The following is a 237,754-nucleotide window of genomic DNA, read 5'->3' on the forward strand; positions in this document are numbered from 1 at the left end:
GAGGGTCAGATCCAACAAGTCATACAGCAGTCACTCACAAGACAGTATCCGTCCAGTTGCTCTCTGCCTTGCTATGCCATGATGCTTGGGACTGGAGCAGAATAAAGGGGATGACAAAGGCTGCCCGTCGTTTACTGCAGGAGATGGATCAGGAGGAATTGCAGTAGCATGTGTGGAACTTCACGCAGGGAAGTGACAGTATGTGGGAAATTCCCAGGCAGATTTCTGTTTAGGTAATCAATCTTTCATCTTTTTAGCTTCAGACAGTTCTTTGTTTCTCCTGCATGAATTTGGCATATGGGGCCAGAATACCTATTTTTAACTGTGATAACAAAACATATCCCATCTCCTAACACAGGTGAAATATACCAGAAAGCATAAAATTCAAAGGGATGTAATTAAGCATACAAATTGGTTAAACATTAATGTCTTGTATAGTAGCTGTAAAATGGGATTAATTTGTTATTACATATTAAATTACTTTGCCAATTGAACTAGAAAGTTCAGATTAATTTAAATCCTCTGGTAAGGCATTTTCCTGTACTGTGCTTGTATACTGCCCTCTTGTGGAAGTAGCGTATCAACACTTCTAGCATTTTGTGAAACTTGGCTCTTCTGAGAGTATATTTGCATTTCTCTGTAGGTTGAAAAAGCACTTAAAATGCAGACAACATATGCTGAAAATAAACTATACCTGCCTCTGAAGTACAAATATTGAATTGTAATTTTTATTGTCGTTTTAAAGTATCTGTATTTATTACTTATCCACAAGACTGCCAGGAAAACAGACCAGAGTATGTTACCTGAGTATTACTTATACTATCACTTTCTGTCTTATAAAATGTGTAAACTAAAAGTATGTTAAATAATCATTGCAAGTGTACATTGATTCAAAAACTGATAAAAAGCTGAGGAGTTTTCAGTACATTCTATACTAAGCTAAACACAAGGGAAAGTTATCGTGTTCAGTTGTTCACTTTGCAGAAAGAAATAATTTTTTGTCAACACTGAATAACATAAAGTCATGATGATATGACACAATTTCACAATTGAATAACCAGATGGAAAAATTCCTTCTACATTTAAAGAAGGAACCTAAAAAGTCAAGATTGCCAGACGAAGGACACTTGCTATAAAAGGTCAAATTCTCTGCTCAAACTCAGCTCCATGGATAGATTTCTGAGGCAGATAGCCCATTAATGTCCTTGTGGATTTCACTGACAGCTCAAATACCCAGTTATATTGTTCCACTTCGAAGACCAGTCTGCTCAGGTTTTTCAGATCCTGTTGTCTGGAATGATTTAAATGAATGGTATTACAGAGGGTTCACTGTGAGGGTTTAACTAGGGCATTTGTTTGGCTTTGGTAATTCTAACTTTGTGTGATTCAGTTCAGAGTTTTCACATTTCACATCTCAAGTGTTTATTAGCACAATAAAAATTCTTCTTTAAAGCTACAGAGCTTGGCTTTTCTACCTTTATTTGCAGTGTAAGGAAAGTCTGACTGTAAACTATTGTGTTAGTGAGATACATACTATAGAGTATGATACAGAAATGCAGCATGATAGTCACAAAAGCCTCCTTTTGTATAAGCCTATGAAAAAATACAGCTATGAAAAATACATAAAAAAAAAGAACAACAACAAAAAAAGAGTGGAATAATTGACTGTTTACCAGGTTATTCCCTGTTGCTGCTCTTTGCCATTTGTATTCTGTTACATGCCAAAAGTGCAGGCAACAAAACTATCTAAAATGACTATTAGCCTTTATATTTTTAATACAAATTCTATCCATAGTTTGCATAGTTTGCTATAGCTTCTAAATTCCACTTAAACATCAGCTAATTGGTAAAACTGCCTTGTGAGGTAAGCAGGCAAGCAAAGAAGATCAAGGAAAAGACTTTATCCTACACCAGAGAGCAAATCTGTATATGAATGAAAAGCTGCCTGATTGCTTTGGGAATTCACACAGTGAGAGAGAGGGAAAATGGGAAAGAAAAGCATTTAGATAGACAATACAAGTAACTGCCTCTGTGACCTTTTCTTTGTTTTTCCTCTTGCTCTACTGATTTGACTTTCCTCTTGCTCTGCTGACTTGTGCTCCAGGGCCTCGATGTTCTTCTTGTACTGAAGGGCCCAAAGCTGAACACAGTACTCGAGGTGCAGCCTCACCAGAGCTGAGTATGGGGGAATGACCACCTCTCTGATCCTGCTGGCTACACTATTCCTGATACAAGCCAGGATGCCGTTGGCCTTCTGGACCACCTGGACACACTGCCAGCTTGTGTTCAGGCAAGCATCAACCCACACTCCCAGATCAATTTTCCTTGGAACAACTTTCAGGTCACTCTGCCCCAAGCCTGTAGCACTGCATGGGGTTGTTGTGGCCAAAGTGCAGGACCTGGCACTTAGCCATGTTGAACCTCATCCCACTGGCTTCTGCCCATCAACCCATCCTGTCCAGGCCCCTCTGCAGGGCTTTCCTAACCTCCGGCAGATCGACACTTCCCCCTAGCTTGGTGTCATCTGCAAACTTACTGAGCCTGCACTCAACTGCTTCATCCAAATCATCAGTGAAGATATTAAAGAGGATGGGCCCCAACACCAACCCCTGGGGAACACCACTGGTGACAAGTCGCCAGCTGGATTTCTCTCCATTCACCACCACACTCTGGGCCTGGCTATCCAGCCTGTTTTTAACCCAGCAAAACATGTACGTGTCCAAGCCCTGGACTGACAGCTTCTCTAGGAGAATTCTGAATTCTGTGGGAGACCATGTCAAAGGCCTTGCTGAAGTCTAGGTAGACTACATCAACTGCTTTTCCCTCATCCCCCAGATGGGTCACCCGGTCACAGAAGGAGATGAGGTTGTTCAGGCAGGACTTGCCTTTCATGAACCCATGCTGCCTGGGCCTGATCTCCCAGTTGTCCCACATACATTGCATGACTGCATTCAAGGTGACCTGTTCCATCACCTTTCCTGGCATCGAGGTCAGGCTGACAGGCCTGAAAGTTCAACCCATACAGCTAGGACATTACTGTGAGCCTGTATGACTTTAGTAATGGGAAGGAGAGGTGAGTAGAAAGAAATCTCTTCTTTAGATCGCTATACAGAGTCCATTTGGTTGTGATGAGTATGTTGTAGGTCAAAATCCTTTTCAATTAACTGGTTATACACAGGGTTATAGATAGCTATAAAATCCTGACCTAAAGTTGGATTTTACCTCACAAATTCACATCATTGCTGCAAGTAGTCTCACATTACCAATGGCAGAAGTATAGCAAATAGTATAGTATATAATAGTATATAATATAATATTATATAATATTGCGTATAATATCTTTTTTCTAAATCAGAATGACAGCATTTTCCAGTGATGAAATTTCTTACAAAAAAAAATAAAAAGATAAAAAATTAGGACCGATTAGAACATTCTGTTCTGTTGAAATAATCATGAAATAATAATAATAATAAAAGGATTTATTTCTGGTGCTTAAAAAATAATCACTTTGCAATACGTAACAATATATTTATATTATTTTCATTGAGAGTTTGCTAACAGAAATTCTACTGAAATCAGCTTGTTCCTATTAAATTTTTCACCTGAGTGAGAAATGCATTTTCTAGAATATTGTTCAGTCAGCTGTAGCATCCCTGTTACCAAGAGTCTCTAAGTCTCAGTGCTGGCACTAAATATCATTGCCAATGTGACTCAAATAAGTTGGGCAGCTCTGAACACTGTAATTACCGGCTCATAGAATCGTAGAATGGTTTGGGTTGGAAGGGACCATAAAGACCACCCAGTTCCAACGCCCCTGCCATGGCCCCCCACTAGACCAGGTTGCCCAAAGCCCCATCCAGCCTGGCCTTAAACACTTGGAGGGATGGGACATCCACAGCTTCTCTGGGCAACCTGTTTCAGTGCCTGTCAATATTCTGAGTGAAGAATTTCTTTCTCATACCTAATCTCAACCCACACTTTTTTAGTTTAAAACTGTTACCCCTTGTCCTGTTACTACATTCCTTGCTAGAGTATCTCCCCATCTTTCCTGTAGGCTCCCTTTAAATATTTTTGATCTTAAAAGACCGGTGTCTTACAATTAAAGAAATTTTGACTGGACTAAGCCTCACTGGTTAGGACGAAGTAAGCAACCAATTTTAGAGTCATCATGGAATTAATATGCAAATAACTGTATTGCAACCAGGCTCTTTGCCAAAACATTATTTAAGTATTTCATTTCTTAGCTCACAGGGGTTTTAGAAGTGATTTGTGTTAACAGAGTTTATATGTCCACTGCTAGGTGTCTTCACACTGGTCTGCAAGCATGAAGCAGAAAAAAGCTCCCTCCTGAACCTGATGTTTTCCTAGCTATCTGCCAAGTGTGGGTTGTTCTGCTTCATGCTATATTTACTCAGTTACTTATGGTAAGTTCAGAAGGATTGTCCCCAAGACTCTAGCACCGTATGGGATGCTCTAGAAATGGCTTCAGCTAAAATCACAGGAATAAAATTGGTTCATTTTTTCTCAAGCACAATGTCTCCATTTCTGATAGGAGTGAAACTCCTATCACATATATTTTTTGATAGTTTGTTTGTTTGACAAACACTTCTTTCATTCAGAAATACAATAAGGTGAACTATCACAAATAGGAGCAAAATCTTTGCTTCTCTCAGGGGACTTATTTATAGAGCTACATCCCATTCCAAGAAAAGCTGTGGGAAGGTAATAACCACAGCAAGGTAGCATTGGCCAGCGTGTAATTTTAATCTGAAGTCAAAGGAATAAAACAACTATGCAGAAGTAATCAGAACCAGGACTTTGGGGTTTCTGGCAGTCAATTGAGTAAAAGTCTTGAGTCTCAGATGAGGAAGAACTGGGGTTATGGTGAACAGTAGCACTGTGGAAAGAAGACGAGAGGAGCTGAGCAGGAAAGTTGACACGTAGACAAAGACATTTCAGGTAAAATAAGGATACTGGAGAGTCTGGAGTGGCTGGAGGAGTTCTGGGACAGGAAGAGCTTTGGGACAGGAAACATCTGGGGAAAGAGTATGTTGGAATATGGGAATATTGAAGAAGATTGGGAGAAAGCAGTAGGAGGAGGTGGGGCACGAGGTCTAGCACTGTGGAAGCCAGAAATGATTGCTCAAGGATTAAAGAGATTCTGAGGAAAGAAGACAAGGAGTCATCACTCTAGTAATTTCTATTGTGAAGATGAGCATATCACTACTGTGACAGAGCACCCCGTTGACATGTGGAACACACTGGTATGGACAGTGCTGCCAGTGTCTTGCCTCTAGATGAATATAAATGAATGTGACCTTGTGGGTGTCTTGTGCTGTGGTAGCCTGAAAAGCAGACTGAAAATGCATTGGGTCCTCAGAAAAGGAACTTTGTATTAACTGCAGGTGAGTGTGCAACAGGAATGGGGCATCAATCTAAAGGTTCGCTTCTCAGTTTTTAACAGACTGAAATAAAATTTGTTGACACCTAAATTCCAAGGCATAACACAGGGGAACTACACTCTTCCCATTCTAGGAAGACAGATCATCTGAGTTGTGGTGGAAAGGATGCTGAGTCAAAAAGAGCAGCTGAACACCTTCACTGATCTGCTGCCCATCTGACTGAGTTTATACTCACGATCTTCCATCCATCTCTTTTTCTTCCTTCTTTCCTAATAGATTTAAGATATCTTTCCACAGCTTCATCTTGAAGTGTGATCCCTGACCTCAGATGAGAGACAGAGGGTGACAAAGCAGAAAGCAGCTGAGAAGGCCAAAGTCTGAGAAGGTGCTGCCAGATGATGCAGCTGACAACTAGGTCAGTGAGGAATCTGGAAATGAGTGCAGCAGCTAGTGATAAGAGCTAGCAATGAGGATAACACTGGCCACTGATGATAGCCAGCTGAATAGGAGCCAGCAATGTGCTCAGGTGGCCAAAAAGAGCAGCAGCATCCTGGCTTGTATCAGAAATAGCGTGGCCAGTAGTCCCATGGAAGTGGTTATCCCTCTGTACTCAGCTCTTGTGAGGCCACACCTCAAATAGTGCATTCAGTTTTGGGTGCCTCACTGTACAAGAAGGATATTGAAGCCCTGGAGCATGTCCAGAGGACAACAAAGCTGGTGAGGGGTCTAGAGAAAGTCTTAGAGGAATGGCTGAGGGAGTTGGGGTACCAGAAAGGATAATAGTGAGAAGCATGGTGGAAAAGGTATATGTACTTTTCTTTTTCCTCTTTCTTCTTCAATCATTGAGATGTATGGACTCTGACTTGTTTTCCTGCCTGAAATCTCTGTTAGAAGTGTAGAAAATCATAAATGAAAATTAACTGTATTTTTGACAGGTAGTCTGCAGCATTGTTTGTTAAGCATAACAAAGTATCTGGAGGACTAAAAACTCGAATCTCAAGTTCCTAGTGCTTGTATTGAGTGAGACAAAGCAGCATGTTGAAGGACAAATCAATAAATGTCTCTGAAATTTCATTAATTTTAATGGCAGAGTTCGTTGTTATTAATGAAGGCTTAGAATTTAGCTAAATTTCTTGTAAATTTACCTGATTTACCCTATTTTGTACCTCTCTTCACATGTTATGTGAACACATTTGGTAAAAGGAAGATTTTGTGTGCAGCATGCTGCAACCAGTATGCAACGGAGTAATGGTGGAGGAAAACATTGTCTTTTTGAGTATAGGCCATGATGAAGATGCTTATACATATATATATATATAAAAGGTTGGAACAGTTGTATTGAAACACAGTGCTCAAAGTTGTCTTGCCAGTAGTTGTTCAGGTTTGTTTCCATCTCTTGCACTATCCCCGTTGCAGTGCTCATCAGTGAAGACAATCATGACTGCAGTCTGGTCTCCATGAAACAGAAGCACCTCAGAAAACCTGGGGGAAAAATCGTGTATTTCAGTAGTTAAATTATAGGCATAAATAACAGGGAACAACTTAGGAAATCAAGCAAGAGATCAAGCTTGACACAGGTTTAGAAAAATATTCACATATGGTGCTTTAGATAAAACACCTAAATAAGATTCTTGGGAGCAGGCTGGAGTAGGGTGAGGCAAAAGGTTTGTTGAGCAGATGTGGATTGTATCTTCATTTTACTCACATGTTTGTGCATATGAATGCAAGCAGAAGGCTGGCACCTCTGTTTCCTGTACCTGGAAAGCTGTTACTACAGAATATGGTAGAGCATACTGGGTAAGATATAAGCGGATATCCAGCATTTATAGATATCACCGTTCTTGTATAAATGCAGTATCATTCTACAAAGGTGGAAAGGTATTTGCCAGGTGATAAATTGCAATTGTGAGAGCTCCTTTAACAGTAAATCCCTGCATGACAAAGTTTATTAAACTGAAGGGTAGTGTTTCAAAAAGTTTGAGCCAGGTAGGTGTGTTCCAGCTGTCTAAGGACTGTGAGTTTTGCAGAGCTCCATGCTGCTACCAAGGTGTAATTGAGCAAATTTAAAGCCAACACATACATATTTCCATATGGTATTGCAGACACACACATGCAAACCCTGAGAAGTGTCTTCTCCAGATCACAAACGCAATATTATCTCAATCTAGCCCTGTTTGGCAGTAGCACCATGATCATTAATATCTCTTCTGTGATGGTTATTCAGTCCAAAGCAGAAGCAGAGCTCTGCAAGGAAGGACAGGCTTCCTACACCAAACAGGTGGAAACTAAAGCTGACAGTGGTGAAGCTGAATACAGTTAAACAAAGCACTGTCAGCTGAAATATGCTGCTGTGGTCTTCATAAAGTGTGTCTGTCCAGGCTGCCACCTGAAAGAATAGTGTGGCACTCAGTAAATGTGCCAACTATCCAAAATCACGGCACAGGCACACAGAGAGGTTTAACTCTTTGTTACCCCATGCTTCTCTGAAAGGCTGTGAGTGACCCCTCAGAGAAAGAAAAGGCAAAAACAGAGGAGAAGTTTCCAGCACCCTGTCTCTAAAAAAGCTGGAAACACAGTGCTCAGGGATGAGAAGGGTTTTTGACATTGAAGTGACTTCTCTCCTGGCTCCGGAGCCCTGCTATTTTCAGGAAAACGGGATGTTCATCAGAAGCAAAAATAAATAAATAAATAAATATATAAAATAATAATAATTAAAAAAATCAATCTATCAGTCAGTCAAACAAACAAACACCAGCATTTATTTATTCACGGTCGCTTCTTCCCCCGCGGGGACCCAGCGCAGTGCTGCAGCCAGGCCGTCAGGTGGCGATGCTCATTTACGCTCAGAAAACGGAGCCGGGGGCCCCCCGCCTTCCTCCCCCGCCGGCACGGGGTCGCCGCGGTTGGTTTTGGTCTAAAATGCCGTTTGCCGATTCTTAAGGGCTATTTGGGGTGGTTTTCTAGCAATGGGAGGAATTATCGGCGCTGCGCAGGCTGGGAACAAAAGGGCTCATTCCATGCAGCCCACAGCCTGAAAAAATAAATAAAAATAAAATAAAATAAAATAAAATAAAATAAAATAAAATAAAATAAAATAAAATAAAATAAAATAAAATAAAATAAAATAAAATAAAATAAAATAAAATAAAATAAAATAAAACCAGGAAAATGTGAATGTGCCTGTTTTTCCCGTGAGCTGCTGAAATGGTTGTATGAACAAAGTTCCCACTGTCATTCAAAACTTCGCTGCTATCTGTTCTGCCTTGTGCAGTCTGTGTGTCACCGTCTGAATGGCGTTTTGCTCCTGTGAGCAGAATATGTCGCTTCCCAAAGAAAAAAAAATATCCCGTGAGATTTTTCAAACAAGCATAGAAACAAAAAAGTAACAAGTAGGAGTAACCTATATTGAGTTTGAAAAGCTCATTTTCAGTGCAGAAAGGGTTGCCACGTCACACATCCGTAATGCTCCACACTTACATAAAGCAAACTGTCCCTGCACATTCAGTACTTCCGTCTGTTTGCAAACCCAGAGCACCCCTTCAGCCAGTTACAGGATGAATACCCTGCAAATGAAGAATTAAATGGGCCCCATGTGTGTTTTGTGACATGAAAACCTTATGAGACAGCAGGAGTCAGAACATCCTACCCTCAGCTTCCACTGTGTCTTAATTGCAAAGGATGAGCAAGCACTGCACAACCAGGCACAGCTGGAAGTTGATTTACCCTGTCTTTATAGAGGATATAAAGAGGATAGTTATTTTTCATAACAGCTGATAGGATTTCTATTTCATGCCACAGGTGTATGCCTAAATGGAGGATTATATCTGTATTTTATTTCTAACAGATGCAACATTCACGTAGTGCTCAAGATGAACTAAGTGCCCTAGAGTAGTAGTATCAAAACATGCTTTGGTTATACACCTCTATTTGCAACAAATTTCTGGTTACACACCCCTAGTATATGTAGATTTATTTGTAAGTTATATACATGTACTACTCTACTAATATATAAATCATAAAACATACATACACACACCAAAAATAAAAGCTAAACCCAAACCCCACAGAAATTAAAGAAACACGACAATTTACCATATATTAATGATAAAATTATTTTCTTCTGGTACCTTAGTGGATTGTCTGCTGCACCCCATGGGGTGCGTACACCCTTCTTTGGGCACTGTTCAGAGACAGAAGCTGTGAGGTCTGATATCCATTGCCCCATATCCAGGCACCCTGCATGCAGGGTGCTTCTGTTCTGATTTACCCAGGATATGAGGTATCTCCCCGTTCCAAAGGACAAGATCCTGCATCATCCATTTAACCTGCTTTATGTATGTGGATGGTTGAAGGCACGAGGCTTTCATAGGTAAACAGGACTAAGAGGTATGGCAAGCCTGGCACCTAGAAATTAATCAGCTCCTGAGAAATCACATGGCAAATGACACAGGTTTTGAGGGATAAAAAGATTCAGAGATATGCTTGTGTGCATATGCATTATAACAGCTTCGTGTAAGTGTTTTTAACAGCATATAGGGAAATGCTTAAAATTGAAATTTAATGGGGAAGTGCTATTAGAAACAAAAGAATTAGATGAAATAAAATAAATACAGATATCGAGAAGGGAAGAAGAGAAAAATGTGAAAAGCAAAGGGATGAGGAAGGGCAAACAACAGAGCAGAGAAGGAAGCAAGATGTTTTGCCAGCACTTCAGAAGAGGAACCAGCTCTGCTTTATGAAACCAGATGTTCATAATAGCTGTGAAAATCTCACAGCAGAAATACATGTATAGTTTTCCCAGTGCTAACCCTATATTTTAAAGTATTTTTTGTCAGCCCTGTACTAGAACTATGCCTTTCCTGCTTTTTAGACAGTATTTTTGTATAATATGATCTTCAGCTCCTAAAATCAAAAATATTCACGTTTAACCCCATTTTCTAGCTACTGATGACCAGCTAATAATATAGCATAATTAGAATGAAAAAATATATCTTCTGTTAAACTGCCCAGACATTCTTACCATTTGGCTTCCTAAAAACCAGAAATAATTGATTAAGCTAATTTAAGATGTCCTTGGCCCTCCTGACAATTTTGTCATGCAGAAAGGCCTCTCCATAGCAAAAATCTCCCTAGGGTCAAATTCTAATGGACCACAAAAATTGTAGGTGATTTTTTTAGTCAGGAGTTTGAGCACTCAAGGCCATGAGTTCCCAGGCCTGCCTCAGCTCCAAGGCCAGCTCTCATGATCACATTTACCCAGTGACTCCTGCAAGCCACAGCTCTACATTGAGCTGCGAGGCACCCGCTAGCATCTGCCTCAGCAGGGCACGGGAGCAGGTTTGGTCCAGCCCAAGAGCTGGAACCACAAGGAGACTTCACCCTGCCCCCATTTCAGGTTATAACATTCTCAAGCACCAAATTTTAACACAGCCAATACTCTCTCGGTTGCCTAGACCATGTCATAGCTGTTTGGCTCATAACCAAAATCTGACATTTATGCAGTGTTAAGTGATCCCTTTATTCTGAAGTATAAAGGATTACCATCTGGGCCCTATTATCACCAGCCATAAATTAGCATCAGGACCCCTTCCAGACCCAGCACCAATCATAGTTAATCATTCCCCTTGGGCCCCACATTTAGGTTAAAAATTGAATTTAGCCAAAACATCATTTATCCCAGCAGCTGCTTCTGGACCTGTCCCTACTTAGTTTATTAGCCTTCCTTATGACAAACCTTAATCTCACTCTCAATCTCAATGTCAGAAATAGAACAGTAATGGTTGGAAGTGCGAGATCTGCTAACCATGTGGGAAGTTTTATCACAAAGTAACATCTCCATCTGTATGCAGCCTTAAACCCAGCTTCCTACAAGGCCAAATCCTATACCAAATATTACTTATAGGCTCAGGGTTTGCCCAATGGCTGCTGCCAGGCAGAGATGCAAACATAACTACTTCTAAACAAGGACCAAGCGACCCCGTGTTTAATAAGCAGTAATTGAGGTTTGCAGGTCACCTGTTAACCCTGATCCAAACCCCAGCCTTCATGTGGTGATCCCTGCCATCCCCCAACCTCTTCTAAACACTGCATCCCCTGCAAAACTCAGAAAGAAGAGAAGAGAAGAGAAGAGAAGAGAAGAGAAGAGAAGAGAAGAGAAGAGAAGAGAAGAGAAGAGAAGAGAAGAGAAGAGAAGAGAAGAGAAGAGAAGAGAAGAGAAGAGAAGAGAAGAGAAGAGAAGAGAAGAGAAGAGAAGAGAAGAGAAGAGAAGAGAAGAGAAGAGAAGAGAAGAGAAGAGAAGAGAAGAGAAGAGAAGAGAAGAGAAGAGAAGCTATAAGAGTTGCAAAACAGTTTGCAAACATGATCTGAATATAATGAGCAGTCACATCCCTGAGGTCTAGGCAAAACTTAAAAACAGTAGTTTGAGGCCTGGAATAGACTAGAAAAACTATTTCTAGCCATAGCACTAATCAGCATGTGTTAGCTGAAGGAATGTAAACACCATTAGGGGATGAGACAGAGGGACTCAGCAAATCCCTCTGCAGCTGTGCACAGGGTGGCTGGCCCTGGCTTTTGACCTCTGCCTGAAGCTACAGTCCCCACAGCAGGGACGTTGCCAGGCGGCTCCACCTCAGTGTGGATCCCACTCCCACAGCCATCTTTCAGAGGCCTGAATTCAACTCCTAGGAGGTTTGCTGGCTGCATTGAACCCCAGGGTTTATTGAGGAAAGCAAGGCAAAAACCTGAATAAGGAACCGTCTCCTTCAGAGACAGAATTGGCAAGACTTACATAGTTTTATATAGTTGATTAGTAGAGTTTAGCCAAATTATTTACAATCATATAGATTAAATATTTTTTTTTTTAAGGCAAAAACTACAAATTATTAACTGCAGTTGCAATGGAGAACTTCACTGAGTGCTTTTTGCTTTTTTTTTTTTTTTTTTTTTTTTTTGGCAATTTGCCATTCTATAAATGCTTAATGATATATTTAAAGTAAAACAAAAAAAAAAAATCTGTTCTCACATTTAGCCCAATTTTACTTTCACTAATTTAGCCTTTTCTTGTCTGCAATCCAAAGCAAAAAATTTTGGAACTGTGTCTGTGTTGTTATTTCACCAATAATCTCACCATTTTCAACTAATAGCATGCATTTAAATCACTTTTAAATATTAACATTAGTGCCAGAGAATACAACTTCAGTACATAAAAGCCTGTCTGAATAAGTATGGAATTTCTGAGTAGGTATGAGCTATGGTTATTTACCTTATATAAATGAATTTTGCTGCAGGTATACCCTGTTATAAAGATTATATCCTCTACTGGAAATTAAATCAGCTTGTCAGCAAATTTGGGCGTCCTGATATTACATTAATTACACAAATATTTAGCAAGTGTATTCTTGCTTCCCACAGAACTCTTTTTGTTTGAATCCATTTTAGAAAAGCTTTGCTACCTAAAATAGCTTGAGGAACGCATGGCATTACAGAGGCCTTTTTAAGGAAAAGATAAATCAGGGAATCTAAAGGGAGAACTGAAATTCCAGTGTTTCATTTTCTAATGCCACCTTTGATGCTGATCTCATGCACACAAAACAAAACCAATCTCAAAAGTTGTTTGGTGCCAAAATGGACAGAACTGTGTCAGGAGGATGCAGAGTTTCTGTACAATTTCAGAAAGCCTTCCTCAGCCGGTGTTAGCTCTGAGTTACCAGTCTTCAGAGCCCAGTCACAACTGCGCTTTCCATCTTGAGATCAAGGTGAGAATGGTTGAGAAAGGCAGGCACAGAATTTAAATAACAAAGTACAGAAATGCTGGCATGGCATCACAGCAGGGAAAAGGCAAAGGGCTTGGCTGCCTGGTGGTCTGAAGAAAAAGAGCTCTAAAGAGAAATGAAGTAAAAAGAAGGGTCTGTGAATAGAAGTAAAATAACAGGTTTATTTAAAAAAAGGGCAGTGTTTGAATTCAGAACATAATTTAGTGGGATGTAGAGAATCCCTGAATGTCAGGCCACTTCTGTCTACTACAAATTTAAAAACCTGATTCTGGACACTTGTTTTGGAAATGTACGCCTTTGATTTACAGATCTGAGTTTTGATGGCAGGAAAACCCATAATGTGGCCACTGGGATGATCCTTACCAATACCTTAAATGAGGTTCAGTGTGTTGCCAGCAAAATGGCACTTGCACTCTCTTCCTTTTTCTCTCTTGGCTCAGCCAATCTAGTAGGTTACTGTCTTTGTTGTTAACATGGCAATTTTGTACTGTCAGCACAGAGCTTGCTGTTAAGCTGTTTAAACAGTCTTAGAAATTGTTGTTGCCTTTCGGTTTTGACTTTGGATTCTATTTCAGATGGTTTTTGCTTTTTTTTTTTTTTTTTTGTGGTGCCAGCCCTGTAATTGTGTTCTTACTGGGTTTGCATGACTATAAGAAAAAAAACGATTCCACAGCTTAGACTTTGTTAACGTTTCTGTAAAGTGGGGAAACAAGGTGGTATGGTTGGTCTTCCCATTAGGTCTCAACCTCCTATATAAATCTAAGAGAAAAATGCTGCTAAAGGTTATTTTACTTAGAAAAGTAAGCAGCTAGGCTCTTACAGAAAAAATAATAATAAAAATAAAAATATAGAACCTTGGACAAACAAGTGGCTACTGCTTTAACATTTGCGCTTTTGGGGGAATTTGTAAGTCTGTTTTCAGTCTGTTAACTTCAGTCTCTACAGGAAAATAAAAGCATAAGATTGCTGGAAACAGTGATTGCTTTGAAGAACCAGAGCAGAGTTGCAGTTAATATAAATGTGCTCACAGCACAGGAGGAGTAAGGACTACCTGGAGGCTGCAATCAACGCACACTAAGGTAAAGAGTGTCACATTTTGCATTCTATCATGCTATAGAGATTTTTAGGATATATATATATAATGCATGTACATTGAATAAAAATAGTGTCTGCATATCAGAAGACACGTGCTTTGAAATGAATTATTACAATGCTTCATAAATCAGGGACTCATGGTGACCACCATGAGTAGCCCCCCCCACACTCTCTAGTAATGGAAAAGTCAAAGCCTTTTCCTGCTGGACTGCTAGGACTATCTCTGCCTCTCTACTCCAAGCGCAGCCACTTTTACATTTAATCTTTCACTGGAATTAAAAAAGAATACTGGAAGTAAAACTTAAGCAAAACATACCATTGTGTTTTGTCACTGTAATTTTTCTTATTCTTACACAATTATCACAACCAAAAGGTCAGGCTATGAAATGCCAAGAACATCCCCATGGCGGATCTGTTAATCCTGGGAATGCATAACAAGGACCACATAGTCAGTTATAAAATTTTAAAGAGCTACAGTAAATCTATCTGCAAAAACTGCCTTCATTTTTACAGTAAAGCAGCTGAGTGAGATACAAAGGGGTCACTCATCTCCACTGAGAAACCCATTTAGTCCACAACAGCACACCTTATTTTAGCCCCTTTCTCAGAATGCCTTTTGCTTTCCCAGTGGTATTTCTGAAAGAAAAATTAATAAAAAATATATAAAAATGAAACACATGAGGTTTAAGTACTGATACTGTAAGCCATTAACTAAGTTTTGTTCACATCATCATTGCTCACTGCAGGATGAGTAACTTAATTGTTTTCTTGTCAAAACGTTTATCTGTAGTTTCCTGGCAGATCTGCTGAACACAGCACATTGACATTGTTTGAAGCCCTCTTGCTAAAACTCAGTTCCATCTTTTCTGCAGTTGATCAGAAACAATAATTAATGTGCTAAGAAAGAAGAGCAGTTTCCATATGGAATGAAGCAATGGAATGAAAACTAAGAAAAATCATTCCGTCATTTTTTCCCTGCATGATTATAGTCAGAGATCCCACATGTACAATAATTACATTTACAAGAAGAGGCAAAGGAAGGAGTTACGCCTGCCCACTGTACAAGCACATTGAAGCTCCACTCTATAATGATTAAACTTTCAAAAACAATGCTTTATGAATGAAATTCCACAGAATTACTGCATGGTACTTCCATTTTTTCTTTCCTATCAGAAAAAAATACAAATGCACAACAAGATTTCTTCGTATCCTTTCATTGCCTTCCAAGGTTGTTTGGGAATTCCAGCTCCCTCCCCAGCATTACTGATATTTGTTTATGAAGGTTCATCACAGAACAGAGACACGGTACCTCCCTTTTACTTAGAGTTTACAGACAGAGGCATTTGTCCCGCTGTCAGACCTATAGGGGCAGATATTTATATGGAAGTGTAACTCCAATTCTGTCAGCACTGGCCTAAAGGAACAACTTTTTTTTTTTTTTTTTTTTTTTTTTTTTTTTTTTAAATCAGATTACAGGCTTTGTGTGAATGAAATCCCAAAATAAAGTGGTTCCTTGGCTAGAAATTGTTACTGGAAGGGACTGCCCAGTGATCAAAGTCCATTTTCTCATAGCCACAAAGCACAGATAAAAGCTGTCAAACCCAGATCAGTCTCAACACACCCACCCTAGCACCAACCTACACCACATTCTAGCTCTGGGTGTTCAATGGAAAGGTCATGTTGGCAATTGTCATGGGCATTGTCCCAGCTCCATGCATAGCAGAGGTTTGGGGAGGCAGAAATGCTCGGCTGGCCCCTTGGAGCATACAGCCCTTGCAGCAGAGGGGGACAAGGCCACCCATCTGGCTCCTGCTGAGAGATGTGAGCAACAGAGAGGGGAGTGAAGCAGGCAAACATCAAACATCCAAACGTCAGGCCACAGGACTGAACAAGGAACATCAACGAGTGTAAAAATAACAGAATGCAAGCCTCACTGATTCCCTCGTGTATAGGGGAATGGCTCTAACGAAGCAAGCTGAGCAGTGGAAAGGCAGGGGGAGGAGGCTGTGTGAGATGCTGAGGCTGTGGTCTGGTTAAGTGTATGAACTGTACCCATTAGCTTCAGCATCCACAACTGCTCGCTAGTGACGATAATAGCCTCTCTGAGGTTACAGGACTGGGAACGGCCGGTCAGAGCTCAGCAAATAGGAACCACACAGGCTTCATTTCTATCGTGCTGTGGGTGTGCACTTACAGTCCAAGCCCAGGGCGAGGCTAAAAGCTAAAAAGACCAGTGATAACTTCCCTCTTACAGCATTGCTTCCTTCTGGAAGGGACAGTGCCATGCAGACACAATGTGGTGCTGTGGCAGGGGAGTAGTAAGAGTGTTTGGAAAGGAAATTGTTTATTACCTGAGAAATTATCATATCATCATCCCGCTTTGAAGTAGGCATTCAATTCCCTAGACTTAATGAGAAAAGAGACTTCAGCTCGGAAGTGCAATAGGAATTGTATTGACTAATGAGCATGAACGTGGTATCCGAGTAGCTCCTGCCCAACCTGAGTTTCTTCTCTTGGATGGCCAGTTAGTTCTCAGGAGATAGGGAGTACAGACTATTCTTCTTCTCAGTCCAGGTCTAAAATCACAGATCCTATTCTCTCTTCGTGCCAAGTGTAGCAGAAAATTTGGCTACCCTTGCTAAAATTTTTCATCCATTGGAGTAGCTTACAAGTTGATGACCCTTGTCACCTACTCTGTTCCTGTGATTCTTAGAAAACTTCAGTTCTGTCCTGTGTCCTTCTTTGAAGTTCCCATCCCATAAGAAAAACAGAAGAGAGTTATAAGAAAAAAACACATTAGAAAAACTCTTAATACCTTTTCAGGAACTTTTTCTTCTTTCCCTAGCAGAGAAAAGGTTTGGCCTCCTACAGCACAGTTTTGAATTCAAAGTGTCGATGAATTCTGGAGGAAACAAATCCTTTTTGTTTTAGACAAGCCAGTGGGAGCTCACCAGAGAGAACAGACCTCAAACATGGAAGGAAATCTGTGAAAGGCTGTGGGGGATTTGGTAAAACTCAGTTTGAAGTCTGTCTGCAGGCAGCAATATTATATATATTGATATATTTTAAAGTCCTTTAGTCAATTTGCATCCATTAATGAGAGAATTGTTCCCCACACATCTGAGGTGCTTATTTTATGATAAATCCAATGTACATAAAAGATAAAGGGAAGGGGAAAATGAAGAGCTTATCAAAGTGTCATTGTTCATGGAAAAATAACTGATGAAAAAGTTAATATGGCAATAAAGTACCAGCAGACACTTCAGTTTTGAATTATTATGACAAGCATTTAGTGCATATTTTTGTGTTATGGCAGACTTGGGTGATCCCATGTTGAACTAATCATACAGTGGTAAGTTCTCAGGATGCTACAGTCATATTTGCTAAGATAACATGACAGCAACTGAGCAAATTCACCACAGATGTAGGCAGACATTCAGAGTTGTAAATCTCAGTTTTTCAGAGCTGTACTTTGCTATATCAGGATTTCATTTTGGAATAACTAAGTGATTATGACTCTTGCTGGGTTAGGATATAAAGAAACATTGTGTAAGCTAAATCTGATTTTGAAGCTTTGCTCCAATCTATTGATTTCTTACAATACCTGCAGTACAATAACACTCTTTTACTGCTAAACGTATTTTATCTTAATCAGTTTGTTTATATCTTTACCCATATAGCAATTAAAAGTTGGTTCAAGTATATTCACCCAGCATTTGTGTGCCATTTGTCCACATAGAAGGTAAACATCTGGAGTCAAAGGTGTTGTCTTTCCTTTGTCTGGGTGCCTCTACACCACTGTGATATAAACATTTAATAATAAATTAGAAATTACAGAGTTGCCATGACAGCTATTGCTCATTTTCAGCAGCTAACATGGGATCTGTAACTATTAATATATACCCAGGATGCAGTACTGCCTGTAGCTTTGTGAAGATTATTATTAAAGTTAGCACTGAATTAAACATTATACATTAAGATAATTTGTTTTCTCAAAGATCTTCAAAAAAGTCTTCTAGGATAGGTTAGTATCCATACTAACAAAAAAAAGCGTGACTTTTGTAGTATGACTTTTACTGTGTCATTCAAATAATTTAAGGCAGCATTGTAAAACAGCATTAATATTTTATATTAAAGAATTCTTTACAAAGAAATAGTAATTCTTTAAGTTTTATTTGATTATATGTAATATAAATATATATACTGTATGTTTAAAAGAAGTATGTATTTTGTGTGTATTATAAACAGTTTATAGATAGAGGACAAATTTTAAAAATAGACAATGATGGGAAATTAATTTAGCAGAGATTATGATATAATAATGAGAGACACAGAGGCGATGACAGTGAATTTATGATTAGTAAGTGAAAATTAAACCACGAATGACCTACACTGCAGTCCTCAATAAATGAAATTATCAACATTGCTTTGCTTCATTGTATAGTTTATTTATATCAAATAAAATCTTACCTTCTGTGGCTTTTGCCTTTTTATTAGATTTTTTCCAGGGACAGCTCTGTTTAATAAAATGAAGACTGTTTGATTACTCTGCCGGCTTCAAGTCAAAATGCTAGTCATTACTTTTACACAAGGATAGATTTGCATCATGTTAACATTTGTTATGGTTAACTAAAGATGGAAAAAGTGTTGTAAACTTTAAGGTCACGCAGCTGCACAAACCATTATACAAGTGTAGGTTTTTACTTGGAAGGTTGTGCACTTTTGTCTTTAGCCCTGTATTTTACCCAATAACTGTTTAATGTAAAACACAAAAATAGGCTTGAATGGAAGGTAAGATGGAAGCAAAGGACCCCCTCTTACAAAACAGATCTCCTACTGGTAAGCAGGCAGGCAGCTGGGGAAATTTGAAGGAAGACTGTAAGGGGCCTTTGGGATTTAAGCAGCACCTTGAGCAAGGGTTTTCAGGCTCTTACTTTTGAACATGGGCACTAACACTCAGCCTGGCTTCCCTTCTTAGTAATGCTGACTCCGCACCATTCTGTGCAAAGATTGTTGAGCTAATGCCACAAGACCTAATGTCTCCATACTTCTATACAATTTTGAGTATATGTACTAGGTCACTAGGTCACTTCTGGCAGACTCAGCCTCCCTAACCCTGTGTAGTCTATTGTACTGCAAACATACACAGCTCAAAATCTTTATGGAATTTTGCCTGCATTTCCTGAACAGCGAAAACTTAAAGACTTAACAAGATTCATTTTCTCAGAGATTTAACATCCTCACAGATAACACACGCCAAAATAGTTCCTTTTTTTTTTTTTTTTTTTTTTTTTTTTTTACCTGTTTTTACAGATCTTGACTGCAAAACTGAGCATTTTCAACTGCATGTTTGGCTGTGATTTAGTAATAAGGTCCGTGATGTCATTTCCTAGTGCCAAGCATTAAAATAAATCCGTCATTGGCACATAATGAACTAATTCATGTCTTCCCTTGAAAATTCTGATTCCAGCAGAATCCAACAGAACAAGCTGGCAGCAACAAACCCCTACTCAGAGAAGACGAATCTGTCTTCCCAACACCTTCTGACTCACTCCATCTTCACAAGGAGATCTCTTTTGAGCTCTGCCAAGTGCAACAACATGTCTGTTGAATAGAGCATCTATGAAATACGGAATTCTCCAGAATTTTCACATTTATTCAGATCATTAAAATATATATATATAAAATAATAAGGCTGTTTCATATGCAGCTACATCTCCTGCATCTCCTTTGAATATGACTGTGTCTACTTGCTACAGACAAGCAGAAGCATTCCAGGGATTTCTCAAATCATTCCAGATTTCCTGCAAATTACATGGATATGAATCCTGCTACTTCACTGACTGACTCTTTAAAATGGAGCTTGTGGAAGAACTCTCCCCATACTGAAACATTACCTCTGGGACTGCTCCCCCATTCAACCTGGAGGCACTGGAGATGGGTCATATCTGCTACTTACAAAACTGGTCCAAACCCTGCTGGAGCAGTGCAGTGGGAAATACATACTGTCCTTGGGAAAAGAGTTAGCCAGTTTCTCCATCGAAAAGGCAAATTTTCATATATAGTTGAAAGAATATCACAGACTAAAAAAAAGCCTGTGCGTCAAGCAGCCTCACTGAATGACACACATTTACCAGTTCTCTCCCTTTTGGCAAGATTGCTAAAGCTCAGCCTCCTGCAACATCACCATAATAAAATATATCTCATAGTCACGCTTCTCACTTAAGCATACATCAAAATAGTCTCAGCAATGCTAACAGATTGAAGAACTTTTTTCTTCTGATCCTCAGAAATAAAGAGGTTTCTGCAGTGATCCTTCTAGGTACCACAATGCAACAATGAAATATGATGATCGTATGGTATTGGTGGCAAGCATGTATTTCACTTACAGAGTAAATACAAGGACACACAAAATTCTTACTCTGTTGATGTACAGGTTTCAGAGAATCATTATGGACACTTTTTACTTTCCAAAATTTTCAGTGTACAAATCATTACCATCCTGTACTTCCATATCAATCAATGGCAGTGTCTTCTCAAGGTAAGCTCCACTTTTAAATATTTATTTCATAAATAATCTGCTAAATAATACAATTAATTACATTTTAACAGCAATGGCTGAATAATTTGGGTTAGTTTTATAGAATTATACCATTTCCAAAGCATGTTTATTAAGGACATTGCTTTTTTTTTTTTTTTCTTCTTCTATTAAGTATTCAGACATTTCATATTGTCAGTGCAGATGGCAGATCAAGTTTTGAGTTCAGAAAGTTCAGCCTCCTTGATCTTCTGGCTTAGAAAAGGGAGGATATATGCTGAGTGCTTGAGAGGTCTCCAGATCATGAGCGAAACTCATTTTGGCACTGGGCAACCCAACTTCAGGACTGCAGTTGCGTTTCTTTCTGACACATATGAAGCCGGGCAAGTTCTGTCATCACAGGCTGTTACCCACGATCTGTGTCAGAAGCTTTTGGCCTGTCAAATTATAAAATGTTCTCTAGATCCTTATGTGTGAATATTTATTCCTATCCTCCAGCATCTCCAGTGTTTCTGAACATTTTCTTTCAGCTTCCTAGTGACAAGCTACTATTAACACTCATTGGCCAGAAGGAAAGTATTAAATTATGCATAAGTTTACTTCCATTCTTTGTTTACTTTACATTTGGAGATCAGAGAGTGAATAGGAGGTTTTTGTGATGTTTCACTCCACTAAACTTTGCTTTTGTGCACTCACCATAAAGTTTCAGAATGAGCTGACCTGTCTACCAAGCATAATGAAACCCACACTTGTTAGGGGACAGCAAATAATTTTCTTGCATCAGTTGAGAAGGGTTTCCTGAAAGTGAGACTTTTCAGTCTCTTTATCCCAAATTAGAGTGCCTGTATTAGGATTTCATCAGGTCAAACTGGTCTCCAACCTTGACAGCAAATTAAGACAACCACTGATGTTCATGTGTATGGGATGAGAACTACTGCAGCTCAAATAGACTGGATAAAATAAATAACTGTTTCAGGGAAAAGCAGGTTAAATTAGTTCGCAACACTGATGTGAGATGTGAGAGTAAAACTCTCCAAAAAGTAGGAGAAAATTTTTCTTTAGCAATTGTATTAATAGCTAATTCTTAAGTGCTGATCTGCTTGCAATAGTCACTGAATCTACATAACATTTTATCCTAAGATTACATGTGTATTTTTATTTTACGTCTGTTCTCAAAAGGTATCACATGGGAGTTATCTCTGGAAATTCAGAAGCTGAAATGTTGTATGTGCCTAGCTAAGGCAGAACACAGCATCTGAGGTTCATTTTTATCTTCTGTGATGCATTTTAAAACAGCCTTTTATTATTTTAAGATGTGCAACCAAGGAAAGATTACCAGGCAAGGTATAATTTTTCCTCTACTGGCTCTCCAAAGATGGTTCCATAGCCAGTTTTCTTTACAGGCTTCCACGTATGGTTTTGAAGATTTCAGAAACTACTTTCAGAGGATTCTCCTTTAATGTAAACCAAAATAACGACAAAGCACGACAGCAGCTTTGGCCATTAGCTGCAGAAGCTAAGAAGATAAAGCTTAGCCACAGCAGAGTGCACTCATCACTCAGAACTGTGTTGGAAAAAGCTTTAGTTTTAGTATCAGGCGGCATACCCAGGTGGCAATTCTGCTAACTCCTTTTCCTAAACAATGTGTGGCCTTGAGGGAAAACAAAACAAAACAAAACAAAATGTCACAAACTTGACCTATGAAAGCCATAAAAACAACAACAACGATAACAAAAGCAACAAGAACAATAAAACCAAAATCAACAGTAATACTCTCTGAGGCCATGTCTGCTTCCCAGGCTTTTAAAGTCAGTTTCCTGCACACCTGCTTTTATACCACCTCCTCCACATTTTCTTACTCAGCCTCAACTTTCTTTCCTTTCAAAATGCTTTTAATATTTATAACCTATATATCACCACTGCCAGAAGCATCTGGGAGATCCTTGCTGCCACCGCACCGTTCACTCTGCCTATCTGTAAAGCCCTTTTCCCCTGCACTGTGTGTATGTGCTCTTTCCTTAGATGATAAACTCTTTCAGGATGTGCCTTCCTCTGTGTTTGTACAGCTCTTACCTGAAATGTTTTTTTTATAGCCATTACTGTCACAGACATAATAATTAATAGTGTAAGGAAAGCCAAATGTTGAAAGGAGTTTATAAGGAGCCAGTAACCAGTTTCAAACTTTGCCTACAACTGGGCACACCCTCAATCAAACGCATCAGCTTCAATCTTCACATATAATATTCAACAAACATGAAGAACTTAATTTGCAAGAAGTGCCACACTGACATGCAGTGTTGATTTCTGTGGATCAACAGAGGTCATTTTTTCAGACTCTCACTGTTCTTGAATATCACAATGTTGTAGTGTAATCCAAAAGGAGAAACTACGCACAAGCTCTATTCCTTTTAGACTCCACAGGGTGTGGAGAAAATACCAGTTACCAAAAGGATCACAGGCAGAGCATTTAGTATATTAACTACGTTAGTTAAAGGCAACACTTTTCACTCCAGAATGCAATCCTCCCTTCTTTTATTCTTTGTGGTCAGCATCTTATGATCAATTGAAGGATGATTTGGAATTATAGGTGGTGAACTGCAGTCTAGATTCAATTTGTCAGACTGAATTCTGCCTCTTGTCTGTGTTTCAAGTGCTTCTTCATCACAGCAATTATATGCCATCATTATTATTGTGAAATTGCCCCAAATAATTGATACTGGTGTCACATTTGACACCAAAACAAAGTTAGTCTGGCACAAGTGACAAAATATTTTTAAAAGTATTTAGCAGTTATTTTCACAATTTTGGACATATAGAACCTACATCTTAAGCCTGATTATGAAGGGCATAAAATATTACTACTACGGAAATATTGCCCAAGTAACTTGTTATAAAAATACCCCTTTATGAAATCTTTAGCTATTTTATTGTGTGAAAGTTACAGTAGGACTTTTACACTAAGCCTTTGTTTTCAATGGCAAATAAGATTCAGTGTTGGAATCACAAGCAAGTACCTACTTTGCTCATGCTTCAGTCTAAATAGAGGAAACCTCCAATATTTGTTTACATCAAACTATCCACTGTTCACTTGACAATAGCAACTGGATATTTTATTGCAGATGGGTGAGGTGTAGGCATTTGGACAGTAACAGGAAATGCAATTTGACAGAGAAGTTCTCGTCTTTCGCGAAATAAATAGGTTTGTGGTAAATATGGAGCAAGAGAGTTTGGTTCATCCATGCTCGTGACAAGGTCCTGCTCTAGATTTGTTTTTAGGCTACAGCAATGTGTTCTCTCAGTCACTGGAAAAGGCTTCCATGCATGTATGCATCTGATTTCAAAACCTCTGTACATCACTGTTGCATTAGTAGAAATGTTGATTGTGCACTGAAAATCAAGAAAACACAAAAGCTGTTGTACATGTAATGCTAATGTAAAACAACAACAACAACAACAACAACAAAAAAGTGTTCCTTCTCTAGTGTTTGCAAAGTAAAGTGTCTAGTGTTTTCATGGTCATTCATTCTTGTTTATATTTATAAAATCTCCTCAAACTGAATTCTTGCTAACTGAAGTTCCACATGGATTCAAAGCATATACTAATCCTATCTGAAGTGGCACATGATTTCCGTCTCAAACCTTCCTTGATTACTGCAGGTAGTCCTAGCCAAAACTCCTATGCATGAGTGGTATGCCTGTGATCCTCAAAGAGAGGTTTGTGACTGGATCAGAGATATTTTTTAACATCTGTCTAAGTACAGCATTACTAGGTGGTCAAGGGAACTGGTTGTTCTGCTCTACTCTTCACTGGTGAGGCCTCAAGTACTGTGTGCGGTTTTGGTTGCTACAACAAAAGGACATAAAACTATTAGCGTCCAGAGAAGGGCTACAGAGATGGTAAAGGGCCTAGAGGAGATGACATATGAGGAGCAGCTGCGGCCCCCTGGTTTGCTCAGCCCCGAGCAGAGCAGGCTGAGGGGAGGCCTCATGGCGGCCTGCAGCTCCCTCACGAGGGGAGCGGAGGGGCAGGCGCTGAGCTCTGCTCTCTGGGGACAGCGACAGGACCCGAGGGAACGGCATGGAGCTGGGACAGGGGAGGGTCAGGCTGGGGGTTAGGGAAAGGGTCTGCACCCAGAGGGGGGTTGGGCACTGGGACAGGCTGCCCAGGGCAGTGGTCATGGCACTGAGCCTGATGGAGATCAAGAAGACTTTTGACAACGCTCTTTGACATACAGTCTGATTTTTGCATGGTCTTCAAGTCAGAATATTTCTGACAGCTTTGACATTTTAAAAGCCCTGTTAATCAGGCCTGCTCTGAGTAAGCTTGCATGGCTAGGTCCACAAAGGCAATTTGGCAACAATATTCCTTATGTATTCCTGATTTGACCTCCCAGCTACCTTACCTACATTTCTGCAAGTCAGTCTTTAAGGCAACTTTGAGGAGGTTTACACTGCAACTAATTCAAAGGTCCTTAACCCAGAAACACACGCCAGGTCTGGAACCAGCACTTCATAGATGCATGGTGGAGCCTCGGCTATTTAAACACGGCATTTAGCCCTGGCATTAAAACATCGTAAGGCAGATAAATTGCTCTCACGGTCCAAGCTTCAGTGCTGTGTTGCCCATGTAGATATTCCTAAAACTGAGCCTGATCCTTCTCCTTAGAAAGATTCTCCAACTCCTTTCCTGGTTTCCCTAAGTACTGTGCCTTATCCCCTGGGGACATCAAATCTGCACAAAAAATGATCTTTACATTTCTTTCCCTAGAATCCAAAGATGATGCGGAGAGGGAAATCTGTTTGCAAATTTCCCTGATTAGCTAGATTCTGACACCAGGTCTCCTACCTCCCTAGAAAATGCACTAGAAAATACAATTGGGCATTCTGGGAGAGACTCTCACATTTTCTCCTGTCAGTGTTTTTCCACTTTGCATGAATAATTAAATGTTTGTGGAGCTAAAGGGGAGAAGAAACTGACTTTGCAAAGCTGTGGTTATGGCACTTGCATTGCAAAGTCAGGTTTAAATCCCTATTCTAATGAATATTTAATTATTCTTCTGACACAGACGAGCTAGGGAGGCATTTCCATTCCCTCCTCCCCTATTCCATATGTTAGCATCACTGAGGAGCTTGGCACCTGCAGGCTGAGAACATATTAAGTGTCAAGACTCACAAAACTAAACATTTCAAAGCTGAAATAGGTATTTCAAAGACCTTCCATGGTTTTGGTTTTAAGAGGCAGTGTCCTGCCTACCATTCCCAGACTGTCAAGATGATTCAGTGCTTATAACTACTGGATGCTTTTAGTGGCTATTCCTATTTCTGACAGAATTTTCAGCGGCTATTCCTTCTGCTGGTAGCATTGTCGTAACAATTTGCCAGCTGGAAGCACCCTTGGCTTCCTCAGGAGCCAGCTGATGGCTCCAGCATGCGGCGTGCTGTGGGGGGAGAAGCAGGGTGACCGTGCCAGCGGTTAACCAGTGATGCATTCCTCCCGGAGCTTAACCATTCCCTGCCAAACTAAATGCGGGAATGAAATAATCTGTGCTGCGAAAACACTTTTATGTGTCCCCCCGGCTGAGGTCCATACACAACCCCCTGCTTAGGGGCGGGGGAGGGGGAGGTGTTCGTAGGGGCGGGGCGGCGTTGCTAGGGGCGTTGCTAGGCGCGTGACGTCATCGGACGGCGCCGCGGCCGGGGCGGCGGGGTGTCGGCGCGAGCGTGGCAGGTAAAGCGGCGGCCGTTGGTGCCGGTAGCGGCCGTTAGCGACCGTTAGTGACCGTTAGCGCCGCCCGCACCCCCCCCCCTCTCGGCCTGTGCCCGTGTCCCACTCGTAGGACTCCGTTCCGAAGCGCAACGTCCTGAAGGAGCTGTGCCCGCCTTAAGGCTCCGAGGGGTTGTTGAGAAGCGGCTGTGGTCGTGGGCCGGTGGCGGCGGGGGGAAGCGCACGGGCAGCGCTCGTGGGGTAGCCAGGGCCGCCGGGGGGTCTGTCCCGCACAGTGCCTCGTGCGGGGGAAGCTGAGGGTTGCCGGGGGCAGCACGGGCAAGGGAAGGTTGATTTTTTCCACACTTAAGAAAGCAGTTCCTTCACCGTGGAGGTGGTGGTCACAAGCGGCAGCTGTGGTGTGTTAAAAGCAGTCAGGCGCTATCAGCTTATTCAGACTCTTATCAGCTCTAGTCACATCCCATATAGGCATATCCTGTCACTTACATGTCCCGTTTTGTGAAAATCAGATCCCCGTCCTCCTGTCTACAGAGCGGAAGTAATACCCGGTGGGATTGTGCACCTCTGTAAAGCCCCTCAGCATCTCCACAGAGGCCTTGAGGTTGGAAGGGACCCTTAAACATCTTCAGGACTGGCAGCCCTGCCCAGGCACAGCACGTTGCTTGGGACTGCCCATGAAATGATTTTGTGAAATTAAAAATTGGGAACTTTACTCTTGCACCAATGGGTGTTCTATAAACTTAGAGATTTAGGGGTAGGTACTTGTAAAAAGTTTATCTGTGCGTATTTGGACTTCAGTTAACAATTTAGGTATTTGGTTACTACTGTAATTCATGGAATCACAAGTGGATGAAGGATCAGAGTTCGTGAGGAATCTCAGGATGTTCTTTGTAGCACATTTACCATAAATAAGCACTGCTTCTTCCACAAACTTCGATTAATTATGTTTTTTTTTTTCTTTCTTTTTTTGTGGGAGCCAGTATTTTGGGGAAGGAAGGGAACCTTGACTTTTGGGGTGGTTTCATGTCCTATTTGAGCTGAAGGGAGGAGTTATTTTCTTGTAACTTCAGATTGTGGGAAGCAACTTCCACAGCTGCTACCTTGTGGTAGGTTAAGAAGGTCCTTCATTATGCTCATTACTGCTGGAGTTTGCAGGCTGGAGAGGAGGCTACTGGAAGGGCATCAATTGCTCTGACAAGAGGTGTTATTAATTGAATTAAATATTCACTTCAAAGCCTCATTTGGACCCATGCAGGTTTTCTTTTGAGGCAGAGTGAAGTCTGTAAGCTTATTTGTATAGATTCATTTACAGTCCTTTAAACAGTAGCAAAGGCTTCTGTTAGTTTGTTGTAGTCTTGCTTTCATCTGGGGAAGTACACTTCCCTGCCTTAAAAAGGCTTAGTTGTGTTAAGTGCTTGGAACAAAAATAAGTTCAAAATTATGCAAACTATGAATAAATATTATCTGACATTCAGAGAGTAAAATTACTGTTGATGTTGGTGTTCAAAACTGACTTCCTGATAAGTCTTACATTATACGAAAAATGTATGAAACTGTATTCGGAAGAAGGCAGTTTAAAAGAGAAATAGTTATAAACATAACTATTAAAGAGATTGTTTATCCAGACTTCTTTTTTTTCATTTTTAAAATTCTTTAAATGCTAAGTGGAGATAATTGTAGGTTATAATTATGACACCTGCATTTGAAAGCAATTGAGTTAGCTTTTATGTATGGATGACGCAAATGATGCTTAATTGAAAGTGAAGGGAACCCAAACATGGCTTTGTTTTGCGGTGTATTTTATTTGGAGTTGTTTTATATAAATATATAGCTCTTGGATACTGGCCAGTGGCATGCAGGGAAAGTCTGGGATGGTGAAATACTTGTTCATCTTTTAAAGAATATAATGAATACATAATACAAAAAAGTTGTCTGTGCTCAGAGATCCCTGTTTGCTGCCCAGAATACTAACTTAAGTTACCTGTTTTCCCACGTGTGCCAGGGTGTGGGCTGGAGTGACTGGCCATGGGGATGCTCGTCTCTGTTGACAATTTTTCAGAGGATATGATTCTGGTGGAACAGGCCGCTGGGAGAAGTCTCTTCAGGCAGACTTAGCATAAGTTGGTAGGGTTTGTCTGACAGTCCTTAGCTTTCTAGGCATCTCAGTTTTTATACATTTCTATTTAATTTCTTTAATTGGCTATCATTTCAGGGAATGAGTTTGTGTACTGCACAAAAAAACAGAAAGCCTGGGATAGAAATGAGCTGTCTTCGAGACCAATGTCTACTATTTGTGTCGGCATTTGTGTACAAACAACTATGTGCAGCTGATTTTGCCCAATTAAAAATAGTTGGTTTTTTTTTTTTTTTTTTTTTAAGACGTTAACCAATTGGAATTTTATGAATGGCTTTAAGTTGGGTATTTTCCAGTGGTTGGCAGACACCAAGTACAAAGTTGTAACTACGTGGTTTTTTTTAGAGATTACTTCTCTTGATCTTCTCTCAATACAAACCTTTCCTTGATTAATTTCTGTTCTCTCAGATTTTAGAAATGCATGAAAGGAGACAGCTACAGTTGTGCTCTGAAATTAGAAACATCTCACACACGTTCACAAAACGTATGCATTTGGCATAGTCATATGCTTTGCTATGAAGACTTAAGAAATCGCTTCGTGCGCTTCTCTTTTGGTGTGTTAACGATCTGGGACAGCCCACTACCGCCCAGTCTGGTGGACAGAGTGCAACACGATGCAAATCTATGCTGGAGAGGGAGCAGGGTGGAGTGCGTTCTGCATGGTGTGCTTCTGGCTTGTATCACTATATTGTGGGGTCATCCCTAAAGAACATGTACATTCTCTGTTAATTTTTTCAAGGTTTTATTTTCCTTTTTCTCTCTTCATTTTTTTCTTCTTCTTTCTCCTTTAACTTTTTCTTTACCCTTTGGGTTTTTCTTTTCTTTTTCCTTTTTCTTTCTTCTCTATGTTTCTTGCAACAAAAGTTTTCTGCTGTAGATATTTTGATATTTTTAGGAAGTTTATTTTCTGATCTTGTCTACTTTACAACCATGTTTTTTTTTGTTTGTTTTTTCTTTCCTCAGGTTTGCTTTCATAGGCTTATGAGTCTAACTCAAGCTGATGCCTTCTGTATACCCGGAAAGGCAATATTATACAAGTACCATTCTGTGAAGAATCTCTTCTTCCCTGTTTGCCATTCTTTGTGCTTTTTATGCAACTCTGTTATGCACAGGTGATCAAGAGTGACTCTATTCATGTTGGCCACCATCTGCTATTGTTGTTCTTTCTTTTGCAAACATCTACCTTTTAAAATATTGAAACATAACCAATCTATTAGCTTGCCGTATATTTTTTTTATGACTTAGGAAGTACATTCAGTAAGGATGATGCATTGAATGTGAGGTACATTTTTAAAATGTACTAGTAATGTGTTAAATGTCTTAGTGTATAGCAATGTGACATAACACAGTGTTTATGAAATGATTGTCAGTATTTTATAGTAGCAGTATAGTTTTGATGCTTAGAATTCAGCTAGTGACCTTGCCCTTCTAGAGTGCATTACTTTCAAAAAAAAAAAAAAAAGCCAGATATTCCTATTATGTACAGAATATAAATAAAATATTACAGAAGACAGTGCTGTAGAAAAGAAGTGTCTCACAAAGCCCAACATACCAGAATGGCTCTCGTGCCTTCTGTGTCATGCCAGGATCTGGATATGTGTATGAAGTAGTGATAAATTTGTCATATCAAATTCAGTGAATCCCAACTCAGACCAGCATCTTCAGGAAGAGCAGTAAAAGGTCTACTGTTTCCATGGAAAAAATGAAGCTTGGAAATGCACAGGGAAATTCTGAAAGATACAGCAATGTTCAGCCATCAAAAACGTGTGCTGCTTGTAGTACATGAACACCATGGTTAGGATTTATTCTCTGAACTTGCTAAGGAAGAAGGAAAGGAAATGCAGAACGAGTTCAGCTTGTAGAGTGTATGTTTGGTTATAATACAGTCATGTAGAGTTCAGTTTTAAGAGTGTATAACGTAGCTGTGTCACAAAATATAATGGGATAGTTCAGCTGGAAGGGACCCACAAAGGTCATTGAAAAATAAACTGAATGGTACCTGCATGCTTTGATGTTGATACAGCAGAATGCATACAAATGCTTATGATTGCCTACAAAACATTTTGGAGGTATTTAAACCATTGTAATAACAGCAAAACACGCATTGTATCAGTGTATGACAAATACACGGTGTATGAATATATCGGCAAGACTTTCCCATCTTTGTGTCGTTAGCATAGTCAGTTCTTTTTTTGAAAAAAAAAAAAAAAAACAAACAAAAACAAAAGCTCCATTTCTCTTTGTATCTTTCAGACTCCTACTCCTTCGCCCCATGGAAGTGAGAATGTTGAACGACAAATGTTAGCCCAAATGAGTTCCGTGATCATACACTGTTGGGCAATCAAGATTGTTGCACTTCATCTGAATCTGTATTGAGTTAATCAGAAAAAAAAAAAAAAAGCAGGGGAGAATGCCGTTTATGTATACCTAGTCTTGACTTTCAAATTTGCATAACGTTGCAGCTCATACTGATTCTGCTTGGAATTTCGATAAGCTGCATTTTAGTACTTGCAGTTGAAAACATACTGCCTAAATAATTGTACTATGGTTTTTGTGCATCTTTGGGAAGACTTGATTACAGAAAAAATTGAAGACTCATTTGGTCTCCACTGAAATCAAATGGTGAATTAAATAATTATTTACTGCATATTTTGTTAACCTCTGTAAATTGTTACGTATCAAAGACACCACAGTTCAAATGAAGTGGGTAGCACAGAGTTTACAAGCATGTTTGACTGTTGTACACTTCTTTTTTTTATTTTAACTTTATTCTCACCTGTCTCTTGTACTTGCCAATACATCTTTTTGCTTATGTGAGTGCACACATACTTTATGTCTGCCTCGTGGCTGATGTTGTCATGTTGGACCAAGGAAGGAAAGTCCATGTGTAGATATTAAATCTCAACTGTAAAATCAGTATGTTTTTTTATGTTGAAATAGCAGTACTGATTGAAACATTGTAGATGACTAGCACTTAAATTTGGAGCTAGTTTTTAAACTAGCACATAAAAATGGAGCATATATATATAAAGATATATATATGTGTATCTTTTTGTCTTGTTCAGTTAGAGGTTTTTATGGTGGCCCTTTTAAGAAATTAATATATATATATTTATCTGATCATGCGTGCTGTTTACCCTCTTGTTTTGCTGAAATATATTCTTTTATCAACGTTTGCTTGTCTTTTCCCCACCAACCCCCACTTTGTTTGACCTCTGTTTCGCTTTTATGTGATTCCATTGTCATCTTCTAATTCATTGCTGCAGAAATAGGGTGTATAGTCATTAATTGCCTCTATCTTTCACTTTTTTTCTTGATACTAAAAAGGCTCTTTCTTTGGACCAGATTCATTCCTGTCTTCTTCTTGGAGAAAATTGAGACATCTTCCTAAGATGTTTCAGATCCAGTTTTTGATAAGCCAAGCACAGCCCTGTGGAATATTCATCTTGTCTGGAACATAGCCATTTATCCATGCATTTTAATTTCATAAAATTGGCAGACTGGTTGAAGCCAATGGATCAGTTCATCTCATGTCAGGTTACATTCTTGTGTAAAATGGCTTTGGGCCCAAATGAAACATTCAAAAAATCTTTCCAGCTCAGGTAACTATCACACATGTGCCTGAAAATATTTCTCCTGTATTGTTCTAAATTCTAGGCAGCCTTACATAGTTTTTCTGTATTGCTAATGCTGTATGCTTTCAAGAAATGCATTGTTTTATCATTTAATTTTTGTTAATAAAATAGATGTAAGTAAAATAGGATTTAAAAATCACAACTGTATCACAGCTATATTAATTTTTGCCCCCTCCCCCCCCTTTTTTTTTTTTTGATCTGGGAAATATATTCTGTTAGCACTACTTATCCTCCTTCAGTTTTGTTTGGATGTGAGTCTGAAGTGGCAAGATTAGCTCAAAAGGAGTGGAAGTTCTTTGTATTTAGTAATCACTTGTCATTTAATTTTGAACAGAGGACTTTATCTCATGTTCACCCAACTGGTGTAATGCATAGTGTTGTAATGTCACCCAGAGACATGAGGGTATGCTGAGTTCTCTATAATATAAACAGTAAAAACATTTTCTGGTTAGGGTAAATTAATCCTTTCAGGGGAAAAAAAAAAAAAAGTACACCTAAAAATGAATGTGGTGCTATTTATAATTTTTTACATATGTTTTTGTATTAATATTTTAACTATATGACAGAAAACTAATCTTATCTTGAAATGGTAAGCCTTTGGGCTTAGTTCAGTGAATATTGTGTATTTCTTTGACTAAAGGTTAGCATTGTTGCCTAAGTTGGAGTAAAGAAAAATAAAAAGCACCCTACCGTGCACGTCATCATTCCTTTCTTACTGTAGTATGTTTTGTACAAAAAGTTTTCACGGGATCGCAGAATGGTTGAGCCCACCTGGCCCAACCCCTGCCCAAGGAGGGCCACCCAGGGCCTGCTGCCCAGGGCCACATCCAGGCGGCTTTTGCAGCTCTCCAAGGAGGAGACTGCACTGCTGATGTGGGCAGCCTGTGCCTGTGCTCCCTCACCTGCACAGTAAAGGCGTGCCTCCTGAAGATCAGGAGGAACCTCCTGTCTTAATAGCTGGTGCCCAGTGCCTCTAGAAATACAAAAGCTCCCATAGTCCCAGGTAATCTTCCCTAACATGCCCCATCCCTGGAGGTGTTCAAGGCCAGGCTGGATGGGGCTGTGGGCAACCTGGTCTGGTGGGAGGTGTCCCTGCCCATGGCAGGGCGTTGGAAGGAGATGCTCTTTAAGGTCCTTTCCAACTCAAACCCTACTATGGCTCTATGAACTGTGTCATCCCAAGGCCAAGCAAACTTAGTGGCGTCAGCCTCTCCTCCTACAATGGTATGTTTCAGCCCCTTAGCCATGTTAGTGGCCCTCTGCTAGGCTTTTCTGCAGGAAAAATGGTCCAGCTTTAACATGGAATGAACACTGAGACTCAGAGACTTCAGTTAGAGAGAAGAACCACTTCTACCAATAGAAGTATTTGTCTTTGCTGCTGGGGCTCCACCACTCCTGTGGATCTGTTGAATGACCAGTTATGCAAATGGTCTGAATTTATTACAGGCAAAATTAACTATTTGACTGAGAGCACAGATTCAACTTCCTGTTAATAATCTGACTGTTCTGAACTGGTGTATTGAGTGATTGGGAGTGTGTGTGGAGAGCAGAAGAGTGACCTTGCAGTGCAGGTGGGAGATAGAAGGGGTGAGAAGCAAATGAGTGCTTCCACAGTATACATGTACTTCTTTAACCAGGAAACACGACCATAGTGAAGCTTGAAGGACAAAAAATTGTTTGCAGGAAAGAAGATCTGATTAAATGTTACAAAAAATTGATCGAGCAAACTAGCAAAACTGAACAATTCCCTTCTGCAGAAATGCTTAAATACAGAATAGAGAAATATTTCGCATCTGTCTTATCTCAATGGAAAGAGCTAGATTCTTCCAACGAGGACTCTTCCAGGCAATCTGTCAGATATGTGAAATATATATGCATTAATGGGGGTACAAAAAGACAAACCAAACGAAAAACAAACAAAAATCACAGAGCAAACAAAAAAGATACACTTGGAGAATATTTTTAATAAACCTAGATTTTGGATGACATTAGTAGGAAAGGCCACATGTGATAGAAGTGCAACAGAGCTGTAGGCTGAAAATACATTTTGATGCGAATAAAGGGTAACCTGCTAAAATCATACTTCATGTGTACAGGGTACATTTTAGGTAGATCCCTACATGTATTTGAAAGTTCTTGCTTTTAATGAGTGAGCACTAGGTGTATACTTAGAGCAGTGCAAGGTGTCAGTCACGTTATGAACTCTGTAAATATTTTGAACAATGCGAGCTAGGCAGGTGTGCATAGTTAACTTGTCAAACACAAAAGGGAGTTGGCAACAGCTAACTCCCTTGCTTTAGGATTATTGTGGATCCCCAGCGTGTGATGTAGCAGGAGTCTTTGGCTAATATCTGGTGATATTGGGTACAGCTAAATGTTTCCGTATCCAGAGATATGCCTTAAGCTCCTATTTTTCTTTAAAAATAGATCTCAAAGGACGTTTTTGAATGCTTATTTGCTTGTCCAAGAAGTAGGGAATTCTTTGGTAATATGAATATGCTATCCATATGCTGCTTCGCAAATGCATTGTGGTAGCTTCTGATCAGATGATTAAAATATTCCTCAGAAAGAGCTTTTTTTCTTTCTTTCTTTCTTTTAGAACCTGACATGCGTGTTTATATCCTCTGAAATAAATTTCCAGTTTATTGGAGTTTTCATTTTATTGAAGTTTTAATGTTCAGAGGTGTCAGCAATTGAAGAAACTATCAGGGATGTAGGTAATGCCTCGTTACCATTATATAGATAGTGCTGTACCTGTCTGTTTCTTTACAGAATGATTGTGCAATATGGAGTTTGAAATAATCATATGTTTTAGTGACTTCTTTTCCTTCCAAAATCTTAACTTGGTTATGGCGTTAAGAAATGTTTTTATCAATTTTGGCTCATTATGCTCTTTTATACAATTTTGTACTATTGCCAAGAGTTAGGCTTCTGCTGTTTTGCAGCAGAAGAAAGTGCGTGGTTCCATTAATTGGCCTCACTGAGGAATTAGTATGTACTTCTCAGCAAGAGCCTTTACCTCTGTAGTTCCCACACACATTTTCCCAGTGAGGTTTTGTACTTCTAGAAGAGTTTTTCATTACCAGAGTGATAAGGAAAAATATGGCAATAACAGATGTAGAGTTTCTGCCTCTAGAGAACATAGTGGAGATAAAAAAAGTGAGCAGAGGTCTTAAATAATAAATGAGCAGAGCAATTACACTAATAGCAGCTTCTTTTCAGTTTGTGTTAAATGTAGAATGCTTTTTGGGATGCTCTGTGTGGACAATTGCAGCTGGCAGCAGGGTGCTGAATTGTGCAACCCAACCACAAGAGCTGTCCTATTGTGGATGAGCTCCTCACTAAGCTAAGAACTGTCCAGTGCCTGGATGTTACAGGACAGTTTCTTTACAGAAACAGTATGTGCAGTATTTCTGAAGCTTACCTAGAATTCAACGAGTGGACTTCAGGGTTCTTTCAGTACTTTTGAGAATTTACTTTTGGATACTTGGTTGTATTATAAAAATAGGTATGTGTAAGATACTCAAATTGCAATTTTAGAGATATGGCCAAGACCAGTTTCAAGCCAACTTTTTAAAATGAAATTTTTGGAAATATTTTTTGTTTGTTTGTTTAATTTACTTTCTATTATGCTTCTGATATTTCTTAATCTGTACAACTATACTGAAGTACAAAACTGCTTAAAACAAATGCTGCTGTGTATGACTATGCAACACTAGAGAGCAGGGAAAGGAAGTAATTGTGTTTACAACTTATATTCTGTTAACAGTGGATTTTTTTGTTTGTATTATTTGATGAGCAGTAACTCTCTGGAAGCACCAGGCATAGACAAGATAATATATAAATGACAGTTTTTAAAAATCAGGCTGCTTGTGTACAATTTTTTTCCCTCTTCTGAATTCAGTGTGTGTTTACAATTAGATATTGAAAATACAAATGATGAAGCTATGAGCAAATACGTTCAGTTCAGCTAGACACAGGTACACTGCAGAGTACAGGCATCCCTTCCATAGTCATCACGTAGCCAGAAATTCACACTAAGGGTGTGTGTGCCGAGACTGTCAAACAAGGTCAGAGTCATATGCTTCCTTCAACTTCAGCATTCTTTTTAATGTCATTTTCCATCTGTTGCTGGAGATTATGCCATCTGAAATCTGTATCTTTAGAAACTCCACAGTTGATTAGTGTAGTTCTCTGTACCTTCATAATGCCACGCCTACCTTTAAAAAGCTAAAATTGGTGGAATTATTGTAAAATTAATATTTAAATTAAACACACACACCATTGCCTTGTTTTAAAACGCAGTGCATAAGTTCAGTTTCTTTCCTAGTTAAGAGAGCTCTAAATAGGACCATCTCAAATTACGTGAGACACCACCTCACTTTGTGGGTTGCAATTTCCAGTATGAAGCTTTACTGGAGGAGTAAAATTACCATTCTTAACAGGAGTACATTTTGCACAGAAGACAGCACTTTTTTCTAATTCAGTATCAATATGAAATTATCAACATGCAGTGAAAAAATATAGCTAGTTGAGGCTATGTTTCCTAGTTGAGGCTTTCTATAGCTAGAAAGGATATGTGCAACTTTTGAAAGATGGGATGTCTAAAGTTAAGGTGATTTGAGAAATAGACAAGACTAAATAGACAGTGTTACAATTGAATTAAAATTCCATGTCAAATATACACAATAGTACTTGTTACTTATCTACAAATGTGTTTCCCCTACTCTGTTCATAAATGTGGTGAGATGTATCATCTCCAATAAACAAAGAAATGCTGACCTGAAACTTTCCATTGTAGAAAATGACTGTCCTCTCTGCAGGTCTTCTAGCATCATTAGGACAGCCAACCTTTGTTTTCAATTGTCTGTGTTTTTGTATTAATAGTTTTAAAGAGGATTTGTATTTATAGATTTTATTTTATTTTATCATGCTTCAATTTATTATTAATATTATTTTTCTGATTGAGTTCACCTGTATGGTCCTATTTGGTACTTTTTAGTCTACCCTGTTAATTAATTTTAAATAAGTCCTCTAAATACAAACTAAATGCTTTTGTGTAGGTAGTGAGCTGCACATCTAGTATTTATTTTAAGGTGTTCAGAGTTCAGGTGTTTTTCCAATTATGGGCCTGTGAATTTAATGCAAGTTAATGTAATTATCTTGATACTTTCGAGGTAAGAAATTGATAACACTTTCCAAACAGAAAACAGAAAAACAGGGATATAAACATCTGTTATGAATATAGCATAAAAATTTGTTAGTATAGTACTTAAGTTTTATAAAAAGTAGCAATATTGCACCTGTTTTTCAAATGAGAAAGTCTATTTGTGCAAAACGGAGGTTCTTGAATGCCAGTTCAGTATGTTTTTTTCTATAAAGTTATCTTATTTCTTTGCTTTACCACCAGTGCTTAGTTAACCTGTCAGAAGTCACAGGGTTTTGGTAATCATAAAACATTCAGATAACATCAAGTTTGATCCCTTGTGTCAGGCACAGACATCATAGATGTATTCCTCACATCACAGCATTTAGAACCTTTGATTGCTCTGCCAATTTTTCCAATTAGGTTTTAAGGCAGGAAATGGTTTTAATGGCCATGTACTATTTATAGATGTTTCTTGTTCAGAAAGCTGAGGTTTACTGAAACTTGTCTCAGCTTTTCTTACTAGTCTTCCTAAGTGCTTTTTTTTTTCCGACTGATATTTTTCCTCCATTTCCAAACTTCTTTAAGTAGAAAGCAATAGCTATTATAATGTTAGCTTATATACATTTCAGGGAACTTAATGCTTCACTTTTATCTGTTTTTGTTTATTTATTTGTTTGCTTATTTTAAGTCAAGCTGACAAAACAGATTAACATCCACACAGTTATCTGCAAAGATAAGTCATCTTTGCAAAGCTAATGAGACTCTGCAGGAGCCCATGAATCTGTTTTTCGATCCTGACAAAGGCTGAATTCTAGAAGCATTCTCCGACTTAAACATCAGTGCAAGATGCAATGTGATTTCTTGCAAATATGTGAAGTTTGAAGCACTAGAAATAGTAAACTGTTAAGATTAATAAGAATATGATTAAATTCAGAGAAGTTTGGGAAATCTCTTGAATAGAGAATTATCTATTGGAGGTAGTTCCAAAAATGCCATGAGTGTCTTTATCAGGTCATCTTCAAATCATTCTGAATCTACTGATTTACTGGGATATTTGTAGGAGGAATGATAGAAAAAAGAAAAGAAAAAAGAAAAGAAAAGAAAAGAAAAGAAAAGAAAAGAAAAGAAAAGAAAAGAAAAGAAAAGAAAAGAAAAGAAAAGAAAAGAAAAGAAAAGAAAAGAAAAGAAAAGAAAAGAAAAGAAAAGAAAAGAAAAGAAAAGAAAAGAAAAGAAAAGAAAAAAAGAAAAGAAAAGAAAAGAAAAGAAAAGAAAAGAAAAGAAAAGAAAAGAAAAGAAAAGAAAAGAAAAGAAAAGAAAAGAAAAGAAAAGAAAAAAAGAAAAAGATTTTTCTCTGCTTGTCTTCAAAGACATCCCTGTTAGAGCTGTTTCTGAGTGGTGGAAAGCAGTCAAAGAAGGAAGATGTTTGCTGTGCTTTGTGTGAAGCGTTGTGGTTTAACCCAGCAGGCAGCTCAGCACCACACAGCCATTCGCTCACATCCCCTCACCCCCCAGTGCGATGGGGGAGAGATCGGGGAGGGAGTAAAAGCTTATAATAATAATAATAATAATATGTACAAAACAAGTAATGCACAATGCAGTCGCTCACCACCTGCTGACCGAGGAGCAGTTCCCCCACCCCAGCCAGCCCCCCCATATGAATCGCTCAGCACAGTGCCATATGGTATGGAGCATCCCTTTGGCCACTCCGGGTCAGCTGTCCTGGTTTGGCCCCCTCCCAGCTCCTGCTGCACCCACAGCCTCCCCGCTGGCAGGGCGGTGTGAGGAGCTTGGCGTAGTGTAAGCACTGCCCTGCAACAGTGTGTTATCAACACTGTTCTCATCCTAAATCCCAGACACGGCTCCATAACAGCTACTAGCGGGAAAAAGAACTCTACCCCAGCTGAAACCAGGATGGTGAAGCCAGTTCAGGGAACAGTTAGGTGATTTCTTGTCCTGAATCTTTCAGTTATGGATGCTAGCTTGATAGCATGCTCTGGATTCTTACAAAAGAGTTAGCAAATCTTGAGGGAATCTAGGTTTTCCTTCTTGAGAACTCCAAAAAAAAAAAATATTTTGGACACTGTAGTCGGTGACAACACTGTGAAACTAAAATGGCACGAGCTGATATCTGTTCACTGAAGACACTTAAAACCAGACTTGGCTGTATATCAACTCTGTGTCACTAACCTGGCAGAGAGAGAACTGCGAGTCTTAACATGAAATTGCTTCTTCCTTTCTCTGATTTCTAATTCTGCTCTAGAAAGTAGTCAAAAAAGTACTGAAGTGAGATAAGAGTGTGTAATTTTAGCTCAGTGGCCATAGCGAAACAGAATGCATGACAGTTAAACTTCCATGATGAACTTTTGCCTGTCGTTGCAAATAAAAATGTTGACGCATTTTAATATTTTCTTTTGTAGGTTTTTGCATATTTTCCAGTGGAAAGACCTTTTGTTTTCTGTAAGATGCTATTATCTCAAGTGTTAATGGGTTTTCAGCTATTAAGATGTAGTGATATATCTTAAGAATATAACTATAAATTCAAAAAATCTTCATGAACAATCTCAAAGGAATGCTTAGAATGCCCTCATAGTAAACGGGCTTGTTTTCTTTCAATTTACTAGAATTGCTGATACAAGAGTGGTTGTAATGTGGATAGTTTATTAATCCATACTCTTGCCTTGTATATATTAGGTTATTACTTCCAAAATTTAAAACGTATGTAGGGATTTAGGCTCATATTTGTTGTGTAGAATCACAGTAGAAAAATGATCACTATCTTTTCAGCTAAGGCACTTGAAATAAATGCAAAAATCTTAAAAACAAACAATGTAGTAATAAATAAAGTTAGATGTTGCATAATTATGTATTTTTTCTAAAGTATTTTTGGGGGTGTAGAGAGTCGACAGAAGGACTTTATTAAAGTGTGTCAGTTTATAAAAGCTGACTAGAAATACATTAACTTGGGAAAACTAAAGCCTTCTTGATGGCAAATTCAGAAGCAACTAGCTTGATCTCATTCTGTGGAACTATTTTTAATAAAAGCAACTGAACTTTAAATAATTTCTCAAAATGCTTGTTTCAGAAACAGTTGTGAAATAATTATGTGATATGTTTTTGTTTTCCTTCGCAGAATGAGAGGAGTGGAGGAACTGCAATTAATTTCTACAAAGTAATATTAATGTTTTTGACACTGGAAGGCTGAGTATCCTTGGTCTTTGTGGAGGCATCATAAGTAAGAACTGGCCAAGGTTTTTTAAAGCTGCCCAGCAGACTGGAACATGGAGCCGCAGCTAGACCCCATGAAGGATGACCTGCCCTTAATGGCCAACACTAGCCACATGCTTGTAAAGCACTATGTATTGGACTTGGACGTAGATTTTAAAAGTCAAGTTATTGAAGGCTTCATAGTTCTGTTCTTGGAGACTGGGAGCAGGTACAGGAGAGCCAGCAGTACTGGAGAGGAAGGCTGCCAGTCACAGTTTGATGAAACCTGCAAAATTAGGGCATCGGAACAAGGCCACGTCCCTGTGTCAAATGCAAGTGCCTGTTCATCTAAAATGGAATATAATGATTTTGCTGTCTGTGGTAAAGGTGAAAAAGATACTTCTGATAAAAATGGTAACCATAGCAACGAGGAACAGGCTTCTGGGATTTCTAGTTCAAAGAACTGCTGTGACATAGAGAATCATGGGAACGAGGATTTTCTGCTGGTGTTGGACTGCTGTGATTTGTCTGTGCTAAAGGTTGAGGAGGTAGATGTTGCTGCTGTGTCAGGCATTGAAAAATTCACAAGGTCTGCCAAACTAACTGATGTTTCAAAGGAGCTGGCAAATCTCAGGAATCAGATTGTACATGAACTTGTGACTTTACCTTCGGATCGCTGGAAGGAACAGCTATACTATTACACTTGCTGCAGCCAGGCACCTGGCTGTGGAGAGCTTCTGTTTGCTACTGGCACTTGGAGCTTGGAGATAAGGAAATCAGGAATTCGGACTCCAGCAGACTTCCCTCACGCAATTAGAATACAGTACAAAACCAAACCAGAGGGAAGATCTGTTACATGGACTACAGACCAGAGCGGCAGGTACGTGACTTATCTCAAAGGCTTTGCACACATTAATTTTAAACCTAGATGCAAGAATGTGCAGTTGTGTAATGCTGAGCAGCTCTGCGAAGATGATGAGTGTTCTCTTCCATTGTATCTGTTTTGTCTTTGTTTTGAACCCTATTGCTGTCCTATAGGAGAACAGATAAACTGTGCTCAAGCACTTGCAGAGCTCAAGCCTGTCTAAATGATTGTGTTTTCTCATAATGAGTGGGAGTAAATGTTGTTGTTGCGTTGGAATAAGTGTGTTTAGGGAATAGGGAATTATTACTTTGGAAAGAGAAGATATACATGACAGGTTATTTTCATTCGTACACTTTATGTTCCCTTTTCTTCCTGGCTTAAACAAGTGATCATACAGCATAAAGATCAATATACATAATAATTAATAGAATTGCTTTACAACTAGTCTTTTGTCAATATTGTAATAAGTTTAGAGATGCAGTCTTTTCCTGTTTAGTCTCTCGTAATCAACTTTTAAAATCTCCTTCATCTATTATGTGAAATAAATTGATGATAGCAAAGTGTAAGAGGATTTTTTTTTCTAAATCTGGCTTTTATGAATGTACACAGTGCTATACAGAAATCTTCAAGATAAGATCTTTACAGGAGGGAAACTACTATCTATTCTTGACTTACACAGTGGTTAATATTGCTTTACTGTAATGCTCAAAGGTGGATTTTAATGTCTGTTATTTCTTTAGTCTATGATATCTAGAAACCATGAGCAAAGTTGAAAGATGAAGAAATTGTGTCTAATTGAACACTTGCTTTTCACTCCCAAAGTAGAGATGAATGCTTACCTTTCATTTCAGTTATGCTAATGTAAATTAAGAGTCTTCTCACTGATAGCCGTGTTAGGGAAGAAAATGAAGCCTTTAAACTGCATTGTCTGGTATTTTTAAGTAATTCTACTGGTAAACCATGATCAGCATCAAGCCCAGGAGTTTGTCAGTCATGTTCATTACCTATTCCCCTTCCCCTCCTCTACTCACTCCCCAGGAAGTTATTTATGGTATTAGTGTAGGAAGTTTAACTCTATATAGTATCTTTAGTTATGAAAATTCTGAATTTTGACTCAGACACGCAAATGGAGGGCAATTGCCTGTAATCATGCAGTTTGTCAAAGTCTCCCTGGTCTTTGCTAAAGTCTTTGAGACTAATGTTAGCAACACTTAGCTGGCATAGAAATCTTCTGTGTGTTGCCTCATGAAAATTCTTATTTCAGGGTCTTTTTTAAAACATCTAAATCACTAACTCTTTTAGTTTTGACTTCTTTTTCCTTTCACTGCAAAATGTTATGCTTTCTTTAGAGACAGTTCATGCCAGTTTAACACAAACACACGATATTTTATGAATCAATAATGAAGCAGGAAAAGATGGATTGGCATGGGTTAGGAAGTCTGATAGTTGCTGTTAGATAGTCTCAAGCTGTTTTAATTTCTGCCTTTTGTAGAGTATTTGAGAAATTAGTACCTATCAGAAAATAAGTTTTTATGTCACAGTCGTTAGAATCCTTCTCGCTGCATTTTCTAAAATCAATTTCTGTACATGATGAACACATAAATATAGTGGTAAACCTCATTCTACAAAATGTGGTCATATTTTTCTTTTCTTTTCTAAAATAAAACCCATTTTCAATATATGGGAGAAGTACTATTAAATTTTATTCTCATAGGGGAATTCTATAAATTGTTCCAAAGTATGTGTGCTTTTTTAGGTAAAAGTCAAATCATTTCCCAAAGGAGCCTATAATCTGTGGTTCCAACCTCAAAGAAAGCAAAGTAAAATGAACAACAAAGCACAAGCATTGTGTGGCCACTTCAATGCATTTCCTCTAATTTAGCTCTAGTTCAAGTGTTTGGAAATTTACCCTATGTGCTAACCATTTTATGAAGACTTGCATTTTATTTATTTTAAACTATGCTTGAATTATAATTCACAAAGTTATCTGTTATGACAAAGCTTTGTGAGGTGCGTTTAGGCATATCATATGCTACGCTGATGTAAACCCATCAGGGTACGCTTCTGTTTTCAGTGAAGGCAGGAGCTGAACACACAGAATTTCAGCATTTCCCTGTCTGTTCTTTGATACTAAAAAATATTTTTATGATCAAGAGTGGAAGTGCTATTTAGGCCTTGGACAAGATTTTTTGTAATAAAAACTTCTCTGTGCCTTTATGCAGAAGTATTAATAAAAGGACAAAACAGAAATAGTGAATAACGTGGGTAAGCATGTGTAGATGCTCCAAATATACATTTGGAGAGATTCTTGTCTCTCCAAAATCTGAAATTATAGGCGGTGTGTCAGTTCTTAAAATTGGCAGGTAATTTTTAATAATGATTAATAACATTATTATTAAAACAGGAATAATAATAATAAAAAATATTTGGTATATTATGTGTAACATATTTACCATGAAAAAAAAAAAAGAGAGAGAAAACAGTTCTGTTTCAAAGCTTTTCAATTGTTTATTAGCATAATACAGCATCTGTGTTTCAAACTAAGAAGGTAATGTTGCAATTTTAACAAAAATTATACTTGTGTTTGAAGTATTCTCACTTTTATATTTATTAAATATAGAAATGTTTTAAAATAAAAACCTACTTTTGGCACCATACTAATGTATACGCCCTTGCAGTATGTATAAAACATATTTAATTACTGAGAAGGAGAAACTTGGTGTCAGCCCATCAAGGTGCTTCAGCAGGTTTGCCTAACTCTTAGGAGTATGTGGCAGTGTTGCATCAGCAGTGCTGCCATGCTGGAGACAGAATCCCACAGTAATATTTTAGCAAATAAGGATTCTTATTGATGATCATGAGGTAAAGCATTTAATTTGGTACTTTTCTTTGGTACTGTAGTCAATCAGACTTTCTTATGTATTATGTTGAATACAGTAAGGAATACATAAAAACTGTCTAAAAATATACATAGCACCTTTGAAGAGAAAAATATGTCCTGTATTAACCTTGTCGTCCTTGCTTTCTACTGATTACTATACCAAAAGATACAACTTTTCAACAGGAGATTTTGCAAAGTACGTCTAGATATATCTAGATATATCTTTGATATATCTGATGCAGACCACAAGTTAGTTGGCACAGGTCCAAGAAATTTGCTCTGAAAGGTTGGTTTAGAAATTTAGCCATCCAGCTGTTGGAAAAACAGAATCACAGTACCAGAGGTTGCTGGAAACGTCTGTGGAATCCCTCATCTCATAAGCATATTTGCTACTTTTAAACTGGAGAACAGTTTGTAAAAGGCATGGATAGTTGCTGACTGGTGTTTTGTTCAACAGAAAAATGAAAACAAGAATGCCTGGTCTGTTGGAGTCTGATGGCAATCACTGGCAACTCACAACTGTGTAAAGAGATAAGTTGGTATGATTTAGGTGGCAGGAAGCCCTGCTGCTTCATGGAAATGACATCGTGTCATTTAGAATAAGAAACAGCCGCAAGGAGCAGTCTTAAGAGTAGCCTTAAAATTGCTAGAGGCTGCCACCTTACTTGCAGACAACTTCTGAAGAAATAGGTGTCCCTTTCTCCAAATACAACAAGTGCACAGGTTTGCTGAGCTGGACATTTTCCTTGAGAAAGCTTCAAACAGACAGTAACCAGAGCGTGTTGAGATGGCTGAGCCTTTGAATGTGGTTCAGGTGTTTTAAGGTGCCTCAGAGAATACCTAAGGATTCCTGTTCAGAGAACAGAGTATTAGTGCTATTATTAGCTTGTAGTAGCTTAATTTGGTATTAAACACATATTCCTACATGGGAAAGGGAGATCTGCCAAGAGCTGGTTTGAGCTGGTTATGTTATGTTATGACAACATACAGAATACTGATGAGTTAGAGTTGAAGGAATCAATTTTTCCTCAGAAACCTTGCCTCTGGGAGATTACTGCACAACGCAGAGCCCCATGTCTCATCATGGGGCAGAACCAAAGAATATCACAATTACTGCTTGATTTCTCCATTGGTCTGGATTGTCAGTCACAGGGAATTACTAGTCATAAAGTTTGCTGGATGAGTGACCTGTGACCTGCTTTGTTTTGTGGATGCTAGTCTTTCCATTGTAACAGCTAATCAGACAAACAGCCTGAGTTCTCTGCTTAGCTTATTTGTGCTGTATTTGATTTTCTTATCTCTTCCAACCAGTAGTGGCAAAGATTATGGTTGGCATAACAACATGTTACCTAAGTGCATGATTTGAATGTTTCCAGACCACAAAAACTAAAAGAAGAAAGGTGGAGAGAATAGAGAAAAAAAAAAAAGACTGAAAAAAAAGAGGAACTGTGAAGTTTCTTACTAGTAGTGGTAACAATAAATCAGGAAAAAGCAAAGTTTGTATCTATTGATGGAAACAGTCCGAAACTGGTTATTTGTCCCTGATATTCTTTGATGTACCTTGGCTAGCTAGTAATTTTTCTTCAGTATCAGATGGAAGGAAATCCGTATCAGGGTAAGAATTTTCTTTCTGATACTCTTTTTGCTGGAATTGTGCTGCCTAGCCTAGAACAGAGAAAGCTGCCAGCTGCAATGGGCATCCTAAAGTAACACTCTGGTGTTACCAATGTTGTTACATTATTACTGTAAATGAAGTATAAAAAAAAAGCAAAGTAAAACAAGATTCCTCAGGAGAAACAATAAAATCTGTGGAGGTATGTTTTAGGGTGAGAAGAAAATAGATTAAGAAAATTCCAGTGAAGGAAGAAAAGATAATTCTCCATAATCATCAGTTCATCTTATAAAACTTCCTCTCCAAAGCAGAACAGCAGACTGTTCGGTGTTAGCTGACATCTCAGTTGATGGCATACTATCAATCAGCAAGTCTCCAGGCGCTCTAGCCATGAATATATGAATGTCTAATTAGAAGCTGATGTAATCACTGTTCTGATAGTTTCCTCACAAAATTCAGAATGCTTTTGTATGTTTCATTGCTGTTTTCTTAGCAGACTTTGACATTTTGAATAAATTTTCATTTTAAGTAATGAAGATAATAAGTACCTCTGGACAAAAATAATATTTTCCATAGATGGGAAGTGGAAAGGACAGTTTTGAAAACAAATCAGGTATTTGACCAGTCTTTCTCCACCATTCTAACTCAGTTTCTCCTTGGGCCCTATAGGGACTTGTGACCTGCCTATGCGTCTCTTTCAGCCCTAAAATATTTAAGGAAAAAGGTTATTTATGTAATACATTATTATTATTATGTTATGTAAACTGACTAAGAGGCTTGAAACTAAGTTTGTAGGTCCAGTGGCCACTAAGTGACCATTCACTCATTTCCCTTTTCCCACCCCTAAAACTCTGTTAATTTGTAAAACATTATGGTCTGCAGGTTAAAATGCTCTCTGAGAATGAGGTAATATTAATAGTATAAATAACATCTGTTCTGTGTTGCTTGTGTTATATTTGACTCTGGGTTCCCAGTCTCCCAACACTGAAATAATATATATTTAAAAATTGAGCTTTATTCAGTATTTTTCTGAATTCTGATAACTGATATGCTCTTACCTATGTGAGGCTTGGGCACTTAGAATGTTAATATTGATCATTCTTTTTTTTATTTCTACATACATCTGTTCATTCTGTTTTTTACAATGTGATGATATATGACATACATGCTTGTTTACAGCCCAAAATATCTCATCCCCTTCTCTGCACTGTGAGTTTTAACCTCTGCTAGCATTTAAGCACAGCATTACAACATTCTGTTCGGTGTTGTTCTGCCAGCCCCTTTTCCAAGTTGTAACATTTTCCTCTGTAATTTCTTCAGGTTGAAATCATAGGAACTGACTCACTTGCTCTTGGTCTCACAGTTGTGAGACAGACAGTATGCTTGTTACAAATCTAATGTAAAACACATCAATGTACACTGCCTTTAAATATGTTGTGTTTGCTGTGGGTTAAGAGCACACATACAGAAACTTGAAGCAACTGAGTTGGCATGTGTTAATTAGGCTATAGAAACTTGGTTGTACCATGGACAACTCTGGATCCAATAGCACAGGTAACCCTTAGAAAAGGAAGAGAAAAAAAAAGCTGTAGAAGTAATATTTTCATATTCTTTCCTTCTGTGTGGTTGAGACTTGGCTTTAGGGAAGGAATTATTTGAATGGAGGTATTATCTGGGGAGAAGTAAAGAAGATGCTCAGATCTTAGCCATTGCAAAATAGAAATATTGTTGAGATAGCAAAGGGGCAACAGATGAAGAGGGTGCAACAGTGAGAAGGCTGGAGAAACTGCAGAAAGATCAATACCACAATGAAGATCACTATATGGAAAAATTGAGAGAAGCTGAGGCTGATATGAAAGAAATACATCCTTTTCATTACCTGTGCTGTGGTTGGAACCCTGCAAGGCAGCTGACTTAGCATGCATTTCCTTAATTACAGTAAGAAATGCAAAAATGTCCAGTTTTATGGAGGCCGTGACTGCATGAGGCTCAGTGCTAGATCTATTGCTCTAAGTCTGGACAAGCCACCAGGTTGTACAGAGAGATGGGATTAATGGTAATGAAAGCACTAGTGTGATGACAACAGTGTGTCACAGATGCTGGTGAAGACTACAATGGCATCTGTAGAAGATACTCAAGAAAATTCCTTGGTCTTGCGGTTCCAGTGTAGAGCTATTGTATGAGGCTGGAAAATATTTCCTCATGTGGAAGAGGGAAATACTTAGAGTTATTCTTTTGTTGTATGGGCAAAAATTACTGTAGTAATTCTGCTTTCCTTCATTCTCTCTTAAACGGCTTAGATGAGAATTTGGTTGGTTCATGTCATACTGTTTTGATATCTACATAGCTGAGAAGGTTAAATGTAAAAGCAGTACAACAATATGTTTCATTTTTGACAGAAAACTTAATTCAGTCTTCCTTATTGTAACTCTAACTTCAATCTCTATTCCTTCAATTTAGGCCATGCGTTTATACGATGGGATCACCAATAAACAACAGAGCTCTTTTCCCTTGCCAAGAACCACCCATTGCCTTGTCAACGTGGCAAGCATCAGTCCGAACAGCTGCAAGCTTTGTTGTTTTAATGAGTGGTGAAAACTCAGCAGAACCAGTCCAGCTTCAAGAAGGTGAAATATATTTTCTACAGCAAAGTAGTTTCAGTTATTTCATAATTAGAGATACAGTTTAGTGAATGCATGATTTTTGAAAGGATGTAAAAACACATAAACCATGTCTGTCTGTAATCTCCATGTCATTCTGTGGAAATTACCTGTGCCAAGAATTCAAGGATTCTTTTACTTTTTCCAGACCTAGATTTCAGTTGTTGTAAACTGACTGTTTTCAATCTCTCTGTAGTTGAACATTTGGCAGATAAAGTACCATATCAGGCTCTTGACCACTTCAAGCCTTAGTAATTAATTAAACTTTATGTTTTAGTTTTTCAGTCCGATTGTAGCGCGGTGTGGCAGTGATTAGGATCTGTCATTGTGTCATGTCTGTTTTCTGAAAAATATTGAATGAATGAAGAATATTAGTTCATATGTACCTGATATCTGATCAGTTCTCATGTACCTGATATCTGGTCTTCTTCTCTCATTTTGTCTTGTCTCGTATCTTCTTGTCTCTCCTTTTTTTCCCCTTCTCTCATTGGAAGATCATACCATGTGTGCAAGCAAGCAAGCATTTTTCTTCTGTATTGGTAGTACTTCATTCTTTAACTCTCTGTCTGCACAGAGGAGGAAGTTTTTATGGTAGCGATACAAATAACAAGAAGTGTGTCTTGCTCCCATTAGTTTTGAGACTCTTTGGGAAATACGGTCAGTATTTTCTAGTGTCAGTTGTTCTGTTGACAGGCCTTTAAATATGTAGCCTGATTTATGGAAGTGGCACTCTTTGGTGTTAAGTGAAAAGTTAGGATAGTCATGCATCTTAATAATATTAGTAGTTAGAATCACCTTTCCTTAGTTAGGCCTTGTTTAAGTACAGTTGGTCCAATGCTAGCCCCAGAAGATAGGTCATAGTTTCTTCTTTACTTTAACTCACTTTCCGCCAGCACATGTAGTAACAGGTATGCAGACAGCACCGCTGCTGATTGTAATCAACATTCACCAGTGCAGAAAGCCCAGCTCTGTGGTCAGACTGTGGGCAGGAGAAGAGAGCTTAGTTCTGACACACAGAAATGGAGGTAAATTAAATGTGAGCATTCTGTGGGATGAATCTAACACCCAGACAGTGGTTATGTACACTGATTTTTAGAGGGCAATGCCAATAGATATGCAGCATGGCATCCATCTCAAAATGGAAGTAAATCTTGACATTTGTCTAAGCTTTATTCAGAATTATGTTTTATTTAGGGAAAATTAAATCCCTAAATAAATGTATACACTTCCATTTGTAATGGAGAAAGGTGCTGTTACCAGTTAATGGTCCTGCTTATATTTGGATAAGGCCTACCATTCCACAGGCATGTACTGTAATTGTAAATAGATGAAATAAGGTTTATAGACCTTGTATCTCACTCGTTCTGATAAAATAAGCTCTTAAAACTCAAGGAAGGTCTTCCTCCAGTTGAACTATTTCAAAGTGTTGGTTTTGAAGTAATTGAAGATCTTAATATTTACAATCCTAAGGAAGGTAGGGGAGGATTGGAAAACACACAACAATTGGGGCCGGTTTTGTTTAATATTTCAGTGATCTTGATGAGGGGATCAAGTGCACCCTCAGTAAATGCATGGACAGTACCAAGTTGAGTGGAGATGTTGATCTGCTTGAGTGTAGGAAAGCTCAGCAGAGGGATCTGGATAGGCTGTATCGATGGACCTTGTCCAAATACATGATAGTCAATGAGGAAAAGTGCAAGGTGCTGCACTTGGCTTGTATGAGAAATAGTGTGGCCAGCTGGACTAGGGAAGTCATCATCCCCTTATACTTGGCTCTCGTGAGGCCGCACCTTGAGTACCATGTTTTGTTTTGGTCCCTTCACTAAAAGAAAGATATTGAGTTGCTCAAGGATGTGCAGAGAAGAGTGTACAGAGAAGAACTAGAGTTTTCTAGTCAGAAAACAAGAGTTTTGAGGAGTGGCTGAGGGAACCGAGGCTGTTTAGTCAGGAGAAAAAGAGGCTGGGAAGGATACCTCCATCACTGTCTATGACTATCTGAAAGGAGGTTGTAGTGAGGAGGCTGTTAGTCTCTTTTCTCAGGTGACAAGTGGGAAGAAATGAGGAAATGCTCTCAGGTTGCACCAGGAGAGGTTTAAATTGAATATCAGGAATAATTTCTTCACAGTGAGGGCAGTAGACATCAGAATAGGCTGCCCAGGGAAGTGGTGGAGTTGCCATCTCTGGAGGTGTTTAAGAGATGTGTGGATGTGGTGCTTAGGGATATGGTTTAATGGTGCACTTACTAGGGCTAGTTTGTTGATTGGACTTGGTGATTGCATGGGTCTTTTCCAACCTAAATAATTTTATTAATCTAAAAGGCATGTTAGTCTCACGTCTCACCTCCTTTTCTGCAGAGTCTTTAGAAGTATCATGTTATTAAGTGGTACTAAAGATTTTTTTTTGTGAATCCCTGAAAAAATATACAGCAGCATGACAACCATGTGGTTTTTTTTTTCTAAATATTGACAACATGTAAGCAGGTTCCAAGCTTGCAACACGTACAGCAAGATAATACTTTACATTATATACCTGTCCTGAAAGTTAACAACTCCTTTTTATTATTTTTTGTATTTGTTGTTTGTTTCTGGTTTGAGGAATTGTTTGCTCAGTTGTATTCTTTCACAATTTCAAATATTAGTCAAAGTTTAAGAATTTTTTTAGCTACTGCTATGATGAACAGACTTCTTGTGTAATCCTTCATAGCTTATGTGATAAAATAAATTTATCTCTCAAGACTTGCAGAATGGGGCTGATGCCTATATTTAGATATGGCCAAAATTTTCTTTAAATGAGAAAGATGCTAAGGTGTTTGGATACTGAAAAGGAGCTTAAGCATACTTCTGATGTACATAATTTTTCTTCTTTTTGGACAAAACAAATGTAGAATTTAGTGAAGTTTTCTGCAAAGGTTTTCATTCTCTGAAAAGATTGTTTAAAAGTGGCTCATCAAAAATATTAGAATTTGGTGTTTCAGTGAAGAAAGTCTTTCTTCTATTCCCCTTTAAAAAGGCATGTTTACTCTTTAGGGACCAAAAAAGGAATGAAAGTTTCCTTGATTTCAGAGCCATCATTTGCATTAAATTATCTGGTTATTTTTGGCCATATGTGAAGCCTGTTTCAAGCCTTGTCTCTGCTCTTGAAATATGGAAAACTGCCACGATGAGCTTCTCAGTTCATTTAGGCAGTAATACTTTCCTGACTTGGCATCAAGAAAACAAGAGTGCTCTAGATTTAAGACTAGGAGAACAGTTTAATTAATTTTATTGACACTCACACCTTGCTAATGAGTTGTTGCCTGTCCCTTAGTGGTGGCTGCATGGTTTGAAATATTAACAGGAAAAAGGATGCTTATGTGACTTTATAGAAATAGAAACCTGGGAAAGATTTTCAGGCAATATAAACAGGTATAGGTAAGTTAAAATCAATATTCTCTTAGACCAATTAGGTAGTTGAAAAGTCTGTATTGTGAAAGAATGATTTCCTCATTAACATTGTTTCATCACTAGTTTAAAGAACCCATTAAAAATTTATAGTGGAATTAAGAGTAAAAGTAATACTGGGGAAAAACATTTTTAAAATGCTGTTGATGGAGTGTTGAGAATGTTGAGAATGACATCAGGGTACCATATCATTAATGACAGTATTGCGGCTTAGTCACCCAAGGCCAGCCTTGTCACCCTGCGGTGAATAGATGGGGTTTTTGTTCAAACCCTTCTAGTAGTTGCAATGGGTCAGTTTATATTGGTAATTCATGTGTCTGCCTAAAGATATGTTTATTTTTTTCATTTTTTTTTTCATGAGGCTAACGTGGTGTATATCTTTTACTAAGATCTCTGTGAAAGCAAGAAATAGCGTAAGAAGTCTTTAATGGAAAGGCCAGCAGAGAGGAAATGACTCATTTTAGCTTCACAGTGCTAATGATGTGCTGAGTGAAAAGTGTGTAGTGAACAGGGAAGAACCAAATGCAGCATTAAAGCTGTCTCCTTTAGTAGACATGTAACAATAGCAAACTTTTGTACTAAACTTTACTGAAAAACAGCAGATGCACCTACTCTATTTCTGTCCTTTCCCTCTCTCTAGGATAGCATTCCCCAGTGTGTGGAAGACTCTACTTTTGGATCTATGTGGTGCACACAAAGCTCTTTGCTTATCCTGATTATGGTGTTGCAATACAAACAAGATTTATTTATTTATTTATTTATTAAAGGTACTAAACGTTGTGCTCTAGTACCTCTCAAAGACTCAGTAATTGATGACAACCTCATCATCTATCATCTGGGTGTGTATATACAGATAAAAATGGCAAATGCCTGTTAGAGAGCTGTTTGGAATTGTTAAAAGGTACAGAAGAAGTACTGAGGAAAGAAAAGAAAGGACTAATATTCTGAAAAATGATGTAAAAACAAAAACAAAGTTCAAGTGTTAATCTGGCTAAATTCTTATTGAATTCAGGAATCCAGATTCACTAGTTTCTTTAGTAATACTTTTGGAAGTTAAAAAGATAAAAATGGCCTGTGCTGTTAAATGGCCTGTCCCACATATGTTGTCATTATGCAGTTATGTGAGGCATATGAAATCTATCCAACTTACATTTTTTTTTACATTTATAATACACACCTTAAAGCCTTTCAGAGTGCCTTCAATGGAAATTATTTTTCCCTAGATTATTTATGTACAGTATGCTATTTCTGTGCTGCATATTTAAAAAATTACATATAACTGGCAGAACACCAAAATATATTCTTTAAAATGCAGTTTCTTGGAAAGAATAAGCATTTTGGCAAGCAGTTGTGAATGAATTTATTCTGAACAGAGCTAAAAGTTAGCTTAATACTTTTTTCCTTTAAGAAATGTATTTGTAACAAGCATGCAGGCAGACAAGAGAACAAGCAAGGTTTATACCTATATGCATTTAAACAGAGATCTGCATTCTGATTCATGGAGCTACATCTCTTGATGCACGGATGCTTTGATCCCACACTGGGGCTAGATTAGGCTAGACTAATCTCATGGAGTAGTCAGATTCCTCCTTTGCTGTTTGTAGTTTTTGGAAGTAGTGTATCCTAGAATCACAGAATCATTAAGGTTGGAAGAGACCTCCAAGATCATCTGGTCCAACCATTGCCCTACTACCACTATCACCCAGTAAATCATGTCCCTAAGCACCACGTCCAACCTTTCCGTGAACACCCCCAGGGACGGTGACACCGCTGGGCAACTGGGCAACCTGTTCCAATCTGTGACTGCTCTTTCTGAGATGAAATGTCTCCTAATTGCCAACCTAAATCTCCCCTGGTGCAACTTGAGGCAATTCCCTCTGGTCCTATCACTGGTTATCTGTGAGAACAGGCTGACCCCCAGCTCCCCACACCTTCCTTTCAGGTAGCTGTAGAGAGCAATAAGGTCTCCCCTGAGCCTCCTCTTCTCCAGACTAAACAACCCCGGTTCCCTCAGCCACTTCTCACAGGACTTGTGCTTCAGGCCCTTCACCAGCCCTTATCTGGACACGCTCCAGGGCCTCGATGTCCTTCTTGTACTGAGGGACCCAAAGCTGAACACAGCACTCGAGGTATGGCCTCACCAGAACCGAGTATGGGGGGATGATCACCTCCCTGATCTTGCTGGCCACACCACTCCTGATACAAGCCAGGGTGCTGTTGGCCTTCTTGGCCACCTGAACACACTGCCGGCTCATGTCCAGGTGAGCATTGACCAACACCCCCAGATCCCTTTCCTCTGCACAGCTTTCCAGCCACTGTCCCCCAAGCCTGTGGTGTTCCATGGTGTTGTGACCAAAGTGCGGGACCTGGCACTTGGCCATGTCGAACCTCATCCCATTGGCCTCTGTCCATCGATCCAACCTGTCCAGGTTCCTTCTCAGGGCCTCCCTTCCCTCCAGCAGATGGACCCCTTCCCCGAACCTGGTGTACTCCTTGCATATGTCATTTTTGCATTGTCTCCTCTAAAACTACGGTTCATTCTGTCATTTGAAATGAATCGAGGACACAGTTGCTTGAAAGATACTGATATGTTGCTTACTCAAGTAGAAGTGGTAACTATTCAAGTATGATCTAGAAGTGCTTCACAATACTATGCATTCCTTATGGTCTACTTAAGGAAGAATAAAATGTCAGAAAAATACTATTGATAATGTCCAAGGGAAAACGACTTACAGGGGATCACAGAATTACAGTGGAAGGGACCTCTGAAGATCGTCTAGTCTAACCCCCCTGCTGAGCAGGATCACCTAGAGCACATTGTGCAGGATGGCATCCAGGTGGGTTGTGTGTATCTCCAGAGAAGAAGACTCCACAGCTTTTCTGGGTGACCTGTTCAAACGCTCTGTCACCCTCATAGTGAAGTGCCCTCTCGTGTTCAGATGGAACTTCCCATGCTTCAGTTTGTGCCTGTTGCCTTTCATCCTCTTGCTGGGCACAACTGAAATGAGACTGGCTCCATCCTCTTGACATCCCTCTCTCAGATACTTATAGACATTAATGAGATCTTGAGATCTCCCCTTAGTCTTCTCTTTTCCAGGCTAAACAGGCTGTCCTTGTATGACAGCTGCTTCAGTCCTCTAATCATCTTAGTAGCCCTCCTCTGGACTCACTCCAGTAGCTCCATGTCCCTCTTGTACTGGGGAGCCCAGAGCTGGACACACTGGTACAGGTGTGGCCTCGCCAGAGCTGAGCAGAGGGGGAGAATCACCTCCCTTGACCTGCTGGCAACACTCTTCCGAATGCAGCCCAGGATACTGTTGGCCTTCTTGGCCACAAGGGCAATATATTTATATATATTTATATATATATATATGTAGTGTATGTGTCATATAAACCATTTAGCTGTTGTATTTACTTTTCAATGCTTCTCAGTGTAACTTTTGTTCTATTACTGTAACACATACACTGTGCAAATATATTTAGTCAGAAGCACCTTAATGTTGATTTTGATTCATATTCGGGGGTAGATATTCAACCATTAATTATGAAATCCAGTGGCTTGCTCTCTGTGTGATTACCTTCATCTATTCCTCGAGTTTCTGTCTTGTGCAGACTTCAATGCCAGCTAGAAGATGTGTTCAGTTATTAGAAATACAGTGATAGAGAAGCCATCACCTGCAACATAGCTAGCAGCAACAGCTTTTATTTAGGCTCTTCTCAGTTTTCCCAAGGCAAAGAGTAAGAGTCTGGTACTCATGTTGATTGATCTCCAATGTATATCAGGAATTATAGCATGTGAGTTGACAGCTTGTCACATGCTTCACTGGAGCACCACGCTCATGAAGAAAGGCTGAGAGAGCTGGGGATGTTCAGACTTCAGAAGAGAAGGCTCCGGGGTGACCTCATTGTGACCTTTCATTACTTAAAGGGGACTTACAAAAAAGATAGAGAGCAACTCTTTGCTCGATGAGATAATGACAGGACAAGGGGGAATGGTTTAAAACTGAAAGAGGGGAGATTTAGATTAGAAGGAACTAATTCACTCAGAGGGTGGTGAGGCACTGACACAGGTTGTGCAGAGAGGTTGTGGATGCCCCGTCCTTGGCGGTGTTCAAGATCAGGTTGGAAGAGGCCCTGAGCAATCTGATCTAGTGGGTGGCATCCCTGCCTCTGGCAGAGGGGTTGGAACTTGATGATCTTTGAGGTCCCTTCCAACCCAAGCCATTTTATGATTCCTTATGCTACTCATCCCTCTGTGTCAGTGGTGAAGTAATGCTCCAGCATGAACGTGAGAGTGCTGTATGAGAAGTTCTGGTTTTCAGATGAGATCAAAGATTTCTACAAGTTACAAGGGAAGCTGGAGGGTTCTTCACCCTCATGCCTCAGCCAGTTAGTAGTTTTGGGATAACTGCTTACGAAACTGCATTTTTACATACTAGTGCTTGTTGCAGGAAGCACTGCCGAAAGCACGACAGACACCAGTAGAGTCAGATCATTCCCCCTTTTATTGCCCGAATAGTCTAACTTTTATAGTGAACTTAACAGGGACGGACAGTGTTTCACACAAGATTATTGGTCAAAAGCACTCAGATAAACAACTACAAGAAAACAACCCCACCTGCAAGAAAACAATCCCCTTGTGATTAGCAGTCACATAGACCTTGTCCTTGAAGCCAGCTACTGGTAACAATATTTTTCTATATTCCTCAATTGGGCGATGTGGGAACACTGTCATGGGAACTTCTCATAGTTGCCCGTAGCTTGGTTTGCTCAGCTACAGCAAGCCATGGGATTTTTGCTGTTTCAAAAAATCCCTCAACAAGTGCTAGCTCTTACTTTGTATATCAAATTCTGGGAGAGTGAGGTAGCTTTCTTTTTGCCTAGAGGTAGCTGAGTTGTGTTTTTTTTTTTAGTAAATCATGCAATTTGTTTTTACTTATTAGTATATTTTCCCCTAAAATAGTTTGCACCAACATAAACACCACAAAATACAGACAATTTAAATGATCCATCAGGCATTAACCAATACTGACTCTCAGATGTTTCTTCAGCTACGATGGACTTTGCAGGACTTGAACAATTTTCATGACTTGAAAGATAATGCATTAAAAATTCTAGTAAGTAATTACATGATCCATTATTATTTCAAATACAGAAAATAAGTGGCCTTTAAGTTGTTCTTTTGAACAGTTATAAATAACTTATGGTTTCTTTCTCTTGTTAAATGTAGTCCTAAGTTTTGACTGTGATGTTTTCCAGTTTTACCTCCTTGAATAGGTGATTGTTGCTGAATGGTTTGCGTAATTGTGATACAATAGATTTGCTATGCAAAACTGGAAAAAAATCATTTTTGGAAAATGAAATATTACACCAAAAGTAACTATGTATAGGAATATAATTACTTTTAAATTAAGTTTGATTTTAAGGAGAGGAAATAAGCATTACAAATAAAAGGATTCGGGTGCTCTTCCTTTATTTTTCCCATTGACTAACCCTTGCCTAATCTCTTGTTCCCAGGGTGCCCTTGCTTAGTCTGAAAATGTGTTTGTTTTTTTTTGGTGGTACAAAATGCTATTATTTCTAGTAGAGAAAGGGTAGCCATCTTATTTTGATCTGCACTACTTTCTCATACCCTAGAGGTGGTGCTGTCTACAAGGAAGCCACTGGAAATTAGAGGGCAGGCATGAGAAATCGGAAAAGGAGCAGAGTGGAGCTTGTGATCCCGAGGCATAGTGGGGATATAGATAAAGGAAAACAAAACAAAACCACTGGTCTGAAGGAAGTTAACTAAAGGAATTAAAGTTATGGAAGAAAATGGGAAGTTGGGAGATAGCCATACCAGAGAGAGAAGACAGAAGATAAATGGGACTCTTATTTGAAACAGTACTTCATGGTAGCTTATGTAGAGAAGTGTTGCCTATATAAAGACCATTTAAGTCACTCATCAGTTAACACATTTTAGAGAGAGCTCCCTTGCATGGCTGCATCAGGACCTCTCAACCAAACAAAAGCGCAAAATGGAAATGGATAGACAGGGGAAGCAGTGACCTACATACGGGGAATATTATAGGGATCCAGCCTGGTAGTGTAGGGATCTCAGGAGAGATGAGGCATAGCTGGAGTGAAGCCTGACTAGGGATGTGAAGAATAGCACAAAGACTTTCCACAGGTACACAAGACAGCAAAGGAAAACAAAAGAAATCATAACCCCTATGATAAGTGTGACAAGGAACCTCGTTACAGCTGACGTGGAGAAGGCTGATGTACTCAGCAACTTTTTTGCCTCAGTCTTCACCAGCAATTGCTCTTACTATGCTTCCCAAGTCTCAAGGCAGGGACCAAGAGAATGAAGTCCCATCCACCATCGAAGATCAGTCCATGAGACCCAATTGGATGTGTCTTAGGGTCCTGAAGGAACTGGCAGGTGAAGTTGCAAAGCCACTATCCATCAAGTTTGAAAAGTCATGGTAGTCAGGTGAGGTTCACAGTGATTCAAAAAGGGGAAATGTAACACCCATTCTTAAAAAGAGTAAAAATGAAGACCTGGGAAGCTACAGACCAGCCAGTCTCACTTTTGTGCTCAGTAAGATCATGGGGCAGATCCTTTGGGAAACCATATTAAGATGTGTGGAAGACAGGGAGGTGCTTGGTGACAGCCAACATGGCTTCAGAAAGTGCAAATCATGCCTGGCTATCTTGGTGGCCTTCTACAACAGAGTGACAGCATTGGTGGAAAACGAAAGAGCAAATGATGTCGTGTGTTGACCTGTGCAAAGCCTTTGATGTGGTCCCACACAAGATACTTGTCTCTTAATTGGGGATACATGGATTTGATGCATGGACTGTTTGGTGGATAAGGAATTGGCTGGATGGTTGCATCCAAGGAGTGGTGGTCAATGTCACAGTTGCTAGGTGGCGATCTGCGACAAGTGGTGCCTCTCAGCAGTCCCTGCTGGGACTGGTACTTTTTAATATCTACTTTGGTGAAATGGACAGTGGAACTGAGTGCACCCTCAGCACGTTTGTGGATGACACCAAGTGATGCTAAGTGGTGCAGTTGAACAGAGGGAGGGAGTGCTATCTAGACAGACCTTTGCAGGCTTGAAAGATGGGCCCACATGAACCTAATGAGATTCAACAAGCCCAAGGTACTTCACCTGGGTCAGGGCAATCCCAGACATGAGGACAGACCACAGAAGAACTCATTGAAATCAGCCCTGTGGAAAAGGACTTGGGTCTGGAAAGGACTTCTGGTGGATAAAAAAAATCAACGTGAGCTGGCAATGTGCATTTGCAGCCCAAAAAGACAACCGTATCCTGGGCTGCATCAAAAGAATCATGGCAAGCAGTGCCAGGGAGCTAATTCTGCCCTTGTTGCACTCTTGTGAGACCTCACCTGGAGTACTTCATTCAGCTCTGTGGACCCCAGCACAAGAGAGTCATGAACCTGTTAGAGCAAGTGCATAGGAGGGCCGTGAAGATGTTCAAAAGGCTAGAGCACCTCTTCTGTAAAAACAGGCTGAGAGAGTTGGCATTGTTTAACCTAGAAAAGAGAAGGCTCCAGGGAGACCTGCTGCTGTCTTCCAGTACTTAAAGGGGGTCTACAAAAAGGATGGAGAGAGACACCTCGTCAGGGAGTGTAGTGGTATGACAATACCACTAAAATAAAATAAGGTAGATTTATATTGGAAATAAGGAAGAAAATCTTTACCATGAGGGTGGTGAGGCACTGGAACAGGTTGCCCAGAGGAGCTGTATATACCCCATCCCTCGAAGTGTTTCAGGCCAGGCTGGATGGGGCTTTGAGCAACCTGGTCTAGTGGGAGGTGTCGCTGCCAATGGCAGGGGGGTTGGAACTGGGTGATCTTTAAGGTTTCTTCCAACCTAAACCATTTTGTGATTCAATGATCATGACAGTGCTCATGATTCAGTTGTTCAAGAGAAAACTGCTGTGGGATAAATATACAGTTATCATATACAGTTCTAGAGTATGGATGGAGAGGGCATCTAAAATCCCTGCAAGAAATAGAATGAGCCCAAGCTGCATGTATAAAGACAATATAAATCTTGGATCTTGTTCTAGGAACATCCAGAGTTTGCATGGTCTCTAAAATGCCTGTAAAATATACAGGACTTGGAAAACAGAGGAGGAGCTGTATGTCAGTTTCTTGTCTCTTCTTCAGGAAACCCAAGTTTACATAAATCTGGAGACACATATCAAGAAAACTGATTTTCTGTTTTCTTTGGTACCTTCTTCCTTTTTCAAGGTTTGCTCTGGCTCTGAAAAGCATATGTTTGTTGCCAGCTCGTATTAACTTGTGAGTGCAGTACATGTTGTTCTTCTCTCTGGACTGCTAAACTGACTCCCCATTCATTTCAACATTCTGTTCAAATGAAATTAAAAAAAAAAAAAAAAAGAACAGCAAAACCCCCAAAACCTCTATGGTCTTGCTTGCTCCAGCCTGCCTTGCTAAACATGTTTCTCACTGTAACCCTCTCCACTGCCTCTGTTTGCATGGCCCAGACCTCTTTCCTTTCAGACAATCTTCTCACTGCTGTGGGAGCCTTCTCCTTTGTACCTTCTCTGCCATCGTGAACAGTTTTTCTGTGACTGCCTTTTGACTTTCATTCTTACTTCAGAACACAGCTGAAAATGCATTAGTTTTTCCTCAAATTCTCTTCCTTTGCTGTTTGAAGGCTTTACGGTTAACATAACTGCATAGAACATTTTGTAACACATCTTACATAACAGATACTACACCAAGTGAAGTTTTTTAGGCTACCTCTCAGTCTTTTGTTGCGCCCATTGAAGTGAAAGGAAAAGCTGCTATTGGCTTCAGTGTGAGCAGGCGTGGGCTTTTAGCACAGTTTATATCAGTGAAGCTCTACATTGCACTACTACATGACAGTCTACTATTTCAAAAAGATAAATTGCTGCTCTCCTGGGTGGCATCTTTCTCTCGAAGTGGGATTTGCTTTCCTTGGCTCTTTGCTAGCTTTGGTAAGTTAAAAAAAAAATAAAAATAAATAAATTGGCAAAACAGTTGTCCTCTTTGTTTCAAATGTGTTTGGAGCAAGTAAGTTCCCTCTACTCCCATGCTGTTGGAAGGTTAGGAGAATTACAGGAATAATATATGTTCAGCTGACAATACAGATCAAAGCTTTCTGATGGTAATGGTAAATGTTGCCAGAAGCAGAATGGACTGAGGGAGTGTAGGTGGTTGCTAGGGCATGTAAGAGGCAGAGGCTTTATCTTCCTCTTAGATTGCTTTATACAATATTGTTTTCTTATACAAAATAGTAGGTGGCAAAATTTACTGAGGGTATGCAAAAAGGTTTTTTTACTTGTCATTTCTTTGAACAGCTTGATGTTCTGTGCATTAGGAGACCCACAGGTAATTTAGCTGTGCTGTTGTTTCTTTTCTCTATGCCTTGTGGCAGCCAGAGGATTTTTTTTTTCTTTTCTTTTCTTTTCATTTTGATAGTGTTCCGTAGCCCTGGTTAGAATACCATTGCAAGTATTAATGTTCTCTTAAAACAACTGAAGTTTGTATGTTTTCACAGTTTCCATGGCTACACTTATTTGTGCATGATTCTGTAGTTTGTAACTCATTTAAGGCTCGTTCCAAGAGCAATTAAGTTATTAATATGGTGTAGTAACTGTATTTGGGTCCATAAGGGAGTACTTGAATTTCACCCTTAAGCTGTATTCATTTTTAGAGGGACAAATGGAAAACCTAAGCAACATTTAAATTAATGAAAGGTATGCTGTCCTAAAATATCCTCTAGTTTGTCCACACATGTTCACAGATACAGTCAGCCTATAGTGTACTCTCTGTCTTCCAGCACTGTGTTCCCATACTGATAAGACTCATCTTTTTAGCTTCTAATAGACTCTCTAATCTTGTTATAGCAGCTCCTGGATTATCATGACCAAATCATTGACTTTGGCAATATCCCATCTGATTCTGAGCTTTGATTTCTGACTGCCTGTTTGGCACATCATGTATCTCAGATTGCCAGGTCTGATTCACAAGCACTAGTGTTGTTTGTTAAATCTTTCCTGTCAGTTTGGTACTGTCCAGAACACAAAGAAAAGTGTTTGTTCTGTGCAAGGTCATACAGATAAGACAAAATCATGAGGTGGTGATCCAGGGTCAAAAGAATTAAATGTTAATCTTTTTGTGTCTGAAGATTCTATTAGATTTTGTATCTGGTGCACTTCTTGGTCAGTAAGAGTACAGTCATGTTAAGTTGCATTAATAACATCTCAGCAATGATTGTTTTTTCTTATAGATAGAAAAATCAGCAGACAGAGGAATGTGGGTGTAAGCGAACAATACTGAATCTGTGGTGGTTACATATGACTGCTTTTACTTGTCCCAGTGGAATTATTTTCCCTTCTTCAACATAAATAACCATGATGTATGGCAAGAGGTTTGGTCCACAATCTCAAGTACATAAAAATATCAAGTACTGTCTGTGTGCTGTGACTGATGAGTCTGTACAAATGTTCTTTTTACTCACAGGTATCATGAGCTGGTACTACTATGTGACAATGCCAATGCCAGCATCCACCTTCACTATCGCTGTGGGATGCTGGCAAGAAGTTAAACAGTCCTTCACACCTGCTGTCCAGACAAACAATGAGTTTTCTTTGCCATGTTCACAAGCTGATTTCAGGTTGGTGTTTAGATTATTGTTGAAAAATGGTATATATGCATAGCATTTTCATTTACTCTGTGGAATGGAGCCGTTTCAGTACAGGAATCAAAATAGAACTTTTTAAATGTGAACCAAAAAATCTTTACATGGAAATAATTCCAAAGGCTTTATTTCACAGGTAACAATGTGGTTCTTTTTATGTGAAAACAGGCTGCTTAGTGAGTGATAGGTCTAATCCTAATGTCTTCTGGATTTGCATCCTACATCCTGTCGTGCTTAATGCCCTGCTGTAACAGTACCAGATTCTCCATCTTTTATTACAATGCCTGTCTGCAATATCTGTGATGCTACTAGGCTTGGGCTATTCTGGATGCGTAATACGCTCTAGTACCATCGTGCCTACTCACTCCAAGTCCCCTACTTTTCCCTTCCAGTCCAGTCCCATCCCAAAGTTAGAGCTGGCCTTTGCAGTGTTTTGCCTAGGGTGGTGTGTAGTATTGCGGTGGTCCTGTGAAAGAAAGATGGATTCTTCATTCTATTCAATAAAAGAAATAGCTTGTTGTCCAGTATGTGCAGTGGCTTCTTAGCTATTTTTCACCAAATGTGTAGAAAAGTAATTATTATGAATGTATCTATCCCTCTTTCCAATCCAGTCAAAACTGATCATAGTGTTTAAATTATTACGGGGTTGTGAATGAACATCACAATAGTACATAGGCTTGCAAATGAGAAATGAAGTTAAAAATTAATGTTGTGGAGCAATATAGCTTGTTTCCACATGTGTTCACCTTAGTTAACAGCAGTCTCAGACATGGCACTTGATTTTCTCACATATTACTGTCAGCTTTTCAGATTCCTTAAATGTTTTTTCTATTTTGCAATTAGAAGCTTAGCCTAAAAAAATGTTGTTAGGTAACTGTTTTGAGGCTAATACTGTGTTAACATTAAGACTGTGGAAGTCCTTACCATTTTGACAGAGTTAGTGAGACTTTGGAAAATGAGGACATAATTACTGGAATTTAAAATTAAAGGATTCTGTGTTTTGCAGCTTGACTATTTTTTTTCAAATGCTAATAAATCTTGAGAATAGGAACTTTCATGTTTTGCCCAAGATCAGTAAGACATGCCTAGTCAAGCTTCAAAATAGTTTGTAGGTTTGATAATCTTTTAGAAATTGTTTTATGTTTATTCATCTATATGTTTATATGTTTCTAATATGACTACCTAAACAGGAATAATCAGTAATTGTTAAGTACAGCCTGTTCAGGAATAGGTATTTTTTATTGATTTAATGCAAAAGATTATTCTGACAAGTGTCGTGATAGAGTAAATGAGTAAATGAGCTTTTTTTTTTTTTTGTAAAAAATCTGGAAACTGGGAAATGTATTTGTAACTTTTTCTAGCAAAAGTTACTGCAAGTTTTAATCAGTATGATGGTCGTTATTATTATCCCTTTTGGGTGAGTTAATTGACAGAGATGAGGTGATGTATCTACAATAGATAAAGTAGTGACAGTGAAATAAATACAACTAATGTCTTGAAAGAAAAACTGACAAAAAATAATGTTTATTTGGGAGTTAGCAAAACAAATACTTATTATTTATTTAGTTATTAAGACTATGTAACCAAGCCATTAGCGGAGCTTTCTGGAAAAGATGAGAAGTGGATATAGACAAGCACATATTAAGGTAGTGTCTCACAGAAGGTAATGGGGATAGACTCTTGTATGGCAGGAAGACGAGGGATTTCTGGAGGTGTTTAAAGGTGTAATGTAATTTATATCCATGTGCCAGTGAGTTTGACATAAGGAGACTGTGTCAAAATATTAAGTGGAGCTAGAATGTAAAATAAGTTTTCTATCTTCTTAAGGACTCCATGGCAACTTCCACAAGAGATAGGGTGCTAGTTTTCAGGTTCCTGCCTAGTCTCAACTCTGACAATTAAATACAAAGTTACATTCTTTTAGGGAAAAAAATATTCTGCTTTAAACTACCCTTTGGAAAAAAATGTATAATGATGGATGTAGTTTCTCTGCTAATATATGTAATCAATGTCTACATCTTTCACTAAAAAAAAAAAAAAAGTTATATAAGGTGTTAAAAGTTTTGGCACTTCTGTAAAATGTAGTTCTTTCCTACATGTTTTCATTTGTTTTTGTGTGTCAGCACTCACCTGGAGCATGATCTTACAAATATAAATGCTTTTGGTGATACTTGGTGCAGTAACAGTAAATGCTTTGCCTGTCAAGGCATAATAGAACCAGCTTCTTTAAGATGAAATCTGAAACCAAGGAGAGGTTCTGTGCTGCACAGAAGACTACCTAGGAGGTGAAAACATGAAGCTGATTTCTGCTTAGATACAAGTCTATTTGGGCAGATGAATTATTGTAAAGGTATATGACTCAGTGTTTAGGAAGGATCAAGTTTACTCATCTTTCCAGCTACAGTTTTGAATATTCTGTAAGGATAATGTAAAATAATCTAGATCCTAATGTGATAGCTTGAAATGTCTATGATGATAAGACTGAATTGGTATCTAATGTATTACCTGAGAAAAAAAAATACTGTAAAAACTCCTAGAAAATTTTTTACTGACAACAACAACAGAAAAACTTTAAATTTCATTCTATTGCACCTGATATGTTTATGGGGTAAATAAAAATGTTATGATTTAAACAGGAATTCTCTGAACAAATATTGTTGTATTATTACTTAGTTTATCTACATTTTCAGCACTTGTTCAATTGGTTCACATCTATTATAAAAAGAAGGTTTGACTACTCTCATCTTTTTTAGTTATGAGTAACTATATCAGTTTCAGTAAGGTATGTAGTAAAGATTCTGACCTATGTTTTCACAGTGCTTTGCATGAATGAATGGTATGAGAAGATAAATGAGATGGTTTTATGTGAACTAACTCTGTGATTCTGGTGACTAGAAAATATCATTCCAGTGCTTAGGAAATATCCTTGAGTTAATATACTCTGTTGTGCATGTTTCTGATATCGTATTAATCCATTTTTTGTTCTTGTTATTATCAGATGGCATGAAGAAAGCTGTGGACATGTGGAATATCCCTGCCGTTTCCAAAGTCCTGCTGCCAGGTTGCAGAGAGTCATTCCTTACAGAGTCTTTGCTCCCTGGTGCCTTATGAAATGCTGTGAAGAACATCTACTTCAGCTCATTCCTCAGTGCCTTTCAGCTGCTTACACAACACTGGGCACCCATCCCTTTTCCAGGCTTGATGTTTTGATAGTTCCTTCCAACTTTTCCAGCCTGGGAATGGCTAGGTAAATAAAATTCTTGGTATCTCACCTTCTATATTTATTTAGACTCCTTTTTATCATCTAATTAACAGTGTCAAATTTCTATCAATATGAAGTTGCTGTGTTATTTTTGTTAAATCAGTTTTAAAACTCTAGTTGCCTAGTAGGGTTTTCTTAGTTTTCTTTACTTACATCCTTTGTGCTATGAACTTTAGTTTTCATCAGGCTCAGGAAGAAAAATATAAGCTTATTAGATATGTCTCTGAATTTCCTCATTTGCAAAACTGAAGTTCTTTTATTATATCTATTCATCTCAGTACTTGATACTGCTATCATTTTGTTATGTTTTCTTTTGTCAATGACTTCACCATTATGTCTTGACAAAACAGAAGCATATTAAAATTCAGATGCAGAGTTTATTGATAAGCTGTTTGTGATTTATGATTTTATAGTCAAACACTGGTCTTTGGAAGCTGAGGAAGGCAAAACTTAAGGATTATATTATCAAATTTTCATGGAATTGTGGAGAATAAAAAGCTTAATTAAATATTTTTCATTTTCCAGTTGTGCAGTGACAATAAAATTTTAGTTCTACTAGTTGTACTAGTATGGCAGTGTCTAACAATTAAAATTCCCCATTTTTTTTTGTCTGTTATAAGAAATATGCAAGTTGGTAATCAGATACAGTATTTATTCATAGCAGAGAATGAAACACTATTTTGATTCACAGTTTGCCTAGTGCCAACACTAGAATTGATGCTTTTAGGCATATATATTACGGAAAAAACATCTAAAGGAGGAATTAAAGGCAATGTTATTTTGAAAGGGGAGGACTGAAGGGAAAGCTGTATTCACAGACTATTAGTTTTGTATGGAACTATTAGAGCAGTTGTCAACTGCCAGCCTAAGTGCTTAGATGAACCAGAAGTTCAAACTGCTAAGCTTACTGCGTTAGATTTTGTTTTACAAACTGTATAATTAAGCAAGTAATGAAACTTTTTGTTTCATGCTACGTTTTGATTTGTATTTCTGTAGATTTCTTTCTCCAGATTTCCTCTTGCAATCTTACTTAAGGAAAAAAGTAGAAAATACTGCTGGCATGCAATAATAATATTGTATAGATTTAGATTTAGATTTAGATTTACTTTTAAAAAGATCTGCAATGTTTAAGACTTCGGCATTCAGTGACACTCTCCTTTGTCAGATAAGCCTCATTGCTTTATAAATAACTTATGAGTTATTTATACTCATAAACTGAGTTTGCAATGATAGTTCTTTGCTCAATTAACCCATAAATGAAAGTGTCAAGAGACCTGGTTGCTTTGGATGCCTACTACAGATTATATTTTCTGATGCTTTGCATGGAGGTTTGATTTGTAGGTAAGCATGATGTTGAGTAACATGTTCTTGAAGCCGTATGAAATGGGGAGAGCAGCTTACTGATTTCTTATTTCAAAGGCATGATGCTTACAGGTTGACATGGGTCTTTATGGACCCATCACTGTAAATGAGTAAGAAGATAGCCATTTTATTTAGGTGTATGACAGGAGTAGTGATCAGTGGAACCAGGAAGAGCAAGATGTACACACGATACAAAAGGAAGGAGCAAGGGACAAGAGCTGTGTAGGCCAAAATGACAGCACACAGTAGATGAAATCTTCAAGATTCATTTGCTGGTATGCTATGTCTATTTAGGAAGATGTCAGTGCTTCCCCAGCATGTACCTTTCCCAGAATCTGTAGGGAATGCCTGCAGGGTGTTCTGTTGCAAAACCATCTGTGGTTATCCAGATTGCGTATTCTGAATATTGTAATAGTGCTTTCTTTGTGAAGGAGATGAGAAAACCTATAAGCATTATTACAGTATTTCCTTATGCCTCTTCTAACGACTGTCTGTTCCAAGTGATCCATATCATTGAATATAAGTGAAGGATGAAAGAAAGGACATGCATACTTCCTGATGCTTTTCTTTCAACAGTTCATCAAGCCAAGCACATTCAAATTTTAAAAAATGGAAATAAAGGAATAATTTAAGCTGTTTAAATGTCAAGCTGTTTGGACAGCAAAGGGAATTATTAAGTGACTCATAATAGCTCGTTTGTTCTTGTTTCATGTGATTTTTTTTTCCAAACAGAGGTTCTGTGCATATAGCAAGCTAACGTAAATGGTTAATTCCTGCCCATGCAATGATAATTACCCAAATGACTTCAGTTAAGACTAAGCTATGTGCAAAACTGTGCCCAAAGCCACGTTAAAAAAAAAAAAAAAAAAAAGAAAGAAAGAAAAAAAAAAAAAGTGTGCTATTATCTTGGGTTAAAAAGGGTGCTGTACTATTTACTTTTTTATCTTCTAGTCTATCTGTAGCAGTATAAACATAACAGCATGCCAGCACAAAGGGATTGTTGTTTTGAGAATTCTAATTGTACTCCTGTCTGCCAGGGAAGGAAGCAGTCATAAATTTTAGTCATTATCTTAAGTTTCAGGGCTTTACAGTGTTTGGCACTTTTCTTTCTCTGTTCCTCATTAGCTGATACTTACTGTGTTTTTTATATCCCAAAATGCTTCCCTTTTCTTAAGGGGGTTGTTTTCCCCAGCATGTTAGAGTGGTATGAAATGATGATAGTGCATGCATAGAGTGACCTAATTAGGCGTCTTAAGATGTCAGTTGCAGCAGCCACTACTGTGGGGCGGCTACGTTTCTCTTGAAGTCTGACTTTATGGGAAAAACTCTACTTGAAAGCATGTTCATTTTACTTACACTTTCTGTACATCCCTTCCTGTCTTTTTTAATTTGCTATGGATTTCTTTATGGAAACAGAATCTTGATTGCATATAATAATTGCAGTCATCATCTCTTGCTTCCTGCAGATCTTTGAAGTTGGAAAATTTAATTTTGCATTCTTTTTGGTTTTCACGCTATTTTAGTTCAAGTGACTTCAGTATAGCTTCTCCCAGATTTATATTAGTAAAAGAAGAATGTGGCCCACGACTTTGTTGGTGATGTTATGTTAAACCATACAATTAAAAAAAAAAACAAAAACCAACAAATTAATAAAGCATTGTGGAGCAAATTTACATAGCTGAAAAGCTGGAGATTCAGTGCTTTCTGTAGAACTTCCAGTTACATGAATACTTAACGGCACCTTTCATCTGATTTAAAGTTCTCTCACCAGCAGAAGGGAGAAAATTGGGGGAAGAAGAGTGATGAAAAAAAGGAGACTGCAAAGACTCTAGAGCCAGGGAAGCGCCATTACACCATAAGATGGCTGTCATTTTTATGCTTTGAGAGCTAACAGGTTATAAGAAGGAGATTAGAGGTAGCTCCATGGTTTTCACAGAATCACAGAATTTCTAGGTTGGAAGAGACCTCAAGATCATCGAGTCCAACCTCTAACCTAACACTAACAGTCCCCACTAAACCATATCCCTAAGCTCTACATCTAAATGTCTTTTGAAGACTTCCAGGGATGGTGACTCCACCACCTCCCTGGGCAGCCTGTTCCAATGCCTCACAACCCTTGTTGCTGTTGATGACACTGAGGGATTGAATGTAGACTCCACTGGCATTTAAATACCTAGATAATTCCACAGTTGCCAGTAGAACTGCATAATCACTGAATGCTTTGGGTTGGAAGGGACCTTAAAGACCACCCCCTTGCCATAGGCAGGGCCACCTCCCACCAGACCAGGCTGCCCAAAGCCCCATCCAGCCTGGCCTTGAGCACCTCCAAGGATGGGGCATCCACAGCTTCTCTGGGCAGCCTGTGCCAGGGCCTCACCACCCTCTGAGTGAAAAATTTCTTACGGATCATAGAATCACAGTAGAGTGGGCCATGAGTAGAGTTACTCATGTGAACAAAACTGGTGGAAAAACTTCAAATAAAAAATAGGTGGTGTGTGTTCCTTGGGCATACACTGTCTTCAGATCAGTTCATTCCCAGTCCAGTTTTGTTGATCCCATTTTCAAAATCTCTTCCCACTGATCTCCAGCTCTCTAATCTCCTTTCCTTTTGGCAAAACCTACAGAAAATCTGAATTCTGTGTTCTTTTTCATTCCATCTGGGAAGAAAGAGTTCTTTCAAATATAGACCCTGGCTTTATGTGCCATCTGAGCTTGTGCTTGAGACTTTGACTGTCTTGCATAAGCCCTCTTTTTCCATGGAAGTCTTTATTGCTTCCTTGCCCATAGAGGGCCTTTCACAGTCACACTGATCTTTTGCATTTTTAGGGCCTTCCATACTGCTTACCAGCCTTCTACTTTTTCATGGCAAATGCACTGATACTTATTTTATTCCCTTGGAGGCTGTAAGCCTTTGTTTATGTTGAGTCGAAGGACTTTTTTTGAAACAGTGGTCTTCAGATTTGTTGTGTGTTTGTTTCCAGCACATGTAGTTGGAGTAACATAAGATTAGTACTTGTTCTGTTCGGATTTGAAAACTGGAACTTTAAATGTACTGGTGCTAGTGCAACTAAAGATCTGTACGTGAAGCTCCATGTATCAGTTATGTGACTAGTCACATCACACGTCGCCAGGAGCTATGAGAGTACGATGAAAAGAGTGCTCTTTGGTATGTACCCTGCTCTTATGTTTTTCGATAAGCGTTTAATAACTTAGTTTTACAGCAGTAGTAGCTGCTGAAAGTAGAATAATGGGGTGTATTGACCTTTGAGCTTAGCTGTTTGGTTGTTCGTACAGCAATTTTGCTCAGCAGAGCTAGCAAATAACTAAAACCAAAGAACCTATAAATAAGATACTGATGTTTTCAAAGGAGAATCCTGATAGGATATTTGAATCCTATTTCTAAAATAAGTGACGTTATTTTCAAATATATTTGGCACCCTTGAAACCCAAGTGGCGTTTGATGACTGAAATGTAGAGGGTCCTTAGAATCATTGAATAATTGTACAACACATCAACTTATATTGCTGGCTAACAGAGGAGTTAGCAACCCAGCTTTGTCTCTATTCTTCCGTCATGCAAATGGTCCTAGATGGTATATCAAGTAGAAGGAATATCCCTTTTTTCTAAAAAACATATTTCAGCAGTACTCTTGAGTCTTTCCAGGCCATTTCACTAAGGTTGTTAACTTTTTGAATTGAAAAGGAAAACAGCAACAAATCAGGCTCTTTGATCTGTGCGTATGTAGCCATCATTTATCCAGTCTGTAAATCTACAGTGTTCCAATGACAACTGATAAGTCTATAGAAAGCCACGACGATTGGAAACCACCCAAATGTCAAACCTAAATGTCAGTCTTTAGCATTGTTCAGTCTTGCAGAGCTGTGACTGACCATTTGCCTCAGCTCAAGCCTTTTGTGAGAGTATACGTTTATATAAACTTTTTGGTCAGCATTTTGAGTTGTGTTAGTTTTAGGAAATATTTGCAAAAGTAAAGCTTGAACATGAACACTCCTTAGTCTATTTTTGGTGTATCACTAGTTAGTTATCCAGACAGAAATAACACATACAAGAGTTCAAGCTAAAAATATGATGTCTGGAGAAAGAAAAATGGATTTGTAACCTATTTTTGATGCATTATGTAGTGAGAATCTTAACTGGAATCTTGTGTACTTGGTTGCTTGTAAGTCTAGTGTGACTTTTTTTTCCTTTTTTCTTTTTTTTTTTCTGTTTTCCTTTTTTTCCCCCTTTTACTTTTTCTCTTCTTTTTTCTTTTTTTTTTTTGTCTATTTTTCATTTTTCTTTTGTCTTTTTTTTTTTGTCCTTTTCTTCTTTTTTCTTTGTTCTTTTTGTTTATATATGGGAGTCTGCAAGTTGTATGAGAATTCAATGCCCGATACTACAAATAATTTTGTATGTCCTCAAGTTTACATGCAAGAGTCCTCTACGTTTTGATCAAAAAACAGGCTTGCATATCTGCTTTATAAATTTGTTGCCAGGATCGTGACTTGGTTAAAGTCCAAAGTTCATAAGCTAAATTTGGTGTAATGATGCAAGTAAATTTAATGTCATTTGAATTTAAATAAAAGTTTTTTGAGCTTATACCTCCTACCAACGTTTGCAAGTAGTGGTTGTTTGCTTTGCTCAGTGCTTTTTTTTAAATAGAATTTGGAGTATAGTGGAGAGTATCTAGGAAGAAATAGTATCTGTCGTTCTTGTATTTCCAAGATGAAGAATCAAGCATGAAATTTGGCTGAAAATAACAAGTAGTCCATTCATCAATGCAAACAAAAGTGCTAAATCGGAATGGAGCATAAATCATTGTTTTAACCTTAGGCTCTCTGTTTTCTTTCTGAGTACAATACCACTTAGGCCGAGTTTGTTACAAAAGGTTGCAAATTACCAAGCTTTTTCAAGAGGCAATTTTTACAATTAGCATTTTTTCCTTTGGAAAATTTGATTTTGTGATTCTGTGATTTTGTAAAATCACATGCAAATAAGCAAAAATGGTTTATTTTAGTATTGTGGAGATTATGTATGAAATGCATGTTGTCTAGCACAAGGACTACCACAGTGAGTTGTAACTGTAGAGATTCATTTTAATTTACATGGGTTTTCTTTTAAATAGTAGTTCTTCAGGTAGATACTTGGAGTGTTTGCTAGCTTTAAGTGCTCTGTTGCAATAAAACAAAGCTGCTATGAATAATAATCTCAGTATACCTGTGCTTAGCAAAGGGACTCCAGAGATTTGCCTTGTGGAATGGAGAGGGGGAAATGTGATACCAGCTGAGTAAATACTTGGCAAGAGAGGAAAAGTTGGGTATCTATTTAAAATGTTGTTTTTGTTTTTAATACCGGAAAAGCAGTCAGACATGATATTCAAAACTGACTGTATGGCTATATTGGCTATAACCTACATTCAGTTTTGAATTTAAAGAGATCTGGGACATGTCTTCTAGCCATTTAAATATTTAGCACATTATGTTTGATTTTTGTCTGTCTTTCCCTCGATTTTTTTTTCACTGTTACAGAAATCTGGATCTGGTCTCAAAGTCTTCAGAATTAAGTCAAATTTTTATGAAATTAATATTGATTTAGTGGCAGAGTAGCAACTTAGTAATTTTTACTTTTGCTAAAGCATTATCATACTATTTCAAAACAATAAAGCTGTACTAAATTCATCTGTGTTGGAGACTTATCTGTTAGTAGCAGTAATTCAGAGTATGTGTCTGTAAAACACATGTGTATTAACTTATTGGTATTTTCACATTCAGAACATTTTCTGACTTTTATCTGGAGCCTGAGGTGTAATTTGCCACCACGGCAATCACAGTCCTTCATGCAGTTGTCATTTTGCGATCAAACCAGGATTTGGAGTACTTCAGGCACAATATATTCCCTTACTAATGTGCCGAGCAATCTTGTTAGCCTATTAACTATTAGCAGATGTCCTTTTGAATGCAAACCTGCAAGAAAAATAAAACAAGATCATCTCTTGATGGAAACCAAAATTTGTTTTTCATCAATTCGAGCAATGATAAAATTGCTTGTCCTGGTTTTAGCTGGGATAGGGTTAATTTTTTTTCATAGCACCTGTTATGGTGCTCTGTTAGGGACTTTTGATGAAAATAGTGGTAGTAACATGCTGATGTTTTAGTTGTTGCAGAGCAGTACTTACACAAAGCAAAGGACTCTGTTTCTTGTCCTGCCCTGCCAGTGAGGAGGCTGAGCGTGCACAATGAGCTGGGAGGGAACACAGCCAGGACAGCTGGCCTCAAATGACCAGATGGATATTCCATACTGTATGACTGGCTGGGCATTGGGCAGCTGGTAGTGAGCACTTGCACTGTGCATCACATGTTCTGTGTATTCCCTTCCCTTCCCTTCCCTTCCCTTCCCTTCCCTTCCCTTCCCTTCCCTTCCCTTCCCTTCCCTTCCCTTCCCTTCCCTTCCCTTCCCTTCCCTTCCCTTCCCTTCCCTTCCCTTCCCTTCCCTTCCCTTCCCTTCCCTTCCCTTCCCTTCCCTTCCCTTCCCTTCCCTTCCCTTCCCTTCCCTTCCCTTCCCTTCCCTTCCCTTCCCTTCCCTTCCCTTCCCTTCCCTTCCCTTCCCTTCCCTTCCCTTCCCTTCCCTTCCCTTCCCTTCCCTTCCCTTCCCTTCCCTTCCCTTCCCTTCCCCCATTATTTATTAAATAAACATTCTTAAAATTGGCTCTTATACAGAAATTCACTTACATGAAACGAGTGAAATAAATATTACATTGTGTAGAATAAGCCTCTTAATATGTCCCATTACTTTAAACTGAGGCTTTAAGTTGGAACATGAAGCAATTCCTTCTTCATTCCCTCCATCTCTCTTGGCTTTAGCTGCAAAAAATGTTATTTCTTCCTGCAGTAATTGGAGAGTTAATGGGGCTCTTTGTGCTGCTACTGTAGAATAGCGACTGCATTTTATTAAATTCTGAGATTGGAGTTATTGCAGAGCCCACTAGCACTGTTATAGTTAAGCATTTCCAATATGAACTTTTATTCCAGTGGTTTATAACTGGCTGTAAAAACTTGTCCCTGGCTTAAAGCTGGCATAAAATTCTTTGGCTCATGAAAAGTATGTATATATACACATATATGAAGGGCAGCTATTTGATTATGTATCTTATATATAGTGTATATCATACAGATTATGGATGCTTAACCATGTATGTATACATAGTCATACTGTTGGCAAACAAAGGACTTGTGGATGGTATGTTGGCTGGAAACTGTCTTGGGCACAGCCATCACGAAGTGATATGGTTTTTGATCTTTGGAGAAGTAGGGAAGGCAGTTAGCAGAACCGCTGCTGTGGATTTCCAGAGGGCAGACACTGGCCTGTTCAGAGACCTGGTTGACAGGAGACCCTCGAGAGGCTGTTCTAGAGGCAGAGCAGTCCAGGAAAGCTGAACTTTCTTCAAGATTAAAATCCTAGAGCAGTGGGAACTGGCTGTTCCAATGCACCAAAAGTTGTGCCAGCCAGGAAGAAGACCAGCCTGGCTGAACAGAGAGCTTCTTCAGGAACTCAGGAACAAAAAGAGTTTATGAGCTCTGGAAGAATGGATGGAAAATTCAGGAGGACTACAGAGCTGTTGTCAGGTTGCTCAGGGAGCAAATGAAAAGGGCCAAAAGCTGACTGGAACTCAATTTGACTAGTGCAGTAAAGGACAAAAAAAAATACTTTTGATAATATATCATCAGCAAAAGGAGGACTAGGGAGAACCTCAGTCCTTTATTGGATGTGAGGGGAAATATAGTGCTGAAAGATAAGGATGAGGCTGAGGTACTTAATGACTTCTGTGTGTCAGCCTTTATTAGTAAGGCCAGTTGTTCTCAGGGTACCCAGCAAATGTGACTTCAGACTACAAAGACAGCAGGAAGGAAGAGCCAGGGAACTACAGGCGTGTCAGTCTGTCTTCACTCCCATGGAAGGTTGTGGAGGAGATCATCCTGAGTGCCATCACATAGCACATAAAAGACAATCAGGTGATCAGAAGCAGCCATCGTGTTTTTAAGAAGGGCAGGTCCTGCCTGACTAACCTGATCGCCTTCTAATACAAGATGAGCTTAGTAGATGAGGGAATGGCTGTGGATGTTGCCTACGTGGCTTTTAGTGAAGTGTTTGACACCATCTCCCACGGTATTCTCCTGGAGAAACTATCTGCTTATGGCTTGGACAGGTGCTTGGTGGATGGATGGCTGGGCTCAAAGAGTCATGGTGAATGGAGTTAAATCCAGTTGGAATCCAGTCAGCAGCAGCATTCCACGTGCCTCAGTACTACAAATAGTCTTGTTTAATGTTTTTGTCAATGATCTGGATGAGGGGATCAGGTGCACCCTACATAAGCTTGTGGACAATACAAAGTTAGGCGAGACTGCCTATCCACTTGGGTGTAGAAAGGCTTTGCAGAGGGATCTGGATAGGCTAGATCAATGGGTCATATCTAATCACACGACATTCAACAGTGTGATGGGCAGAGTGGGCTGCCCAGGGAAGTGGTGGAGTTTCCATCCCTTCAGGTGTTTAAGAGATGTGTGCACATGGTGCTTACGGTTATTCTTCAGTGATGGGACTCAGTAGGTCAGGCTGATGGTTGGACCTGGTGATCCTGATGATCTTTTCCAAACCAGATGATTCTGTGATACTAAGATCACATATATCTGTGACTGTCCTTCATGTATGTGCCTGTTTATGTGTAAGTATGTAGTGCTAATGATTTTTTTTTGTCACAGGAGTTGCACAGAATTTAAAAAGTAAACTTATTCTTTTTCTTCAAAACAGTTGTGTATAGAGAGATAGAATATGGAGAGATAAAAGTAGTAATTACTGGTCATTATTGAATATTATTTTTGAGATTTTGAAACTAGGTTTCAGAACTGAGTTTTTCTCTCTCTGTCTTTTTTATCTCTACCTTAACTTTTTTTTTCCCCTACTAACAGAACTGCATAAGATGATGGAAAGTTTTGTTGCAGATCAGTATTGAAATAGCTCAGTCTTGTGTTTATTATTATTATTACCAACAGTCAATAACACTGTAACGTTCCATTCCAATTTCTGAGTCATATAAATAGTAAAGTGCTTATAAATGCAGATTTTTGCCTTGTATGTGCTGTAAGTGTTAAGAAAGAAGATAGTTAACTTTGTGGCCAATTTTTTTGATGCTGTATGATTACTTTGAAAAGGGCCAAAAAAAGTCAGCGTTCAAAGCAGCCACAGACTCCTATCATGTGGTTATTTCTGACCTGACTTGCTGCTATAGCAGGTATTCTAAGCATTCTTTGTCTCTCTGTCTTTCATAATCCCTAATTTGCTGGCCACACCTGTGGAGAAGCAAGCAATATATTTTAGATTTTAAATGCAGTCTGCAAGATAAGTGATGCTCAAAGCAAAAGGAAATTTATGGAAAGCTTTAAATCCATTAAATCCACACTTCTTTACTTCTGGCACCAGTTGCCAGCTGCAAATGTCAGTCTATTTCATTGCAGCCATGGTGTCAAGTTTAAACAAAACACCAAAACTATTCATATGAAGTGGTCACTCTGTTTTGCTCTTTTTTTTTTTTTTTTTTTTTTCCCCAAAGAAGTTGGTCTAGGTCCTTTGAGCCCAAAACCAGTGTTCTAACATTGTACAGCCTTCCTGAACTCTTCTTGGTTTTAAGAGTAAGTAGTAGCTCTTTGCCAAGTTTGAAATGCATACTCCAAATTTCTGGGCTGCTAATACTAATAAAAATATGTTTTGAAATAGTGTGTACTGCTTGCTTTTTTTAACTGTTTGTTTTTTAAAAACAAAAAACAAACATGGTATACGTTTTCATTATTAATTCTGATCTTGGAAATGCTGATTACATGTGTAGAAGTTTCAGTACATTAAAGAAGTGAAAGCTATTGGAATTGTGGATAAGGTATGGAATCTCTAGTGACAAGATCTAATAGTCTAAGGATGTGCATTCTATAGTATTATTGTCTGTGATGTAATCTTGTATGGAATGTTTCTGCAGTTGGGCAATAGAATGATTTAATTTAGTAGTTTAGAAATTGTTTCTGAATGTGGTTAAGTTGTTGGAAATGATTTATACGACACACTTATTTCAGAAGTCACTGCTTATCAGTCAGTATGAATGAGGAAAAGGGGGTGCTTCTGTTTTTTTTTTTCTTACTGTGAGCGGTAGTAGTTTTTGCTGATTTTACTGTTTGTAAAGTAGCCAATGTTGATTTTACTGTTTGGTTTGATTGGATGAAAGCAGCAGAGATAGATTTCTTAGATTCTTTTTGGGTTTCCTCTTCAACTGAGAAATGATTTTAGGTACAACAGAGTTATGGTAAGGGACATTTCATTAGTGTCTAGATATAAATACATCTATCATGACTATTTTTCTAAGTCTTTTTCTACCTTAGTTTGATGTAAGCCAAGCAGAGACTGAACTGGCACTATAGTGCCAAGAAAAATCTCTTGAATTTCTTCCCTTCTATGTCTCCCAATCCCTCAGAACAAATAAACAAGCAAACAAACAGAAAAGCAGGCCTCTTCCCACTAATCCTACAATGAGTGTTCATATGTAACTCCAGAAAGAGAAATGAAGCCATGAGCCAAAGACCTGTAACCTATTTTAGAACACTAAGTATTTGACAAAAATGTAAAAGTTATCTAAAATACCAGTATTTTACAAATAACTACATGCTAAACAAGCTCTGTTCCCTTCCTATACTTATGACAACTGGTTTATAATTTAATGTTTTGATTTTGTACTGATATTTTTCATACAGTTTTCCAAGTATTATTTACAGAGAAGCAATTTGCTTTTGCCCATATAAGTGCAATTTCAGCAACCAGGCAATATATGCAGCTGACAATTTTTCTTATTTTTAGTCTATTGAAATGAATGGTGTGGTCTCCATAATGCTGGTGTAGATCATGAGTAATTCCATGAAGTTAGGAGAAGATCTGTCCCATGTGCTTAGGATCATAATTTATCTATGAAAGTTAAACTGTAACAGATTAATCCTGAAAAATATAATCTTGTATATGTTTGTCTTTTTTAGCTCTTAATGATGATGAGTGAGTTATTAAATGTTGTTTCTAATTCTCATGAGGTATATTGTTAGAAAAAAACAACACAGGAGATCTTGTGCAAATCAGGAGTTTTTAATTGAGAGTTTAGAGCTCAGTTCACAAAAAAAGATTCTGATGATGCTTTCTCATGTAATTTATCTTTTGGAACTCTGGAGGAATCAAAAATTCACCCCTTTATCTTTGGTTTAGGTGGATTTAGTTTTTGTTGGACAGTTGTGCACAAAATAACTTCCTGTGAACACAACAATTAAGGATCTTATCCTTGAGTCCTTGTTAATCACATAAAAAGCCCTGCATTCCACTCAAAAGAAAAAAAGAAAACAGAGTTGGGATTTCGTGCTACTTCTGTTATTTATGGGCATCCCTTTTAGAGAAGTGGGAAACGTAAGGCTGTTTTGAAACTGAATGCCCATCTCTGCTGTGCAGTGAGTTACCTGAAGCACCACTTCTAATACATGGGGAGAATAAATACATAAATAAATAAATAAGGAGATAATCCTAATACCAGTTCTCCTTGTCATGCTTGTAGTGTATGTTATGTTAAGTGTGTCTCACTGCTTTCCAGCTGAGAAACAGGGAGAATTAGCATGTGATACCAATCCTACCAAGTATGGACTGCCTCCAGTGCTCACTGCAGCTATGTGTGTCCATACTGAAGTGCCTTGTGCTAGGCAGTTCTGTGCATAAAGACTGCTTCCAAGCATATTGTTTGTAATGTTTTGACGGAGGCCAAACTGCTGACTTTCTCTTGTTTTCAGCTGCAGGGGTGTAGACATCAGGAGGCAGCAAGGAGAAAGGCACAGGCAGAGTTGTGAAGTAGTTACTTATCAATGTTGTGAAGACAAACTGGTATAGGGGGTGCTGAGAAGTGATAACATGAAGTAAAATAAACAGGCATGAGCAAGGACATAGGCACCCTCAAGAGAACAGACTATAAGATGATATAGAGCTAGTGAACATATTCCAAGCAGAGCTAGATCAGTAGGTAAAGAAAACAGTTTTGATTGGTGTGTTTTGCATGGCACAGTGAAAAATACCGAATTTCCTTCTGGTCCTCCAAACTGTATATTTGACACCAGTGAAGTATAAACGTTACAAATGTAGTAAATTGCTGCAGTACCAGTTCCTGCATGTTATTTCTGTCTGTTACTATTTTAATTTTGGGTAGTGACCAAGAGACAGAGTAAGGGAATAGGTCTTCCAAAGTACCTAATTACAGAAGAGAACACGTAGCCCTTTCAAACAGTTCCTGTGGAGTGCTTTTCCTTTTGGTCTTGCAACGTGAAGAACACAGCAGTAGTTTCTTTCTGAAACTTGCAAATCTCAAAACTTACATTTATGTAAGGCTAAAATTTGAGTAAACTTCAAGATGGTGTTAGCACCCTACTTAAGACTTTTTTTTTTTTGTCTCATTAGAAAATGTTTGTGTGTTAGAAATGCTCATTAGGGATCTCACAGCCCCCGACATTTTGAAGTGACAAAAAGTCAATGATGGACAAGGGAGAGGAGTGTCTTCAGAGCCTGTTGCAGCATTCTGATTATCCTATTTATGCTATTTGTTAGATTTGTTTTTTCTATTATTGTTATTAATAATTGCATGTGCCCTGTCTTGGGCTCTTTTGAAACAAATTGGCCTAAAAGTGTCTTTTAATTAAGAGCAAACCCATAAGCCTGTCCAAAACTGTGAAACAAGGCTTTCAAAGTCCTTACATGCATTTTTGCAATTATCTGATGTTTATTCTCACTTCTGTTAGAAAGGCTTTTTTGAGTGGATTTTCTATGAACTGGTGCTAAAAGGGCTTGTTTTTAATGTTGTTCCCTTTCCTTCTACAAGATGAAATTCAGAATAAGCTTATATGAGGAAAAGTTTAAGGTGATTGTGAAGCAAGTGGAAGGACCACAGAATGTTTACAAACAAAAAGAGAGCTCAACAGAAGATTTATGTTTCTCCGTGTCTGTGGGTTGAACTCTCTGCTGGTTTTGACGTTTTTCCAGAAGTGTGATTGTCAGGTAATTTAAAGTGAGCAACATACACAAGGTTTTAGATCTTGTGCAATACAGATAGTGAATTACTTTGGGGCAGAGATTCAAGTTTTGTTGTTGTTGTTGTTGTTGTTGTTGTTTTTTAACTTCCAGAAAGTTTGGGAAGAAAGACAAATAAAAAGAAAAATTAACATAAGCTAAAAATAATCCAAGCAGAACACTTAGAACATGGGTTATGAAATGAAAATTAGGTCTTTCTCTGCAATGAATCATTTTTCTCTCAACTGTATGTTCTTTACACATTTCTCCAAAAACCTTCCCAAATATGTATGTTAGCTTGTTTCTAGTAACAGTATCCGTATTCACATAGTCTGCGGCAGACTGTGGCAAACAAACACACAGGCAAACAACAACAACCATAAAAACCCACAAACCTTACCATAACCATCTTCAAAAATTAATGGAATAATTTAGAATATTTCATCTTGCATTGCCACCAATACAACTTATTAAGTTATTGTTATGATCAGATTGTTTTTCTTACTGCATACCAAGTGGTTGGATGTGGGTTAGATGAGGCTTTCAGTATTATACACCTTTGCAGCCAGGATTCAAAACAGAAATATGCTATTTTTCCAGTCAATTCTTGTATAAACAAAATTTGGTGCTAAAGAGCTGACTTCATATGAATCAGGAGGGAAAGCGTTTCTTGTCACAGTTCCCTCCCCCCCCCCCCCAACTTTGAGACTGTCTGCAAAAACTTTATGATATGCTTACTGCCTCTGACCAAGGTAACTTAATACTCCTAGATTTCAGTGTAGCTTTTGGTCTTATTTATCATTGTCCTCTTTGAAAACTTATCTCATGATATCTCTTTTAATAGCATTGGCATTTAGGATTTTTTTCACTTCTCTCAGCTGCTGCATGTCTATTTTTTCTTCTTTCATATCATTCACCCCTTCTATGCTACTGTATAGTCTCCTTTCTTCATCTGTGTTGTAATTCAGTACTAACTTTGATCTTGACCATTCAGCTATGTCTCCCTCTGCTTAATGGTTTGCATCCTATACTTCCTGTATTTGCTATTATTTTTCTTTGCTGTTGTAACATTCTGTCAGTTGGAAAACTTCGTTTCTGAAGGACAGTTTTATCAGACCTGTGGTGGTCAGCAGTATACTTAATCCTTTTGACTTTGTCATTTGTTGAACTGTTTCTTTCTCTGCTCAGTCCCCACTTCTGTTAACGTGGGAATTCACAAACACCTAGGCTGAATTTCATTTACCCGTTATGCAAGGGAATAACCAAACCTTTCTTTAGTGTCTCGTGATCCATTGCTAGTTTCCTTAGCAAAGTTCTGACTTTGTTTGTGGTGATATGTCATGTGAGGTCTGAGGTTTTCCCCTAACTTCAGCAGCAATGGGCTGGACATTGGCCTGGGGGGGCTTTACAGTTCTGAGTTGGGACTGTAATCTTTGGGAGTCTCCAGCATGTGTCAAAAGGCATCTTTTCCATCTGTCACATGTTCTGTGCTTTTAGAATAGTTAATCCAGTCTGTTTGGCTAGTGTTACTTTCTGACATTTATATGCTGATTAGTTAAATTTGCTGCTGAATCTGCTGCTGGGCAGTGACTACAACCTTCAATAAGCTGCTGCTGCTGCGGCTGCTGTTTGGCTAAGGATGTAGAACTCATTTTTCAACATGGCCACCATCAGATGCTGGCAGCTTTGGACCCATTTTGCCAAGGAACGTAATTTCCTTTTTCTTTTTGGTTTCCTTCCACAGTGTGTCACTTCCAACTCCTTTACGCATTACTGCAGTAGTCTATAATGTTTTTTCTTTAAAATTAAATAGCCTTCCGCTTCTTTGGTTTGACCAAGAATGTTTGGAGGTGAGTGTTGATGTGGCTTACCACACCCTCCACAAGAAAGTTTTCTATTTTTGGATGAAAAATTCTGGTTGTTTACAGGGTCTGATGGATGGCCAAATTTTTAAGAACAGCTTAAGCAGTGTTAATTTGTCAGCAAAGTACACATTTTTGTTACTGTAGGAAAGACGGGGTTCAGCAACTGTGGAAAGAACTTGTGATCCTTCACTGTTATTTTTGGAGAGTGTGTTGGGATTGGCTGGCCTTTGCTTTTGCTTTTTTTTTTTTTTTTTCTGCCTGTAATAAACCAGGAAGGGAACGGATGCTGAAGTACATAGTGTCATGGATGTTTTGTCATGGAGAAATTCAGCTGAGCTGAGTGAGTTCACACAATCAGTTCCTTTAAGCTAGTTCAGATACCAGATAGTAAGTACATTATGTCCTTTTTTTACACTGAAATCAGATTCAAAGGCTGGGACAAACAAGTTACACAATGTTGAGCTAAGCTGTAATTTAAAGATCACCATGCTTAGACATGATCAGTAGTTGCAAGCCAGTAACTTTACAAATGCTTCTGGACATTTTTGCTTCTGAATATTTATTTGTATTACTCTTTTAAAGGAAAAAACAAAAAACAAACAAACAAACAAACAAACAAACAAACAAACAAAAAAAAAAAAAAAAAAAAAACGAGAACAACGAGAAAAATAAAAATCAGATGAAAAAGCAGTCTTAAAATACTTGCCCTATTATTGTAATTGTCTATGTTAGTGAGTAACACAGTGGATGAATGGGTTGAAGTAGTCACTACAAAGGCCTCTACATCTAGCTTATGTACAGTTTGAGGGTTTACTTTGTACTAGATTCATTCTCACCCCCTGAGATATATATCTGTTCCTGTACATTGAAGCTGCCCCAAGGAGTGCTATTTGTTTAGCCCCTTTCTTTCCTGTTGATGTGAAATGGTGTGCACAACTGCAGCACAGATCCCTGTCTGTCTTCCTTTAGAAATAATTAGTTGGCCTGCAACAAAATCTCTTTGAAAGCTGACACAGTCAGAGTGAAGCGTGTGCTGGAATGTGCATGGTGTCCAAGAAGTCTGTCCAACAGTCAGGCACCAAAATACTTGTGTCCAGGCTCTGGATCAGCCATGATGACATGAAGGACACGTTTTGGGTCCTTAATGTGTCTTGGGTTCTTCTTGGGTTGGCAACCATGTGCTGCAGCTTTTGGATATGCCTTTTTGAATATGTCTTTTTGTACCCTTTTGAAGCTGACTGTGATCAGCATTTCCATTCTATTCGACTTGGTGAGTCATCAGGCTTTGTTCTCCATTCTTTGTCTTCAAGCCTGGGTGTCTTTGGAAACTGCATTTAGGTGTGCTGAAGTCTTGATCATCCACTCGCTAATCAGCGTGCCATTAGCACAGGACATGGAGAGCCTTTTCCTTACTGTGTGATCCTCCTATTGCTTCTACTCCTAGGCATCCCAGTTCATGCTGTGTTCATGCATACCATCACACTAATCCACTATAGTGCTAGAAAAAAACAAGATAGTAATGAATTTGAGATAACAAGATAATAATGAATAATGGCTTCTTTTTTTTCTTTTTTCTTTTTTCTTTTTTTCCTCTAAGTTCTGTTAAACAGTAGCAGTTCTGTTAAACAGTAGTATCAGGACAACCTGCAGCTGCAGTGTTAAGTTCAGACTAAGCTATGACTAGAAACCAAGAACATTGTCTGTAGGACATGTGAGCCAGTATCAACCCTGTAAGCTGCAGTTATGTGAGGCATGGCCTAGAAGTGGAAGAGTTAGAGAGCCATTACCACACTGAGTCCTGTGCCTTTGTCTCAGCAAGATAAACGTGTTGATCAACAGCCTACAGAACTTCTGACTGGAGAATATAACAGTAAGACAGGCGTACACAGGAACCTGTGTGGCCTAAGAAACTCTGTAGAAAGAACCAAAATGGAACCTGTGACTAATTTTTATCTCAACAACCTGGACATGCTGAGCCAATAGTATCTGCAAAGCCTCTTGCTTGACGGCAATCAGGTCAGAGTCAGTGACCTCCAGAATGAACTACATTTATCTTCAGCTAATTGGAATGGTTGAAGAGATGTGTGTAGACATAACACCAGCCGGCAACGGGTACTGAATGGGAAACTTGACAAAAATCTACACGTTGATATCATCTTTGTGGTTCAGAAGTGTGAAACAATCACACTGAGAAAGACTTTTACCACGATAGTAGGATATAACAGAGTTAGATTTATATGCAGAGGCTTTGTCAGAAACCTATCAAACATCTGCTTTTCAGACTGGCTTTCCATAGGATTTAGAATATATTTCAAGGTCTTAGGTATCTCAAAAACCTCCATCGTACCAATGTAAAACCCTATGAGCCCATGTAAAGTTTTACCGTGGTGAAATCTGTGTTGATCTGCAACACGGGAAAACTGAAGAAAACGAGCATATCAGGTGGACAAATGTCAGTGGAGTCGATCTAATTTTGCCAAGTGAATTCTCCCAATAAGTAAGAGACAGGACATACTGTATCATCTTGCTATCAGGAGCAAGGGGAATGTTGCCTACGTTTGCTTTGCATAAATATTTAATACTGCAGATATATTTATATATATATATCCCTATCAAAACAAGAAACATCTTTGCCTCTGCTTTTCCCCTGAAGGAAGGATCAAAGCAAAAACAATGTGCAACAGATGTTAGTCACATGGCTTAATGCAGTGTGATTTATAAAACTGTACAGAATCCAAATTTGCTTCTAGTCATATTGTTGTTAGCAGATTACCTCAACTGAAAGCTAGTCAAAGTACTCCCAAATTATGCAACTGTAAGGGACTGGAATTAGTCCTGCCCCCACGTATAGTTTATTTAGATTGTAAGGCTTTAGGAAGACTTTCCAAAACTTTATGCTGTTGTGTGTTTATGTTGATTAAAACAATTCTGTTCAGTCATCAGCTTTTGTTTATACAGTGTGTATTTTCAGGAATAATTTTCTCAGACATGTAAAGACTGTTAAAAGATTCTGAGACAAGTCCTATAGCAGTCTGTTTTTATCACATAATTTACATTTTTTAGTGTTGTTTTAAAGCGTAATGAAAGTTTTATTTTATACAGTCTACATTTTTTTCACTTATCAAAACTATGAAGAAAGCTTGTTTTACAAATGCAAGTATTTGTACTGTATCTTAGTTTTGCACAGTAGTAAGGTGAAAAATATGTGTATTTATTAATTTTTATTTTCCAGTGACACAGTATTTTAATTCTGATAGCACTGTCATTTTAGTGCTTCATTATTTTTCACTTGGGAAGTGCTGCAAAAGCTATCAAAGCTATTAGGACATGTTTACTTCTTGTGTAGTAGAGTATAAAATAGCCACCAATAACTTCATAGGTAACTCAGTAATATGGCAAGAAAACCATTAGAAAGTGAGTTTAATGGTAAACTGTTGTTTTTATTGTTTGGTTGCACAACACGAGTTAATAAAAAATAGATCAATAAGGATAGATCAATAAGGAGGGGCTTGGTAAGTCTGTATGGTACTTTTGTTTGTATACACATACCTACCAGGCATTGTGTATGCAGTAAGATGAGCTGTTGAATACTTTGCTGATTTGGTGTGAAACCATACAAGCTTGTATAATACATTCTGGATACCTTGAAATTACCTGTTTAATGAAAAATAGTTCAATTAAAAGGTGTGAAAGTAGGTGGCGCCATTTTCTAGAAAGCAGGATGGAAATGCAGAGAGAACTTTTCCAGGGATTATTAGCAGTAATAATACTTCACATAAAGTGGAAGACAGATTTCCCTTTCTGGGGAATTTTTCATTTGCTTGACATCAGGGGCACACTATGGGTGCTATTTTTTAAAAGAATTCAGCAAATAAATACTTCATGCTTAAAAATGCCTGGCATCTCATGGCATAAGAACTTTTCGTTAAGGATGTCTGCATAACAAGACTGAACCACCCTGAGTTTGTATATGTTCATTCTGAATTATTGATTAATGCAGTGTCCAAGGAGGGTAAAAGCAAGAAATATACATAATTTGTTCAGTTTCAAAGCTAATTGTTTTGCTTATGTTTTTCTCATTAGTTTTATATTGTCTTAAATGTGATCCGTTGCTCTAAAAGCACAGAAAGGAGCTTGTTCTTATTTTGTGACAGCTGCATTTGTTTATGAACGCTTCTTTGTAGGCTGTTGTAATAATTTGACCTAAAATGGATAGATGTTCAAACTGTTACATGAAGCCCTATTCTAAACGGTGTAGCTTACTTCTCAGCAAGAATACTGAATGTGTCAAAAGAGAGTACTTTTTCAAAATAACCACCCGAAAAGCAGGAAAGAATAGTGCTGTTAGGTCATCCAGATAAAGATATCAACCTTCAGTCATTACATTTTCTCTCTGCTTACAATTAATGTCCACATAAATCACATTGTCATAATAATAGACCATTAAAAGCTCTGCAAGTCACAACTGTGGAACTTGCAAGGTGATTTCAACTTCTTTGGTTTTTGCTTATTTGTCTGTTTTTCTGTGGTATACTGCTACTTAGAATTAGTTTTAACATAGGTTTCTCAATGTGTACAGTCTCCCTTTAAAAGATGCTCTTTTAAAACACATACATAGATCTCAATGCTAATGGGCATCGCATGCTCACAAGGAAGGGAAAGAATAGCCATTTGTCTGAGATTTACACAGTCTCTGTGATGTTATTTTTAAAGACTTCTGGGTTGTATTCTGGTTTAAGATTTCCTTCACGGGGTTCCTGTTGACGTAAGTAGGAGGTATGCTTTCATATCTGGAGAGTGTAGTTGTTTGTTTTTAACTACATAACATATGGGTCAGTGGTGAGATACCAAGAGTATAGGAGCCAGAGAAATCTCAATAGAGCTGTGGATAGAAAGGCTAAAAATACACATATAGTTTTAGATTTTTAAGCTACTATAGTATGTCTAAAAATGCAAGACATTCCTAAGATAATCATATTGACACTTAAAAAAAATAAATAGAGATTAATCTGCATTCATTCCCAATCAGTTTATAAATTTAAGTTTCTTTTGCATTAAAAAATACAAACAAACTAAATCCAGGCATTGAATTAAACTAGTCTGAGTTGGCAGATAAATGTGCTAGAAAGCTTGCCCTGTACCTTACATCTTTCGCATAGCCAGATGTAGTCAAGCACAAATTACCCAGATCTGAATGTAATATTGTTGCACTGTAATCTTGTTGTGAAGGTAATGATAGAATATCACATTAAAAAATGGCTGTATTACATTAAGGTTTTCTTAGTCTGTCAGTTTGTTCCTTTTCATTCTGATTAGATTTTGCTTTTACCATTCCAAATTGAAAAAAAGAATAAATCCTTCCTGTTTATAAACTGTTATCACACTGATCTTTTTCTTTTTCTGTTCTTGAATTGATTGAAAGCATCAGTTATTATAAATCAGAGCCACCTTCACACTCCATTTTAGCATTTTGTTTTTCATGTATTCATAATAGTTTGTTCTGTTATATTTTTAGTAGCTGAATTTATTCCTTTTCATGCTGGGGAAAAAAACCAACCAACCAAAAAAAAAAAACAACAAGTTTATGTTTTGGAATATGAAACATGTATCTCCTTGTGTGTATTTTTTTTTTTTTTTTGGTATGGAATATTGGCATAGTTACTACAGAAACTGCATACGTAGTGAAAACAAGTGAATTATATGTGCAGTGTGTTTTTACGTTGGGGATATCAACAACTTTCTTCCTCCAAGTATCAGTGCTTCTGGAAGCTGGGTGCTTGGAATACACTAAAACTCTAAAAGACTAATCTAAATCTAAATCTAAAAAATCTAAAAGATTTTTCATTGCCGCTTGGTTTGGTATAATTTTTAAAATGTTTTTCTACAGGTGGACACTGTCATCTAAATTATCTGTTTGTGTTACTAGCTATGAAATTGCATTACTAATAACCGGCCTGAAGAAATCAGATTTGGCATGTTTACCTACAGAGATAGTCATCTCTGAATGCATCAGGAAAAGTGTGGATGAGAGAATTTGTCTGCATATTTTCTGCTTGGTATCAGCTGTAGGACCAAGTTTTCTCATCTTGTGTGCAAGTTCCTGTCATGAGACTAAACTTGGAATTTTTTCTATAGCAATTGCTTCTTAACACCCAGGCTTTCCACCTGAGCTGATAGTAGTAGTCTGACAGTGAAGGAATTGTTTAAGCTGTTTGCTCTGGGTGACTACAGTATCTGTGCTGCTGTTGCCTGTCAGTAACCTTAGATCTCCAAGGCACTATGAAAACTGTGTCTCAATAATTTTACCATGAAGATTGGCTGTCTTTGGACTCCTAAATGAGACCTGGAAAGAAGGAGTTAATAGCCATGCTTTTATCGTGGAAGTATCTGCCTTATGGTTCAGGTCAGAGGCCATACCCACTCAAAATAGGTTGCAGTGAATACCTCCTGTAAGAGGCTGTCAAAATACACATTCCACTTCAGGGGAGCACTTGTACATGTGCATCTGATTGGAAATAGTCTTTGCTAGAGAAAAAAAAAATCCTTACCTTGTACACACCCAGCATTTCCTGATATTCTGCCCTGAATATAGAGCTGTGGAGTCTCCTTCTCTGGAGACATTCAAAACCCACCTGGGCGCGTTACTGCGTGACCTGATGTAGGTGTTCCTGCTCTGGCAGGGGGACTGGACTGGATGGTCTTTCAAGGTCCCTTCAGTCCCAGCATTTTGTGATTCTGTGATGCACATAGGGTGATGCATGTCTCCCATTCTTCACTACCTCTCAGGTCTGGCATTCTGTGACTTCTGCTTAGTTTTTAACTCTTCTCAACTTCTGAAGGAAATAATAATAATAATAATAATACAAAGAAAAAGTTCGTAAAATTTTGGAGATTACAAATAGCTAGTCCTCCTAATTTTGTGTAGTGCCTTTAAGTCAACTCTGTTTGCAAAAGCTGAAAATACAAATGGTGTATGTTAACATTTATGTTACTTGAAATCTAACTGTGGTGCTGGAAACAATTATTTCTGTTTGGTTTAAGATTCTCTCCTACTCTTTCCACAGAAATTAGGCAAACAAAATGTTGTGTTATATTCAGCATTTGAAAACCCAACCGTCTTTTCCCAAATGCATAATTCACAGGAAGACGTAGCCAGTGTTCAGACAAAGAATGGTATGACTATAGGCTACTGTTACGGTTCCGTAGTTATGCCATGCAGAGACAAAGCTCCTGGAAATAATTTATTTTCTTTGGTCCTGGATTTGCTGCTACCTGCGAGCTGGGGTTAATCTATTGCCATGTATGGCCAGGAGAAGGCTGTGTAGGAGATACGGATCTAGCACTGGCAGGCTTGTTGGAACTTTCCAGTCGATCAAAGAGTGCCACATATTCTCTTTTACAAATAGGCTGTGTTTTATTCTGTTCAATTGTCAGTGCTGACAACACAGTTAAAAATGCCTGCCATTTACTTACTCTTTTTGTGTACAAAAGTTGGAAAAGCACAGTGAAGCACCCCTGGCAAATGCCAGTGCTGGATTATCTCATTTCACATGATGTTTAAACTGAAAGCCTGGAGCATTCACTGGACAAGGAACTTGTGCATATGATGGTTTGGGGTTTTCTTGTCACGGTGCTAATTGCAGAAAGCCATGTGTATTTCTCTGGAAGACTCTGAGGAAGCTCTTTCTATTCAATAGTTGTACATATTCCTTTATGAGATCCTAGGTACTTGAGGTTGTTGTGTACTCATTATTCCTGAGGTCTGTTTTGTAACGTGTGTTGCAAAGATCTCTACTGGCAAATCCTTTGTGTGATGCTTGTGTGGGGCCAGCAAGGGACTGTTGCTTCCGTGCCAGCACTATGCTGAAGTTATCCACCTCCCTGTTGTCATACCCAGATGGTGCAGGCTCTGCTTTCCCAGCATTTGTTTGATACATGGGCTTGCATAAGAAGGACTTGGCAGAGTTTGAGCTGGAGGTAGTGGTTATAGGAAGAATATTTAAAGAAAAAAAATCATGCTTCATCTGATTCCACTGTTCAGAAAGGCTTGCTCTATTTCAAATATTAACTTATACTTATTTTTTAGGTTCGACTAATACTATTAGCATAATGGAAACATTGTTGGATACAACTTTTTTTTTGTAAGAGGCATGTTTTTACCAAACAATGTTTGTGGTGAGAATTATTGGTCAACGAGCTGATCTGCATTTAGCTCAATTTATACCCTCCTGTTTTAGTTCAGGATGTGGATAGCCTCTTTTGTGGGTATTGGAAGCCTGCTGTCAGTCACTGCAAGTCAATTGTTAAGGGTTTTTTTGTTTGTTTGTTTAAAACTTCAATTATAAACTTGGCCAAAGCTTTATGGACTGAAATGTGCTTTACACATGTGAATCATAGAATCACAGAAGTATTAGAGTAGATAGATACTAAGGCTCTGATATATATTAGAATAAAATTATATTTTCAAATACACACATGACTCCCACAGAAATAACAAGAGTCAGATGTAATACATCTGAAGAAATGAACTTGGCTTTTTAAGCATTTTCTCAAATGAATACATGTAATGAATATAATATACGAACATAACTTTCTTTTACTTCTCTGCATGGGGTTCCCTAAAAGGGCTGAGAACATAGTCAGCAAAGAGAATCACTGTGATTCCTGCAAGTGTTTGCATTCCAAGTTGGATTTGTTGCTTTATGCTCTTCTCCTTTACAGCTATCTTAGAAGTTAGCCTTTTTCTGATTTGGATGTAGGATATGTTCTGTAATTGTGAGAAACCCAAAGCTGATGAACCGCTGTGGGTCTGATCAGCACCCTGCCCCTGCACAGTAAGTTACTGATCACAACTATGTGCAGCCAGTCCCTGGACCTCTAGGGAGCAACAGTGTGTTAGCATCTTCGCTTATGTCTCCTGCATTTACTGCACATTTGCTCTGCTGTTTATGCTTTGGTAATATGACCAACATAAATTTCATTCTAACTATGTCAAATTATCAAATAAGGCTACAGCACTGCAGTGGATGGGAAAATGAAAGACCTGACAGTATGATCTTAATTCTTCCTGTTTCTCAATTCCAAGTCTACTGACATTTTCTCATTTGACCTGTCCAATGTATGTGTTCAGGACTTGATTGCAGATGTCTGTATTAACTGAAGAACTTTTTCTTTATACTCACACACATATATATATGTTATTGGGGGAAATTCTTCCTAATCAAATAAACAAAGGTGATAGAGTTTGAGAATTATTAAGCCAAATGATTCTTGGCGTTGAGTTGTGGGCTGTATTATTTGAGTGGTACCATAATTCAGTTTTTCTGCACCTAACTACCTGATACATGCCTTTGGAAATTTTCAACTTAAAAACAGTACAATACAGAATTCCTTGATGAAAAGTGTATTCTGCTTATATTGAATGAACAGGCATTATAGATTGTGGATTGTCCTTTCCTGGACTCTTTTATGCCTAAATCCAGATTTCTGATGCACATATGGCTCAATGATGCCAATATCACGTATAGAATACATGTATGTATTTGCAGAAGCCTTGTAACCATCCAGGAACATTATGTTGCTAGTTCTTTACCCAACTCGGTGTCTGCTCCTGTGTAAATAGCTTAAATACTATTTAATAAATACTTAAATAGCATTTCTGTCTTGGATTGGAATACCACCTGATCTTCCTGGGAGTATTTTGACTGGCAAATGTTGTAGATAGTTTAGGGAGCTGGTTGGAAAGAAACATGTAGTCCTTCTGAGGTGTGGTGTAAGGTTCCAGAAGGAAACCCCCCAAAAGCACTAAGCTTTGATCTGTCACCTAAAATGTTTTGTACCTGCAGTTGTTAGCAGGTACACAGAAACTTCCAGGCTTGACCAATATCTTGGTCAGTTCCTTCTTGTTAAAGGGGCAGAATTAAACAGCAATGACAAGATTACTGAGATCCTTAAATAAGCAGCTGATACTTACGGATCTTAGTGAGACTAAAGAGTTTGTTTGTTGTCATGTGTATTACTTCTGGCTCCCATCTGAAGCTAATAACATAGCTGAAGGAGGAACTAGAAGGGATCTGTAAGATGTTGCCAGACCTGCCTCTTCTAGAGAAAAGGATACGACCATGTAATCTATTATTAACTCAGATACTTTGATATTTCAGCACAGTTGTCATAGAATTGGGATTTAAAAAGAAAAAAAAAAAAAAAAAAAAAAGTTTTAATCCTGCTTCCAGATGCTAAACTTCCTCGCAAACTCAGTTTGAATATAAGCCTGAGATGTGGTTTGAAAGTCCTCTGTTGTGCCTTGCTCCAGTTGTTACATGCTGGCAACTTTTTATTTTTTTGTTTTCACATAGCTTTTTTTATGCTTATAAAAAAAAAAAAAGAAAAAAAAAGAAAAGAAAAAGAGACAGAAAAACATGTTGGTGATGCACCAAGACAGTATGATACAAAAAGACTCCCTTTCCCCTCTCTCATGCTCAGGGAAACATGCAGCTTTACTCCAGTATTCACTCATTAAGCTTGAGAGCTCTGTGAGAATATGAAGACACCTATACTGACACCGTAATTCTTACAAAGTGTCAGTGAGTCTGTTGTTGTGGTAGTTTCAAATGCCCTTGTTTTATCCTGCTATAATTAGTTTTGTTAACTTAAGCCATGGGAAAAGGTGTTACTATTATTCTGGCAACTTTGAGCATACTCCTATGCCTGTTGAATACAACAGGAATGATAGATTGGGTCAGCTCCTTTTTACGTAATTACCTGGTTATTTTTCAGCCTGTGTATTCTGAACTTGTGCTTTATTTATTATCTGCCTAGAAACCATTCTCCTGACTTCGTAATTTTTAGACCTTTAATATTTCTGTGTGATACATATATACAGTTCTAATGGTGGGTGGTTTTAATCTTCACAGGGACAATAAATCTGGCAAATCCCTTAAGCAATGGTGTTAATTTCTTGGTGTTTTGATCTCTTTCTACTTATTGCTGAAGTTGCTTGATTTAAAAACATTGGGCTGGTGTCTGTTCTTATCACTAATGCTCAAACTGCAAACCAGGTATTCCAACAAATTTTCCTTTCAATTAATTGTTGACATTTACTTATCCTAAGCTTTAACCAAGGTGAGGTAGGTCTCTTGGCAGTGGATTATTTGTCTTTTATGGTGTGTAGGAAACTGTTCAAATGTTCATTACTTTCCTTAAGTACAAGTAGAGAAGACTGTTTGAATAGAACTGGCTTGATGTGATGTTTTGTCATGACATGGGTGTCCACATGCTCTTTTGGAAATGTTCAATGGTATATCTAAGAGCATTCCTTAAACAACACTGACAAATCTGTTGAGAGGACAGGGGACATTTCAAGTCATACGTGTGTGTGGGGGGGGAATCTGGGCAGTTTTTATATTAATAACTTGTTTATCCTTGTTCTGAGGAACACTGATAAAGCTAATAAAATTAAGATTGTTATTAGATTATTTTTATACTCTTTTAATTTTTTATTCTTTTACTCTGAAGAATTATTTGCTAGCTTTTGTACTTTTTCTGCCACTGACAACTTTTTAGGGTTTTTGTTTTGCAGACAGAACAGATTCCTCTGACGTGTTGGCCATCTCCAAATTATTCTGCACCCTTGTACTTATTCACTGATGTGTGAGGGAAGGAATGAAAAACAGACTCCTGTATCCTGAGAACGATCATGTAACCCTTCTGTCTGTTCCACTATATTTGAAGTCAAAATAACAATAGTTCTCTAAAAAACTGGATTAACATGTGTAGTGCAATTTAAAGATTGGAATATATTCTCATAAGAAAAAATATTCTTTGAAAGGTGCAAACAGATTCTCAAACCTGTGTGCATGAGTAACTATTTGAAGCTCTTAATATTAAACTGTATCAGCTATCCTTCCAAAACAGTTCAGTCTGCACTCTCATTTCATTCATCTGTTCCATCCAAATAGTTGCAACAGTTTAATTTTAGAAGAAAAATATGAATTAAAACAGACATTTCAAAAGTTTCGTCAATACTACCATCAAAACCTAAACCTTCAATAGATTTAAAGACATTTTGATGCTTTATTTTACATTTCAGTGACTGAATTTGTTACATAAATTTCTTCTGGTTGTGCTTGCAAAGCAAAAGCGTTTTTATTTTATTTTATTTTATTTTGACAAAAGCTGAAATGTCAAACTGCTGTATGTTTCAGAATATTGTAAAATTTTATAGCATGTCTTATGAATGTTAGCATCTATTTTATTGTGGATTATATTTTAGTGGAAATTTTAAACATGGTTTTTCATTTTTTCCTAGGGCTGATATGTGATACAGTGTAGTCCGAGTATTCTTGTATGAATTTTCTCCTCACATACTCAAGGTACCCATCAATTTGTTGCTGGCAATTTGCTAATAGGGATCTTACATGTATGATAAAGATCAAGAGCTAACCCATTGAAATTGGTGGAGGAATATGTATAGGTACTTTCTAAATAGACTGCTGAGAGTGCTTACAAGGAAGAGAGAAGGACAATTTTTTTAATTTTTTTTTAGGGATTTGGAAGTGTGATAGATTTGGGGGAAATTAATTAATGAGATGTGTGTTTGAAAATGTTAAAAATTTGCTCGGAGATTGTGGTTTGTGAATAAAAGACCACCTCTGTTTTTTGGGGATGTTTTTTGGATTTCCTTTGTCTGTGGTAGCATAAAGGATGGTTTCATTCCTTTCAATTTCAAGGGCAATCCTTTTTCTTGCCAGGTGGCAGGCATCTGGTTTGTGATGACTGCTTGCTCTTTGCACAATATTGCATAAATTATGTCTCTGCTTAACAAAGGGGGTTACTATGTGCTGTGGTATTGCAAGTTAATAATATTTTTGACTTCTAATTCTAATTTTGAATGTTGAAATTGAACAGTCTGGTCATATTCACTTTATAGTCTGCCTCATTTGTGGTATGATGTTGTGCTGCTATTTCTAAAGGTTCATTTCCCTGTAGCTTAATTTTAGAATTTCAAACATCTTTAAGCTTACTCAGAAAACCATCTTCTGCTTAAAGTGTGTGAAGCTGACATTCAGGGCAGTATTATGGCTCTCAGTAAAGAGCCAGTACAGTGAATTTTCTGGCATATTCTTTATCACTTGTTGTTTACATATCTGTTATTTACACACCCACACACACACACACACACAAAAGTTAAGGAGTTCAGGAATACATTTTTGGTGTGATCACCAGTTTGTTAGTGATAGATACTGAGTTAAATCTGTGATATAATTCTGAACAGACTTGTTGGCCTTCTTGAGGATGTCACAGACCTCCAAAAGACAGCTTTGTATGGCTTGGTCACCAAGCAAATTTTTAAAAGCCCAAATTAGACTTTAGCATGATGAAGGAAGGGAGGAGACCAACTTGTCAGTGACTGAAATGGCTTTGCTACTATTTTGTATATCTTTCTTATTATTTCAAAGGTTTCTATGTTTACACATAAAATTTTATGTATTTCTGAGTGTTAGCTGGAGCTCAGTTATGCTTTATTGGTGCTCCAGACAACAACAACAACAACAACAACAAAGGAAAAGGCAACATATCAGAGGCAATATTGTTAGTTTGGAGACATAACCAAGTTATCTCCAAATAACTCTGGAATATGGTTATGAGCTGTTTGGGGAAAATCTTTCCATTCCTCACCACCTTCAGTAGGTCATTAAGGCAAAATTATTAGTGACAGTGCTGATGCTTATGATTTTGATTTTCTGTGATGTATTTGTAATTAGTTATTAATATGACACAGTATATAGGTGATTTATGTGCAAGCTATGTCTTGGAACAGAAAGATTTACATATGAATTCCTCCCTCTGAATCCCACGACTTAAGTTCAGGTTATCACATTTTGTCTGCAATGAATTTGAAATGCTAAAGACATCTTAAAACAGCACAGAGAGAGCTTCTCTTGAGCACTCGTACAGAGCAATATTGGTATTCTGTATCAATTTACTGGTGTGAATACACCTGATTTACACGTATTAAAAAACTGCCTGCCTTTACTGGAATGAAAAGGCAAAAGGATAAAAATGAAAGCTGTACCATAATACTATAGTCTACGTGAAGTCTTAGTTTCACATGATTTTCTGAAAAATGAGCTATTGCCAGAGAAGGTGTGATTCACATAATTGTGTTTATGGTCAGAGCACCTTCATTTTCTTAAAAACCACACTGGGCACATACTGGAAATTCCAACCATTCTGACATTATGGACAGTATAAGCCACAGTCTCTACTTACTGCTATCATATCTTTGATTTTTTCTTTGTAGTATCTGAGAAATGGGCCTTAGATTTTGAACAAATCCTGGTGTTGATGTGCTGTTCAGTAGTGCCAGATTAGATATGTTATTTGTCTCTAGGAAATCAATTTCTGTTTTCGCTCAGCCAGGTGATCTGAGCTAATACAGTAGTGCATATGCAAAGTCATTATCACAGAAAACAAAATGCACTGCAGTCAGAAAGGTATTTCTAATGCTTTCTGAGAAGAAACAGCAACGTCCAATTTGCATATATCAGCATAACTGTAACATTTGCAATTAATTCTCAGTTAAATAATTTTAAACCTGTTGGAGGTAGAGTTACAGAGTGATAGCTGCTAGCGGGGGAGGGGGAGGGGGTAATACATAGTGCTGTCATGGAAGAGCTTTTCTCTCCAGACCTTGGAACAGGGCCCAGCAGAAACAGACTGCAACCTCTGACCTAACACTAACAAGCCCTCCACTAAACCATATCGCTAAGTTCAACATCTAAACGTCTTTTAAAGACCTCCAGGGATGGTGACTCCACCATGCCAATACCTCACAACCCTTACATACCAACATAATCTGTATTCTCTCTAGCATTTTGCTAAATACATAATTTGGTGTTCTCAATTCAACAACTTTAAAAGTGTGTATTTTTAGGATTTATTTGATGAATTTGCAATGCACAAGTTATGTGGACATACCTATATGTTGGAAAACTCCAGAAGAAATGATGGATTCAGTAGATGTTTGTAATGTTTATAATGGTGTTTGCTTCCTTTTGGCATCCTTAAAAAGAGAAGATAAAAGTATCCTGTGGTAGTGTCCTGGATAACAGGGAATAACATAATAATATATAATGTAATATATATTATATAATATATTATACTTATTTAGTACTTATGATGGACTGAAACTGATTAGGAAATGTGTGAAAAGCTAAATTCATGAAGATGCAACAGTATAAAAGCTCATTTCTAGGTAATACTTAGAGACATTAGCTCAGTTTTTAGGTATGCTAGATAGTTCAAACTTAGCTGTCCTTTACTGTACAATACGGTAATAATAGCAAGATGCCTTGTGTGACAAATAAATAATTCACATGCAGACTAACTACTTCCAGTTAAACTGTCCTTTTACTGTCTGATTCAACAATAATAGCTGGATGTCCTGCATAGTAGATAGAGTAATTTGCATGCACACTGAAGTTCTTCTGTCATTGGATATGATGTAATTTAATCTCATTTTTCCACCAGCATAATAAATGTGACTGTGTGCGAAAGAGAATGTGTGTGTACCATTTTACTTGGAAATAATCTCCCGAAAAGGAGGAAAATTACTACATTGCAAAGAGTTTGGTGTTCCCAAAAGACTTTGTTTACAGTTTTGTTTGACTGCTAAGCACTTATTGTAAGAATAGATTGTTCTAGTTCTAGTCATTATAATACCGTTCTGTTTTAATATTGCATGATCTGTGGGCTGCCATAAAATTCTTACAAATTGAAGGGCTGATATAACATGAAATGAGGCACCTCGTCTGAATGTTGCTTTTGTTCTGTATATAACAAATTAGTATGTTGACATTTGTCACTGATGGATTTCATTATTTGCTGAAAGGGGTTTAGGAGGTTTGACAGCATGAATGGTTTGTCCCACAGACTTTTGAGAATTGATAAAGGCATCTTTGTTCTTTGTGCAAAAGCACAACAGATATCTTATTGACTTGATGCATACAAAAAGGAAGGCTTGCATAGCTGCTGCACAAAATAAACTAAAAAATAATTTTGAAGCCATTACTTAACTCTGGTGTGTTGTTCTCTCTCTCTCTCTCTCTCTTCTTTTCTCTCTCTCTCAGCTAACAGCATTAGGTAGCATTAATCAATGTAACAAGAACCACATTTTTTACATCACTTACAGTTTATGTATTGCTTATAGATGACAAAAATATGAAAAATAGGTAATGGAAGATAGCAGTATTATTTAGTTAAACATATATTGTCTGAACCATTTTTAAGGCAGGAGAGTGCAGAGTGTTGTAGCATTTTTTGTCTAGAAAGAGGATGAAGGCATAGTAGAAATAATGCGTTTTAGCGTGAATGTTGAGAATCAGAATAAACTTGGCAGCATTGGTTTTGTAGCCAGTCTTTTAAGTACAATGAAAGGCTTCAGCAAGTAGATTTGTAGATACTACTAGGTACCACCAGGTACCAGCAAGAATTGCGGGCGATACTATATATTGGCAAAAATTCTGTCACATGCAGATAACTATCTTCACCTCACTGTTTGCTCCCATATGTGTTGTTGGCACAAGCAGCAAGAGATATGAACTGAAAATTTTGAAGAATTGGACCCGTGCCTCTTTTATTGCATGAGAAGACATTCTGATCATTTTTAAAAAACTCTGAACTTTATGTTTTTATTTATTTGCCTTAGAAATATCAGGTATTTGTTGCTCTGTCTGCTCCTGTGATTTTAGGGATTTCCTGGATGATTCAGGGATATAGCCAGAGTTTTCTCAGTCTTCAGGTGAAATATTTGTAATAGAAAACTCTAAAAAGCAAAAACGTTCCTCAGGTTTATTTTGTTTTGGGATACTAGTCTGACTGTAGTTTGTAAAGATTTAATAAGAAGCACTTCAGCCTTCAAGCAGACTTCATTTCCTTGCTGCTTTTAGAACAGTGATACAGATGCTCTTAGAATAGATAATAGCATTACACTGCGAAAAGGAATCTTTAAAAATTCAAAGAACAAGTAATCACTTCTGTTGTTGCTGTTTGTTTGGTGCTTTGTTTCTTGTGTTTATTTGTTCTTGTGTAGGTAGATAAAAGCTATCCTCTGTATATTAAATGAAGAAAAAATGACACCTTCTTTATTTTACTTTGTCTTGTCCAAGTCATCTTTTGAGACTTTTAATATACTGGATCTTACCTTGAGTGAATTTTATCTGAATATGGAGAAGCAGATAAATTTTGCCCTTTCTGTCTGTCTATTTATCATTGTAGCTGATTTGTGTTTTGGCTCTCAGCTCTGTTAGTATCTGCCGGAAGCTTCACAATGTAGCAGAAGGAAATCCAGGTCTTCCACTAATAGCAATGATGCAAAACTACAAGTAATGAAATCCATCCATGATCACATAATAACATCCACCTATGACAAATGTCATTGTTTAGACTGGAACTGAGAAATGTTGTTTGTGACTGTTGTGATAATATAAAGAGCAGTTGGAAAAGACTCTGAAAAAAATTCTATGTGCATTGCTGGTATAAAACAAGAGCTTCTCTTTTAGTCTTTAGAAACCAAAAATAATTATTATCACACACACATGAAAAAAAAAAAAAAGAATAAAAAAGGAATTTATAAAAAGAAAGGTGAGAGTACCTATGTCTGTTTCTATTAGCCTCCTATTTAAATAAAATGATCAATTAAAATTATGAATTACAATGTGGAACAGTTTCACATGAAATCTGGATAAAAAATGATAGTTCCATGAAAAAATTCCATATCCAAAAGTACTTTTCACTGAAAAAAAAAAAAATATCAAAATACATGTATAGTTATTTTCTTTATTCGTATTTCTTTGCTCTTTAATTGGGATAATCTACATTGGTTTCCAATCTATGTTTATTAAGGGGGGGAAGGGGGAAAAGCTAGTTGAGTTGTACAGCTTATATGATTTATCATTTGGAAACATAAAACAATATCATTTTGTATTATGAATAACTTCGTAAGGAATTTGGGAATCGGTAACACTAGTTCACGAATTATTTTTCAATTTTAATAATGTCAATACTTTTTGAAAAGTAATTGTATGCGTGGTGTGAATGTTGAAAATTGAGCTTGCACTTACTCCTATCAATAAATCAGTTAAATATGAAAAATTTATTATGTGATATGAAACATGAAAAGCTTTAGTCCTCAAGATGTTCTAGAGAGTTCTAGCTTGTAAGATTTTCTAACAAGATTGTAGCCATGGAAATATAGTGCTACTGAATTTTATAAGAGTTTTTTTTTTTTTTTTTTTTTTTTTTTTTTTTTTTTGTGAGAAGGAGGTTTCAAACAAATCAGAATGAAAAGTCTTGATGGGCAGTAGAAGGTTTTGAAACTGTAATTCCTTCTGTTTTCCCCTATAATTTTCTATGTTTGTTTTTGCTTCCGTACAACAGCAGGCAATCTGCTTCATGCCGCAAATCCTGGGAGTAGAAAAGTCTAAATGTATAGATATTGTTGGGCTTATGTAAGAAATCAGGAAGTGAAATCTAAAGAGCTCCAAACAAGCACTGCAAGTTCTTCATATCTGAAGGATGTGTAAGATGAAATGATGTGAACTAGAGCTGCTGTTAGGCATCCTGGGGAGTATCAGAGGTCCAATGGAGAATAACTCATTAACTCTGTGTTTCTTACTTGGGTGGACTGATGGTTGATCTTGTCAGCTCCAGTTCCTGATGAGCTTGTTACAAACTCAGGTTAGTGCACCGGCACTGCTTGGTTCAGAGGCATTTATCAGACAGACACCTACATGTAAAATATGTTCTTTCTTTCCCTCTAGGGAGAAAGTCCGAGGTCAGGACACGTGAAGCAGATAGGATTTATTAATAAGCTATGACTGCATGGTATCAATCACGTATAAGTTGTTTTGTCTTACGAATTTTTGTAAAATCACAATTAAAGTTTTTGTCTTAGCGATGTCAATGTGTGTGCTCCGTGGATTAGACAGATAATGAGACAGCATTATTTAAGTAAATTAGTTGCATTATTACTGAATTGTTTATTTTGTGGTGTGTTCTGATCTCAAGAGCTCTATCTAGGGAAATTCCTTTAACCCTTCTGTTGGAAGCAATATTTTCACTCTATCATTTTAATACTATATATTTTGGTTGGATTATAGAGGACAGTTCTGGAGCTGAGCACCAGAAGAATGCTAGAAGTTCAGAACAGAGCATAGTTTAGAAAAAAATAGAAAAGAGTAAGGGCCATTTTTTGCAAGACTGAAGTAAAAATTAAATTCTCTAAATGTATTTCTTGTCTGCTTGATGTGCACTGTGTAAGCCAGCTGAATAAACATCTTGGTTGAGTAGGTACAGCTCTGCATTTTCTACTTGAAGTTCCCTAGGGTAGAAATATGAAATGAGAACCCCCCTTTTAGATCGACTGTCCTATGGTCTTCAAAGACACTAATGTGTGGTATCACACTGCATATGGTTAGTTATTTTTGATCTAATTTTAAATGAAAAAATACATTTTTACAGGTTGGTTTGTTTCTTGACTTTTTTTACATCTTCATTATTTAAAAAAAAAAAATCACAATAGTGGAGATTCATTTTTAATACTGTGACCTTTTACTCACATAACGTTTCAAGCAAGTTGTGATTGGAAATGCTTGCTGCTGCATGACAGGATAATACATATCTATTCATTTGTGAACAAAAAGTTAAGAGAATAAATTATTATCAGATGGGTTGATACAGTTTACCTTTATGTTGGCAGATTAGTGTTACCTGTGGGTGCATGGAATTTTCTGTTTATTTTTTGAAGCATTTAAATCCTGTGTCCCTTTTTGTTCAGGTCAGGATGATTGGTCCTTTTGCAATTGCAAAATGAGGAGGTCCTGGCATAAGAAAGCAGCATTTGTCAATGCTTGGCAAGGTTTTCAGTGTGTTTTATTTCATTTTTGTCAGTCATGAAATTCCAGAGCTATTCTGATTTCTGAGGAAAACTTATAAAATTTCCTCTGTGAATAAAAATCAGCAAGTCAAATCCACAGTAGATTTGTAATTCCAAAGATATTTTAATTAAAATAAAAGTTGTGAAATGTGGTGTATGTCACAGTCATGTGGGATCAGTACTGTGTTACTATGTAAGTTTTTACTTCAAGGCTGTTCATTTAGCATAATTTAGCATGCAAATATGAGAAGTATCAAGAGTTGTTACAAACCCAGATTATTATTATTATTATTATTATTATTATTATTATTATTAGTAGTAGTAGTAGTAGTAGTAGTAGTAGTAGTAGTAGTATGTGTGTGTAGCAACTGATTGAGTTTAGGTTGATGTTATCTTTTTCCTTTCACTGTATTATTTTTTCAGTGTTATGCCAAGTACCAGTCTTGCTCCCAAATAGTAAAAAAAGAAGTCTCACCTGGAAGGGATCCACCCTTGTTTATACACATTCTGACTAATCTGGTTTGGTATAACAAAATAAGCAAAACTAAATTAATTGACAATTCATGGAGCAGCTGCTGCCCAGTTTTCTGATCAGTTAGAGGCTAGATTCTCTGTACTTAGAGATTGTCTGATATCTTCCTCCTTACAACACATGAGAGCTCCCTGTTGCCTACAAGAACGCTATATTACTGCAGGATTTATGGAACAAGAAGTCGTTCATCTGCTCTGGAGTGACTGTCATCTGTCACTTCCATTCACGTGGTGGTTTGTTTCCCAGTATGATTATAGGGAGGGAAAATGTCATTACAAAGTTTCCAATATTTCTGGTGCAATTTTGAGTTTTATAACTACAAGATTCTTGTCTCTACAACTTCATTGTATGTATGTTTCAGCTTCTGGCATACAGTAAACTTGGGAGATCAAAAAGGGCTGTTCATCTCTTTAGTTCTCTCAGTACTGAAATGTAACATATACCAGATTGCTGGAGATTACAGAGGTAAGTAATTGGATGTGGCACGTTCTTGTGTCTGCATTCCAATGACACAAGTGTCCTCAAAGATAAAGTAAGCTAACATTCAAAGTCTGATGTAGATATTGGAGGCAATATGATAATATTGTTCTCTGTATCACTTCAGTAATGTAGGTTGAAGGCAACTGTTGAGAGTTTGCATAAGATGTTTATAAAGAGCTGTCATTTTCTTGTCTAACTTTCTGAATTTCAGTAATCCTGAAATGTATGTCTCAATGTTAGCATGTTCCTATGAACATATTTTTGAGGTATTTTCCCTGCTCCTTTTTACATGGGAATTTTCTAGAAGTAAAATAACTTTTCAACCCATTTACTATCTGACTTCCTTTTTATGAATAGGAAAACATAAACAACACGTGGAGTGTTATCAAGACATGAAAAGTATTTTATGTTATAATTTACTTCTGTAATAGTGGTTTGGGGTGCTGCTTTTGACTCCAGAAGCATAATTTGTGTCTCAGCTCTGTTGTTTCAGAAAGTACATAAGGAAACGTATCTGCAAATCCATGTATGCTTAGGGGGAAAAAGTTCTCCTTCAAAAGGAGTGGAACAAGCCTGTTAGAAATGTGCTTCATGTTCCTTGCTTAAATGTGTACTTAAGTTCTTGCACGTACATTTGGCTTGAGCTTATGCTATGTGTCTCTTGTCTGATTATGTGCGAGAAGCCAAAAATAGCACACTGCTGCAGCCTCTGTGCAAAGCAGCACCTGCATCAAGTCATAAGCCTGGAGAAGAAGTTTTGCAAAATTGCTTTCAGAAACTTGGCTTCTAAACTGGTCATATTACTGCTCAGAGCTCTAGGACTCATTGGAAACCTTTTATTTGTTACAGAGAACATTTATTAAGAACATCTACTTGAGTGGATTCAGATGATTAGAACACAAGGACCCCTTGGCCTTTCACACCAAAAAATTCTTTCCCTTTGGAGTTCATATTTTCCTTCATATGCTTCCCTTCATACCATAGTTACAGAGTTGATATTTCCCTTAACTGTAGTTTTACTTGGATAAAGAGCTTGTTCCTTCTTTCTGTACAAAGATCTAAGTTATAAGGGTGTAATTCTGGTCAGAATAATAACCTTTTGCTTTAAAAGTATAACCAAGTGTGTACTTGTTGAAAACAAGTCATTAACTTCTATTTTTCTGCAAGAGCCATTGGGAAATTCTCCAGCTTCCTGGGAAGGACTGGTGGGGTTTTTCTTTTTCTTTCTTTCTTTCTTTCCTTTTTTTTTTTTTTTTTTTTTTTTTTAAACTGGGAGAGGTTTCCCACCTTCCTTACTGCATCGAGCTAACCTGTTCTGACCTGCTTTAGAAACTTGGGCCAGACTTGAAAAGACACCAGCTCGAGTCATATAAAGGCTGGGCATACCTTGTCAGGTCTTGATATAATTGTGGAGCTGAATCACCTTTGTCCCTTCCTAGTGCATGAACAGATTTATTTCCTTTTTAATTCCAGTGAAAGCAACAGATACCAAGCATTATAATTCATTTCTAGTAAATCAGATGGATGGTATGAGGTTCAAATTCCTATTCTGGTTTAAAAATATATATGTATATATATTTCATTATATGTATAATATATATATATATATGTATAATTATTGCAATTTAATCATCATCCAAATTATCTTAATTTTCACATGGCCACTTTCTTGAATTACTGAATTTTTGAGCAACACCACTAATAGTAACAATGAATGATGTTGTACATCCCACTTGTTAAAAAAATTGACTTAGGGATTTAGGTGAGATGAGTAAAGGTGGAGCAGAGCTTCTGGAATTCAAACATGTATTGGAAACAGAGAATCTGTATTTTAACATAATACATAGAATCAAATTTCTCCCCAAAGTAGTAGGTGCTGGACATAGTATAAAAGCATGTTCAGTCTTTGAGAAAATTATTCTTAACATAAATGGGAACTTTGCACTGCTCTGTAGTGGTATCTGCTGCTGTATGAAGCTCTGAGTTGGACGTTTAGTTGTTTGTTAAGGGAAAACAGAATAAAGGGATTATTTAAGGTGTTCTCAGGAAAGGAAGTTGTTGGCTGTACTGAGACTCTAAAATGAAATCCCACTGCTGCACATAATCTTATTTTTGACCTTGTAGAAAGTTGTATTCATATTCCTTGCCCAAAATTTAACCCATGTTCCTTTTTCTCTCTAAAGTTTTTAATCCTTTTGTAAAGGAGATTTTCTAATTGTGGCATTTCTATTATTTAATTGGAAAGAGAAGGAACTAGAATCTTTACTTTTATTATATGTATACCTACAGTAGTCTTGAGCTTGTTTATAAGGCATGAAATTACTTGTATTTTGCTGAAATAAATGGCCAAAGCACAACCAGCAGTATGTCTGGAATGTTATTTACTTGGTCCATTTCTGCATTTTTTCTTTGTAGCACTGTACACATGCCACAGTTAGGGGTCATTTACTTACCACTGACCAAAGTGGTGCCCCCAAAGCTGCAGTTATTCTTCTCAGTAGGGGTTTGTAATAAAAGGCTCATCATGTTCTGCAGCTTCTGTGCTCACTCTTCCCTTCTCTCTCCTTCACTTCTCTCAATTGGAATTGCTTTTGGCTAAGATTTCTAGAACTGCATTTTTTTTCTTGATGTGTTCTTTGTGACTTGATTCCTCTATTGGTACTTACATTTCAATCATTTGGCATTGCAAGAAATAATGTAAGAAATCAACTTGTTTTGCTGGATTATATTTACTATTACTATTACTATTATTATTCTACAAGGAGATGGTTACTGAGTATGTTTTTCTACTTAAGTGTGTGTCATATTTTACGTTCTCAGTTCCAGATACTCAAACAGTTGCAAGAAAACTGTGGGTGTTACAACATTTCCAGCGGAAGGGTAGGGTGGGTGGGGATGCTCTATGGAACGCTCACGAATAATATTTGACTCTTGGAAATGTCTTAAGGCCATGCGCTCCCCTCCCACGCTCGGAAAGCTAGACTTAATTTTAAAGACCTGTGGTCTTGAAGGTATTACCATTGTTCTTTATTTCCTTTCTAACTGGCTGGAACTGAGAAAACAGTCGAAAAGGAGATTATGGATGCCTAGGGTTAGTGCAGGAATACTCTGCAGATGGTGTTGGTGGTTTGTGTCCTTGCAGGTCCCATTAGTGGCACCATGCCCCTTTAATCCCTCCTATGTTAGTCATAGAGGTCTTAGTTCTCCTACTCTTTTTTTTCCCAGGCGTAAAATTATGTAACTTTTAAGACATTAACATCTACAACATCTGTAAGCATAACAGAAACTGCCTTACAGCAGAACAAGAGCTGGGAACTGCAGAAACTTGCAGTTCAGTGTGTTTTCCATAGCAGGGCAAGTATGCATAGCAGGTTTTTTGTCCCAGATTTCTTCTTTTAGTACTTGACTGCAAAGCAGAGTTGATACAGATTGTGTTGTTTTCTCCTGTAGTGAAAATGAGACATTTAGTGGGTATCTAAGCCTTCTTTTCACTTCTGTGAAGGGTGCTCTCCTTCCACTGCATTTGTGCAAACCATCACCCCTTATCATGAGTTGGTATCTTTTAAACTTGTTTTAATTTGTAATGAGCACATGAGCTCTACTATACATGGCTCTTGTTCTTCTGGGTAGTGATTTTTTTTCTTTATAAAATGTTTCTGCTTTATTTATTTCCAGCTTTGATCATTTAACTGATAAATACGTACTACCCATATTCACACCTGCTCATCTTTTATTATTGTGGCTTATGTATAAATGCTTCTGTTGAAATAAATCAGTCTTGTAATTTGAAAAATATAAAACTTTGGTTTAAGTTACTTTCTAAAGGCAATAGCTGTTTGACAGTTGAATACAAAACAAGTGCTTGGCAAAATTTTAATTTAATTATCTGCCAACATATGATAAAGCACAACCCGACTCCTAAAAATGCCTGAACTATAAACCATTTGTCATGACCTAGCATGCATATAGTAATAACAGGCTGACAAGGCTAATAAAGCCTATATATTATTATGGTCATAGAATGTGCGTTACAACAGGTCGATAATGTATTTTGTCCTTCATTCCCACTGTACAGCCCACACATCATCTTCCTGTCACAGAGTGTATTACCTGGGGGGCGCCATCTCTGTGGAACACGTCTGTGCCATGAAATTGCTCATGCTTGGTTTGGACTGGCCATTGGGGCTCGTGATTGGACTGAAGAGTGGATAAGTGAAGGATTTGCCACTTTCTTAGAAGATGTATTTTGGGCTAGGGCACAACAGGTAAGGTGATGATGTGTCACTTCTCAACTGAATCATGTGGAAACCAAAATTATATATATATATATATAATATTATACTATATATTATATATACAACATGCATAATATATTATAATACTTAAAATATATATAATAATAATATATTATATATATATTTATTTATATCTAATATATATCTAATATATATATTAGATATAAATAAAACCTCGTGTTATGAGACTAAGTTTTTTAAAAAAATATTGGAATTTGCATGCTAATTTGTTTTTTAATTCTTTCTCTCCACAATGAACACTGATCTTTACAGAGGTAAAGGTTAGTGCAAATAGGAATGGAAACATCTGCTTGTCAATGATTACTTTCCCACAAATACATGACTTAAATTATACTGTTCAGCTATCAAACAGGTGCTCTGCATTCCCTCCACTTACATTGTGTTCCTGAAAGTGGAGTACTCAGCAGCGTCTTACTGAATATCGTAATATTTCAGTTACCTGATGTAAATGGTTTGCTTTTGCCCCGTGTATAGCCAAATGGCAAGCCTTAAAACAAAATGAATTACAGTGCCAACGCTTATACTTTTTTATGTCTTACAGTGTCTAGCAAGAGCTACCATCTTGTCAGAGGCTTAGAAATCATTGCCCTTCTTAAAGTGAAAAGCTCATAAATTGCATGTCACCTAGTAAAGCGGTTTTCTGATTCGACTCTTATTTTTGTCATACCTCTGCTATTTCAAGCATTTCGTGTGTTCGTGATTTCTTCTTGTGCTGGTGTCAGTTAGGCTCTGACTGCTGTTAGAGTTTGCAGAGCTCCATCTGTGGAAGAGCAGGTGGGACTGGGATCTGACATCGCGAGCTCTTCTGAGCCTCCGTTTTATTACGTATCAGGCATATTTATAGCACTGAACAAAAGAGAATTCCTTCTCACTTACCATGCTTCTGCAATGAGAAAGAGGTGAAGGCTATCCAAACACACTTCGCTTTTCCATTCTGGTCCTAAAAATTCGTTTCTGCTCTTGCATTGAGCATCACTCCTCTACTGTGGGCTGCCCATATTAATCCTGTATTAATCCTGTTACACTTGTGTGAGTCACTGGAAAGCATTTTCATTGTAGTAGGCATCCTTCCATATAGCTGAATAGAAAGCAGTGAGCAGCAAAGCAGGGTGATTATTCACAGTTAATTTAAAAGATCAGAAAACCTTTCTTTTTTTTTTTTTTTTCTTTTTATAATTATTGAGTAGTTTTGGTGCTGTGTAATCCTAGAATTGGAGGATTATCGGTGAATTCTCTGCTGCCTGACAATAATTCCAGTTGTGACTGAATACTCGTGTAATGCAGGAGAACATGAGCTGCTTTTAGCTTCTCCCATTTCCTGTCCTTTTTTGTAACAAAAAGTGTAAATTAGTTGTTGATTTGTAAGCTGACAATCTAGCATTTATTTCATAAGCATGCATCTCTTGATGCTGTGTTAATGTGGGAAAATGCAACAGGGAGCTTTCACCAGGGTGGCAGAAGTAGTAGGGAAGAAGGGTGAAGTCAGGACATAGAGCAACTCTTTGCTTTCAAGGCTGGGAAAAGTAAAGATGCAATCAGAACCGATAAGCGAGGTATCTGTACAGTATGTTCAGTTCACCTGCAGCCAGTCACTAAAGGGAAAGCAACATGCCTTGCTCTATCCTCAGACAGAAATATTTAACCAACTATTGATTTGATGCACCCAGTGAGGCTTCTGTTTTTCAAAGTGCTGCTGTTAACTCTTAGAGCATGAGGTGTGACTATATTTTTTAACACGGGTGTTTATACTATTTCTTGCATTGCCTGCGCATTAAAGGAAAACAAAACGTGTTTCTCTCTGAAAATTATTATTGCCTCTTGTGAAACGGCAATCAATGATCTGTGTTTTTCGTACACTAAGCAGCTGTCACATGATGAAGAAAAAGCACAGCAGGAATTGAAAGCTTTACTTCGCTGGCGACGGCTCAGAGATGAGGTGCAGAATTCTGAAGAAGAGCTGCAAGTTTTAAGGTAAAGCTACAGCACTGTAATCTTCGCTTTTGCATGTTCTCCCCCTCCCTCTCCACCCCAATCCCGTTTTCTAACATTTTCTCCCTTCAGAGGATATACATCCAAATCTTCTAATTAAATTACTGCATTTCCTTATTTCCTTCTGAAGAAAAAAGAGAAGTCAACTTAAATTGAGTAGGTTATTCATCTTCTATATAATGCAATTGCTTTTCTGTTTGTTATAGAAAGCTTTCCAAAAGGATAGGATTTAGCCTGATATTAAATGTCTCTAAGCAGTTTACAAGAGCCTCTATTCGGGGGAGGGAAGAAATAAAAGAGACCATTTCCTGAACAAAGTTCACTGTTTGAAGCTGTAACAGATTCATATTGTGTGGTTGAAGACAAGCACATACAAGAGTGTAGCACCTAACTGCCAAGGTGAATGAAGCTTTAAAAAACAAAGGAAAATGCATAATAAACAGTATAAATCTGCTTTCTCTTTGGAAATGACTAATGCTATTTAAACAAGATTTTGGTCTTTCGGTACCAGATGCTAAGCTGAAGGCTTCTTCTCACGTTGCTGAAGATATTAGATCATAAAAGGATTCCTGCTTTGCTAATGATTTAATCATCTGGGCTGTTCTGATTGGTGTCTTGGGAGTTTGCTGTAGTCTTTTATCTTGAAGTGTCTAGAGTGGCTGCCTAACATCTCCACTGATTGTCTCTCCACAGTCTTTGACCAGGAAAATCACATTTACTAATCTGAACTCAATTTAGCCATACATTGACCAAATCACAGAGGTAAATCAAGAGATTATGTAGTCTCCTATCCTCACATACAGGCAATATATACAGATAATCATAAGCGGGTATTATCCAACAGGTTCTTAGGGACCTCCGAATGAGAAGTTTACACAGCAAAGCTGTTTTGGTGCTAAAAGTTAAGAATTGTTTACTAATACTAATTTTAAATCTTGATCATTTCACACTATGTAGATTTCGTCTTTTTCTTCACAAACTGGAACTGAAAAACAAACTGGCCCCCATATTTTTATAATAATCTTCTGCATGTTTTTGGAAGACTGAAGCCATTTCTTTCATTTTAAGGTCTTCCCTTCTTTTTTGCTTTTCCATTCAGACCTAAAAGCCTTTTGTATTTGGGCACTGGACACTGTTTGGCAACACAGAAATTCCACTCAGTGGCCTCATGCCATCTGAAAACAAGTAACCAACTTTGCATAACTGTAGCCTTTCATTGATCTGCTCTAATTCATGCTTATTAATGAATTGTGTATCATACTTGTAAGCAGAGTCAGTGAGCAATTTGATGATAGCTATAAATTCAAAAGTCAGCCTTATCACTAGCTACCATACAGCTGCTAGAAATGTAACTATTGACGGACGGTCTGTTTTTTATTGCTTTATTTGCTTTAAAATAAATTATTTTTATGAACATTGGTTCTTGTGATATGACACTTATCTGGATGTATGTTTTCCATTTTCAACATCATGGAATCACGTTTATCTTCTTTTGTGTTAATTATGTAGTTGTTACTTTTAATAAAATGTATATGTGTTGTAAATTTTTTAAATTATTTTTCTAAGGGTCAAGATATGAGTTTGAAATTCAGGAAGTAACTATTTATCTAGGAGGTCCAGGAAGGTGATTCTTGCCCTCTAACCCACTCTCATGAGACCCCACCTGGAGCACTGCATTCAGCTCTGGGACCCCCAGCATGAGAAGGACATGGACTTATTAAAGCAGATCCAGAGGAGGGTCAAGAGGATGATCAGAGGGCTGGAGCACCTCTCCTGTGAAAACAGGTTGAGGGAGTTGGGGAAGTTCAGTTTGGAGCAGAGAAGGCTCTGAGGTGACCTTGTAGCAGCCTTCCACTATCCAAAGGGGGCCTACAGGAGAGATGGGGAGGGACTCTTTGACATGGGTTACAGTGATAGGGCAAGGAGTAATGTTTTTTAACTAAAAAAATGGAAATTTAGATTAGATATTAGGAAGAAATTCTTTGCTATGAGGTGAGGCAGTGGAACAGGTTGCCCAGTGAAGCTGTGGATGCCCCATCCTTGGAGGTGTTCAAAGCCAGGCTGGATGGGGCTTTCGTGGTCTAGTGGAAGGTGTCCCTGCCCACAGCAGGGGAGCAGAACTGGATGATTGTTAAAGGTCCCTTCCAATCCAAACTATTCTATGATTCTGTGATCTTGAATTTGAAACTTAAGTTTTCAATTGACTTACACAATTAGTAGTCAAAAGTCTCTGTAATAAGCATGCTGCTTACGTTTTACATAGTGGTGGTATTCTCAATCCTAATACAAAAGAATGACAAATCATTTCTTTTCTGAAAAGTATGCCACAACTATGCACTTTAGGAGAGGATCATATTGCCAGTTTGGGATTCTGTCAGTTCCTGCCTAATTTCGTTAGTTTCCTGTGGTTGCATTTAAGGACTTTCCTCTGTTTTCAATTCAGATATAAATATTTTTACTGTTTTTGTAGCATGGACTTGAATATATTTGCTCTTTACATATTTACTGTTTTTTTTTTTCACCTGAAAATATATGTGTGCTTTCCAATATTGGTCTATAAGAGAGAAAATTCAGAGTATTTGAATTGCATGAGGTTTTGAATGTGTATTGAGGCTTGTGCTGGTTCAGGCTTGTGATTTTATGAAAGGATATTAAAGTAAATGATAGCTGTCCCTTCCTGCCGATTCTGTCAGGAATACAGAAACCAGCCAGCACACTTCCTTAGCATAAGCTTATTCTTCACCTGTTTCTTTTGTTCCCTGCTAGCTGTATGATTTTCTGTGCTTTCTTCTGACAGCAGGAAAACCTTGCTCAAAATTTGACAGTTGATCATATTAACTCTTGATCAAGGAAATGAATAGCTATTCACATGAGGTGAAAGCCACTCAGCAAACTGATCATCAGCTTATTATGATGATCATCAGCTTATGACGGTGATTATTATTCTTATTATGAATATTTGATAATACGTTATAGTAGCATCTTGGATGCTAGCTGTTAAAAAACTGAAGCTAGTTGTGAAAGAAATAGGTAAGTGTCTTTTCAGTAGGCAGCAGGTCTGAAAGGCTGCACCAGCATATCTTAGTATTGAAGAAATAGATTATGACATTGAAATGTAGTGCTCATATCATAAAGACATAATATCAGACAAAATCATGTGTTTTCTCACAGAGTTTGAAGGAAGCCTGAATGAAAAAAGCACCTGCAAAGTATGTCTTGGCACTCATTTTAGTGGTCAGCATCAATGACAACACTGTCATCTTATTTGAAAACAAGGAAGACTTGAGTAGTCCATTCCATTCAGTGACACCAAACACTTGTGTTGAGATTGTTTCTTGTCCTGGTCCTTGTGACTGAACTTCAGCTTGAGATCTTTAATGAAGACAAACCAGTGTTGACATCTAATTCTGTATTTGTCTCTGAGTTCCACTTGAGTCAAGTCAGTGACCTTACCTGTTTTCCTCCTGAAACAATGCTCTGTGCCTCCTCTATAGGTGTTTTATTTTATCAATAATCTGATAGGAAATGTGCCTTTTAGACTGTCTCTCATAGTCTCTGCATACCTTTTCATGTTCACATCAGACCATGTAATTACCATCCAAGTGATTTGTAATTTTACTTTGTATAATGTAGTTTTCTGCCTGGCAGGCAAAAGCAGCATCTTTTGCTTCATTAGAAATACTGCCAGTATCAAAAATCTGCCAGGTAGCAGATTGAATAGCTTGAATCAGCTTGCCTTAGTCATTATGCCTAGCTGAATCTAGTAGGTTAGATGCCAGGTTTTGTAGGTCAGTGTAACAAACTTTCAGTCTCCGTACCTTCAATGTGTTGTAAATATACTCAGTGTTGCTTTAAATTAGTGTGCTGAAGTACTGACACTACAGAACAGGGTGCCTTTCTGAATATTCACACACTTCTGCAGACATCGTCTAGGGTATATATATATATATCCTTGGCAACAGGAATTTCCTGAGTTGCAACATCCAGAAGAGAGATGGCTTTCTAGTCACCTACTAGGATTTACACAGACACAAAGTTGGAAGAGAAAAGAAAGAATCACAGAATAGTAGAATATCCCAAGTTAGATGGGACCCACAAGGATCATTAAGTCCAGCTCCTGGCTCCATACAGGACCACCCAAAAATCAGAGAGCATTGTCCAAACACTTCTTGAACTCTGGCAGGTTTGGTGCTGTGACCACTTCCCTCAGGATGCTGTTGCTTAATTTAGAATAACTCTGATGATGGGAGTTACATCAGTTTAGTGTGAATCCTGTAGCCTGTGCTCAAGCTCTGGTTTTCAAAATCTATACACTGGACTATTTATTATGAGAGAAGCAAGAAGCATTTTGGCTGTCTTTCTGTATATGCAGTGAAAAATGAAAAGTTGCATATGAAATTCCAGCAGGCCTTACATTCAGGAGAGTGATCCAAATGGCAGATAGGTGCATCTCCTCTCCTCTGCAGTGGGTCTGCAATGGTTATATTGTCTTGAAGAGCTGGAGTTACCGTGGGATAAGATGTCAGTTATTCGTCTCCATCCTTCAATGTTGAAAGAAAATCTCCCTTGATAGAAAACAAAAAATATTGCATTGTAAAGGACTGTGTTAGGAGCAATGAAAAAAATGAAGCTGCATTTACTTTTTTATTTCAACCAGTTAACTTTTATCTGTGACTTTAATGTGTGTAGGGAATTTGATGTGTACAGGTTCTGAACAAAGCACTTGAAGAGAAAAAATGGCTTAGCACTCTTTCTTATTACTGGGAAAACTGCAGTAAGAAACTATTACACAGACACAAAAAAGGAAGAATGTTTTTCTCAAAGCAGACGTGGCCCTGAAAGAAATTTGATCACTGGAACTGGCTCATGAGAAGTGTGTGGACGATGTGGTTTGAAGAAGCCTGAACTGCTGTGGCCTGTGTTGCCCCTGTTCTATTGAACTGCGGGAAAATATGTTTGGTTTCTGAGGCTGGCCCTTCAAAATCCACAAGAAGACTTGGAGGTGTTGTTTTCAGTCACGGGGTAGGCTGCAAAGACAGGCATCTATTCTCAAACCCCTGTTAGCTGGCATGTTTTCTGGATGGAAGAAGCAATGTATTCATAGCTTCTCTTTAATCTTAGTTTATGCTTCTAAGAGTCTAGGAGCCCTCAAAACTTTACTAGCGTAAACTTCTGGCACACCAGACAATATATTGCATTTTAAAATCAGACAGTGAAGAAGTAGGTTTGTTCTATACTTGTTTGAAAACCCCAAATGTGTGTGTGTGTGTTTGTAAGGCCTCCTCTTTTAAAATTTCAAAGCTTTTCATTCAACACCAAACAGCAAAATGAAAGCCAGAACACGGTTTCTTCTGCACTGTATTACATACAAATGAAAAAGCTTATTTTTGCAAGTATAGCTGTTTAAGCTGTTAAGCCAACATTCAGGAAGAAGAAGAGAATCTGTAGTTGAAAATAATTATTGCAATATCCTTCCTTCCCTTCCCTTTTGTTCAAAACATATTTTATATTTTTTTCTTTGTTCATACTTTCCCTGTACACTGTAGGATGGCATGCAACCTGATGTCATGCTGGCAGTGAAGAGAGTATACCAGCTTGGTGATGGCCTTCATTTTTACCCCAGCTGAACTTCTCACGAGTTACTATGACGTTCACAGTGCTTCAACTATAAGAACATGTGGTGTATGAGTTATTTCTTTACTTACTTATCCAAGACTTCATTAGCCTGTTACCATTTTAGGCCTAACAAGGAGAGCACAGGAGAAGTGAGTGAGTCTGGTGCCTCCATTGTCAAGCATGGTCTTAAAGCAGAAAAAATCTTCATGCAGGTTCACTATTTGAAGGTGAGTGTTGTAAGCTGATTTTTATTGAGATTGCTTTACTAATATTACAAAGACTTTTTTCTTTCTAGATATCAGCAAATTCATGTCATCCTATTTGTTTCTGGCTTAATTTCTTGCAGGGTTACTTCCTTTTGCGGTCTCTGGCAAGGAGAATAGGAGGGGCTTCATATCTTGCATCTTTACGAAAATTTGTCAATAAGTTCCATGGACAGCTTGTCCTTTCTCAGGTACTGTGTTTAGGGTTGCTACTCACTTTTTGAAAAAACAAATGACCTACATTTTCTGCTTGACTGTCTAAATGACTGTTACTGGTTGTGGTGGAAAGACAAAGGAAATTGTTGCTTATCAATATTGATGAAATTTCTACCTACTAGAAGGCAATACCTTTTTTCAGGGTGATCCATAAATCTGATACCCTGATAGTATCAGATAATATAAGTAATTGACTTTTTTTTTTTTAAACCATCAGCTTGATACTTGGGAAGGTCATGTTCATATGTTCATAGGTACTGATGTTCTCAAGCACAGGACATCTACTCTCCCGTATTTGTCTCCTGTACTCTTTTAGCTTCTGGACTTTGGCTGTGATCATTCAGTCTTTTACCAGATAACTCTGTTTCTGACAGAGAAGAAACACAGAGTAGGAATGTAACTGAAAACCTCTATAAATAGTAACCGTGTGCATGTTATTTTCTGACTTTATTTCCTTCCTCTCTGCATGCAGCTTCATTCAATTCTTTTATTTTCACAGTAGTTCTTATGAGGACTGCATCCTTCCCACAAAATCTGTGTCCCCATCACTGTATGGCATTGCACCCACTGTTATTACAGTCTTGTCACAGCATCTTTAAAGGTTTCCTCATCATGCTCCTTTCTCCCACGCTTTCTAAAACAGTATTCTTTTCTTTTATTACCAAAGCATAAATCCACAAGGGATATTTAAGATACACTGCTTCTTTCTTTCAATAGAGTTTTTCTGACAGTGACAACATGCAGTGGCAGCCTATTCTTAAGAACAATTATTCTCCTAGAATAGGATTCTCCTAGAATAGGATTTCTTCCTGGATTGGTAAAGGCAAGATTTAAAAAAAATAACATCGGATTAGGAATCAGAATCTGCCATCTCAAAGTCCAGGTGCGTATATTAATCACTTGAACTACAGACTTAGCTTGTTCTCTCTCTGACATAAATGGTATGTAATTATGTCATACAACGTAGAACAGCTTTAAAAGGAAAGATTGAGCAAGACATACAACCGAATATTGTAGCATCAGTTAGGTAGAAAACCTATCTGGGGTTTTACATAGAAATTAATCTCCCCCAGGCCTTTCTGAAAGAGTCCTGTAACCCATGCTGTAGCATTAAAAGAGAGATGGTCTTGTCTTCCAGTGTTTTGTTTTGAGAAAGGAGAGGAGGAATAGCTCTCCAAACCCAAAGTTGTAGGAATCGTGTCATTGGTGATGAAGTCAGCACAGCAGCTTGTTGCTTCGGTAATGCTGCGAGCACAACCATTCGTGGGGTGTGTGAACCAGTTCACTAAATTCAATGCAGCTAAAAATGGGACTGGAACAAAAGCCACAACGTGACAAATAGTTGGCATAACTCTAAGAGCAATATGATGAGAGTGGGGAGCAGGGAAAAAGAGAACAGGAGCGCCATGAATGAATTTCTGAAACCAGTCAATATTACAAATAAATGTCTCCTTGCAACACAGAGAAAGAGGTCTCTGATCTTGAGTGAATGGAGTCTAGGACATTCCTATCTCTTCTAGGGTAGTAATTCCTTGCTCAGTGTGCCTGGTATTTTGGTTCTCACTCTGAAGGGGCCATCCGTGCCTATGTATCTTTAAAAATAACTCGCTGACCTGTGGATTCTTTCATATGCCAAGTCACACAAAATGTAGGCATAGAAGCTCTACTGCTATATCTCTGCCCCGTGGAGGAACATTTGCAGTGCTGAGGGTGTTAATGTTTCCACTGCTGCAGCTGTTTCCTGTACCATGTTACCCAGACCAGTTGTGCTTGGCATAGAGTGGAAAATGCTAGTGACTCTACTAGCCTTGTCCCCATTATGGTGTCTGAAATCATAAATATGAGCTTCAGCTATTACACAGTTGAAAACTTTTGGAAAATTACAGAAATCATGAAACTGCCAAAAGCCAGAGGCAGCCTAGTGTTTTATTCTGGTTGTATTCTGGTGCTGGGATTTTTGTGAGAAAAAGCTATCTTGTTGCTCTTAGATCAGTCTCCTGGTTGACATGAGATGAGTTGTGTCAGCAGGCTGTAAATGCTGCAAAACATCCCAGCACAATATGCTATTAGTCATGGTAGCTAGGTTGCATTGCAATGGAACTAACTATCAACTAGAGAGTTCTCCTTCTGCCCAGCACTCTGCTAAGAAATGTCAATATAAAGTTTATCTAAGTCTAGTCTCATAAACTAAGATACTATATGCTGCTTCCACACTGAGAAACCACCATCTGGAGCTGTTGGATAGAAACCTTCTCATCTGGGGCTGTTGGATAGAAACTTTTTTTTTTTTTTTCAAGCTTTTATTTCAGGTTTCTTAGGCTACTTTTTATTTGAATGTGTGCAATATGTGCGTAGCTATGTATGTAGGTCAGAAACAGATGCTTTCCATCATTTGAAGGGATTTATTTGGTGAAGAAGTGTAACTTTTACTGTGTACAATACTACCAAAGTATACTGGTTGCGTACAGTAAATATTCTTAGCAAGAGCCTTGAATGTTCCTAGATGCCTGTTCATGAGTCAGGTATAAAGAGGTCACAAGGCCTTGGTAATGCTTTTTGTGCCTTTACCTTGTTTCGTAGCAGCCCAAATCCAGTCCCTACTGAAGCTAATTGGAAGAGTCAATCTACAGCATCGGCAAGTGTTAGAGCAGGGCAAGACTGAATTTTGACATCATCCTGTTTTTCGGTCACTATGGTAAAAAACACAAACGAGATAGATCTAGATTCAACTGCAAATGTATTTACTTTCTCTGTAAGAAATATTAAAGATTATATTTATGTTGGTATCTGGTATAGGGAGATAAACAATCACAGCAGGAACTGAATGCAGAAGCAATGAAGTCAAGTTAGTACAAAGTTTATTATTCAAGTTCCTTCTTGAACAAACATGCTGTCGGGGTTTAAATGAATAAAAGATTTAAAATAAATAGAGGTGTGAGTGGCAAGTTTAAATGTCAGAGTGTTGTACCTTCACCTTGTCCAAAGTAATTGTAAAGGTTCCCAGCTTTAGGAATTGTGGGAAAGAAAGAAAGTAAAAACAGTGAAAATAATTGCCCACATTCTGAATACCAGTCTTGTTTTCAGTGGTGTTTGTAGTATTTTTCCTAGATGAGAACTGCAGGTGCAAGGAAATGACTTCAGATGTGAAACATTAATCAGTTTTCTTTTTTCCTTCATTTCGATTACATGCTCAGTATGTTCTTAATAGTAGTTTTTGTTTATTTTAGTTGAGTTATCAACAGACAAGTAAAACAAGTCTGGAATCTTTGAGAAGGATTTAAAAAAATAAAATCTTCCATTTTCCTTTCTCTGGGAGTATTCATTTAGTAGCTGCTTTGAAAGAACTTTTTAAAATAATGAATGTAGTGTTCCCTGACTATAAATAAATAGAAAGGAGGGCAAGCTGCTGATATTCTTAATGCAGTTAAAGATGTTGTTCAGTCTGATATTGAAACAAGAACACCTTGGGAACTGAATTGTTTGCAGGCTTTCATTTTCATGTAGTTCTATCTGCTGTAATAATAGCCTATGGTCTGAAGTGTTCACCCCGTCTGACAGAGCTACAATTTGCTCTTGTAAAATGACAGTTAAAAAGACAGCACTGCAAAAAATCTTAATTTATGTTATACTTGAGAATAGTAAAGACAGATGTATGGATCCAGGCTCAGTGTGTATACCTTCATCAACATGTTCCTGCACACCCGTTTACACATGTAAATATCATTATAATCCTGTTACACCAAAAATTGGTGTCTGCACAGACAAATAGCCATACAACTGTCTATTTGCTTTAACTAGAACTGGGAGCCTGAGCATGCAGTCTGTGTGTAATTTGATGTTTCAACCCCTAGAACATTTACATAATTCTTTTAGTTAAACTTTTATCTTTGCAGTTTGGCTTCAGCTGTTCCATGCTTGCTGACCTGTAAGCCCGAGTGAACAACTGTTAACATTTGTGGGCTTGATGTGGATTTTAAGTCTTAACAAAGATAAGGAAATAAAATCACTTTACAAGCTCAGACATTTTAACTTCAGATTGACTGTGTTTAAATTGTTAATTTATATGGCAGCTGATTAATTTATGAATCAGTTAGTTGCACTGCACATTTTGACAATATATTTCGTTAATACATAAAATCTATTTAGCTTTAGGCTATATCTTCATTTGAGGTACAAGCATCTTGAAAGAAGGAATCTGTGAGGTATTGCTCTTGAAGTGTCAGTATGACTGGGTTAAAAAAAATGCGTAACATAGTGCAATGCTTTATTTGGTGAGAAAACATCCTATTTTTTCTGAAATACTGTTTCCATAATTAATAAACTTTGTATTTTAAAGGATAAAGAGATCATAATGAAGTAGGGATACTGAAGCTGGAGAACATAGCAGAGAGGAGTGAAACTAAGAGGAGCTCACAAGTTTTATAATCATGTCTAATGCGGATGAGAGAAGAAAAAGTGTGCTAATGTGTCACACATGTGATGTCCAACAAAATGTATATAAAACAATTATAAATATATAAAAAATATTTATATAAAGATATATTTATATAAAATGTATATAAAAATCCAAGCATATTTTTGTACCTCTTGTCTCAAGCGTGAAGATCTTAAAAGGAGCGCTAAGTTTTACAAGCAGAATTGTTTTCTGTCAGGGAAAAGATCTGTATGTCTGAAAATGCCATGACCCTTTATGATACAGTACACAAGTTCTTCCCATTGTTGCTGAACTTACTAAGTCTCAAACTTCGGTCACCTGCTGTGGAATATCTTTTTACATTTCCGTTTCAGCTGTAGTAGTCTCTCACCTCTGCTGACCTAAAGTTTTTGTATTTGCTTAGCTTCCATTTAGCATCCTTCAAGCTTAAAACTGCTTGATAGTTTGTTAAGCAATATCATTTTTACTGGAAAAAAAATCTTTAATTGTGATCAGAGCAAACTGGCAAGGGAGCATTTCAAAAGTCGTGCCTGCTGAATCACAGCTCCAGCTTTTGCTTGATTTAGGTGGATGTAATTTAAATAAACAATCAAATACATCTTACATATGATTTTCTGCTGGATAGTCTTAAACAGACGTTGAAAGATTAAGAGCTGTAGGTAGAACTGTTGATATATAACATTTAATTCTTCATCTTTTCCATTGACATATATATATGTTCTTAATGTTTATACATGATAAATAGAAGGAATCTGTGTTTATTTCAGTATTTTAGGCAGTGGTATATTCAGTATTCTTAGTGGACAGTGAGAATTTGTGTAACTTCTGAAGAAATGGAAACATTTTTAATGAGTTTGAGACAGCTTAGGCTCTAGAGTCAAAGTGTTAGCAGAAAGCGTGTACAAGCTTGGATTTCTCTACTTCCCTTTCTGGGCTTTACATTGAACTTTTGCATCAGTAAGACAAGGAGGAATGCCAAAACTTTGTTCACTGAGTTAAGTAAAAATCAGCATACTTTTTCCAATTTATCTGATCCCCAAATGAGCTTGTGTTTGCTCTAAGGTGTCTTGACACGACCCCTGTACTACAAAGATGGTAAAGTCAATAGGAGAAATGTGGAGGAAAGGACTTCAAGAGGCTGATACCACCTTAAATAGCCACAATATCTAGATTTGCGCTTTTGGTTAAGAGGATTACTTACTTTAATATTTAGTGTTCTGTATATAATATCAACATGTGTGATCAGAGATGGGTAGCTGTGTGGTGCTTCAAAACAGTTCATGGTGAAAACATGCTGGTTAATTGCTCAGTACGAGAACTGCATTAATCATATAGCATCTTTAGTTATGGAATTAAAGGTCTTCTAAATTTGTATCTGCCTTGTTAGTGCTTCAGGTAGCTTTCATGCCCAGTGTTCTCAAAGTCATATCCCTTGACCTTCTTCATTGGGTCTCCACTCTTATTTGCCTTTGACCCAGACGTGCTATGTGCGTTAATGGTGCAAGGAAACCTCCTTGATCTCAGTGCACAGTGTGTATCCAGATTCGATCTGGTCAGCAGCAGCCCATAGCTGCAGTTGTGAGCAATAACGTTGGCTTCTGTCTGGAATATGGGAATACAATATGGTCTTTAGGGAATTAGCAAATCCTTTGTGAACATGTGTGAACTCATTTTTTCAAAGGCTTTTTCAGTTTAGCCAAAGAAAATTTCACAAACTTCAGAATAACAGTTTCTGTATATGGGGAAAAGTTGTTTTCTACCCTCTGGGCTTCCAGCCAAGGAAGAGCAACAGAAGTAGCTAGGGAACTGAAATTATTTAATAATAATAGGATATTATTAAATATTATAAAATAATTGAATAATATGAATGTAAGCCAGTTTGTTAATAATGCAGCACTGCAGCGATGTGATTGCTAACTCCTATTTTCTTTCTGACTTCATTGAATTACTTGTCACAAAGACAAAATGCAAACTGTATTTTGTTTTATGATTGTGACTACCCTGGCCACCCATCCACAAGTCCTGGGGTGCATCAAGCACAGCATCGCTAGTAGGTCAAGGGAGGTGATTGTCCCGCTCTATTCTGCGCTGGTGCGGCCTCACCTCGAGTACTGTGTGCAGTTCTGGGCACCACAGTATAAAAAGGACATGAAACTGTTGGAGAGTGTCCAGAGGAGGGCTACGAAGATGGTGAAAGGCCTGGAGGGGAAGACGTACGAGGAACGGCTGAGGGCACTGAGCCTGTTCAGCCTGGAGAAGAGGAGGCTGAGGGGAGACCTCATCGCAGTCTACAACTTCCTCATAAGGGGGTGTCGAGAGGCAGGAGACCTTTTCTCCATTAACACCAGCGACAGGACCCGTGGGAACGGGGTTAAGCTGAGGCAGGGGAAGTTTAGGCTTGATATCAGGAGGGGGTTCTTCACAGAGAGAGTGGTTGCACACTGGAACAGGCTCCCCAGGGAAGTGGTCACTGCACCGAGCCTGACTGAATTTAAGAAGAGATTGGACTGTGCGCTTAGTCACATGGTCTGAACTTTTGGGTAGACCTGTGCGGTGTCAAGAGTTGGACTTGATAATCCTTAAGGGTCCCTTCCAACTCAGGATATTCTATGATTCTATGATTCTATAAGTCTTTGCTTCAAAGTGTAAGGTCACTAGAACCTCTTAAAGAAATGGCATCAAAGCTTAAAAAGACTGGCATCAAAGCTTAAAAAGACTGTGTCCTCTAAATTTACTATTGAACCCTTCTGAACTGTTTTATCTGGAGAGGAAGACTAAAATAGCCTGAGGATGAAATTTCACTCCAGATGGTTAAAGTTTGACAAAATTATAAGCAACTGAAACTTCAGACCTATAAAGGGATGTGTCAGGCAGACTTGATAATAGGCAAGCATTAAAAGACATGTAAATATGAGGTAAGTGGTAATTCATTTTCCTATTCAGTTTTGAAGCATTGAAATAGAAGCAGTTAAAATAAAACAGAAGAGATTAATCCTTGTTTTAAAAATGTGTAGAGTGATTTCTATTCTTAGCAGGTATCCGGTGAGATGAAGACAGCTTTTATCAAAAAAGGTTATGTTTAATATCAAAGTAAAATACACAAAATATAAAACCACTGTTAATACCAAAGGTATCTTCAAGTATACCATTGGACTGATCATAAAAAAAAAGATGCAGTCCAATCATTTAATGTGGCTGCATTAATGTATACCCAGTCTATACATTAATATATACCCAATCTATACCCAGTGGCAAGGTTGACCACTTCTGTATTACTTTTCAGACACTTAAGTCTTTGAAACATTTCTAATTGCAATCTTTTCTCCATTTTTTATGTTCTTTAATTATATGTGTAAGCTTACTCTCTACCTCCAGGAAAGTTTCCACAAGTTGAACGAGACAGAAGTTCTCTATCGATATACAGAACAATGGTAGAGAACTACAAGTAGTAGTAGGAAGTCACAGAATTTCATGCCTTATCATCAAGTCATCTGTGCACTGTAGTTGGACAGAACCAGTGCTAGGGCAGTTATGGCACTCTTGCCGAAGTGAGCTTCGGCACTCTGTAATTCAACTTTACTCATAAGCAGACTGTGCAGCAGTATAGTCCAGATCTTGATTATAATGTAAAGGAAGAAGACATAACAGTGTTGCTCAGTTGTTTCAGTTGTGCAATCACTCTTCCTTTGGTTCCATAACAACGCCAGAGTCACACAGCAGAACAGCATATTTTGTTGAATGCCATAGCAGTCCATAAATTAAAGTTTTCCGTGTTTCAGAAAACGTTCTTCAAGACCTTAGAAAGCAAGTACTCACAATTAGAAATCAGTCTCTACTCATATAATGCAGTGAGGAACATTATTATGCTATGAAATTTGTCTCCGCAGAAATTCATATTAATAAAGTGGATTGCTTTATGAAATAGTATATAAACAAATAATTCATATTAATAAATCATCTTCTTATGAGGTTATTCAGAAGAGTGCATTGTGTCAAAGCGATTGCCATTAAAACTAGGGTGAATGTCTTGTATAGCACGGGGTGCTGGAGAACCTTTGAGTGATGTCATGTGTAGCTTCTATAAAGAGGGCTGGTTTTTGTGAGGATGACAGTAATACTGTTACTCTGGCCTAGCACTTTCCTTCTAAATTCAAGAAATTCCATCTACCTTCTCTTTGAAGATTTTGGTGTTGGTTCACAGTGACATGAATTTTGTCAGGGAATGAGAAGTAGGTGTTATCTTCTGCTCAGGAATGTGCATAAAAGAAAAGAAAAACAAAGCATGGTCATATAATTAAAGACAATGTGATATCATAAGCACGGTGAAGAGAATGCAAGTGACGCTCTTAACTCTGGTGTTTCTTAGCCTTTCAGTATGTGTAAAAGTATAACTTAACAGCTTTAAATATAGTTTGCATGTGTATTATAGATTAAATAAAAAATGGAACGTAGGATTGTGTTAAAATAGTCAGCAGGCTTTTCAAGCCCATTTTCTATCAATATTGACACTTTTTCCTTGAGTGGGTTGGAAAACTGACAAACATAATGTGTGTTGTATAAATAATTGAGCAGTATAACACCAGAGCAGATACATAAACTTTCTTCTTACTGTTCTGCTGTCTGCAGTCTTTAAAAATCTATCACTCACTAGCAACGTAGATGTGCAGCTATCTCTTCGTAAACATACTAACTGTGGTGCTTTGTTCATTTTCCAGGATTTTCTTTCCATGCTGTTGGAAGATGTACCTGAACAAAAAGAGTAAGTGAAAACCAGGCCAGGAAGGTCAAAGGAAAAAGTAGAAATTTGATCTGTTATAAATGGCTGAGTCTTTAAAATAGGACTATAATCAAAGTTTACAATTTATTAAAGGAATAGAGGTAAGCAAACAGCGCTGGGTGTGCCGGGAGTCTCTGCTCCACCAAGACGCACCCCAGTTACATCAAGCAGTTGATTTTTATGCTCCCAGGCTAATACATATTCATTACTACTTCTAGAAAAAACAGGGTTATTATAATTAGTTTCTGGAATCCAACCCCTCCTTCTGGAGCATGCGTATCAGTCTCTGGGGGTCCCTGCGGGGGTCTCTCGTGCTGAAGGCTCATAGTCTTCCTCCCTCTTGTCCTTCTCCTTTGTCCAACTTGGCTGTATGTCAAAGACTTGTGCAGCGTCCCCCACAAGCTTTGCCTTCTAGTTGTCCTTCAGCTTTCTCCTTCTTCTTAATCTCCTGGCCAGATATCAGAGACTTGCATAGTGTCCCATGCAATAGTCATAGTAGTTAGCAGTTGTTCTGAACCCCCCGCCCCCAGATATCAGAGATTTCAAGGAACAGCTTACAAATACACTTCGCTTCAAGCTCTCTATTGACATGAATTGCTAAAACATTCCTCACAGATCTAAATTTCAGCAGTGCTAGCCATAAATAATAGAATTTCATTTAGTAATATTCTGAATGTTTCTTCCAAGCATATGTGTCTCTCTTTCTCTGTAAATTTTCATTTATATATACACACAACAATACAAGACTTGTGATGTAGCTATCCTGTGCTTCCCCCAATTATTTAACTCGTTGCCTTTAACTTTCATGTTAGGGCAGCACTGAGATCTCGTGTTCACTACGTGATCTGAAGAGCCAGGCACAGCTGCTCAACTTAATTTGTAATCGTCCTGCCAGCTGCTCTTGGAACATGGTGCATGGAATAGAGTGATGGGGCCACAGCTTTGCCCCAGATCTGTGAGAGCAGAGAAGATGGTTGTGTTTTTGTTTTTTCCACAAGCAGTAGTCTGGAACCATACCCTCCCTGTCACACTGTGTGCGAATGGGGAAAAGATGGAAAGCACTAATGGAAACCCAGTGCCACACAAGTTCTTTGAAATCCTCCTGTGTGTGGCTGGCTGAAGACGATACAGCTAGTCTTTAGCAGAATTTTGAATCCATCACTGCTTATTTGTTGTTTTGTTCTGTGCTACCTCAAACTGTGCTGCATATGCACGTTCCTTAAAACTAAACATTGCTTACTTGAAAAACATTAAGCACTCTAATATTGCAATGGAGACTGGACTTTAAAAATAATAATAATAATAAAAAAAATTAGTAGTATGGAATCAAGCCAAGCTTATTCTCAGCTGTGCCAACAGAGGCAAACTAGTGTAGCTAAGAGTAGCATTTGGCTCATGGGAGACTTTTGTAATGAGAACCGTGTTAGAACTGGCAGAGAGCAATCATACAGTGTCAGAACTGGCAGAAAGCAATCATATAACAGTGTGGAAATTTTCTGTAATTATTACCTTTGAGTAGTGCTACAGTATTTTCTGCTTTTTGATACACCAGCCTATATCTAAAAGATTCTCTCTCTTCCAGTATATAAGTCCTTTCATTTTCAGTTACAGGAGTTTTTTCAGTACATTCCCAATAATGAACAGTTCCAAAATACAGACACAGCTGCTTAAGTGGCAGTCACTGATTTTTCCTGCCTTCTGTACTCAGAGGAGGAGACCTACATGCCTACAGGGCACTTCACTGCCTGCTCTGACTCAATTTTCCCAGCTATAGGAATCCACTCTCCAAGACAGGATTCTTCTATTCCTGGGCTGTGGCTGAACACTGACATCAGACAGGCCTAGCACTACCTTTTTGTCCTTTAGCATCTTCTAGCTTGCCTTGAAGGTACATTTTTTCCAATTACAGGACTAATGGCAAGAAGAACAAACATATATGTTATCCTTACCTGTTTTCAAATTCTTTTGAAGTGTAATATGCAGTGACTATAGCCCTATATTAACTTGGCCTTTCTGTAACAAATCTACCATACTACTCGCTTGTAAATGAGGCATCTCTTTTGCTCATATACATTTTGAAAGCTTGCTGCAGTTTCTTCAAAAAAAAATAAAATAGTAAGAAAACCCCTCTTACGTGTCTGTGTAGCATGGTGCACTAAATTTGATTAAAACTCTCAGTGGTTCCTTTTTCCCCAAGGCTTACAGCTGTATTCGCTGCTGTAAATTGATCCTTTCCACATCTGCCTAACATGTGAGCCATGCAAAAACTCAGTGTATTTAAGGCCCTGTAGCACAGGGTGAGTTTCACCAGCCTCAGATAAATCAGAGTTGGAGCTGCCTGTGCTCTTTATGAGTGCAAAAGCAGTTTTTGAGTAGGTCAGTTCTGTTCTTTGGGGTTTTCTGGTGGTGTTTTTTATTCAATAACATAAACAAGAAGACTAATAAAGTTATTGTTCTAATAATACATAGTAGACAAAGGAAAGCTTGTGCTACATCTCTGCTATTTGTACTGTTAATAACTTGGTCTTACTAACCACATTCCTTGAATGTCTTTATAAATTGTCAGTTAAGTACCAAACCAATGTTAAAATAATGCTGTGATTTCAAAGCACCGTTCTACATAGGTATATGTCTCTTTCTTTCATATTTGCTCTCTTGGATACTAACATTAAAGGCTGGGATGGAGACAAAGAGCTGGTAGGCACCCAAAGCAAATAACTGGGAAAGGTTTTTGGTTTTATCTGGTTTGTTTTTGTGTTTGCTTTTTTTTTTTTTTCATTATTTTTGATTCCTTTTTTTTCTTTTTTTTTTTTTAAGCCAGAATATATATATTTTTGGGTGGTCCTGTGTGGAGCCAGGAGTTGGACTTGATGATCCTGGTGGGTCCCTTTCAACTCAGGATATTCTATGGTTCTATGATACATATGCTGGACACAAAACAAACACATAAAACAAACAAACAAATTAAAACATATCTGGAAGGTATGGGTACTTGACAGTGTCACTGGTCTGTCAGTACTCTTTGATTTGCCCTAACTATGCCTCCATATAGCTGGAATGGCTCATTTTGAAAATGATCGATGTAAATGAATGTATGTATACAGATGAAGCAAATCAGCAGATCTGCTCATTGTAATATTTTTAGCTGGATATGTTTACTTCTTTTCTTCCTTTAACACCCCACCCCCACCCCACTCCACCCAAAAAAGTTATGCGCTTTCATGAGCTCTGTTTATTTGCTGCAAAATTTTATTCTGAAGGGACAAGATCCAGTCTCTTCCTTGAGTTGCTATGTGACAATCTTTTATAAGGCTAACTTTGAAACTATCATTAGTGCTAGTGTTTTACAGAGCTTTTTCTGAAGCATTGGATCTGGCCTGTACTGTATGGATGGATGTTAGGAGGTCATTACTTGGCTGATCAGATTATAGTCTATACAAATTGACAAGGGATGATGAGATAATGGATACACTAGAATTCTTAGTTTTCATCAAGGAACTGTGGAACAAAGCAATTAAAAAAACTGCGGTCTTGACAGAACTCTGCTGTAGTGCAAATCAATTAAACCCAGATTCCCATAGCCCAGTGCAGTACCTTGACCAGAAGGCCATTCAGGAAATCAGTAACACACCAGATTTAAGTCCATACAGATGCTTAAATGCAATATAAGCAGGTTGTATGTGCCCTTGGCTGGTGAAAGCTGGTGGCAACCTTTCCAAGGATTTCTCAGTTAAGCACTGATTATCGATACATTCATAATAGGTCTTTGCTATAGTCCACATATTACTAATTAAAAAAATATATATATGTTATATGTTGACTTTTAAATATATATATATACCTTTTTTTTTGATGAGTGCTAATAAGAATGGCCTAAATTGGGGCCAAAAAAGCGAACAAAACAAAGTGTGTGAAATGCAAACAAACAAACTGCATATGGGAATATGAAAGGATTTTTAGCTGAAGGCTGAATGTGAGGGTGCTGTAGACAGAGTAATGGTAGTGTTGTAGTTTTTACCCTTGAGATATATGTCAAAATTTCAGGAGAGACTAAACAACTTAGAAGTGGTGTTTCTGCCTGGATTAGTGTGTTGTCAGGACAGTGCTATTCCTTTCAGTTTCATAAGCTTATTTCAAAGCCAGTGTTCTGAAGTGAACCATTGTAGGCTTAAAAAAAAAATAAAGGGGGAGAGGGAGGAGTATATAATAAATAAAGGTACTATGTAGCAAAAGCAGTGTTATTATTTTTTTTTTTCTGAGGAAATCTTGACTTTTAATCTTTCTTTAGGTTCTGAAGAAGAAATGGAGAAACTGGCAATGTAAAGCTGTGTTTCTTATCCCTAAATAAAACAATTAAATGCACAAGTAAAGGTATTTTTTCCTATCTGCTAGCTCTGGTTCAGCATTGAAACACAAAGCTGTGTTGGGTTTGATTCATGCAATAATAAATTAAAAAATTGTTATTCTGATTATGCTACTTGAGACAGAGTAAGTAGTATAATCCACCCAATATACCTTTGACTGTATAAAATTTGTGTGTTCAATTTTAAGCTAGTCCTGTATGTGCTTTTTGCAATAACCAAACAGTAAGAAGCACTGAAGAAAAAAATGTTGTCTTATCTCAATGAAAGTGAATTGACTGGCTGTTTGGAGATACTTTGCTTTCTCTGTTCCCTTTGAAAAGGACTCAGCTAACTTAGATTAGACACCAATATTTATAACACCGCATGAAGAATCTGGCATTCAAATGCTCTAAATTTCCACAAATAACAAGGTACTGTTAAAAGCTAACCAAATCTAGAAAAAGTGAATAAGCAATTCACTTGAATGTAAAACACCACCCCATTACAAGCACGGTATCTATGCTCAGTTATCTGTGTAAAATCAATTTCCATAGTGATCAGACATGCAGAATGGCAATTTCCCGAAAATTCGGAATCCTGGCCATGTAAAAATGCTTCTACTTGAATGCTGAGATCATTTGAATCATGTGATATAAGGGATTTATTTATTTACTTATCTATTGGTCTGTGACACTCTAACATCTCCTAATGTTTACAAGATATATTTTGTCATTTCAGACAGCGATTGGGAAGATTTATTTTTCTCTTTGGAGATCATTCTTCTCATAGGACTTTTTAAGTCATCTCATCCAGGCTAATAATGTCACCCCTTACTTGTAAAGACACTGGAAGAAAGGCTGGGACCTAAACTGCATGAACTGTCAAAACGTGTTACTAGCAGTGAATAGGCTAGTTGTGTTTCCACATTAAACCTTCTTGGCCTGCACCAAAATGTACAACTGATCAAAACCTGAAAAAAACTTGAAAACAAAAAACAAACAAACAAACAAACAAAAAAACCTTGGGAAAAAGAAAAAAAGAAAAGAAAAGAAAAAAAAGAATAGAGACCAAAAGCATTAGATGTCATTAGTGCTGTTGTGACAGGAATGTTCTTTTTCTTTAATATGTATCTTAGAGTTTTCACTAGGATGCTATATCCTGTGTATACAAGCATGTCCTGGTAGCTGAAAGACATAGGACAGCATTTGTTAGTATAGGCTTTTTTGTGTTTAAGGCCTTGGTGATTGCTTTTTGCCTTTGTTATAAAATTCCTGTGTAAAATTCCTTTTGGACAAGTTTATTAGGACCAGATTGTGTATTTTCTGTGGTACTGTTGAACAACTCAGTGCATAGTCAGCTGACTCTCTATTTTCATCAGGTACTCCCAGCCTTTATTCACATTAGCAAAATTTTATTCTGTCAAGTGGATCTGATCATTTTAATTACGCTTCCTTCAGAAATCTGCTAAGTGAGAGTAGGGATGGCAGATCTAACAGCATGGTGGTGTGGCATGGAGGACGTAACTGTTAATTCTACCTCAGAGGAATACAACACATAATACTGTTGAAAAATGGAGGGTAAATTTTTCATCTTGGATTCAGCAAAGAATATCTAAGTCAGGCTATAACCCATGTCTGGATAAGTGCTGCTGCTACACATGTTCATGTCAATAATTTAAATCTTTGGTCACTCCAAAAAAACCTAGCCAATTAAAAAAAAGAAAGAAAAAAAAAAAGAAAAGGAAAAAAAAAAAGTAATTACTATGATCAGTAAACGCATGGAAATTTTTACTCTATAACTGTGCTGACTGTGTCATCCAATAGCATATTGCTTGACTGCTTTTGAGACTCCATAAGCTCTCTAAGCATTAGTTTTCCCATTTGCATGTCAGGCATAACAGTGATTGATCCGTCTCTCATTGGCATAGTGAAAGTTAATCTTTTAAGGTGTTTTAAAATCATTCAGTAAAAATGACTGATGGATTCATTACTAATCCTTCGCAGTCACTGGTACAGTACATAAATAAGCCTCTTTTATGGTCAGAATTTTGAGCAGAGTTTTGTCATGGTATGTGAAAAAAAAAAAAAAAAAAAGCAAACAGGCTTCTTTGTCATGTAACTCTATTAAAAACTGTCTTGAGATGCTTGCCTTCCCACTTCAGACCTCAAATGGGTATTCTTTTCTTGGGAGCTTTGTTTAGGGGTCTACATTATACACATGAAAGTGGCTGCAAGTACTACAATGAATCTTGCCAAGGCATAACTATGCTCAGGACTGTGCACATCAATTTTCCTTCTCAGAATATTTACATTCATAGAGAGCTTACTCAAGTGTTGAGTATTTTCAGTATTGGAATGCAGCATGAACACTAATTTACTTTTTTAAAAATTGACTTCTCTGTAATTTGGGAAGTTTTTAACCTGGGTTTAAGTAAATTCAACAAAAGTTTCTTACAAAAACAGAAGGGGAAATATAATTAATGAATGCACACATAATTAGTGTGTGTTTCTTTTAGTCCATACCACACATAATTAGCATGTATTTATTTTAGTCCATACAGCTTGATCATGACAAACTACTTATAGTTCATAGTAGTTGAGTCTCCAGACCATGCTGTGACTTCCCTGTGAATGTTATCAGGGTATAATCAGGGAAAGTGCAGAAAAGATGAAAGTGAAACTGAAATATATTAGATACTCGGTAATTCTGAGGATTAAAATCCATCAGTGCCTTTTAAAATCCTTAAGTTTAAAGAAGCTTTGTTTCATTTCATTTTCTTTATGTATTTACATTTAGGCTGCTTCTATAATAATACTCTACTCAAAAAGTCAAACACCTGTTCCTAATTTATGTTTCATGACTGTAGTTTACCATCTTACACTTTCTCTGTCAATATTCATAAGTTCTGAATTTATCCTTTTTTTTAAACAAACAAAAAATGGATCTGTCTTTAACATGGTCATATCACCTCTAATGGTATTATCCATTAAAAAATAAAGAATTTATTACTGCATTACAGCTAGTACTTGGAATTCAAGGTTTTGCTCAGCTTTTTTGTGGTTAATTGTCACATGAAAAATTGTTGGTTTTCTGTGTGTCCGTTAACTTTTTTGTTTATTTATTCAAGGTCTGGGTTAACTGTTGAAAGTATCTTCACAAACTGGCTTGACTCTTCTGGAATACCAAAGGTAAATACAAAATATCTGTTCTCAGTTCTTTGTGGAGATTTGCACATTATATCATACTTTATTTTAAATTAACAGTTTTGATTATGACTAATTTCTAGATCTTTAAACACTGATCATTGACTTTTATTTAGTTATTTAGTGGTCACAAGCATTTAGTGGTCACTTCTACCATCGTCTCAATGAACCTGCAAAAAGACAAATCTTACAAAATATATCTTCCTGCTTAATATTGTAGTCATTGGAAGTATGCTTTACAGTATAATGCTGGATTCTACTAAATGTTAGAAGCATTGCTCATAGTTGTCATTATAGAAATTACTGACAGTCATATGAACAGCAATGACTTCACTATATATTAAATATAATTATTTGTACTTTGATGCTTTGTGGATAGTGTGAGTTGCTTGTGAATCTGCTGCACAGATAACATTTCTTTGGGGGTCCAACTCTGTTGCAGTTGAGACTGAACATTATTTCCTGCTTTTAATGTCGAGAACTTTTTCATATTAATGTTTTAAATTATGTGAACTGAGAATACTTAGTAGTCTGTGGTATTTGAACACTTTGTATATTGCTTTTGTTACAAAATTGGCATCAGCCAAAGAAAGGTATCCCTGTAGAAAAGTTCCTAAAATAGCTTTTTCCAAAATATGTTTTTATTTTATATTTGGTGCTCTAATTATAATTGGTTTGCACTACACTGGCTTTGCTTAAGTTGCTTGGAATTTATCTTAAGTAGAGCTTGCATTGGTTTCCACTTTGCATTGCCATTTTTAAGAGTTAGAATGATAACCTGGTTTGTATGTGCAAAAGTGAGAGGTATATAGGCAGCATGGCTTTGGCTCTCGGGACTGAGCACGTTTGCGAATAGAATTGTCAAAGTGGGTCAAAATGACAAGCAGTGGTCTGTGAACCTGAGCCATACCTGAACATTGTGGTTGAGTTCTTGTCAGCTTCAGAGGTATTGTGCACCTCCATTGTTCTTTTTGTGCTGTACAAGGTTCTCTGGGAAGTTTTGTCTGGAGATCAAAATGTTTGAAGACACCATGAAATCATGGAATTTGCTTTTTGCTGTAAAACTGTTGAAAGGAATATTAGCTTTAACTGGAAGAGGGGAAGGGAAGGGGCAGTATCATCATGCATCTTCATGTTCGTTCATTTCTTGAAAAAGGATTTTGATTTTAATACTAAATTTCAATCAAGGTTTTGTTCCTGATAGAAGATCCAATAGATTGTAGAACAGCTGCTTCAAGTATTGCACAGAAACTAAAGTTGCACAGTTACTGCTGTAAGATGCTGAACTGGCTGCCTGAAATGAAAGACTTTTCTGGCATTTTACTTTTAAGTATGTCTCTGAAGATGTCCCTTGCCAGTTTCCTACAATCAACTCTAAAATCACAAATAAGGAAGGTGAGAATAGACTAAATAATTGAAAATAGTGATTAGTGTGAAAACTGAACTCTCTGTTTATGTGAGTGAGTAGTATGGGCTGTTCAGAATGTCTAGCAAGTAGTTTCATAATACCCTGGGAGTATCTACTGGGTGTGTAAGCAAAATATACAGCAAAAATATTGGCACATTCAGTGGGCTTGTAAATCATCGTAAATTTTTGTTAATGACCAAAGAGATTTTCCTGATAGTTTGGCTGTTCTGTTAAATCAGCAGTGCCAACTGGAATAGTGCTGATTTAATTTTCTGTTCGTTTGAGAATCAGCATACGGACTTCCATTTCTCTCTCTCTCTCTCCCTCATCAATAACCTTCTTGGCAATTTACTCTTGTTGCCTTCAGCACATCTCAGGCTCTTGCGGGAACTGGTTTCCACTTTACTGAAAGAAATGGAGTTATCATTCAGTGAATACAAAGCCTTGTTCACTTAGTGCTTTATTAAATCATTTAGGGAGGCCTTATTCCTGAAATCAAAACTGTAGAGGTTGCCTAGCAGCTCCTAATATGTTGTTAGTATCTGTAATCTGAATATGACTGTATTTACTGACTAGAGAACTATAAATACACTAGTGTGCTGTACAGGAGCTGATACAGAACCCCCCTTTAAAAGTATTTAAATTATTATCTTTCCAGCAAACTGATTTCTTAGCTCTCATGATAGATCAGGGCTGGCAAAGGCATGTAATCCACTTTCTTACATTCAGTTGAATTACCTGCATCAAGGAGAAGCCCAGGGACGCCACAGAGTTGATTTCTTCTCTTTTATAGGTTGCTAGGTGAGTAGACAAGGGTGTTTGTAGAGGAAGGCTTCTGTCTGCTCCTCTGGATGAAATGACATGGCTGAGCCCGCCAGCCAGGCAGTGTGAGCTTCGTGAGGCACACATTGCAGCTGATTGCCTTTCTTGTGTGGTGGGGCAACCAAAAAGCAGCTGGTGAATCTTTGCTCCAAAAATGTCTCAAAGACAGAAAAGCAGCGTCCTGTGCCCTACACAGGATTTGGCAACTTTCTGCTTATTGCCCTTACTTTGCAGACTGCTCAATGTCCTGTAGCATGGTAGTTAAAATATCTCCTGATTTACAAATAGTATCTAAGACTTCACTGCATTTGGAGTGGAAACCTCCCTACTGAAAAGATTAACCTATGTTACAGGGTCAGGAAGTATGCATCATGCTGTCCATTCTGAAAATTACATCAGAACATATTTCTCTTGTATCTTTCCCATATGTGGATTTATATGTTTTCTACTGTCTTTGTTTGTTTCCATGGTGTTTTTTTGTTTGGGTGGGTTTTGCTCAGGAAATTCATGTCGGCAGTTAATACAAAGAAAATTTACCAGGCTCAGCTGATTTGCAGCAGCATCAACCAAAGTGAAACTCCTAAAAAGAGTTTTCTTCCATGGTTATATCCAAATGTATCTAAAGTACCCGTGCTTTGTATCATTTGCCATCCCTAGCCTGTTTCCAGTTCTGTGCAGGGAACAGTATGTGTATGTATCTATTTATATATATACACTCCATTATACTTGTAGTTTATAATTAGCAAAACTTTAATATTAGTCAATCTCTGTTACCATTGCAGTCTTTGAAAAGGAATGTTGTCTTTTCTGGGCCAGTTTCCAGGCTCTTATATATACCACTACTAATCAAAAGTAACACTATGTGAATTAAGGGAGTCATACTGATAAATAAAAACAGAATTTGACCTACTGCCTTTAAAAAAAATAAATAAATAAAAATAAAAAAAAATCTACAAGCCAATTTACACTTTCAGCTTCTGTATTTTCTAAACCATTAAAGGTTAATCCTATAAAAGAAGTGTATGTGCTAATGCCTGGCCAGTCTTCTCATAAATGGGAGAGTATCACAGCACAGTGGCTCCCTTGAAGCTTGCTGTGTGGTAAGGTTTTCTTATAAACAAAACAAAAGGATCATAAGAGATGAAAAGCAAGCATTTCTGAAATATGAGCTTTCAGGAGGATTTGTTTTTCCAGGAAAGCATTGTGGTGGTGTTAAGTAAGGTGAAGCACGGTGTGTTGTTGAACATACAATCTATCAAACCATGTATCAGCAGCCTCCAGTCTGTAGTTCAATCTCAGAAGTGACTCAGAAGCGACTCACTGTAGCAACTTTTCATCATGCACAAGGGTAGTAATGACTTAACGCCACTAACTGTAGTCAATGAATTAAGCTGGCAAGCAGAATCAGAAAAACCAAACAGTATTTAGAGCAGGAAAACACCTATGAAACTACTTAAATCCACTTCATTCCTGCCAGTGACGATTTGTTCTCTGAAGTATGGTTTCTGTTGTATCTTTCAATTTGTGTAATGTCCTACTTTAATTAGAGTTTAAAGCTAAAGGACTGTATGCTTGTTGAGCAAGATCTTCTATTCTGCACAGATTTGTTTTTGTTTTATATTGTCCATCTGCTTTTATGAGAATTGGTTATTCTATCATAGTGCATTAATCTTTTTTTAAAAATAAATGTAAAATGTTTATTTTAAATTCTTGGGAATTTTTAAATGAGTAGTAGAAGAAATAACATCAAGTAGTATCTGCGTCTCATAAACTCCCTACAAGTACTTTTTTTGCTCATTCCAGTTTTACCACTTTTAAATTTATTTATTTATTTTTTTCTCTGTGAAGCTACATTGTTTCATAGGTTGCTATTATTTACTGGTAAACTTGAAATCTATCCTGAGTGTTCTTGGGGTGTGCATTTGATTTGTTACCTTGTGTTACAAAAGTGACCCTCAGGTTCCCTCTTAAGTTGCCGCTGTATCCTGTTAAAGCACAATTCTTATCCTCTCTTCCAGCTTAAGTTGTATTCCCTGATTGTAGTAGGTACTGCCAACAGGTATGTCAGAGCATGTGCATCTTTCTGAGAGCATTGGGAGAATACTACTCCATGATTTCTAATTCTGAATGAACATTGGAAGACTGCTTCCTGTTACAATACTAAGAATTTTACCACTTAAAAAGAATTTGTATTTTTTCCTCTCTGCACTATTTCTTGTTACTATGGTGAAGAAGTAGCTTAAGCTCTGCCTACTAATGTTACTTTTGTAAACCAACTATACTTCTGGAAATATGCAGGCGAAAAAATTCTTCCAGTGGTGAATATTTACTCATAGTATTTCTAGTTTTACTTATATGTGACTGGCTCTTGGGTTGTCCTACTTGAAGAAATGGAATGCAGAACTAAAGGAAACTTCATGAACTATTAAAAAAAAAAAAAAAAGAATTAAAATGTAGTTTGTGCAGTGTTCTAAATCAATGTAGGTAATATCTTTCTATGGTTTCATAAATTTTAGGGGATGTTATAGCAGCAGCTCAGGCACTTAATATGATTTCTCATGAAGCAGTCTGTTACTAAGACGGCTCCTGGCTTTTGCCCCAGTTATAAGCTTTATAGATTTCCTGTTTCCTTTTACTAAGAGAAAATGACAGATGAAGGGATAGCTCTGCAGGCATAGTGGCTGTGGCACGGATGCATTGTAGCATAGTGGTTAAAGTCAATTATTAACAAACCAAGCAAATTAAAGCATTTTTTAAAAGAATTGTCTAATGCTTTGTAACTATCCCTAGCAGTTGCTCACACAAGCTTTACAGAGGGTACTAGAAAAATTTTCAGCAGAAAAATTCTCATTGTATTATAGTGTAACTGAAGGCTTGCATATGTTAACGCTTGGTATTTCTAGTCAAGCCTTATCTTGTACTTTTTTCTCTCTGGATACATATAATAACTGCATATTAGTGGATGTCAACAATGAAACAGTAAACAAATGAAATCCGTGTTGTTTGTTGAGATACGGTGAATTTGTAGGCATTAGCAGCAAACATGACGTGCTATGTAGAAAAATCTTATTTAAGCTTGTAATTCAGGGAAACAAATGGGAAAGGGCTATGAAGAGGTATAAATTTTCATACTTATTTAATAAAGTTTAACTGTGAATGTTAGATTCATTTCAAACTTGGTAATAAGTATTAGTCACAAGAATAACGTGCTGCTGCTTAAGCACTGAAGTTTGCTACTCACCTTATCTTTGATTATTTTATCTGAACATAGAATCATAGCATGGAGCCTTTTGTGTATGTTTTCATATCATTGCAAGGGATATAACTAACAGGTACTGAATTCTAATAATTCTAGTGAACAGGTATATGAGAATTAATCTGAAGAAAATGTAATTGCTACTTAGCAAGATACATATTCTTGTACATGGATGGAAAACACCCTGAAGATGCTTCCCCTCAAAAAAAAAGGGGGGGGTGGTCCTATTGATATTAAACTGCTTGCAGATTGGCAGATGAAAAAAAACTCCCAAAGTCCTTAAAAACTTAAATTAGCACAGATCAACAATATATATCAGTTCATGGAATCTCTAATGATAACAAGAGAATGAGAAAAAACTTTTTCCATGTGAATCATTAATGCTTTCTATTTTCAAAAATTAGTCAACATTTCCTCCCATTTCCTTAAAAGAAAAGATGGGATTTAGGAATATACTGCATAGTACTATAACATGCATAAATGAGAGTTGAATTACAAAGAGAAACAAACGAAAACAGATTGCACAAACAGACTTTCTCTCTACACTGTAAACTCTTTGAAAGCTGTTTTAGATAAAGATTATGCATTTGAAAGTCTTTCTAGACAGACCAAACTGGAAAAAATTGATATTTTGTTTGTGGCAAAGTATCAAATAAGTTAAAAGGTCTATTATTATTTAAATAATAATAAGGAGGACAAAGTGATCTAAAGAAAGTAATTGTCATAAAATGTAATTATAATTTAATTAGATGTTCCTATAAATAATACTTAATACTGCTAAACAAGGTCCAGACTGATGTGTTTTTGTTTGCTGGATCATTCAAAAGCCCAAGGAAATTGCTTATATAAAATGATGCATCACCAAATTTATTTCAGATATATATATATTTCAAATTCAGGCATATCTTATAAGATTGTTACAGTTTTAGAAAGTTTCAGGTAAATTTCTTCAGGATTGCGTGTGATTGCTGATTTTAGGGGCAAAACAGATATTCATCATCAAAACAGCATTTTAATGAATTGTTGTGTGGTTTCCATTCCAAGATTGGAAAACAGGCTTTCTCAGGTTTGCCACCTACATAGTGCTGACTAACTTGAATGTAGATGTTCATTTTAAAATATTAGAGTTGAAAATATTGGCCACAACATTTTAGTGCCTCCGTTGTTCTTGTTTCTAAAAGTGAAGTTTAAACTATAATTTTAGTAATCTTATTTTAGCCATTAATTGAATGATTCAGGAAAAAAAAAAAAAAAAAAAAAGGCTTCTGAGATTCAGAGCTGGAATGCACTTCTGCAGTAATGCTGAGGTGGATACTTCACTGGATTTAGTTTAATGACCTGCTAAAACACTGGCATACCTCTCCAGTCAAAAGTGAGATTTTCACAAACATTTTTCTGTTTTCCCTCAGGATGTCCATTGGCATCGTGTAGCTTAGAGGTACAACAGTAGTACTAGTATAGTAAATCTGAATGAGTAATAGCTTGTTCAAAAGGTTAAAGTGCATTTGAAATAATGTTCCATTTCTAAAATAAAGGTGGACTGGATTCCACACGTTTGTTCATTAGAATCTCTTTCAAAACAAATCTCTAGCAGTCGTTCCGATTCCCTTTTCCTATTAATTGCATTGCTGAACACAAAAGCTATGTTATGTGCAGAATGACTGGGCTTATCCCTGCTAGAAAGGAGCTATGTTTGGTATCTCAAGAACAATAAGGGTTTGCTGCCTGGTTGATCAGTGCTGGTTCAAGTTCACATTCCCAAGCTCCCATTCCCCCACCTACATATGCAGGGGGTGGAAACAGCAAAGGGAGGGAGGACAGGTCCTTTTTTTACACAAAGATGCTGAACAGAGACTTGCCAAATATGTACACAGTCAGGCTTGCATTGCCATAAACATTGATTTTAATCCATTCCTTGTAAAAACAATGAAAAGAGCAGAAGTTAGTAACCAATTAGTTTTTACTGTGTCTGTTGTTTTACTTGCCTAGTGGAAACAATTCACAGAGGCTTAAAATATTTTTGTGATACCTTGCAAGAAAACAGATTTTCTATATTGATTAGTGAAGAGTAGTCCTCTAAACTTATGAAGTCTCCCCAATTTAGCATCCATTATAAGTAGTTTTAGCAAGCTGGACACCAGATATGAAATAATGAAAAGTCAAATTCTACTTTACTAAATACATGTAATATTTGAGATATATTTAGTGCAGGAGAATGGAGAGTTGGCCATGAAGCTCAGGGAAATATTGTATGTGACAGAAACAAGTTACCACCTTCCACGGTGGTCTAGGGCTTTTGAAAGAAACACACATTTCACCGCCTGGAAAATTTCCCTGTTCTCTGGACTTTTAGAGAAACACGCTTGTGAATGGAAGGAATGAACATGTAGGGAAGATGTGTATTTGTACACATAAACGAGGTACACCATGTACCTGAAATCCACGTAGCCCCCTGTAATGCTGGTCAATAAAACTGTGACCATCTGATTCAAGCAGAGGTCAGAAACTCAAAGTGCGCCCGCCACTGCATTCCCAGCTGGCCTGAGCTGGGGAAGGAAGCTCTTGCTTTTGAGCTTGGTGATTTTTTCATACATTCTGCAAAAACACTGCACTACTGAAGTACCTCTAGAGAACAGATTGTAACAAAACATTGTAACAGCCTTCATTCCATCTGCATCAGTTTGCTGTCCTCCACAAAAGTAGATATTAGCAATGTCAAGGTCTTTCCTGGTTTATATTACCTTCAGTCATCCCCTTATCATTTAGCAGGGCTTTCTGGTCATAAAGATACTGTGGTGGTTTTACCATGCTAGGCAGCTAAACACCACAACTGCTCTCTCAGTCCCCCTCCTTAGATGAGGAGGGGAAGAAGTAAAGTAAAGAACAACTCACAGGTTGAGATAATTTAATTAAAGGGAAAAAATAATTATTAACGAAAAAAAATATTATTAACTAAACAATTTAACTAAAGGAAAAAAAAAAAAAAAAGGAAAGGGAAAAAGGGAGAGGGAAAGGGAAAACTCAGTTTTTCTCACCTTTTTTGCCCACCCCGTAGGAGGGTTAAAGAGAGTCCTGATGCTGTGCCAGCACTGCTCAGCAGCAGACACAACACTGGTGTGATACCACTGCTGTTCTAGCTACAAGTGCAGAGCACAGCACTGTATGGGCTGCTGCAGGGAAAGTTAACATCCCAGCCAGACCCAGTACAGATACAGATGATGATCACCTTCTGTTTACTAGTGGAGAAAATAGGTGATCCTTCTAAAACCCATTCTATCTCCATAAGAAAGTTTGGTGGGTTAGCCTGGGCTGGCTGCCGGCTGCTCACCAAGCTGCTTTCTCACCTCCCCAACTTGAGAAAAGTACAGGTTGAGATAAGTACAGGGAGACCACTCACCAGTTCCTCTCTGCCAAGTGCTGCAGGGAGATGGAGAATGGGACCTGCTGTCAGTCCCTCATGCTTTGGCTGTGCCCTGCCACTCCTTCTGCCTCACAGCCTTCCCCTGCTCCAGCGTGAGCTCCATGCCATGCAATGCAGCCCTTCATAAATTGCTCCAGCATGGGTCCTTCCCATGGGCTGCAGTTCTTCAGGAGCTGCTCCAGCTCAGGTCCATACCAACTGCACCACAGTCCCTTCAGGAGCAGAATGCTCTAACATGGGCCTGCCACTGGACACGGCTCCTGCCGGAAAACCTCCCCCTGCACTCAGGACTTGTCCATTAACCAAAAGCCACTAAGTTTTGTTGTTGTTGTTTTTGCCTTTTCTTAAATACATTCTCACAGAAGAATCACTGGCATTGCTGAAGGGCTCAGCTTTGGCCAGCGGGAGCTTCCTTTTGGATCTGACTGAAACTGACTCTGTCTGAGATGGGGACAACCCCTGGTATCTTCTCACGGAGGCATCCCCTGCATCCTCCCCTGTCCCTGCTACCAAAACTTTGCCACATATACTTAATGCACAAGGGGTGTGTTTTTTTTCCCCCAGAATGCTTTAGCTATTTTGTCTGCTCTCTTCTATGCCCACAGTGAAATTTAAATGCCAAAATGAAGATATCTTGGGAAAGATAGTTTTGAAAGGTCTATTGGCTGACAAAACTAATGGTCAATATAAAAATAAGCAGTAAAAGCCATGGTTCAGCTAATAGTTATTATCCTTAGCATATGGGCAAACAGAGAACGAATTGACTTTTGTCTTGAATAAGTTTCCTTTCTGGAACTGCTGGAAGGGTTTTTGATTGCTTCAAGAGATCAGTAAGACTCAGAGGTCAGTGTCTCTGAAAGATGTATTTTATTTCTTAAACAAGAAACACAGCCTTGTTTCCTCTGAGTCTCTTCACACTGGAGGAGGAAGGAAAACACTACCTGTCACATGAGTGGGACAGGACTGTCCGGTGTCTATGTTCAGGCATGTTTATTTTTGGTTTTCCCTGTCATTTCAGTTACGAGAGCAGCAGCAGCAACAACAACATAATAATGCCAAGGGACTTTCAAAGTCCTATGTATTTCGGCCAGCCAGCAACTATCCACTGACTATCAAGATCTCAGTGTTGGATGGAGCAAAAGTGAAATTTATAGAGGTTTCTCTTATGTCAAAGATAGTTGAGCCCTGATATTTTCCTCTGGGTTCAGAAAGTCTGATTCACATTACTTTTAAATTAAACAAGTGCAGGGCCAACCTGAAATGTGAGGCCTCATTTCCATACATGACTGTATTAAAAAGCATGACATCTTTTAAATATTTTCTTGCTTCTTGTAGAGGAAGGTGTTGTAATTTACAGTCTGGACTGTGCTTTATTGAAAAGTATTCCCACATATGGGAATACTTCTCAAGCAGAAAGGCCTAAATATAAAAAAAACAATAATATACTTTTCCAGTTGCTCCAGAAGGTCACCTAGTGAGAGTACCTGATGAAATCAGAATTAAAAAAAAAAAAAAAAGCATAATCAAAAGTATTATTATAATACATATGTGATATATAATTTATATGTCATGTGCTACATATTATTATTTACTAATAAGTAATAAGTCTTATAATAATCTAAGTAATCTAATTATAATAATCTAAGTAATAATCTAATATTTAGAGATCCCATGGGCATGTGGTCAGAGATACTTTCTTTATCAGACTGTGAGTTTGATCTGGGACTAAAGAGGCAGTTGCAGTGATTCATCTTTAGGTAGAAACTTTATCCCTAAAGCACGGCTGTTAATATGGATATGAAGGATGTATTTGCAGTATATCCTGCCACAGTATTTGAAAGTCATGTTGAAGTGTACTGAAAGTACATCCTCAGAGTTTTTGTTTCTACAGATTTTTATCTCTTGGAGGTAGATATATTTTCAGGAATGGCGAGTTTGATTTGAACATAATGTCTCTGTACAGGTGTTGAACATAATGTCTCCGTACAGGTGTTTCATTGAAGAATGTTAAAAACAGCATGCTGATCTGAAAAGAGTATGTTACCACCACCACAGACACTTTTGGAGGAATTAGAGCACTTGGATTTATGTTATCAACATAAATTACCATTTTTCCTAAAATACAAATAGAATCTGATCTCCCACTTCAGTGAATGAAGTTGTCCCCATGAAAACTGCAGTCAATTGGAGGACTTGCTGTTCTTAAAGGAGCATAGTCTGGACTGGATTGCTTTTTCAGTAATTTTGATCAGCCGTTGATGTACTGTGTCTTGCAAGTAAAGTTGCAATGTGGATGCAAGCAGCCACCTTCTGACTTTCAGTGCTAGCCTACTGCCTCCTGAGTGTCTCTGCCAGATTTTGGTAACAGTAGGTCTTTAAAAGGCTTGAAAATATTGCCCTTGGAGAATTATATAATCCAATGTTTCAAGCCATTATTAATCATTTTGTTAGCTTCTGGATAAAATATTGCTTTAAAAATTTATTGCAATTTTCCAGAGATTTTTCTTTTCTCTTGCTGTTGTCTACATAGACCTGAATATATATACATATGTGTGGGCGTGTACACACAGTGTAAAATTCAGTAATTGAGAGGAATCGAATGTCTAGAAATTAGAGACTGGAAAATATGACTTGACTGCATTAGTTACTATCCTCAGCTTTGTAGAAGCTCTTCTAAAATTCATTTACAGTAATTAGTTTTTTTACACTCTTTTCAATCTTTTGTCTTTGCTTTCCAGTATCTGAAAACTTCTGCAAGCAAACAAAATGCCACCGATTCAGTGTCCTCCAGAGATAAAATGACCTTGGTTGAGCAATACTGAATGCTTTAGCATTAGAGTGGCACAGACCAGCTGAGATTATAGACAATTCATGCAAAGGGAAAATGTGCAATTATGATTTTTCATTGATTCATGAAATATCATTAGTAGTCATCACAGCCTAAGCAATATAAAATCATTTTATGCTTCAATTAAAAAGGAAATGGTTGCCTGTTGCATAAATATCCTGTTGTTTTCTAGCGTATGTACAATCCTGAAAATTCATTGTATGCTTGGGACCTGGTCTGACTTGAAGAATAACTGGTGTGTAAATCCCTGTCTATGTCATGTACAAAGGATATTGGGCCTATCTTCATCCAGTTGGTAGAAAGTGCGACCTCTTCCCGCATATTTCAAAATTCTGCTTTAGTCCGGGTGCTGCAAGAGTGAAGGATCCTAGCATGCTTTGAGATGGATAAATGCTTGCTCCCAGTCTAAGCGTTACAAACGATAGCTCCATTAGCAGTTTCTGAAAGCTGTGCCCAACAATGACATGCAGGGTGGACTCAACCCTTAATTTCAGTTGTGAGGGGATTCGAGAATGACAGGTCATGGTCATGAGGACACCAACTAGGACTGCTGGTGAAGAATGAGGCAGTCACAATCCCGTTAATTGGGGTGTTCTATTGCCCTTTTATCTAGTGTAAGCTCTTTCCTTTTGGGGTGTGGAAGAACGTGTTGGAGATCAAATATTCTTAAAACAATCTTTCATGTGCTGTCTTCCCCTCCTCTTCCTTTCATTCTTTCTATTCTCCCTCTCTTTCTCACTCTCTCCCCCTGTTTTCCAAGCAAATTTTCCTACTCTGATCATGAGATAAATCTTACTGAAGCCCGAATAAGTAGAGTTAACAGCTGACTGCACAGCTGGTGTGCTGTGACTACAGCTCCTTCAGCCCACCCTGCTTCTCTCACTGCTTTCTTTACACTGCAGTCTGTCTGTGTGGACACATTAGTTCCTATCTCAAGCAGCAGTGCTGTCATCCTACAGTAGATGAGTGTGGAAGCTATGATGTGCACGGCAGACAGCACCAGGGAACCCCAGGTGTTGGCTCCGCAAGGTATATTTCCATTATAAAAATCAATAACAGCTCCTGGTGAGTTGCCTTCACTGCTGTGCATTACTGGCAGGAAAAGAGGAGCTACTTCTGAGTTTTAACACACATTCTGTTTGTTTCAGAAAGTAGGCATTTTCATCCCAGGCCGGCCTCAGGGTGTTTGGGTCTACAAATCAATGTCTCTTCTTACCTTTTTTTCCCTACTTTTCTCCAAACTTTTTGACAGGAGAGAAAGTGTAATTCTTTAAAGTATTTCGGTAAAGTGTGTCTCACTTTTTCTATGACCCAGTCCCTCCCATAACTTCTGTGGGAATACATGATCTAATCTGCTAACTGATTAAAGGAACGCTGTTTTTTAGGTAACTGCATTAATGCGTGTTTGCCATTAACATCACTTTTTTTTGTTCATGTTCTTGTTCGGTTTCTTTGAACTGTGCTCTATTATTTGCTTCATTCAGACACGCACAGTTCAAGAGTCAATTTATAGCAGCTTTCCAGAGCTACTGTTTAGTGGAAAATCTGTTGTCTTACGAAATAAAAATACGTTGTTGATACCGGTTTTAAGTGGACCTGTTGTGTGTGTGAAATAAAAATCTATAATAAGATTTTCTACTGTGATAGCTCTATTAAAAAGTTCTTTGTATAATAGGTCATGGTGAAGTTGCTTCTATTTAAAGCATTGAGTTTGATCTCAGCTTTGATCTATAGCTTTTGATCTTGAAAGAAGGATGTTGTGGCAGTGAAACAAAAAGAGTAGGAGAGAGGTTTTTTTTTTTTTTTTTTTTTTTTTTTTTTTTTTAGTTATAGAGTTAAAGGGATACTGTCGAGATTTAGCACACACTAATTTGGACCTACCTTTATTTGCTTAAATCTGTTTGCAAAGTCCATCTATTTCTACTTGAGAGGGAGTTTGCTCAAGCAGTTGCTTTGATGAGCCTTCTTTTTTTTTTTTTTTTTTTTACAAAAGCACAGCTTTTCTTTTGAAGCTTTCAGGGAATTGTCACACAGAGCACAATCTAGTTTTAAAATCCTGAAAACACCGTAATTACACCAGGTGGGGACTCGGTCTGCCTTTTCGTGTGCGTGTCTTGTTCCAAGTGCTAAATGCGCGGCGTGCAAAAAAAAAAAACCCCTAACCCAGGAATTTCTGGTGGCTGACACCGCTCGGGTGGCTCCCATCGCGGCGGGGTTTGAGGACCTGGCCGGGGGAGCCACAGGAACATCTGCTGGCAGCCCCGTGCCTACATCTAATCACCTGCTGCTGACCCCGGCTTGTAACCGAGCCCTCAGCAAAGGGCTCGCTGCGCCCGGGGAGGAATAAAAAGCCTGCTGCGGGTCTCGCTGTTAGGGCGCGTTTCGGGATTTCCAAGGCTTTTCGCGCAGCAGCCGCGCTCCTCAGGTGTCAGGCAGGGTGCGGGGACAGCAGTGAGTGGGGCAGGAAAGGGCTGGGCAGGACAGCGTCCCTGTGGGGCGACACACAGCCATGGATCCCGGGGGATCCATCCCAGCAGGGGCCGTCCCCGGGGACAGCTCGGGGCCGGCCCGGGGGCGGCGCGGCAGCCCCCCGGCGGCCGCCCCGCTGCCTCCCGTCCCCTACGTCTTTAAGGCAAGGCTCCTCCTCTCCGCGGGGCTCCGGGGCCCGGGCACGGGGGCGGGGGACCCCGCGGAGGTGTTTCATTTCCGACCGAGGGCTGCGGGGCGGCCTGGGCTGGGACGGGACGGGACGCGACGGGACGGGGCCTGGGGACGGGGCCTGGGGACGGGGCCTGGGGACGGGGACGGGGGTGGTGGCGGCGGTGGAGCGGGCGCCTCGGGGCGAGGCTGTCGGGGTGGGGGCTGCCGCCTCACCGTGCTCTTTCTCCCCCCGTGCAGCCCCTGCTGGAGGAGGGCGAGACGTGGAAGGAGAGCCGGCTCGTCCAGCAAGTGAGCGGCGAGGTGAGGGGGGAGCCGTCTCCGCGGCTGGGGCTCGCTGTCCCCCGGCCGCCCCGTCCGGGGTCCCCCCCCTGCTCCGTCCCCTGCAGGCTCCACCTGACCCCCCTCCCGCCACGCTTTGATGCGATTTCACTGAAATAAAACCAAACCTGCGTTCGGATCAGGAATAAAAAACATCCGTATTTTGGGGGAAAAAAAAAAAAAAGAAAAAAGCAACACCCACGTGCTGTTACCTGATGATTTAATAACAACCCCGCTGTCCGCAGCTGGCGTTGGTAGTCTGCAGCAACGCCCGAGGGGGTGGCAGGAGATGAATTTTGTGAGAGGGGCAAGGGGTAGGGCGAAGAGGTTTTCCCCGGGATTTCTTTTTGCACACAGCAGTGGTAGCTGTCCGTTTGGCAGCCTGGTCTGGCATCAAGCACGCTTCCCTGATGCAAAATGAAATAAAATTCCTAAGCTGAAAGCTGTAAGTTTGCTGTAGGAAAGAGCAGAAGGGAAAGTGCTTTCGTAGGATGAAGAACAGCATCTCGCTCTGACCATGCCCGAGTAGCTAAGCAGATTACCTAAGAACATGTCACTCTTAGGGAAAAACGCTTTTCCTCTTTCCAATGAAGCAATGGAAAAACGTGTCTCGCGTCTGTTTATCGCTTCTTACTAACGCTGAGTAGCTGCACCCAGGTTGCACCTTCTTCCTAAAAATCCACTACGGTTTTGAACTCCAGGTCACAAAATGGATTCGGACAAACCAGAGGATCAGAAAAAGCGGCAAAAAGAAAAGAAGGCAGGATGAAGGCACTTTCCAAAAGGTAAGGGATCGCGATGTGCGTTTGTGCAAACGGACAAAGGGCAGCACGACTGAAATGCTTGCAGCTGATTCCATTCTAAACGTTAAAGAGGTGGGTTTGATCATCTTTGTCAAGGTGATTGCAAAAGAGTGTTATTGATAATTCCAGTGTTTCATTCTGATCATTATGGAAATCAATTTATAGTCCTCAGATCTGTTTATAATTCCAGGGACAAAAGTTCCCTGTGTTTGCGTTTAACTTGAATGTTTTGCAGAAGTAAGATCAGAGCACTCTCATCAGAGGTAACTTGAGAGCTTTTGTCAGGATCTGCACCATTATTTGCAAGTCTTCAAGTACTGTTAGCTGAGAAATGGTTTTTCTTGGTGGGTTTTGGGACAAAAACATATATGCGTGCACTGAAAAAGGTGCTGTAACTGCGTCTGGCTCGTCATTCGGAGGGTGATCTGAAAATCATATAGGGGCATTCATGAAAATGTGTCTTGGTGGTTATTTTAAAAATAACTACAAAGGATTTTAAAACCGAATGCAACCTTAATTAAACTATTTTTAAACTAGTGACTTTTCGTTTACCTATTGTGAAACATTTGTGCTATAATATTAAGCTGACCATTTAAAATACAAAGTAGAGAGGTAAGTAATCAGCCAACACTTGTATTAAATAACTATTTTATGTCCTCTGGGGAAAAAAAAAACGTTTCTAATAGCTATCACAAATGAATAGGGATATATTTCCAAATGCATTATTAGAATTATGATTTTTCTTGCTTGCTTTGGTTATAGAAATATATTTTAATTATTATTTTTAAACCCTTGTTACCTTTAAAGGATTAAAATAGCAGTATGTTGTTTTGCTGTTTCGACAGTGCTTCTAGAATGTATGATGAATCATTGCTGTTTCTGTAGCCAAATTCTTGCTGATAGCATGACTGCCAACTCCTGGGATGTGTTGCCTTAGTATGGGCATTGCAGTATTTAACAAATGTCTACAAAGTGCATTGTTGTATGTGGGTGACTTACCAGCTCCATGGTGAGTTTAAAAAATCACCAAATTGCATCCTTCAGTTTGGTATTACTTTTAATTTGTAACTGGTATACATCATTTAGGAAAAGGTGTTTTGTATTTGTCACACTTCAGAATGACATGATCCAAACACAAACGAGTGCACCAAATAATTACATTCGTTTATTTTCCCATACGTGAATTTTCTTTGCACATTTACCATTATTATTTACAATCATTTGTGTTAAGATTAAGAACAATTTCTTAAAGTAAATTGTTGAACAAAATGCATTGAAGGTCCAAATAGCCCTAATACAAGCTACAGTCTGCTTACAGTTTGAAGTAATTTTGAAATAATACAAAGTAGGTCCACATCTTCCAAAGTGCCGTTAGAAGTATCTTGCACTGTTACACCGTCTTCATCTCGTTTTGTAGGAGAAAGCTTCCTCAGTGCAAAACCTCCTTATGACAAATTTCCATTTATATCTGAGAGATTATTCAGCTTCTACTGTTCCAAGGGTTGTGAGATAAATCTATAGGGTGTAGATCAGCTGTGTTAGAAATGCAAATACTAATGTATTAAACTAAGATATGACTACTTTTAAGAATAAATTGTTTTAAGGTCTGTAAACAGAAATGTGAACTAAAATTAAAGGCAAGAATACACATTTTCTTCTAATATCCTTAAGTATCAATTCTCGGAGATTCAGTGTGGATTCAGAGAGATGCATTGGCAGGGTACTCAACTGCATGGGAAAGAAAAGACATGTAGATAACCTTACATTTGGTACTGAGACTGTTGATTGGGGACTGAGGATGGGAATCACGTTCCTTGGAATAATGACTTTTCCAAGAGTTAGAGATGAGAAAAAGAGGAAAAAGGAGTGAGATCTCCCTGGTGCTGGCAGAACCTTATTGCAGTATTTGGATTCAGGCTTTTGGTTCTAGCTAAGTTTTTGATACAGACTTTACCAGTCCAGGTATGTGTTGCCCAGGCAGAGTGGATGGGGCTGATCTCCATTCCGCTAGAATTCTTGACTTTCATCTGGCTTCATATTGGCCTGTAGTAGAAGCAGCATGGCATAGTTCAAGTAATCCTTTGTGGATAAACAAGAAAATAAGAAAGAAAAAAGTACATAATGAAAGAGGAAGGTGCCTTTGAAGAAAGCAACAGAGACAGAGGTAAAACAATGGAGTGAAAACAGGAAGATAAGAAGAAGAGTAAGAAGTAAACAGAAAAGTCAAAGATTGGGTATCAGCTTATATCACAAATGTAATTGAAGTAAGGTTACTGACCTGTCTGCTACAGCTAGAAAACCAAGCTATACATTGATCTTGTTGATCTTAGACTTTCAGAATGAACACAAACTTTAAATACAGCCTTTAAACTTTCATGTTCCTGTGCTGTCCAATTTTCCTCTATAATTTTTTTCTTTATGATAGGAAGTCCTATTTCTAATACAAGATGGATGACTTTGCTATACTGAGACACCGCCAAATCAAAGCAACTAGTTCTGCATCCAAGTACAAAATCTAGGACAGAGGTATCTAACTATGGAATAAGTGAAACAGAATTGTGGAGGAAAGGTTGCTGACAACTGTGGGGGAATTGCTTCTTGAAAAAACTCGTCTTCTAAACAGTTAAGTTTGCAGAAACTGGCTGTACATGCACGTCTCTGCGTTTAAAGAAAATTTGAAAGTAGCATGTGCTGGGTAAGAACTGTGTAACTGGTAGTGCTAACTGCACTCCAGGGGCATGTGAACCAGTGGGGAAGCTTGTGTAGAAAGGTGTGCTGGTGCTCTCCAGCATGGACCCTCACGCAATGGATTAATGCAGCGTAATGAATTTTATGGATGAGAAGGACTCTCTAGACAAATAACTAAGAGTTCTTTTGCTTTTCTCTTTTTAAAACTTCTTTCCATTTCAAATGTTTTACTGCTCTTTCTCTCAAATGTTTTTTTTTTTTTTTTTGGTAGCTTTTACTAAAATCTGTTTTTTCTGCTTCTGTTTCAGTGATCTTTCTTCTTCTTTGTCTCTTTTGCTCATCTTCAATACCGTTTATTACTTCGTATTTACTCTTATACTTTTTAAGTTCTTCCTTTTTGCTCACCTTATTTGATCTAGTACTCTAGATAATTGTATGACACTCCCACATTCAGACACAAGTGCATACATGCATTTCTGCTTTGGTCAACCTTCTTGTAGTTTACTCCTTATTTAATCTTATGCTGTCTCTTTGTCCCTGTAATTTAGTTGGTTGGCAAATTCTTCAGTCAGTATATGTATTGGTAAAGAATGTTGTTTATTTGAGAAATGTAGAGGAGAGTAAAAGCAAAGGTTGGAAAGGATTGGTTAAAATGAGTGTTCTGCTATGATGAGACAAGTGGGAGAAATGCTAAGCATTATATTTTTTTTTTGTTGTTTTACTGGACTGTGCCTGTTTGAAAAGGTTTCTGTTGTCCATACCAATTCTGAGTGTTGGAAGAGAGTCATCTTTCAGTCTGACTAGTGGAAATGTAGCATGCGATACGTATCCGCTGTCGAATTTGAGGAGAAACATTTCTTTTTATGAGGAGAGTAATTCACTTTTACATGAAATGCAGTATTAAAATATAAAAGATACTTTGAAAGCACTCCTGTGGCAGTAAAAGTGTCATAAGATGAGACGCCAAGCGTACACAGAAGTTAGGGAGAGAGCATTGAAAAGTGTATATATATACAGTAAGGAAGCTGATTTGTTGCAAGTTATCAAACTAGAGGTTGTCTGCTTTCAGTTTTAGTTTGATTCTGTACTGAAACTTTGAGGGATATTTCAACTTCTCCAGAATAATTTCTTCTGCTTTATTGGAAGTACGTTTTTCATGTGTCTTAAGTTTGTGTTAGTTTACACAAAATTTGTCTTTGATTTTTTTTTTCCTGGTGGTTGTTGCCATTGATCATTCACTTTCTTCTCACTCCAGAGGTTTGCAGCTGTAGTAGTATTTAAGCTCTGTTAATAACCTGAACAAAAATTACTTTGAAATAGTAATTAAAATTTTAATAAAAAAATTAAAATAAAAGTTGTGGTATGTATGACTAATACCAAATGCTATACCTCTTTTGTACTTTAACAACGAGATCACCAGTGTAACTAAAACACAAGAAATCATTCTTGCAATTCATTATAACAAGTTGTGATGTTACACCTGAAGTAGAAAATGTTTTGATGTCTCTGAAGAGAGAAAAAAAAAAGTAGAAGAAAATACAGTGTGCTAAGAGAGCTTCCATTTAACTAGGGAATTTATTCAGGATAATGTTATTCTGCTAATTCAGGTGAAAGAATAGTAAAATACAAGGCATTAAAGTTTCTTTAAAACTTTAGTTATTATGTACTCTCTGTTTTCCAAAATGAATGCTTTTACTTTAATCCACCAAGCTGAGAATCAAAGCAAGGACCAAATCTGAAATACGTATCTCGCACTAGCACACTGCATACAACCATAGCACACAACCATAACAGCTAAAGAAAAAATATAACAAGTCCTAAAGTGTTCTTCAGGAAGTGTTCAGTGGAATCACTTGTGGTACCTTACATAGCCAAATTTTCCTAATCCTACAGAACTGGAGGAACACTCCGTTTGCTGGTATCCGTTGTTAGCAGATAACATTTATTTCCTTTGTCAAACATGGAGAGAAAATTAGAATGGACATCATGCATAGAGTAGAATTGCAGAAAATGTTAAGTCATTTTAGAAATAGTGTGTTGTTTTAAAAAACTTTCCCCCTGAATACGTAGGAATGCAATTTCAGGCTGTTAACATTAAACATTTTCAGTGTTTAGCTTTCTATCTTCATAAAAAATATCTATATTTATGGGTTGTTTGGAAACTGTAATTGTACAGCTCCAAAACACTTTATTTTTTAGGATTGCCCTGCCTCAAAGCTGACTTGAGATGCATTTCAGAGCACAAGCAAATACCTGTGCCTATAGGTAAAAATATACACATTAAAAAAAAAAATCCAATTCTGAATCCAATATCAGCTATGTCTTATATTGACATGATACTACTGAAAACGTTGTTTTCCTTTTCAATAGCACCTGTCTTCATTAACAAGTATAAATGTATAGCATATTTCACACTGAGTCTCCCAGATGGATATTATTATTCTATTGTCAAAGGTTGAATATTCCTATTAGGCCCCATTCAAGCTGCAGTTTTAGATCAATGCTGCAACTTATCACCACACATACAATGATGCACCTGCTCCCTTTCAGAGTCTGAGGTGACAATTCCTAAATTATGAGAACTCGGGACAGCATGGCCATGTGCTGAAATAGTTTAAAGTTTACAGATAATTACATCACTGGTAATTATGGTGGTTCAAAGCATTGGCCTGCTCCCTCCTGTGCAGTGAAAGATTAAGGTCACTCTAATGTAAAAAATGAGACTTGTGAAGGAAAGAAAAATGAAGTTTTAGTGGAGGGTTTTTTCCCTTTTGATTTGTAGAAAGAACTGGTTATACTCCTGTGATAGAACAGTATTTGTTAATCAGCCTCATTGGAGGCATTTGAATGAGGCAGTGTTTGCGTATGTTATCACATGATAAATTACTGCAATCTACTAATGTCACCAACATTTGAGTCTATTGCTGATTCTAGTTAAAAAGTCATTTTTAGTGGTTGATATGGGCTCCTTTACACCTTAGCTTACAAGTACCTTTTGTCCTTAATTAAACAGGAAATGGAAAATGTGGGAACAGTTTTGTTCTTTCCAAAATAGCAGAAAGCATTTGATTCTTTTTAGTACTTCTCAAATGTTTTACTGTCCACTTCTTATACAGCTAATTCTGAGTGGTGGTGTAGTGAGTTTTGGGGGTAGAAAGACAGTTGTCTGTTTCAGGGCCTTTGCAACTGGACCAACTTAACTATGTTTGAAAAGTGTAATGCAGTGTATTGAAATACTCCATAAATTGTCTTCCCCAGTTTTTCATAGGTATTTTTTTGTCATTACTTGAGAATATACACTTGGGCATGGCAGTTGAATAATTCACTTGGTCTAAATGTCCCAAAGTTATTCCTGAAATACCTGACTCTTATGACTCCAAAGGAGTTTTAATGGGTCTACTGGCTCTAATATGCTTTATTTAAGTATTAAATGTGTTGTATTTGTATGACATTTATTACTCATGGTCCAGAATAGGCTTAATAATTTCTCACTGATGATTCTTAGCTATTGTTCTCATTCTGTGTCTTTATCAGTTCAGATTATGTTCAGATACTTTATAATGAAAGCACATGTAGGTGTTTGTAAATGTAGATATTGTCATTTAAAGGAATAAATACATGAGTGCAGAAGGCAAAGCCTAGAGCTTTTACAGAACTGGTTTTAAAGATTTTGGAAGTAGTTAATCTGCTTTTTCATGGCTGTAGCCCTTAATAGTGGCCATGGGTGCTTCTTACAACATCACCTTTCTGCCCCCCATCTACCTACTAAAAAACTCTTAGATCAGTAAGGTGGCCCTTAAAAGCACGTAAAGCCTGTGAAGGCTTAATTGAACAGGCAGACAATCAAATTCCTAAAGTTGTGTAAATTATACTGTGCTTATTTTTGTCTATGCTGCATATATTTCCTTGTTTTACTTTTCTTGTGGTTGCAAATGTAGTGACTACTCACAACTGTCTAGCTCCTGTCTTCAGATGCATTGCTCACAGGTTTTATGTGACCTGTACAAGCATGAAAAATGAAACTACAGTGTCTCAACATTACCATGGATATTTATAGGTTATCAGTATAGTTATCTGTGCTTCAGTTTTCCATGGTTTTGATTCAGAAGTGATTGTCAGTGGCGATTAATAAAGTATAAGAAATTTGTTGTCCGCCTGTACTATAGCTGTGTTGTAGTTAAAATTAGCCGTCAAGAAAAGCTTTTACCCAGAAAAATTACTGATCAAAAAGAAGCTTCAGCAATTATATTGTTCTGTACATGTCTTTCTTTCCATTCTGCCTTTAACTTAGGCATCCGCTGGCTGTTCACACAGATTTGTTAGTGTTCTAAATCAGCCGAATTCCTGTAACTATAAGGAAAGTCCAAATTAAGGCAAGACAGAAGTGTGAGCTCCGGGAATCTGAACAGATGCGTGAGGGAGATGTTACAATTGTCTCAGCCACAGGAAACTTTCCTGTTGACGCTTTGAGCACATGAAGAAGTTTTGTCATGAGACACAAGTTTCTAGGGAATTGGATTTCATTACCTTTGCTTCCTACAGAATTTACTGTTTTGATTTTATGAACCATATTCTATCTGCTATTCAGGTGACGTGCCCTACTTGCGTTGAACATCCACATAATGAATTTGCCTTACAGTTGTTTTTTTCTACTCCACTCTAATACATGAGAAGATAGGGGGTTAGGACTTAGCTGGGAAGACTGATGAGTATCTTACTTATGTTGTCACATCTGTATTGCAAAAGGAAATGAAATAAGGTTCTAGAATATTAAATGTTTCCATGCCCGGGATCCTGTTTATTTTAAAGGAAAGATGGCCAGGTCAGGGCTAGTTTTGTAATAACTGTGATAGTCTTTTTGTTTGAATTCAAGAGATTTCTGTGTTTTGACTTTAGTTCTGATGAATTTAGTAAAGCTACTCACACGTGTAAATGCAGGCCTTAGTTATTCATTCTAAAGATCATCTTTCCAAGAAAACACTTTATTGGTTGAAGGACAGATCTGACTTCTAATTTCCTTGATTGTCTTTACTCGAAGATGTGATTTTTTTTTTTCTCTCTTATAGGACAGAAGAAACAATTGTGTAGGACTTTGGGGCAGGTGCAGAGATAATAATAAGGGGGGGGGGGTTGTAACTGTAGAATTCCTTTGTTTTAAACTCAGTTTCCTTTCATCTCCTGCCACTTCCCCTCTCCTGTAAAGTAGGTGCCCTTCCGAGCATATGCCAGCTTATAAGGTGGAGTTTGTCACCCAAATTTACCCTCATTGTGGCTTGATAAATTAGGTCTATGTCTCGACAACCTTATTTTGTGTTACCATGAGTAAGCCTCCTAGGTTTACAAATGCTTATAAAGAAATAGAAGGAGATACTTTTATTTTTTTTTTTAATATTCTCTATTTTGGGGCACAGGCATTCACATTTAGGAGAATTGATTGCTTGAAGAAACTAAGGAAGTCATTGATAGGAAAAGTGGTTTGGACCTACTTGAATTTATACATGCAGTTACATGAAAAGATGATGTATTATTTTTTTTAACCAGTGTAAATAATTTATGTATCATACTTTTATTCTAATACACCCCCTTATTCCGCACCATCTGTAATATTTTTCTAGGAATTAAGCAATTGCTCCTTGAAAAACTGCCATGTCTGTTTATCAGGACAGGAGAGGAGACATAAATAACAACAAAATGCTTTTCAATATTATGTTCATTGCTCCTATTTTTACAGTTGCTCTAAGTTGCCGGTTTGAGTTGTATAAAATGTAGAGATTCTAGACTTCTCAGAACATAAAACCTAGTAGTGTGAAGACACAGTTATAATGTGACTGTATGTTTACAAAGTGTCTTCCGTAGAAGGAGACGGGATGCCATCCAGAGGGACCTTGACAGGATTGAGAGGTGGGCCTCCGTGAACAAGGACAAGTGCAAGATCCTGCACATGGGTCAAGGCAATCCCTAGCACAAATACAGGCTGGGCAGAGAATGGATTGAGCACAGCCATGAGGAGAAGGACCTGGAGGTGTTGGTTGATGAGAAGCTCAGCGTGAGCTGGCAACATATGCTTGCCAAATGCAATCCTGGGCTGCACCAAAAGCAGCGTGGCCAGCAGGGCAAGGGAGGGGACTGTCCCACTCTGCTCTGCTGTTGTGAGACCCCTCCTGGAGTACAGCATTCAGCTCTGGGGCCCCCAGCACAAGAAGGGCATGGACCTGTTAGAACAAGTCTAGAGGAGGGCCACGAGGATGATCAAGAGGCTGGAGCACCTCTCCTACGAAGACAGGGTGAGGGAGTTGGGGTTGTTCAGCCTGCAGAAGAGAAGGCTCCGTGCAGACCTAATAGCAGCCTTCCAGTGCCTAAAGGGGGCCTACAGGAAAGCTGGGGAGGGACTCCTTGGCAGGGGGTGTAGTGATAGGACAAGGGGTAATGGCTTTAAACAAAAAGAGTTTAGATTAGATATAAAGGTTTAGATTAGATATAAAGAGGAAATTCTTTGCTGTGAGGGTGGTGAGGCACTGGAACAGGTTATCCTGAGAAGCTGTGGATACTCCATCCCTGAAATTGTTAAAGGCCAGCTTGGATGGGGCTTTGAGCAATATGATTTAGTGGGAGGTGTCCTTGCCCATCACAGGGGGGCTGGAATTTGATGATCTTTAAGGGATCCCTTTAAACCCAAACAATTTTGTAATTGCTATGTGCCTTTTTTTTATCTAAGAAAATCATTAACAATGCATGAGATACCTCAAAATACATGGTGTTTCTAATATCACTGCTGCAGGGTGGGGAATTTTAACACAGTATGGTGGAGTGTTGGGCGGCATGTTTCTTAGTTCAGAAAACAGAAATATGCCATCATCTTGTGCCTGCACAGCATAGAAAGAGATATGAATGAGCTAGAGGTAGTGAAGCGTTACTATGAGAAATAATAATTCTATATATAATTCATTATTACAGAGGTATAATTATCTTAACGATGTATGTTGCTTTACAGCTATGTAAGATAGAAATGTAAATGTAGGTATCTCGTGTGAATGTCCTGTGCCTGGTATACAGTGGCATGTAAGTAAACATTCAAAGGGTTATATTTAGTTAAAAGTATCTGTTCGGGCCATTGAATTTCCCTATGGTTTCCTGTGCAGTTTGTCAGGGACACAGGGATGTCTGAAAACCAACTGTTTTCTACTTACAGAGTTTATTTCATATCTTGCACTTGTTTTTAATCAGTTAGAGCCTGTGAATGCCCTGCACAGGAATCTGTTTGAAGTGTTTTTAAAAAGGTTGTGTAATACCAATGACCTAGATGGCGTGTAGACACTAAGTCTTTTCATTTGTTTTCTCTTGTCCAGAGCATTGAGACAGGAAACATTCTTAGAATTATTTTTAGATTTTTAAAAGTCAACCTTGATTTCCTCTTGTAACAGTAATCCTTTGGCTAGGTCCGAACGCAATATTGTTCACTCTTTCATGGTGTCATATGCTTACAATTCTTTATTTTTGGTGCCTCATTTTTAAAGAAAGTACGCAAAAACTTCAGTCTATATTGGATTGTCATACTTGAAATGTCTGGGTACAGAAGAAAGCACTCCCTGATGTGTCCATGATTCTTTTCACCATGGGTCTAAATCAAGCACAGTAGGTGAGTTGATTTTTTTTTCAGACTGAAGAGATGATCATGTCTAAAAGACTGGACATTTTCTTGCTCCATAATTGTAGTGTTTTTATGACATCGCATTAATTGTGAGAGAAGGATGGCTAAGAGAAAAGTAGTCTGGAATTCTTGTCTCCCTGTTACCTTATCTTCTCATTTCCCATCTGAACTGAGAAACGATCTGTAGGTATGAACGTATCTTATGCCTAGGCCGTAGTGCTGCTGTTGCTTCAGCCGGCATGTCTTGTCTTTTTCAACTGAGGAGAAATCGGATGCATCACTGTGTTTCTGTAACTGCTACCTTTCACTCCTTGTACCATTTCCAGTGTTAAGATCTGGGAAACCTCTTCAGAGATGTGTTTGTCTCTGAAACTCTGCAATACGTTGCAGTTACTGAAACGTGCTATCCTTTCTTATACCACATAAATGAACTATGCTATTTGGAGAAGGTGAGCAAGACTGAGTTCTGCTTCTTTTTGATGTAGAGATATACTTAGCTAAATGTTTTGTTACTTGTCAAGCCAAGTTAGTATTTCTAAACCATACTGAGATTGGTAGAGGTGATGGCTCTGAGAGCCTAGGGAATGTCTATTTGGTGGTGGTGGTGTCTGAGCAATGACTGATGGTTTTCAGCAAGGGAATTACAATGGTATTTGTCCTTTGTGCTAGACTTCAGCTTTGCAGTATCTTAGTTGTATTCATCTTGCCATACAATGTCATGTTTAAAAATCATATGCTAGCCAGTGTTGGACTGTGTTCCTTCCATCAATGAAAAGCTAGTTTTTCAGCTTACTGCTTCCTGAATCATCTTTATCTGAACGTGTTTTTTATTTATGTGGCTTGTTCTAAAGTTTGAGAGTAATAATGTTGTAAAATTGTCTGGATGGCAATGGAAATCCCTTGTGACTAAACAAATCTGTGGAAGAGTTACTTTTGGAAGACTATTGTATGAGGTTTAATTGGCCATAACATTGTGAGTATTTGTTAAATGTTTATGAAAACCTGACCGTGGACAGAAAAACATGAACTCTTGCTAACTTGCCTGCAGATTTCAAAAAATGAAATTCATTTCACAGAGGAGAAACTGGAAAATGAGAGGTGGATCAATATATTGTTGTCTTCATTACTATGATTTTAGTTACATTTACAGTTTGTACAAAATTGGAGTGACAACATGAAAAGTGACCAAGCCATGAAGTGTTATCAACACAGATAACATCCTTGAGATTTTGTCATGCTTGTTGGTGTCTTGGCTGAGGCGATCCAGGAAGGCTTGTGAAAAGAATTGTTGATTGTAAGTTGAAGCTCAAGGCTTTCTGTTTGTGTTCTCACGCCCTGCCCCATTACCTGCATATTACACTGGGGAGGCTTCTGTTCTCCTTTGGGAATATTACAAATAGTCCCATCGTTGGCCTGCAAAGCACTCCAAAACTGGACATAAAAGTAAAGTTGCTTTAAGTTGTCATGGGGCACAACAACCCCATGCAATACTACAGGCTGGGGGAAGAGTGGCTGGAAAGCTGCCTAGCAGAAAGGGACCTTTGGGTATTGGTCAGCAGCTGGCTGAACATGAGCCAAGCCAGCAGTGTGCCTAGGTGGCCAAGAAGGCCAAGAGCATCCTGGCTTGTATCAGAAGTAGTGTGATAAACAGAACCAGCGAAGTGATTTTCCCCCTGTACTTGGCTCTGGTGAGGCCACACCTTGAGTACTGTGTTCAGTTTTGGGCCCTTCGCTACAAGAAGGACATGGAGGTACTCAAGTGTGTCCGGAGAAGGGCAACAAAAAGCTGAGGAAGGATCTAGAGAACAAGTCTTATGAGGTGTAGCTGAGGGAGCTGGGGTTGTTTAGCCTAGATTAAAGAAGGCTCGAGGGAGATATTACTGCACTGTACAATTACTTCAAAGGAGGCTACAGTGATGTGGGGTTTAGGCTCTTCTCCCAAGCACCAAGTGATAAGGGAAAATGGCCTTAAGATGTGCCAGTGATGGTTTAGGTTGGACATTAGGAGAAAGTTCTTTAGTGAAAGAGCTACATGGCATTGGAACAGGCTGTCCAGGGAAGTGTCTGAGTCACCATACCTGGAGGTCTTCGAGAAATGTGTAGATGTAGAACTTTGTAGCATGGTTTATTGGTGATCTTTAGTACTAGGTTAAAGGTTGGACTAATGATCTTAGAGGTCTTTTCCAACCTGAATGATTCTATAAGTTACATGTAAGGAGAATTTGGCTACCAAATTTTGTGTTGTTTGCTTTTAATGCTAGGAGATGGGGAATAGAAGTAAAAATAGAGGGGGAATGTCAAGTTAAAGATGTCCTTACAAGGATATCCTTCATATTCTAGAAGCTAGCGTATGGTGCAAAAGGCTCTTTTCCTGTTTATTGAATTTATTACCATCTTGGCTTAGTTAAGAGTGGACTGGGTGGGTGTTTTGCAATGCAGACTCTTTTTCCAAAGCATTGGCAGAGATTTAACAGTAATCCAGCTGAGTTCCCCTAAGGGTTTGTGAGCTAAAATTCTGACTTTCATATTAAATTAGGCATAGTTACAAGACAAGAGTTATTTGAAGTTTTTGAGAAGCATGTGACTAGCAGAGTAGGCAACTGGGATGCAAATTGTTTCATGTATTTTTTCTTTGTTGCGTCAAAAATTTATTCAGGATGCAAAAGGTTCTTATTGAACTTGAAGGATCTCTCCTCAAATTTTTTTTTCAACCTTGAAAACAAAACAACCCTCTCAAACTACCTCCCTCCAGTTTCCCATACTTGAGAATTGCTCCCTAAAAAGGGCTTACCCCTTTTTGCTAGGCTACATACAACTATCAACTAGATATGTTTTTCTTTTTTTTTCCTGTTTATACCTCACTTGTATTTTTGAAGTACTTTAGCAGATGTTGTCGTTTATGTGATAATGTCTGAATTAACTTCCCCTTTCTTTCCTTGGCCTGTGATTCCTTTTGACAGGGTGCTAGAGCCATTTCTGCCAGTATTATGGGTTATGTCACGAATTAGAATCATGAAGTACATGTTGTTGCCTGCAACTTAAGGCAGAAACTTCTTATAAAACTTTGAAATGACCTGTCACCACACAACATTTTTTTTTTACTCAAGAATTGTGTTGTACTTTAACAATAGTGTAGTAACTCTGTATTTGATGTGTTTAGTTTGATGTGTGATTAGAGAAAATGATAAAAATTCTGGCCTATCTACATTTGAGTCTTCCCTACTGTTACTGCTGGATGGTTCCATTGTTGGTGTCAGGTTTAGCAGCACTGGGTGATTTGGGGGAAATGGAAGGTAGAGAGACACAATCACAAAGTCAGTCTTTCCACAGTGTCAAATGCAGTCCTTTTATTTTCATTTCTTGTCTACGTGCATTATCATGTTGTTTTTTTTTTCCATGTTTTCTTTCCATGTTCTCTACCCTGAGTCTCTTCTTTAGTTCATAGTGAAGACTTGATTTTCAGCAACCTATTTCCTCCGTTTGCAACAACAAAAAAAACACCTACCATGAGGGTGAAGACTCCTTTATAAACAAAGAATGTTAACAGATACAACATTGTAATGAATGTTTTAAACCATGGTCTTTACATGGTTAACATCTCTATCAAGCTCTTTTTTTCTTCCCTGCTTTACCTATGGAAAGAAGAGGGAGAAGGAGGAATGTTAATGTTTGCTGGTTTGTTGTTTTTAATTGAATAAATTAGAAGAAAATACATATTTATCTACAGAGCAGGTCTGCACGATTACCAAGGCACTTGTCCTTATTTCTTTTCTTTTTGTACTCTTATTCGTGTCTTCTTATGGATGATGATGCTGAACCATGTGAACTGCAGAGCACAGATGCTTCGTGAATGTGTCTGTGATAATTTTGTGAAGGATTTAGGTGGTTTTTGGATGCACAGAAATTACTAAAACATAAAAACTGAAATAACATGAAAAATATATTGGTTTCCTTTTAGCTCAAATAGAAGTGGAACCTCGTGATGACACCTTGATGTCATCTGCAATGAAACAATATTGTAATTTGGAGGTGGGAGTTACATATGGCCCAAAAGCCTATATATACGTTAGCTCAATCCAGTAGCTCTCCCAGTCATTTTAGATGCTCAAGGAAGATTCACTTACCTGAGGAGGACTAGTGCTTCTGAGGTAGGCCTTTCTCTTACAAAGTAAGAGAAGGTAGGCTGTTGTAAAATAGTGCTGTGGCTTTTCTTGCTTTGTTTTGTTGTGTTTTTATCAACCCACCTGGCAATAGAACAACTATTAATCACCCAGATCGAGTGTTTTTACAGTCTGCTGGTTGTTTTGATGACTGGACTGAATTTTTGGGGAACTCAGTAGATAAATAGAGCCTTCTAGATCTTAATTTGAGTATGGACAAGATCAGTAATGGCTGAAAACGAGCGGTATCTAAAGGTTGCTCAATGTAGGTTTCTCAGTAGAAACTGTTCCTAAAATAGCTAACAAGGAAGCTGGTTTTACTTAAAATCCTTTTTTGATTGTTTCAGCAAAAGCCAAGGATAGGGTAGATATGAAGATACGGAACATCAGAGGTTCTGAGTTGATGCTGATGCTCTCGGCTTTGTATCTTCTGTAGGCTTTAAAGTTATTCCTTATGAAAAGAAAAAAAGAGCTAATTTTCCATTATTTACTCTGGGGGTTTTGTTTTAGTGATGTATTTCTTTTTTTGTCTGTCTGTATATGGCATTCCTTCTGGGTATCTAAAGAGAAGATATATCTGAACTGAGCAAGCTGTATATGACTGTGTATGTGACTGTGTATGTTGCATGTAAGCCAAAGTAAGTGATCAGTCAGAAATCTTTTAAAAATGACATTTTTTAACATTGATTTACAATTAATATGATTGTTTAATGAAGGAAGGCAAGAAAAAGCTGACTGACTTTCAGCAGGAGCTGGCAAGTTTAAAGTGTGTGTAAGAGAGCTTGCAGTAAGAAGTAGTGAATTTACAGTCAAAATGTAAGTAATTGAGAGTGGGCTGAGGGAGATGCACAGTTATTAAATCAAATAGAAGGAAGAAATATTTTTTAAAAAGGCAGAAGTTAACCTGTGTTTAAATAGGATCCAAGCTGTGAGTTATCAAGGGAAAAGTACCCATCCTTGTTAAGAAAGGCGTTGTCCCAGATGGGAATATTCATCTCCCAGGGGGTGTTAAGGGTTTGCAGCGATTCCTATCCTTCACAGCTTCATGGCTGGTTTTCAGTTAGGATATTTCTGCATAAATTGTTTTGAGTTTTGTGTTCTTTCTAATGCCCTGAGCCCTATGGGGGTGCTCTGCGTTACAATCTTCCTTGACTCCACTGCTTTAAGACAGCAGATCTCCATTTGAAGTCATAATGAAAACCTGCATCTTTGCTTCTCAGGACAGCTCATGAAGTGCAGGTCAAGCACTGGAGTTCAGGTAGGGGGTGATGGTGGGGAGGAACTCGAAAATGACAGTGAGAACTGGAATTTATAGACACTTGGATCTCTGGTAAAGTATTTTTGGATTAACTAACTGCAAGATTAATTACTTCATAACAACAAGCAAACTGGTCTAACAGGGAGTTCCCGTTATTAGCATAATAAAAGTGTTAAAAATAGAATTCGCAGCAAACAGGATGTCGAGTCATAACTGTGCAGTTTCGGTTGCCCGGTGTTTATGCGACTGACCTCCTGCGCTGCGAGCAGGGAGCAGAGAGGAGCCGCATGGCTGTGAGTAAAATCCCCTTTCACCTGGCTGCACCAAGGTGGCAGCTCCCAGGGGCAGCGGGCTGCTGCCTGAGGTAGTGCGGAGAGGTGGGTTGTCACCTCCCAGGGACAGCATGCGCTGCTCCTGTCCCAGAGGTGGCACAGCTTGTTCAGAAAAAGCTGTTCTGCTTAGAGTCCTGGTGGGTTGATCAGTGCCTGTCCGTGTTGCTAGTCACGTCAAAAATAGTGTTTTCTCTGTGTTAGTAATTCCAGATAGCCAATGTCTGGAGCCTGGAGAGTTTATTCCAAGCTACTGAACTCGTTTTACCAGATGAATTAACAAACCAACAGTTCTGGGAGATGGGTTGTGCTTCTCAGCCAGAATGACATAGCAAGCCCGCCGTGCGCCGTGGGAAATGTCCCTCACTGACCATTTAAAGTAGAACTATTAAGAAAATTCTTCAACTCTGTAGACAAACAGGCATGCCTGCAGCTTGAAGTCTGGACCAGACAGCAGTGACATTTCAGCCCAGAGAACAATTTCTGTTCACAGTTCCCTGCCTGTTGTATGACTGCAGATGAGACAGACTCACTCCAGAAAGCTCGAGAGCACAGAGCTGTTCTCAGTGCCATATGCAAATTCCTTTTTTTTTTTTTTTGCATCCATATTGTGAAATTCAGTCAGCTGTGCCAACAGCATTTAGCTGAAACCAACCTTCTCGATTGCTCACCTTTGTGTTATGAAAATTTCCGTGGCTTTCAGTGCTAAAAACCTTAAGTTTTAATAAGCTAATCCATGAATGCAACCAAAGACATAGTAAAAAGTATTTGAGACGCTACTTTTAAGAGTTGACGGCAAATATTAATGTTGACAATACTGACAGCACACTTGTGTAAAAAAAAAAAAAAAGTTTATTAAGGTTTCTAAAATAAGAAGACTCCTAAAGATTGTGTTATATGTATTTGGAAGAAACAGGCATTTTCAAAGTTGGCATATCTCAGTATAAAAACATTTTTTCTTAATTTTCAGCTGACTTTCTTCTGAGTACCATTTTAAGAACTTCTGAAACTGTTGAGCGTGTCAGAGCATATGTATGCAGTGTCTGTGAATGGATATATTCTAAAATTTTTTTCCAGGTACCTTGGTAAATAAAGTAATTATAGAAGTATTGATAGAGGCTCAGAAATTTCCCCAAATCTATGATGTAGAACAGCTGCCTGTCAGTAATAGACAAGACCTTTCTCAGAGAATGATTATGGCTGCCACGAATTGGTCTTCTGGGGGGAGGTGGAGGGCGGGTGTCAATTTAGTGATGCTTCACTAAGGGTAGTAAAGCTACATAAAGATCTTTATTTTGTCTCCACTCCAAGTTCTTAGGTTTTGATAGTGTGCTACTTTTTGATTTTTTTTTTTCTTCCTTCCTCCTTTTAAAGGAGGATTTTGGCTTACAGAACCAGAAATTCTGTTGCATATCAACATATATATTAACACTGTACTTGAAATAAAAGTTATTTGAAATAGGTATTCCTGGCTTGCTTCTCAGTATCTTTTTGCCAAGCCATGTGTTTACTGTACCTTTGAAAAGCGGAGAGATAATTTTCAATTAACTGAAGGAATGTACAACATTCAAGTACCACGCCCAACCAGCTTAGGAGGACAATATTTTTTGTGTGCTTACATGCCCTTGAATAGTTAGGGGGCAGGTTTTGGGTTGATGTCAGTTTATAGTGGAAAAATACAAGTCTGAAACTATTGCTTGAGAAGGCAAAGTGTGTAGGTGAAAGCAAAATGCTGGAAGAACATATGGTACAAGGAGAGGTACAGCCTTCTTAAAGAAATGTAGCTGTTATTAGTGGAATGGGATTTACATAGAACTCTAGTCACGGTTTGATTTCTTCTCAGACTAGGGGTAGCTTTCTCTAACATTTTAGTTTATTGACTGACTTATATGGGGAAAGAAGGCACAGTGTTATATATGATTTGTCTTTTCCTCCCTTCCCTCCCCCAAAAAAGAAAAGTGTTTTAAGAAACATGTTTGTGGTTTCATAATTGGTTTCATTGTAACTTTTGTAGTTTCCAAAGTGTATTTAAAAAGAAATTCCTCTTAAAACTATATTTGATAACGCTACTTGTTTGACCTTGTTATACAGTAGACAAGATTCAGGGCTATCCACTGCATTTGATTATTACTGGAGGTTCTGGGAAGTTATAATTAATCCCATCTCTTGTTTAAATTCCTGCAAATCCGTGTGTAGTCCTCTGCAAGAACAATTGTCTGTTCCTCTGCCACCTATGCTTCAGCAAAGTAACTGGGCTTGGGCAAGAATGTACACACGTTTGGGTCTGTGACAAGAGGAGATGTGGGCTTAATTCTGAAAGAGTGGGTTGGTCTACATCAGATGTGCTCAACACCCACAGAGGGTTTTCTTCCTTCCTCCCCACCTGATGTCCTCACCAGCTGTCCCGGCTCACTGCCCATGGAGGCTCACATGGCGTGGTGTGGGCACAGCTTCACTGACAACCTGACTGATATTTCTGAGAGGCTGTGCTAGGGGCACAGGATGCTTTACTTGAGGTTGTGGGGATATATCCAGGATGATGCCACGTCTGAGATGGTTTGAATCTTAGTCATCAAGTCCAGGAGGTTAGGTACTTACATGTACGTACCCAAGACTACGTGGAGAGAGTGGTCAGGGTCTGCCTTTCTCCCCGCCGACCTGTAAGATTGCAAGAGCTAGCCAGCTCACCAAGCCCCTTCTGCTTTGAAGTAACCACAGTACTTCTCCAGAGGCTCCTCTGTCAGCCCAGTGCCAGCATGGAGTGTCTGTCAGCCCGTCACTGCAAACAGTGGCTAAAACGCTGGATCCTGAAGTCTTTGAATATTTGTTGAGTCTCAGCATTATCACTAGGGACTGTATAAATTAATCAGATGGATGAATAGCAGGACTTCAGGAGAGGAAGCTTTCAGACAAATACCAGGAAAAAAAAATGCAACGTGTGCTCATTCCTAGGTTCTGGTACTAAATGATCACTGTTGTCTGTCCTCCCTACCCTCTTGCCTCTTGGAATTAGCAAAGCTGAAGGTTTATGTGTTTTCTATATGTGTTCATGGGGCAATGCAAATCAACAGCTATAGTTTGGTCAATCTGTAATACTCTTACCTGACAGGAGGTTTGGAATTGATAGTAACTTGGTTATACTTTAATGGGCCACTTGGCCTGATATAAATTCTTTCTGCTTAATTGTCAGTAAATACTTATTTTTGTTTTTATTTTTTGACCTTTTATGAAAAGAAGAAAAAAAAAAAGGTTAATACAATTGAAATCTCTCTTTCGAGATTCAAGAATTTGTTTTCATGGGTCAGAAGATCAATCTTCACTTTCCATTTTTGTTTGTACCAGAGGTCTGTATGTGAAAGTGCAGGGTATAGGCTATTGAATGCCGTTTTGTAAAGCAGAGCGCATAAAAGAGTAAAAGCAGCTTAAATAACCCAAACTTTATTTTGTCTTTTGTTGGTCAGACATAGTAATACTGGGCCAATTTCACATAGTTCTACAGTGATGTGCTAATTGCAGGGTCTCAGTCCTTAACGAAAGTCATTGCAGACACGATGCTCACGTGCCCTGTAGCTCCACTGTTATCGCTATATACCCCGGTTGAAGGACTGGTCATTTCTCAAGTGGCAAGAAAGGTGGAAGGATTGAAGAGCTCAGATTTGTCTGAAATTACTGCAAGTTTTAATAAAAGAGGTGAGTGCACACTTGCTGTTGTGGAAACACAGCCACTAGATTAATGTTTGCAGATCTGGCCTTTAAATTATTTTTTGTGGTTTTAAGTTTGCTTTTGAGTATGGAGTTTAAATGTGAGGACTTGGGTAGAGCAGGTACATCCCTCAAGTGTGATAGTGAAATGCTGTCTAGTCCCCTGTTACCTTTTGTGCTTCAGTGATCCAATGTTTTATAATCCACTTAAAGGAGTTGCTTTATGCAAGCTAGAATACAGTATGAAAATGAATGAAAAGTATTCTTGGAATGAAACTATGTTAATTTAAAGCAAATGCCCCTATATACATTTTCTCTTACGAAATTGTGAACTGGTATCAACTGTGTAACTTACAGAGCGCAATGGCATTATACTGGGTGTAAAATAGTATAGGAGATGGTGCTCAAAGTCAATTTACAGAGAAGCTTGATAGTTTTGTAATTTAGTTCACATACTTAAAATATTCGTGCTGCTGTATTTTAGCCATGGCATGACAAATAATTTTAAGTTTTAAAAGGTCGTGGAACAAATATGTCAGCTATTGTTTTAGTTTTTAATTCTCCCCCTTCTTGAGAATATTCACTTGTGTAAACAGGAAGGTAATTGAGATATTCCAGTAATCCACTGTAGGTTCACTCTTTGTGCCTTTAAAAATTACAGCAGGTAGATGTAAACAGTGTAAGTTGTTCAGCAAGCTGTTTAGCATGTATGGATAGAATGGCTGCACCCATCATTTTCTGGGTATTCATCTACAGTGCAGAAATACCACATTATATTGTAATATTGGAAAGATTGGTTTGGAGAGGTTGGTGTAGGATAGCAGCTAGAATAGTCTGTTGGGCCACACTGTATTGGCATGGCTGTAAGAATAGTTAGTGACTTGAACTTTTCATAGTTCTTTACAGATATGGCCAGTACTTTGCTTTCATAGAAAAAGCACATCTGTAACAGGGAAGAAAAATGATAAGTAAAAAGTTAACTGCAAAGAAAAAAGAAACCTAGGTTTAGGCTAACATGTGCAGGATCAGACATCTGTGTGCCAGATACACACGCTTTCGGGAGTGTTTCTGCTCAGTGGTCTGCACAAGATGCTGTTCTTTATTTAAGCCAGCCTTAGATGGGTATCTGTGAAAGAAGGAGATTACAGTTCAGACAAATCATTTTTCGTTCTTAACAATTCCTCCATCTCATCTGCCTTTCCTGTTTTTTTAGATATTTTTCTCCACTCTTATAGAAGGGAATCAGATTCATATGAAAGGACTTAACTTCCCCTAAAACTGTAGTGCTCACTGGAATTAGTCATTCTTCTCTTCTCCGAACTAGTAGAATCTCATTTGTATATTAACAGTTTTGCTATTGTTGTTGTTTTTACAAAAGTTTGCATTAGTTCAGTGGTTTATCTATTATTCTGCTCGGCTTACTCCAATCATGTCCTTCTGAGCTGCTGAATACCAACTGCCAAATAATTTTCTGCATTCCATATTATTTTTTTTCCAGGGAGGATGGCATGTATGCGCAATACATGATTTCAAGGCATGATCTTACAGCCTGTGGAATTGTTGACTGGTTTCATCTTAGGCTGAATTTGTCAGCCTTAGGATTCTCTGAGGTGCAGAATTATGAGTAGCTGGTGACTCACGTCCCAGTTGGTTTAAGAAGTCGTTCTAGTGCCGTACAGATTTTTTTCTCCTTTCTGCTATAGTCCGGGCGCTAGTCTGCCTTACGCTTCCCCAGCACCACTACCAGACAAGAGGCTAGATTTGAAAGTGTATTCCTCAGTCCATTGCATAGCTATCAGTGCCAGCCACAAGGTCACTTACTCTGAGTGTTTTATCTAAATTACATAAGTTGTTCTTTCTTCCCCTTTGCCCGTTTACTTAATTGTTTCCTACAATGATATATGTGCTTCAAGGACATTCCCATCTGATTTCAGAGGAGAGAAGAAAGCTGATCAGCTCCCAGGAAATTCTTCTGGTAACTGCAGGGGCTGGGCTTATGATATTGTGGTATTAATAGATGCTGTTAGAGACTGTTGTGATGCATGCTTTGTCTTTCACCTTCCAAAAAGATTAGAGATCATTTTAATTGTGGTTCTCATCAAATATGCTCACATAGAGCAAATTTCAGTGTAAACGTGTTTATCCATATGTCTTCTCTTGTAACTTGGCTTATTTACATCAGGTATGACAAAGACAGATGTCAAAGACAACTGATACAGTGAATGCCAGTTACAGGGAAAAGAGTCAGTTGCCATTGAAAGATAGCTTGTCGATTGTTAGACAGGAGGAGTTTCACTCTGTAAAAACCCTTAAAATACCTGAAAAATGAATTTACAGTCAACCACAAGACACAATTCCTGGGGAAAACTGAACTTCTCTGCATCTAATGCTTCTGGAACAATATAGTTTTGTTACGTGATGCTTCATTGTGTTGAAGTGAAGCTCAGGCTCTTGCAATTTTATCATTCTCTTACAGCGGCATCAAAGGTAGGACAGGGGTGTACCCAAAAATAGGAATCAGGATGTGCAAATCTGGTTCACCTTTTTGATGTTGGTGAGCTGACTGCCTTTTGGTAAACTAATCCACCTTAGGTTTTCTGCAAATGACTCAGTATGCTGCTGTGTACTTCTGTACAGATGAACCCTCTGGAGGTCTTTTCCAAGCTTAATGAATCTATGATTCTGTTTCACTGGGTATCATAAAGAATGTTCACCTCTGTGGTTCCCAGTGTGTGACCTGTAGTCTGGTGTTGAGCAAGCTGGTTGGGCATACATTACTGGCATTATCTTGCAGTTTGGAAGACTCACTATCCCTCTTTTCCTGTATATTCTGGTACTTTTTCAGAAATGCTGTACATGGACACAAAACCAAAATGTTTTTTAAAAAAAAACCAAGTGTTAGAGGTCATTCAAAATTACATATTGTTGCTTCTGCCTGCACTGCATCAGTTCCTCAAATATTATCCAGTTACAGCATGTAAACTTGTATAAGGGAAGATTAGTAGCTCAGCTTTCACTGCAGAGTGTTTCATGAACAAAGACTTCCTGACCACATACTTTTGTTTTTTTCTTACCTTCAAGTAGGATAATGTAATGTGGTCCGTCATGGCAGGACAGATGTAAAGGCCTGTCAGGTTGTGATTAGGTCCTGATCCAGGCTTTAAAGTAACTCGGGATGTAGGGCTAACTGTTGAAATACCTTGTGAGAGGATAAAAGGAGATTCAGAAATTTCCAGTACTGTATTTTGTAGCTTTCTTTTGTGGAAAAAAATGTTAAGAAAAGTCAGGGTAAATGACGGGAGGGAAGGGTGAGGGTGTGTTCTTTCAAGCGTTGCGGAAAAACTGTATTCAAGCCTGAGGTTTTTGTCTTTTGTTTTCTCAAAAGTTCGGTTATACTGGATGTGGATGCGTTTAGGCAGAATCAGTGCTGAGGTCCACCCATGTCATCTAGTCATCACTAAACTACGTGCTGTGAGACTGGCCTGCTGCTTGGCCCCTCCCACAGTCCGCAATATGAACGATATTATTAACCAGAGAGAAGTACTTCTCAGACTGTCTTAAGCACTAATTTAAAACACAGGTGGAATCTCTTCCCAGCTTGGTTAGGTACAATACATGTCTCACAGTCTAGTAACTCACAGTATTCAATTAAGCGTGCTGCATGTGCGTCATTAGTTGTGACAAATTACACTTCAGTAATTAAGACGAGCCTTTAGCTTTCAATACAAATAACAGAAATCCATTTAATTGTTGATTTATTTTTGATTCGTCTATTTTTGATAGCTAAAAATGCTGTGGCAAGTGTGGCTTGGTTTACTCAATTTCCTCTTTGTGAAAAACCTGATCAGGCGGGGCTTTTACCACATTAGTCTTACTAAATTTTACCAGTCATCAGTTCTTTTGCAATGAACTTCGGCATGTGATAGAAAAGAGAAGGAGACAGAGACAAGCTAGCATTTATGGTGACTTTGGGTAAAAGTGTGAGGAGCCCATCACAGCAAGAGCCTGTAAGTCTTACTGTCTGCATGGGATGAACAAGTGTGCAGGTCTTTCTTGTTCCACCTGAAATGAAAGTGGCCTGAGGAACAGATTCTTTTTGATGTAGTGAACAACATTAGAGGGCAGGAAAATCTTCACTCTAGTGCTTGTTAATTGTATTAACTCTGTTCCAGGATTTTTCCTGTAGTGTGTCGCTTCTTTCTCAGGCCTTATGTTGTTGCAGAAGCAAATACTGTTTCTTTCTAAATATTTTGCTGCACGTAAATACATGCAGGTTGTGTGTGTGGGTCGTGTGTGCTAGCATGCATCAAACTTGTGGAAGTTTTTAAGATTAATTTTTAAGATGTCCATCTCTCTCTGTCATGGACTGTTGCAGCTGTCAGGAGGAGTGGATCAATGAGCAATTAAATTGGTTGAGATCCTTCTTTTTTTTTTTTTTGCCAGTATTTTCTGTTAGAAATCTTCCAGAATTTGTCAGAGCTTACAGGCTGCTCTTTCCATGAGTATGCATGTTCCTTCCAAGTTTCCTTATAGAACTGGAGAGAGAAGTCACCTGATCAGCTTCTCCAAACCTTCCTTGTGTTTTTCCATGGTGTGCACCATTACGTTCATTAAGCTAATCACAGAGAATGAAAATGAGCAGAAGGTGTTATGCCTGTGCATCTTACCCAATCCATTTGTTCTTTGGGATCTGATAGGCTCTGAGGAGTTAACAAAGATTTGAGATTTGCAGTCACCATCTGGCCCTCTGTTGGTTTGTCCCTCTGTTGCTCTTTTTCTTTTGTTCTCTCTTGTCCTTTTTCATCTCTGCACCTCTCTTTCTCAGCTGGGTGGGAGAGCTGTTCTAATATCCTTCTGCCTCATAATAAAATGTAAAGAACGACCTCTTTAAATCACTCCTTACATTCATCGCAGGAGCACCCTGTAGTTATGTCAGCTGGGAGATCCCAAGTGCAGTATGTTTTATTGCTTTGCAGGCCAAGAGGTCGTGCAGTGATGGTGATCTTTGTTGTTCTTATTTTCTACCCAGTGTACAGCATCAAGTGCCTTCCAGATGATGAAGGCAAATCCTTCAAAGACAAGGCTCAGTGTTCTAAACTCTGTGAAAAAAAGGAGGCTATAGATGACTTCTTTTCTTGCAAATAACGGAATGCAGTGCTTCTGCAGGAGTACAGGAAGAACATTAGTAATCCTTGGTGCTGTTGTGCAGAGTAGTTTCATATGTTCTGCAGAACTATTATGCGTAGTGGTACAATACATCATGCTTTGGAAAGTTTTCCAGCTTTGATAGTGTAGTTTGGCCATGTTTTCTGTGTCAGAAAGAATAATGTGTAATATCCTAACAGCCTCTGAAATTAAAATACAGCTAAGAAAAACAAGCCTGAACCTAAATTGTTAAATTAATATATCCTGATAAATTTGATTATGTGACTGTCCTAAGGATAGGGTTTGATCTCTGGAGTGACTTGTGAGACAAGCCTGGCATAGTTAGCTGAGAGGACTGTTGGTAAAATGCAGAATATACCAAACAGCTTTCCATTTGGTGTTTTTTAATCCTATTATCAGATATTAACTTGTAATTTTAAAAGTGAGACTGTGCTAATGTGTTTGCTGTTGAGAACTTCGTGCTTTTCTTAACTCTGCTTTGTTGCGCAGTGCTGAAAGTTGGTATGGATCAGACTTTTTTTTTTCCTTGATGATTTGTCTGATATGAAGGAATCTAACTTCTGTGAACTTTCATAATTTCAATATGAAACCATTTCACTCAAAATACAGATTTTGGAATAGGTGATGTTGATATAGTCTTTTTTCCTTTTCTGAAAAGTTTCAGCATGAAAAATGAAACATTGCATTGCCTGTCAAGATTTTTCACGATGCATACCTTGTTACAGTGAGTTCAGTTCCTGAGGTCTTAAGCATGCTGTTTTTTGCATCGATACCATATTCACACCCAGTATTACAAATGTGTACTGACTAAAAGTGCTCAGCCCAACAACAGTAGCAGCAATGTCAACTCTTCTCCTTTTTTTTTTTCCTCAGGTAATATAAAAACTTTCCAATATTGAGCATCTGTGCAGTGTTCTTACTTCTCACTTTGGTAGGACCTGAAGGCAATGTAAAATTGAGTCTGTAGAGTACTAGCATAAAATTTTCCACTGTGAGATGGTAGTTTCCTAAGAAGGAAGAGAAGGCAGAAAATACAGATGTCCATTGGTTTATTAATAGCACTTGAGAAAGTGTCTGCTGTACCTGTTTTCCAGGGAGCATTCATTTCAGCAGTGGAGGGAATAAGGAGGAACTAAAGTCCAGCCCTGAATGTTTTAATACAGGTGATTTTGGGGAGACAGGTAAATATTTAGATATACTCAATGTTCACACCATTTCTTAAGCTCAGACTTGTACTATCTTGAAATAAAGTGCGATCCTTAAAAGTTGCATGGTCTTGTCATTATCCCTTTATCCCTCCTGAAAAATACAGTCATTGTTATTTTTAGTTTCTTTCACGATTCTTTTACTTCTCTGGCAGCTCTTCTGGCATCTAAACCAACTCTTTATTTGATTTGTATAAGGATCCAGAATCTGACTAAGGAGACTGTTTGTATTGTGGTCTGAAGGTTAACTGATGCATTTAGACAACAATAACTCTTTATTTTACCCTAAAGCGGTGCTTTAGTTGTGTACTGAAACTTCACAGTCCAGTTGCAAGATCTCAGTGTCTTTGAAGTCAAGAATGAGTTTCAGACGTCTCTTCAACAGTGACTGACACTCAGCCATCTCTGTGATGGAATCTGGCACGTGCATAGCAGAATGGCATCACCGTGGCACGTGTTAAAGGTGCCAACAATGCCCCCCCTTTACGTCGGGACACAGAACTCTACCTAATTCATACAGGGTGGGGGGATTGAAAGAAGCAGTATGTTGTTGCTGTGATAGAATATGGTCAGCATATGTTCTGTGTAGGCTAGCTTAGAGCAGAAACCTGTGGGAAAAATGCCAAAACTTCTGCTGAATAACTCATTTTAGGACTCTCAGTTTTAGACAGAATTGAGTGGAGAGAGTAAGGCAGGTGGGAAAATGATAGAGTGGGAAAACTCACAGAAATAAATACAGTATTTTGATCCGGTAGGCTGGTGGCTTCCAACAGGATGAGATGGCAGCTGTCCTGTGCGGTCTGTGAATGCTTTAGCTAACATGAAGCAGTGGTCTAACACTGTCCAGGGATGTGCCCACGGTACCGAATTGCATGTTCTCGGGACATTCGCTAGAGGGGTGCATGATACAAGCTCTTGACCTCTCTGGCAGGATTTGCTAGAACCCATGTTTCCCATGTTTAGGTGTGGGTTCATGGCAGCAGCACTGTATCAATCACCCCAGGCCCTGTTCTTTTTATCAGCTGGTTCCCGTGGGAAGCCAGAATCCAGAAAAACCTGGAACCAGACAGAAACATTGCATTTTGCCCCCCAGAGCAGGGGGTTTGGAACTAGATGATTTTTAAGGTCCCTTCCAATTAAAACCATTATATGATTCTGTGATTTGTTTTTTGAAGTGAAATTCCGGGTGAAGGCTTGTCTTATTTGCTAAACAAGTAGTAAGACTATATTTTCTTATTTCAACCTTTTTCTTTTTTTCCCCAAAGTCAGTTGTTACACTATGTCTAGTAATGCACTTCTGATGCTAATGTCATAGTGCATGGGTTGTTGTGATTGATGGGATTTGTGATAAGCAGTAGGTTCAGTTTTGATCAGTGGCTGATCAGCAGGTGATTTTAATTCACTCTGTGTTTCAGGCACATTTCTGCCATGACAAGACATACTTTTGTTGCTTTGCCTCATAGGCCGAGCACTGCCATACTACCTGCAGTGTTCTATGGCTGTTTCTTTCCCCTATGTAATATGTTATGGTTTGGTTAGTGTGTATTTCAAATCTCTTTTTGCATCAGGAATGTCTGTAGAAAAGGGTGTGGGGAGTGCTTTGCATGCCAATGTATTCAGAATTAAGCACTGGAAAAACCTCCTGTGCAGAGCTTGATTCTTCAGCAGTGTTTCTACATTCCAGTTGTTTTGATGTCAAAGCACGAAGACCTATTCTTGAATGATTTCTTTGTTCTTCTCAATTGTATTGACACAAAATGAAGTTTCAAGTCAATGACCCAAGTATCAGCAATGACTTTGAGAAATAGTTTCCATAAATACTACATAAATTATTCCATACTTGGGAGTTCTTCTTGCTCCAGATATAAGAACCTCCTTAGTTAAATCTCTTTCCCCTTGGTTATTTTTTGGGAGGCGGTGGGGAAGATTTTTTCTTCTGTGTCTTTCAGAGGGTTGATGGGAAACCACCAGGGTGTTTCTGATCCATTGTACTCTTTCTTTATTAATGAAGGATTTTGTGTGTGTGTGCGCGCTGAAGTTGATCATGCTGGAACCTGAGGATACCAGCTGAATCAGTTCTTCATCCTATGTAACCGTCACTGCAAAGTGTTTACATCTGACAGTTCTGGCTATAGGTAAATGGAAATTCTGTAAAATGGCTTTCTGCTTGAAAATATAGTTTTGCATTTGATGGGGTGGGGTGTTGCACCTGAAATTGTGCCTCATGAAAAGAGGTGACCTAGGACAAATGCCAAGCTCCACCTCCAATTTTGCATCTGGAGTGGCTGTCTCATTTCAGGTTGACACTAGAAATTACCATCTCATTGTTCTGTGATGCCTGTGTTAACTGAACATCGTGGACGCCTGACCCCATTATGCAAATGCATCAAAAACATGTTGTTTTCTATATTAAAAGTGTCCTGATTACACACAGGTGCTGATCAGGACAGGCCTGTTGCTTGTTACTTTCTCTGCTGTGTCCTGTTGGAAGCCTGATGTGAGGAACTTGAGAAGAGAGTATGGTTTACTTTGTACATCCATCTTCTTGCTCTAGTGCAAAGTCTAAAATTGGGGTCAACTCAGAACTTCCCGATTTTTGTGCTGTAAGTATGCTACCTCATCTGAGTCACCCTGTTAGAGCACCGTTTTCCTCTAAAACTGAAAAGCCGTCAGGAGGGCCTTCTGTTTGTTAGATAGTTAAGTGTGATAACTTTGTTTTACTCTAAAATGGAGAGCAGGGGAACGTGTTTATCAGCTTTCAAACATATTAGTTCTCTATTGTGGGAGGATGTGAATTGTTTACTTTAAATAATTTGAAGTTCTTCTCTTGTTTTCCTAAACTCTCCGTCCTTTATGTGTCTCGTAAATTACACATCAAAATGAAGTTCCTGCTGTGTTTCACTTGCCTTCCTGGAAAGTCGTATTTATAGGAAACTAGCCGTGACAGGGGACGCAGACTCCTCCATGGACTGTGACTGTTTTTAGGAGGCAAGGAGACGGGATTTATAGCAGATGCTGCAGCGGAGCTGGGCCTCAGCAGCTCCATGAACGCCGCCCTGGCTGCGTGGTTTTCTCTGCAAGGTAGCAGTGAGACTGGAAGGTGCACCTCGCCCTCTGCTTGTGTTGGCCTCACGTCATGGAAGGGTCTCCTGCCAGGAGACGACTTTGGTGTCTGGTGAAATCAGGGGATAACGCTGTTCTCTTATCTGTATTTAGGCTAGTTACTATACATCGCTTTTGTATTATTTTGTGTCACGGTGCCAGTCACAAAGGGCTGGAGTCCTGTTTCTTTATTGCTGATTCAAACAAATAGTAGTTGCTGTTAGCAACTGAATGACAAAACAGGGTTTAGGAAGAATTATAAGGTTTCTATGGCTTCAAAGTTTTATTGGCAGAGTTAATAGCTCGCAGTGTTTCTTTGCCTCTCCTCCCACCATGTAATCATGAGGCTACAATCTATCCATTTCCGGCCACTTTCAAGAGATATTAAAAATTATGATTCTGGTTTGCAACCAGAGTTTATTTAAGGAGAAGTAAAGGGGGGACAATGTTGTGTGCTCCGTACTTTATAGAGTCACTTTGTTTCTCTTTTCTTTCAATTTTCTCCAAAGTCTTCTGAGTCCGTCCTAAGGTCAGGAGGCAAACTGGAAATAGATCAAGTTTTGGAGAAATGTTCCTGAGCAAGCATTTAAAAATAACTCATTTTTCTCCTTATTTGCACATATTTTTCAGCTTTATATTTTAAATTCTTGGGAATGTTGTCATCAAATAAAACATAAAAGTGCAGCCATTTCAAACTGTGAGGTGTGGAATTTCCTGGAAAAAAAAGTTTCTCAGTAGTTTTGAGACATCTATACTAAAGAGTAAATTTCTGTTGCAAAGGTTGAAACAAATACCACTGGTTTCACTATCATATGCATTTCATTAACAGTAGGTAATAATTTCTAGTACTTTGGTTAAGGCTATTCTTTGGGCATTGTAAAGTAAGTGAACACCATAGATGTTCTCTTCAGATTTCGGCTTTCCAGGATTTCAGGGCTGGGTTTTGTTCACTAAATAGCTGTTGTAGAATGCCTGCATGTGTGGGACGCAATTCCCTGCTATTGACTGCTGTTGATCATACTGGGAGACATCAGTGTGTTTCTGAACATAAATCCCATAAATATTTTTTTTATAAAATTGACTTGTTTTGAGAGCATAGACTCCATAATATGGGTATTTATCACTTCTGTTTGACAGGAGGTATAGCTTATAATTTGAATGATATCATTGCAGCTTTTTCTGTTCTCTTTATATAGACATAATATAAAAACTTGAGCATCCATGCTCAGTGGAAGCATGAAATGCTTGTGGAAGTGCATGGCCACTTTACAGAGCTTGCTCTAACTGTGTGCTGTATAATTGCATCTCCTACATGCACGGTACAGCATGTACAGTAACAGGAAGGGCATCTGAGCCTGAGCAAACAGAAAGGAGAGCTTTGTTTCATACACTCTGGAATAATTAGGTTGCTAAATTAATACCTACTTGTCTGACTGCTGACTCATATGAGCATTGCAGTCATAGAACTAATCCAAAACGAGGTATTTCTGAAACATTTTCAGCAAGTCAGTGTGGCCTCACCATGCTGACTCTGCTTTCTATTTTTGCTGAATAGCATGTGGGAACAACAGGGAGCTAGAATAGGGAGGTCACGGAGCCATCCAGGAGTTGCAGAGGCCCTTGGATCCCAGCCACAAAATTGGCAAATATTAAATATAATTCTTAGGTAAGTAATTTCCTCTCCCACCACCCTTTTTTTTCTCCCATGAGAGCACAGTAAGGATCTGATAGTCTAAAACCATGCAGATACATGCTGCTGTTAACCCGAAGCACAGTGATTGTTGCTTCTATTACTTAGACCTCTTATCTTTGGTTGTAGTACAGAGCTTGAAGTTTCAAGTACAGCACTAAATAAGTTTCAGTCTTACACGGTCGTTTGGGAGATGGGAGCCCTTGCTACCTATGCTTGAGCCTGTCTGTTTGCTGCCAGCTCATGTCTTACTGGGCTCAGTGAGCTCTTATTGCCTACTGGTGTGGCTGTCAGGGCAGGGAAGAGCAGGACAGGTGTTCATTTCTGCCACGATCCACTGTCCTTTAGCTTTGGCTTTCAACTTATCCTTAGAACTAACACCTTGTCCCATGTGCACCTGATTCGTGCCTGGTGGAGAAGGAGCCATCCTAGGCTGTCGGCGCTGAGATGGGCTGCACACATCTGTGCCAGCTCTCCTGAAAGTGCATTCCTGAAAGCAGAAACCCTCAAGTGTGCCAGAATAATACAGTGCAGGGAAACAAGCTTTACAATATGTTTCCATCTTGCAGAACGTTTTCTGCTTGTTGTCTTTGAAATCAAATGCTTCTACCATGACATAAACCAACGAGACAGTGCTTTTCTTTGTGCAGATGTTGAAATTACCATGGCTAACTTTCCTGAGAAGGAAACCTCTGTTTACTTCAAGTGGTACTGAGCATGATATAACTTAGATGTTGAGGGAAAGCTTTGTCCAGGAAAGCAATAGTCTAATATCATAGGCACAGTGTGTAATGTCACCCTGGTGGGGCTGCCTTTGTATGGTTCCTTTGATCTTGTCTGCATTTTAGATGGGCCACGAATGTTGCATATACAGTCATGGCCACATGAATGGTCTGAAAGATGATGTGGTTGTCATGAGATTAAATTGCATACTGAGATTGGCAATTAATGCATTCTGGATGCGTCTCTAGCAAATAATTTTATTTCTTTGAAAAATGCAGTTGAAAGCTTAGAGGAGGCGATATTTTACCTCAGCAGCATAGATTTGGATAGTTGTCTTAATTGGAAATCACGAATAGTTGGGGAATCACAGTAGAAACTGTTGTAACATGCCTCTATATAAACACAGGGCCTGGTTCTGTCTTGTTGAGAATATTTTAATACCAATTAGATTATCTGCACCAAGACTGATGTTTGCTTTCTTTGATAAATAAAAAAGAATGCACAATTTCCAGGAAAGGGCAGGTTAAAAAGGTGCTTGGATATCTTGTTTACAGTGTAATAAACAGAGGAAATAATTTCAGTTCATTTCACTCCCAGAAGTATTTTCCATGAATGAATATATTCTCTAGATTTTCAGACATTAGGTAATAGTATATTTTCCTGTTTGTTTTGTGGGGAGAGGGGTTAAGGTGTAACTTACAAAGAGACGTCAGGTTGTACTGAAACTTTACTTTTTTATTTCTAGGAGTGTAGTGAGCTTCATCTTACAATATTTCCTGAACTGTGTGTTGATTTTTTGTTCTAATAAGAAAGTCATAAAGAAAAGTGGGCAGGGGCAATACTTGCCACTCATAGATAGCAGCCTTGCCATATCTGCTAGGAATAATAAGCAATTTAGCTTAAGATGTTGATTGTTGTTATCACGTGTAGGCATGTCCTGCTTTGAAGTGATGAATGAAAACACCTAGGTGTTATTTTTTTGTTTGTTTGTTTAGTAGTTGTTGTTGTTTTAAACAATAAAAAGCCAACTATGATAGTCATACCATGATTTTTTTTCATAAGGACAAAGCATGCCCTTGTACTGAGCTAGCAAAGCAGGAGTGGCATACGAAGAGAAACAGACCTGACCCTCTGAATTAGGTTCTTCTAGTTAGGCATCTAGTTGATCAGTGATTGTGGCAGTCTTAATGTCTTGTCTCAATTTGGTTGTCATTACTTACCTTTCATTTTGAAAGAGACAGTGGAAGAAAATTCCTGGAGCCTTTAAAGGAATCTTTAAAAAGAGTCTTGTTTGTTTGTTTCAGATTTACTTGATGTAATTCTCTGTGTAATTATAAAAGTCTCGAGTGTACAAACAGCCTTCATTTGAAAGCTATTTAGCAAGTCTCTGAAAAACAACGAGAGGCTTCATTCTGTGCTTCATACACTATCACCTCTGTGTTCCGGATTTTTGATTATAGTTTTTGCCATGCTCATAAGTACTCATCACAGTGTCATCTTCCATGCAGCAGATAAGTAGCAACAACAATTATTATTTTTTTAATTGAAGGGTAGTCCTGGACTGAAAATTCACTGAATTTTATAGTAGTAATAATTACTATAGAACAAGAAAGCAGGTGACAGTGAGAACTCAAATCATGTCCAGCTTCTTATGTTGGGGTGCATTACTAACAAAGTCTCATCAGTGTGGGGAACATGCCAAAGATTTTCTCACAGCTGGTAATTTAGCATGCATGAGAATCTGAATTCTTCTGTTTTTCAGTCTCTAGGCAATCTGTGCAAATCTAAAAACTGAATGTAATGGATAACTGTAATAGTATAAATCCCTTGTGTAATGGTAGCTAAAGCAAACAAATTTTCAGCATAACCTGACTGTGTAGTAAATGTGGCTGTTGAACTGTGAACTGTAGTTGTGAGCCACTGAATACTTTTTCTTTCTGTACCAGTGTTGAGGAACAGCTAAATTAATTTAAGCTTCCTGAATGGAAACAAAATCATGCTTAAATCACATTAGCAGGAGCCTTCAATGGGAGTTCCTATTGCAAATGTCTATTGCAAATAGACATTTATCTTAAATTACTGTTTCAAAGTGATATTTTTTAAATGCTATTTAGCTCTCTTGAATAGTGTCACACTGAGCAAGCATCAGTCTGAAAGATTGCGCCCACAGAGCAGATGCATCACGCACAGGAGCAGCGCTGACTTCTGACGCTCTTTCCCTGGTAGGCTGATCTGTAGGGACCACCTACAGGGAGAGAGAGTGTAATTCAATTTCCACACTCATTCAGCCCTGATGTCCATCAGGGTTGCTGGTTGTGAGGGCAGCTTTTGTGATACAGATGCCTTTTTCAGTGGGATCTGAGCTAAGGCAACTAAGCTAATTTTGTCTACGTACCTTCTCTTGCTTTTAACGTGGCAATTCTACAGACAGGAAGTTTACGTAGAAAAGAGTATTTAAGCTCCACTGTAAATGTTTAAGCCTCTCTCTTCCACTTGGTAAACCTTTATTTCACAAGGAGCATATGCCAAAAGTACACTCATCCTTGTATAAAGTTGGAGGAACATAGACACTGTGCACATGCTTCCTGTAGCTCAGAAGCCAGGATTCCCACAGTTTACAAGTGGCTTGTGAATATCTAAGTCTGATTTAGCTAATTCTAATAAGGAACGCTAGAAAAACAGGAGAAAAAAATGTCATCTTGCCATGCTGTACAAGCAAAAACATTGGAAATATGACTGCGTAAATTTGGCAGGATTGGCCTCACAGTATGTGTATAAATTAAAAATTAAGTAAATTTTTCATGGAATGAATTATTATGATAATACATTACATTTTGGTTTTGTAGCTGACATGTAAATTGTAAACATTCCACCCGGGACCTTTCACAGTTCCTGTTTTCACAAAAATTTGGCTGCTTTCAGTTGCAAAAGCCAAGACTTAGCATTTGTTTCTTTGCCTACATAGCCACAATTGGTTTTATAAAGTATTTAGTGCTGATTGTCTGAAATCAACTTCCTAGATCAAGTTTTTGGGTATATGTCCTGTGACTAAAGTGTATGTCAGAAAATGTCTTTTTAACACAATACTTCTAATGTGCTTTCTTGGTTTAGATTCTATAGTAGCTTCTTGATACTCTTGATGCTTTCTAAAATATTTCTGTGATATGGCTTGCAAAATACCCCTTCTTTCACTGAATTTCATAGTTTTATTTGTGTAGGTTATAATTTTTTACTGCTCAGCACATATATTATTTTTGAACCCTTTTTTCCTATATTAAATTAATTTAACCTATATCAGCGTATGTGATATCCATAAATAAGAATTGACAGAGTGTGCATATGTCTTCAATAATAAATGTTGTGAACAAGGTGGTTAGGTGTATGTTATGCGTTAACTTCAATCTCTCTTAGATTTAAGCAAGGTTGTCGCCTGCAGCACTTTGTTTTATGTTATGCTCTTTAATGCTTACATGTTTCAGCTTTGCTCTGAAAGTTTAAGGCAAAGCAAAGAACATAAAATGACAAAATAAATTTACATGATCATAGTATGTGTATGTTAAAACAATTACTCAGAGGTACTGTGCGCCCCACCCTACAATCCTTATGCAGATGAGTTTTATTGAAATCTATGGGAATTTTGTCTCAACAAGTACTGCTGCAAAATCAGGTTTATTATGTCATAAACGTTTAATGTATAAATCTGATGCAAAACAGTTGCAACTAAAATTCCATAGTTTCTAAAAAGTGCATGCAAGTCTCCTTTTGCACAGTAGATAGCCCATGTAGAGTTGTGAAAAATAGTGACATTGATGTCCATTACCCAAACTTGTATCTCTTATAAAATTGACAGAAATCTCTCTCTCCCTCTGTCTCAGCATTCTGTTTTTTATAATGTTGTTACTGCACAATTCTCTTCAAAAGTTTTTAGTCTTAATTCAGTGCTGGCAGTTCAGTCAAATCTGTTCCATCAGCATTCATATGGTATTATGTTTTAAAGCTGGTATTACATTGTCCTGTTTGTTCTTGTAGGGCACATATGAGATGAATTTTTTTCCCAATAATGGTATTTTTTCCCCAGTAGTGGCATATTATGTACACCAGTTGGAAAAGTAGTGTAAAACTGTATAATCGCTTTACACCACAACTACCTGATTTGCCTTGAAAAGCAGTTTTATTGCAAGTTGTGATGAAGACAAAAATGAACAAAAAGTGTACGTAATATTTATCTGAGCGGTGACTTTGCTTCTCGTCCCGTTCATGTTATGATGAAATCTGTATTTTAAAGCGCGTTTCTGAGCAGTTTTGAATATAGTTATATAATTTGGGAAAATTGACTTATAGGTATTCACAGTAGGATTTTTTTTCACAGCAGCAGTGGATCAGGAACATGCAACTAATTTAAATACGTAGCCAAGCTCTTTTGTGTTAAAATAGAGTGTCTTTAGTATTTATGTAATACGTTTAACAAAGTGCATGGTTTATAATCTAATTATGAAACTTCATGTAGTAAGTTAATACAGCTGGAAAATTAAAACTTAATGTAGAAAAATGCAGATCCTTGAGCTGAAGCTGTTGTTTCTATCCTTAACCTTGCTTCTTTGTTTTGTTGCAGGGTAGGTTGTTTGTTTGTTTTTTAAGTTTTCATTGAACAGTAATTCCATTTGTGTCAAGCCTACTTCTGTCTGTCTTGCATAATAAGGTACTTTGAGCACAGATTTGAGCACTGTTTATTGAGGAGTACTGGAAATACTTTTCATGAGAAATAGAAGTATCTATTTTTTTTCATTGTAATTGCATATTAATTGCACAAAATCCAGCATTTTAAAATTCTGATTGTAGTTATTTAATGACTTCTATATTTTCTATGTATCAAAACTTGGAAATGAAAATGTATCTTCGAGTCACAGAAAACTGTATTTGCAGAGTAACAGCAAAATACAGCTGGACTGACGAAATCCTTCTGTAGCTCTTGAGAGGAATCATGCAGTGCATGATTATTTTACCTTGAACTGTGTGTTGCTGAACTTGGTTCAGTCACAAATAGCGACAAGGTGAAGAAGCGTAGCGTTTTCTGATTTCCAGGTTTGTTTTCCCGTCTCCCTCGCACAGGCAGTGCCATGGGAAGCAGTTAAACCCAGCTTAGGAGAGTGGCACAGAAGCAGCGTGCAGATGAGTTTTGGAAATGCAGCAGGAATATTTCCTGAGTCTGGAGTGCCAGGAGGCACCCGGGGCTTGTGGCCTGTGCCGTGGTGTCTGGGGGTGCTTCTCCCCACCACAAGCTGCATTCGGGCGAGGGCCTCCTTCGGGAGGCACATGGTCTAATTTTTCCTAATCAAGTGTCAAAAACAGAAAATGAGAAGCAAGGGAGAGTTTCAGCTTCAGTTATATTGAAATACTGGAAAAAATATGGGGGCTTTGAAAAGTGGTAAAAGGGTGGAATGTGTAAAGTCTCTGTGGGAAGAAAATGTCATCCTATCAATGGATTATTTTTTTTGCAGCGTTTTCGTGCCTTCTGTTGAATTTCATAAAACAAGCATGCTTCTTTGTTCCTCTAAATTCCCTGCCAAAGCCCTCTCTTTTGATCAAGCAAAATATGTTTCAAAATCAGCATTGTTCATTTTCCGCTTTGTTTTTCAAACTCTCAACTTGAAATCCAGTCAGCTTCAGAATGCTAGTTAAAAATATGTAAGGTCTCCCCCTACTTTGTCACTCTGTTAGTTTTTGTGGTTTTATAATCCAGTTTCCTGCGGAGGGTTTTTAGTTTTTTTTCTCTCCCCTGTTGCTGTGTGAGTAATTTAAAAAACAAAACAAAACAAAAAACATTGGAGAAACTGACTGTTCAGAGGAAACAGTAGGATGTCAGACATTAAGTAAACATTCCAAAAATAAAGGAAAATCCAATGACAATGAATTGGAAAAAATGTGTATCTAAGTAAAAAAGAAAAAAGAAGGATACTTCTGTATAAAGCTCACATTTTTCTATTAAGGATAACCTGCAACCTATTTTTAAAAAATAGACAGTAGTATTTGATTTACTGCGCTAAACAGTAGCAGGTATAAGTGGAGAGGGGGAGAGGCATTCAAGAAATAATTGGCTAAAAGCCAGCAGTATATTTTCCCATGATTTTGAGGTCTCAGCAGCCAGACCTGACAGCTTTCCATTCTGTCTTTTGCAGTTTTACAAATCCAGAATCTAGATTAAACTAATCCCTCTTGCTGTTTGCCCCCGCAGTTTAGAACTGTGCTATGATATATCGTGCATATCTGCATCATCACAGTGCTGCTGGCCTATATATGCTGGCACATGCTGCTGGAATTGGAAACCTGAATGTAAGGGGGGGAGGAGGGGGAAGACGTAAGGGGGTATTGTATATGTTGTGGGGCCCTTATTTTGGTTACCATATTATGTGCAGCAAATGGCCTTTGCAAGGTTGCTAAGTAAGTCGGTAATGTTCTGGATTCAGGCAAATAAACTGTAATTACGTTGGTGATATAAATTTAGCTATGCAAATGCTGAGAAAACCATTCACGACTGTTTGGTTTTTGTCTTTTTTTCCCCCTGTTTTACTTTTCAAATATATCATGGGGAGCTCAGTTCAAATTGTACAGCCAAGGGTCCCATGGGGACTGAAAAAAAAAAATGTTTTCCAGAGAAAACTAGTCCTCTTCACTCTATAGAATTGAGACAAAAAATATGCATGATATTAATATCGCAACAAGTCTTTGTAATCACTTTCCTGTTCTTTCTCTTGAGACACATCTCAAAAAGGTATGGATCCCTATTATTTCACTCCATGCAGATACATTCAAAACTAGTCAGGATTGTGACACATTTGGACAGACTTTTTTGACAATGAAGGTTAGTATAGAAGGATAACGCGTAATAGAAATGCAGCCTATGTACATAGGCTATGTTAATGATAAGTACCTGGTCGAGTACCATTGCTTTATTTGTTTACTCCAGGCAGAACCCTATAAACTGAGATTGTTGTTGTGAAATCATACAGACCAGCACTTACGATTTTACTGTAAGCATACTAATTATATAATATTCCTGATAAACAGGAAATACAGTTCCAGTTTAAACAGGCTGTTACTTTTTTTTATTATTTTTGTTTACATTAAAATTGTATGTGAAATAAGGTGCAGTTGTCCCAAAGATTAAGAAATATGTGCTGCCTTTGGCAAGTATCAGTGTACCTATATAATGTGTCAGCTATTAAAGACAAAGGATATGTTCGTTTCTTATATTTCCTTAAAGTCAGTGTACTTGAGATTAATAAGAGTTCTTATTTACGAGAGTGGACACTCATCTTGCTACAGAAAGCAGTGGGATAACATTTCTTGTTCTGTTTTTGTCTTTTAGAAATTCACATGCGTTTAGGGGCAGATGAAACAGGGCTTTACTCTTATGTTACTACTGCCTGTGGAATTGTAAGATTTGTCAAAACTAGTTTAATGTTGTTTAAATGCCAAAATTTAAATTTAAATTCTAATTAATATGATTATTAGATGACAGAGAATGCTCCCAGAAAAGCATTGAATAAAAAACAATACAGTATGAAAAAGGAGGAGGGAAAAAGAGGTGGAATATGATCACCAAAAGCAATATGTAATTGCAAGGGTGGAGCATGTCCAAGACTGGTTTGTGATTGGATTTAGATTAAGAAGAAGAGCTTGTGTATTTAGTCTGAAGAGAAGACAAATGTTATAGAGGCACCACAGTAAAGGTATAGACAGGTTAAAGGACTCTGTGCTTTGGCCAACTGATTGGAACTGAAATTGCATTTTCAGTAAGTATAACCTTGTCTTTCAGCTTTTTCACAATAGCACTGCATTTCTTTTGTCATGTGCCTTAACAGTTCTTGGAGTAATTCAGCTATTGCTGGTTATGGCACTTGTTTTGAATATTGGTGAGCTTCCTTTCATATCACCTTCTTGCCTCTATTGCCCATTTGCATTTAGCAGTGTTTAAGAACTTAGATCTTTCGTGAATCGCTTGTTTCAGTGGTGTTTATGTAAGGATATTGCTGCCTGTTGCAGGGTTCGATCGTGATACTAGAACAGCAATACTCAGCTGAGACTGTTTTACCTGCCAGTGCCAAACTGGGAGTTTGCAGCACGGTTAATATCTATTCTGCCACTTTAGAGGTATATACCAGGCAACCTCTTCAGGAATAGTTTACTTGTGTGTGTGTGTATGTATATATGTATATATATACACACACGCATGTTATCAGCCTCCTATGTCTGTTCAGATGTTTTTTCAAGGGTTTTTTTTTGTTTTTTTGTGATGAGATCGAAGGCAAAGTGTAACATGGTTTTTCCTTCTTTAAAGTGAATTTTTCAGCTTCTTGGGAATTTAGACAAAGAAAATTGGCAAAATGAAGACAGATATACTGATTCATAGCTAAGCTGATTGTGTGCAGGATTTTGCCCTCCTAAGAGCCCGTGGTGAAATAACTATGAGATTGACAGAAAAAGAGAAGAGAAGCAGATCTCAGCGTACATTGCCTGGTTTGCTTGGGCAATTATAATGTGTACATTACAGTTGTGATGTCCTTAATTTCCAGAGGTGTGGGGTGCTTTTGGCTCCCAGCTTTCTAAGGCTTGTGGGTATAAATACATCTGAAAGTCCATGCTGCGGCAGCTGCCCAGGCAGAATCTGGTGGTATGCAGAAATGGCTTTAAAGCCTGGCATATTGTTGTAGCAAACACATTTGTGTTTAAAAATTGGTGGGGTTTGAGGCATTGGGGGTGGTCATAAGGAGTGTTACATTTCCAAAAATAAATTGTGTTTATTTCAGTACAGAAAACTGAATGATCTCTGAAAGTTTTACAAAAATTAGTGAATTCATTAGATTTTACAGAGAAGAAACAGTATTTAAAAGGAATTATCCTGTAATCTAAGTAATATATTATAATATAATATAGACTCCTAGTATTCTGAGCCTCTTAAAAAAAAAAAAGTGAATGTATTGCTGCTTTAAAATTCTAAAGCATGACTTTGCTATTGGTTTGTTAAATCCCATAATGTCTTTTCAAAAGTGACGTATAAGGGGGCCTGATCCTGTAGACTTCTTCACACGTGTATGCTACTGTTTTTTTTCAGTGGAGATTCTTGTGCACACAAAGTTAATTACACAAGTGTTTGCAGGGCTGTGCCCATAAGCTGCCTTTGCCTTGTGTTTTTTGGGGGTTAGGTGATGATGTGGATAGGAGTCAGAAAGAGACTTCAGGGGACTACTTTTAAACATGGGGGAAGAAACTTAAATCTCTATTGTCTGCCTTAAAGAAAAAAAGTGATATACTTTAAGGAATGTTTATTTTATGTTATTTAAGATGGAGCTATGAAGGGTTAAATTTGCCAGTGGAAAACATACTCAAGTAGCCAAAGTTTTGTGGTGTTTGTTGCCATAGCTGTCCTAATTTCATTGATTTACATGATTAGTCGAGTTGCTTTTGCAAATCTATCAATTTTTAAGTTTTCATTTCTAAAAGGTGGGAATTTAGTTATAGATACTTGTCTTAAATCAATAAACTGTCACGGATACTTTATTTGCAATATTAATAGTGGAAGTAATCTTTTAAATCTCTTATAGGCTGAGAACTTTAATGCCAAGTTTTTTGCTCAAGGGAATTTTTATAATTAAGTTACGAACACCGGAGAATTTAAGTTCATAAAGGAAACTTCAGGTCTGTTTTGGCTGAAACAGCATACGTATATCTGAAATGAGACTTAAAGCTTGATTTTGCTAGCTGGAGAGAGATGATGGAGCGGGCTCTTGCCTTTGCTTAACAGCAAGATATATACTAAGCAGATACTTTCTTTGCAATGTGTATTAGGTTGCATTCCAGTGTTCAGAACATAAATTAGGTTGAAGTGAACACGTTACTAAGCAATTTCTTAAATTAAACATGGGATTGCATTGTTTAAACAAATAACTTCATTCTGTCAGCATTTTAGGTGCTCCCTAAAGCCAACTGTTCAGTCAACTATTTCCATTAGTATATAAGATTATGAATTACTGTTGAAGCACTGTACTTAACTGACTGGTTATCCAGACATTAGTTTATAAATAATGCTCAGCTACTGCACCAGCAACCCACTGCTCCCTGGTATAATCTGTTTATTTTGACTGTTTTCACATTAGTACACAAGTCCAGTGATGAAGTGCCAGCCTTGCACTCCTTACACAACTAAATATTCCAGTGAAATCATGGGTGTTTTCCTTGCGATAGGAGTATGGAATGATGCCATAGGTCGGCAAGTTTTCCATATACCCTTCCTTGAGATCAATATTTTTTCCCTTCCCCTTTTCCTTTCCTGCAGAAGGAGAAGTTAAATAGCATGCAGCCTTACCGATACACAAATAACTAAAAGCTGTTTTGTGGAGAGTGGGTCCCTCCATGACTGATTGCAGTGCTTTGCTCAACACCTGCTTGTCAGGAAATTTTGGGTTGTCCCCCAAAACAGCTTGTCCATGTCTACATGAAATAGCCCGAGCTGTGCAGAGCAGAAGCTGTCTGGAAGGGAATCCAGGGGAGCTCTGTGCTTTGCACCTGCTAGATTGTTTTGTGGTGTGCGAAATAGTATGGAAATGGGTGGCAATAAATTGAACCATTTCTCTGCACATTCGTGGAATAAAATAAGTAACTTCAGAGCGGAACTTTTTGGTCCTGTTTTCTGCAACATATGTTTTGCCCTTCGCTTCCCCCGTCATTCGTAAAGCACCAGCAATTTTAAAATACCTTTAAAAATGAATGGGGGAAGTAAACGGTTGATGGAAAATACTGGAGAAAGTATGCAGGCTGTTTGAAAATGGAGAACTTAGAACACTGCATCATTTCAACAAGAAGACTTGTCCACATGCCCGCATCTGGAAATGAAACTGGATTTTATCGATGGAACTTGGATTTTTATATAAATGTTAAATGACTCCAGGTACTCTGGAACATTAACACGTACCCTTAATGGAGGGGGGTTATGAAATTAAGGGTTTTTAAGCAGCTCACCGAATCCCTCTTAAAGGTAAATAACTACTAAAAAAAAAAAAACCACCAACAAACCAACTTGTTATTAAAAAGAGGGATTTAAAGACAGGTTAGAATTTTCACTTGAGAATATTTGTTTGCTTATGTGCATATACCAATATTAAAAATAAGCATAATAAATTATATTTATCTGCATTTTACCTATTTTATAAGGAAATTAATGTATTTTAGGCCTCTAATTTTACCTCAGCTGTGAGGGTGAATTTATAAGGCAATTGGTGCCTTAAATGTCTGTATTTTTTTTAATTTACCTTCATCAGCTTTGTAGTTGCGTAATATGTTCTAAAATACCTTTTTCCTTTTTGAAGTACTTTTCTATTTCTCTCACTTGCATCGCCAAAAAAGCAGCACAGACTTCTATAATCATGAGAAAATACTTTTTGTTTGCTTTTTAAGAGAGCTCTTAAGAAGTTTGTTCTGTTAAATTGAACAGAATTGTTCTCTCATGAAGCTGCAGTTATAAGACAAGAAACAAATCCATTAGATGGATCTAAAAGTAATTATTAATGTTATACCTCTATGTGGAAGTACTGGTCAGTACACATAATAAAATAATTCTTACTCTTTATGCGCCATTCTTGGCATTGCAGAAAGTCACATCTGAGAAACATGAACTGAGTTTAGCACTTTTACCTTTTTTTATCACATTTCACCTGCTAATTACTTCTGAAACCATTATCATTTCAACTATTAGGGTGTTTGTTGCCTTTTTTTTTTTAATAATAAATCCTGCTCCTACACACACTAATGGTGTGCAAATCCTGTGTCAAGCTACTCAGTTTCTTGCACTCCTTCAAGACAGCAATATGTAAATCAGATTGCAGTTTGGAAAAGTTTGTTTCCAGCAAGTTTCAGCTTGGATTTATTTTTATAGTAAGTTTTAATGCTCCTATATAGGATTTTGAAACAGAAAATCTGGCAGCTGGATCCTTGCTAATAACTATAGAATCTTTTTAAATAGCACTGGACATAATAAGGATGTCGTGCAACACTCATCCACTTGTCCTCAGATCTTTTTAAAGGGCTTTTTTTTTTTTCCAATGGTAATTGTCTTTCACAACAGTTTTAAATAAAATCTCATCCATATTTTTCAAATCAGGAATAAAAAGTAATGGGATATGCTTGTTCTGTTCCATACCACACTCATTGCCGTAGGATCTGAGTAGCTTCCACAAGTGCATTAAGCAATGAACTAACATCTGTCATGTGGTGTTTATTGTCTCATCCTCTCCCCCTGGAGAGAGCTGTGTGCAGTGGAGTGTTTTTGCTTCAGAAAACGTTTCTTGCAAAGGAGAAAGGGTTACTTTTTTTTTCTTTTTTAAGTGTATGCTGCTATGTACTAGAGCAGGCAAAACTGAAAAGCTTGTTATGCGGCTGGAGTGGGAAGTGCCGGTGGTTGTGAGCAGCACGTAGTTTAGATCACCCTATTTAAAAGCTCAGTCTCTCCCCTTCATCCTGCAACTCTCCCCTTGCGTGAAGAGTTGCAGGACGGATGCTCCTGCATGTGATTCTTGGTTGGCAGTCACAGGTGGCCTCCTTGGGATCACGGGCACAGGCTGAAGTGGCTGGGTGAGAGCAGTTCTGGGGGAAAACACTGCAGAAACAGGACAGCGGTATGATGGACACACGATAACCTGTGCTGCTGCAGAGATGTCCGTGCCCAGTCATTGCTGAAGTGCCAAAGGCTTATTTTTGAATTTTTGAGATACTGAGGTAACTGGGATGAGGAGATGAGGAGCAGTAGTGGTTATGGAACTCAATCAGTTCCAACTATGGTGAACAAGTTCTCCCAGACAACTGGAGATTTTAAGTCATGGTCATTGTGAGAGCTTGGTTTAAAAAAAAAAAAAAAAAAAAAAAGGATTCAAGAGGACTGTGGTAGTGGATCAGTATCTTTCTATCTTTGGTCAAAGGAGACTATATAATGACTTCAGACTCTGCATGTGTCTCTAATAAAACCCCAACATCAGCTGCATGGACCTGGGTTTAGATCTCACCTGTTTCAGCTACATTGATTTTAAGGTCGTCTGTGATTAGACCTTGTTTGGAGGTATGTATGCGTTTCTGAAAATTGAATCCACTTAATCTGGTTGGTTAGCAAATAAAAATAATTGAATAAAAACACTAAGAATCAAAGAGACATGATGTGTTGGACAGACTATTGTAAAGATGTGTAGGCTTTCTTGGATGCAGAAGGCATCAGAGCCAGATTTCAGGTCAGAAGAAAATCCTGCTAGCTGATGTCTGGAAATGCAATTGATCTACAAATGTTGAAATATGCAACTGACATAATTATTCATGAAACCACTCATCACCTGTTATTCTGAAATAAAAAAGGATGGAAAAGTGTTTGTTCTTGCGAATTCTAGGAGTAAAGGGTCATGTGATGAAAGTGCAGTTTCCCATCTGTGCTTCGTACGTTCCTCCAGGAAGACTCATGACATTATTAGTGCTTTAGCGGTGAACCTCTTACAGTGACAGCCCTACATGGTGAAGCAGTCACATATGCTACAGCCATGAGATACGGCTTTCTTCATCAGCAGCCCTACCAATGAAGGGTTAGAGAAGGAAGAAAGTGTATTCAGTTTTCTCTCTTCTTCAGGTTCTTTCTCAAAATGGTGCTTATAGTTTATGGCAAATACAGTACCTTTGTCCTTGGTTCATCAGGAAAGAACGTGTTCTGGTTAACAAGTCCTGGTCCCCACATGACCTGGCCAGACAGAGAGAGGGTCTGGGAACTCCAAGTGAATGCCTGCGATCCCTGGAGAGCACAATCCTAGATGAGTTCTGGGCATTGACCGGATCGTGTGTACTAGGCATAGGTAGAAAAAAATTCCAGAAATTTCCATGTATGTGCCAATTTCTCAAGGGAAAAAAATAAAATAAAATACTACTTTAAGCTAACCTCGGCTTAGTTCTGTTGCAAGAATATTGTATTGAAAAATTAGCTTAACTGGCCCAAGGTACTTCCTAGTGATAGACTTTGGCACTCCCAGTGCTAAGTGCTGAGGTTACTCAGTAATTTGCACAAAGCTTAGAAAAATTACTTAATTTTTCTATTAGCAGTCTTTATTTTTTTTTCTTTTTTTGTCTCTTTGTCCCTTTTTTTATGTAATACATACTGAGGGTTTGTATGTAGAGTCAAAAAAACAAAAACAAACAAAAAAAAAAACACCAACAACAAAGGAACTCTGCAGGTGCTTTCCGTGATGGTTGCAGCAAGCATACCGTGATAATTTTACTCCAACTTGTCATTCTGCAGACTGTCTGGCTTTGGTTTTTGGTGTCTCTTGCAGCCTGTGTAGATGCCTTTTTTTCCCAAGTGTCTCACAGGGCATTCACTGGCCTGTATGTTCTCAGAGGATCTAAGTGATGGTCGTTCAAGGTGAGATGGTTTATACTGCCTTTAAACTCAACATCAGCCGCATAGTTAGGAGTGGCTGAGACCTGGAGTGTTTTCAGGTATTCATAAGGAGGCAAGTGCTTCCACATCAGCATCTACTACAATTCATGTAAGACATCTTTCCACCAATTGCTAACTAAGACTCGCCAGTCCTCTGTATGAATCTTTTTAATTGTAGTAGTCTGAGTGTCTGGCAAATAAAATCAGAGTTCTCTTCGTCTTTGTTTTCCGCAGTTAGGTGGAGTCTTTGCTGAACCTGAACTGCCTCTGTTGGGTTTGCTGTTTGATGAGAGGGTGGTCTTGGTGCCAGCTGCTTTCACGTGCTCTGAGAGTGGGTAACCACAGGGCTGATGCTCTGATTACCTTGTCAGGCGCTGGGCGCTGCCTCTTCTGAGGTCTAGAGGTAGCTGAAGATTATACTGCTGCCAGCTTCAACACCAGTTTGTGTCAGAGCTACGCTGTCTGCTCACAGTTTCTGTAAGTTGTGGTCCCATGGAGTATATGATTTCAGAGCTGGAATCTGACTTCCTGCATCTACTTCTCCTTTGCCGTGTCCAGTTCATCAGAAGCTAGGAGCAGCATGTGCTGAAAGCAAGGTAGTGAGTGGCAGAGATGATGATGATCTGCATAGAATAGACAATGTGTAGCCTGTTATGCTTAAAAGGGAATTATTATGCTCAAGGGTAAAGTTATGGTGAAACATTGCTTTGAGAAAACTAGAGCTGAGGAAAAGCACTGTGCAACCTGACTGAACCTGCAGTGGAAGCCACCTGGTTTTCATTTTGCTGGCTCAGCACTATGTTAGATCATAAAGGTTTAATCATTTTTGACGTTTCAGTGCATTTATATTAGATTGCAGATGTTGAATTTCTTCATAAGTGGATCTTCTCTCCATTAAGTAAATTATGGGAAAATATTTGTACTTTAGCTTAAGAAAAAAAAAGTTTATTGACTGGTAGCAATGGCTGGCCTTTTAAAACCACTGCTGGTAACGTGTAGCCAGGTTATCAGGCACAAAACATGAGACAGTTTAAAATATTAATTTAAGCTGATGATTCATCTATTGAGAGTCAGCTTAAACTATTGATAAAATTAAATCCTTTTATTCCTGTCTCAGAATATTGTAACACATAAACCCACAGTTTCCCTGCCTGCTTTGGCTTTAATGCTTTCCTACAAATATTTTTCATTTGTTTAGAAAATCAAATGTTAAATTTCATGCATAAGTACCAAATGGGTGGGTGGGAATAGCACGGCAAGATCTGCACAATAGGTTGTACATGTCAAAATCTCATGTAAAGTGTCACAGGACAAAAAGAGTGATGAGTATGACAAAATGCAAGCATGTAAGAGGTCCCAAGAGCCTTTTCAGATTGGGTATCCATAACATTTAGGGAAGTACAGCACTGGTTATGCAAACATTACTTGATAAGTGAATGCTAATTTAGGACAGATTTTTGAGAAGGGTGTTTCAAAGAAGCAGCCACATTTGTAAAGTGTTTTTCTATCAACTCCTCTTTCAAAAATGCTGAATGAATTGCTTAGAATAAGCTTCCCAAGTTCTATTGCTTTGTGAACACATTAGTGTTACATATGTCAGTTCAAGTTGTAATTAAAATCAAGCATGCACAAAAATTTCGTATTGAATCCTCCAAAAGCCTGCCCGAAATTGTAGCAACGTCATCTGGGATAACATTTATTACTTGCATATTGACAGTTTCATTGTGATTACTACTATTTTTGTCCTTGTATTCAAAAGGGAACATTAGAAGTCAGTGAACATCAAGTCATTTGACTTATGTGCACATGGAAGGTTGTGTTGTTCTTTGGGATTTCTGTCCTTCATCCAGCAGTGCTTTCATAAAGTGTGGCCAGAAAATCAAAGCTGTATATTTGAGTAGATACTGGCCTTAAAATGATTTGTGACAGGGATGATCTTCCTCCAAAACCAAGAAATCATTAATGTTGATGTTACGAAGAGGAAAATAGCTGGGAAACTAAATGTAAGTGCGGGTTTTTATTAAATTACTCTTGGTTTCGTTTTTATGTCCAACTAGCATGAAGCAAGAGATACCAGACCTCCTAAATTTCCCAGAATCAGTGTTTTTGAAGCAAACTTAATAGGAATTTCTATTCCTTGAATTAAAAAACAAAACCGCTAAAATTCATGTTTAGTCTTTTTGTTTTTAAAATAGATGTTGAAAAATGATTTGCCAAGCATAGTAAGATTACTCTGAGCAGAGACTGAAAAGATTTGCACACAGTGGGAACACGTTTCAGAGAACTGTAGTTCTGAAGTAGAAGATAATGTGTTACAGGCAGATATTTGTTTTGTTTTTAAATTTAGTGAGGTCTAGTTATCTTTGTAAACGTTCGAAGGGGAGCTGATTTTTAAGCAAGAGGGAAGTCATAAACAGGCTGACCTAAATAAAGTTAAGCAGAACAGTCTGCTTCACTATGCTCTTCAAGATTTTTGTCAGCCTTTGGAATACATGGGTTCTATTTTGCGATCCAGTTCAAAGCATTTTTTTTGTCAGCTGCAGATTACTTTTTTTTTTCCCTGTGTATTAATCAAACTGTAGACAAGTTCTTTCAGACTTAGAATCTCTTAAGCACAGTGTATCGCACTTTGCTAGTTAACAGCTGTTAGTGTGGACGTTTTTAATGAATTCATATGTTACGTGATATGAGTACATTTTAGCCCCTGGGGGGGCGGGCAGGGGGAGCCTTGCTTTCATTTAGAAGAAGTCGTCATGCAGATGAAAACAGCATCTTAAGGATATCGTTTGAGGTAAATAATGACAACGTCTGTCTAAAAATGTTGAGTAAATAATGTTTTCTTGAATTTTCAAGCTGACAGTCTTCTAAATGTTTCAAGGAAGGGGGAGGGGGGTTCTTTTATAAAGGTTTTTTGTTTAATTGCAGCCTGGAGAAAACAGCCCTCAAGGCAAATTGTCTATGTGGAGAGTTTATAAAGCGAGATTCGTTCAGGGACTCGTTTGATCCGTTCAGAACATGGGCACAGAGATGGCCTGGCCCTATAAATCCTGTCTGCTGTACTAGTAGCAGTGCTTTCTTATCTGCAATTAATGAGGAAATTCTGTCTGAAGGGAGCCATTCACTATTGAACACTGGGGTGGGGTTTCGCCCTCCCTTTCTTAAGAGAGGGGTGGCAAGGAATTTGGTTTGACCTTGGAAAATCTTGTAAAAATGTAAATGAAAATATATATAATGTTTTAGGGGACTACCTTCTCCCAGAGAAACGCTGCAGAAATCTATTGTGTCATAGAAACTTGAAACTTTTTCTGTATGATTTTCAAAGGTCAAATAGCATTAGTTCTGTGTTGGGCCTCGTTTGCATTGTATTTCAGCCAGCATTTTCCAGTATACAGTAGTGACATTTTTCCTTTTTTTTTTCTTTTTTTTTTTTTTTTTTTAAACTTTCCCCCCTGTTTTTGCTCAGTATAAACAGTTCCTTGCTGTGGTTACACAGACAAATATAGCAGAGAACCCTTTTCTGGGAGAAGAGTCTCCCCATGCATTTCTTAACCATTTTTGGGAAGAATTGATCTATCTGTGCATGTGAGAGAGGGAGGCAGTAGCTGTAAATTGAAGTGACATCATATATATTACTCCCATTGATCCGCTTTTAGACTAGAGCCAGGATAAAAGGAAATGGCATCAGGGAGGAAGTATGCTCATTTAGGCACAGATCCCAGTGTGATAATGGAGTAATAATAGAAATCACGCCACTGTCAATTGGTTGCTGCATTAGTCCCAGGCACATTTCCCCTCCGAGGAGGCTTTCAATGACTTCATTCAAGTGCAGGCTGGAGCAAATGGGATATTCAGCATACCAGCTGTACTACTTTAGTGATTTGTGTCCTGGCTAAAGGGTGCCGTGCGAGCACTGGTGCTGCGGATGCTCAAGTAGATGTATCTGTGTCACATTTCATGGCTGTGAAAGGTCAGTAGTCAAATGTTTCGGTGGCATTTTTCTAGTATAAAGGGTGAATCTGGCGTTTATTGCATTTGTTAACGTAGGATTGATAAATATGCTCCTTCATGTGGGTGGTCTTCTGGGATGTGAGGATGACGACCTCTGTGGCTGCAGTGCCAGGTCTTTGAAGAGATGAGATTTGTTTTCTTTGTGCTTTTTACAGGTTAGGGGTAGGATTCAGAAAACTCTGTTCTGTTCCAAGGTTATTTGTGGAAACTTTCAAAACTGTCTTGAGTTTTTATTTTAAGAAAGTGTAATGGTTTAAGTGTCTTGTGTACCGGTATGAATAAAATACGAAGTAATGCTTTTTCTTAGTTCCTGGATATTTAGTATATGTTGAATCTCAGCCCCAGAAAGTTGCTTCGATAATAGCCTCAGTTATATTTTCAATTTGATGACATTTACATTAACTGTTTCATCTTGCCTTTTTCAAATACTAGTTTTGATACTCCATGTGATTTCCAGTTTGAGTTAGAGGTAAGAGCCTAATTACTTAAACTTTAAAACCACCACATCAGGTAATGCAAGGGAAGCAGGGGACAGACGGCAATTTAATGGAAAGACAAAGTAAACTTCTTCAAAAGGCTGAGTAGTTGCGGGAGAGGTTTAAGGGCAAGGTAAAGTATGCAGTGTTGGGATACAGCTTTATAGTGGGGATGATGTTTAATTATATGGAACATGACAGAAAACTTCTGGTGTGCTTGATCACAACACACTAATTTATTCCCTCTTTGTAGCGTCAGTACTCTCATCTGGGGGGAGGGGAAACCCTGGGAAAGTAATATGATTTCCATGCGGCAGGCGTAGTTTGGGACTAGACCCATCTACTTTACAATATAAACAGATGGTATTACAGCAATCGTAGCCGTCATAAATACTATCCCTTAATATTTGCCACATTTCCTGGTAGAAGTGATCTACTTTAAGAATCACATCACATTTGAGCATTTCAATTGAGTATATTACCGTGTGGTTGAGAGAGAAATTTTAATTATTTTTTTTAACAGGAAGATTGAAATGTTGTGTTTGGGGTGTTATGGTTGTTTTCAGAATGTTTTCATCAAGGAGAGGAATACTGACACAGTCTTTATCCTGCTGTATTTTGCTGTATCTGTGCTGTGTGATTTTTATGCACGTTAGGTATCCAAGGTGTGATTGCAGAATATGAGTTGTCATAAATGAAAACAGCTTCACAATACCTAAAGCAAATGGGCTTTTAGTTTCCTCCAGCATTTATGTTTTGGTAGCACTTAACAGCTAAGGCCTCTTTGTATTAAAAATAAGACAAACAAATGGAAAATGGACAGCATACACCCCAAACAATTTTCATAGTGCGAAAGATGAGAAGTAACAGGTGGATGGGACAACTAAGGACGGTGGCAAGGAAGATGAAAAACAATGTTTTTTTGTTTGTTTGTTTTTAAGGAAAAGTTTAAGTGTAATTTTATGAAGGTATTTATAATCTTTGGAAATTTGCTTTGGATATATGATTATTCATATCGCTGTATTTGGGAAAAAGACGCCTTCTAAAACCCAAGAGGGATTTTGTTGCAGTCCGCACCCTGAAATTTCAACTGAGCTTTCTGTATCTTTCCTTTGGATAGATTTTTTCTTAGGCAGTCTTTCTTACTTAAAGAACAGGGGAAAACTGAAACAAATTTTTTGTTGTTGTTGTTTTGTTTTTTGTTTTTTTGGAAGTAACTGGGGAACAGAATGTAATAGCTGCACCCACTAGTGTCACTTCAGTTCCAGGTCTGACAGTGTTTCTTCTTCAAGTGCTCCCACCCTCTCTGCCCGTGTTTGCTAGATCTTAACTTGGACTTTAATTAAACAGTGAGCAGGAAACTAGTGTATAAAGTCTCATTTTGGGCATCTGAGACGTGGGAAAATAACTGAAACCATGATCTCAGATTTTTTGCTCTGCAGTCTCACATAGATGAGTAAGAGTTTAACCTGTAATTCTGAGAAATTTTCACCCATAATGCAGCCCTAGACAAAGGTAAATTAAGGACATGTCTGTTGTTTTGCTGCTTTGCTTTTGTTGGCTTCATTTAGATTCTGTTATCTGAAACAATAGCTTTCTGTGGCTGAATCTGTATAGCAATTATACTGAAGATATACTATAATACAATAACCCAGTTGTTCTGTACCTCCCTTAGCACATACTTTGATATATATATTTAGAAACGGTAAAATAGCTGCTTGAATACATATATATGTGAGTGTATATATATTTATACACGTACATGTGTATATATTTATAAACATGTATATGTATATATATATATATTTATTCAAGCAGCTGTTCTACAGTTTCTAAAAATTAAGCATTGCTCTGCTTCATAGTTAGTAGAGAAAGCTTTCTGACTAGGAGATTACCTTTCTGTATGTGGTGCTCTGCAGTATTTCAAATTTTATTAGTGTTCAAAATGAATTCGGTTTCCAAGCAGAGCCACTTCCCAGAAGCCTTCACGGTTTTATTTTTTAAAGTGTCTCCCCACCCTCTAGGCAGCTGCTCTTGGACTGTGCAATAAACATTCAACTTAGCGTTTTAGTGGTTGTCCTAAAATTGAAATAATTCAATATTTGTGAATGTCTGACTGTTTTTAACAAGTCCATTTTGTTGGCAGGCTTGGGTATCACTTAGAAAGTGTTCCAGTAAGAGCCAATAAGATGCACGTTTTTTTTTTCAGTTCCTAAGAATACAGCTTTAACAATAAAATGCATGGAAGGGAATGCAAGGAAAACAAATCATTGAAATCCTAGAGATCTCTTCTCTTCCTTATTTTGATTTAGATATTAACATTAAATTATGTCAGACTGAAAGGGAAGAAAATGTCATATTGCTTAATTGTTAACTGTTGTATTTTGGTGGGAGTAGAACATCTGCACATGGGATAAAAATTGTAAGCAGAATTAAAATAACAGGGTATCTTTTTCATTAATCTGGAGGATTTTAGAAGTAAGCAGTGTTAGTTTCTTTTTCTTTGCAAAAGCTTAAATTCTTTTTCCCTTCCCAGTTCTGATTTTGGTGCCATATGATGATGAATAGTGGACAAAGCTTTGGGGCATGTAACAAACTTCTGACTGAACTCTGAATTTTCAATATATGTTTCCTGGTAGCTAGTCTAATTTCTCTCTGAGCTCTGTTTGAATTATTTATTTGTTCATCCAATAAGCCTTTTAAACAGAGCACTTAGGCACTCGCTATATCAGACTTCATGTGCTTTTTCTTTTTTAGGCTATATTAGGTTCAACTTGAAAATGAGTCAGGCAACTAACTGCTAAATATATATGTGTGTATATATGTATTTATATATTTGTATATATTTATATACTTAGAGAAATGCCATCTAGAATATGAGTCAAAATATGTTATAACATTGTTTTATGGGTCAGTTATTTGTGTTGTCTTTGTTCACTGAAACATATTGAGAAATTCCACATGTGACGGCTAATATTGCCCCTCTTAACAATTAATTACATATGCATATATTTGGTTGATTCCTGAAATGATGCACTATAAAATATTCTTATTTTATTCCTTCCAAGCCCAAAGAAAGTGTAATTACTTAGCATACATATTCCATAAAAATCTTAATTTAAAAGCTGTGATTATGTTTCAATAAGATAAACATGGTTTAGATCTGATCTAACTATATAGTAATGAAAGCCATGGAAAATGTCTTAACTGGGCCCCAGAACAAAGTCTTTCAGAAAATGGACATGTAAAACCTGAGGTTTCTCAGAAATCAGCTGTGACTTCTTGCCGTATTTCACACACATGCTGGAAGTACATAGGTTATAGCAATCTTGTCCTCTTTGGTTTGTTTCCGTTTAATTGCTTAGTAAGTAGAGCTCTATTCACACATGGCATTTAATTTTCTTGTAGCTTCTCCCTGACCAGCTGGTCTTGCTTCTGGAGTATCTCTTGGAGGAGAAGACATTATGTCCCAGAACACTACAGGGCTTAGAGAAAACGTACCAGCTCCGGGACCAAGATGCTGAGGTAAGGCACTAAAAAAATCTTGCCTAAAATAAGCCATTGCATTGTTGACTGGAAATAATAGCTGCCCACTTGAATCCAGGCTCAACCAAGTTGTTTTTTCCTTGTCTAAATCTAAAATTGAACACACTTAATTCCTGTTGCAGCTCAAGATGTTGTCTGTAGGTTCATGCCTGCTGTGCCCTGCCAATAAGCACACAGAGTGAGAATCCACACAAAAGCCTTTCTAAGGCCACAAAGATGCCTTAATTGTCCAGCATTAGTGTGCATGTGTCGTGTAGGTGCAGGTGTGTTTGGATGCCATAGCAGGAGGAGAAAATACAGCATAGATGTCATACACTGTCATATGCATACCCAAGGCAGCACATTCAGTGAAGTGTTGAAGTTCTCACTGAGTGACTGTGCATTACAGCTCAAGTTTGTTTTAGTTCTGTGTGTTGTCTCCAAATGCAATCATATCTGCTCCAGTCTGAAGTTGAACTTCATTGTGGTTCACCCAGTTTGTTTCTCTCTGAGAGCTCCCAATTCTCAATGACAGTTTGGAAAAGTCTGCTTTCCAGAGAGACTACAGCATGTTCTGATTTGGGCCATGAAGTGTAAGGGGAAATCAGTTCTCTACAGATGTACATAGTGTGTTAACAGTCACTGGGATTTTATAGAACACTGTACAAGTACCTTACCCAGCACAGCCACACATGAGGCTAGTATCCCTGCTCCAGAAAGCTTAACATCTTAGGGGGGGCAAACCAATATATCCTTATTACCACATACAAAGCTGGTCATTTTGTAGAGTCACATAGGTGTCTCTGGCTGGGAGTGTTGTGACAATTGAAGCAGCAAAACTAGTTGCTTAAAAGCATTCTTGCAATGAATGTGTTTGCTTCAAGTACTCAGGAGGGAATATAAAAACATAAAACCAATCATGAAAATAAAAGATGTGTAGGTTTTATACATTAAAAAAAAAAAAAAGCTAGCTATTAAGGAGCATATAACCAAACTAATGTACAATGAGGAAGCATGGTAAACTTAACATGACATTCAACTCCTGTTTAATTAAAAGCTACTGTGAAGTATGTGGAAAGTCAGTGTGCGTGACCTACCCTGTTGTAATTGGAATTTTATGGGAATAATTAAAATTGAAGAAAAGGGCAAAGTCTCTCTTGTTACTCTTATGCTAAAATTGCTGAATTGCTGAGCAGATACTTACAAACACCTAGAATTCCAAATACTAATAGAAAGTTTGATTGAACAGAGGTCTAGCTTTTTCTTAGTGTAAAAAAAAAAAAAAAAAAGGCAGTCACTGTTTACTGCACCTTTTTACTTTTTCTATTGATAGGAATTTCCAAATGCTAGACTTGTTTTTAATTAGTACTTGAACCAACATTTCTATTTATAGGTATTAGAATATATTTTAATCACATATGAATACCAGGGAAATGTCAGGGGTTCTATAATGGGAAGAGAAATAAATAGAGAAGTACATCAAAGTAATAGCTGTGGTGTTGCTGCTTCATGCCAACGAATTGTGAACACAAGGCCACAAGTTTGGGTTTCTTAGGTTTTTCCTTTCCATCCACTTTCATGCTTGGTTTCTTATTTGCAATGTCATATAAAAGTACACAAGTGCGCTCTCAGAAATGTTTCTTTAAAAAAATATATAAATTATGGCCTCAGTGAAAGGAGCATAATCTCAATTTCATTTTACAAGGTGAAGCCAAGGGCTTAGCAGATCTTCAGAAGTACAACTAAGATAACATTACGATTAGCATTTTACTAGTCATTGGATCACAGACACCTACAGTCCTTTAAAGGGAATGTTAGCTTACACACCCTGCATACCTGAGGGAAGGACTATTCATGCCTCTGACTCCAGTATGTGCACAGGGGATTTTCCTTGTATAATGACCCAGGGACAAGGAACCGTAGTCCAAGCTTCTAGCTGAGCTGCTCTTGTCTAAACTTGGTTAGCGAAGACATTAATTAGTTATAGGGATCCTGTTGTGTTACTGTATTTCAAATGTTTTTAGTACCTGGACATCAGAAATGGATCATTAGAAATACAAGCATAAAAAAATCGCTTGCTGGCCAGTAGAAAAAACAGCCCTCCATGTCAGAGATTTTATTCAGGAATTTTTGTAAGTAAGGTTGTCAGTTGTGTTCCACCCCACAACAGAAAGTGAAGAAGTAACTTTAGCTTTAATAACTAGTTTTCTTGTATTTGATGAGTAACGTTTACGCTCACATTAATCTTCTGGTAGCAATGATATGGACAGTAATATGTGAGAGTAGTTGTACACAAAGTATGTTAATTTGTATTTTAAACAAAGTCCTGTCATAAATATTGCATGTAAAATATTATCTGCACTATTGGGAGTTGGAAGGTTTTTCCTGTAGGTATTGTAGACAGCTAAAAGATTTTCTTACAGCATCAGAGGGGATATAAAGAATAGTCTCTGCATGTAGAGCTGGTTACTCTTGCAATATCAAGAATGTTCCAGGCTTGTTAGTACTAAGAAGAAAAAAAATCAAGGGTTTGAATAATCTCACTTTGTCAAATAAGTGTGTTGGGAGGAGTAGAGAGGACTACTCTCTCTAAAAAAAACTGTTGCCTGGTAGAGATATCCCTTGTGAGTGAGAATTGAGTAAACACAGAATATTCATTCCCCTTCCCTCTGCCGATTGTCAAAGGAGGGGAATGTTCTGTGCAAACACTCTGCTCTTGTAACACACGGCTACTGGAGTACCACACCGAAGCTAGAACCAGGAAAGTGCTGGGAAAGAGCTGTACTGAGCCTGGTTGATGAGCAGTGAGGTACACATGCATTAGGCTTGTTTTTCCTTTGAGTTATTTTACAGCTCGCTCATCTAGAGCTCTTTGTAGCCCAGTGATCAGATGCCCTTTCCTTGAATTTCATAAATGCTGCAAGAGAACTAATTTCTGGGGTTGTCTTTTTGTCCTGCACAGGTACTGTGTAGAACATCTTGGTTCCTGTTTCTAAAAGCTTTTTATATCTGTATTTCTGAAACGTCTTTATTTCAACTTCACAGTTCAACACTCTTGTCCTAAGACTGCGTGCACCTGGCCATGTCCGCGCTTGCACACAGTGGCATGCAGGTTTGGGCTCATTCAGTGAAGATTGCCAGCAGCAGTATTTGGTGTTCCTGACTGCTTGTTGCTACTTGCATGTCCAGTCTTACCAATGTAAAGGCTACACCTCACCTCAGGAAGGAGAGGATAGTTTGCAGCAGGTTATCTGCCCTGTTCTGAGCTCTTTGTACCAGCCAGGAGAGGAGAGAGGTGTGAGTCAGCCTTTGCCTGGAATTTAATTGTTGAGCTTTCTTCAAGGAAGGCCCAAGATATATGCTTACTGGATTTCCTCAGCAGCTCGACATAGTCACTGCCCTCTCTCCTGTGAGGTCTCTCACCACACATACATAGCTTCAGAGAAGAGTAGGAGGTAGAGAGCAGTAGAGTTTTCAAAGTTCAAAGGCATTTTTCCTTCACCTGTCAGTGTTCTGAGCCCATCAAGGCTCAGACCTTGTCAGACAAGTGGGTGGCAATTGCACAGAAGAAAGGTTGAGTCAGTTTTCTTTCTTTGTTCCCTTTTCTCTTGCTATGCTCCCCCATGCTACATACGTGGCCTGTATCTCCATGGCACTCTCCCGCAGCTCTGTGTACAAAGAGAAGCATTACAGAAGTTGGCTGCAGGGAGTCAAAAGTGACAAAGTCCAGCTGGAAGTTCAGCTGATTGAGGAGAGCTGGGATACGTTACAAAGCAACTACAGCTGCCATCAGACAGCATAGCAGGATAAGCAAATTGAAGGCCAGTCAGAGGGTTTTTTTTTGTTGTTTTTGTTTCCTTTATTTTTTTCTCCCTGAGGTGGCCGTTTTGTTCACATAGTTAACTTGATATCTAGCTTCTGACAGAACATAGATTGGATTTACTTGGGAAGTGTCTGTTGTTAGTATTTAAGTCCTCTTAAGTTTGGTGACACCTCTTTTGATACAAACTTTTCATGTTTGAGCATAGGCTGTTGAGGACTTCCACTTAAAAAACTGGAATCAGTTAGTTACAAGTGCCTAAAGGCACCACTGACAGCTCTGGATAGCAATTGATGAGTCTGTTAACTAGCAACCACAGGATCACAGAGTGGTTGAGGCTGGAAGGGACCTCCGGTGGCCATCTGGACCAGCCCCCAGCCCAAGAAGGGGCACCTAGAGCAGACTGCTCAGGAGCATGTCCGGAAAAGCACTACAATTATTTCCATTATTTGTGTTCTAACATCTTCATTTGAAGGGGAAGAGGCCTATAACATGTGTACACCAGATTACAGGATGTGTAAATGGCCTACAGAACAGTAACAAAGATGATAAGAAAAAGGTTGCTAATTACACGGGAGAAGGGCAGGGGATGTATGCGACTCTTTCAGTCCTATTTAAGACTTGGCAATATTTCTGCAAGTGTTTTGTACTTGCTGATGAATTATGTAGGAACAAGTGATAGAAAATACAGAATGTAGATGAAGCAGAAAGATTTATCATGTATTTCCCAAGAACTTTCACCATAGAGTTAGTTTTCTTTCTTTCCTACTGCAGGCATCACTTTCTTACAAATGTCTTGCCTGTGCAGCATATGGAAAGTTGCTTTGTTAGTTTTTCTTGTCTCAGCAAATTGGCTGAAATGCTCTTCACTTACATAATGCTTTCCCTGTATTCAGGATCATAATGTGGTATATTTGGGGGAGAGGAAAAGGGGAGAGGCTGTAACTGTTTTTGCAGAAAATGTGAGTAAAATGAGTTAAGATCATAATATCACAAGTCATGTGGGTGGCATAAAGCCATTCTCATACAACTACTTCATTGTGCCTGAGGTCTGCCTATGAGACCAAAGCTATAAAGTGGTGGCATCTTATTTCACTGACAGAAATCCATTCATGCTAATACAAACCATATAAGGTGCTTGGCGTCCTTAAAGTAGCAAGAGTTGGGTTTAGGACAAAATAACTTCTTTTCATTGATCTTTCCTAGCCCGTGAAACACTGGCAGGCACATAAGTACAAGTGAATTACAATGCAATATCTGTCTTGCTGCTTCCCATCTGGTGGTCACTGGATTAAGCTGAGCACATTCCCGTACTGTACAACTCAGTGGTCCTGCAGGTTGTCACTGAGCATTGTTAGAAGGCACCCTCACGGAAGAAAGCTCTGTAGAGTGCCGTGTAAAATTGGATGGGAAAAGGGAGCTGGTCAGAGAAGGTCAGTCCATGTGAGACAGCAGAAAAGGCTCTTGGTGAGCTTTCCTTTCAGCGAAGCCACTGGCTGGTCCTTCCACACCAAATGCACTTGGGGCAGGGGTTAAGGAGCGATCTCCAGCTTCTGAGTAAAATTTGCAGTTTGTTGCAAATACCTCCTTAGGCTTGGCAGTCCTTATAGACTAGGCCATAAAGCAATATGCAGGAATGTTTCAGAGAGTGTTGTTACAGCTGAACATTGAGATGCCTGTATTTATGTGATCCTTCCCCTTAACCTATGTCAGTGTTAGTGTGAACCACCAGTTCACTACATGAGAGACAACAGCGTAAACAGGTGACCATTTTAAAGAACAAGAAAAAGACAAGTGAGTACAATAATTTCTTGTCTCTGCAGAAGTAGAAATAGTTTCTGCACATAGTTTATGCAGATGGTTTCTCACATGTAAACATACAGCTCGTTATTCAGTTTCAACTCAAGTCAGGAGGAGATACCTTATTGTGTACATGAGAGCATGTTTTATAGGATCTACAAAGCTGCTGTGAAAATTTATCAGTGATGCAAAATAAATTTCATCTGCCATTTTCTTTCTTCCTTCTTCAGAGTGCTATTAAGAGCTTATCTAGATAGATATGATTACATTGAAGAATGTTTTATTTTCACTTACCAGTTCAGTATTTAGGAATTAGGAACTTAGTAAAAGATAGAGCAGTCATCCTGTCTGCCAGATTTGTTTCTGAAATAAATCAGATTTGAGGCTTTCACACCAAGCCGTTTCTGAGGAGGTATGTTCATTAAATAGAAGAGAAAGAAGAAATATGAGTTTTTATGAAGTGAGATCTCTGTACTAGTCAAGTCTGCTGCTATTCACACTCATCGTCACATAAATATTAAATTTTACACTGCTCTTCTCCTCATACTTTTCCTGGCAAATACCTAGCAAAGAATTTCTTAACGATCATTGGAAAACTTTCCCATTTATACTAGTAAACAGAATAAGGTCAGAGTACACTAGGCTATCCCCATCTCATACAAAGCAAATGCATTGACTGAAGCAGCAGCCACTCGTCAGAAAGTCCTCTGTGGTCCCTATTGTTTTCAGTCTTCATCCTGTTACAGTTCTTACTTATGTTGCATCTAAGTGCAGTTTGCAGGCTCTTCAGACAGGTAGTATTGGTAGTATTGGTATTTTTCTCTCTTCCTTCTCTCTCTCTCTCTCTCTCTCTCTCTCTCTCTCTTCCTCCCCTCTGTCTGTTTCTTTCCAGTTAAAAAGCAGCTTCTAGGCCATGGTACTTGCTTTCCAAAGGTGAGTCCCAAAATGCAGTGTGAGACCAAAACAATTGGAACAGAATGAAGAAAAAAAACGTTTCCAGTAACAACAGGGGGAGTTGTCCCCTGGGGCTGACACTGGTTTGTGTGCCTGTCATAATGGAGCGGATATGTTGGGATGACTTTGTAAGACTGATCAAAGGATAGTCTCAAATTGCCATGATTGGGGTTAGTTTTGATGCTACATGTAAAGTACGGGGACTTTTCAAACCACTTGAGAAGAACCGAAAACCCCTCAATCAGCATTAGGTCTCTGAAGGGCACAGTCAGAGCACAAGATTTATGGAACACTCAAAATAGCTTTTTACCAGTCAGCACTCCTTATCCCGAGCCCTCCAAGAGCCAGCAGCAGCACGCCTCTTCCAAGTGATCTCACTTGCTGCTGGGTGGCATTCGCAGGAGCTTCCAAGCCTCTGTCTTGTGCTGGTGCCGTTCACTTATCCTCCCTTATTTTTCTAGCTGGTTTTAGCACTTAATTTCATCCTCATTAGGTGACCCAACAACTTTTTGATACTCAATGGTAGGAAGGAACCATGTACTTAATTTTGTTTATTACTACTGCTGCTACCACCACTAATTCTACTGCTATTTATGCAAAGAATCTGCAGAGGGAGGGATTGGAAATAGTTCTTGCTTTTCTGTATTCTGGAAAGGAGGATCTTGTGGTGGAGGCCTCTGGACTTCTGAAGTCAATCTCAAAGGTGTTCTGAATTGGGTACAACTGCTTTATTTGTAATGTTATACAGTAATTCTGTGTAAGGCAATATAAGCCTAGCACTGTAATATGAACCTTGTCCAGAAATTTAAAAGGTTGTGTATGTATGTTAGCTGCCAGGATGTTGAGGAGGATGCACTTAAAAAAATAAAAAAAAAAACTAACAATACCTCTTAGCTATCGGTAGTAGTTTTCCCCAGTTGTTTCATTATGAAGCTTTAGACATATTTGTGCTTGTATGTTGCATTTTGCAACTGTGAACAAGATACTTCATATTTAAAAATAAACCGATTTTGATCCTACATCCAAACAGTTCATCTAGTACTTCTGCCTGCATAAAGGTTGACTGCAAATGCAGATTACCCCTGGCGGAGACCACAGAGCAGGAAAAGAAACATGGCACGCCATAAACATGCAAGGTCTGTATAGCACAAGAAATGGGGCAGTCTGAAATTGCTAACCCTTGCTGGTTCTGGCGTCCCTACCTTAGCCACACAGATCTGGTCACACTGCTGAGTCACTGACTTAAATATATTTGTGTGAGTAAAATCCTGCTGTCCTCTTTTGAACTCTGTGCAATTTAAATGCCTTTGGGGTTGCAGGGTCCTGGAGGGGCGTCCTGCTGCGTTCCAGGTGGGGTAAGCATTGCCCTGGGCAGCAAGGGTGATTGTATTCTTGGGAACTGAGAGGAGAGAGGATGACTCAAAAATCTAAAACGCAGAGTAGAGTGTGTGTTCCCATTTCAGCAGCATGTTTTTTCTGAGCATATGCAATCAACATATATTTCTCTTGAGAGTATTTTCTGGGATTTGGGAGAGGGATGAGTATGAGTGATGTGAAAGGTCTTTAGTGTCAAAACCTCATGTTTAATTGTTTTGAAAATTAGAACCAAAGTTTTAAACTATGCAAAACTGGAAGGATGTGAGCGCAGGGTGGATGGGTTGGCTGTGGCCAAAGCCATGGAGAAGCCAGGCGGCCACATTATTCACTGCCTGGAATTTGTGCCTCATTCGCACATGCAGCTCCAGATCCTGTCTGTGACAGTCATCTTGCCTGGAAATGACAAATGTTTGGACCACAGTCGCTGTGGAGACCAAAGATAAAAGGAAGGCACTGTTTTTTTTTGCCTCTAGATATGAGAGGGAGGAGGCAGAAGTAGAGGAGAGAGGGGCACAAGCTGAGGGTGCAGCTCACTGTTGTGCTGATTCTTGCAGCAGCCTTGCCTTTTGCTGAACGGGAGTTACGACTCAGTTATAATTGGTAACAGAAGGTTCTTGTGCTCAACATCAAACTTTGCAGGGCTGGGGTTCTGCTTCAGATGTATGAGTGTTTATGTGCTTTTTCCCACTACAACATTTGGTTTTATAAGCCCAGCATGCTTTTATTTGCATTTATAAATAGCTTGTGTTGAAATATATATGCAAACACTGTACGGGTAGGAACTCTAGACATACTGGGTTTGGAAACGGGGGTGATGGGCAGTATTTGAACCACTTGTGATCTTGATGCAGAAACAAGATCATGGTGATACCAGAGGTATTATAGCCACTATTGTCGCTAAGCATTTTGGTCAACGTGTCAGAGGGAATTTGGATGGGGTTTGTGCATCAGACAGAGAGGCAGTTGTGGTCTTACATTTTGGGTGAGGGGCCAGTTTGGACATAACATATGTTCCCAAGCCTGTCTCACCTCCCTGACAGACCTTGTCCCTGCGGCCTTTTGTGGCCTGAGGCTGGGACCTGCCCTTCCTTCCCTCTCCTCCAAGGCCCATACCCTGTACCTCAGGGTACTGTGCTGCTGTCCCCACCACCACACGTGGGGCCGGTGCTGCAGGTGGTGGTGCTGGGGCCTGCGGTGGTGCGGAGGCCTGCCATGGGGCAGGGCATCCCCAGCACCGCGCGCGCAGGGCGGTTTGGGAGGGCAGAGCTCCTTTGTTCTGCAGCGGGGCAGAAGGCAGCCTGAAAGCAAGCAGCACCACAGCAAAGCCCAGATCGACACGCATCTCCGGTGGAGTAGTTAAAGAGGCAGCTGATGACATCGCTTCTGCCATCTCCCATCTTGCTGCAAGCTGTGAAACGCACTAACAGTACAGCCTGCTGAACATGCAAGGCTAGGCAGGGGCAAGGGGAAGCGCGTGGTTCCAGTGTAAGTAGTGTATTTATGTTTTTAATTAAGGCTTATTTTTAAAAACCTTTGTTTTTCAAACTAAATGGTTTCACATGCTGTGTTAAACACATCCTTACCTCACATGGCATTACGATATAGGAGCTACTCTTCCTAGAAGAGAGATCATGGCAGCCTAAATGGAAACGCAGTGGAAAAGCCTTCAGGCGCAGTGGGGATGAGCTCTTCCAGCAGGCGCTGTGAATGCTAACTTGGTGCTGGTGCACGCTGTTTTTCCCTTTTCCTCATATAACCTCACTATAGATTGTTGTCCTATTATCACGTTATTGACCCACAGTAGAAGGAGGAGGAAGACTTGAGGCCAGCTACTGTTGTGTTTGAGCTGTCTCCTAAATGGGAGAGAGGAGAGGCAGGCGGAGGAGCACATGGGATGTCAGCATTGTGTCTTACCATGGTCACTGGTTCATGACGAGCGCTTTGACACCAGAAGTGAGACACAGCTGGAGCCACCTTTTAAGAAGGATTAGACATGGCTGCTTAATTTCTCACATTTTCTGCCTTCTTTTGGAAAACTTCTACGAACACAGATGTCATTGATCACAGATGTGGCCCACATAGGGAGAAGAGTGGTCTCTAATTGGGAGCTCTTTTTTTGTGAACTGGAGATGGGGTAGAAAAGGGTATTTGTTTTTTTCTAAACAAGCTCTTGGCATGCACTTCATAGAGCCTTGTCCTGGGATGCAACTCCCCAGTCACTATGCCTTTCTGATCAGAGAAAGCAGCAGCGATGTCCTCCGCTCTGCTTGGGCATTCCTAAGCAGCGTGTTTTGTGATTCCTAGGCTTCCGTATGTTTATGTGGGAAAGAGTTCCTGCGCTGGTTGTGGATTAGCATATGTTTTATTTGGAAGCAGGATCGTGTGTTAGCAGCGTGGGGACTCAGACAAGAGGGACCTGCCTGGTTGCTCTTCAGCAAGGCCTAGGGACTGCAGTAAGTTCGGGAAAGTCACTGGGATTTGTCACAGAGGAGTGGTTCGATAGCCTGCAGTTGGACGGAAGGTGAAGGGACAGGAAGGAAATGTGTGCCCATAAATCAGATTTGTAAAGGGGAGAAGTTTCAAGCCCACGCCTGTTGGTAGCTAAGGCTTGCAGCAGCTGTGGGAACACACTGCGTGGCTTTCGGGTGTGCTGGGGCAGTGGCAGCTCCAAATGCCACCAGTTGTCCCATGGCCTGCAATTGGCCAGAATGCAGAACTTGTTGCCTTTTTTCTTTTCTTTCTTTTCTCTTGGAAAAAAAAAAGCTAGATCATACAGCCCTTTCTTCTCCCATATTAAATGGAGGCAGTTACTGCATGAAGCTCCGCCTCTGTCAGTGCTGCTGCAAGAGCTAAGGAGAGGCAGGACTTGGAGTGCTTCTCCCCTGTCACACGAACACCCGTCATAGCATGCAATTACTTCATTTATGCAGAAACAACAATCAGAAGGAGCAAAATGAACTAAGGAAGTATGATATTGTTACCAATGTTACCAAATCTAGTTTGGTATTCTGTTAAAACTATGTTTTAAATAATTTTCTTACAGCCAGTTCATTACTTCAGGTTTTAAAGTGTTTTGACCTCTACATAGTTCTTCTTAAAATGACAAGTATCTCCTGACAAACATCATTTTGATTAGCTCAGCCTTTCATTAGCTTAAGGTTTCCTGAATGACCATATTCCTGTATGCTGGGCTGTGCATGGGCTAAAACACTTGTGCTAGGGGACAGAAAGAGGAATAGGATGTTGTCCAAGGTGGCAGTAATGGTCCTGGAGCTACCTGTGCAATCACTGTCCAATGCAAAGCGTGGTGGGGATCCCTGAATCGATCAGGCCTGGGTCCTGCCAGCCCTGCTCCCCCTGAACATGGATTCTTCCCAGCACATGGATTGAAAAGCAGCACAAGTAAGGCTAGCAAGAGCCACGTTAACATTTAAGGTGTTACCATAGTTTTGCCCACAGTGCTGGAAAATGATGTGTTTAGTACTGGGAGAGCACATTACAGTACACAGCATTAAGTCTTGGCACTATGAGGGTCTCAGGAAAAAGGTTTGCTATCAAAGATGCCTGCTGCAGTGGTTCTCTATCTGGCCTTGGTTTCCTTGGCCCTGCAGTGTTGTCAGAAGGAGTATTACCATTTACTGCCTGAGAAGTAATTATGCAATGAAGGCTACCGAATTTTTTGGACCTGATTTAAACTGTTAGACAGCTTCTTTGCTCAGACTCTTCCTGACAAACCCTTGGCATATACAATAATCCCAATTACAGACCTCTTGTCAGAGTGATGAATCCGTTCTGCTTGCATTCAGTAGGTTTTTGGCTATTGAGTACATTTTTTCTAGATTGCCAATCTGATACTCTGTCAGCAAAGTTGTAACACACATGGCTGTTCCGTTGCTCCTTTCGAGCTCATTGAGCATCCCTGATCATCTTACTTGGTAAATGTTCGTGAAACCAAATTTACATGCTAAAGCATGCTTGTACTGTGGTTTAGAGTATAGGAATGCTCATGTGAAAAGCAGATTATATAGAATGAAAAGTCACTGATGCAACCTCTCTGGTGTGTTAAAGAGTAACTATTTCAGCTGTTCTTAAATGTTTGCTGTTGCAAAGGCAGCTGGGGAAAAAAAGGTCATTAAAGCCACTTTGCCACAATAAGGTTGTAAAATTTGCAGTTTTTAAACTGTAATTTGTCCATGTTAGCCAATTGTAAAAGACTTTTTAGTCCAAATATTGCCCAGTAACATGTGGCATTGTTCCTTAATTGTCTGAAAATGATCTAATATTTAAATCCAATTTGTGTGTGTATAGAAAGAGACTGGAGATAAATACTTTCAGATAGAACAGAACAGTTTTCTGGTGCTCTGGAGATACCAGCTTCCTTTTTGTTAATTAAAACTAATCTATAGTAGGAAGGCATCATTATTTGAAAAAGTTTCATTGTCTTTTTCTTCTCCATATTAGCCTGGAGTCTGGCAACTGAGATCTGTTTAACGTTTGTGATTCTGGTTGTTCAAATACATTTTTTTTTTCCAATCAAGTCTGAAGTCACGCTTTATAAAGATCACAAATGCCTCCTACCTTTAATAAAGATTCCGTTTTGGTGTTCAATAGCTCTTAATGTATTTCACATTAGCCTGTTTACTAGGATCTCTAAGTAAGTTGCTTTTGTTCTGTGATTTAGATTTGTTGTCTCATGGCGCCTGTTAAATTGGATCCAGCTATTAGCAAAATGTACTCATTTTCCCTGAAGCTAGTCTCTCATTCTGCAGACCAAAAGCTTAATATAAAACCCTCCTCTCCTCCTCTCATCTTCTCCGTAAAATATTTATTTTGCTTGCATACATATTATTGAGAACTTTAACAATCTAGATTACTACAATAGAACATACGGAGCTTTCTGTGAGGGTGTTTGTTTTAGGCTTCCTTGATTGTTTGTATGAGGCACAGGAGAATAAAACAGATTAGGCAATGTAATTAATCACCTGGGTCAGAAAAGAAAAAAATATATAATTTAAGACCTGTTTAAAATAGTTTAAAATTACAGTTTCTCAGATTTGGTTATTAGTAGCTTTTCTTTTGCAAGTCGAGGCATGTGTTTGATGCCTGATATGATATACTCAAGCAGCATTTACCAAAAGATCATGGCCCAGATTGTTAAAATGAAAGGACTGTCTTAGAGCTGGATATTAATATATATTAATATAATTTATTATGTAATTTATGTAAGTACTTAGTTCAGTTGAAGTCTTCTCATGTAGCAATTTACTCTCTGAAAATAGACCAGGGTGGTGTCACTTTGTTTTCTAAACATTTCCCATTTCACTGTCAAAATGCAGGTGATGTTTGAGTTCTTCATAATGTTGTGCACTGATGTGTATTCTTCCAGAAGTCAAATTAAAAGATAAAGTGAGAACACTTAAGTTCTTTGTATAAGCTTCTAAACTGGAGATTGTGTATGTTATAACAGTAGCAGCCCTTCAAGATACTTCACCTAGATGTTAGCCAACACATAGATCTTGATGCGGCTGGTATTTGTGGAAACCTATCAGTGGTTTTCAATCATCACACCTGCGCAAGTGGCTGTCTGGGTGTCCTCCTGCCGCTGAGGCGTGGCTCAGAAATGCACTGCTCAGATGTGTGGTGTCTCGCAAACCTCAAAGAAAAGCGATCCCCGTTTAACTCGAGAAGGTGGTTGCTCAAATATCAGCATCAGTGGTGAAAGCTGGATGGGAGGAAAGAGACGAGGAGTGGGTCAGGGACTGGAGGTGCCACAAAAGGCCCCTGCCACCTCTACTCTTGCCTGGGCGGGCTCATCAGTCTGAGGCTGGGAAAACCAGCGGCATTTCCAGCATTGGCACGTATGTCCTGCAGCTGCTGGACCTGCAAGAGGATGGGCAGGCGGCTGCAGGTGTGTGCTTTCTGCCAGCAGCAGGGGGAAGGATGGCTGCGAATTGCTTTTTGGGTCCGTCTGGTGCCAAGGAGCCAGCCAAAGGGACATACGGCATGCATCTCTGCACTGTGTGGGAGAGCACTGGGAAGTGTGCAGAGGGGGGACTTGGAGGAGATGAATGAATTCTTATTTTCACCACTGAGTTTTTGCTCCTGGGAGGAAAGGAAAAGCCAAGAAGAGCGTATACAGGATGCGGTACGGTTAGCTTGGTCCTACCACAAGCTACTTAGCTTTCAACATTGCCTTTTGATAGGGGTTTGTTAGAGGGCCTGGTTGCATGACACATGCATTACGCTGCAGAGCTGTGGGGTGTCTCATGCTCCGAGCGCTGGAAGAGACACTGGGAACCAAATTTATTTTTTTTTATGTCTTCCTCTTATATGAATAAAGTTCTCAGCTGTGCGGTATGAGCCTAGGGCTTGGATTGTACCAGAAAAAATAAAAAATACGTGGCGGCCCGCGCACCATACAGGCCCCGCAAGACATCAGCCAGGCCGTGCCCGCTCAGGCCACCCTTGAGGCTCCGGTGGCAGGGCCAAGCAGGTCACACCGAGCCCCTGCCACATGCTGGGACAGTCTCGGTGCCCACAGCTGCCCTGCAGGTTGCCGGGAAGCTGGGGTCTGGCTGCCCCCACAGCTGGTTTTTATGGGTGCCTCGGCAGCGGCTGGTTCTCCTGCAGCTCGCCGCGCCGTGACGGCATTCGGGGCTTTTTGGGAAGCAGGAGGCAAACGTGTAATCTGAGGATAACAGACACGCTGCTCCTGCCCCAGCTGGAGGGCCTCCAGCACTTCAGGTCTGGGACTGTGCCAGGGTTTGTAATGACCCTGAGAAAGAAAGAAAGAGAAAAGAGAGAGAAAGAAAAGTGTGCGCTGTACTAAACCTCACTCAACAAATCAATGCTTCTCTTTCAAACTCTTTGAGAGGAGGTGTACTGCCAGGAGTGGGAACCCTGTGGAGGAAGGGGTGATTAAGGAAAGGATACAGCTTAATTGTTCTTTGTTTTGCAAAACAGTGGGAATTCAGATAATCAGGCAATGACAAAAATGTAAGGCAGACGTGCACTATGTTAGTATGTGAGTGAGCAAAAGCATGTGAGTACATCCACACCGATAACTCCTGCTCTGTTCTCCGTGCAGGTGTTATGGTAACAATCACAAAAGGGAGTGTTTGCACTCTGCAAGCCAGGTGACGGGGTTGTTATTGAAAGTACTTAGAAATTTCGGCACCCAAGGGCCTCTGATTATCTCCTGTAGGATCCTGTAATTATTAATGCTTTAATAATTACATGTGGGGAAAAAACAGCTTCACCAGGAGGTATGAAGAGAGCCCTATCTCGGAAGACTTCGTAATTTGTTTGTTGGACGTTCTCACGTGCTGGGCCACAAGGCGTAGAAGCGCAATGATCACAGCAGAACACCGCAGTCCCTTTCTCTCCTCCTTGCCTATTCTATATGTGCCAAGAATACATACAGAAAATTTTATTTCTTCTTAAATAGTTGACATCAGGTGCTGCGTAGGTAGGATAAAGTGGTTCCAATGAAGATAGACAACCTTTTCAATGTTTCCTGTTCTGCTTGGCTAACTCAAGCTGCAGATGAGAGAGGGATATGCTTAATTTTTGAGACTAAATTTCTAAGGTTTGTTCCAGGCAGGGAGCTGTTTGGTGCTATGAAAAATGTCCTGTAAGGGAGCTGGCTTGCCTGGGAAGATTTACTGGTGATGCGTTCAGTGTCTCCAGGGAAAAGCAGCAGCTGGGTAGGGTTTTAAAGGCCCATATTATAGATGCGTGGGCATCTATGACAAAACAAGTTGAAGCTTGGAACACCATTTGCTTTTGTGGATTTAGCGCTGGTTCCCCATGCAGGAGTCTTAACAGCTGTTATTTAGTCAGCAAAAACCTTTCAGAGACAGCTTTTATCCCCCACCACGTGTTGCACTTTAATTCTGCAGTGTCTTAGAAGCTGTGAGTGCAAATTCCCTTCAGCCACAACTTCACGCAGCATTTTGTTTAATTCAGAAGCTGTGTTCAAACTGTGTCATGTAACAGGTAAGCTGGGAGGAGATTCCAGCTACCCAAAAGGACTCTTCCAGGACCGCTGAGCATTTTATTACTTGTTAATCATGTTAATGGGGTTATTCTCTAATCACATACGACTGTAAAACTTTCTTGAGACATAAAGTTAGCAAGGATTAGGATGACAGGGAAAGTATGTCCAAATACCTTATTTAACAAAGCAATAAGATATTTAAGTTCAGTTCTTTTTTTTCATTCCTGGCTTCCACTCTCAGTGTTCTTGGTAAATCTGTCATTCAGAAAAAGGCTTGCTCACGGTGACTTGATATGAACACAATTTTGACTTGGTTTTTAAAACTATTAAAACTGCTGACATTTTATTTTATACAAAGTGATTGTTGTTATGTGCCCCATCTTACAAAAGATAGTAAGACCACAGGGTAAAACAGAAAGAGCAGGAGGGTGGGAGGGCTTTATTGAACGTAATTGTTTTCCTTTAGATCAGTGCTGTTCCAGTAATAGAGTAAAAAACATCAGCCTGGTCACTGCCTACAACTTGCGGAAGCCTTGCTGGAGTGTAAGATGACTTATAATCCACAGGAGTGTTGAAGAACAAAGTCAGAAATTTAAAGTCATTTCAAAGTCATGTTATTCACACTACTTAAAGATAAAAATTTTTCGACTGTGATTGTTTTTAAAAACTCTATTTTTCATTACATTATGTTAATAACTGTTTCCGTCTATGTGCATTTGGTAGAACAGCCTAGATTTTTGAGTGTAGACAGATTTTAAACTCTTTGAAAGGTGTTTAAAATGTAGTCCTGGAAAATGATGGTGGCAAAACTATGTTCCACTTAACTGAACCTTGCTGCATGGTTTTTTATATAACATGCTTTTAACATGAATTTGATCTTGGTACAGTATTATATTTAAGCTTTTTTATTACTTGGATTGTACACTTGCATAGAAGAGATAATTAATTCTGTCTTGTGGCTCTTCTGGGCATTTCTAGCTATCATCTGCGTCTCCTGCCCCTATTCCCTACTTCTAACATTATAAAATAAGTAATGTTTAGGCAAACATAAAGGAAGGATAATAACATTCAGACAAACTTAAGTCTAAAGATGCTGCAAACTGGTGTCAGGATATGGATTAATTTACTATTCTAGAATGAGAGGTTTGTTTTCAGGTCTTGTGGGGTTCTGAAGCCCAGAAAGACACACATACAATTTCATTTATTTCTTTTTTTTTCCTCTTCCCGAAGGTTCGTCATCGGTGGTGTGAACTTGTTGTTAAACACAAATACGTGCCTGCATATGGAGATGTTGAGAAATTTCTCAGAGAAGATCAGGTCAGTTACATGTTATTAGCATTTTCAAAATAATCACGTTTTAAATTTTTTTGAGACCCTAATGTGAAACTGAAAATTAATATATTTTCTTGCTGGAGACAGCTAAAAAGTGGAATGTGTATTCAGTTTATGCCCTTTCCTTGAATAGTGCAATTTAAGGAATCTGCCTAGGTATACTCAGCCCCACCTAAGTATGCTAATCACCTGTAAAGTAAAATAGGATATATTCTCTTCTGCTTCCATTTTATACAAGTCATATAGAATCACAGAATCATAGAATATCCTGAGTTGGAAGGGACCCTTAAGGATCATCAAGTCCAACTCTTGACACCGCACAGGTCTACCCAAAAGTTCAGACCATGTGACTAAGTGCACAGTCCAATCTCTTCTTAAATTCAGTCAGGCTTGGTGCAGTGACCACTTCCCTGGGGAGCCTGTTCCAGTGTGCAACCACTCTCTCTGTGAAGAACCCCCTCCTGATGTCAAGCCTAAATTTCCCCTGCCTCAGCTTAACCCCGTTCCCGCGGGTCCTGTCGCTGGTGTTAATGGAGAAAAGGTCTCCTGCCTCTTGATACCCCCTTACGAGGAAGTTGTAGACTGCGATGAGGTCTCCCCTCAGCCTCCTCTTCTCCAGGCTGAACAGGCCCAGTGCCCTCAGCCGTTCCTCGTACGTCTTCCCCTCCAGGCCTTTCACCATCTTCGTAGCCCTCCTCTGGACACTCTCCAACAGTTTCATGTCCTTTTTATACTGTGGTGCCCAGAACTGCACACAGTACTCGAGGTGAGGCCGCACCAGCGCAGAGTAGAGCGGGACAATCACCTCCCTCGACCTACTAGCGATGCCGTGCTTGATGCACCCCAGGACACGGTTGGCCCTCCTGGCTGCCAGGGCACACTGCCGGCTCATATTCAACTTGCTGTCTACCACGACCCCCAGATCCCTCTCTTCTAGGCTGATCATATGTAGCAATGATCCTTGCCAATGCTAAGACACATTTTCCTCAGTTTGCAGGGTGACAAAGGCAAGTCTATCTGTGAATATTAACCCACATAGATATGAGTTTGGTGCAAAACAGCGACTGAAATTTTCAAGACGATGTACAGATCGTCTTACAGGAGAAGCATAGCGCAAGGATATTCATCCAAGGATGCATCTGCACTGTTAAAAAAATGATTTGAGACAATTTTGAAGGTCTTAAAATGCCAGCTGTATAAAGTGTCTTTACTATGGCTAAGCTATTATGAAATCGCAGTTGTAATTGTACCTCTGCCTTGTTCTTTTGATTTCACTTCCCATTTGTTTTTATTCAACCTTCACTGCCTAGGATCACAGCTATATTTAAAATATAGGGAGGAAAAAAAAAGAAAGAAAACATTGCAAGGTATATGAAAATCAGTGAGAGAGATATTCATGCCTTTTCCTTTCGTGTTGACAGTGAACAAAGCCATTTACAGCCTGTGAGCTTTTTTTGCTTTCAGACAAATAAATACATTTTGTCACAACAGCATAATAAAGTTACTGCAGTCTCTTAGGCTCTTTCTTCCAGCTCTGGAGTATACCTCCTATTTATATCTCAACCAATAAACAGTCTCAAGACTTCCTGGCAAGCTCTTTGTTTGAATAAAAAAAATAAAAAAAAAGTAGCATGTAACAACAGCATTTATGACAACAAGGAATTTATATATATTGTGCATATTTTTGTCATATGGAATGATGCAGGTGTCTACCAGCAGAAAGGCAAAACAAAAATCCTGACATTCATACAAACATATTGAATTACGTTACGTTTAGAACAGATACAATGCCAAACAAAAACAAATGTTTTCTGCAGTGCAGGGAAAGAATTTCTGCAATTTTTTTTTTTTTTTTCATGTAATCCTCAATATCTTTCATTTCATTTACTCCAGTGGTGGAAACAGTTTATAACGCAACCAGGTTCTGGAATCATTACAACTCAAATCAGAGTAGTTGCATGTCGTTACTGATCATGAAAGACTTTTTTTTTCTTTAAAGTCTGGGAAAAATGTAAATGTGATTATTTAATCCTTTCCAGGATTACAAAAACCCAGTGTTTTTACTGCATTTTAATGTTTAGGTTTGGGGGAAAATTATTAATAGTGGGTAGAGAAGATAATTCCTATTTGGAACAAAATTCCAACATTTTGAAATTCTTTATGAAAGCAACTGGAGCCCAGCTCCAAGGCAACGTTCCTGGTGCGATCTGCAGCTGCAGATCCTGGAAACCTGAGGTCTGTGAATGCAGAAGAAATGCCCATGGTTAGGGCACTGTCACAGTGTCTGTCAGATTTCTGTCTGTTTGGGACCTTTTTCTTTAATTTCAATCACTGTTAAACTATAAATTTCCCCTCTTGTTGAAGCTTAATTTTTAACCTTATCAGCCAACACTAGAAATTGTGAGGAATTATATTACGAATTGTTTTTTTTCAATGCTGTCCATATTCTTCCTCTTCTGCAACTGTCCAAGCATTAAGTTTGCAGCTGTACAAGTTAATCTGCTAAGCTGCTAAGTTTTGTCATTATATGTATAATGTATGCTACATATAACGATTATATATAACATATAACATATGCCACGTTTAATAATTATACATAAGTGGCATATATATAATATATGCCAAATACAATAATTACGTCATATATATATATATATAATATCACACGTCTTATGTATATAAATAATATTTCATATATGTGGCATATATTGCATACATAATATATACATATTATGTATGGCATATATATAATAATAACATACATACAGTGTTTTGATAAGTGCAGCTTAACACTTATGGAACTCCTATAACAAGATGCAAAGCTTGTATCTTCAGAAAAAAAAAAGGCAATCCCCAATATGTTTCCCATGAAGTTAGCTAGTGCTTCGCTACCTGCCATCAAAGGGGCTCAGATCTTACCCCCAGGTACTCAGTTATCCAGTATGAGCACTAAGGGACGGTCTGCCTTCTTACAGAAAGGTTAAGCTGCATCTTGGACTTAAAGAAAAGGCTCTGAAACACAGACCTGGCCACAGGTGATTGATTTCCAGATACAGCATTGCCAGACGGGGATTTCAGAGTGGGGTGTTTCAGCTGTTCTGCTCTTTATTAGTGCATGTGGAAACATCCCAACTGGAAAGAAAATGTGTATCCTGTTGAAGGAAGGACAAGCTGTTTTCTTAAGGGGCATTTGGAAGTACTTCAGGTAGTGGATAAAAGAAAACAGATTTCAACTTCAAAAGTGGCAAGAAAAATGGAGTGAGAAAGCATTTGCTTGTCACAACACAACGTACATTTCTTATAGTAATGTTCTTTTTTTACACACTCAATACAACATATAGCCAATCTTAGGCTACAGAGAGCCAAAGAAAACTACATTTTTTGGGGGGGAAAGGTATGCTGTTGAGTATAAGGCTTTTTCCATTCTTTTTTTTGAATTAAGTGGGTACTTGGAGGTCAACAACACGAAAACTGTTCAACTAGTCATAACTGGTGACAGGATGACTGTGTGTTGTGTTCCTCTTTCAGGCAATGGGTGTGTATCTCTATGGTGAATTAATGGTGAATGAAGATGCCAAACAACAGGAACTTGCATACAAATGCTTTGCTGCAGCACGAGAACAAATGGACGTGTCCTCCGCCAAAGTGGTGGCAGAGATGTTGTTCTGAAGAGGTGATTTTCCTTTTTTAATTAAATACCCTGATTTTGCCTTATAAAGAAACTCACTAAACACTGTAAACTTTGGCATACCACAGAGCTTGTGGCAGCTTATTTAAACAAGAGTTAATTTTTGAACTATCTTGGTTTTTCTGTTTTTTTGTTTGTTTGTTTTTAAGCCCAGCTGCTGGAGCAGTGAGTTAGATATGCATAGGCACTGGCTGGAGAGCACGGAGGGGCGTTGTTGTAAACTTTGTAATGGATTGTACAAGAGGCAACTGTAAGTCAGAATGGCCAGGGAAGGCCAGGCTGCACCTGCAGTTGTTTTCCGTCCTGTATTCTTAATTCTGTCTACAGCATACACAAAATCACAACTGTGTGAGAAGCATTGCTGCTTAACAAAGCTGTGTGCTGACTTGATAGGTAGCACAAACTTTGAAAAGAATTTTATCCCACAACAGAATTGTGAAGTTGTACACTTGCAACCAAGTCTGAATCATGTGAGAACAATTTGTTAATTCAAGCAGATTAAGCGTAGTCAGGTCTTTGAAGAATGGTTATAAAGTAAGAACAGCCTTAACATAAAGAAACTGGTTAATGTCATACATAATCTAGCTCGTTTCTGAAATTAACGGGGAGGAATCAACAGAAAAAGCAAAATTGAAGGAAATGTTCACAAAATAAAGATTGCTGCAGGCTATAAATGGGTCACTTGCAAAGATATTCTCAATTTCTCAGTCTCTTTGAATAGCCTGAGGTAACCTCACAGTGTTTGTACATGCATGTTTAACACATAGCCAATTAGGATTGGTATGAACGTCTCTTTCAGTACAGCATTCTTCAGATTTTTGCTTCGTAAATTAACTCATCTGACAGAGTGATGATTGCCTTGGCTGTTCACCTAACTCTACAATTGATTTGTGGTATCAAAATTAAGGCATCTAATCGAGCAAAATCATAATTTTCTAATTGGTATCTAGCAGGAATCTTGACTTTCTCCCATTCAAGCCTGTACTTGGTAGTAAGTTCAAATTGAATTCATGGCATTTACCTCATTTATATGAAACATAGCAGATACCATGAAATCAAGGTTGTTCTGTATTGACAAGCACTGTGTCTGCCAGGGAAACTTTACGGGAAATATGGGTGAGACTTACGAATGCCAGGATAGCAGTCTTGGGAAAGGAGGGTTGTCTTCTAAAACGGGTAGGGCTAAGAGATTTGCTTACATGCTGCCAGTTGTCAGGAACCCACAGAAAACTTGAGTTACGTTCAATATTTTACAATCTGGTAGATACAAGAAAGATGGAGATGCAGTTCATTCTGATACTTCCGTGCTTGGAACTGTCTTCGTATAATCCTTAAATAATAAAATAAAAATTTCTGCAACTTCTGGTGGTAAGTATCTACCTAGCACAGGAATATTATGTAGTATGTATGTGCAGTAGTGTAGAATTGCCTGTTTGACCTTTTAGACTAGAAATGTATGGCAAACTACAAAAAATAAATCTAAAGATGCCATTAGGAGTGTGACTGTGTGACTGCACAGCTTTCTTGTAGTGTTGTGGCTGTTTGGGTTCCTGGCATGATGATTTGTGAGTTAAGATTAAAATCACATTGCCAGGGATTACCACATAGCCATGACCGCAGCTGCTACTCTGAAAATCTCCGTAACTATCTGATACGTGTACCCTGTGGCATCCTCTCCATCCGTTAAGCAAAAAAAATAAAGTCCAAAGAGGAAAGGAGCAGACGCGTCACGGAAGAACCTCATCTGAAAAATAGTTGTACTCAGACGGAGACCTCTCTGGCGAGGTGCAGAGCTTAGCTGATTGGTGAACAGTGATTGTTTTCCTCTTTGTTCACAGTGGCTAAGTTCTGCACCTGAAGAGAAGGTGAGATGAGGACGCTTAAGTGTCAGCCTGCGTGGGGCAGGGAGCACTTGATGCCTGAGATACATTGCTGCTTGGCGGGCAGTGTTACAATAAGTGCTTGTGCGCAGATACAGGACGTGGAGGCTAACGAGCAAAAGGGGCTTAGGAAGGACCATAGACTTGTTTTGTAGTTGAAAATAAACATCGCTCCTAAATTTCTCAGCCTGACTACAAAAGGAGGGTATTGCCCAAGAGTAACCTGGTTGCTGAGCTTTTCTAAAGGTCATAGGAAATAAATGTTTGCGATGCTAAACTGGAATTGTCTATAAAGCTTTGTTTTGTAGGCTCTTCTTTAACGGATGCTCTCGTGACTTCTCCGCAGTTGTAGCTTAGCGTTGTGTACCATTCGCAGGAAGGTGGTTGTTTCCGACTGGAGCTGCCACTTACGGCTGCTGCTGTTGTTCCAGGCGTTGATGGACCCGTCCTCCGGTGCCTACTGAGCTGATATCAGTTCTGATTTTACACACTGGCTCAGTTCAGCAGGAACAGGAGTCGAGCCCTAGAGCAAAAATAAATAAATAAATAAATAAATAAAATAAAGTACCTTTCTAGGAGCCTTTGAGAAATGTTGTTACTGTCTTCTCTCTAAAACCAAATCAGTATACATTGCGCTGTCCTGACGTTAAACACCATGCGCTTAAGGTGGACAAGCTACCTCAGTACTGTTTAGAGAACTGTTGGCTTAAGACGAGAAGGTATGTGGATATGTGTAACATCACACAGCGTTGCTCCAGTGACTGACCTCCAGCATTGTGCTCAGAGTAACCTGCTAATAACCGGGGGAGGTGCTTGTCCTTTGGCTCTTTCATGTCTTCTCCAAACCTTGTTGTGGTAGCTCTAAGGAGGTCCCCCTTCTGGGTACCGAGGCTTCTTATCTCAGAAAATATAAGGGGAAACAGTGTTTTTAAAAATACAGTTATAAATTTAGCTTTGTTAACTTTGTAACCACGGTTATGCTCTACTAGTAAGCTTAAAAAACACAACACAAACCTTCATATGAAAGACTGGGCCAATCAAGAATGCACAGATAACCCTTTATTGTGACAGAGTAATAACTTTTGCTGCTGTTTCCGTTGCAGGAAAGATCACAGAGAAATTCTTTTAATATATCTCCTCCTAAACCCCGGTGGTACTAGGATTTCATTGACCCAAGACATCAAAGGAAGGATTATGTGACTGCTAAAACAATCAGCTGACAGAAACATTTACCTTTCAGTATTTATGTTTTCCAGAGGCTCAGTGTAACCAAGAACAGGTAAAAATGTACACGCACAAGACCAGCAACACACACAGGTACACACACTCCAGTGTGCCTCCAGGTAGTTTTTTAATACCAGCAGCTGGGGTTTTATCCTCGCTGCTTGGTGGTACAACTGGTGCAGTTTGCAGAGGCCCAAGGACTCTTGACTTGAATGATTTTATGTACTGCAGTAACTTGGCCAAACACAGGAACTACTGAAATTTGATAACACTGTATGCTGTGCTTAAAATTTTGTTTGTAACTTCAATGACAAATTAAAAAGTTAATATAAAATCAGATGGATGGCTGGGGTGGGGAAGTTGACTGGAAGATGGAATAATCTGTGGAAAGTGACCAACCAGCGATCTGGTGATTGGATGAACTCTGAAGCAAAAATGAAGATCAGGATTTTGTCTCTGTCTTGTTTAGGTTGACTTCTACCAGAACTGTACCTTTCATTTTCTGGACTTTCTTCCGTACCTCTGTGCTGCCCCTTTTTTTAGTGATGTATCAAATGCAGCTCTTCTTTTCTAGGGATGTACAGCTCCACTGATCACAAGACATCTAAAATGTGCCTTTCAGAGAGGGACTTTTAAAACAAAAGCATTTGTGAATATATTTACTTTGTATACTATTGTTTTACATTGTATACTTGTAAAAATAAATATTTTTTCAAATATGTGTAGTTTTTCCATTGCATAGCTGTTCAAAGTTCATTTATAAACCTAAGAAAAAAATCACTTCTTTTCTGCTTTTGTAGTAAGACAGAAGAAGCTGAAAGTGAAAATTAATGGATATCAACAAGAAAAATTAAGTGTGGAGATTACTTTTCTTTAAAGGTCTATGCAGAGTCTATTAAAAGACTGCCTTAACAGTGACTTAATTCCAAGGAGCCCCGTTCCTCTTCACCTCCCTTCATTTCCCGACCTCCCCTTCTCCAGGCCCAGGGAGTTGTTACTGGAATCAGGGGACAGTCAGCAGCTTCTTTCACATGCATCATGAGTTTGGAAATTGTCCAAGTGCTTGCTGAGATACTGCAGTGACTTCTAATGCAGTTACACTCATAGATGTGTTTATTGAGGGATCCTACTCTCTTATAAAAGAGTTATGCTTCCTTTCACAAGGTTTTTCTGCAAAGGCCAGCAAAGAAAATCAACTTCCTTTTTGACTTTCCCCTGTGTAAGGGAAAGAACACAAAGCTGAATAAAGTTTCTACACAAGACGTGTCAAGTAAATGTGTTGTAAGCCACTGTTGGTAAAATAGCATTGCAAATAAGACATTCCACACATTGCACATATCACCAAGTTTTTTCTTCCTTGGAACAATTATTTTTCTTACCTTTTTGTTATTTTTTTTTTCATTGAGGACAGTAGTGGTTTAGATGTTTACCATGGCTGTTGCAGTTTGTTTAAACAGAATTAATGAGAGCATTCATGTGAACGTTGATGTTCCTCACAACAACTTCGTGCTCGGAAATGAATGGCAAATAAAACTCCATCACCACGTAGCCCACAGACGGCAGTACTGACAGCCCTGGTTCTGTACCTGGGGCTCTGTGACCTTTTGTTGCTAATCCAAGCATTCCTAGGAAGAATGAGGCTCCAGATTAAGAAGGAAGCTGAGGGTAGTTTCAAATAGATATTATCACTAAAACTCATCATAAAAAAAAGAGAACAAAGGAGACTATTCAATATATGAAAGAGTGGCTTCGTCAAACTGATAGAAGCGTTAGCACTGGTGTCATATCTTGGTGAATCATGTAGAAAGTCTTGGGAGTGAAATACGCAAAATGCCTCTTAATTATTTAAGCTCTTAATAAAGCATAGCAAAAATTTTATCTATATATTTATATAAATATATATAAGCAGAAAGTGTAGTACTGTTTTTTTTTACTCAACATTCCCGCAATGCGGGGGTTCCCACATTAACTTCCTTAGAGGAAAACTTTGTGGATACTAGTTACACAGTAAACAAAGGTAAGCCAAAAAACAAAAAAATCCAAACATTGTGACAAATTAAAACCATTAATGGAAGTGATATCAGGCCCTAACTCTTAACAGCTTTCACAGTCAACACACTAAAATCCAGTGAAATTACCATGTTATTCTTTAAAACAGTATTTTCGTTAATCAGGCATTTGGTTAAAGTGGCAGAAATGTCACGACATCATTGAATCTGTCTCTTTGGAGGTGAACGCTAAGACTTTAACGCTGTTGGACATCACACACCAGTGTGCGTGGCTATGACAAGCACAAGCAATCATGCAGGTGCATTATTGCCCTGCTTACTTTTCCTCCTACTTTTGTTACACAGTCATCAGAGAATGACAGCACGGCAGAGTGCTTTGGGTTGTAAGGGACCTCATGGATCACCCAGTTCCAGCCCCCGCCATGGGCAGGGACACCTCCCACCAGCCCAGGCTGCCCAAAGCCCCATCCAGCTTGGCAATGAATACCTCCAGGGATGGGGCACCCACAAGCATTTCCCCATCCCGAGCTCAGCCTTGCAAAGCACGCTGATAGTTTTATGTTGGATCGCATTAGAAGTCCCTGTTCAGAAGTCTGGACTGTGTCCCACCTATTTCATCAGGTCAGCAGCTGGTTAGGATCTAGCTGATTATGTTTTCAGGACATAGCTTTAAACTGTAAAAATGAATCTCAGATTAAGTGAAAACTGTGTCAGTCCGTACGGTTAGGCAAGGACTGCCATCTATTTTCTTGCAGGTCACTTGTTTAGAGTAAAGCCAGGCAGTAACGAGGCTGTGAGCTAGATAACTCGTCCCTCTCAGACGAGATGCATTCCTGATCATATGCTTTCTGTTACAAACACGGTTTAAAAACATACCAATTTGCTGACAGCAGTTCCTCTGCTTTGTTTTGTCTTCAGCTTTGCTGGGATGTGTTTGCAGCTGCTTTGGCTCTGCGCTTTCTTCAAGGGGGAATTAACTGTACCATATTGCATGTTCCTCTCGCATAACGGGGAAGGAAACAGGTCTAGCCTGGAAGCAGGTCTAGCCAGAGAAGCAGCCTGAGCAAGTGGGCAGCTTGAGAAAACAGCCAGGGCTTCAGGCAGGAGGAGCCAGCAATGGACCGCTGCCACCGATCCTACGCTGCAGCAGGGAAGGGTTACGGTGACCAGCACAGCCCTGATGATGTTACAGCTACAAGTATGTGCAGCTGGGCAGCCTGACAGACACAAAATACCCCTTCACTAATGAGAGAGATTTTAACCCCGAGCTCTGCTGCCCACACGGAATGTTGGGCATTGAAAACAAAGGATGCGCCAGGAAGGAGCAGCAAATTGTTCTGTGCCACACAGAGGGGCAAAAAGATTTCGGAGTCTGGAAATCCCTCCTCGGTTAGCACCAAGATTAAGGGGATATATGGAAAAGCATAACACCAAAATAATCATAATCCATAGAGCGAGGTCGTCATAACACATAATGTAGCCAGCCAGTTTATCTCCAAAGCTGAACGAAGTGTGAATGAGTGTCCAGGAAAGTTCTATCATGGAATGTTGTTTTTTTGTTTGTTTGTTTGTTTGTTTTATTTCTTTTATATATATATATATTTGTTTGTTTATTTATTTATTTATTTATAAGTATGTGGGGGGAAACCAGTGCATCTTTGAATGATCTTTGAATGAACCAGCAGCTATGTTGCTGCAGAGACGTGGTGGTGATTTTGTTTTTGTTTGCTTGTTGTTTTATAACTTTTCCTGGTAGCAAATCACCCTTTAGCAGACACCCTCTTCCCCCTTGCACACTGTGCTTTACTTTAAAAGTCGCCACATTTTCATTCAGCTTTCCTTGCTTCTTTCTCCCCGTTTCCCCCCATGTCTCTTTCCCCACTGCCGTTGCAGCTCAGTGCTCCCAGACCTGCCCAGCTGTTACATTTCTCTGTCCTCATGGGCCCAAGGCTTTACAAGTCCCGATGAATTCCTTCCATAAAGCATCTTGGCAAGCTTTAAGAAGTACCTGAGTACAGCCCCACCTCTGAGGACTGGGCTGCAGGTGCTGTCCTTCTGTCCTGCAGACCCAGGGGATGCCTGCGGCGGGCAGAGGAGGGCACGGCACCGGTGCAAGGCTCAGGTGCAGACACAGCCAGGTGTCGTGAGACAGCTTTTCCTACTGCCTAGCACTGCTGCCTCGGCTTCTGTGCTAAAAGAGGGAGGGATTTCCATGCTTTCACGAGCCTGTGTTTCCATATGCACAGTTTCAAAGTTGGGAAGAGCCGTATGTGGATTTTCTGGGAACATTCACATTTTACTTCTGTAACTTAATGGTATTTTCCTCTGAGCAAAGCACTCCCTTAATGTAATAATGTGCTTCGACAGTAAGACTAACGTGACATAAACCCACATTCTGAGCACAAACCCTTGCTCTTTAATTCACTGTACACACTGTTCCAGGACACTGAGTCTTAATATCTAAAAAAATGAATTAATATTTAAACTGTAGTATACTTGCCTTTGCACTATAATTGCCAGTAACCATGAGATTTTGTCTCCTTAAAACACGTAATTTTTAACAGACACATAAATAGGTTAAGCGTAATTTTGTCCTTGGCCCCAGACTTAGATGCCCAGACTAGTAGTCCAAAAAATAAAGAACTGATTGCAAGAAAAGCCAAGGAAGCAAACAAAAAAGGGAGCCTGAATCATCTAGAATTTCACCATAACTAAACAGAGTTTGGGAACGCATAAATAATGAAGCACATGTATACACTAATGTGGATATGGCCTGCTGTTTCCACAACCACATTATATCGGAAGAATTATTCTAAGGAGCAATCTTGCTGGCAGACTGACAACTTTATGCTGGTGAAATATGTAAGCGCATAAGGAAATTGAGAAATTTGCACCGTATCTGGGAGATGAACTGCGTTTATCCATCTACTGTGACTAAAGCTGACCGCATATCTGCTGCACAAAATTAAGGTCTTCATTCCTGCTGCTTCTAGCTGCCAGAAGACCTGGCATCTCTCATGTTATTTAAAGGCATCAGAAACTGAAGTCGTGTGAAAAGGTGCTTTATTGTGATAATTTATACATCAGAAAGCAGAACTTGATTTTCAGCTCGCCACCATTTTGTATTTGCTCCTCACCCCGGCAGAACTCGTGTCCACGGCTGCTGCCTTTCCACAGCTGCTGTTGCTTGTGCCTCTGGGCTGGGGACAGCACCACTGCTGCCCTCCTGTGCCCCACTGCAGCCTTCAGCTCTGTCGCTCTAATAGACAGAAAAAGGTCCCCATTTTCTGTTTTTTGTTGTTTTGTATTATACTACCCAATGTTACATCACACAGTATCATCCATTCTTTCTTTATATATTATATGTATTTATATATATATTTGATAGTGACAATTTTCTGCTTCACAACTGTACCTCCTTTGCAGTAAACTCTTGCAACCACAACAAAACTGAAACATAAACTACATCAGCATCCATCTCACTCCATTCTGTTTCTCTTGATGTTCCTAAAACTCACCTGTTTTAACTTCCAAGTTCGACCAATCAAACTTTATTCCTATTTGATTTTACATTGGAAAAACAATTCTCCGTTTTCTTGTTCTGTGATATAAAATCGTACTCCCCTCCTCCCTCATTCTACTTTCCTTATGCCTCCTCCTTACAGTCATGGCATCGTTGTTCATTTAGAACTCTGTTCTGCACTTCTGTAGTACTGCAGGACTGCTCTGCCATACTGTCATTGAGATTTTCTCATTGCCACCACTTGTACTGAAACTACCTGCGGTAGAACCATCAAACGGTTTGGGTTGGAAGAGACCTTAAAGACCACTCAGTTCCACCCCCCTGCCATGGGCAGGGACACCTCTCACCAGCCCAGGCTGCCCAAAGCCCCATCCAGCCTGGCCTTGAACACCTCCAGGGATGGGGCATCCACCGCTTCTCTGAGCAACATGTTGCAGTGCCTAACCACTCCCAATGTAATGAATTGCCTCCTTGTTTCTAATCTGTCTACCCTCTTTTAGCTTAAAGCCATTATTCCTTGTCCTATCACTCCACCCTCTGACAAGGAGTCCCTCCCCACTTTCCTGTAGGCCCCCTTTAGTTACTAGAAGGCTGCAGTGAGGTTTTCCAGGAGCCTCCTCTTCTCCAGGCTGAACAACCCCAACTCCCTCAGCCTGTCTTCACAGGAGAGGTGCTCCAGCCCTCTGATGGCCCTCCTCCGGGCCTGCTCTACCAGGTCCATGCCCTTCTTGTGCTGGGGGCCCCAGAGCTGAATGCAGGGCTCCAGGTGGGGTCTCACGAGAGCAGAGCAGAGGGGCACAATCACCTCCCTCACCCTGCTGGCCATGCTGCTTTTGGTGCAGCCCAGGATGCGGTTGGTTTACTGGGCTGGAAGCACACACAGCCAGCTCACGTTGAGCTTCTCATCAACCAACACCCCCAGGTCCTTCTCCACCTGCTCTCTGTTCAGTCATCGCTCAACCTGCATTCATACCTGGGATTGCTCCTCACACCCTAACTCATTGTCACCTCCCACTCCTTCTGACTACAAAAAGGCTGTTTAATAAGCTCCCAATTTTAGTCGAGTTGTCCCCATCTTCTTGTAGACAAAACAAACAAACAAACAAACAAAAACACTACCATATAATGCTCTTTTTTTTTTTTTTTTTTTTAAACATACGTGAGGAGTCAGAACACCTCACAGGGTTGTCCGCATTATGCAAAAAAATAAGGAAGCCTGTCTACTGGATTTTCCTAGTTTCTACACACAACTGCACAGCTTCCTTAGCACACACTTCTCCTTTCTTCCATCAAGTCACAGGAGTGCACGTTTCCCACTTGAGATCTGAGAGGAAGGAGTGGGAATTTGGAAGCAGTCATATGAGGAAAATGGTAAGACCTAAGTCTTAAGCCAGCTGATTCTCATCCAGAAATGGCAGCATCAGCTATGGGGAAAATGTGATGCTGAGAAAACCAATTGCTCTACCCCAAAGAGAAAATGTCAATGCTGGCACTTCATGTGCATTTAGTATTATAACTTATGTCTTGGCACTAAGAGCTTCCCACACCACAACCACATGTTTATAATGGGCAAGAAACAAAATTATTCCTCTCTATATCCTGAAGCACAGCTGGGAAGGATATGGGTTGCTGGCATGTTTTAGAGTTGGTGAGCACCCACTGCTCCCAGGGCATCCAGGGAAGAGGAGCCCACTCTGCAAACATCTTAAGAATCACAGCTAAACAATGCTTCATATTCATGAAAGAAACATGAATGGACGGAAAAATTATGAACTGGAACCACAACAGCACAGCACATGGCAGTCCTTTCCCTATTTTATTTATATACACTTCGATTGCCACACTCTGCAAACTGTGTTGAAACAGAGTCACTGTATAAATGGCAGGCATTTACAGGGCTGCTCAAATGCCTGGTTTTGGAAACAGAGGGAAGAGAGAATTCATATAATACCAAACTCTCTTCTGCTTCAGTATCATGTACATCTGAAAGGGTTGTTATGATTGTAAAGTTTGAAGAAATCAGGGCAGGGAAGAGCTAACATAGAGACTGATGCGTGGTTACAAGTATGCATGTGATAGACATTGGTAGATGTTTGGCTTACATATAGTCTTATGTGACCTTCAACCTCATTCTATGACATCTGCATAATTTTGCAGTATTCCACCTTAAAAATACATCACTGCATTTAAACTGTTGGATATACTATTTGTACAACCTGCCCATCCACCAAGAAGAGGCAGCAGATACACTTTGGTCCCCTGCTCAGCTGCTGGAAAGGCAGAACATAGAGCAGTCTGTGAAAATGACTTTATACATGTGCATTAACAGTAATTAACATGCTAAAATTCCTATTAGGTTAGTGGCTGGGAGCAGAGCTGGCACCACATACACAGGGACACACGAGGGACGGAGACATGCATCTGACTAGGTACGCTGGATGATTCACACTACTCCCTAGCTTGGCCTAGGAAAAAATGGTCAGTTTTGGTTGTTTGATTCACATTTACCTAGTAACCTGTCATGGGCGACACCCACGTTTGTTTTGGATCCTGGGCAGACAGGGAGAAGAGGGTGTAAAGGGAAAGAGAAGGCAATGCTTGTGCCTAGAGAGTACCTGAGTCTGAGAGCTCGCTCCCTGCCAGTACAGCAAGTGGAAGCAAAATTGTTGAAAAGAAATTGAGATCAGAAGAGCTATGATGACAGATAATGAAAAGCCATCATCTGAAACCTTGAAATTCCAACAGAAATGTTTTTCCAAAGGGGTTGTTATAGCTGTATCACAACGTTTGTGCTGGCTATTTGCTCAGCATGCTCCCGTGGGTTAAACAGAGTAAGCAAGGATAGCTATTCTGCCTGGCCCTAAAAGCATGATACACAGTATACAGCTCAGCACTGCTCACTTGTGTTTTAGCAAAGAAGCAAACCCACCAGAAAGAAAAGCTGAAATGTAACACTGTTGTTTGCAATGTATTTCAAAAATGAATTTGTTGGTCTGCGGTAACAAAGTTTATATTTTTGTAGTGCCTCCAGAAAAGATGGCAACAATTTGGTCTTCTGGGAACTCACAGACAATGCCTGAGTTAAGCCACGTATCAGTAATTTTTGTTTTAAGAATTAATTCCATACCAAATTGCAAGGCCTTGCTCCTCATCCATGGATTATGAGAGCGTATTTTCTCTCTGTATTCACAGACTTCTGGAGCTGATATAGGAGTGAAGCACAAACACAAGATTAAGAACAGTTAAACATTATCTTTTCTGGTGGTCTCTACCAGGAAAGATAATACAGATGGAAAATGTGTGCTGTCGTGCCATTACAATTCTGTTTGGAATAAAACAAAGCAATGACGACAACAACAAAAAAATAAAAATCAGGGGAACCTTTACCAGTAGCATGTAAATGACATGCTGAACACATCTGTTTTGGGATGCTCCAAATAAACCTACAAACTAAGGCATAAAACAGCAAGGAGTGGGTAAGCTGTACACACAGGTTGGCTGGGCACATACACATGGGAAATCTCAAGCACAGCACACTTCAGAACACGGGTAACTTAGTGCAGCCAATTGTTATGGCCAAGAACATGTAAAACTGTGTTGAGGATGGAAATATGAATATGCAAGAGTTCATGGTCTAAATGGATATTTTTATTCAAAGCAATATAAAAGAGAGGAGCATTGTTTCAAAGGGGCTGCATTTTTATGAAATGAGTCTATCTAATATAACACAGACGAGTTACGAAGCACATTTTTGAAGTAGCAACATTTATTGAGAAGCTGGGAAGTCAGTTAAGTGCACAGAGCTATTAAAGACATAATGTTGTTGGATTTTTTTTCTGCAACTTGCTGATGTTCAGGTTAATTGTCTTATATGGAATTGTTATTTCCTAATCCTATGAGTACTACAGTTAAACTGAATATAAAAGTCACAGACAAATTTCTGCAACTGGGTTTTAGCAAGCTACTTTTTTCCTTCCTTCTCACCCTCTCTTCCTTCACACATGTGCAGGAGTACAAAATACAAAGGCGCAATCCGTGCCCACTGCCTGTATTGCTAGAACTCAGTTACAGCCAGCTGACGTTTCGGGTTTTTGTTCCAGTGTCTGATGGCAATTCAGTGCTATCCCCACTTGGATCTTGGCCATTATCAGGACCCAGTCACCACAAGTACACTTAAGCCATGGTGAGGGGCTGGTGGGGTTTGTTTCCTTCCAGCAGCCAGGCAGCTGGTTAAAGGAAGATGGCCAAGGCAAGCACGGGAAACTCCTTCCTTGGCATCCGCCAGCAAACAGACCACCTAACTGCGAGTTCCCAGAATAAACTACTCTCTGCTAAGGCAGCAACCAAAACGGCCACCATCAGCAGATCTTTTAAGGTCCAGACAAGCATGTGAAGGAAAACATTGATCACGAGTAAGAAGAACTTGCCAGAGAGGTAGGTGGACTTAAACAGCCCCACATGTGAATACTGCTGTGAATTAAGTGCTAGCGGGGCACCTCTCACACCAGATAATTTAGCTACAGTGGTATAAATATTTTTTTTCTGCCTCACAAAACATGCATTGACTATAGGAAAGAATACAAGAAAAGACTTCGAAGACTATAGGAAAATTAAAAAAACAAAACAAAACAAAACAAAACAAAAAAAACCACAGTGTTGTGGTGAAGGTCCCCTTGTATAACTTTGTAGGTTTTGACTTCTCAAACTTGGGTCTAGGAGCTGCAGTTCGGTGTCAGAATTTCCCACCTTTCTACACTCATCTTACATCACAATACAAATTACGTTTTAATTAGCACAACATTATTCACTCTTACACAACATTAGCATTTTATTCTGCCACTGGATAATACAGGAAATACATGTGTTAAATTTTGGCAGTGGTGGTGGTGTTTTGTTTTTTAGTGTTTGGTTTAATAGTTGCTAGTCATTTTTGCTAGACTTTTCATAATAAACTTGCATGATACTTCAGGTTTTTTTTTTTTGATTGTATTCCCCAAAACCAGAAGAAAGCCAAACACACAATATCACGTCATGGACTCTAACTTGCCAAAACTATATGTAATATTCACTCGCTTGCATCTTCAATCTGACCTTCTGTAACACCTCTTTGCACTTAAAATGTCACAGGTACAGAAACCAGATTACAAATCCCAGTAATAACCCAGTAATAACAGACAAACATGTTACTGTTGGTCAGCTAAATTGCAATACCTGGTATGCTTGTTCCTAGCATACGTCACAAAATAAAACATATTGTGCTTTGTACATGCACTGCGCTAAGATCCTGGTTGAAGAGAACCACCGCAACATCTTTTTTTTGAAGAAAATACACAGAAACCCACCAGTCCCGTGCTGGGTGGACAGCCTGCAGTATACCAAAGGCTATAAGTTATCAGTCTTAGACTGGAAATAAAGATCACCAACAAAAATGTCAAATTTACTGACTGTATTCTTATTCAATGCAGAAACATCTTGAAAAGCTCTCTGTTCAGTGTAATATCAAGGATTAGGGTGTGTGGTGACATGGAGATTGGAAGGAAGGGAACAAGCTACTTCAGGCCCTGATTTCAGGGCTTCTTGGCTGGTTCTGCATAAAAGTACAGCCCCGGAGGCTCCAAAGAACTTTTCCAGAAAGCAGGGATTACAGAGGAGAAGATGCATATTAGGCGGATGGAGCCACCATACAAGAAATCTTTCATTACTCAGACCTACCAAATACATACTTTTTTGACTTCCACTGGCAAACTAACAGAAGTAGCTTCGACATCCCACAAAATCATGGCTTATATCAATGTTAGATCATAATTCAAGCACTGTGAAAGTGCAAGGAAAAAGAAATACCGAAGTTTTATAACAGCTATGCTAAATTAAGCAAAAAGAACACCAGTACAGATGTCTCTTTTTAAAGTCAAAGATAGCATCAAATGGCTGTTTTTCTATAAA

At 38.6% G+C, this 237,754-nt stretch overlaps 1 protein-coding gene and 1 long non-coding RNA gene across 13 annotated transcripts; one reads left to right on the forward strand and one right to left on the reverse strand.

Moving 5' to 3' along the window:
- The first annotated feature begins 26,466 nt into the window (after positions 1-26,466).
- Positions 26,467-226,998, forward strand: AOPEP (aminopeptidase O (putative)). 11 transcript variants are annotated; one of them, XM_072030776.1, is made up of 19 exons: positions 29,630-29,778; positions 30,920-31,288; positions 40,581-41,534; positions 48,473-48,639; positions 62,642-62,795; positions 65,818-66,066; positions 107,448-107,637; positions 109,550-109,659; positions 115,418-115,520; positions 115,640-115,747; positions 124,923-124,966; positions 132,455-132,515; positions 133,719-133,925; positions 147,184-147,246; positions 147,966-148,049; positions 202,089-202,205; positions 219,386-219,472; positions 223,016-223,160; positions 226,159-226,998. In XM_072030776.1, exons 3-18 carry the CDS (start codon positions 40,729-40,731, stop codon positions 223,154-223,156), a joined length of 2,691 nt encoding a protein of 896 aa, XP_071886877.1. In that variant the 5' UTR covers positions 29,630-29,778; positions 30,920-31,288; positions 40,581-40,728; the 3' UTR covers positions 223,157-223,160; positions 226,159-226,998. The 11 variants fall into 11 exon arrangements, 9 of the variants coding, with proteins under 9 accessions (XP_038026209.1, XP_071886877.1, XP_071886878.1 ...); XM_038170281.2 differs by lacking the exons at positions 29,630-29,778; positions 30,920-31,288 and adding an exon at positions 26,467-26,535; XR_011805683.1 differs by lacking the exons at positions 29,630-29,778; positions 30,920-31,288; positions 223,016-223,160; positions 226,159-226,998 and adding exons at positions 33,676-35,018; positions 150,493-150,593 and having other exon boundaries at positions 219,386-219,476.
- On the reverse strand, positions 124,977-135,419 carry LOC119714410 (uncharacterized). Of its 2 annotated transcripts, none has more exons than XR_011805685.1 (3): positions 134,677-135,419; positions 133,441-133,534; positions 124,977-125,432 (listed from the first exon to the last, which is right to left on the reverse strand). It is a non-coding gene; the product is annotated as an uncharacterized lncRNA (long non-coding RNA). The 2 variants fall into 2 exon arrangements; XR_005261603.2 differs by having other exon boundaries at positions 133,441-133,594.
- Positions 226,999-237,754: the final 10,756 nt, after the last annotated feature.

This window comes from Anas platyrhynchos, chromosome Z, assembly GCF_047663525.1.
Source record: "Anas platyrhynchos isolate ZD024472 breed Pekin duck chromosome Z, IASCAAS_PekinDuck_T2T, whole genome shotgun sequence".
Taxonomy (NCBI): domain Eukaryota; kingdom Metazoa; phylum Chordata; class Aves; order Anseriformes; family Anatidae; genus Anas; species Anas platyrhynchos.

Coding starts and splice junctions, on each gene's coding strand:
- AOPEP (XM_038170281.2), top strand. CDS start 40,729: ATGGAGCCGCAGCTAGACCCCATGAAGGATGACCTGCCCTTAATGGCC. Junction 66,067..107,447: donor TCCAGCCTGGGAATGGCTAG/GTAAATAAAATT, acceptor CCCACTGTACAG/CCCACACATCATCTTCCTGT. Junction 219,473..223,015: donor AATTTCTCAGAGAAGATCAG/GTCAGTTACATG, acceptor TTCCTCTTTCAG/GCAATGGGTGTGTATCTCTA.